General features: G+C 42.9%; 1 protein-coding gene across 1 annotated transcript; it reads left to right on the forward strand.

The window, feature by feature from the left end:
- Positions 1 to 924: 924 nt before the first annotated feature.
- On the forward strand, positions 925 to 133,450 carry KLKB1 (kallikrein B1). Its single transcript, XM_029586946.1, has 16 exons — positions 925 to 988; positions 3,867 to 3,925; positions 25,634 to 25,793; positions 34,244 to 34,350; positions 38,880 to 39,039; positions 42,213 to 42,322; positions 42,643 to 42,802; positions 51,070 to 51,179; positions 51,294 to 51,453; positions 51,544 to 51,656; positions 69,655 to 69,832; positions 95,477 to 95,652; positions 95,749 to 95,844; positions 121,310 to 121,449; positions 132,311 to 132,467; positions 133,271 to 133,450. The coding sequence occupies exons 2-15, from the start codon at positions 3,868 to 3,870 to the stop codon at positions 132,464 to 132,466; spliced, it is 1,884 nt and encodes a 627-aa protein (XP_029442806.1). The 5' UTR covers positions 925 to 988; position 3,867; the 3' UTR covers position 132,467; positions 133,271 to 133,450.
- The last annotated feature ends 154,908 nt before the right edge of the window (positions 133,451 to 288,358 follow it).

The following is a 288,358-nucleotide window of genomic DNA, read 5'->3' on the forward strand; positions in this document are numbered from 1 at the left end:
AGAATGGTTCGGGAGAACCGAAAAATGATTGATTTTTTCGGAATTTCGCCCCCCCCCCCCCCCCCCACAGGGGGACCCTGAAACGAAGCCCGACACAAAAGTTTTACCCGAAGCACATCTCTAATACTTACATGTAGTCCCATGATCGTCATGTATTCAGTGAGTCACACATGTGAGCGTCATCTCTCGGGTGTGTCCTGATAGAAAAAAGGTTGCGAACCACTGGTTTAGACAATTCTGGCAACCTCGTCACTGTAGAGGGGCACTTTGAATCGGGGTGGGTTTTCGGGAGGTAGGTTGACATTAGGGGGTGGTTTTACAGACACATGGAGAGGTATTCGTTGTAAAATTCACACCACTAAAGAATTTTAGTCCTTATAAGCAATAAAAAGGAGTTGATTTGTACATACAGCTAGCAGAGAACGCAGTGTACAAATCAACTCCTCTTGTTAGACTGTACAGACTGACGCTATACAGAGGCGCTCTCTCTCTTATATATGTTGAGGACTCCTGTGCCTCATGAGGACCAATAGCAAAGTTACGCAGATAACATACGTTCGTTGCCTTTGCAAAACTTATGGTTACGAGTGTCAGTCTTGGTCCTGCCCCTTTTCTGCCTCTCTAGTCTGGACGCGAGTCCATGCCCGTATGTGCGTCCTTCCCAGCTTCTTAAAATGTGCATTCCTCGCACGCAGCCCATTTTTGCACCAGCAGCACTTTTAAAAATCTATCTCTTAGGTTTTACATAGCTACATAATCTGGTTTAAATATTGATTTGGACGGCGAAGTCCAAAACAAAGTTGACACACTGTAAGCTCCAGTCAAAAGTAAATATGAAACAGCTCCTGCTGCAAACATTGCATGTCCATACAATTCAACAATGGGAAGACTTTCTCCCCCGTTATCACAGTTAAAAACAGCACAGTTCAAACAGTCCTCTCACACAGAACCTTTGAAGCATAGACAAACACTGCAATAGGACTGTCAGGTACTGAGCATTTATTATTTTGATTCTGAATACATTTCTTCTACTTTAAAATAAATGTTGAATATTTCTAATTGTCTTCAACAACTTTCCACTATTATGCATTTCCCCAAATAACTGGCATTGCTTGAACCTGTCTTTCCCTACTTCAGATTTCATTAATTCAGTTTTCAGTTTATTTTTAAGAGGTAAGAATATGAACATTTTCATTCCATAATTAACAGCATGTGAATAACATGATTTTAATGAAATGAGCTTTTCTTATAGTCAATCAATTAGAAATTCAGAATTTATTTGGTAGCATTTAAAAAAATAATTAGATATTATAATTTGACTATTTTCATTTAAAGTTTCTGAGCAGAAAAAAGTATTTGATCATTGTCACTATTTAAAAACATTCACAATCATATAGAAGGGCAATACTTATTCATTACAACAATTTGTTGCTCGCTTTTCTACAGCAGTACTCAGAGTGATGTACAGGATTACAGAATGTTACATGCATAATAAAAATAGTGTCAAAAAGCAGAATTAATAATACATAATAAATAACGCATTGCGAGATGCATATGCAAATTCTAAAAATTAAGTCAAAAGGGAGGAGTTTGGGTGGAGTTTATGAAAATGAGGGCTGTTTATTGTTGCGTGTGATAGTGTAACGCATTTTTTAATGCCAGAAATAATTACATAATTCCTGGCATTATGCTGTGCAATATGCCTGAACCAGGATTTGCACCAAATATTGCAAATCCTGTTTTGGGCAGGAGAGGATTAAAGGAGGGGGAGAAGGAGTGGACTAGAGAGAGAGGGGGGAGAGAGAACCTCTGGGGAGGTTTTGTTGGTGATCTACGTTTTGAGGGGCAGTTTTACATGCACAGTCAGAGGTACGAACAGCACAGTACATAGTGAAGATTTGATGTGATTTGGAGTGAGGAAAGGTACACAAAGATGAGATTTGTTCAATGTACTCTTGAACCAGCTTCATAGAGGCTAAGAAGAGAGTGCATCAAACTTGATCGAGAGTACAATGTACAAATCTCATCTTTCTACCTAGCTGCAATCAAGCTAGGTAGAAAGAACATGGTACAAATGTACTCTTCTTTAAACTTCCAACCCTCCAAATCTCATAAAATCTTCACTGATGGTAACTGTGCTGTATGAATGTATGACTGCCGTGCATGTTAAACTGCCCATAAACAGCAACTCACCCCACAAACCTCACGCTGAGGTAGATCTTAAAAAAGTACATGTGCAACCGTGCACAACGTGCGCAACCGTGCGCAACCGGCGCGAACAAAAGTACGCTGGATTTTATAAGATACACGCGGAGCCGTGTGTATCTTATACAATCCGGGGTCGGCGCGCGCAAGGCTGCGCAAAATTGGCAGCCTGCGCACGCCGAGCCGCGCAGCCTGCCTCCGTTCCCTCTGAGGCCGCTTCGAAATCAGAGCAGCCTCGGAGGGAACTTTCCTTCCGCGTCCCCCCACCTTCCCCTCCCTTCCCCTATCTACCCCACCCCCAGCCCTATCTAAATCCCCCCTACCTGTTGTTGCGCAAGTTACGCCTGCTTGAAGTGCGCCCCCTCCCGGCCTGCCCCCGAACCATCGCCACGCCCCCTGACCCCCGGACATGCCCCCGGACACGCCTCCTCCCGCCCCTTTTACGAAGCCCCTTGACTTACGCGCGTCCTGAGGCTTTGCGCGCGCCAGCGGCCTATGCAAAATAGGCGCGCCGGCGCTTAGGGCTTTTAAAATCTATCCCTCAGAGTTCATCATGCCCCTTCTTACAAAGGTATAAAAAGTTGAGAAATCAGAGGGCCTCCACAGAGACTCTCTGTCTCTGTCTCTCTCTGTCTCTCTCTTTCTCCCCTCTCCCTGCTGGAAACAGGATTTGTGCTATTTATCGCAAATCCCATTTTGGGCCTAATGCCAGGAAAAAAGTGTAGTTATTTTTGGTGTTAAATCCCACGATAGCGTGCATTACGCTATCGCACACAACATTAAGCATGCCTTATTTTCATAAACTCTGCCCTTTTGATTAAATTTTTAAAATTTGCATACTCATCTCGCAATGCGTTACCGCATGTGTTATGGCATTATCGCATGCATTAGGGCCCTAACGCCCCCATTAAGGGGCAGATTTTAAAACATACACGCAGGCGTATATTTGTGCACGCAACCCAGTACACACAAATGTACACCCGATTTTATAACAATTGTGCGCAGCCGCGAGCATGTTATAAAATCCGGGGTCGGCGCGCGCAAGGTGGTGCACACTAGTGCACCTTGCACGCCCCGAGCCCTTGGGGAGACCAGCTGGCTTTCCCCGTTACCTTGGAGGGAACTTTCCTTTCCTCCTCCACTTTCTCCTCCCTTCCCCTACCTGTCCCACTCCCAGCCCGAAACCCCCCCTACCTTTATCACACAAGTTACACCTGCCAGCCGATTGCTGGCACGCGATCCCCCAGCACAGGAGTCCTCGGCCACACCTCCTGCCCCTGGACCACCTTGTCCCACCCTGGATTGCCCCGCCATACCCCCGGACCATCTGCCCCGCCCCATCCCACCCCCTGCTCGCCCATTCAAAAAAGCCCCGGGACTTACACACGTCCTGGGGCTTTATGCGCGCTGCTGGGCCTTTTGAAAACAGACCCGGCACGCGTAACCCCCCTACGCGTATAAAGCTTTTAAAATCTGCCCCTAAGACCCTAATAAAGTTTGATGAATGACCCTGACAATTAGTACATGAAATTGGCAAAGTAATAAGTAAAGTGGTTATAAAGGAAAAAATAGATATAAAGTTGAAGATTACCACTGTCTGGAATGCGTAATGTTGTTTATTGATTATAAAAATATTTTTTTCCATTTATTTATCTTGCTAGGATGATTTGGATTTATCATGCTTTTTCCTTGATTTTCTTACCTATCTCTGTGTATAGTGGTAAGTATTTTAGTTTTCCTATTACTTAAAAATTCCAGAAGGAAAATGATATGCGGACTAGAACAAATTCTGGGCCAGATTTACTAAGACTTTTCTCCCATTCTGTGTCTGTGGGGAAAAAAAAGCATAGTAGATGAGGCCCTCTGTCGGGACAAAAATAAAAGGAAATTATAGGACTGTTTGTTGGCAAAATTAAATATTCAACATAGTAATATTAGGTAGACTAAAGGCAGGCATATAAAGCACATTTTGTATCTTTAGATGGAATAGTATCCTTGCACTTATCCATATAAAATAAGCTCTGTTAGGTCATATGATAGTGCTATATTTCTGAATGTCCATTTTTTATTGCATTTTTTTAATTGAAAGGAAAGAAAAATACGTGTTTAATGCCAGCAACATTTTAGGAAAACTAAGAGGAAAAAATATATATCAAGTCCAAGTCCACATAAAAAATTGGGCTTACCACAAGATAACAATATTAGGGGGAAAAAACCAAACAAACTCTATTATCTGGATCCCAAGGCACAATATACGGGGTATATATATATATATATATATATATATAATCTGTCTCCCTTTGTACTCAAGCCCTATTACTGGTTACCAGCTATAAAAGTCTTATGTGATGGATCTGTAAAGACATCCTGGTTGGCTAGATGGGTGACAATACATTTATTAAGGAAATTTTAAAAACAAAGATGCACCCAGGCAAGTAACACAAGTCTTTAACAGAAAAAAGGTTCTCCTTCTTAATTGAGTTTCCTGAAATATGTTGGGAAACATCTGGACCGTATGTCCACACAAGACAATCTTTCTATTCTTGAAATACTGTCTGAGAACTAGCTCGCTATCCTGATCTGCTGCAAATGAAACAATCAAAGTAGCCCTAGAGGAGATATTCTCTTCTGAATCCTGTAGAAAAGCAGTTAATACTATCAGAGGAGATTAAAGGATCTATACTCCCTTTCCATCTAACCTCTCATTTAAACTCTGGAACATAATAGCATTTAGACAGGGTTATTGCCCTGTGAGGCAGTATTTGTTAATTTTTTCTAGTATATTTTTTAAACAATTCTATAAGAGACAAAAGTCTAGATTTGGGAGAATTCGCAATTCATGGATTTTTAGCTCTGAAATTGTTCTCCGTCATTAGAACACATGAACATGCCATACTGGGTCAAACCAAGGGTCCAACAAGCCCAGCATCCTGTTTCCAACAGTGGCCAATCCAGGCTATAAGTACCTGGCAAGTACCCAAAAACTAAGTGTTAGATTTTAAAAATTTGCGCGAACAAAAGTACGCTGGATTTTATAAGATACGCGCGTAGCTTATAAAATCTGGGGTCGGCATGCGCAAGGGGGTGCCCAGCGCGCACTGCCTGTTCCCTCCGAGGCCGCTTCGATTTCGGAGCGGCCTCGGAGGGAACTTTCCTTCGCCCTCCCCCCACCTTCCCCTCCCTTCCCCTACCTAACCCACCCTCCTGGCCCTATCTAACCCCCCCCCCCACCTTTGTTGGCAAAGTTACGCCTGCTGAAAGCAGGCGTAACTTTGCGCGCACCGGCCGGCAGCCGCGCTCCGTGTTCTGGTCCCGGGGGCTGGTCCGGAGGCCCCGGCCATGCCCCCGGAACACCCCCGGTCCGAAACCACGCCCGCGTTGCCGCTCCCGAAATGCCGCGTCACATGCGACACGCCCCCAAAACGCCGCGTCACGCGCAACACGCCCCCAACACGCCCCTTTTACAAAGCCCCGGGACTTACGCGCGTCCCGGGGCTCTGTGTGCGCCGGTGGCCTATGCAAAATAGACACGTGAGGGCCCTGCGCACGTAAATCCGTCCGGATTTACGCGCGCAGGGCATTTAAAATCCGCCCCTAAGTCTATCCCATGCTACTGATGCTAGTAATAGCAGTGGCTATTTTCTAAGTCAACTTGATTAATAGCAGGTAATGGACTTCTCCACCAAGAACTTATCTAAACTTTTTTAAAACCCAGTTATACTAACTGCACTAACCACATCCTCTGGCAACAAATTCCAGAGTTTAATTGCACATTGAGTGAAAAAGAACTTTCTCCAATTAGTTTTAAATGTGCTATATGCTAACTTCATGGAGTGCCTCCTAGTCCTTCTATTATCCGAAAGAGTAAATAACTGATTCATATTTACCCGTTCTAGACCTCTCATGATTTTAAACACCTCTATCATATCCCCGCTCAGCCGTCTCTTCTCCAAGCTGAACAGTCCTAACCTCTTTAGTCTTTCCTCATGGGGGAGCTGTTCCATACCCTTTATCATTTTGGTCGCTCTTCTCTGTACCTTCTCCATTGCAACGATATCACTTTTGAGATGCGACGACCAGAATTATGCACAGTATTCAAGGTGTGGTCTCACCATGGAGTGATACAGATGCATTATGACATTTTCCGTTTAAATCACCATTCCTTTCCTAATAATTCTTAATATTCTGTTTGCTTTTTAGAATGCAGCAGCACACTGAGCTGACAATTTCAATGTATTATCCACTATGACGCCTAGATCTCTTTCCTGGGTGGTAGCTCGTAATATGGAACCTAACATCGTGTAAATATAGCATGGGTTATTTTTCCCTATGTACATCACCTTGCACTTATCCACATTAAATTTCATCTGCCATTTGGATGCCCAATTTTCCAGACTCACAAGGTCCTTCTGCAATTTATCACAATCTGCTTGTGATTTAATTACTCTGAATAATTGTGTATCATCTGCAAATTTTATTACCTCGCTCGTCATATTCTTTTCCAGATCATTTATAAATATATTGAAAAGCACAATTATAAATATATTGAAAAGTACCTATCCCTGAGGCACTCCACTGCCCACCCCCCTCCACTAAGAAAATTGTCCATTTAATCCTATTCTGATTCCTTTTAACCAGTTTGTAATCCACAAAAGGACATCGCCACCTATCCCATGACTTTTTACTTTTCCTAGAAGCTTCTCATGAGGAACTTTGTCAAATGCCTTCTGAAAATCCAAATACACTACATCTACCATTTAACCTTTATCTACATGTTTATTAACCCCTTCAAAAAAGTGAAGCAGATTTGTGAGGCAAGACTTGCCTTGGGTAAAGCCATGCTGACTGTTCCATTAAACCATGCCTTTCTATATGTTCTGTGATTTTGATTTTTAGAACACTTTCCACTATTTTTCCTGGCACTGAAGTCAGGCTTACTGGTCTGTAGTTTCTCAGATTGCCCCTGGAACCCTTTTTAAATATTAGGGTTACATTAGCCACCCTCCAGTCTTCAGGTATAATGGATGATTTTAATGATGGGTTACAAATTTTTACTAACAGATCTGAAATTTCATTTTTTAGTTCCTTCAGAACCCTGGGGTGTATACCATCCGGTCCAGGTGATTTACTGCTCTTCATTTTGTCAATCAGGCCTACCACATCTTCTAGGTTTATAGTGATTTGGTTCAGTCCATCTGAATCACTACCCATGAAAACCTTCACCGGAATGGGTATCCCCCCCCAACATACTCTTCAGTAAACACCGAAGCAAAGAAATTGTTTAATCTTTCCGCGATGGCCTTATCTTCTCTAATTGCCCCTTTAACACCTCGATCATCTAACATAAGAACATAAGAAAATGCCATACTGGGTCAGACCAAGGGTCCATCAAGCCCAGCATCCTGTTTCCAACAGTGGCCAATCCAGGCCATAAGAACCTGGCCATAAGAACCTGGCAAGTCTATTCCATGTTACCATTGCTAATGGCAGTGGCTATTCTCTAAGTGAACTTAATAGCAGGTAATGGACTTCTCCTCCAAGAACTTATCCAATCCTTTTTTAAACACAGCTATACTAACTGCACTAACCACATCCTCTGGCAACAAATTCCAGAGTTTAATTGTGCGTTGAGTAAAAAATAACTTTCTCCGATTAGTTTTAAATGTGCCCCATGCTAACTTCATGGAGTGCCCCCTAGTCTTTCTACTATCCGAAAGAGTAAATAACCGATTCACATCTACCCGTTCTAGACCTCTTATAATTTTAAACACCTCTATCATATCCCCCCTCAGTCGTCTCTTCTCCAAGCTGAAAAGTCCTAACCTCTTTAGTCTTTCCTCGTAGGGGAGCTGTTTCATTCCCCTTATCATTTTGGTCGCCCTTCTCTGTACCTTCTCCATCGCAATTATATCTTTTTTGAGATGCGGTGACCAGAATTGTACACAGTATTCAAGGTGCGGTCTCACCATGGAGCGATACAGAGGCATTATGACATTTTCCATTTTATTCACCATTCCCTTTCTAATAATTCCCAACATTCTGTTTGCTTTTTTGATTGCCGCAGCACACTGTAACGGTCCAACTAACTCCCTCACAGGCTTTCTGTTTCAGATATATTTTTAAAAGTTTTTACTATGAGTTTTTGTCTCTATGGCCAACTTCTTTTCAAATTCTCTTTTAGCCTGTCTTATCAATATCTTACATTTAACTTGCCAACACTTATGCTCTATCCTATTTTCTTCTGTTGAATCCTTCTTCCAATTTTTGGATGAAGATCTTTTGGCTAAAATAGCCTCTTTCACCTCACTTTTTAACCATGCCAGTAATTGTTTTGCCTTCCTTCCGCCTTTCTTAATATGTGGAATACATCTGGACTGTGTTTCTAGGATGATATTTTTTTTAACAATGTTTACATCTCTTGCACACTTTTTACTTTTGTAACTGCTCCTTTCAGTTTTTTTCTAACTATTTTCTCATTGTATCAGTTTCCCTTTTGAAAGTTTAGTACTAGGGTTGTGGATTTGCTTACTGTCCCTCTTCCAATCAATAATTCAAATTTGATCATATTATGATCACTATTGCCAAGCGGCCCCACCACCGTTACCTCTCTCACCAAGTCCTGTGCTCCACTGAGAATTAGATCTAAAATTGCTCTCTCTCATTGGTTTCTGAACCAATTGCTCCATGAAACTTTCATTTATTCCATCCAGGAACTTTATCTCTCTAGCATGCCCTGATGTTACATTTACCCAGTCAATATTGGGGTAATTGAAATCTCCCATTGGTTAGCTTCCCTAATTTCTCTTAGCATTTCGCTGTCCATCTCACCATCTTGGCCAGTTAGACTGTAGTATATTCCTATCACTATGGTCTTCCCCAACTCACAAGGGATTTCTACCCATAAAGATTAGATTGTGCATTTAGTCTCATGCAGGATCTTTATCCTGTTGGACTCTATGCCATCCCGGACATAAAGCGCCACCCCCGCCTCCCAAATGTTCCTCTCTGTCATTGCGATATAATATGTACCCCGGCATATCCTCCTTCCACTGTGTCTCTGAGATGCCAATTAAGTTTATGTCATCATTCACTGTTATACATTCTAATTCTCCCATCTTGCTTCTTAGACTTTAGGCATTAGCATACAAATATTTCAAAGTGTGTTTTTTGTTTGTATTTTCAGTCCGCTTTATAATTAATAGGGATACATTGGAATTTTATTTAGCTCAGGTGAGTTTTTAATTACTGGCACTTGGACTACTTTTCTTATTATTGGAACCTCACTGTTGGGATGCCCTAATTCTAATGTATCATTAGTATCCTTTGAAGACACCTCCCTCCAAACCATGCTCTGCTAGGCGACTGTCAGCTTCCCCTTAGAGCAGCTTTTAAACTAGAACAATCTCCTTTTTAAAGGTTAGCACCAGCAGTCTGGTTCCACCCCATTTCTAATTTATTATGCAACATTAGACAATCCTTCAAATTAGCTACAGTTGAGGTCTGCAATACTATAAACCTATTTTCAACAGATGTTAAATTCACTGCCATCATACAAATCTTATTATCAGTTTAGCACTAGTTCCAACTGTAGAGGCAATTGTTGATTGTTACAGTTGTGGATCCTTGGGCCGGATGGGACAGTGGATGGTACACTATGGAAGACCACAGCAAGAGTCCCAGCCGGGAGGCAGCATGGAAGAGACTTCACCACTGGAAGGCCGAGGTCCCCCCAGGAGGAGCCCGTGGGGACCCGGACCTCTTGGACTTAGGTGGGATCCTATGCGACCAAGGATCCGAGCAGCGGCTGAAGGGATGGACGAAGGCTGGGCCCAGGTAGCTGAAGAGTCTTCACCCTCGGAAGCCCGCAACTCCCCCGGGAGGAGCCTGTGAGAGCCCAAGCCGCTGGAACTTAGGAGAATCCTCTGGGCCAGCAAGTACCGGATACCTGAGGTGAGGAAGAAGCCAAAATCGGAGTCCAGGAGCGAAGCCGGGTCAGAAGCCAGAAGTCCGAGATCCAAACCAAAGCCAAGGACGAAAGCAGAAGACAGAGTCGTGGATGGAGCCGGGTTGGAAGCCAGAGGTCAGAAGTCAATACCACACCAGGAACAGAAGCTGGTGACGAAGTCAGGACGGAGCCGGGTCGGAAGCCAGAAGTCAGACATTGATACCAAAACCAAAAGGGCGGAAGCTGAAGACAAGTCAGGAAGCAAGCCGGGTCAGAATCCAGGGGTCAGAAGCAATCCAAGGACTGTAGCAGCAACTAAGAGTCAGATAAGCTGAAGAACGTTGCAAGGCGAAGGCTTGATGGAGCTGCAGGGTTTAAATACCCTGCAGCGTGTGACGTCACCCGGAGGCCGTCCTCGAATTTCCCGCACTAGCCCCTTTAAGGGTCGAGCCCCCACCTAGGAGTCGGGGCCCAGCACGTCGGGTTGGCGTCGTCTCCCTGCTCGAGGGAGAGCTGTGGCAGGCAGAAGATTGGGCCTATGCGGCCGGGGAACACTCTGTGTGGGCCGGGCCGGCTCCGAGGTAGGAGGAGAGACCGGGGCATGGCCCGGTTCTGTAACATTGATTCAGTGCAAGTAACCTCATTCCAGATATCTTTTAAGTTAACCCCATTAGGTTCTGGAGAAAAATCAAAGAATGAAGTGACTCCTAAAGCTGGTGATAGCACAACTGCTGCTGGAATGGAGACATCAGAACATAAGAACATAAGAAATTGCCATGCTGGGTCACACCAAGGGTCCATCAAGCCCAGCATCCTGTTTCCAACAGAGACCAAACCAGGCCACAAGAACCTGGCAATTACCCAAACACTAAGAAGATCCCATGCTACTGATGCAATTAATAGCAGTGGCTATTCCCTAAGTAAAATTGATTAATAGTCATTAATGGACTTCTCCTCCAAGAACTTATCCAAACCTTTTATGAACCCAGCTACACTAACTGCACTAACCACATCCTCTGGCAACAAATTCCAGAGCTTTATTGTGCGTTGAGTGAAAAAGAATTTTCTCCGATTAGTCTTAAATGTGCTACTTGCTAACTTCATGGAATGCCCCCTAGTCCTTCTATTATTCGAAAGTGAAAATAACCGAGTCACATCTACTTGTTCAAGACCTCTCATGATCTTAAAGACCTCTATCATATCCCCCCTCAGCCGTCTCTTCTCCAAGCTTAACAGCCCTAATCTCTTCAGCCTATCCTCATAGGGAAGCTGTTCCATCCCCTTTATCATTTTGGTTGCCCTTCTCTGTACCTTCTCCATCGCAACTATATCTTTTTTGAGATGCAGCGACCAGAATTGTACACAGTATTCAAGGTGTGGTCTCACCATGGAGCGATATAGAGACATAGAGCGATATAGAGATATAGAGACAGCAGCCCCTATTTCCAAGTTACCAGATGAGACAACCTCTGGGATAGACACACCATCCTCCCTTGCTGCTGGGATTGTGGGTGATTCCAAGTTAGGTGGAATACTCTCATTGTCTAAACCAGATCCTCCAGCGGGATTAACCTCTACTCCCCCCGATATAGATCTCATAGGTTGGGAAGAGGTAAGAACTTCCTTAATTTATTTTACTTTACCTCTATTAGATTGCAACAATAGAGGACCAGACTTAAGTGTTAATTTATCTTATAGCTGATATACTTAAAGTAGACATGACTTATCACAACCACTAAATAATATTTAATATGAAACTATGTTACAGTATTTGATGGCACCTGTTTAGTTAATATAACTCAACACATTTAAGTTTGAAATTTTGTGCCTTATTGTGAACCGTTGTGACGGCAACTAGCTTAACGTCGGTATAGAAAAGATTTTAAATAAGTAAATAAATAAAATAAATAATCCCATGAGGAAGGGTTGTAAAGGGAGAAGGGGGAAGTAGGAGCTCTGGAACTTAAAGTGGTGTGTCCAGACAGTTTTCCCAATTCAGAAGTAGAAGGTGTATTTAAACAAAAGAAATGACTATTTAGGGGGCCACTCGCTGGAGTAGAGACGGCAACAGGAGTCCCAGTCTTCCCCTTCCTCTTCTTTCCCATACCAAAAAATGGGGAAGAAAAATGATATAAGGGGTGGGCGACTTCGGCATGTTGCTAGTGCTGGCAGATGTAGGGCTTCGGCAGGACTCAATCCAGATCATCTGATGCAGTGCCTGAGTGGAAGCTGGTGAAGGTAGGCCCGCTGAATGCTGCTAGCCGCTGAGAGAAGCAGGGCTCTAGCTAGACTCAATACAGGTCATCTGATACAGTGCCTGAGTGGAAGCCGGGAGCCAGGTGAAGGCAGGCCCACTGAACCCTGCCAGCCACTGGCAGATATAGGGCTCTAGCAGGACCCAACCTGAATTGTCTAATGCAGCGCCTAAGTGGAAGCCAGGAACCAGGCAAAAGCAGACCCACTGAATGCTGCTAGCCACTGGCAGATGTATGTCTCCAGCAGGACCTAACCTGGATCGTCCGATGCAGCACCTGATTGGAAGCCGGGAACCAGGTGAAGGCAGGCCTGCTGAATGCCACTAGCCACTGGGAGATGTAGGGCTCCAGCAGGACTCAACCTGTGTAATCCAATGTAGCACCTGAGTGGAAGCTATAAACCAGGTGAAGGCAGGACCCAATATGGCTGAATGTTTTTAGCCATCATATAATGTGAAAATTCAGTACATAGTTTTCTATAACTTCTATATATTGCTGTATATATTCATACCATATAATTTAATATAACATATTTGATATAAATTGCCAAATGCTTCATATTTATACTAAGAAATACAATAACATAATATGAAAGGATAGGATGATTGAGAGGCGGTACAGTGGTTCTGACCAATAGGTTGAATAAAAGACTGTACATACAGTTATATAAGGTCTATGTAAATCTATTAGAAAAAGCAGGAAAATAATCATAGACCAGGGAGAAAAGTATACAAATGTTACCTATATTGGAACCAGGCCACGATGTGTAGGCAGTAATAGTGCTCAGAAGTTCATCAGTTATTACAAAAGAATTCCTTAGATTCTAACTATTTGAACAGTTTTTGTCCAGTATCTAATATCCTATTTCTGTTTTAAACTAATTGAAATGGCTGTTTTCAGGCAGTTTAAGAATTTTGTGAGGAAAAAGAAACTGCTTGATTATATGCATTTGGGCTTTAGTAAATATCATAACACTACTCACTAGAAAAGGGCATAGTCTTATGTATTGTATTGGACAATTATCTGATGTTTGATATGATTGACAACAGCATCTCACTGTAATGTTTATCATCTCAAGAACTGGGTGAAGTAGTGCTTTCTTGGTTCCTGTCTTTACTGGAAAATCAGACACAACAAATTGTTCTTAATCAGTACACTACTTCTTCCCAGAGATCCATACCATCACATTTTGTAACCAAATGTAACCATATAGCAATATAAAACTACAGAACAGAATCATTACCAAATTCAAGTAATTTTAAATAGTATAAGGTTGGGTGCACTTGTCAAACTAATTTTGACAGGTGAAATCAGCTAATCAGCATTTACTTCCAAGCTAAGTCCCATCCACTTCCTGTCCCACTAAGCCAATCAGTGTTCATTTTGGTTTAAACCTTGCCCTTTGTCCCATCATAGTCATGCCCCTCACCATTTTGATATCATCACAGGAAGTGGTCATAGTCATACTCTCAAAACATCATAGCCACTGTTCAAAGAATACTCCTTTTTGGCCTGTTTCAATGACATCGCTTTTTGAGGACATATACTTGAAATTGAAATAAATTTTATCAAGATGGTGCCGAGAGTATCAGCTGTAAATGAGTATGAGGAGTCAGCCATGTTTAATGACATCATTGAAAATGATATCATGTCTGCTCATGTACAGTTATAAAGAAACAAAATGCATTTTACCCGAGATGGAACCGATCATATGGAACAAGCATTTTTAATGATGACACAGGAAATGAGTTCACTGACTACCCACTTTCTGTCATTCACTTCCAATCTATGTCCCACTCCTTGTCCTGCCTTAGTCCTGCCCCTCCACAGTTTTGATGATATCATAGGACGATGTCATTTCCATGCCTCCAAAACATCATAGCCATGCCCAAAAACAGGCCTTCTTCTGGCCTATTTTGGTGACATCACAGAAGGGCATGCCCTTTCTGTCCCTTTTTGATGATGAATACTGAAACCAGAAATATGGCACCAACAGTATGGGGGCCATAAATAAGCATGGCGAGTCAGCCATTTTTTTATGAAATCACCGTAAATGACATCACGGCTGCACATGCATAGTAATGAGAAAACCAATTGCATTTTATTTGAGATGGCACTGATCATACAGGGCAGCTATTTTTTATGATGTCACAGGAAATGACATCACTGCTGAGTATGCACATTAAGCATCACCATGAAGCATGTGGAGAGAGCCATTTTTAAGATCTCAAAGGAAATATCACTGCTGAGCATGTGCAGTAAATCCTGTCATTTGCAACGGAGTCCAAAAAAAATAACAGGAAATGTTCAGAGGGCTAGTGCTGTTTTAAAATTGTATTTATGGTGAACAGTCTAAAGAGTGATATTTAAGGCTTTTTCTTTAAAAGAACCAGCCAGCTTTTTTGAACATAGAGGGGTTTTGTGAAGCAGCTAATCTTAGTGTAAAATATCCTTTGCAGACAGCTTAAGCGTAGGTGAAGAATTTCAGCCCCATGTCGCCCACCCTTCCCTTGTTGTTTTACAACACAGAGTGGACTTTTACGATCCTTCCTGTTATTCACCGCTGCAGGCAGAAGTGTAAAATTATATGATAGGACCCTCACAGAATAGAAAAATAGAAATACATTTCCACATTGTGCAAAAATACAAAGATATCATTATATTTATTTATTTATTTGTTTATTATTTTTTTTATTTAGCATTTTTTTTATATACCGAGGTATAGCAGAAATTGCCTTCATTCTGGTTTACATTTACAACAACTCACAAAAAGGGAGCTAATTAATTATAGAAAATTTTTTTGCTCTATTTATTGATATAATCAGTCTATTGTTGTTTTTATTTTTATTTTATATTACTTTTTATTTTGTTTTTTACTTAAAAAGTAATATAAAATAAAAATAAAAACAACAATAGACTATATCAATAAATAGAGCAAACATTTTTTCTATAATTAATTAGCTCCCCTTTTTGTGAGTTGATTGTTCTTTGGGTTCGCTTAGCTCTTTTGTTTCTTCTTTTCTTACATTTACAACAACCTGTTACATTTAAAGCATTTAACAGAAAAAACAGAAACTGGTTCTGAACAATAGATTAATATCAATCAATAAATACAATATAGTTAGGTATATATCTGTGCTCAAAGCATGTAAGGGGATAGCTGATACAAGGAAAAATCAAGAAGGTTTCTGTGAGTTAAAGTGGTAGTCGTTGGAGGGAGATTGCATGGCCAAGGTGGGACACGCCAAGGGAGTGGACTGCAGTCTTATCCTATACTGTCTTTGAGTGTTTGGCTGAGTAGCCAAGTTTTAAGATCTTTTTTAAAAGATTTAAAGTTTTCTTGAGAGCTCAGGTGATGAGGTAGGGAGTTCCATAATTTCGGGCCAATGATGGAGATAGCTCTGTTTCTTGTGGAGGACAATTTGGCTTGTGGTAGAGATGGAACATCTAGATGAAGTTTACTTGTTGACCTTGTCGTACGTAATGACCTATGTATATGTATGATATTGTCCAGGGCTGTGTAGTCTACTTTATGAATTGTCTTGTGTAGAATTGTAAGGACTTTGAACTCTATTCTTTTCTCTACCGGTAGCCAATGTAAATTGTTGAGTACGGGGGTTATGTGGTCAGATTTTCTTTTACCAGTCAGGACTCTGGCAGCGGCATTCTGAAGTAGCTGCAGTGGTTTTAAGGTCGTTTTAGGTAGACCTATCAGGAGAAAGTTGCAGTAGTCCAGACTGGAAAAGATGAGGGCTTTTAAGACAGTTCTGAAATCACGGAGATGAAGCATTGGTTTTAGGTGCTTGAGTATTTGGAGTTTATGGAAGCCTTCTTTTGTTCTTGTTGTAATGTGTTTTTTGTAGTTTAGTTCATTGCCTAACCATATGCCAAGGTCTTTAACGTTGTCTTTAAGTTGAATGTGAGTGTTGTTAATTTGGAAGGGTGGTGTGGTTATTGATCCAGAGTTTTTTCTTACAATTAAAATACATTCAGTTTTGTTCATGTTTAAACATAATTTTAGGTTGTTTAGCATATTACGAATTGCATCAAGGTGAGAGGCTGCTCTTGACATTGCATCTTCTATGGTGGAAGAGATTGGGATGAGGAGTTGTAAAACATCATATCTATAAGCTGAATATAGCTACTACCGTGTAGTCTATATTAGATAAAGTGTGGAAACTTCATCTGAAAGACAGCGCTTTGCTGATAAATATTATGAGTTTTCCCGAGGCATGACATATTTTTAAGCTTTATATTTATTAAATTTCCACAAATTATTGAACAAACATTTACAAAGAAAATAGGTTGCAATGATGAGTCAATCAGTAAGGCACAAATATGAAAAAGTAAACATATTATTGCATCTGTATATCTCAATTCAGCCCACAATAAAATATAAGAGGGGGAGAATAAAAATAGGAAACTAATATACAAACGGGCATATCTAAAGGTTTTACATATTAAAGAGCAGACAAAAAATCCCTAGCTGGTAACATTAGCATTACAAATGTCAGGTTTTTTTTTTTATCTAAAAATGATTTTAATTGTTTCAGGTCAACAAATATATAATACACATTTCCAAGTTTCAGCAAATCTTTACAGAGAAAACAAAGAAAGAATTCACCTCCAGTAGCAAACACCTCCTGACGTAAGTGCAGGAACTGCTTGCGACTAGTTTGAGTTTCAAAAGAAACATCAGAAAAGAAAAACAAATCTTTTGACCCATAAACATAGCATCCTTATTTCTAAAGAAAAGCTGCATAATAGAATTTTGGTCAGGTTCAAAGACTAAATAAATTTGCAGGGTGGCCCAAGTTTCTATTTCATCCTGAGAGTTCTCAAAAAGGCAGACAATCCCAAGGTATCCATATTGATCTGATTTTGCACAGCATCCGGATGGAACTCAGAATTCACAAAATGTTTCTTCTGAAGCAGATAGTAGATTTTATTTAAGGGAAGGAGAGACTCCAAAGGAATCTCTAACACATGAGTCATATATCACTTAAACAGTTCCTCCGGCTTAATCAGCGGTCTGGGGAAAATTCAGTACCCAAAGGTTCATAACCCTCAGACTGTTCTCCATATTCTCAAGTTTCCATTGTATTTTAATACTATCTTTTATTAATGCCATATAGGAAACCTGTACCGACATCATGTCCTTTCACAAAATTGTATTTTCTCAGTGTGGCTCTTGACAATTTGATCCACCCTGTCAATTTGATTCTTATCTCTAAGAAGAGATTAGATGCCTTCCAATCTTTTTGAAATGGAAGAATTCATGACACCAATAGCATTCCAGTAGACTCTAAGGATATCATACCCTGTTTTCCATGAGCAACCACACCAGGTCCAGGAAGCAGGGAAGGCAATCCAACCTTGATCGAAACACTCGGCATCGCCATTTTACTAACCGTCTTCCTCGATCCACTTCCTGCTTCTTCAGACAACGAAGAAGATCCCAAGAGCCTTGTCATGCTCAGGGGTGTCATCTGTGCTACTTCCTCCAGGGGCTCCACTTCTTCCAGGTTAGCCATGGTACTGATAGCTACCACTCCTGGGCTAACCAAAAGTGCAGGCAACGGAGGTACAGACCACATATTCGGGCTGAGGGAAAACTTGGCATCAGACCAAGAGGAGGCTTCCTTTTCACTCGCAGCAACAAGAGACTTTGATCCTGGAGTAGACACTGATAACTCTGAGGACATGAGCCATAAAATCGACTGCTGCATTAAGGAACCAGAAGAGGCTTGAGATGGAGGGAAACAAATTCCCCCTTTTCTCTTCCTTCACATGTCCAAGAAAACAAAATTGGAATATGAAAAAGTAAGCAAGTAAGCAAGAGCTCTAGGAACACGCATCCAACCTCTAGGATTCCATCTAGACTTTTGACTTGTCACCCAGTCAGGAGTGCATGGACCACTACTCACTTATTAAAACAGGTAATTTGAGAGTCGAGAGCTTTTCCCTGCACCATGGATATGATTGTATACAGCGTTTTTAACAACGTGATAAAAATAAATCACAGAAGGAACATCCTGTTTGACTACCTGTGAACATGAATAACGTGCAGATCTACCATGCGTTGAAGGAGCCCTGCATTTCATGGAATCTCTTTTTTTTTTAGATGTCCTGTCCTGTGACTGGTTACCTGATGTACAACTATTGCGGAGACCCATGGGGGTTAGTGATGAATACCCTCCCCCACAACCTTACCAGTGAACACTGGCTAAGTACCTGTGCGACAGAGGATGGAATTGCAGAGTTTTTTGATTCTTGCAGAGATAGTTTTTGGTTTCCTAACAATATTATGGACTTTTTAATCACTGCACTTCAGTTTCATATTACAACAGACTGCTCAATACCTTCTCTCCACAGCCTGCGGTTACACTGTGTATTTTTCTTACATCACTGCTGTAAAGGCATCTCTTCTGAATATGGCCCATTTGAAGCATGTTTCATAACCTTCAGATTCATTTATTTAACATATATCACAATACAGACACTTAACAAAATACCAAGATTCAAAGAAAGAAAAACAACCCCCTAAAACAAAATCTCCCATCAGCAAATAAAATTCACTAACTGCAGTAGAACCTCCTGAGAAAAATATTTATATACCTCCCACAAAGCCAAAACTAAATAAACTGGAATGCCAGCCCTTAAAGATCAAAGTCTGGTCCAAACCAAGGCCATAGATCAACATGCTTTTTCAGCCATTGGTTGATCAAACAAAAAGGTCTTACACATTCCTTTGACTGTTTTAGTGCAGAACATTAACCTTAAAGCCACAGGTAGTGAGTTCTACATAATCGGTGCTGCTACCGAAAAAGCACAAGTCTCTGCTAAGTGTGCTGATTTCACAGAAGGAATATCTAAAAGACCTTTCTGAGATGATCTTAGAGTCCATGTTGGATGTGTGTTTCCTATAACATACGTTAATAAAAATAACCTTGTAGAAGCTTTTTAAAAGACTCAAAGGCTAGTTGTTGTCTTTTTTTTTTATAAAACTATTTTTATTGAAAAGATCTCATTATACACTCAGTCATTGGTATGTGTCAAGCAAGCAATTTCTTTTTTTCACGGTGAAGGGGTTCTTTGGGTTTTGCTTTCTTTGTGAACTTGTCAGTAGCTGTTGCTGAAGGATTGTCCTTCAGACATTAAAGCAGGTCTCTGTTGCTCGCATTACCCACCACTGTGGTGGGCATGTTGAATTCAGCCAGGCTTTGCATGAACTCTTCACAAACTTTGGGTATCTTCCATTGTGAAAGCTCTTGGGTCTGCAAGATCAAGCAGATTAAGGCTGCTGATGGCATTTCCCTTGTACACAAAGGCCCCATTAATTTCAAATGTCTTTCTTTTTTGACAGTTTATTGAGCAGAACATCAGCATTTTTTCCTTAGTGCATACTGATGTTGCTTAACATCTCCTAAAGGATAAGGTCTGTGGATCTGATGTTTTCTATTGAAGTGTCATCATATCATTTTGTTCAGGTAGATACAGGTTTATTTTTTCTGTTTCCCCTTGTCTGCTAAATAAAAGGTAATGCTGTAGCACAGCAGAATAACATTTATCTTTTCATATTTGGTTATTCTGGAAGTTTGAATAATACCTTTAATTTCTTTGTCTAGTGAGTCTATGCATAGCTTGAGTTTTAATTTTCTCTGTGGGTTCCCTCAAATGACTGAGTTGTTGACTGGGGACCAGGTATACTTTTCATTTCTGAGAAAGATAGAAAAAAACATGACTGTACTGTTTTAAGAAAATGAGGTATACTCCCTTTCACAGATTATGTAATCAATAAACCTTATTTGATTTTAAATTTTGGGCCCACGTAGATGGATTAGGGCCTCCTGGGAGATCTCTGCTGTTGTAGATGATTGAAGAGACCAAAGATGTATTTTGAAATAACAATGGTATTATGCATACAAAGCCATAATCTGTTTTTGTAATTTTATGTGTGTTTTGAAAGTATCTGAAATAAAGAATGCATTTTAAGGTGAATTTGGTATGCCTGTATATATGAATAATACAAAATTTATTTATATCAAATAAAAGCTGATGTAAGTTGATAAAAGCTTTACAACTTACATATTTATCAAAACACACTCATACCACTCATTCATACAATACAATACAATATACATCTTTCTACTTGTCTCAACAATATATAATTTTCTACTTGCCTGTCTCAACAGTATATTTTAATTAACAAAAAATGTTAAAATATTCCCATCAATTCAAAACCATTAATAACAATTCCTCCACGTCCAAGTGGTACAATCCTTACGGTGGACGCTGTTGTTGTTATGAAAATGGTGGAAGAAATGTTTGGAAGCAATCGAGTAAGTTATAAGTCTGTTATGACTAATGAAATATCTGGGTAATAATTGTATGGGTACTGCTGAATTGAGATATTGCAAGGTATTCATGTATTTTGTTCTCTTCATTCAGTGATTGCGGTATGTCAGGATAAAAAATTTTCCCGGAATTGAAGACAGAATATACTGTTGTTTTTGACTATTAATCTGGCATAATGCTATAATGGATACTGAGGTAAGTGGCTGTATTGCTTTTGGTGGGTTATATTCTTTGGAATAAGTGAGTGGTTTTGAGTATGTGTTGCCATTACGGGTGTAGTGTGACCAGGCGATTTATGCTTTAAGTGATTTGGTGTAAAAATTGTTTAACTATGATTAATATGTTGAATATGATCTTAAATTTTTTTTATTTGATACTGAGGAAGTGGTTTAAATAATGAGAGGTGCACAATATAATAATAAAAATCTTTTTTGTATTGAAGATTTGTGGAATAGATCAGTAGATGTAAGTTTGGATGACTCCCTATTGAATAAGTGGTGATCTGCCTAGAAGATATAATTGAATGAATTCCCTGATGAAACCATGGGTGAAACAGGAGTCTCTTGTCGGGAGAAGAAAAGAAATAAGTGGAATTGTATGGGAGAAGAAAGAAAAAGAAGACGTGGACATGGAGGAATTGTTATTAACGGTTTTGAATTGATGGGAATGTTTTAACATTTTTTGTTAATTAAAATATACTGTTGAGACAGGCAAGTAGAAAATTATATATTGTTGAGACAAGTAGAAAGATGTATATTGTATTGCATTGTATGAATGAGTGGTATGAGTGTGTTTTGATAAATATGTAAGTTGTAAAGCTTTTAACAAAAGATATTTGATATAAATAAATTTTGTATTATTCATATATACAGGTATGTGATATATGTTGTTCATGAATTACAGTACCTGTGGTTGACCCTATGATATATATGTATACCTGAATTTGGTGGGGTAGATTTTCAAAGGGGTACTCGTGTAAGATACGCGCGTACCCCCCCCCCCCGAAAACCTACCCCAAACCCCCCCTGCGCATGCAAGCCCCGGGACACGCGTAAGTCCAGGGGCTTGCAAAAAGGGGCGGTCAGGGGCATGGCCAGGGGGTGCGGTTAGGGATCGGGGGCATGTCCGGGGGCGTGTGGGCGGTCCGGGGGCGTGGCCAAGTGCCCTGACACAGCGGCCTGTGTCGGGGCCTGCTGCGCCGGCGCGCGTAAGTTACTACTGCCCGGAGGCGGTAGTAACTTTGCCGATAAAGGTAGGGGGGGGGTCTAGATAGGGCCGGGGGGGGGGGGGGGGTTAGGTAGGTAAGGGAAGGGAAGGTGCGGGGGGCAAAAAAAGTTCCCTCCGAGGTGCTCTGATTTTGGAGCGGCCTTGGAGGGAACGGGCAGCGCGCAGGGCTCAGCGCGCGCAAGTTGCACAAATGTGCACCCCCTTGCGCGCGCCGACCCAGGATTTTATAATTTACGCGTATCTTATAAAATCCAACGTACTTTTGTTCGCGCCTGGTGCGCGAACAAAAGTACACGCGTGCGTATGTTTTTAAAATCTACCTCGGTATGCGCCAAAATCAAGAGATGCGCACACAAGTTGGGTTTGCTGCATCCACTGAATTTTAAAAGCTGCCCAAATGCTCACGTATCTCTCGCTGTGTGCACATTTCACTTGATTCTAAAAGGGCCGTGGGGTGCGAGGGGCTTGGGTGTTGCCAAGAGATATGCATGTATCTACTTACACACCTGGCACGAACTCAGGTCCACTGCTGCGTAAGTTGACTTCTGTAAGTTTGCTCTTGGGAAAGAGCCATTTCTGATGGATTTTAAAAGCCTGGGGTAACTGGGGGTAGTGCAGGCTATCAAATCAGGTGGGTTTGGAGGACATAGCTGTTAACTGGGTGAACTGGTGTAACTGGCAATGGTGTGGATGCACACTGCTTTTAAAATTCCCCGACGTGCGCGTTAGAATTTATATGCCTAGGTGTGTGCCCTCTTAGGCTCACATGTGCAAATTCCCATGCTATTTTCTAATATGCACGCATGTTATAAAATTGCCACGTCTTTGGGCGCCCATGCACCAGTTTGAAAGTTATTGTCCCTCTTTCAGCATATTACCCTTCTCTAATATCTTTGTATATTTGCACACTGTGGAAATATGCTTCTGTTTTTCTATTCGGTGAGGGTCCTGTCATGTAATTGTACACCTCTGCCTGCAGCTGTGAATAATGGGAAGGGAGATAAAAGCTTGCAAACTTCTCTGTGTTGCAAAACAACAAGGGAGGGATAGGGGACACAGGGCTGAAATTCTTCACCTATGCTTAAGCTGTCTGTGAAGGATATTTTACGCTAAGATTAGCTGTTTAAGAAAACCACTCTAATTTTAAAAAAGCTGGTTGATTATTGTTTTAAAAAAAGCCTTAAATATATCGCTCTTTTGATTGTTTGTTCCCTTTAAACAAAATACATCGCTAGCCCTCTGGACAATTCCTGGGAGGTTGTTTTTTTTTGGCTCCAGTGCATACTTGATGGTAATGCAATTTCCTGTGAGATCATTAACAATCATTTCCTCTGCATACTTCATGGTGATGTTTAATGCACATGGTTGGTGGTGATATCATTTTCTGTGACATCACTAAAAATGATTGCCCCATGTGGTTGGTACCATCTCAGGTAAGATGCGTTTTATTTTTATTGTGGATGCGCTGCCATGATGTCATTTTCTGTGAGGTCATTAAACAATGCTGGCTCCCCATGCTCATTTTCTGCCCCCATACTGTTGGTGCCATCTTGGTAAAACATTTTCTGGTTTTAGTATACATGAAAGCGAGACAGAATGAGGTGTGCCCTTCTGTAATGTAATCAAAACAAACCAGAAGAGGGAGTGTGTTCTTGAGAATGACTATGATGTTTTGAGGGTGTGGCTATAACAATTTCCTGTAATGGCGTCACGATGACAGAAAGGCAGGACTAGGCTGGGGCTGTGACCAGAAGTGAATGGTGCTTGGTTGAGAGACAGAAACGGAGCAGAGCATAGACTGGCGGTTACCACTGATTGGCTGATCCCACTTGTGAAAATTAGTTTGACAAGTGAAACTACCATTATACTGCTACTTTGTTATAAAATCCATTGCAATATAGATCCCTCAAACCATTATTTATTACTTAGTAAAATTTAATACCCTACCTGTAAAACATATTATCCTAGAAGTTTGTCTTCCCACACCTCTGCCCGAACCATGACACTGAACGAATTCCACCTGCCTCTGACTACAGCCTGCATCAATCACTGCTGCCTTCTGCCTGCCCCAACCACTGCTCATACTGACTTCACTTCTCTCCTCACTGGCCTGTAACACTCTACGCGATGGATCTACATCTCCACAGAGGCCCACGTCCAAGTTGGCCCATGCCTAAGTCCAGCTGGCCCTGGTACCTGAGGACTCAACCTAAGGGGAACGAGGGCTGATTTTAGTGAAGTTTCTGTTGGGCCTCCGCTTTAGCCAGCTCTGTCTGTTGACAGTGGGGACCTACAAGGTTCCTCCCTGTGGGTTGCGCCAACTCCACCTCGGTCCAAGGGTCCACTTCCACAACATGTACTGCCACTGAGCCACTGGACTGGCCTAATGTATTTGTTTTTGAACATGCATAAGAGCCAGACCCTCCAGGAATGGACACGACCACTGACCCAGTTTGATTCTTGATTCAGATCTTTGAATTTATTCAAAGGGAATCAGGGTAGAACACATTTGATTTGAATTTGATATACTTGTATTTTTTTAAACTCAGATTGAATTGGATTTATACAAATACTTTCAGGTTTGAACTTTTTGAAGTATATTAAGATAGAACTCTTTCAATACTTTGAATGTGAGTATGAATCTACAAATATTTTCTTACACACTAAGGGGCAGATTTTATAACCTGGGCGCATGGCCTACATTTGTGCGCGCTACCCGGTGCGCACAAATGTATGCCCAATTTTATAATATGTGCGAGCAGCTGCGCGCATGTTATAGAATCCGGGTTCAGCGTGGGCAAGGGGGTGCACACTTGTGCACCTTGCATGTGCCGAGCCCTAGGGGAGCCCCAATGGCTTTCCCCGTTCCCTCCGAGCCCGCCCCGAAATCGGCCTCGGAGGGAAATTTCCTTCTGCTCCCCCCACCTTCCCCTCCCTTCCCCTCCCTTCCCCTATCTAACCCACCCCCCAGCCCTACCTAAATCCCCCTACCTTTATTTCAGGATTTACGCCTGCCTCTGGCAGGCGTAACTTGCACGTGCCAGCCGGCTGCCAACACAACATCCCCCGGCACGGCCGCTGTGCCGGAGGACTTGGGACCGCCCCGGGATATATGCGCATCCTGGGACTTGCGTGAATCGCCGAGCCTATGCAAAATAGGCTCGGTGCATGCAGGAGCAGGTTTTTGGGGTTACGTGTGTAACCCTTTGAAAATCTGCCCCTAAGTCAAAATGATTGGAGATTCAAGTCAAGCCACAAATTTTCCAAATTTAAGTTAATCTAAACTGATATGTAATGTTTCCAGGTTAAACTTTGATCTTCCTGTCCCCCTCATTCGGGGTCACTAACTGATCCAGGTGAATTCTGACAGGCTGATTCAGTTTGGATTTTGAGACATAGAATCTATGAACTTCTAATTTTTCTAGGAAAGGCAAGACTAAAATCCATAGCTGCAGTGGCGTCAAACCCAGTACAGGATCAACTTGTCAGTGTTTGCCTGGGTTGGGTGGCAACTCTATAAGAGTTTAGATTTAATCTGAATCCCTTTGACCTCACTAAATAATAATAATAATAATAATAATAATAATTGTCAAAAATTGTAGGCTACATTAAATTCAATCTAGATTATTTCTTTATGTAACAGAATGCATGCCGGAGTTCTACAAAGACACATTTTTCAAAGGAGGAGATATTTCTTCAGTTTTTGCACCAGATGTTAAGTACTGTCAGACTGCCTGTACTTATGATCCACGCTGTTTGTTCTTCACCTATTTGCCAGCAGATTGGAAGAAAGAGACCGAGAGGTAAAATCTGTATATTTCTATATGGTAGTGACTCATGGAAACATTTTTGCCTGCTTAATAGTAGGTCTGTTACAAATGTAGGTCTGTTACCAATGAAGTTTTCTTTAGCCTGACTATCAAGTGCTTAGAAAAATTACTTAGGCAATGAAGTCAATTCACAAAGAGCCACTCAGCATACAAAATAACTGGTTAATTTTTAAACAGTTATCTTTAGGTGAATTTTTAGCCAAACCTGACCAACTAGATTTTCAGTTACAAATTTCCTAAACGTAGCCAGTCAAAATGTGACTTACTAAATTTAGGACAGGTATTTGTGGCTGAGGTTGCCTGCTTAATGTTCTCATAGCTAACTGATTAAGGAGGTCATTTTTCAAATTGCATTAGGGCCTTATGGCGGGTGTTAGGGCCCTAATGCCAGCAATAACAACATAACGCATGCGATAAATAATGCATCGCGAGATGCGAATGCAAATTTTAAGAATTTAGTGACGTGGGAGGAGTTTGGAAGGAGGGTGCAGTAGTGTAATACACGCTATCACGGGATTTAATGTCAGAAATAACTACAGCTTTTTTTCCTGGCATTATGCTGTGCGTTATGGCTGAAATGGGAGTTGCAATATTTATTGCAACTCCCATTTCAGGCAGGGAGAAGAGGGGAGGAGGGAGAAAGAGAGAGAGAAACCCTCTGGGGAGGGCACACATATTAGTCAACTTTTTAAACCACCGTAAAGATGGGCCATTCTGAACTCAGGATGAGGTTTTGATGGTGGGCTAGGTTTTGGGAGCAGTGTTACATGCATAGTCAGAGGTACGAACAGCACAGTAGACATCACTGAAGATTTTATGTGATTTGGAGTGATGAAAGGTAGCAAAAGATGAGATTTGTACAATGTACTCATGACCTAGCTTGACACACTGTCTACCTAGCTGCTGCTTTGTGGTAAAATAGCTATGTGATGCGATATCAGGAAAATAACTCTAACCATGCCCCTTTTTTATTGTGGGCTCTATTTTTTGCAATTTTATAGAAAAATGATAAATCTAGGGGTAAGTTAGAATACCACCCCAGGAGCCTCCACTTATTTTTGCCCAGCTAAATTTGGCCACCTCGTTAATTTAACTTTAGCTGTTCAGTGGAGAGGGGGTGGATTTTTTTTTTGTAAAGGTTTTAACTGGCTAAGTCCCAAAGTTGAGTACTTAAGCATTTGGAAAATTGTCCCCTGTAGACAACTGGAGGAGTGGCTAATTCTGATCCTTGAGAGCCACAAACAGGATATCCACAATTTATATTCATGAGATAGATATGCATGCACTGCCTTCATTGTATGCAAACCTATCTCATGCATATTCATTGTGGATTTCCTGAAAACCTGGCCTGTTTGTGGCTCTCGAGAACTGGAGCGGGCTATTCATTAACTACTGCCCAGGGACTGTAACTTTAAAACAGCCATGCGGGTGTACATGAAGGCGCACGCCCATGGACATGGCCATTTTATAACATGCACGCGTATATGTGTGCACCTTATAAAATTTAGCTGGATGCACAAAAATGTGTGTGCCATTTTATATGGATGAGCGTGTGTGTCGCTTCTACCACATAAGTGGGAGGGATTTTAATATTCATACACGCCAATGCAATTACCAGTTAAAACAGTTCATTTCCACTTTGCCCAGTTACAGGACAGGACTTCCTAACCCCCCTAGCTAGAGGTAATGGTGATGGGAATGCTTGGCAATAGTGAAAATAACATGATCAAATTTCAACCAATGACTGGAAGGGGGACAATATGTAAATCTACAGCTCTAGCACTAAACTTTCAAAAGGAAAACTTTGATAAAATGAGGAAAATAGAAAAAACTGAAAGGTATGGCTGCAAAGGTTAAGAGTTGTTTGTTATTTAATTGCTATATGTTAAGGTGTGATCCACTTAGCTTTATTATTTTCATTTTAAGCGGACAAAAATGTTTTTAAATAAAGAAATAGATAATGAAATAAAGAAATAAAACAGGCATGGACATTGTTTAAAAATACAATCTTAGAAGTCTACTCCAATGTATTCCATGCATTAAGAAAGGTGGAAGAAAGGCCAAATGATTGCCAGCATGGTTAAAAGGAGAGGTAAAAGAGGCTATTTTAGCCAAAAAAGCTTTCTTCAAAAATTGGATCTATCTGAAGAAAATAGGAAAAAGCAAGTGCATTGTCAAGTTAAATGTAAAGCATTGATAAGAGAGAATTTGAAAAGATGATGGCTAGAGATACAAAAGCTCATAATAAACGCTTTTTAAAATATATCCGAAGCAGGAAGCCTACGAAGGAGTCAGTTGGAAGTAAGATGATCGAGGGGTTAAAGGGGCACTTAAGGAAGATAAGGCCATCATGGAAAGACTAAATTAATTCTTTGCTTCTGTGTTTACTAATGAGGATGTTGGGGAGATACCAGTTCTGGAGATGGTTTTCAAGGGTAATGATTCAGATGAGCTGAACCCAATCACAATGATTGACAAACTGAAAAGTAGCAAATCACCTGGACCGGATGGGATACACCCCAAGGTTCTGAAAAAACTCAAAAATGAAATTTCAGAGCTATTAGTAGTAATTTGTAACTTATCATTAAAATCATGCATTGTACCTGAAGACTGGAGGGTAGCAAATGTAGCCCTCATATTTATATAAACAGGGCTCCAGGTGTAATCCTGAAAATTATAGTCCGTTGAGCCTGACTTCAGTATCGTGAAAAATTTTGGAAACTATTCTAAAGAACAAAATCATAGAACATATAGATAGTCATGGTTTAATGGGACACAGCCAGCAAGGATTTACTCAAGGGAAGTCTTGCCTCACAAATCTGCTACATTTTGTTGAAGGGGTTAATAAACATATGGATAAAGATGAACCACTAGATGTAGTGTATTTGGATTTTCAGAAGGCGTTTGACAAAGTCCCTCATGAGAGGCTTCTAAGAAAACTAAAAAGTCATGGAAATATCAGAGAATTGTTTAGCTGGGCATTGTTGCACTTCCATTAACCTAGGGTCTGGGTTGCAATCATATAACCAAGAAGTAGAATCTGTAGCTTGGGATCTGCCTGGGGCATAGCACAACTGCTACAGGCATTTACAGTTGCAGACTTTATAAACCAACATTTTGTCCAAATCCATGTTATGATTAAGCAGTGTTTGGGTGTATTCTTGGGTACTGAGGCAGATGGCCATGCCCACGGGGAGGGGCCCCGTGGGGAGCCACAGAACTGGGCTAGACTCAGGATGCACAAACACAGAATTAGATCTTTTATTGTACAGCTTGATGTATACCACCAGAGGTGGCAGTAGAGAGGTAGTCTGTAGGTAGCAGTCTCGGGACCCTCGGCAGAGGGGACCCTTCTCACCTCGTTGGTATAAGGAGATTCCAGTGTAGGTTTCCCAGCAAGGCACTGCTGTGGATGAGACAGACTGAGAGTTAGATTACTCACTAGATGGTAGCTGTAGGTATGCGATTCCACCAGGCTGAAGTAGATGGTACTGGCACCGAGGCAGGGGGAGCAGGCCCTCGAGGAGCGAGTACCTGATCCCTGTAAGGCACCTAAAATAAAGCAGAGGGCCCCCGAGAAGTGGTTACCCAAGTTAGTCAATACCCCAAAGGGCAGAGGGAGAGCTTCCAGCAGCAGCACGGAAGCAGCAGAGTAGCTTAGACCGGCCGAAACCAATCCTTTGCTAACTCAGTGAGCTAGCAACAAAGTACAGGCTATATACCCGGATGGCGTGACGTCACTAGAGGGGGACGCCCCCGAGGTTCGTGCCAATGCTGGAATAAAGATGAGGGTAGTGCGTGCACGCACACCCTAGTAGGGCCTTGGGAGGAGCATGGCAGGAGGCAGTACCATAGCCGTTCCGGGGACGCCGGAGAGGGTGGCTTGCAGACGCGGCGGTAGCCATTTTCACAAGGTAAGCGGGAGGAGCTGTGAACAAGGTGAGTCAAACAGGGCGAAGCTGTCTAGGACCAACGGACGCAACAATCCACAATTTGAAATTAGGGAAATGACATGTAAGACATTCTAGATAGTGTGAAGGGTTCCAAATTTTGAAAGCAAGATGTACATAATAATGCAAAGAATCTGGAATGACTTGAGGTGCTGGGGCAGAAATACTGTTGCTAATGTCTATAGCAGAAAAATCTGTTTTGGACTTACCAGGTTGTAGGGAGCACTGCATCTACTCCCCTGGGGTTGTCTGGTTACACTTAGTGGCCAGATTCAGGATCCATGACTGCAGGATTCTGAAGAGAGGCCTGGTGCATGGGCCCCTGGCCCGTGAATGTCACAGCAATGACCAGGCTAGATACATTGGGATGCGGGAGAGATGCTGGAGGACTAATAGCAGGAGGTCATCCCCTATTTTAGACATCAAGTGGTTAATGTGCCCTGTCTGTGTCACCTAACCCCGTATGGGAAAGAGTGGGATTGTAAGGTTTACCTAGAAAGGAAGTAACCTGCATTAGAGATTCCGTTCCTCTTCCTCCCTGCTATTGTGTCTGAGCACATCAGCATATCCCTTATGAAGAGTCATATATATATAATGATGGTAACTTTCAAAGCGGAGCTTGAGAATGCATTGGTCTGTTTTTGCTTTGGCACACGCCAATTTTAGAACTTGAGTACACACACATGCGCATGTTATAAAATAGCCTCATCACCCACACATGAGCGCCCAATTTTAATAAGGCGCATATCTAGCTGCATAAATCCCAATTCTACCATGTCTGTCCGGGGCATTTTAAAACCAGCGCACATCCACACCCTGACAAGTTTCACCAGTTCATTCACCATTTCCCCCAGTGTAGAGCTAGGTCCTCCAAACCACCCTGGTTTAATAGCCTGCACTCCCCCCTAGACCCTTCTTACTTACATTTTCTCCATAGCAGAAGAAAACTTACGTGGCAGAGGAACTGGGCCCACAGTGGGGCAAGTAAATATTTAAGCAGACACCTCTTGACCATGCCCCAAAATGCCCATGCCCTGCCCGTACCATGCCTGTTTTTGAAATCGAGTGAGATGTGCATGCAGCAGAAGATATGCACGCATCTGGGCAGCTTTTAAAATTCAGTGGGCACGCAACTCTCGAACCCAAAATGTATTATTTTTCTATTCCAGTTTCCCAAGTAAAGTATTCTTTCATTCTGCCACAGAAGAGTGCTGAATTATTTATATCTCACAGTAAGCAATCAGCCTGGAGAGTGTGGGGGTCCCTGTAGAACAAACCCAGTTCAGACCCGGAACAGAATATGAAGATATTGTGTTTGCCAGACCCTCCACAATGGAGTCTTGAGTATTTCCTAAATATACATATTGTTTTGTCATTGATAAAGTCAATTCCTTATATGTGGGAGAAAACTGGTGCTTATAGATTTCTTCAGGCTCTCTTACAATGTGTGTATTAGGAAGATTTGGGTTCTTTGATTAAACTTACCTCACAAATACATTTAAACACAGTTTAGTAATTAGCTGTTTTGCATTGTTCACACTAATCTGGTTTGGATGTGAATGCAAATGCAATTCTTTCTCGTAGAAATCTGTGTTCATCTACTTGTTTTATTTTTCACTATTTGTACACTATCTGGTGCCTCTTGTTATTGAGGGAGATGCATTTTATATACTGAGAAAGAAGTCCAACACACTTTTATTCAAAATGCCATATTTCAGAGATTTCCACAGATACAAACCCTTTTGCTATGTATCTTACTTTAGCTTCACCGTGAACTATGTCCCCACAAGGACTCTTTCTCTTTGATGGTATGTGTACACATCTCCTGTTGACTGATTTCAGCACATATGTAGCACAATGCAAACATAAGCTTACTCTGACGCTGACAGGTGGGAGGAAGGCTTCATGGAGGGTAAACTTTAACTTTGACAAGTCCATATTAATTTAAGACTGGGCTAAATTTGTCATAAAAGATTTGAGGAAATCTGATTGGTTATTCTTTGGCTTTATTTACAAATGTGTACAGGTGTAAAGCCCATGGTATAGGGGTATGTGCTGGAAGATCGAGGAATCTAAACTCTAGTCATTATTTGCAAACTTTTATTATTTACACAAAAATGAAAAATGAAAGAGCTGCTTATCTCAGAAGTCAAAGTATTCAGACATAGGCAGTTTTAGTGTATTCTTCTATGCTTCCTTCTCCTGCTCTCATATTCCCCTGCTAAGAGAAATTCCCTGGTATCAGGATTACTTTCTGGGTTGTGCCTTAAAGTGGATTGGGCCAGATACTTGGAGTTGGTCTCTTAAGTTGTTCTGAGTGTTTTCCTTACATATTCCTTCACAACAGGCTAGTAAAATAGGGAATGTTTTCCTCTTGTTAAGGCTTGTAGTATAAACAAAGAGCTTTTATTCTACTCGCCAAAAAAAGTATCTTGAGGTACTTGTAGCTATGGTAATATGGAAATACTCTGGAAGACTACTTGCACCCTGGCATTTTCTAACATCATCTTCCATATTACCACACGCTCCGGAATAGGCACCCCAGTATTTTCAAGTACTCAGTCTTGATTGTTTTTCTAGACTTCAAAACATAAACGTTTGCCCTGGTTATAGAGAAGAATGTCTAAATTTAAAGCCAGATGAGTGTATTAAAGACCCGTTTGGCTTTAAATGTAGACATTCTTCTCCATGGCGTAAATGGCTGGATGAATGGAGTTTTTTTTCTTTTTTACCCAGGATGATTATATGATGGAGTTTGTCACTTACAAACGGATCTCATTTTTGGACTGACTGAGTTTTTCACTCCGTAAATCTTTTTAGCATGTTTCACTGGCACAGTTTGTTTGGGTGGTTGAAAAAAAGAAAAATGCAATTAAACTGGTGTTATGATTGGGATAATATTTGTCTTTTAAGTTCAATAATAGACATCCTTTTGTTGCAGTTTTTGTATTTCACATTATCTGCTTATGCTTTTCAGGCAGCGATGTGGAGCAGATCATGTAAGTCAGGATGAGACGAGCAGCATCCTGTTATGCTTAGATGACCTGTAATGAGAGTAGCTAAGGAGGACAAGCTTTCAACAACTTTGAACACTAATTGTCCCTGGCATTAAATTCAAATTAAAACAAAATTAATGATAAAAGTATTAAGTTTGTTTTAACTGTTAATGGAATAAGTTTAAAACATTTTTCCTACTACTCTAGCATGGCAAGAATGGTTTCATCTTTTTTTTTTTTTACTTTACAAATACACTAATATTGTAGGTAAATTAAATAAGAAAAGTTTACAAACTTAGGGGCGGATTTTAAAAGGGTTACGCACGTATATTACACGCATAACTGCCAATACCTGCTCCTGCGTGCGCAGAGCCTATTTTGCATAGGCCTGGCGACGCGTACAAGCCCCGAGACGTGCGTATGTCCCGGGGCTTGAAAAAAGGGGCAGGGCATGGGCGGGGCGGCCCGGGGCCGGCGCTTCCAGGCACAGCGGCCATTTACCGCTGTGCCTGGGATTGCGGGCCGGCCGTCGGCTGGCGTGCGCAACCTATGCCTGCCTGGAGGCAGGCGCAATTTATAAGATAAAGGTAAAGGGGGGTTTAGGTAGGGCTGGGGGGTGGGTTAGGAAGGGGAAAGGAGGGGAAGGTGGGAGGGGCAGAAGGAAAGTTCCCTCTGAGGCCGCTTCGAAATCGGAGCGGCCTCTGAGGAAACGGAGGAAGGCTGCGCGGCTTGACGCGCGCAAGTTGCACAATTGTGCACCCCCTTGCACGCGCCGACCCTGGATTTTATAACATGCGCGCAGCTGCGCACGCATGTTATAAAATTGGGCGTACGTTTGTGCGTGCTGGGTTGCGCGCACAAATGTACGCCCACGCGTACCTCATAAAAATCCAGTCCTTAGGTTTTCAAAATAATTGTGAGATCAATGTATGGTCTCATCCACTGATTGCTTTATATCCTTTGAAACAAGGAATGTTCCCCCCCAAATTAATAGAGAGAGGAAACAGGTTGCTGTCTCTCTATCAAATGAGGAGATAGCTCCAGTCTTAGGCAGTGGGAAAGGATAAGAAATGCCTGACTGCATAGGAGTGGCAATATCAAACGTCTAATGATTCTAGGAGGCAAATGACATTATAAATAGTATAAGGTATAATAGCTGAACGCTCACGATTGCTCCTGGGTTAGAATAAAATTCTTAAAATCATTTTTCCAGAGTTCTGTGAATTACTTGCACAATAAATTGTCAAAGCATCTAAGAAAAAAAATGTCATCCCCGAATCATTTGTTTGTTTTTTTTAATGCATTTCTGCTCTCTCATGAGCTGAGCTCTGTTTCTCAATATGTCATAGCCATGGCTATGGGGCCAAAATGGAAAAAAAATAAAAAAATAAACCATTGATGTATGGAGCCCTTGATGTTTCGTTCAGGTCACTGCTTTATAACTGAATAATATTGACTTTGTTTTTGTTTTAAATAGATTTGCTTGTTTTCTCAAAGATAGTGACAAAGGAAAACTGCCAAATGTAACTCTGACAGGTGCAATTTCTGGATATTCTTTAAAACAATGCAACCCGAAAGAAAATGGTAAGATACTGTGTTGTTGCTAATAGCAGTCCTGGAAATACATTAACCTATCATTTCAATGAGTTATTACATATTGTTTTAAAGTACCAATTAAGGGTTAATTTATGGTGCTCCTTAGAAATACTTTATCCCTAATATTATTTTAGGGCCTGATTTTCAAAAGCATTTACATGTGTAAAACTAGGTTTTACACATGGAAATTTACTTTACTCATGTAAGTGTGCTTTTGAAAATTGCTACAATATATGCCATTTAATTGTCTATAAGATTTACCCATGTAAGTGCACTTTATGCATGTAAATGGATTTTGAAAATTGCTAGGAGTGGGGCAGATTTTAAAAGCCCTACGTGCGCCGAGCCTATTTTGCATAGGCCCGGCAATGCATGCAAGCTCCGGGACGTGCGTATGCCCCGGGCCTGAAAAAAGGGGCGGGGCATGGGCAGTCCAGGGCGGGGTGGGGGCATGGCCAGAGACCTCCGTAGGGTTTCTAGGCTGGGGGATCGCGTGCCGGCACTTGGCCGGTTCACGCAACCTACGCTTACCCAGAGGCAGGCGCAACTTGCCAAACAAAGGTTAGAGGGGGTTTTAGGTTGGGCTGGGGGGCGGGTTAGGTAGGGGAAGGAAGGGGGGCGGAAGGAAAGTTCCCTCTGAGGCCGCTCCGATTTCCGAGCAACTTCGGAGGGAACAGGGAAAGCCATCTGGGCTCACCTAGGGCTCGGTGCATGCAAGGTGCACAAGTGTGCACCCCCTTGCACACGCTGACCCTGGATTTTATAACATGCACGCGGCTGTTATAAAATCGGGCGTAGATTTGTGCGCGCCGGGTTGCGCGCACAAATCTACACCCGCACGTAGGTACTAAAATATGGCCCATAATATCTTTGAAAATTCACCTGTAAATTGGTTCATGAGTTTCAGAGATTATTTTTAGCATCCATTTTCTCTGGTATGCTGCCTAGGACGAGTTGAGAAAGTAGGCCATAAGGATGTGCAGCAGGAAACAATTCATTTAATTTTAAAATTTGTTTCGTGGGGACCCTAATTTGTTTCATAGTTTCAAAGCAAAAAATAAAATTCATTTTTTCATTTAATTTGTTTTTGTTTGCCATCAAAGTCAATGGGAGAAGCATTACAGGTAATTTTTAGCCTATATTGGGCTTCAGAATAGGGTTTTTTAAATCAATTGTCTTAACATTTTTTGGGGGGAAAGAAATCCAAGGTACCTAGAAAGATTGAGGGGACTGGAAAATGACACCAAAATTGCCATGAATAGCCTTTGACTCCATAAAGGGGCCAAGGGGTACCAGCATTTGGCAGGATTTCATCAAGGCATTGTAACAGGAGCAAAGAAGCAGAACAAGTGGGAAGAACATCCCAAAGCTTCAAACGAGGACCCCAGCAACAGTGAAATGAACTCTTGATGGCATCTCAAGTGGCAAAGTGGCCCCGAAATTGACATTAGCACCCTAAGTAAAGGAGGAACACAAGCAGAAAAGATGCAGTAAAACCTCCCCAACACTGCATAGGCTCTTCTTCCTGACTTACTCCTTCGTACCTGTGCCTGTAGCTTGCCTCCACTTCTCCACAACGCTTCCACCACTCTAGTGCATTCCCATTGACTGCAGGCTACACCGTCTGCTGCTTTGATGGTTTCCCAGGCTCTGCTCTGCCTACCGACTTCAGAGGAGGGGGAACCAGAAGTGACCCATATTGTTCCCTGGGCTTATAAATTAAGCTCTGGCTGAGACTGGGGAAAGCCACTAAGTCAAAGTAGCACAGCTCCAGATGTGGAATGCTGCTTTCTCTTGGAGTCAGTGCATCCAGGGCTGGTGTAAGAGTATTAGGCGTCATATAGCCTTGCACACACTCCTGGCCCCACCCTTCCCATAAATAATTAAATTATGCATTTATAGTAACACATTTTACATGAAAAAGAACATTCAGTGTTCTAAGGTAAAAATATATTACAACATGTATTATTTACATGCACTGTTGTGGACCAACCAGAAAACTCTGCAAAAACGACATCTGCAACCATATGGTATTAGGACTATTATAAAGCATGTCGGCCCTCAGAAAGCTTTAAGTAAACTGAATTACAGTATAGTAAACCTCCCAAATGAAATCAGCCCTAAATGTCAGCTCTCAAATAGTAACAACTCTACCTATGAAAAGACAACACTGCTATTATTACCAGGTCCTAAAACACCAATACACATCTCCTATTAGGAAAACAGAACAAGTCAGACCGCTATATATCCCTACAAAGAAACCTCATGCTATCAGAATACCTCACTTTGGTCATAAAAGCAAAACACAGACACACCTTCACCAAACAAGGTGATCATAAAATATAAACATAAACATGCAAACAAAAACTGAATTGGAAACCGCAACATGCCACACTCTGTATACTGTGCAACAATGGAAAAATTGAAACATCATCATGCCATATAAAGCATCAAAGTATAAAATCAAGAAATATAAAACATCATGATAGTAAAACCATACTTATAGAATATTTCAAAACAGATGAGAAAAAGAATATCCAATAATTAAAGCCATTAAAAATTATTACATTTTCCCAAACACCAATAAAATATTTCAAAACAGCAAAGACATCAAATAACAGGCAATACTCAAAATAAATAAGGATAAAAAAATATTGCCTGCTGTCCATACCTGGGAACATTTGAATTCTAGTCATCCTGAGATTGTTGCAGATTAATGGGAGGAGTAGGAGGGAAGCATGCAGACTTTCTCCTCACATGCATTAACACACTCGTCTATTCACACACATGTTCTTTCTCTCTCTCCCATTTGTTCTCTCATGCTCACTCTCACATGCTCTTTCTCACACACACAGACATGCACAAACAGATGTTCTCTCGTTCCCTTTAACATTGAAGTAGCAGCAGCTTCCTCTGTGGACCTGTGCAGCATCTCACAACACACTTGCTGTCTTTCTTACATACACACATGCTCTCTGTTTCTCACACACTCACATGCTCTCTCTCTGGAATCATGTAGGCAGCAGTCTCCTTAGGGCCAACAGTATCACTCACATACACATACAAGTTCTCATGAATGCTGTTTCTTACACACACACACACACACACACACTAGCTCTCATATATACTATTTCTCACATTCACACATGCTCTTGCACACAGGCACACACACAAGCTCTCATACATGATATTGCTCACACACACACATATACAAGTTCTTATACATTCTTTCTCTCTCACTCACTGGATCTCTTAATTGGCTGCCAGCAGCACAGCAGAGCCCTTCTTCTGCTGCCAACTTCAGGGGAAATGCCAGTGGCGCCTATGGGCCTCCTCTTCTGACTCCGGCTGCAGGGGGAAATGGCAGCAGCTCTGCTGGATCTTCCTATTGCTGATGAGGAGTCTGAACCCCACCAGCACGTCATTTCGCAGCACTGCAGATTTTCTTGCCAGCAGGGTGTGGGAACCCACTGGAATTAGAAATCAAAAGGCATATTGAGTAGGGATGTGAATTGTTTTTTGACGATTTAAAACAATCGTCAGATATATTTTAAATCGTCAAAAATCGTTAGAGTAGCGATACAATAGCAATTCCCCCGATTTATCGTCAAAAATCGTAAATCGGGGGAGGGGGAGGGCGGGAAAACCGGTACACCAAAACAACCCTAAAACCCACCCCGACCCTTTAAAACAAATCCCCCACCCTCCCAACCCCCCCCAAATGTTTTAAATTACCTGGGGTCCAGTGGGGGGGGGGGGGGGGGGTTCCCGGCGCGATCTCCCGCTCTCGGGCCACGGCTACGTTAATAGATTTACGATTTTTGACGATAAATCGGGGGAATTGCTATTGTATCGCGGCTCTAACGATTTTTGACGATTTAAAATATATCTGACGATTGTTTTAAATCGTCAAAAAACGATTCACATCCCTAGTGGTAAATCCTAACTTAGATGCACAAATTGCCATTTTTACCTATGCAATGAAATTGAGTGCAGTTTAGTACGTCAGCCTCTTTAAGAAGTCACAGGATACATACAGAGGTCCTTTAGTGGTGAGAATGGGACGACAAAGTTTGAGACGAAGTAAGCTATGATGTGCTGCAACAGGAATGGAAAATTGGCAGACTGAATGGGTCTTGCAGTCTTTATTTGCCTTTTATTGTTTATGTGGGCAGGACTGTTGGAAAGGTGTGCTAGCATACCATGCTGCTTTGGCTGCTGCTGCTAGAGCAGTGCTGGGAGGTGAAAATTTAGAAGGGGATCCCAGCTGGCTGCATCATGGAAAGATAAGACAGGGCCCACCTGTAACTGCCTGGAATGGCCAAGGTGCCGGCTGGTTATCCCTGCGATGAGCCTATTGGTAGATTTTTCTATGCATGTTGGATCCATTAAAGAAAAACTGTACAAACCAGTCATTCATTCATACATATTACTGTATTTAATGTAATGTGAAAAAGATGGATTTTACACATGCTGTACTCATAAGCTTATCCCATGTCTCCCCTTCTATTTTCCAGGTTGCACCTTTGAGCTTTACACAGGATTGGATATGATCGGGACAAATTACAATGTTACCACAGAGTACAGTGAGCAGAAATGCGAAGAAAAATGTACTAATAACATTTTCTGTCAGTTTTTTACATACACTACAAATAATTTTCACAGTGTAGAGCTCCGGTGAGTTATGTCTTCAACCAGATTACTTACATTTTGATTTGCTTTGCTAGTTGAGATGTGTATTCTTCTATAGAGTAGCTTCTGCTATGTGCTATAAATAAGTACTTTACTTACTCTCTGTAAATACATTTCAATCAGTGTGAACTCACAGTGCTGTGAAAGAAAATGGACATAAAGAGGCTTATTCAAAACTCAAGCAAAACATTTTTTAGCATGCTGCTCATGAAGTGTGTAATTTTATAACCATGTATATAAGCTTGTTTTGAATTTCTTCTAAGTGCCCCAATACACACACAAGTAACATTCACAAAGTTACACCTGCTACAAGCTAGGCGCCAGATTTTATAACATGCATGCGGGCGTAGATTTATTCACGCAACCTGGCGTGAACAAATCTATGCCCAATTTTATAACATGTGCGCGCTGCCGCACGCATGTTATAAAATCCAGGGTCGGCGCGCGCAGGGGGATGCACAATTGTGCAACCTGCTTGCGTCGAGCCGAGCAGCCTGCCTCCGTTACCTCCAAGGCCTCTCTGAAATTGGAGTGGTCTCGGAAGGAACTTTCCTTCCGCCCCCCCCCCCCCGCACCTTCCCCTCCCTTCCCCTATCTAACCCGCCCCCAGTCCTAGCTAAACCCCCCCTTGACCTTTATTGAGGAAGTTACACCTGCCTCCGGGCAGGCATAACTTGTGCGCGACGGCTCTCCATCCCCCAGCCCGGTGGCTGTTCCGGAGGCCTCAGTCCCGCCCCTGGAACGTCTCCAGGCCAGTGCCCCGCCCATGGCCACACCTCCGGAATGCCCATTTTTTCAAGCCCCGGGACTTACGTGTGTCCCAGGTCTTGTTCGCGCTGCCGAGCCTATGCAAGATAGGCTCAGCGAGCACAGGGGGAGGCAAGGGTAGGTTTTCGGGGGTTGCGTGTGTATCTTACGCAAGCAACCCTTTGAAAATCTACCCCTAGGTGCAGAAGTAAAAATTTCATTTTGTTATTTGGTTCGGTTTTGGGTCCTTTTTTCTCCATGAATTTCATTTTGTTTAATGTTTATGTCATTTATTTAGTTTAAAAATAAAGAAAAAAGAAAAAAAAAATGAAATGTGGCCTCCCGTACCCACTACCTATCTCTCCCACCCGAAAAGTGCCGGGGCCAGGATTCTTCCCAGCCACCACTTACCTGGTCCAGGGAGATCCACAGATGAGGCCTAGGCCAGGGCCCAGTCTGGAGACTGGGTCTTGATGCTTAGGCCTTGGCAGGGCCAAAGCAGGGCCAAGAGGCCAGGTCCTGATTCTGAAGCCTTTCCCAGGGTCAGGCGCAGGCCGGGGTCCAGGCCTCAAAGATCTTCTTTCGATGTCTTCTTTCTTCATTCTTCAAATGACACTGTCTGCACCATTTGAAAAAAGAAGAAAGAAGACATTAAAAGAAGACCTCTGAAGCTTGCCTCTAGGCCTCGGCCTGGGCCTGACTTTAGGCCAAGGCCCAGGCATCAGAACCCAGACTCCAGGCCAGGACTCAGTGTTGCCGAGGCCTAGGCTCTGAGGCCCGGTCTCCAGACTGGAGCCTGGCATTAGGTCTGGGCCTAGGCCTTGGCCTAGGTCAAAGCCCAGGTGTCGGAACCTCCAGGTTGGGCCCTGACATCAAACCTGAGTCTGGTTATTTTGTCAGATCCCCAACAGAGAAGGTAAGTGGGAGTCGAGAAATCTCCCAACCCCAGCAAAATCTTTTGGGCCTGGGCCTTTGCTTGGGTCTCAGCCAAGAGCCTGGCTCCTGTGTCAGGCCATGGCCAAACCTAGGCAAGGCCCTGGCCTCGGCCTAGGCTGAGGCACCAGCGTTGCACTCAGGAGTTGGCTGCATCCCCTGCTTTGGGTCTTGCATATTCCCTAGGCAAGACCCCTGCCTTGAGCCTAGGCCTAGACCCTACAGATGACTTTTTTAAATTTTTTTAGATTTTCAAAATGAAATGATATTCTGATGAAATTTTGTTGGAATTGAAATCGTTTCATTTTGAAAATGACCCAAAAGAAAAGAAAATTTCATTTCATTTCCTATTTTGTTTCTTCCAAATGCCCATCCCTAGTACCTTGTGCTTGTTATTTTATGCACAGACTTCTGAAAATACAAAAGTCTGATTGTGAATCATATCCCAGCCCCCGGAATAGATATTTCCTATCTTAGGTGCACATAAAGATCTTTGAAAATCAACCCCTAAAAGTGTAATATCTACAGCAAAATGGCAGTTAACATGCAATGCAATACATTTTAACAAGTTCATGCTACAAAATTGCAAACGTAATGTGTCCATACTAAGACTGTTTATATTCTCACCCACAAAAAGGTATATATTGTTCACTTTCTGCCTCTGGAAAACCCTTGTCTTGTCTGTCCCAAAGTGAAAGGGATTATTATTTATTTTATTTATTATTTTTTATATACCAACATTCGATATGAGATATCACATCAGTTTACATTCAGGTACTGTAGGTATTTCCCTATCCCCAGAGGGCTTACAATCTAAATTTTGTATCTGAAGCAATGGAGGGTAAAGTGACTTGCCCAAGGTCACAAGGAGCTACCCCACCCTAAGTGACAGCACCCGTCCCAGCCTCTCAAATAACAGAACCCAACTCCACAAAATGACAGTATCTGTTCACTTCAAGTCCCCTCTGAACACCCCCAAGGAGGAAGGGCTGACACCCTTCCACCTCACCCCGGTCCTCCCTCTGAAATGAAGGCTTGACATATTGGAAGGTTCTGTTTTTACGGGCAGGAGAGACATCAGGACCTTCCTTCCCACATTGCCTCTGGCCATTGATTAATGTCTCCAGGTTTGCTTCACCCACTGTCTCGCAGACAGCAGAACTGTGCATCTTTCCAGCACACGAGCATTAGAATGACAAGCCTTGCTGTGTTCTTGCTACGCTGATATGTTTTATTAAGGTACGGTTTCTTTTGGATATGTTTATAGTCTGTTGGGCTAGAACGGGAAAATCAGAATATACGTTTAACTATAGATGTTAAGTACTATGCTTTCTGTGCTCAAATATTAGTCAGAAGCTCAGCAAAGAATGCATTTCTGTAAGTATTGTCTACTGCATAATTAATTCTTATGAAGTAAAAATATTCAAGAATGTTAATTGGCATCATATGCAAATATTACTTTTTTTTGTTTCATTCAGTAACAAATGCTACTTAAAATACAGCTTGAAAGGAACTCCTACCAGAATAAGGATACTTGATAATGTTGTATCTGGATTCTCGTTAAAAGTCTGTGGTGTTTCAAAACTTGGTAAATAGTGTTCTTTCTTTCTTCATTTCATGCTATAAGTGATATGGTTATGCATTTTCTTTGCCATAATGCAATTTCTGTCACTAAGATTATCCTTATTTCTCCTATAGCTCTAATAGAAGGGGCAATATTCAAAGTGTTTTTGTTTAATATGGATAAATGCTTTTTCCTGAGTAAAAGCTTGATTTAAAAACATTCTGACCCCCCCCCCCCCCATGTATGCAGGTTATATACTCAGAAAAAAAGTGGGTGGGATTAGGTCAGAAAAGGAAACTACGTGCCTAATTCAAATTTTCTTCAATATTTTAATTTTATTGCAGGCTGCATGTCGGACACTTTTCAGGAAGTCGAATTTTCAGGAGATAATATTACAAGTGTGTTTGCACCAGATTTTCAGACCTGTCAAAAGATTTGTACATTTTATCCTAATTGCTTATTTTTCACATTTTTCTCCAAGCAGTGGAATGTGCCTGAACAAAGGTAATAATAATAATAATAATTTCTGGACTTTTAGTTTACCTTTCCAAATGGTGCTCAACGCAGATTATAGCATTAATCAAATTTAGATGTAAAATTTTCTACAGGTTGATACAATAAAGTGCACTTACCTTATGGTGGGTTTTAACCCATATTTTAGCGCAGGTTTTTCAGCACCAACTTAACCCGAGTATTTGAAAAGCTTTATTTTGTGCATAAAATATCCAACTAAAATGTAGGTTAAAACTGCGCTAAGATTAGAATGGGTTACATGTAAATCCCCATGTTAATGAAGGTATTGGGTATTACTCATCAATGCAGAGAGGCACATTAAAGGGCAGACTGCTTAAAGAATGTTTCTTAATGCTAGAAATTTAACTCCCTGGTCTGAGTGAAGTAAAAGTAAACCGGTGGCCAATGTTATTCTATGCTGTGTCCAGTGTGGTAGTGTCTAGCTACTTCTACATGCTAAAATGCCCTCAACATTAACAGTGTGACATGCTGTTAATTATACATACTATATATTGGGCACATGGTAACAGATCAAAAAGGGATTGAATTAGCATAAGTTTAAAACTTGTTAGCGCTAGTGTCAGTCATCAAGGCTTTTTGAATTGAAATTCATGTTCTCTCTGCCAACTGTGAGACACCAGCAGCTGAAGATTTCCAAAAGGTCTTTCCATCCAAGTCTTTGAAAATGGTGTATGATGGGCCACATATGCAGATATAAGAACCTTTGTATAAAAATGAAATTCTTCTAAAGGGACATCACTCCATTCAGGAATTATATCCCTATCTTTAATATTTATTTCACATTTATGGATTGCCAGTTGCTAAGGCTTTAGGTGATTTATAATAATAACATTCATAATAAAATCAGCATAAAACACAAAACATAAAGACAATATACAAAATAAAATAGTAAAAATAACAAGACAATAAAGTAAAAACCAAAAATCAACTTTGGTTTGATTAGGATTTACGAGATTTTTGAGGGATCAAGCACTTCAACTGTTTCCTTTGCCTCTCCGGCTTCACTGCCCATCCTCTTGTTCACTTCTTGGCAGAAGGAAGTGGATTTGGGGGGAAACAACAGAAGGAGAGGGTTCTTCCCAGACTCTTTGCAAGGGAAGGGGCTGGAGCAGGAGCAGAGACAGAAAGCAGGCAGACACCCTTCAGATTTCTTCAAAAGATTGAATTAAAAGATGTGAAAGCTTTCAGAAATGTTGATTCTGTGGTAGGTTGTCAAATATGCAGCAAATGTTAATTATGCGGTTTCTCTGGTAGCCATATAATCCTGGGAGGCTAGAGACACTGAAGTTGACCAACTGCACACATATACATGCCCATATGCCATGTAACCACTTCAAATGCAAAGAGTGCCTATTGACTCCTACCAAAGGACAGAGTGCAGACATTAATAGACCTAGTGATGTGGAGATGCATTTGTACAAATGGGCCTTTATACAATTCAGAGAGAATCATTGAATACAAAAGATTGTATTCGTTATAATCATAGCCCCATCTGAAGATGGACTGAATCAAATCATGGTGAACCTAGAAGATGTGGTAGAACTGATTGACAGAGTAGTAAATCACCTGGACCGGATGATATACACCCCAGAGTCCTGAAGGAACTAAAAAAAGAAATTTCAGACCTATTAGTAAAAATTTGTAACCTATCATTAAAATCATCCATTGTACCTGAAGACTGGAGGATAGCAAATGTAACCCCAATATTTAAAAAGGGCTCCAGGGGCGATCCGAGAAACTATAGACCGGTTAGCCTGACTTCAGTGCCAAGAAAAATAGTGGAAAGTGTTCTAAACATCAAAATCACAGAACATATAGAAAGACATGGTTTAATGGAACAAAGTCAGCATGGCTTTACCCAAGGCAAGTCTTGCCTCACAAATCTGCTTCACTTTTTTGAATGAGTTAATAAACGTGGATAAAGGTGAACTGGTAGATGTAGTATATTTGGATTTTCAGAAGGCGTTTGTCAAAGTTCCTCATGAGAGACTTCTAGGAAAAGTAAAAAGTAATGGGATAGGTGGCGATGTCCTTTCGTGGATTTCAAACTGGCTAAAAGACAGGAAACAGAGAGTAGGATTAAATGGACAATTTTCTCAGTGGAAGTGAGTGGACAGTGGAGTGCCTCAGGGATCTCTATTGGGACCCCTACTTTTCAATATATTTATAAATGATCTGGAAAGAAATACGACGAGTAAGATAATCAAATTTGCAGATGACACAAAATTGTTCAGAGTAGTTAAATCACAAGCAGATTGTGATAAATTGCAGGAATACCTTGTGAGACTGGAAAATTGGGCATCAAAATGGCAGATGAAATTTAATGTGGATAAGTGCAAGGTGATGCATATAGGTAAAAATAACCCATGCTATAATTACACAATGTTGGGTTCCATATTAGGTGCTACAACCCAAGAAAGAAATCTAGGCGTCATAGTGGATAACACATTGAAATCGTCAGTTCAGTGTGCTGCGGCAGTCAAAAAAGCAAACAGAATGTTGGGAATTATTAGAAAGGGAATAGTAAATAAAACGCAAAATGTCATAATGCCTCTGTATCACTCCATGGTGAGACCGCACCTTGAATACTGTGTACAATTCTGGTCGCCGCATCTCAAAAAATATATAATTGCGATGGAGAAGGTACAGAGAAGGGCTACCAAAATGATAAGGGGAATGGAACAGCTCCCCTATGAGGAAAGACTAAAGAGGTTAGGACTTTTCAGCTTGGAGAAGAGACGGCTGAGGGGGGATATGATAGAGATATTTAAAATCATGAGAGGTCTAGAACCGGGTAGATGTGAATCGGTTATTTACTTTTTCAGATAGTAGAAAGACTAGGGGGCACTCCATGAATTTAGCATGGGGCACATTTAAAACTAATCGGAGAAAGTTCGTTTTTACTCAACGCAATTAAACTCTGGAATTTGTTGCCAGAGGATGTGGTTAGTGCAGTTAGTATAGCTGTGTTTAAAAAAGAATTGGATAAGTTCTTGGAGGAGAAGTCCATTACCTGCTATTAAGTTCACTTAGAGGTAGATCTTCAAAACATACGCGCCACTGGCACGAACAAAAGTACACCAGATTTTATAAGATACGTGTAGCCGCGCATATCTTATAAAATCTGGGGTCGGCGCACGCAAGGCTGCGCAAAATCGGCAGCCTGCGCGCCTCCGTTCCCTAAATCGGAGCGGCCTCGGAGGGAACTTTCCTTCCGCGTCCCCCCACCTTCCCCTCCCTTCCCCTATCTACCCCACCCCCCAGCACTACCTAAATCCCCCCTACCTTTGTTGGGCAAGTGACGCCTGCATGAAGCATGCCCCTTGACACGCCCCCTCCCGCCCCTTTTACAAAGCCCTGGAACTTATGCGCGTCCCGGGGGCTTTGCGCACGCCGGCGGCCTATGCAAAATAGGTGCGCCGAGTGCAAGTGCCCTGCGCGCGTAAATCCGGGAGGAATTACGCGCGCAGGGGTTTTAAAATCTACCCCTTAGAGAATAGCCACTGCCATTAGCAATGGTAACATGGAATAGACTTAGTTTTTGGGTACTTGCCAGGTTCTTATGGCTTGGATTGGCCACTGTTGGAAACAGGATGCTGGGCTTGATGGACCCTTGGTCTGACCCAGTATGGCATTTTCTTATGTTCTTATGTTCTTAAGATGTCCCGCACACCAGGCTGCAAGAGGAACACTGTGAAATAAAAACAAATTGGCAACATCACTACAAAGTAAAGGCAACTGCATATGAACAATTCCAAAAGACAGAACACAAAGGGCCTCTACCATAGAGTTTTGTGTCAGAGAGGACTGGAATGGAAACAGAGCCCTTATAAGGCTTAACAGAAAATCCTTTGCAGAATGGGCCACAGGCCTTACAATGGAGCCACCATGAGCATCAGCTCTCGCACAGCAGTGGCATAAAGCCAGTAATGTTGCACTTATGACCAAGATATCCCTGCCTTTAGCAGACAAATGCTCGATGCGGATGCTAATGTGGTCACAAGGGCCCAGCTGTCTTCCCATAGGGGCTGTAGCTCATACAGCTGTCTTCCCTGTGTCAGCTGTATGAGCTGCAACCCCTAAGAAGTAAACTGGCAACTGAATTTTCCATTGGGCATAAGGAAAAATACTATTTGTGGGTTATTTCAGAAGAGGTATTTTATGTCTGTAAGGGATGGGAAGCGGGGTGGCAGTAGGTGGCCAGTGAAATTGAAATGCCACCCCCAAGAAATACGGGAAGTGGGAAGACCAAGTAATAAAATCAATCAGTTCTAAAAAAAGCGACTAGGAAGAGCAGCTGGAAGCTATGACCACAAATGCTTGTAGTTTGAGCAATAAAATCCCAGACCTGCAGGCCCTAATGGTAGAGGAGGAACTGGACCTTGTTCCTGTTATGGACTATAACTTGTTAAGGAAGGATAGAGAGGACAGAAAAGGGGGAGGAGTAGCTCTGTATATCAAAAACAATATCCAAGCAACTGAGTTACAAGGGATGTGGGGTAAAGAAAAAGCATTATGGGCTGTCCTAAAAAGAGAAGATGGTGCTTCTATTTTTACTGGTGTGATCTACAGGCCTCCAACCTAAATGTATAAATTGGACAGAGACCTGATGGAGGACATCCAAAATTTGGGAAAGCTGGGAGAAGTATTGCTTGTTGGAGATTTTAATCTGTAGGATATGGATTGGAGCATCCCTTCTACGGAATCTATAAAAAGTAGAGAGATAGTGGATGCCTTTCAAGGTGCTCTGCTTAAACAAATTGTAATGGAACCCACGAGGGAGGGTGCAATCCTCAATCTAGTGCTCACTAATGGGGATAATATCTCTGATGTTCAGGTAGGAGTTCACTTGATCATCAGACGGTATGGTTCAATATCACAAATAGGATACAGAGAAGTCACACAAAGACCGAATTTGAATTTCAAAAATATGGACTATGTTAAAATGGGGGATTACCTGGAGGAAGAACTGGAAGATTGGGAGAAAATGGGTGAGGTGTAACAACAGTGGACCAAATTAAAAGGAGCTAATGCAAAGGCAATAAATCTATATATGTTACGAAAGTAAAGAAGAATAAGAGGAAAAATAAACTGATCTGGTTCTCTAAGGAGGTGGCTGAAAAAATTAAGGCAAAAGGAACAGAGTTTGAGAAGTATAAAAGAGCTAAAAAAAAAAGAAACACAAGGAAGAATATTAGTTAAAAATGAGGGAGACAAAGAAAGAAATCAGGAAAGCAAAAAAATCAAGCGGAAGAAAGAATTGCCAAAGAGGTAAAGAGAGGAGACAGAACATTTTTTAGATATATCAGAGAAAGAAGGTAGGCTGAAGTGATATAGTAAAATTGAAAGGTGACAAGGAGCACTGTGGGGAGAGAGATGAAGAAATGGCAGAAATATTAAACAAATACTCCAGTTCTTCCAGTAAGAAGACCCTGGAGAAGCACCATTGCTGGTTGACAAGACTGTAGACATGGGGTAGATGAAACTCTGTTTACATAAGAGAATATATGGGAAGAGATAGGAAAACTGAAAGTGGACAAGGCCATGGGGCCGGATGAGGTTCATCCCAGGATACTGAGGGAGCTCAGAGATGTACTGGCGGGCCTGCTGCATGACCAGTTCAAAGGATCCCTGCAAACGAGAGTGGAGCCGAGTGATTGAAGCAGAGCGGTGGTGATCCTGCTCCACAAGAGTGGTAGCAGAAAGGATTCTGGAAACTACAGGCCAGTTAGACTCACCTTGGTGGTGGGAAATTTAATGGAGACTCTGCTGAAGGAAAGAATAGTGAACTATCTACAGTTAGGAGGATTGCTGGATCCGAGGGAGCATGGATTTACTAGGGGAAGGTCTGTCAGACAAATCTTACTGATTTTTTTGAATGGGTGAATAAAGAATTGGATCGAGGAAGAGTGCTCGATATGATCTTCTTAGATTTCAGCAAAGCTTTTGATACGGTCCCGTACAGGAGGCTTGTGAATAAAATGAGAAGCTTGGGAGTGAGCGCCAAGGTGGTGGCATGAATTACAAACTGGTTGATAAATAGAAGACAGCGTGTAATGGTAAATGAAACCTACTCTGAAGAAAGAACAGTGTTAAGCGGAGTGCTACAAGGATTGGTGTTGGGATCAGTTCTGTTCAATATCTTTGTGAGCAAACTTGCGGAAGGGATAGAAGGTAAAGTTTGTCTATTTGCAGATGATACTAAATTCTGCCACAGAGTGAAAACACCAGAAGGAGTAGGGAGAATGAAAATAAATTTAAGGAAGCTTGAACTGTGGTCAAAGATATGGCAGCTGGGTTTCAATGCCAAGAAGTGCAGAGTCATGCATTTGGGGTGCGGTAATCCAAAAGAGCTGTATGTGATTGGGGATAAAGGGCTATTGTGCATGGAGCAAGAGAGAGACCTTGGGGTGATAGTGTCTAGCGATCTGAAGATGGTGAAGCAATGTGACAAAGTGATAGCTAAAGCCAGAAGAATGCTGGGCTGCATAGATAGAGGAAACCAGTAAGAAAAAGGAGGTGATAATCTCCTTGTTCAGGTTTTTTGGTGAGGCCTCACCTGGAGTTTCACTGCATGTTGGATGCGTGTTGTGGAGGCGCTAATCCCTTTACTGCATAGGTTGCGCTTACACAACCCACGTCCGACTGTGGGTTAAACAGTGCACTCAGCTGAGCGCACTGTATTGTATCGCCCCAAAATTGGAGAAAACGTTTAGTAAATAGGCCCCTTGATCAGGTCTGAATGCACACCAGAGGTACTGGGTGAGGGGAGGGAGGGAGAAGAAGGAACGTTGAAATGTCATTTTCACCAAGTGGGGTGGGGAAGGATCCCGCAATTTGTAAGTGTTTAAGTTTACTAGATGGAGATTGGAGAGTGGAGGTCTCGGGCCAGCAGGGTCTCCTTCTTATATATTGGGTGGGGGTCGGAGAATTGGGTCATTAGGCTTATGCTGCTCTTTTTTATTGTTAACACTATAGCTACTTATTCAACTATATATTCCTTTGAACATACCAAATTAAGCCTCAAGCATTCCAGCCACACGCAACCAGATAACCTCAGACCTACTCTGAGGCAGTTCTAAAAGTTATCCGGCTAACAGCCAGATACAGCTTAAAAATAGCTAAGTTAGCTCCAGAGTGCCCCCAAAACACCTATTTTTTTTTTAAATTAGCTACATGAGTTATCTGGCTAAACTTTAGCTGGATATGTGCTCAAATATTCAAATGTCAGCACTTAGATAACTTACCGTTACAAGTTATCTGGCTCAATGCCTTTGAATAGGGCCCCCTCTGTTTCTTACATACACACACAGAAACATATACAGTGATTAATTCTGTAGTGTCATTTTCAAGTCTTGAGTCCATGCTGATGATAACCTGCCCATTGTGGGCGACTCTTCATCTCATCACCGCTACATATGAAGATAGGAAATTTCATGCTGGGTCAGACCAAGGTTCAATGAGCCCAGCATTCCATCTCTGACAATGGCCAGGACAGGTTGCATTGTACCCAGTAAGTCCCGCAAAGTAGATCCTTATACAATAGTGCTTCTGCTTCCAGTCTTTCATATGCTCCCAAGGAAAGGGAGAGCAGCAGCCATATCCAGAGGAGTGAGGCTCACACCCTTTCGCTCCTTGATGGCACATTCCTAATATGTATTTGTTGATGGATGGGCACACAGTCAGACAAACAGGAAGAAGGATAGACATGGTGAAAGCAATAGGTATGTTTACTTGATGAGCAAATGTGCCTAAAAAGTGGATTAAATCATTTGATGATCTAATACATTTCAGTTTATCATATCAGCATAAGCCAAAACTTCTAAGTTATTGCTTAGATTACTGTACTCTGTAATAGTACAAAACAAATTATTTACCATCAAGGAAGCTTCTTATACCAAATTATCCTATATCTTATAGGATTTTTTATGTTTTGTTTCTTGGTGCTTGGATGAAAGATGGCTTTTTTTATTTTTTTGTGTATTCTTGTTAAATAAAATTAAGAAGCATTCATTTGTATTTTTGGATCATGCTACTGGAAAATAAAACTTGAGTAATACAAGTTAGAAAACTATAAAAAAAAAAAAAATGCCTTTCCAGCCAGTAGAAATGACCATGTACATGTCTAGTTTAACAATAATTCATATAACTGATATCAAATGACTTTCACTGAAAAAGCATTTTCATTGGCTTTTGTTTTGTGTACCATATAATTAATGTCATAATTTTCCTTTTAGATATCTTTGCTTTCTTAAGACGTCTAAAACTAGGAAGCCAACTCATCCTCAAGAAAAACAAAATGCTATATCAGGTTTTAGTCTTCTAACCTGCAAAACCCTTAGATCTGGTAATGCTCACTATGTTTCAATACAATTTATTATTGATTTTAATCAATTAGAGCAACAATTTATAAGATCATCAATGCGTATCCATTGCCTTGTTGATTTGTTCTTGTTTGTAGTCTGCCATTCACCTATGTCCACTGATGTTGAATTTTTGGGAGATGAATTGGATGTGGCTTTCGTTAATGGGGAGACAGAATGCCAGCAATTTTGCACAAACACCATCCGTTGCCAATTTTTTACCTATATGCCAATGAAAGGAGAATGTAGGCAAAACCAGTAAGATGCATTTTCTTATATTGTACCTGAAATGCAGCTGAAGGGATTCTATAAGCCAAATGAAATTGAAATCTCCTTTATTTTATCTAGGTGCAAGTGCCATCTAAGGCTAACTTCAAATGGATTTCCCACTGGAATTCAGCATGCAAAAGGGGGGATTTCTGGCTTCTCGAAAAGGCTCTGCAAAATAAAAACAATATCTGGTAAATTAATCATGAGGGTGTGCATTCAGTCCGTCTGGCAACCTGATGGGTCATATACTCCAGCGTGACTGATAGAGAGGAAAGAACATGACAAGGGACACGATGGGGAAAGGGTGGACGTGGACAAAATGGAGAGGAGAAAAGTGAGAGGGAAGGGCAACAAATGAGTGGAGAAAGACAAAAGGGGGAAATCCGCTGGAGAAAGAGAAATGAAGGTGATAGGTAAGAGATAATTGAGAGTAGGGACGTGTGCATTTTCCCATATTGAAATTCAAGCAGGCAGGTTTAGTCTTTCAGCTCTGTGGAGTTTTCAAAGATTTCCCCAGGTTCTTCAAAAGGGTTTTACGCTGAGACTGCAGCTTGTAGCAATGCCTGCTGCTGGTGGTTCACTGCTGCAGTTTGCAAACTGATGCATTCAGCCGTGGTTTGCCAGTTCTCATGATTCATGGGGATATTCTTCTAGTGATCTCTGTGGTGAATCCATTCACAAATATGCAGGTTTTGCAAAAGAAACATCCAAACTTACTAACGAAGTAGTATTTTTATGTTGTGTATCCTTATTGGGGGTAATGGACCAATCCATTGAGTATGGTGGGGAAGTTTCATGTTTCAAACTATATCATAATTTGAAATAAAACAATGTATGAAAGTAAAATGTGATTAGTGCATGAAACGCTAATTTGTGCTATTTGATACCTCATTACATAAGGATTTGTCAACTTGTAATGTTTTAAGGATCATAGTGCTATGAGGCAGTTTTCGGTGAAGGCGTGAGTGGGCCATAAGTGGGTGTGTACTCTTAGTTGCTTAGCCTTAAATAGAATTTCAGTCACTCACTAATCCGTAAAATCCACATATACGTGGATATTGAGGATCTACCCACATGTCTGCTTAAATTACATGGGTAATTATTTGTAAAATCGCCTTCTCTCTCTGCACAGGGAGGAATGTGTGGTAAAACGGAAAGAAACAGGGAAGGTAGTCAGGATGGTGAATGTAAGAGCAGAAGAAAAGACAGATAATTCGGATTTGGATATTTTATCCCGACATTCCAAATAATGCTCAAGGCGATTTAAAATATTCTTAGTGTAACTGCCTCGAGTGCCCTGGGACCGATTCCCAAAGTCTCGCCTACTGCAGATGGCTCAGGGTTCTTTATCCAGTGAGGGTGGGGGTGGCGGAAGGAATACATCCTCCAAGACCCAACATGGCTGGGGTGACTCTCAACTTGTTGCCTTGGGGGGGGGAGGGGAAAAGGTCTCTTTCAAATGTAAAGGATGTGTGTGTGCAAGCAAAGACTCTGGAGGCTCAGATTTGAGTGTCCAAAAATAAACAGGGCTGAATTTGTGGGGGAATGGCCAGGGAAGAGTTCTGGTACCTTCTTTTCAGGCTTAAGGGGGGCAGTACAGCAGGGGGTGCTCTTCTCCGGCTCCTCCCAGGTAGCCTGCAGGGAAGGGAAGAAGTGGGAGTGAGCCTGGAGCACACAGAGAAGGGAACAGCTATTCTGATCTGTAATCCTTTCCCCCCTCCCCCCCACCTCCTCTTGCATTGCAGGGAACAGATGGGGAAAGGGCGATACTGAAGCAGCCACCGCAGAGCAAAGAACAGACACAAAAAAAAAAGTTTAAATTAGCACACATTTGAAACTTGTGAACAGTAGTGCAGATTCTTAAGGCTTCAACCCTGGCTTTCATGAGTACTGCTCACAACTTTCAAATTTTGCTAATTCAACCCCCTTTTGTGTCCATTACCAAGGTTTAATTGCTGCCAGAATAAACCAGAATGGTGTTCTGCCACCTTTTTTTTTTTTTTGACCCGAGAAAGTAGAGCAGAGCCAGCAATATATATATATATATATATAAATTATGGATCCCCTGAAGAAACGGACCAGATCCAGTAGTTGCATGGATTATTCATGTGTTCCCCCACTCCCCTATCCCATGGAAGAAGCACAGAAGAACAGAGAGTGTTGGAGCTGCTTACCCTTTGATTTTTGTGCAATTTTCCAGCACAATTTAGGAGGCTGTGAGGGTCAACAGACAAGATTACAAAAAAAAAAAAAGGATGTGGGGGGAATACCTGTCAGCCCCATTGCTTCTGGGTGTGTGGGCTTCCTGCTAATCATGCCATCATCCCAGGCCCTTCTGCTTCTGCGGCTGGTGACCACACTGGTGAGGGTGAAAGGGGCCAAGGCATTGAATGAGGGGATGCTGGAGGGCAAAAGAGTGAATGAAGGGATCTGAGAGGCTGTGATTGTGTGGAGGAGAGAGGGAAAGAGTGAGTCAGAGGATCAAAGGTGCTGGCAAGATATGAGGGGGGGGGGAGGTTTTAGAGGGACTATGAGATGTGAGTGAGATGATCATAGTCAGGGGCAGACTGTGAGTGAAGTAATTGGAGGGAGTGGAGAAAGAATTGGATGTGGTGGGAGGAGGGAGAGTGAAGAGAATGAGTGAGAAGAACTCTCTGCCTTCCAACCCAAACAGGCAAAGAGCAGGCCATGCTTTTGAATTCAGGGCCCCACAGCTCTGTCCAAGGAGACAGCAGACAGTGCACACCAGTCTGATTCCACCCCTCAAAGCAGCTTGAAGTAGTGGCATAGCCAGAACTGAATTTTTGGGGGCGCCCAAGGTTAACATGGGTGGGCAGTAGACATACAGGTCTGAGTCCTACTAGTTATACTCTTGTCCATAAATAAAGCCTAAGGGGCGGATTTTAAAAGTGTTACGCGCATATATTACGCGAATAACCCTTTTAAAAGCCTCCTGCGCGCGCCGAGTCTAATTTTCGTAGGCTCGGCAACACACGCAAGCTCCGGGATGCGCGTATGTCCCGGGTCTTGAAAAAGGGGGCGGGAAGAGGGCGGGGCGATCTGGGGGCAGGGCAGGGCCGGAGCCTCCAGGCACAGCAGCCATTTGCCGCTGTGCCCGGGATCGCGGGCCGGCCGTCGCCGTCTCGTGCAACCTACGCCTGCCAGGAGGCAGGCACAACTTAAAAATTAAAGGTAAGGGGTGGGGGGTTAGGTAGGGGAAGGGAGGGGAAGGGAGGGGAAGGTGGAGGGGGAGGGAACAGAGGAAGGCTGCGTGGCTCGGCACGGCTCGGCACGCGCAAGTTGCACAATTGTGCACCCCCTTGCGCATGCCGACCCTGGATTTTATAACATGCGCGCAGCTGCGTGCGCATGTTATAAAATCAGGCATAGATTTGTGCATGCATGCACAAATCTACACCCGCATGTAGTTTTTAAAATCTGGCCCTTAGAGTGCACCTGAAAAAGAATTTCTAAGAAGTCTGCAACAGCTGCTATGCATCAGGAGTGAAACTTTACAATATTTTAACTTAATTATTTCAAGTACATACCAACATTAAAAATTCCTTATTAATCTGTATTAATTGTATATTTATTGTAGTTTATAAATGCACAATAATATCATGTAAAAAGTAAAGAACACAAACATCAGATCCAATCAATCATGTAATAAAATAAATATCAATGTATTCTTTCGTGAATTCTCTTTCTCGAAAGTCAGAGATAATCATAACTACAATAAAACAGCAATAATCATAAGAATGAGTGCAGAGCAGAGCTAGGACAGTTCACATTACAACCCAAAATGCAAAAATAAAAATATTCAAATTATGGTATCACTTCAGCAAAACAAAATCCTTCCATTGCTAAACATTTTCAAATAAATTTTAAAATGTGCGCCCTTGCACCCATAATCCTGCATATTGGGCACGCAAGCAAAAATACGCTCAATTTTATATTGTGCGTGCAATTACACAAATAGCATTTAGAATATCCCTACCATGTGTATGTGTGGAGCCTGTACACGCATACTGACAAGTGACCGGGGAGGGAGAGAGAGACAATTGGACACTATATATCTCCCACTGTAAGAGGGACACTTTCAACTCAGGGTAGGTTTTGGGGGGCAGTGTTATAAAGGTCTACAGACCCTTGCGCCTTAGGCAGACCAATGTAATACTAACCCCCCCAACCCACCCTAAGTGGAAAGTGCCCCTCTTACAGTGGGAGATATATAGAGTGTCAGATTGTCTGTCTAAGAGTCTCTGTCTCTTTCCCTTCCTCCCTCCCCCAGTGTTTTGGATCTCTCTGGCCCAAAATCTCCAGACTTGCACCTCATCAGGACCAGTAGTAAAGTTATGCAGGTAACTGTGTAAGTCTTGGCTCCTCTCTGGAATGCCCATACCACATCTTTTTTCTGCCTCCTTATTCTTGACATCAGCACAGGTATGTACATGCATACTTCCTGGCTTCTTAAAATATGCATTGCTCGCACGCGGCCCACATATGCGTGTATGGGGCTGGTTTTGCGTGAGCAACACTTTTAAGATCTACCTGTGAGTGAGCTAAAAGAAGCCCCTGCAAAAAAAAAAAAAAAAAGTGCCTAGAAGACATATAACAGCACTGACTCTCAGGACTCAAATAACAGCAACCTTATGAAGAAGAAGCAAGGCAAATACTACACCAGGCCCTAAAACATTAATACACCACCTACTGGGATAACAGAACAAGCCAGACTGCTATAAATCCCTATAGAGAAACTACACGCTAGCAGCAATACTGCACCTAAGACACACAGAGGCAGAACATAGATTGACCCTTACCTAAATCAGAAATAAGGGATTACAATTTAGAAACAGAAGCATGCAAAAAAAAAAAACCCCGACTAGCCTGAGAAACCAGACTCTGAACAGTGGAAAGTTAGAGCAAAATACAAAATTATAAGAATTGCACATACCCAAAGATGGCTTATTCAAATTGCTGAAATTTCAAATTTTTTATTTTTTTTTTACCTTTACTGTCTGATCTTTTTATTTTACTAAATTGGTCCAGGTCTCCTTTTTCTACTTCCTAATTCTTTTTCTAAGGGCCACTCTTCACTTTGTGTTTCTTCCTCTCTCTCTCTTTCTCACACACACACACACACACACACACACACACAAGCTCACGCTTTCTCTCACAGATTCCCTTACACACACACAAGCTCTCACTCTCACATGTTCTACCACATACAGAAGCTCTCACTCACACACCTAGGCTCCCATTCTCGCACACAAACAAAAACATCCAGGCTCCAATTCTCATACACATACACAAAACACCCACGCCCCCATTCTGACACACACACACACACAAAAATTTAGGCTCCCATTTTTTCCCACACAAACACCTACACTCAGGCTCCTATTCTCACACACACATCCAGGCTCTCATTCTTACACACACACCCAGGCTCCCATTCTCATGTACAACCACCTCCACTCAAGCTCCCATTCATACACACAATCACCTCCACTCAAGCTCCCATTCTCACATGCACACATAGGGACTCACCATCAAATGCCTTCTTCTGCAGGCCTTTTTCACCGCCAGGGCCATGGGCTCCCGTGGTGGTTTTGTTTCGGTAGAACAAGGGCAAAGTGATGCACATAAGAAAAAATAACACATAGGGGTAGATTTTCAAAAAGCGCGCCTTCGCATACTTTTGTTGGCGCATCAGGCGCCAACAAAAGTACGCTGGATTTTAGTAGATATGCGCGTAGCCGCTAAAATCCTGGATCGGCGCGCGCAAGGCTACCGATTCCGTATAGCCGGTGCGCGCCGAGCCGCGCAGCCTACCTCCGTTCCCTCCAAGGCTGCTCCGAAATCGGAGCGGCCTCGGAGGGAACTTTCTTTTGCCCTCCCCTCACCTTCCCCTCCCTTCCCCTACCTAACCAACCCCCCCGGCCCTGTCTAAACCCCCCCTTACCTTTGTTGGGGATTTACGCCTCCCGGAGGGAGAGGTAAATCCCCGCGTGCCAGCGGGCCGCTAGCACGCCGGGACGCGACCTGGGGGCGGGTCCGGAGGGCGAGGCCACGCCCCTGGACCGCCCCGGGCCGTAACCACGCCCCCGGGCCCGCCCCTAAACGCTACATCCCGCCCCGAAAACGCCGCGTGGATCGGGCCCACCCCCGACACGCCCCCCTCGGAAAACCCCGGGACTTACGCGAGTCCCGGGGCTCTGCGCGCGCCGGGTAGGCCTATGTAAAATAGGCGCACCGGCGCGCAGGGCTCTTAAAATCCGCCCCTAAGTGAACTTAATAGCAGGTAATGGACTTCTCCTCCAAGAACTTATCTAATCCTTTTTTAAACACAGCTATACTAACTGCACTAACCACATCCTCTGGCAACAAATTCCAGAGTTTAATTGTGCATTGAGTAAAAAAGAACTTTCTCCGATTAGTTTTAAATGTGCCACATGCTAACTTCATGGAGTGCCCCCTAGTCTTTCTATTATCTGAAAGAGTAAATAACCGATTCACATCTACCCGTTCTAGACCTCTCATGATTTTAAACACCTCTATCATATCCCCCCTCAGCTGTCTCTTCTCCAAGCTGAAAAGTCCTAACCTCTTTAGTCTTTCCTCATAGGGGAGCTGTTCCATTCCCCTTATCATTTTCGATCAGATGAAATAGTGGCACTGTTCAAAAGTAACCGTTCTTTTCTCACAGCAGAATTTTCTTTTTATAGTTCTTTCCTTCATCTGTGCATGAGTCTCTAAAATCAGGGCCAAGGAAAACATCCACCTTCCAGGACATAGATAAGTGAAGTTCCCAGATGGACAGGAGATCTATGTATTTATTTATTTATATATTTAAATCTTTTCTATACCGACGTTCGGCAGGGACTGTCACAACGGTTTACAATAAGGCAAAGGCACATAAAAGTAATGGTACTAAAGTTTGTCAGTTTACATAGGTGCCAAAGGTTCGGTAACATATTGTTATAAATGTTTAATTGTTACATGTGATGAATCCTGTCCAGGTCATTCTCATTTTTAAATACAAAACTATCTTTAAACTTTAAACTTTAGTGATGTGTTATTTAATAAAAAAATAAAATTTAAAAAAAAATCCTTGTTTGGGCAGGAAAAACCCCTCCATGACTGGCAAAATTGTCCCTACACAAAGTGTTCAAATTCTTCTTTCTCCTCAGGGGGAGAAGAATCCGTTTGGGTGTCCTCTACAGTCTTAAAAGTTTTTACTCACTGTTCTCCACTGGCTTGATCTTGCTCTGTCTCACAATTGAATCCCTAATGGGAGAGACCCTCTCAGGAGCCTGCAGCTCTCAGAGGTTCTTCTGGTCAGGGTTGGAAGAGGGGCAGCACAACTTCCTCCCAGGATCTTCTAATAAAATCTTCTTCCTCAAAAACAGAGACAAATCACCAGAAAGTCCTGGCACCAAGTCACCGCCAATGCCCTGTCCTCTGAGGATGCAGAAGAGCAGATATTCCCTAACTTGGGACTGCCAAAGGGAGGGTTCCCCTTGCCTTCCCTCCAGGTAGTGTCCAGGGGTCTCACCAGGCTTCTTACAAATAAAGTCTCTTTAAGTCCAAAACTCAACCCTGGATGTAGTCTCTACTCACCAAGGAGTGGATGGGCAAAGCAGATCCCCAACCTGACTCTCAGTCTCCAAGTAGGGTGTGCCCAAGATCCAAGAGTAGGCCCCAATAAAATCTAATGCAGGACAAAAAAGTCATCTACCTCCTCCAACTCTGAAATGAACACAGGCCCCCCTGAGCTCTCATTAGAGAGGGGGAAGTCCATCTCAGCACCCTCAAAGAAAGGGGCTGTATCGAATGGCACCTCCACTCACTACTACAACCTGCACTTCCCTACCTAAAGGAGTTAACCAGGACAATACTGGTAACAGGCCCAGTGGGGCCATTACACAGAATTGAGATTGAAATGAAGTAGGAAGTAGCAATAGCAGGAAAAATTAAGAAATAGATTCAGGGATTGCCCTGCAGTGTAAGAGGAGTCCATTTTCAATGATGGCACCAGTGGAGCAGGAGTAAGTGGGATCACTTCTGCCTTTGGAACAACTAAGGAGTAAGCTTTGAGGGAGACAGGGACACCCAAAATGGGATATTAGGGGGATTTTGTGCAAGGGGGCAGGGGAAGTTGCTATTTTCCCCACAGGCCATTCATGGATTTGGTCCATGAGGGTGAGTGGCTTTCACTGGACCATGCGGCCCCTTGAATCCAAGCTGGTCCTGAGATTGGGTGCCACCATCATATGTCACTATGGGAGGGAATGTTCAAAAAATGTATCACCAAAGTTTGCTATAGATGTAAATGAGCTCCCAATCTCATTTGTATCCCAGGCAAACATTTGCAGAAATGGGCCACTAACCCATGGAATATACCATGGGTTAGTTCATTAACACTTATAAATAACAAAGAGGCCATTCTATATTACTTTAAATATTGTGTAGGTATCCTCCCTCTTAAAAATGCAGGAAGATGCCTGAAGAAAAAACTTGCATGGAATGATTTCAGCTCTGCATTCTTTTTGACACTATGTATTGTGTCAAATGAAAATTAAGTCGAAATCTCTCCCAAACTGTATATTTCATATTTTCTTAAAGTTGATATGACTAGTGAGAAAACCTAAGGCTTCTGCTTCTAAACCTAATGCTTAAATTTGTGTCTGAAGATGATGTAGGGTCTTGAGGTAACTTTCAGTCATGTAAAGTATTGACAAAGTGATATCTAATCTCTTCCTCATACTGTGTGGCTCTGTATGACTATGCCCCCACCATTACCAGCTGGTTTACCACTGATCACTTGTTATCCATCATTTCTCTAACAGCCTCCTTCTCTTTGATTTTCAAATTAAAGAATGGCATAGTGACTTCTTGCTATAACTCAATGATATACAGTATTTCAGGACTAAGACCTGAAATGTCACTATGTTGAGATCAATGGGACCAGTGGGTAGCCATTTAGATTTAACTCAGACCACTACCATATACAGAGGTGCATTCATCTCAGAATCTGCAATAACCTGAAGAATCTGAAAAAATCCACATGATATCAAAATGGATTGTGAGTCTGAGTAAGTAGAAATTAGAGATGTGCAAAGCCCGGACCTTTTGGTTTGGGCTTCGTTTTCGGCCTGCCACAGGAAATTTTGTATTTCCCGCGGTATTTCTCTTTGAACTTCAGGGGACCCGAATTTCAGGTTAGTGTGCATTAACGGGAGTTAGTGCGTGCTAACTCGCCGTTAGTGCGCGCTAACCCGAAAACCAAATTTGCCCGAAATGATTGCACATCCCTGGTAGAAATCAACATTTTTATTCAAAATTGATTTTTGAATGGGAGATAATTACTCACCAATATGTTTGGTGAGCAGTTATCTCCAATTGAACAATCAGGTATAAACAAACATGTGGGTAAAGGGGAGCCAGTTGACATAGTGTATCTGGATTTCCAAAAAGCATTTGACAAAGTCCCTCATGAGAAAATTCTTAGGAAATTAATAAGTCATGGGATAGGGAGCAGTGTCCTGTTGTAGATTTGGAACTGGTTAAAAGATAGAAAACAGAAAGTGAGAAAGGTGAATAGTGGATTGCCCCTGGGATTATTGCTATTTAATATATTTATATATCTATATAAATAAAAATGTAAATGTTCGTTTGTTCAAAATCTTAAATTTCCGAAAGTTCTTCACCGATTGCTTTGAAGTTTTGACACGTTGCATTCGAATACGTGCGTGTTTTTATATACCTATGTTATATAGATGTCACACCTGTGACAGGTAAAAACATGCTTTTTGGGAAAAACAGCACCATCTGTTGGACGTAAAAGCAACACACGCTATCTACAATATAAATGGGCTCTGACCGATGGACCACAAATGCGCAGTAGAGAGCAGCTCTACCGCACATGTGCGGACCATAGAGCTCTGCGCTACATGCTGGGTGTCAGAGGGGAGGAGGAAAGGGCAGATGAGTCGCCGCTCCGAGAAACGGCTCAGCCCATTCCTCCGCTGCTGGGGAAGGGGAGAGGGAGTAGGGACTGCCGGACAGTTACACACAGGAGGAGGAAAGGGTAGAAGAGTCGCCGAGCCAGTCCGTCCACCGCCGGGGAAGGGGGGGAGGGAGTTGGGACAGCCGGAGCAGAGCAAATGCGCATTGTGAAATTAAACCAGACTGAGCCACGTGGCCGGGTACAGCTAGTAATATATATATATAAATGACCTGGAAATGGGAACAAGTAAGGTGATCACACTTGCCGATGACACAAAATTATTCAAAGTTTGTTAAATCACAAGAGGATTGTAAGAAATTGCAGGAGGACCTTGTAAAACTGGGAGATTGGGCATATAAATGGCAAATGAAATTTAATATAGACAAGTGCAAAGTGATACACTTAAGGAAGCACAACCTAAATTATAGCTACACAATGTAACGTTCCACATTAGGAGTCTTCATTAAGGAAAAGGATCTAGGAGTCATCACTGATAATATGTTGAAATCTTCTGCTCAGTGTGCAGCATTAGCCAAGAAAGCAAATAGAATGCTAGGAGTTATTAGGAAAGGAATAGAGATTACAACAGAGTATATTATAATGCCTTCATATTAGAGATGTGATTCGGCTGAACCTTTTGGTTCGGCCTTCATAATCAGCCCCCTGCGGGAAATTTTGTTTTCCCGCGGTTCGGGCCAATTTTTTTCTGGCTGCCCCGAAATGAAAAAACCCCCCTCCCCAGCCCATTAAATTTAATTAATTACAATCCCCTACCCTCCCGACCCCCCCCCCTCAAAACTTTCCGAAAGTCCCTGGTGGTCCAGCGGGGTCCCGGGAGCAATCTCCCCCTCTCAGGGCATCAGCTGCCACTAATCAAAATGGCGCTGGTGGCCCTTTGCCCTTACATTTGATAGGGGCTATCGGTGACATTGGCCAGCCCCTGTCACATGGTAGGAACAATGGATGGTCCATGCCATTTTTTAAGATGGTGCCGGCCGTCCATTGCTCCTACCATGGGGCCAGCCAATGGCACCGATTGCCCTTATCATGTGACAGTGGCTAAGGGCCACAAGCACCATTTTAATTACTGGCAGCCAACAGCCCAAGAGCGGGAGATCACTCCCGGGACCTCCTCTGGACCACCAGGGACTTTCAGCAAGTCTTGGGAGGGGAGTCAGGCAAGTCTTGGGGGGGTTGCAATTAATTAAATTTGAAGGGTTGGGATGGTTTTGTTTTTTTTTAATGTACCTTTGTCTCCCCCCCCAAAAAAAACCGATATGAAAACCACACAAAATTTTGTGGGTTTTCCTATTGTTTCATCAGCCCACCGAATTGCAATGAAATAGGAAATATCATCTTTATTTCCTATTTCATTGCAAACGAATGCACATCCCAATTTAATATCGCTCCATGGTATGTCCTTATCTTGAGTATTGTGTGCATTTCTGGTCACCACATCTCAAAAAAGATTTAGCAGAATTAGAAAAGGTACAGAGAATGGAAACCAAAATGATAAAGGGAATGGAATGATTCCCCTATGAGGAAAGTCTAAAGAGGTTAGGTCTCTTCGGTTTGGAGAAAAGATGGCTGAGGGGTAGATATGATAGAGATCTACAAAATAAGTAGAATGGAAAAAGTAAACATTAATCAGTTTACTCTTTCAAAGTGTACTAAGAATGTTACCACTCATGATCAGCAGGGTCCCGGGCTCTCGGCGTTTCCAGCGCGGCGTCATTGACAGGCAGCGGCATCACACTTCGCGCCTCGGGCTGAGGCCCCACCCCCTTTAAGCCTGTCATCCCCGGATGTCCGGCAAATTGCGCGGGAGAACTTCAGTACTTAAAGCCCTGACTTCAGCATAACCTCGCCTCAGCTACAGGCTACCTTGTGCTGGTGCTCTTCACGGATTCTGTTGTTTCGCTGCCTGACTTGGTTTGCCTCTCCATTTATTCTCTTGCCTTGCTGCCTGCCTCGACCCGGACCAGACTTGGATTCTCTTGCCTTACTGCTTGCCTCGACCAGGACCGGACTTGGATTACTCTTGCCTTGCTGCCTGCCTCAACCCGGACCAGACTTGGATTCTCTTGCCTTGCTGCTTGCCTTGACCAGGACTGGACTTGGATTACTCTTGCCTTGCTGCTTGCCTCAACCCGGACCGATTACTCTTGCCTTGCTGCCTGCCTCGACCCAGACCAGACTTGGATTACTCTTGCCTTGCTACCCACCTTGACCCAGACCAGACTTGGATTACTCTGGCCTTGCTGTCTACCTCGACCCGGACTGGATTTGGACTATTCCTGGTGTACTTCACTGGTTGGGTGGATAGCACCATTCCTACCACCTGAGATCCTTCCTTTTGGCCTAAAGGTAAGACTGTTAACCATCAAGGATTCACTAAATCGTAACCGTTAGCTGAAGCCATGGATCTCGTGGGTTTAACAGCACTACAGGCCATTCCCGGGTTAGCTTCCTGCATCCAGCAGCAGCAGGGGGAGCTTAATCAAGTCACAGGAGTACTGGAAAGACTGGTGGCAAGAATGGATGCATCGTCAGTCTCGAATCCGGCCGCTCCAATCCCACCCCCCATAGTACGTCTAAGTCCACCACCATGATTCAACGGGAATCCGCAGCTATGCCGGGGGTTTATCAACCAGTGTCGTATGCACTTCTCTCTCCAGCCAGCAGTATTCACTAAGAACCAAGGTCATCTTTATTTTGTCGCTATTGGAGGGACCAGCCTTGGCCTGGGCCTCTCCTTTTTGGGAGTGAGAAGACCCATGTTTGTACAATTTAACTCAATTCTTGAGAGACTTTCGGCTAATCTTTGATGAACCCAGCCGTTCTGCTTCAGCATCAGCAGAATTACTTCAAATAAGACAGGGGTCTCGCTCAGTGGGGGAATACGCGGTTCAATTTCGTACATTAGCTGCTGAATTACGTTGGGGAGAGGACAGTCTCACGGCCATTTTTTGACAAGGACTTTATGAAATCATTAAAGATCAACTGACAGGCCGTGATATACCAGACAGTTTGGAGGAATTAATTCGTCTGGCCATTCGAGTGGATCTACGAGTTCAGGAACGCTCTCGAGAGAGAGGCATGCTGCGACGACCAGTTCGCCTGGCGCCAACCTTTCAGCAACCTCTTACGAACCTTTGGGTTTTGGAGACTCGAGCAGCATCCGAGGAACCTATGCAAATCGACCGATGTCACATAACTCCTCAGGAACGGCAGCAGCGTAGATTGAACAATCTCTATTTATACTGCGCAGGACCGGGACACTTCGCTAACAACTGTCCGAATAAGTCGGGAAACTCTCGGGCCTAGGCTTGGTGGGAGAGGCCTCCCTGGGTCCATTCAGTCCCTCTCCACAGATTCTGATTCCTGTAGCTTTAAAGTTTGGACAAGAGACCCTTCAATGTCAGGCCTTTTTAGGCTCCGGAGCTGCAAGCAACTTCATCGAGGAGCAATTGGTCAACAGATTCCATATTCCCACCAAGACTCTCAAAACTCCTTTGGTAGTCTCATCCGTTTCTGGACAACCCATTGGAGAAAGGATTACTGCCATAACTCAACCTGTCAACATGACTATGGGAATTCTTCATCATGAAACCATCCAATTATTTGTTCTGCCTGCTTCGGTCAACCAGATTATTTTAGGTCTCCCCTGGTTGAGACAACACCAATCCCACTTAGACTGGGGGAACTTGCAACTGGCTAAATGGAGCTCCCACTGTCAATGCAACTGTTTAACGATCATTCATCCACCCAACATTATCACTTCTGATTCCACGAAGATACCAGCTGCCTTACCCAAGTACTACGCAGAATTTATTGATGTTTTTAGCAAACAACAAGCCGAAACCCTTCCACCACATCGTTCCTACGATTGTGAAATCGAATTACTGCCAGGTAAAGAGTCCCCCAGGGGGAGAGGTTATACCTTATCAGAACCAGAATCGAGAGCCATGACACAATATATCCAAGAAAATCTGGCAAGAGGATTCATTAAACCTTCCTCCTCCCCAGCAGGAGCAGGATTTTTTTTTTGTCAAAAAGAAAGATGGCTCATTACGGCCATGTACCGACTATAGAGGACTAAATGCCATAGCTAAGAAAAACTGGTATCCAATTCCTTTAATTTCAGAACTTTTTGATCATCTAAAAGGAGCCCAAATTTTTACTAAGCTCGATCTGCGAGGAGCCTATAATTTAGTCCAAATTCGGGAACAGGATGAATGGAAAATGGCCTTTAACACGCATGATGGACACTACAAGTATCGGGTCATGCTGTTTGGCCTATGTAATGCTCCGGCAGTTTTTCAGAATATGATTAATGACATTTTTCATGATCTGCTATATTCCCATGTCATTGTTTATCTGGACGACATCCTAATTTTTTCTAAAGATCAATAACAACACCAACATCATGTCAAGCAAGTATTACAATGCCTCCGAGACAACAAATTATTTGTTAAATTGGACAAATGTCTTTTCCATCAGGAGGAGCCACCATTCCTGGGGTATATTGTTTCCAAAGAAGGCCTACGCATGGATCCGGAGAAACTTAAAGCCATTTAGGATTGGCCTCAACCCACAGGACTGAAGGCCTTACAAAGAGTTTTGGGGTTTTACAACTATTATCACCAGTTCATTTCCGACTACTCCATGCTGGTAGCCCCCCTTACTGCCTTAACAAAGAAAAAAGCCCCAATTCATAACTGGCCCGTGGAAGCCATCCAGGCGTTTCAACAGCTAAAATAGGAATTTACCAAAAATCCATGCCTTATACCACTTGATCCAGTAAAGCCTTTCATTGTGGAGGTTGACGCTTCAGCCGTAGGTGTTGGAACTATTCTATTACAACCCTCTGACTCTGGAACATTACTTACCTGTGCTTATTTTTCCAAAAACGTTTCTCCAGCACAGAAGAATTATGCCATAGGAGAAAGAGAATTATTGGCAATCAAGGCGGCATTGGAGGAATGGAGACATCTTTTAGAGGGGGCTAAATATACTGTCAAGATCTATATGGATCACAAGAATCTCACCTACCTATCACAGGCTCAACGTTTAAATCCCAGACAAGCTCGATGGGCAATGTTTTTCAGTTGGTTTGACTTCAAGATACATTTTCAGGCCGCTAAGAAGAATGTTATAGCAGATGTATTCTCTCGAAGTTTCATTCCAGAGGATACTCTGGAACCATGTCGCCATATAATTGACCCAGCCAGGATAATGGTGGCAGCCACTTTTATGGTTCTGGTGGGGAAAACAGTAGTACCTAAGCGACTTTGACAAAAAGTTCTTCAATAGGCTCACGACTCCCAGTATGCGGGACATCCTGGGATTAATAGAACTAGAGACCTTGTCTCACGTTCTCATTGGTGGCCACGATGGAGATCTGATGTAAAGAGTTACGTGGACTCCTATTCTATATGCGCTGCCCAAAAGATTCCGCGACAAAGGGCGGCTGGACTACTGCAACCTCTATCTATTCCAAAGATACCCTGATCACAGATTGCCACAGACTTTATAACCGACGTTCCTCCGTCTGAGGGGAATACTGTGATTTGGGTGGTTATTGACTGATTTTCTAGAATGGCCCATTTTATCCCACTCCCTGGACTACCCTCTGCCTCAGAATTGGCCCAAATCATCGTACAACACATTTTCCGTATCCAGGGGCTACCCTCTAGTATTGTGTCAGACAGAGGAGTGCAATTTACGGCAAAAGTTTGGAGAGGCTTGTGCAAGAAATTTCAGATTAAGTTAGAATTTTCATCATCTTACCATCCTCAGTCCAACGGATTAACTGAACGTACCAACCAGTCTCTTAAAACCTTCTTACAGTGCTATATGAATCAAAGACACGATGATTGGGCATCCCTGTTACCGTGGGCCGAACTATAACATAATAACCATGTAACCCAAGGAAGTGGAACCTCACCTTTCTTTTTAGTCTTTGGGAGACATCCGCGGATTCCCCTCCCCATTGCTACACCCTCATCCTGTCCGGCCGTGGACATAACGGTGCAATCAATGACCAAACTGTGGGGGGAAGACTCAAAAACTGCTGCTATGAGCTTCCAGTAAAATCAAGAAACAAGCTGACAAAAGGAGGAGAAAGGTACTTTCCCTTCAACCAGGAGATTTGGTGTGGTTAAGCACTAAGAACCTCAAGTTATGTACCACATCTCTAAAATTTGCTCCTATGTATATAGGACTGTTTCTGGTGATTAAACAGATTAATGAAGTCGCCTTTAAACTCCAGTTGCCTCCCACTCTTCGTATCCATAATGTGTTTCACATCTCTTTACTTAAAACAGCAATATTGTCCTGCCCTCCAAGAGAATCAAGAAAATGACTCCCTCTTTGATACTGGATGACACACAATATGAGATTAAAGAAATATTGGACTCTAGAAAGCTTAGAGAAAGAATACAATATTTAATTGCATGGAAAAATTTTGGTCCTGAGGAGAATTCTTGGGAGCCACGTGAGAATATCCAAGCATCTTGTTTACTTCGACAATTTCACTAAAGATTTCCCCATAAACCTGGTCCAGGGAACCGGAGGAGAGAGCCTTGCGGGGGAGGTACTGTTACCACTCACGATCAGCAGGGTCCTGGGCTCTCGGTGTTTCCAGCATGCGGCGTCACCAACAGGCAGCGGCATCACACTTCGTGCCTTGGGCTGTGGCTCCGCCCCCTTTAAGTGCGTCATCCCCGGAAGTCCGGCAAATTGCGTGGGAGACTTCAGTACTTAAAGCCCTGACTTCAGCATAACCTCACCTCAGCCACAGGCTATCTTTTGCTGGTGCTCTTCACGGATTCTGTTGTTTCGCTGCCTGACTTGGTTTGCCTCTCCGTTTATTCTCTTGCCTTGCTACCTGCCTCGACCCGGACCGGACTTGGATTACTCTTGCCTTGCTGCTTGCCTCGACCCAGACCGGACTTGGATTACTCTTGCCTTGCTGCTTGCCTCGACCCGGTCTGGTCTTGGATTACACACTCTTGCCCTGCTGCCTGCCTCGACCCAGACCGCACTTGGATTACTCTTGCCTTGCCCGCCACGACCCAGATCGGACTTGGATTACTCTGGCCTTTCTGTATACCTCAACCCAGTCTGGATTTGGACTATTCCTGATGTACTTCACTGGTTGGGTGGGCAGCACCATTGCTACCACCTGAGATCCTTCCTTTTGGCCTAAAGATAAGACTGTTAACCATCAAGGATTCACTAAATCGTAACAAAGGGTAGGGGACACACAATGAAGTTACTAAGTGATACATTTAAAACTAAGAGAAAATATTTTTTAATTAACTATAATTAAGCCAGAGGATGTGGTGAAAGCTATTAGCTTAACTGCGTTTAAAAAAAGGTTTAGACAAGTTTCTGGAAGAAAAGTCTATAAACCACTAATAAGGTAGAGTTGCAGAAATCCACGTCTTATCTCTGGGATAAACATATGATATCTAGTTATCCCTTAGGATCCTGATAGGTACTTGTGACTTGGATTGGCTACTGCTGAAAACAGGATACAGGGCTTGATGGACATTTGGTCTGACCCAGTATGGCAAGTCTTATGTTCTTATGATTATAGCTGATCTTGTTTAATTTGTGAGTGAATCAAAGATATGATCCATAGTTCCTTGTCTGGCGGTCTGGCATATTGCCAGTTCTTGTATAATCAATGTAATCTATGGAACTCCTTGCTTGTCCCCACAAAAAACCCCCAAATAAATAAATAAATAAATAAATAAAGGATGACTGCTGTGTACTCTCTGTATTTGAGCAATCTTCTGTACCACAGGAGGATTCATCAGATGAAGCTTCAAATAATGCTTTTCTCTTTGATCCATTTTGAGAGTATTATTGTAACCATGGATCAACCCTCCCTTATTTGTAATCACTTTCATCCTGCTGAAATTTATTACCTTCGTTTGCTTGATGGTAGATCTAAATTGCTCTACTATAGTCTTTCATATAGGCCTTAATCTTTCTCACTAGTCATATCAACTTGAATACAAGAGTTATATTTTGGGAGAGATTTGGACTTTCATATTGATTACATTTAACTTTTCTTGTCGGAATTCATTTTGGCACTAGAAATGAAACAATGTTTTTATGTCTAGCTATCAAACTGGTTTTTATTATATTTGTTTTTGTAATAGGATGTGGCCAACAAGCCAAAGGGTCAAGAATCACTGGAGGAAGTGATAGTTCTGCTGCGGAATGGCCATGGCAATTAAGCTTACACATCAAAATATCTACAATTTCAAGACACGTATGTGGAGGGTCAATTATCAATAATTGGTGGATAGTAACAGCTGCCCACTGTATCCAGGAGCAGTGAGTATTTCTTCTGTAAAATTATTTTGCTTAGCTAAAAGATTATTTTGCATAGCTGTAAAAAATGTTTTTATCACATTGTAAAGCTCTCAAAGGGGATGAGTCAGCCCTGTCCCAATGAAGCCCCATCTTTGGGTACACAATAATGCTAGGGAAACATTGATTGGAAGCAAGCAATATCTTTTATTGCCAGGCCAAGTAGTGTCAGAGCTTTGCAATGCCTCTTTGCTAATTACCCGAGTGGTGTTGGCACCATATTTCTAAACAAAAATGCCTATGCCACAATAGAATTTATGTAATCCGAGTCCAGCTGTAAAGTAAATTGGTGACCAATCAATTCTTAGCAGAGCAGGTCCTCTGGAAGCCGTCTGGTTCCTCCCTTTGAAGTCATCAGCTCTCAGCATCTCATATTGTCTGGTTGTAATCTTCTCATAGTTCTAGCATTGTCATCTTATATTGTCAGTCAGGATAGTCCCACTTTAGCACTGTGGGTGGAGTCAGGCACTTGTAATTGGCTAGTGCTACTCCATTACACCCTCAGGATAGTGTTCATACTGTCAAAAGGGGGCGCCCTTCTTATATCATCGAGACTATTATCACTTGCTCCTGGTCTGTTTTAACCATTTGTGTAGGTTCATTTTTGCAACCATTACATTGCTCTTCACAGTTGCTCAAAGTCTGTTTTGATCACACACACAAATCTTGCAGCTGGAGTTCCATTTTAGTCTAGCTACACTGAATTCAAGCTTCCCCCTTTTCTCTTTGTCCAGAAGTTACTTTGCAGAATGATATATGTGAAAGGCCAGGATTCAGGAAGTATGTCTGCATGGATAAGAATATAATGCAAAGAAAAGGAAAATATGCTCTCTTAATTTTCATATAAGTTTCCGGCCTTGCGTTTAAAAAAAAAAATATATTAAAATAAAAATATGTTCTGCATAACCCTGCAAAACTGTACAATCTGCTTACTTACAAAAATTAGTTCAAAACTGATTAATGCATAATCTAAAATGTGATCAATAGTTTATCTAAAATTTTGTGCCAGTTTTCCTATCCATTATGAGCCATGGACATTTTTTCAACTTTTATTTTAACACAATGAAGTTTACATTAGCAGGAATTTTCTGTAATGTCATTTATCAAATGGGTTAAGTATATGCAAGCGTGATGATTGCATCTGGAGAACGGCCTCCAGAGGAACTTGGAGCAACAATTCTCCTCCAAAGAAGCAAACCCTATTTGTGCATGAACATAAGGTTCGAAAGGAACTTAGGGAACAAAGAAAACCTTGGAAGGGGCTGCAACAGTCTGACTTAAAATATAGAGGGCTTAGCCCCATGAACACATTTATGCAGCCCTATAGTACAGGCCACACCAAGCAAAAGCAGTTTCAAATTTCATTTGGTAACAGATCAAGAAAGTTTACAATTGCATTTTGTGTGCCAGCTCTCTAACTGCCAAAACAAATAAAACAAGTTCAAAATTAGTGCTGCAAGCAGTTCAGCTTCAAAATCAATAAAACTAGTTTTAAAGTTCAAATTAGTGCAGGAGCAGCTCACTCCAAAAATCAAAGTTAGTTCTTTAAACTCTCAGAAGAACCCTCTTAACAGTGCAAGTTAAGCCAAAGTAGCATGGTTCCATTCCCCTCCACACTGACAGCAGTCATAGTCTTTCAGCTGTAAAAGTGCGGTGTAGCAGTAGTGTCTTAACTCTTTAAAAGAAAAAAAAACAAAACTCTCAACAGCTTACATTAAGCAAAGCAGCACTGCTCCCTTCTCCCACACTGACAGTATTAACACTATTTTTCAGCTGAAACAGCACAGCTACATAATAACAGACAGAGAGAGCCCACCTTCAGTCAATCCCTGTTCTAAGATCCTCTACTGTCTCCAATATGTTCATGATCCTTCCACTTCTCTGGCACACCAGATTCTTCTATCTTCATCAACTTAAGTAACAGCAGCAAACCTTCTCTCCACCTTTCTTTCTCCCTTGTAACTCCCCTATATATCCCATCTGTGTGCCTGGTGAGTTTGGAGCTCACTCCTTCCCTGCTCTCACAAACTCCACTCTCAGAACTCCACGATTCCAGGTTCTCACTAGAGCACTGGTTCCCAACCCTGTCCTGGGGACTCCCCAGCCTGTCGGGTTTTCAGGATATCCACAATAAATATGCATGAGAGAAAATTTGCATGCACTACCTCCATAACATGCAAATTTTCTCTCATGCATATTCATTGTGGATATCCTGAAAACCCGACTGGCTGGAGGGGGAGGGGGGGTCTCCAGGACAGGGTTGGAAACCACTGCACTAGAGAATCTGGGAAGTATAGCCCAAGGTATTTCTTTGCTCTGGGGAGACTGGGCCTCTTCCACATTCTTTGTGATCACTTTAGAGGTTGTATGTAAGGTGGAGTGGCTGGGGAAACCTCCTTTCCCTCAACACAGTAAGATATTGCTTCTGTATTTAAAATTGGGAATTCTAAATTTTAAAAGTATACAATAATCTGCTGTAAATATGTTAATCTCTGCAAATGGTTTCTTATAATCTGCTGTAAATAACCTCTGCTCAGTTATGGTTAGTCCTATCTACCTTCTTTGCTGCTCTCTCCTCTTCCTCTCTGTCTATCCCACCCTCCCCCCGCTCCCTTTTCTATTGCCTTCTCCATCCCCCCACCCCTGTTTTTTTGTAATTTCCTCCTGTCTCAAGTTCATTGTGAACCGGCGTGATGTGCCCCACGAACACCGGTATATTAAAAGCTGTTAAATAAAATAAAATAAATAAATAAATAATAAAAGATACATATAGTGTATCTTTTATAAAAGATACTTCAGACTTTTATAAAGATACTTCAGACTTTTATAAAAGATACTTCAGACACTAAAAAAACTCAAACCCCTTCTCCAAGAGCACGATTTCCGAACAGTCCTCCAATCAATTATCTTCTCAAAACTCGACTACTGCAACTCCCTCCTCCTCGGCCTACCAGAAATCCACATCAAACCCCTCCAAGTTCTACAGAACGCTGCCGCCAGAATCATCTCTAACAACAAAAAATCCTCTCACATCACACCCACTCTCAAAGAACTCCACTGGCTACCCATTACACAAAGAATCCAGTATAAAACCCTCACCCTCATGCACAAAAAAATAAACAACAACAAAATGGACTGGCTAAACAACGGAATACAACCTTACCCCACTCAAAGAACTCTCAGATCCACCAACACTGGCCTCCTAGCCGTCCCCAATCTCAAAGCTGCACACCTCAACGTCACCCGCAAACGAGCCATAACAATAGCGGGCCCCACCTTATGGAACACCCTCCCCACCTGTCTCAGAAACGAACCTTCACTGCAAGTCTTCAAAAAACACCTCAAAACATGGCTATTTTTAAAAGCTTTCCCACCTGACACATAACCCGCCCAAATGCACCAACCACACCATGCCCCCTACACAAGCATCTCGCCCCACCCTTTCCCTCCCTATCACTACCTTCCTCCCACCCATCCCTTTCTCTCCCCTCCCCCCCTCTCCCCTCCCTGCTATCCTTACCATAATTTATCCTCATCAACAAGCCATTTATGTACATATGTTATATACTATAGTCTAATGTTCCATATATTCCTGTTAGTTCTGTTACAACTTGTTATATTTATTACCATGTTATAATGTAAAATATTTTTATCTATTTATTATCATGTTATAATGTAAAATAGGGCTGTTACCACCCTATTCCTTTAGTTATCTGGAAACCGATGTGATATCTCGATCGAATGTCGGTATATAAAATAAATAAATAAATAAATAAATAAATATAGTGCTATTCCACCATTAACTACACCATAATAATTTATGGGTTCATAGCTATTTTCAGTGAAGACAATTGTTCAGTAGAGGGTAGGCAAATCATATGTATATGTCCTTCAACTTCAAGTTCTATAACACAACCAGCTCATTTAACTGTTCGTTGTAAATATTTAAAATGCTATTAACCTTTTCTTTTTCCTTCCTCTCTCAGTTTAAGCATCCCTGTTTTTTGTAACTGCTTTCTTCCGCACTACAGTTCCAGTTTGTTTTTTCTTTCTATGCACCACTGTTTTAATGTAAACCAGCATGATGTGATTTTATCATGAATGCCGGTATATAAAAACCTTAAATAAATAAATAAATAAAAAATATGTAGATCAATTATTTGTGTAAATGTATGTAGTGACCTCTTCAGGTAATACAAGTCACCTGCTGCAAAGGGAGGGATATGTGCACAGAAGAAAGAACCCCACCTGCACCTATGGGTAAAGGCAGACAGAGTAGGGGTTGAGGATTTCAATGCAGCTTCTGGGATAGATGTATCTTCCACCCTCCTATTCTCTCTCTCCCTTCTTTCAACAGGATCCCCTTCCCCTATCCTATTCATTGTAACAGGGTACCAAAAACAGTCAGTTCACAAGATGATAGCTTTATGCTTTTTTTTACTGATAACATACATCTGAATTCAGGTTTTAAGGGGGGGGGGGGCAGTTAAGAGAGCATAAGTCAGAAGGAAAAACAATAGGAAACATACACCAAAGAAAAATACACAAATATCATTACAGGTAATATTGTAGGCCAATTAGGTCAAGCAAATGAATAGGGCTGTAAACTTTTAACAAATCTGAGCTAGGATTTAGCTACTGGGTACCCAGAAAATGAATATAGTTTATTGCTCCAGTCTCTGTCTGTCTCTCCACTTCCCCCTTTCCCCTTTGTGTTTATTTTTCCTTTTCCCAAGCAACATTCCTTTTGGCAGTAAAAAACAACAACCCACTGGCTTGAATATACACTATTTCCTTGCCATCCCCTGGTTATAAGGACCTGGCCCACTCACACCCCCAAGCTTTCAGTTGTGCTGTTAGCCAGCTGTAGTAGGAACGGGGTCTAAATTGTTCTCTGAGGTAAAGTCCTATCTAATTTTTTGTCATTTATCTTTCAATGCACGGAGGAAAGTCCTGGGCTGCAACACCAAAGATTTCCGTCCCCAGCTTCTGTGGGATTTTTTTACTCTCTTCTGCCTGGGTTGCAGCTGATTTCTACCAGAATTGTTGCCTTTCATTCTGTGCTGCACAGCTTTGGCCACACCCCAGAAAACCCATGCAAACTAAGATAAAAATGCACTTTTTTTTCTTTTGTTTCACTCCTGATAGGTGCAACAGCTCTTTCCATTCTTTTCGGGTTACTGGCCAGTTCTCATAGGCTCCCAAATATCATGTGATCTCTTTACTCTGTAAGGTGCCTGGTTAACCATGTAACTGCTGGTTCTGCAGTGGAAAAAAACTCATGCAAAAGCAAGTAAATCTTGTGTCTAACATATAATCAGTTTCTTAGGTACGTCTCTTCTCGCAGCAGGGGATAACTAGTGGGGGTTGAGCAGTGTTAAAAGTGTCTTAGGAAGGTCTGGGACATAGTCTTAAAAGTTCAGTCAAACCCAATACAGGGCCTCAGTACAACATAAACTCAGGGGGTTAGGGCTCCTGACTGGAATGCTGCCTCATCTCCCCCCCAACACACACACTTAAATGGGGATATGTCCTCAAGCCTCTGTAAAAGGAAACATCAGGATAGCATAACCCTGCCTAATACACTTTAAATCCTAGCTAATAAGTGTGCGCCCCCTAGGTCAGTCACTAGATGGCCTACGTTCTTGCTAAGAACCCTTACATCTATGAGCCTTCCATTCCTCTCTGTCCCTCCCAACCTGGAGGGCTTGGATTGGATGCCTCATCCTATTTAGTGCAGCCATTTTAGTATCCTGGGTGGTCTGTTTAAGAAAGCCTCTTAACAGAGAGGATGTCTTTTTTCAACTCTCTGATGAGGCCTCCCAGCCTCATCATGCACTTAAAGTTTGAAGATCCAAAAAAACACACCGGAAACCGGTCCAATATTGCAGCAGCAATATTCTTAATTCTTTATTTAGCATCAGAATAGCCCGATTCAGGCCGAGTTTCGCTCAAAAGAGCTGCATCAGGGGCTATAGCACAGGATGCCCAGATACTGCATCCAGTAGATGGACTTCACTGTGTATGCATCACTCAAGCAACACACATGACGTTCAAATATGCCAGGGCGAACGGAACTGCACAGCCAGTTTTTCTCACGCAGCTAACTGTACATAATAGACTGTATCAATTGTCAGGAAACAGTACGTTTATCTCATACCTCATCCAGTATTGGGAAATCAAAAAATCCAGTTTATTTCAAGTGTTCAAAGGTACATCAAAAACAGAAAAAGTTACTCCAGATTGCTCCAGATAATTTAATGCTCCAAATTACATCATGTTGTGCTTTAAAAACTGGAGAGAGGAACTGTTGTCACGACGTATATAGACGCTAATACAAATAGTTGTAAAACACTTTCACACAAAAAAATGCAAAGAGTGTATCAAATAAACATATAAACTTAAAGGAGACCCACCTTTAAACTACCTTTGCACAATAAAATGATGTGAAAAATGGCACAAGAACCCTCTAACATGTCAACCAAACACTGCATTTAAATCTAAATACCTTGAACCCCCACAAACCAATCAAAAAGGGGAGACCTTAATAAAAGGGGCAGAGGGAACTTCAGAAAAAAATGGCAGACATGACAGAAAACTATTTAACATGAATGACGGATCAAGAACAACCATCTCCTCCTGTCCCCCTCCTGTTCACCCTCCCACCCCTCACCCCCTCCACTATCCCTCCACCTCTCACTCATCCCTTACATCCTGTCACCTTGTTAATAGTTAAAAACTCTTTCATCCACTCTCCTTAAGAGTTAATTATGTAACCTTCTCTACTCTACTCTCCTTAAGAATTAATTATGTAACCACCTATCTCAAGTTGACTTAGTTTTCTTACTGTTTGCATTACATTAAATTATTGTAAAGCTGGTTGCTATGTTACGTTACATTGTGAACCGAGGTGATGTTTTTAACGTGCCCCGGTATTTAAAAAATGTTTAAATAAATAAAATAAAATAAATAAGAATTGTAAAATAACAGAACCACACTACTTGACAGAGAGCACTGTCTATCAAACGGATGTGAAAGACAACTATAATGTAACTTGTTATAATGTAACTTTATGCTCCTCTAAATTGGCACTTGTTAATTGGTTGGTTATAGTTATGCTTAGTTCGATGTAAACCGAGTTGATTTGATTTGTATCAAGAAAGTCGGTATATAAAAGCCTTAAATAAATAAATAAATAAATAACTGTATAGGCTAACACTTCTCCCATTCAACTGCCTTATTCAACCCGCATGGATAAACCGTATCCAAATGGAATATCAACCGCTGTTCTTTTCAAGTCAAAATAGAATCCAAATCACCCCCTCGACGATCACCCTGAAAAACCTCCAAAACTGCAAATGCAGTCGGCAAAGTTGTGTCCCCTCTCCAAACAGTGAGCCATTAACGGAGCCTCTAAACACTAGAGTTTAATCGCGCTGCAGTGTTCAATCATGCGGGTAAGGACAGGTCGCATAGTTTTACTTACATAACCTAACCAGCATGTACACCACATGATATAAGCAACACCAGACGAGTCATAGGATGGAGCTGATTTAACATGAAGTTAAATGAACACTCTAAAGGTAAATGATCACCACTGAAGGATTGTAGACATACAAAGCATTTGCCACAAGGATAATGCCCCATCCTACTATCTAACTGATTGTTAGAACTCTCAGTTCTTACAAATTCTGAATTAACCAGCATATCCTTAATGTTTTTGCCCCTTCTCAAAGCAAAAATAGGTTTCTCATGAAACAAAGGATGTAAACTCAAAACTCCCCAATGGCGTGTAATTATGCATTGGACTTTATAAATGTGGAGGGAATGGGGCAAAACACATACACTACTAGAAATTGGTTCCCATGTATGAGGTAATAGCAATAAATCATGATTCATCCACCTGGCTCTCTTGTATGCATGCCATATAAAAGATGGAGGATATCCACATCTGAGAAAACACAAACTCATTTCTACGGCACGCACCTTAAAATTAGAGAGATCAGAAAATCTCCACAATCTAAGGACTTGGCCAGCTGGTAAGATGTCTCATAAATGCTGTGGATGACAACTGCAGTAATGCAACAATGTGTTGCTATCAGTAGATTTTTTAAAAATGACATTTTTAATCTATATCCCATTTCTCTATTTTTGGATTATTTGTGAGGAATATTCATTGTTTTCATTCATTTATTTATGCAGACCTCCTTGGCCAGTAGAACCTGGCTCTCACCAGCTCAGTGGTATGCTCCATCCCCAAGTCTTCAGTATTCTTATGTAAATTCCTCAAGAAACATCCCCGGAATTTTTGTGATAACACTAGTTGTTTGTTTCCATTGAAGTCTGGAGGCTGGGGCCGTGTATGGAACAATAAACAGCTATATGTCAAAGATGGCTTACATCTGTCTGTGGCAGGAAAAAGGATCTTAAAAGATAAATTCAAATCCTATGTCAAAAGGCATTTAAAATAGAAGTGGGGGGTGGCAGAAAAAAATTAGAATGTCACCCCCCAAATACAAATGCAATGGAAAAGGGTGAAGTGGATAACAAAACTCAACTAAATAAGTCACAAAAGGAGTCCAAGAAAAGCAGTAACCTGAATGAGAAAAGCTGGAAAGCTATGAGCACAAATGCTCGTAGTTTGGGCAATAAAATCCCAGATCTGCAAGCCCTAATGGTAGAGGCGGACTTGGACGATGTTGCTGTCACGGAGACGTGGTTCACGGAATCTCATGATTGGGATAGGCAATACCGGGCTATAATTTATTAAGGAAGGACAGAGAGGACAAGAAAGGGAGAGGAATGGCTCTTTATGTCAGAAACAATATCCAAGCATCTGAGCTGCAAGGAAGATGGGGCAAAGAAGAAGCACTATGGGCCGACCTAAAAAAAAGATAATGGGGCATCCATTTTTATTGGAGTGGTTTACAGGCCTCCAAATCAAATGGAAGAACTTGACAGAGATCTGGTTGAAGACATCCAAAAGATGGGAAAGAAGGGAGAAGTGGTGATTGCTGGAGATTTTAATGTGCAGGATGAAGACTGGAGAATCCCTTCTGCAGAATCTAACAAAAGTAGAGAGATAGTGGATGTCCTGCAAGGGGCTGTGTTCAAACAAATGGTAATGGAACCCACACCAATGGAGATAATGTCTTTAATGTCCAGTGGGTGCCCACCTCAGCACCAGTGATCATCAAATGGTATGGTTTCATATCACAAATAGGATACGGAGAAGAAGCACGACGACCCGAGTGTTGCTGTTCAAAAACATGGACTTTGATGAAATGGGGAAGTACCTGGAGGAAGAACTAAAAGACTGGGCGATGTGGAACAACAATGGACCAAACTAAAAGGCAACTAATCTATATGTTAGAAAAGTAAAGAAAAGCAAAAGCGTTCAAGAAATATAAAGGATCCCAAAGGGAGGAGCACAAGGAAGAATATCTGGTGGAACTGAGGGAGACAAAGAAAGTAGTCAAGACTGCAAAAAGTCAAGCGGAAGAAAGGATTGCCAAAGAGGTAAAGCGAGGTGACAAAACATTTTTCAGATACATCAGAGAAAGGAGAAAAGTCCAAAGTGGTATAGTGAAATTGAAAGGTGAAAAGGATCAATGTGTGACAGAAATATTAAGCAAATACTTCAGTTCGGTATTAACTAAAGAGGACCCTGGAGAAGGACTGTCGCTAGTTAACAAGAAACTGGAGGGGAGTGGAGTAGATGTAACTCTGTTTACAGAAGAGAATGTATGGGAAGAGCTAGGAAAACTAAAAGTTGACAAAGCCATGGGGCCTGATGAGGTTCATCCCAGGATACTGAGGGAGCTCAGAGATGTGCTGGTGGGTCCTCTGCGTGACCTGTTCAATAGATCCCTAGAAACGGGAGTGGTACCGAATGATTGGAGAAGAGCGGTGTTGGTCCTGCTTCACAAGAGTGGGAGCAGAGAGGATGCTGGAAACTACAGGCTGGTTAGCCTCACATCTGTGGTAGGAAAAGTAATGGAGTCACTGCTGAAAGAAAGAATAGTGAGCCATCTACAGTCGGAAGAATTGCTGGACCAGAGGCAGCATGGATTCACCAGGGGAAGGTCCTGTCAGACAAATCTGATTGACTTTTTTGATTGGGTGACTAGGGACTTAGATAGAAGAAGAACACTCAATGTCATCTACTTGGATTTCAGCAAAGCTTTTGATACAGGCCCACACAGGAGGCTTGTGAATAAAATGAGAAGCTTCTGAGTGAGTGCCAAGGTGGTGGCCTGGACTGCAAACTGGTTGATGGACAGAAGACAATGTGTGATGGTAAATGGAACTTACTCTGAAGAGAGAGCGGTGTTAAGCGGAGTGAAACATAAGAAACATAAGAAAATACCATACTGGGTCAGACCAAGGGTCCATCAAGCCCAGCATCCTGTTTCCAACAGTGGCCAATCCAGGCCATAAGAATGTGGCAAGTACCAAAAAACTAAGTCTATTCCATGTTACCATTGCTAATGGCAGTGGCTATTCTCTAAGGGCCGGATTTTATAAATTAGCGCGATCGCGTACTTTTCTTCGCGCACCAGGCGCAAACAAGAGTACGGGGGATTTTAATAGATACGCGCGTAGCCGCGCGTATCCATTAAAATCCAGGGTCAGCGCGCGCAAGGCTGCCCAAAATTGGCAGACTGCACGCGCCGAGCCGCGCAGCCTGCCTCCATTCCCTCTGAGGCTGCTCCGAAATCGAAGCGGCCTCGGAGGGAACTTTCCTTCCACCACCCGGCACCTTCCCTTCCCTTCCCCTACCTAACCCCCCCCCCCCCCCGGCCCTATCTACCCCCCCCTACCTTTGTCGGCAAAATTACACCTGCTGGAAGCAGGCGTAACTTTGTGCGCACCGGCCGGCTGCCCTGCTCCATGTTCCGGTCCCGGGGGCTGGTCCAGAGGCTGCGGGAATGGCCCTGGGCTGAAACCACGCCCGCGGCGCCGCCCCCTAAACGCCGCGTCACTCGCGGCCCGCCCCCGAAACGCGCGTCATTCCCGGCACGCCCCCCGACACACCCCTCCATGCAAGCCCCGGGACTTACGCGCATCCCGGGGCTTGCGCGCACCGCCGAGCCTATGCAAAATAGGACCTATGCAAATGCCTATGCAAAATAGGACCTACGCAAATGCCTATGCAAAATAGGACCTACGCGCGTACCCCTTTGAAAATCTACCCGTAAGTGAACTTAATAGCAGGTAATGGACTTCTCCTCCAAGAACTTATCCAATCCTTTTTTAAACACAGCTATACTAATTGCACTAACCACATCCTCTGGCAACAAATTCCAGAGTTTAATTGTGCGTTGAGTAAAAAAGAACTTTCTCCGATTAGTTTTAAATGTGCCCCATGCTAACTTCATGGAGTGCTCCCTAGTCTTTCTATTATCCGAAAGAGTAAACAACCGATTCACTTCTACCCGTTCTAGACCTCTCATGATTTTAAACATCTCTATCACATTCCCCCTCAGTCGTCTCTTCTCCAAGCTGAAAAGTCCTAACCTCTTTAGTCTTTCCTCATAGGGGAGTTGTTCCATTCCCCTTATCATTTTGGTAGCCCTTCTCTGTACCTTCTCCATAGCAATTATATCTTTTTTGAGATGCGGCGACCAGAATTGTACACAGAATTCAAGGTGCGGTCTCACCATGGAGCGATACAGAGGCATTATGACATTTTCCGTTTTATTCACCATTCCCTTTCTAATAATTCCCAACATTCTGTTTGCTTTTTTGACTGCTGCAGCACACTGAACCGACGATTTCAATGTGTTACCCACTATGACACCTACATCTCTTTCTTGGATTGTAGCACCTAATATGGAACCCAACATTGTGTAATTATAGCATGGGTTATTTTTCCCTATATGCATTACCTTGCACTTATCCACATTAAATTTCATCTGCCATTTGGATGCCCAATTTTCCAGTCTCACAAGGTCTTCCTGCAATTTATCACAATCTGCTTGTGATTTAACTACTCTGAACAATTTTGTGTCATCTGCAAATTTGATTATCTCACTCGTCGTATTTCTTTCTAGATCATTTATAAATATATTGAAAAGTAAGGGTCCCAATACAGATCCCTGAGGCACTCCACTGCCCACTCCCTTCCACTGAGAAAATTGTCCATTTAATCCTACTCCCTGTTTCCTGTCTTTTAGCCAGTTTGCAATCCACAAAAGGACATCACCACCTATCCCATGACTTTTTACTTTTCCTAGAAGCCTCTCATGAGGAACTTTGTCAAACGCCTTCTGAAAATCCGAGTATACTACATCTACCGGTTCACTTTTATCCACATGTTTATTAACTCCTTCAAAAAAGTGAAGCAGATTTGTGAAGCAAGACTTGCCCTGGATAAAGCCATGCTGACTTTATTCCATTAATCAATGTCTTTCTATATGTTCTATAATTTTGATGTTTAGAACACTTTCCACTATTTTTCCTGGCACTGAAGTCAGGCTAACCAGTCTGTAGTTTTCCAGATTGCCCCTGGAGCCCTTTTTAAATATTGGGGTAACATTTGCTATCCTCTAGTCTTCAGGTACAATGGATGATTTTAATGATAAGTTACAAATTTTTACTAGTAGATCTGAAATTTCATTTTTGAGTTCCTTCAGAACTCTGGGGTGCATACCATCCAGTCCAGGTGATTTACTACTCTTCAGTTTGTCAATCAGGCCTACCACATCTTCTAGGTTCACCGTGATTTGATTCAGTCCATCTGAATCATTACCCATGAAAACCTTCTCCATTACTGGTACCTCCCCAACATCCTCTTCAGTAAACACCGAAGCAAAGAAATCATTTAATCTTTCCGTGATGTCCTTATCTTCTCTAAGTGCCCCTTTAACTCCTCGATCATCTAACGGTCCAACTGACTCCCTCACAGGCTTTCTGCTTCGGATATATTTAAAAGAGTTTTTACTGTGAGTTTTTGCCTCTACAGCCAACTTCTTTTCAAATTCTCTCTTAGCCTGTCTTATCAATGTCTTACATTTAACTTGCCAACGTTTATGCTTTATCCTATTTTCTTCTGTTGGATCCTTCTTCCAATTTTTGAATGAAGATCTTTTGGCTAAAATAGCTTCTTTCACCTCCCCTTTTAACCATGTCGGTAATCGTTTTGCCTTCTTTCCACCTTTCTTAATGTGTGGAATACATCTGGACTGTGCTTCTAGAATGGTATTTTTTAACAATGACCACGCCTCTTGGACATTTTTTACTTTTGTAGCTGCTCCTTTCAGTTTTTTTCTAACAATTTTTCTCATTTTATCAAAGTTTCCCTTTTGAAAGTTTAGCACGAGAGCCTTGGATTTGCACACTGTTCCTCTTCCAGTCATTAAATCAAATTTGATCATATTATGATCACTATTGCCAAGTGGTCCCACCACCGTTACCTCTCTCACCAAGTCCTGTGCTCCACTGAGAATTAGATCTAAAATTGCTCCCTCTCTCGTCGGTTCCTGAAGCAATTGCTCCATAAAGCTATCATTTATTCCATCCAGGAACGTTATCTCTCTAGTGTGACCCGATGATACATTTACCCAGTCAATATTGGGGTAATTGAAGTCTACAATAGAATGAACAGTTAATTATCAAAGTGCAACGAGCCACACTATCTCAAAATCAATACGTTGCAAGCTACAAATTTTTTATTTTTTGCATGCATTTGTTCATGACTGTGGGACCTTGATAACACCCGCGGTTTGTCAGCAGTAAGCCTGAATCTAAACCACAATGGGTCACATTTAATCATTGGTCCTTTAGAGTCCTACTTTTATTATTATCCAACGAGTTTTTTTCTTCTTTTTTATATTTTTATAAGATAAATGTGAGACGGTACTTTCCTTACTTGCCGATAGCGCTGCCATGCTTTAAAGATCGAGTTGTTCAGGAGGATATATTTATCCGTGAAGATGTTTCGGGTCCAGATGACACTCATGTAGTCCAGTCCGATGTACGTTTCGTACCAAGCTGCTTCAGAGACTGTTGTAGTATCTACAATCTATTTTCCTGAACTTTGAAAGCGAAAAGTTTAAATGCCGTCGTTTTCACACGGTACTGAATACCTTTTAAGAGTATAATTAAAACAGAAAATATGGTCATTTTTACCACAATACATGAATACTTTATGTCTGATTTCGCACAATTACATTACTGTATATATATATGCACATCCCTAAATGGATTTGAAAGCTGGAGCTGCAAAGCTCCAACTTACCACATTCTGCCGCCTGATCCTCTTGTCGGCGTTCTGCTGAGTTGCCGCGAGATCTGAGCTGGTTATATGCAGTTCACCATACTGCACCTGTGTGTTTGATTTGGCAGACGAGTGGATTCACATGAACTGAATCCACTCTATTTCCTTATTGAGGCCACGAGGGGTCACTGTTTGTAATTGGAAAATCCTGCGCTGCTCACACTGTCGAAGCTGCTTAATCCTATCCCCTTTTCTCCAATGCATTTTAATCACCTCTAAGATAGTCCATTTTATTTCAGAGAGCACATGATTGTGATCTTTAAAATGTGCTACAAGTGGTTCCTCAATTCGGCCCGTGTTTAAGCAACATTTGTGTTCTGTCAATCTGGTTCGAAACGGGCGCTTGGTCATGCCCGTGTATTGATTACATTTTAATCTCCCAACCAATTTTTTTTAATGTAATTATCATGACTATTGAACCTCTAGCTATATCTGATCAGACCCCGATCTCTATTCAAACAAAATCTCACTCCCCCTCCCACAACGTCAAACTGTGGCGTTTTCCTTCTTTTCTTAAAGATGACGTCCATTTCCAAGTTTTTCTAAAGGACAGATGGAAAGATTATGAAAGAAACAACCACCAATACATAGCTACGCCTCATCTCTTTTGGGATGCTGCAAAAGCAGTACCCATGGAAGAAATCATTTCTTATGTTTACTCTCATAACAAACAGCTCAACAAGTCTATTGTTGTGAACCTGCCTGCGAGGAGCACGGGCAGGTCCCCTACCTTGCCGTGGCCACTCGGGCCGCGGGTGCTGCTGTCTTCGTGACGGGCGTGCCGCCATCGCCGGACTCCTTCCCGGCTGCCTCCAGTCCTGCGCGGTAGGGTCAGGCCGACAAGAGCTCTCCCTCGCGGCCGGGACCACCACTGCCGCTCCTGCTCTCCAGGATGAGCTACAGCCGCTTCCGGGGTCCTCAGCCGGCAGGGAGGCCGTCCCTGCTGGTGCCTGCTGCTGCTCGGGTCCTTGCCCAGCAGGGCCGTCCCTGCCGGTGCCGTCCCTGCCGGTGCCTGCAGCTCCCTGCTCTTCCTGCTTCGGTCTTCGCGGCATGGAGACGCTCCTGCAGCCTGCCTACCTTTAGCTCCACGGCAGGACTGCTCCGCTGCCTGCTTTGCTTCTCTTCGGGCCCTCCACTTGGCCAAGGACACCACCAGCGGATCCTGCTCATCCTCTCCAGCTCTCCTAAGGCGCTGGAGTGTGCCTCTCGCCTGTTCTTCAAGGGCCAGCCAGGTGTGTCTCTCTACTGACCCTTCCCTGGGCGTTGTCCTCTTCAGCTCTACAGAAGGGCTCAGAGTCCATTCCAACTGGGCCTTTGCAAGGAGTTAGACACTCCTGGGATCCTGCTGTCCTTTGCTCCAGGAGTCGTCCTTGTTCCAGCTCTTCTTCAAGTTTCCTGTTCTTCATTGGAGCTCCTCGTCTTGTCCTGATGTCCTCGTTCCAGTCCAGATGTCCGCCTGATGTTTGTGATCCACTTCTGAGGTCTGTTTCCTGATCCTGTATTCTGTGTTCCAGTCCAGATGCTTGTTCTTCATACCTGATGTCCGTGATACAGTCCAGATGTTTCTCCTGATCCTGATGTCCGTGATCCTGTCCAGTTGTCCTGAACCCCTGGTTCCTTGTGCCACTCTTCCTGGCATGCCATGTCATGGTCCGCGACCAGCCCCACGGGCGGGCTGTGTAGGGCGCTTCATGGTGCAGTGCCTTCCTCACTTCTGCAGCACTAGCCTCCAGGAGACTTACGCTTCTGTACTTGTCCCTGGTCTACAGAGTCCCTTGTGCTTGCTCTGTCCGTGCCAAAAACTCTGCCAGAACCTGTACCGTCAGCGTGGTCCGCAACCAGCCACTGGCGGCTGTGTAGGGTGCACCTTGGTGCAGGCCTCTACAGCTTCTGAGACATGTTCCGTTCTTTGCTCCACATCTCGTCTAGAGGCTCTTTGAGTCCAGCGTGGTCCATGACCAGTCCCGCGGGTGGACTGTGTAGGGCGCGCTGCATTGCAGTCTCAACCCAGTACTTGCCTGCATCTTCTGAATACCTTGAATCTTGCCTGAGACTTCTGATTACCTTGAACCTTGCCTGAGTCTACATCTTCAGTACCTCGTTCCTTCCTGTGCTGGTCACGCTCCCGCGAATGTAGGACAGAGTGGTCCATGACCAGACCAGTGGTACTGGCTGTGTAGGGCACCTGAGGGACCCTGCCAATGTCTGTATACCCAAGTCTCGTCTGTGCATCCAAGTACCTCGTTCCTGAGTCTCGTCAGTGCATCCAAGTACCTCGTTTCTGAGTCTCATCTGTGCATCTAAGTACCTCGTTCCTGAGTCTTCATCTGAATCTCCATGTTCCAGTCTTTGCTGCCCTGGCCTCCATCTGGCCTGCCACTTCTTGCCGTACCCTGCGGCAAGTCGGAAAGGGCTTGGAACGGTCGGAGAACTGTTCATAAGACCACCATTGCGTTGCTGGTCTTCCGAAGTGTGCAGGTCCGGAGGAGGGTCAGTATCTCCAGTCATCTGCCTTCAGTCCAGCCTTGCTCCTGTCCAGGCCATGCAATTAAATATTGTATTCTTTCTCTAAGCTTCCTGGAGTCCAATATTACTTTAATCTCATATTGTGTGTCGTCCAGTATCAAAGAGGGAGTCATTTTCTTGATTCTCTTGGAGGGCAAGACAATATTGCTGTTTTAAGTAAAGAGATGTGAAACACATTATGGATACGAAGAGTGGGAGGCAACTGGAGTTTAAAGGCGACTTCATTAATCTGTTTAATCACCAGAAACAGTCCTATATACTTAGGAGCAAATTTTAGAGATGTGGTACATAACTTGAGGTTCTTAGTGCTTAACCACACCAAATCTCCTGGTTGAAGGGAACGTACCTTTCTCCTCCTTTTGTCAGCTTGTTTCTTGATTTTACTGGACGTTCATAGCAGCAGTTTTCGAGTCTCCCCCCAGAGTTTGGTCATTGATTGCACCGTTTGTCCACGGTCGGACAGGATGAGGGTGTAGCAATGGGGAGGGGAATCCGTGGATGTCTCCCAAAGACTAAAAAGAAAGGTGAGGTTCCACTTCCTTGGGTAACATGGTGATTATGTTATAGTTCGGCCCACGGTAACAGGGATGCCCAATCATCGTGTCTTTGATTCATATAGCACTGTAAGAAGGTTTTAAGAGACTGGTTGGTACGTTCAGTTAATCCGTTGGACTGAGGATGGTAAGATGATGAAAATTCTAACTTAATCTGCAATTTCTTGCACAAGCCTCTCCAAACTTTTGCCGTAAATTGCACTCCTCTGTCTGACACAATACTAGAGGGTAGCCCCTGGATACGGAAAATGTGTTGTACGATGAGTTGGGCCAATTCTGAGGCAGAGGGTAGTCCAGGGAGTGGGATAAAATGGGCCATTCTAGAAAATCAGTCAATAACCACCCAAATCACAGTATTCCCCTCGGACGGAGGAAGGTCGGTTATAAAGTCTGTGGCAATCTGTGATCAGGGTATCTTTGGAATAGATAGAGGTTGCAGTAGTCCAGCCGCCCGTTGTCACGGAATCTTTTGGGCAGCGCATATAGAATAGGAGTCCACGTAACTCTTTACATCAGATCTCCATCGTGGCCACCAATGAGAACGTGAGACAAGGTCTCTAGTTCTATTAATCCCAGGATGTCCCGCATACTGGGAGTCGTGAGCCCATTGAAGAACTTTTTGTCAAAGTCGCTTAGGTACTACTGTTTTCCCCACCAGAACCATAAAAGTGGCTGCCACCATTATCCTGGCTGGATGAATTATATGGCGACATGGTTCCAGAGTATCCTCTGGAATGAAACTTCGAGAGAACACATCTGCTATAACATTCTTCTTGCGGCCTGAAAATGTATCTTGAAGTCAAACCAACTGAAAAACATTGCAATGCGAGCTTGTCTGGGATTTAAACGTTGAGCCTGTGATAGGTAGGTGAGATTCTTGTGATCCGTATAGATCTTGACAGTATATTTGGCCCCCTCTAAAAGATGTCTCCATTCCTCCAATGCCGCCTTGATTGCCAATAATTCTCTTTCTCCAATGGCATAATTCTTCTGTGCTGGAGAAAAGTTTTTGGAAAAATAAGCACAGGTAAGTAATGTTTCAGAGTCAGAGGGTTGTAATAGAATAGTTTCAACACCTACGGCTGAAGTGTCAACCTCCACAATGAAAGGCTTTACTGGATCAGGTCGTATAAGGCAATGATTTTTGGTAAATTCCTGTTTTAGCTGTTGAAACGCCTGCCGCTGCACCTCTTCGGAGTTCCTCTGGGGTTGAGCCGTGGTCCAAGCACACACATCCCCTGGTAATCTGAACCGCTCTCCTAGTGCTCCACAACATCTATACTACATTTAGAATCTTTGCTTCAGCAAGCGAAGGGGGCATTGCTTCAACAAAATTCAGATAGTAACAGAGCAGAGTTCTACAGTGTACTCGGCCACCTGAACACTCTCCTGGATGCCAGAGCCAAATCTTATTTCTGGAAAGGCCAACAGTCTTTCTTTAAATTTGGTAACAAACCAAACCGTTTGTTGGCCAACTTAACGAAAGTACAGCAGCCAAAATCCTTTGTAGCAAATTTGAAATCTCCCTTGGGTGGGGTCGCATCCACCGAAATAGAGATTAGTGAAGTCTTCAGGCAATTTTATAGCACTCTGTATACATCTGATACACTGGGGGTTGAAGGGGAAGAGGAGACTTTCTTCAGAGATGTTGCTATTCCCACGTTCTCGGCATCCCAACTCGCCTTTCTGAATCGGCCACTCCAGACTTATGAAATTTCGCAAGTTATCACAGCTGCCCATACGGGAAAATCCCCTGGCCCGGATGGGCTTTCTTATGACTTTTATAAAATTCTTTTACAATATATTGGCACGCCTTTGACAAATTACTTTAAGGAAGGGCTTACACATAAATGATTCCCTACTCCTTTTACTGATGCCCACATCGTAGTTCTCCCCAAACTCGGGAAGGACTTATCAAGCCCCTCCTTGTATCAGCTTATTTCACTGCTAAATTGTGACCTTAAAATATTGACAAAGGTCCTGGCTGAGTGGCTGAAGGTTCTTCTTCCACACTTGATCTCACCCCACCAAGTGGGATTTGTCAGAGGACGTAAGCCGAATGCAAACATTATAAAGTTGCTTACAGCCATGACTATTTGCCAACATCAAGATATTCAGGCCCTAGCTATTGGATTTGACTCGGAGAAGGCCTTCAACCGTGTAGCGTGGCGCTATCTCTTCTCAGTTTTGCAAAGGTTCGGCATCAGGGGTGATCTCCTACACTATATCTCCCTATTATATAACGACCTAATATCCCGCATATTAGGTAACAATTGTTTATCAGGAGAGGTAAAGATCCAGAGAGGAGTCCGACAGGGGTGCCCTTTGTCCCCCTTGTTATACATATTGTCCTTTGACCCCATATTACAAAAAATTGATGAGTGTAGAAAGGTGAAAGGCTTTGGAGGACCAAAACACATTTTCAAAATCGCTGCCTTTGCTGACGATTTACTGTTTTTTCTTTCTTAATCCCAATCATCACTTCAGGCAGTACTCGACCTCCAGCGCCAATTTGGTCACTTCGCAGGCCTTAAGATCAACTGTGTTAAATCTGAAGCCCTGGATGTCACCGGAACCTTGCTTACACAATGGCAGAGAGCTTTCCCCCTCAGGTGCGCGACAGATATCCTAAAATATTTAGGACTGTGTATTCCCATACGGGTGGGTAGCCTCTACACCGCGAACATCCAGCCCTTACTAGCTTCTATGCTGGCCACTCTGCGGTGGTGGACTCCCCTCCCCCTGTCATTGGTAGGCCGCATACAGCTCTTTAAGATGGTTCTGCTGCCAAAATGGATATATCTCCTACAACTTGCGCCTCTCTGGATCTCAAAACCTCCAACAGATCCAACAAGCCTTGCACTTGTTCTTGTGGCGGGGAAAACGAGCCCATTTACCATGCAAGTTCATATGATTCCAAAGGAAAGAGGGGGGCTTGGGTGTCCGAATATGAGGCTCTATAATTTAGCATGTAATATCAGACATGTAAGGGATTGGCTCTATGCCACGTCATCGTTTACCCCGTATAAATATCTTTTGGAATGGTATGGAGTGCTGTCCCTTAATCCCTTGATACAACTCTCTACCCAGATGATCCCCCAATATATAAAAACACAGGAACTACTGCGTACATGCAGAAAAGCCTGGCAAATGTTTTGCCAGATGGGACAAGTGCTGAACCCCCTAACCTCGTTTATCACAATCATTGGCCATGACTTATTTCTTCCAGGGAGAGGGGGTGGAACTTTTCATCGATGGAACAAATTGGGACTTACCTACATATATGATATGTATGACAGGGAGACTGGGGCTATCCTCCCCTTTCACACACTTCAACAACAATACACACTACCAGCCGAGCACGTATATGCATACCTCCAAGTTACTCACTTTATAAAGTCCATGCAACCTTTCCTAGCTGAAACTTCAGAAATCCAAAAACTAAGGAACATAGTCCAAGTTGGGAACCGAAGTACTTCTACTGTTTCTTACTATTACAAAAAGGTGATGCGGTTGTCGGACTCATCACTCTTAAACCCCTTATATGTTAGATGGACGACATGGGCTCTCTTTTCCTTAACGTTTACAGATTTTAAGAATTGTTTTGGTGACTTGTCTGTTGTATCAGAAAATGTACTCCTGCAAGAAACGCAATACAAATTTCTCTGGCAAAGCTATATTACCCCTATTCGAGCCCATCAAATGAAAATTACGCAATCTCCTCAATGCCCTAAATGTGCAGGCAATGACAGCAACTATTTTCATTGCTTTTGGGACTGTGTGCTTATTTCCCGTTTTTAGAAGCAAGGTGTCATGCCTGTTCCACCTTTTTGAAAAAGACCTTGACACCAAATCCCAATCTCTGGCTTTTTGGCAAGGATGATTTCATCCATATGTGGTTGTCTACCCCAGAACGATTGTTCGTTTTAAAGGCTGGTTTGGTGGGGAAGCAGATCATTCTGGCCACCTGGCTAAACCCCTGCAGCCTCAGTTATGAACACTGGTTTAAAAAGTTGGTTTGTCTTTGCTCCATGGAGCATGCTATTCTTACATCAGCTATGCCAAAGAAATCTGTACACACCTCATTAATCTGGGCTACTTTTACAGCTTATCTTACTCCCCGCATTGGACACCACAGAGACCCTTGGAGACAGGACACGACCTCCGACCTCAGAGAAGGGATAGCTACTGAACGCATCGGTAGCCTGGCAGACACCGCAATGGAAGCTACACCATAACATTCACTAGCACCTGTTCTGGGACTCATTTCTATTTTTACTGAACATAGGGAAGGGTGAACATGGGAGGGAGGGAGGGAGGATGAGGGGGGTATTGGATATTGTTTTGTTGTTTGTTCTTTGTTCACTGATTGTTATCCTCTGTATCCTCAGAAAAAATTAATAAATACAGTTTAAAAAAAAAAAGTTGGGTCCCCACGCGCGCATGCGCCTAGGGGCGGGGCCAGCCCAGACATTGATGGCGTCTCCCTTGCAAAGGGAACGCCGCGAAGAAACTTTACCGGCCTGACTAGGCTGCAGGAACACCGCGGCAGCCACCAGACGTCCGGGGGTAGGTGAAGGGCTGGCCCGAGGACCTCCGCAGGTCGGGCCCATAACACCAACTGGGCACAGGGTTTTCTTTTCTGGTCCCAAGTGGTCCCTTCACAGTTCCTTTCCCTTCCAGTATTTTTAACTCTTAAATACAATTTCCAGTTGATTCACCCAGGTTCCCTGAGACACTGTTGGAGTATCTTTGCCAAACTCTCTCCTCTTTTCCCCCTGAAACCCCTAGAGAGGGTTCCAGCTGCTGCTTTCCCTTCACATGGTAACTCTGGGAAGCCTCCACCCTTGATCTGAGCAGGGTTATATTTCCTTTTCAAAACCCAGCCCCTATAGGCTGAACTAGTCTGTCTGTCAAAGTGTTACCATACACTCCCTCTGATCAACAGATAACACTTTACTAGCTGGAACTTTCCCTGTTCTTTTGCACTCTCTAGGACTTTCCATAGGTGGAAATCAAATTACTACAATACACTTTCTGCACATTACATTCTGCAAATGTTTCTGTGGCAACCAGGGGCCACATATAGTTAGGATTATTTTCCTTATATGCATCACTTTGCATGTGTCAACATTTAATTGTGTCTGCTATTACAGTAGATGCCCAGTTCCCCAGTCTGACAAGTCCATTCTGTAATTCCTTATACTTCACATATGAATACTTTGAACATTTTTGTGTCTTCTACAAATCTGATCATTTAATTCTTTGTTCCCTTTGTCAAATCATTAAGGTATGATATGATATGATATGATTCGTGTCATGAAGGTTGGTATATTTTATTTATTTATTTAAAAGTATTTATATACCGCTTTTTAAAATAAAATTTTATCAAAACGGTTTACAGCAAGTTAAAATAAAGTGAAAATAAAATATAACTAAAATAAGCATAAGATACATAAATTTAGTTAAATAGCTAGATATTTATTTATTTTATTTATTTAAAGGCTTTTCTTTGCCGACATTCGTAAGGCACATCATGCCGGCTTACATTGAACTGATAAGAGGAAATACAAAGAACAAAAAATCAAATCGTAGTCAAAACAAAACAAAGAGGTAAATCAAAAAGGGAACTAAATACAAAGGAGGCATTAAAACAGATATTTGAGGGCTAGGTGAGCAAAAGGGGCAGAGATGTCGGGGGGGGGGGGGGGGGGGAAAGAACTTTATACAATACAATGTTATCTTAACTAAGAATTCGTGTGTCGAGGGGGTACCAAACAGGATTCAGGGAAGTAGAGGGTAGCGTACCAGAGAATCAGGGAAAAGGATGCGGTAGGGAGGCGCTAGAGGTGGAAGGTGCGGAGGAAGGTCAATGACGAGAACTGTTTAGGCTAAGGTCTACGTTATGTTTGTATTGGGGTAGGCTTGCTTGAAGAGCCAAGTTTTGACTCCTTTTTTGAATTTGGTGAGAGACGGCTCTATACGGAGGGGGGGGCGGGGAGGGAGTTCCAGAGGGAGGTACCAGCTATGGAGATAGCCCTTTCTCTGGTGAGGGACAGATGCGCCGACTTGAATTAAATAAATAACTATATAAATAAAGGAATAAGTTAAACACAACCTGTCTAGGTACGGATCCCTGAGGCATCCCATTATTTATGACTTTCCTTTGGGAAACCTGACCATTTAATCTTACACTTTTTTTCCTATCTCTTGATCAGTTACCAATTCACAATAATACATTGCCTTCTATCCCAGTGGTCACCAACCCTGTCTTGGGGGCCCACCAGCCAGTCGGGTTTTCAGGATACCTACAATGAATATGCATGAGAGAAAATTTGCATGTTATGGAGGCAGTACATGCAAATTTTCTCTCATGCATATTCATTGTGGATATCCTGAAAACCCGACTGGCTGGTGGGCCCCCAGGATAGGGTTGGGGACCACTGTTCTATCCCATGACATTTAATTTCATGATGAGCCTTTCAAGAGGGACTTTATCAAATGTCTTCTGAGAAATGAAAAATACTATATCGACTGGCTAAGTTTTATTCACATGATTATTTCCACCTTCAAATAATTCTAATAGATTAGTAAAACATGATCCTCTTTTCTTACAACTATGCTGGCTCTTATCCATTAAGCCATGTTTATTCATATGACTAGTAATTTTGTTCTTAACAATAGGTTTCATCAGTTTACCCAACACTGATGTCAGGCTTGTTGCTCTATAGTTAGTAGGGTCAAACATGGAGCCCTTTTTGACAATTGGTTACAAAATTGGATACCTTCCAGTCCTAAGGCAGAGGCAAATTGGGATTATAAATTACAGATTACTAGTAGCAGGTCTGCAATTTCATATTTGAGTTCCTTTGAATATTTGAGTTCATATTTGAGTTCCTGTGAATACCATCAGGTTCTACTACACTTAGTTTGCTCTAGTACCTCTTCCAGATATATATTGGTTTATTTCAGCTCCTCTTAGTTATCACCTAAAAGAATGGTGTGGGTATCTCCCCAAAATCCTCCCTAATAAAGAGGGTTCCCAAGTATACAGTAATGGACCACACATTAGCAAATATGAAATTACTCATCCATTTATACAGAAACATAGAAATGATGGCAGATAAGGTCCAAATGATCTGCCCAGTCTGCCCAGCAAGCTTATGTTTATGCCAGTATCTGCTACACTGTGCAGGTTACTGCCATGCTTATCAGTTTCCCAGACCGTAAAAGTCAGGGCCCTCGTTGGATACTGTTTGAATTCAATTTCCCTTAACCCTTGCTGTGGAAGCAGAGAGTTGGTGTTGCATTAAAAGTATCAGGCTTAATGATTAAGGGTAGTAAAAGTCGAATCAGCAGGTTACCCCCATGTTTATTTGTTCCCCAAACCATAAAAGCTGGGGCCCTTGATGGTTGCTGTCTGAATCCAGTTCCCCTTTTCCCACTGCTATTGAAGCAGAGAGCAATGATGGAGTTGCAATAACAGTATCAAGGCTTATTTGTTAAGGGTATCAACTGCCACACCAGCAAGTTACCCCTGGTTACCCCCATGCCCTCTTTTCTTTATTTCCATCCTCTACCCTTCAGGGATCCACAGTGTTTATCCCATGCCCCTTTGAATTCCTTCACTGTTTTCATCTTCACCACCTCCTCTGGAAGGGCATTCACCACACTCTCCGTGAAGAAATACATTCATTAGAAAACTTTGCATGACAATTGGTGATTACATTAACAGGGCAAAAGTTTGATATCTGATTTGGGTCTCTTTTTCTAATAAAACATTTTGCATATGTCTCATTACAGTAGCAAAGAAAGTCAGTGCATTCATGTAGTATCCATCAATCGCATTTTACTTTTATTTATTTATAACTTTTATATACCGAGGTTCAATTAACAAGATTAATTATCACTTCGGTTTACATTACAACCAGCAAAATAACATAGACAAAGTCTTGTTTTACAATGAACAGGGAAGAATAACCTGGATAAAACAATGAACAGGGTAGAAATAACCTGGAAAACATAAAATGGGTGAAGCAAGTATAGAGAATTGGGTTTGTATAACTTGGGCAAAAGGCAAGGAAATTAAATAGGGGAGGACTGTGAAGGCCTCAAGTTGGATAGTCTACTCATGATGCGGATAAGAACCAAGGCTGAGGTAGTAGTTATGGCAAGGCTTGTTTGAACAACAAAGTCTTAAGTCTCTTCTTAAAGGTGATTTTACCCGAACGGTATTTATTTTTTTAGGTTCAAAAGATCTGACATTTGGATTATTTATGCTGGCATCTCCAATCAGACTGATATAAATGAAACAACACCTTTTTATAAAGTCAAACAGATTATTATTCACCCACTCTATCGAGAAGCAGAAATTGGCCATGATATTGCTTTGTTCAGACTTGAAACTCCTATTCCTTATAATGGTAAGCAGGATGCTTTTTGAAAATAAAAATACTTCTTAAAAATCAATCCCTTTCTACTTTGTTTGAATTACAAATGTTATTGCTTTGTCATTTTAGATAATCAGATACCGATATGTCTACCATCAAAAGAATTCACAAATAGCATGTTTTCTACCTGCTGGATTAGTGGATGGGGCTACACAAATGAAAGAGGTACAGAAATATATTTCAAAGTGTGAATATTTAAGGCAATGTATTATTTGATGTACTGTCAAGTGAGAACAGATAATGAAGGACAACATTATACAGTCAATACATAGAATTTTTTTAAAAGAAGATTCTCCGTTAAGAAGCAGGCATGGGTGATGTCGTTTAACGGTGCCAACTCGGACCGAACTTTCAGAAACATTTTCTGAATATATTTGAGAATTCCTGCACACAGTTGCTGCCTTGTGAGCCTCTCAGTCTTTCTTTGTCCAACTTATTGCACGTATGTGTTCCCATTGTATTTATATTTTTGGCCTTGTAACTTTTGGGCCTTATCTTTTTTGCATAGAGTTCATATCTTTCCAATTCTTCTTTTGCCGCTGCCTCAGCAGCCCCTCAACAGAACTTACAAGTTTTACCCAAAAAAGATGAAGTGAAAAAGGCTATGAAGAAACCCAAGGCTAAGAAGCCCACAGTAAGTGGGTTTAAGGTCTGCAGGAGTGGGAAATGCATGTCCATCACAGACACCCACTCCATCTGTTATCTTCACTTAGGACTATGACACTTCCAGCTATCCCAGTTGTCGTATGTCTCCATGGTTGAAGCAATACCATGCATGGAAGTTGTAAGCTTTGTGGAAGGCACTGTTGGGGTGAGGGTGGGTAGCAGAGCTGCTTCACCTTCTGGCGTGAGGTCTCTTCGAACTCCTGGCACCATAAAAAAGCATCAGCCATGCTAGGATTCTTCCTCTTCCTATGCCCACAAGTCAAAAAAGGTCCCCTCTATGGCACCAGTTCCAAGATCCATCACAGGTTAGGGGTTGAGCACATTAACATAGTAAATAATGTCAGATAAAGACCAAAATGGCCCATTCAGACTGCTCAGTTGAGATTCATACTCTTTTGGTAGATGTACATATAAAATTCACAAATGCAACCCAACATGAACTTCCCCTTGGGTCTTCCACCTGATCTCTCAACTCTTCTATTATATCTGTCCCAAGCATGGCTAAGTCTATCACATCATCACACTGCTGACTTGCCCATATTTTCTTTGAGACCCAACGAAGTCATACCACTGCTGTTTTTGGATTGTAACCGCCTTTCCATGTAGGTTACCCATTCAAGTATATGTATCACTGCTGTTTTTGGGTTGTAACTGCCACTCATTGCAGTTTATCCCAATGTACTTCATTTCTATCCTTTTCTTATTATGTATCCTCTCCATTTATCCCATTCAATTTGGAATTCCACTAATTTTTTGTCTCTACCACCTCCTACAGAAGGGCATTCCAGGCATCTACCACCCTTTCTGCAAAAAAATATTTCCTGATGTTCCTGAGTCTTCACCTTCAGGGCTTCACATCATAATCCCTAGTTCTACAATTTCCCTTTAAATGAAAAAGATTTGCCCCTTGTTCACCATTAATACCATTCAGGTATTTAAATCTCTATATCATATCCCCTATGTCTCTCCTCTCTTCTAGGGAATAAATATTTAGGTTCTTCAATCTCATCTCATATGGCTTTTGGTGCACTCCACACACCACCTCTAGAGTCTCTCTGTCACTTTTGAAATATGCCTTCAGAACTGAACACAGTATTCTGGATAAGGCCTCACCAATTTATTTATTTATTTTTGAGTTTTATATACCGTCATTCGGTAATGCCATCACAACGGTTTACATATTTCAACAGGGGAAATTAGAAATACATATTTCAATAAGGGGATATTAGGATGGGTAATACAAAGATCATCAACAAAGAAAGGTTAAAACTACATGGATAATAAAGGTAATAAGTTAACAAACTATGGGAAAAATTGTTACATTTATAACAGGAGATGAATCAGAGTTATGAAGTCATTAGGAGTTAAGCAATAAGCATGTTGAAATTCTTTTGGGAGTTCTGTTGCTGTAGGGTAGTTGAGAGGATTAGGGTGTCATTGTAATCTTTGAAGAACAGCCAAGTTTTCAGATCCTTTTAGAATGTTTTTAAGTTGGGTTGCATTCTAAGGCCATCGGAAGTGAGTTCCATAATTTGGGACTGGCGAAGGAGAAAGCTCTTTCACGGGTTGATGCTAGCTGTGCTGATCGGACAGGGGGAATTTTTAGAAAGCCCTTGTTGTTTGAATGGAGATTTCTTTGAGTCAAGAGAGGAATGAGGTTAGTGGATGACCAATTTGATTGATCATTATGTATAAATTTGTGTGTGATGGTTAGAGTTTTGTATTCTATTCTATATTTAATTGGTAACCAGTGTAGGAAAATAAGGATGGGATTAATGTGTTCATGTTTTTTTGTGCCAGTTAAGATTCTCGCTGCTGTGTTTTGTAGGATTTGGAGTGGTCTGATATAGGAAGCTGGTAGACCAAGTAATAGAGAGTTGCAATAATCAATGTTAGAGAAAATGAGCAGTCGAAGTACAGATCTGAAGTCTTCTGTGGTTAGAAATGGTTTTAGGCATCTTAGTGTTAATAGTTTGTGATATCCTTCTTTAATTTTGGTTGTAATATGGTTTTTTAGTGAAAGTTTGTTGTCTATGATCACTCCTAGGTTGCGTGTATGAGTTACTGGGGAGATTGGTTCTTTATGATTCTCCAGTAAAAGTGGAGGTGGAAGTGAGGGGCTAGGTTTTCGTTCCATGATAATTATTTCAGTTTTTTTTATTTTTATTATAAGTTTTAAGTGGGTTAGTAGTTGTTTAATTGTGGATAAGTATGTGGCTGTTTTCATATAAGTTTCATCCAGTGAATTTTGGATTGGTATTAGAATTTGTATGTCATCAGCATAGAGGAAGTGGATCAAGCCGAGATCTTTTAGTAGATGGTATAATGGCAGAAGGTATATATTGAAGAGTGTTGTAGAAAGAGCGGAACCCTGAGGCACTCCAGTATGTAGGTACATTTTTTGGATAAGGTGTTGTTAATTGAGACTTGGTAGTTTCTGTTGGAGAGGTATGATGAAAACCATCTTAGGGTTATGTCGATGTCCAATTTCAGAAAGACGGTCCAAAAGAATAGTATGGTTAATCGTATCAAAAGCTGCAGAAAGGTCTAGCATGATAAGTAGGTATGTTTGTCCATTTTCAAAGCCTCTGAGCAAAGTGTCATTCATTGAGAGTAGTAAAGTTTCAGTGCTGAGGTTTTTTCTGAAACCAAATTGATTTGGAGAAAGGATATTGTTTAACTCTAAGTGATCTGAGAGCTGAGTGTGAACAACTTTTTCTATGATCTTGGCTAAAAGAGGTAGGCTTGATATAGGGTGGTAGTTAATTGGATTGTTTGGGTCAAGATTCATCTTCTTAAGGATAGGCTTAATAATTACTGCAGATTTGAGAGAGTCGGGATAAATTCCTTCTGTAAGAGAGGTTTACTATCTCTGTGAGTGTTTTAGATAATATAGTTTCAATTGTTTTTAGAGTAGAAATGGGGATACAGTCAAGTGGGTGATTGGCAGGGTTCATTTTTTTAAAGAGAGATTGAATTTCAAGGGAAGAAGCTGTGTCAAAGTTTGACCATTTTGGGATTTCATTAGTATTCATCATAATGTTTTGATTGTTATTGTCAAGATTATTGTTAATTAGATTTATTATTTTCATATTAAAGAAATCGGCAAATTCATTGCTTCCAGTTTTAGTGCATAGTGATAAAGGTTTGTTTGCAGTTTTTGTGAGATTTTGTACTATAGAAAATAGCATTCTTGGGTTGTGATGGAAATTATTAATTTTCATAGAAAAAAATTGTTTATGTTGATAATAAGAGATTTGTAGAGCGCTAGAGCATTTCGATAGATAGATAGTAGGACCGATGTTTTGTTCTTGCGCCAAGCCTTTTCCTTTTTTCTGAGCTGTTGTTTAGCAGTCCTAATGTTGTTATTGTACCATTGTTTATGATGATGAGAGGTTTTAATAGTCTTTGAGATGACAGGGTTTATGTTGTCAGCAACAGATTTGGTTATGTTGAACCACGAGTTTATGGAATTTTCTGAGTTGGATAGATCAATTTTAGTTAATTCAGATTGTAGTTTTTCTTGGAGAGTTTCTATGTTAAAGGGGGAATGGTAATTCACAATCACTGGGATGTTGTGAGGTTGAGTTTGGAAGTCAAATTGGTTTGAATCAGGTGGTGGTCTGACCAGGGGATATTAGTTATATTTGTATTATATGATAACCAATTATCTTTGTTGATGAAGATGAGGGCTAAAATGTGACCAGCTTTGTGCGTAGGGGCACTGATGATTTGATTTAACTGTAGCGTAGATAGAGCATCAATGAGAGTTTGGTAAGTTGAAGAAATAGGGATTGTATCCATGTGAATGTTGAAGTTACCTAAGACAATAGTGAGTTTATTTAGGGTAATGTTGGTTATTAAAAATTTGATTAGTGGAGAGCAGTTGTGGTCTAGTGAACGGGGGGGGGGGGGGGGGGGGGAGGTAGACAAATTTGTAGATTAGTGGAGTTGAAGAATGCAACTTCAAAGGGTGGGCTTATATTTATTGGGAGTAGTTTCATCTGGAGATTTGTTTTAATGATAAGCATTAGACCACCACCTTTTTTTTTCTGCCTGGGTATAGAAAAAGTTTCATAAGATGGATTGTCAATTTGATTAACTAAAACTGTATCGGTGTTCTTGATCCTTGTTTCAGTTATTGCAATGAAGGAAGGATTTGAATCATAGAGGAGATCATTAATTAAAGGGATTTTATTTAATATTGAATGCGCTTTGAAAAGTAAAAATGATAAGAGAATATAGTTCGTAGATTGATTAGGGGTATTGAGATTGATTTTTATTAGGTGGCAATATTTAGATTTTGTAGGTATGGGTTTGGAAGGTGTTTGTGTGTTTTTATTTTTTTTTTGTGAGGAGTTTATCATAGTATGTATGGAATGTGTCGATTAACATCTTCAGATGAAATCCCAGAAATCAGAGATTGCTTTAGAAGTTATGTATTAAGGATCACACAAAGGGGCGCACAAAGGGGAGAGCTCCTTTGTTGCGCTCCTTTGTACATGTGACGCACAGCACGTGGCGCCTATGTTTGCGTTTTAATTTTAAAATTTACTTCGTTTGGCACCAACTATGACGTGGGTTGTGGGCATGTCCGATTGCTGAGGGGGGATGCGCTTCCCTGGAGGCTGCTGCACCTGTAGGCCTTAGCACGTTGCAAATTAGTTGAAAAGAGCTGGTAAGTATAAAGCCGAGGGTCCCAGAGTCTCACAGGGCAGACAGGAATCAAATAACAGTCTGGTAGGGGTGTTTCCTCTTCTCTTCAATTTGCTTTCTTATTTTAAAATTTACTTCATTTGGTGCCGTCTATAACGTGGGTTGTGGGCGTGTCCGACTGACGAGGGGGGATGCGCTTCCCCGGAGGCTGCTGCACCTGTAGGCCTTAGCACGTTGCGAATTAATTGAAAAGAGCTGGTGAGTATAAAGCCAAGCATCCCAGAGTCTCACAGGGCAGATAGGAATTATAAAAAAAAAAAGATAAGGCCTCACCAATGATCTGTTGTAGGCCAAATGCCTCTCCAGGTTGTAGCAAAAGCCTAAATCCAATAGTCATAAGAACCTAAGAACATATGAAGTTGCCATACTAGATTAGACTGAAGGGTCATCAAGCCCAGCATCCTATTTCCAACCATGGCCATCCAGGATACAAGTACCTGGCAAATACCCAAACAATAAATAAATCCTATGCTATTAATGCCAGCAGTAGTATTACCTAAGTCAATTTGATTAATAGCAGCTTTACAGACATCTCCTCCAGGAACTTGTCCAAACCTTTTTTAAACCCAGCTATACTAACTGCATTAATCACATTCTCTGGCAATGAATTCCAGAGCTTAAATGTGCATTGAATGAAATAGAATTTTCTCCAATTTGTTTTAAATTTGCTACATGCTAACTTCATGGAGTGCCCCCTAGTCCTTGTATTATCTGAAACAAAAAGTAAATAACTTATTCAAATTTACCCGTTTAAGTCCTCACATGATTTTATAGACTTCTATCATATCCCCCCTCAGCTACCTTTTTTCCAAGCTGAACAGCCCTAACCTCTTTAGCCTTTCCTCATAGGGGGAAGCCATTCGATCCCTTTTATCATCTTAGTCCCCCTTCTCTGAACCTTTTCCAATGCAACTATATCTTTTTTGAAATGAGGCAACCAGAACTGCACACAGTACTCAAGTTGTGGTCTCACCATGGAGCAATACCAAGGTACTACGACAGTCTCCATTATATTCACCATTCCTTTTCTAATAATTGCTAACATTCTGTTTGCTTTTTTTGACTGCTATAGCACACTGAGCTGATGATTTCAATGTATTGTCCACTATGACACCCAGATATTTTTCCTGGATGGAACCTAACATCATGTAACTACAATGTGGGTTACTTTTCCCTATGTGCATCATTTTGCATTTGTCCACATTTGGTTGCCCAGTCTTCCAATCTTTCAAGGTCTCATGCAATTTATTACAATCCACTTGTGATTTAACTTCTCTAAATAATTTGATGTCAACTGCAAAGTTGATCATCTCACTCGGCATTCTCTTTTTCAGAACATTTATTAATATATTAAAAAGCTTTGATCCAAGTACAGATCCTTGAGGCACGCCACTGTTTAACTTTCTCCATTGAGAATTCTGACCATTTAATCCTACTCTCTGTTTCTGATCATTTAGCAAGTTTGCAAGCCACAAAAGGACACTGCCTTATCCAATTACTTTTAAATTTTCTTAGGAGTCTCTCATGGGTGGCTTTGTGAAACACCTTCTGAAAATCCAAATACAATAAATCTACTAACTCAACTTTATCCACATGTTTATTAAACCCTTCAAAAAATGTAGCAGATTTGTCAGGCAAGACTTTCCTTGGGTAAATCCATGCTCTCTGTGTCCCATTAAACCATATCTATATATATGTGCTGTGAATTTGTTCTTTAGAATAATGTCCACAATTTTTCCTGACACTGAAGTCAGAATCACTGATCTATAGTTTTCCGGATGACCCACTAGAGCCCTTTTTACACTGGCCACCCTCCAGTCTTCTGGTACAATGGACAATTTTAATGATAGGTTACAAATTACTAGTAATAGATCTGAAATTTCATTTTTGAGTTCTTTCAGAACCCTGGGGTGTACACTATCTAGTCCGGGTGATTTGCAACTCTTTAATTTGTCAATCTGGCCTACTTCATCTTCCAGGTTCACCATGAATTCATCTGAATCATCACCTTTGAAAATAATTTCTGGAATGGGTATTTCTCTAACATCCTCATTAGTAGACATCAAAGCAAAGAATTCATAAAATCAAGAAATACATAAATAACTCAAAGAATTTAGTACAATCAACTAAAAACATCATAACATTAGCAACATTTTGGTTAAAATAGAATAAAACAAATCATCTAAGATAAATAAAACAAAATCAAAAGATATAATCAAATAAACAAGTTAATTCAAGTTCCTGGTTCATCATAGTATAATAAATCTATAAACATGCTTAAACTCCAGTTTGATATGCTTGCTTAAACAATCATGTGTTTAAATTTTTTTTGAAAGTTAAAAAACCCTTCTGTAGCCTTATGTCAACAGGAAGAGTATTCTAAAATTTCGGCCCGGCAATTGAAATCACCTGTTTCTCTATCCCACTTAACTGTGCAGTACGAATAGATGAAATTGCTAAAGGCCTTTATTGGCTAATCTCAAATTTGTTTTGGGGGGTGTAAATATATAATAACATTCAGCCATTCACTCTTTTCATTATAAATAGATTTATGTATTTTACAAAGGACTTTATAATCTATCCTTAATTTAATGGATAGCCAATGTAAAGCAATCAAAGTTGGGATAATGTGATCAAATGTCTTTCCTCCTGTTAAGATTCTAGTGGTTGCATTTTGGAGTAATTGCAAAAGTCTCAATGTATTAAATGGTAGTCCTAATAGTAAAGCATTACAATTATCTAAATTAGCAAAAATCAGGGTTTAAAGGACTGATCAAAAGTTATTATGGTTAAGAAGCAGTTTCAATCATTTTAAAATATGAAGTTTATTATTTCCATCCCTGATTTTAAGATTATTGTGTTTCTTCATATTAAAATCAATATAAAAAAAATTACTCTAATATCACAAGCATGAGCAGTTAACTCAATTGTGGTAGTGCCAAGATAGACTACTGCAGTGCCCTTCTCCTTGGCCTCCCCAAATTTACCACCAAACCACTGCAGATGATACAAAATGCCGCAGCAAGATTACTGACCAACACTAGCCATGGCGATCACATTTCCTCCATCCTCAGAAATCTACATTGGTTACCAGTGTATTTTAGAATCCTTTACAAATCAATCACCCTAATACACAAATCCATCCATCATCAACGCCATCTCGACCTTGAAATTCCCTTTAAACTACACTCCTCCAACAGACCAATTAGAGATATCCACAAAGGTACTCTGAATTTCCCCCCAACCAAAGCCACACGCCTTTCCTCGACCAAAGACCGAGCTTTTTCAATAGCAGGTCCATCTATCTGGAATAACATCCCTTCAAGCCTCAGATTAGAACCCTGCCTCATTACTTTCAGGAAAAAACTCAAGACGTGGCTCTTTCACCAAGCCTTCTCTGATCCTCCAGACAATCACTAGTCGTCATTATTCACACATGGACAAATGGTCTTCTATCCTTTCGAACGATGGACTCAGGCACTCCCAGGTTAAAGCACCTTAAGCTTTAACCCATATTCTTTTGAATTATGCTACAATTACTTACCTTTACCTTTCTTCAAGCTATTTAAGCTTCCAAGTTTTTTACTCCTTGTTAAATGTAACTTTGCCTTATTCTCCTCTATTGGTATTTACTTTATTTATTGCTCTTGTTATTCCCTTGTTCTATGTAAACCGATCCGATATGGTTATTACTATGAAGGTCGGTATAAAAAAGTGTTAAATAAATAAATAAATAAATAAATAAAAACTATAGGTAAATTTAAAGATGCTCGCTTATTTAAAATTTATTTATTTATTTATTTTGGTAATTTAAGATTAGTTTCATGAGAGTCAGAAGTTTCTGAATGGCTGAAAGGTATATCTCTACTAATTTCAGAGTCTTCTCTATGGAATCATTAACAGGAACTAATAATTGTACATCATCTGTATAAATGTAATATGTAATTCCTAATCCTGATAACAATTTACATAACGGTAATATGTATATATTAAAGAGCATTGCCGAAAGAGAGGAACCCTGGGGAACACCTGAATCCAAATTAGTTTGCTCAAAAAAAAAGTTATTAATTCTGACTTGAAACGAATGGTCTGTAAGATATGAAGTAAACCATTGAAGTATAATTCCACTTAGCCCTGTTTCAGATAACCTCTGAATCAGTATAAAATGATTAACAGTATCAGATGCTGCTGATAAATCTAATAGGACAAGTCAAAACCTCTTAGGATTGCATCTGTTAATGCTAATAGCAAAGGTTTGGTATTATAATGTTTTCTAAAACCAAATTGTGTAGAATATGGTATATTATGTGGCTCAAGAAAGTCAGCTGTTTCTGAACTGTCTTTTCAATGATGTTGGCAATCATTGGAAAATTTGAAATGGGTCTAAAATTAGATAATACATTTAACATCGCTATTTTTGTTTTTTGGAGGGGCCTAAGTGAGGCGCATTTCAGAAGTGCAGGCATTTTTCCTTCTGACAATGATAGATTCACTATATTAGCAACAGGAACAGAAATTAAGAGGTCAATTTTAAAAACAGCGTGTGGCTGTTCATTTGCGTGTGGTTCCCAGCAAGCTCACATGGACGCGCTGATTTTATAACATGCGCAGGTTGGCACACACATGTTATAAAATCTGATGGTCATGCACATGCACGCCGGATTTTAAAAATTCACGCGCTTATGTGAGGATGGCGCACGCAGGGGGGAGCAAATTTTCCCTAACTACGTGCATGCAATCGAGCCTCCCCCAATTCCCTCCCAGTTCACTTCAATTAAGGAGCGGACTGGGAGGGAACTTCCCTACCCACCTACCTAACCTTCCTCCCTCTTCCCCTCTCCTCTCCTCTCCTCCCTGACCCCCTAACCCCTTCTTATCTACTTACTTTTTTTTGTTTCATTACTTATTGCTCCTCTGGAGCAGAAGTGATCTGCGTGTGCCGGCTAGCTGCTGGCGCGCGCTTCCCCAGAACAGCAGAGAATGGCGCTATCCCGGCCTGCCCCCTGCCTTGTCCCTTTCTGCCCAGACCTGCCCCCTGGCCCGCCCCTTTGAAGAGGCCAAGCACTTGTGTGCGTACTGGGCTTTACATGAGTGGCCGGGGCCATTTTAAAATTCGCGCAGCGTGCGCAAGGCCCAGCCACGTGCGTAAACCTGCAGGCCTTTGAAAATCCGAGCTTTAGTGTGCCATGCTTTTGATATCTTTTATGCAGATTGTCCAGTGGGTGATTTGCTGGATTCATGTTTTTTAAAATAGATTCAATTTCTAGAGACGATGCAGTCTCGAAGGAGATCCATGGGGTACTATCAATCGGTAGCAAAGTGATTTTTTGATAAGAAAAAGAGGGAAGGTTATTTATTAAATTGTGAATCTTTCTTTAAAGAAACATGCAAATTCAGTGCATTTACTTCTTAAATCAGTATCATCCTTCCAATAATTAACTGCATTAGACTTAGTCAAATTTTTGACTAATGAGAATAAAAGTTTTGGATTGAACTTTAGATCATGAATTTTACTAGCATAATATTCTTGCTTGGTTTTATTAATTAACTTTCTATATTTAGCTAGAAGGGCCCTATAGACCTCTAAAGATTGATCGCCACAGTCTTTTCTTCTAAGTAGTTTCTTCAATTCTTTAATGTTATTGTTATGCCACAGGGCATTATTTCTTCTGATGTGTAATTGCTTAGTAATAGGAGGACTAAGTTTATCCGAAATTGCTGTGGTCAGTTCTGACCAGGATGTAATTGCTGCATCTATATTACTAAGATTTAAGTCCTCACTAAGATTCAGTAGAAGTGAAATCAGATCATCTGATTTTATGGGCTTGTGGTAAGAGATGGTCTGTTTGCTTTTTTATGCATGTTAAGAGGTACAGTCGAAAACATCAATTTATGGTCTGACCAAGGAACTGATTTAGTCAAAACAGATATACCGTTAGCTAGACTACTATTCACAAAAATTAAATCAAGCATGTGTCCAATTGTCAACTTACTTTTTCTCATCTGGAAGTGCAGGCTGTGTTCCTCAGGATTATATAAGTTAACTCCCAGTGAGAGAATCTATAATAGTTAAAAGAACAACTTTCAAGAAATGGAAAAGGGATCTGAATGAAGAAAACAGGTACAGCAAAAGCACTGGCAAGATAGATGCAAAACATTGATAATGAAAGCAAAGAGAGAATTTGAAAAGAAGCTTGCCATGGAAGCAAAAGCTCATAATAAAAACATTTTTAAGTACATTCGAAGTAAAAAGACTGGGAGGGAGTCAGCTGGACCATTAGATGATCCAGGGATAAAAGGGACACTTAGGGATGATAAAGCCATAGCAGAGAGACCAAAGGCCAGATTTTAAAAGCCCTACGCGTGCCGGGCCTATTTTATAAAGGCCTGGTGACGCGCATAAAGCCCTAGGACGAGTCTAAGTCCTGCGGCTTTATTAAAGGGGCGGTACAGGTGCAGGATCAGGGGCTCCAGGCACAGCGGCCATTTGCTGCTGTGCTGGGGATCGCGCTCTGGCAGTCGGCTGGCACGCGCAACTTACCTCAGCCTCAGGGCTGCGCAGGCAGAAGGTTCACATAGCAATGTTTCAAGAAATGCACCTGGATGAACGGGAGCATAAGACGTTCCCATAGGGATGGGTTGGAGAGATTTATTCTTCTCAGACCCCTTCTCAAAAAGAAAGAGTAGCCATACTAATTGGGAAACATGTGACTTTCCAACTTCACTAGCTGATTACAGACCCAGCAGGCAGATATCTAATAGTTGTAGGTATGTTATTCAATCAGTGTGTCACTCTGTGTAATATGGGGCAGATTTTAAAAGGGTTACGCGCGTAACCCTTTTAAACCCCTCCTGCCTGCGCCAAGCCTATTTTGCATAGGCACGGTGATGCGTGCAAGTCCCGGGACGCGCATATGTCCCGGGGCTTGAAAAAAGGGGCGGGGCAGGGGCATGACCAGAGGCCTCCGAAGGCCTACTAGGCCGGGGATCACGCGCTGGCGTGAGCAACCTACACCTGCCCAGAGGCAGGCGCAACTTAAATAATAAAGATGTGGGGGGGATTTAGGTAGGGATGGGGGCGGGTTAGATAGAGGAAGGGAGGGGAAGGTGGGGGGGGGGCGAAAGGAGAGTTCCCTCTGAGGCCGCTTCGATTTCGGCCTTGGAGGGAACGGGGAAAGCCATCGGGGTTCCCCTAGGGCTTGCTGCGCACAAGGTGCACAAGTGTGCACCCCCTTACACACGCCGACCCCGGATTTTATAACATGTGCGTGGCTGCGAGCGCATGTTATAAAATTGGGAGTAGATTTGTGCATAGGTTCGAAAATCTGACCCTATGTTTTATTTATTTTTATTCATTTAAAAACTCTTCTATACCGTCGTTAAATTAGATAACCATCACAACGGTTTACAGCAAGGCACGATAATGAAAATATGAGTGGTATAGATTGCAAATTAATCATGTGCCATCATAGTATGGTAACAATTTAATACAATAAACAATGCGTGTAAGTTAAGCTTGTCTGTTGGGAACATATTAGGCGGTTTGAATTTAATATTAATATGCATTTGTAGGTTACAAGTAACAAGTTCTAGTTTGGTGTGTCCTTATAAATCAACTGGTTTTCTCCTTCTCTTTATCTTTATAAAAAGCTTGTTTAAAGAGCCAGGTTTTCAGATTGGTTTTGAATATTTTCAAATTTCTCTGCAGCCTTATTTCGAGTGGCATGGTGTTCCATAGCACAGGACCAGCCAGTGATAGTGCTCTTTCCCTTACTTGTGTGAGGCGGGCTGTTTTGACAGAGGGGACAGTTAGTAAAGCCTTATTAGCAGATCTCAGGTTTCTTTGCGGGACATGTAAGCGCAATGCAGTGTTAAGCCAGTCAGCTTTTTCATCGTGGATTAGTTTGTGAATTATGCATAAAGCCTTATATTGAATTCTTTGTTCAATTGGAAGCCAGTGTAATTCGGTGAGTGTTCCTGTAATGTGGTCATTCTTTTTTTTGACAGTCAAAATTCTAGCAGCTGAGTTTTGTAATATTTGCAGTGGCCGAATTATAGATTGTGGTAGTCCTAAAAGTAGGGAGTTACAGTAATCTGTGCTTGCAGATATCATTGCCTGCAGAACTGTGCGGAAATTGTTTAGTGTTAGTAGAGGTTTTAGTCTTCTCAGGATCATGAGTTTCGCATATCCTTCTTTTATTTTTAATGAGATGTGTTGCTTCATGTTTAGCTCAGGGTCAATTATTACTCCCAGATTCCGTACTTTTGTTGCTAGCTCAATGGCTTGGGTATTTTTAATTGTGAGTGTTGGTTGAATGTGGTGTATGTTTTTATGTTCAAGAAGTAAGAATTCCATTTTGTTGATGTTTATTACCAGTTCCATCTGATTTAAGAGCTGTTTGATTATTTCAAGATACATATTGGCAAGTTTCATTGTTTCTTCAATGGTATTCACAATGGGTAGCAGTAGCTGTATATCGTCTGCGTATAAGTAATGTATGATTCCAAGTCCCACTAGTAGGTGACATACCGGGAGGAGATAAATGTTAAACAGTGTTGCCAACAGGGCTGATCCCTGTGGGACACTGTTTAGCAGTGTGACTTTGTCTGAGAGTGTATTTTTGATTTGTACTTGAAAACATCTATTGTTTAGGTATGACTCAAACCATTTTATTGTTTTATTAGTGAGACCTATTTCTTTCAGTCTATTGAGTAGTATTTTGTGATTAACCGTGTCAAATGCTGCGGAGAGATCTAATAGAACTTGAATGTAGTGTGTTCCTGTATCAAAACCTCTTAAGATATTATCTGATAAAGCTAATAGCAGAGTTTCAGTACTGCAGTGTTTTCGAAACCCATGTTGCGTTGGGTATAATATGTTATTACTTTCAATGTGGTTTGACAATTGTTTTTGTAGTTTTTTCAATTAGTTTGGCTAATAGGGGTAAATTTGAGACTGGTCTATAGTTATTGAGATTTAGGGGGTCGAGGTTCTTTTTCTTAATTATTGGTTTGATAATAGCTCCTTTCAAAGTATCTGGCATTTCGCCTTCACCTAGTGAGAGGTTGATGATCTTAGTTAGAGTTGGGGTTATTGTGCTGGCTAGTTTTTTTAGTTCAGTAATGGGAATGGTGTCAATTACATGGGTAGCAGGGTTCATTTGATTTATCATTTTCTCGACTTCAACTTGTGATACTTCTTCAAATTCAGACCAGTTACTAACATCTCTAGTGGGCATTTTAATCTCTTGTTTTGTAGTGTTAGGGCCAAATCAATATCAACATGTTTATATAACATCATTAATTAGCCGATAAAGCCCGGGGACACATTCTTTTGGTTGGGGATTCAACAGTGTGCATGATCCTGCCCTTGATATGTCATCCGGACTGTGTACACCCAGAGATTGATTGAATAAGGGTGTCTCATATATCTGTAATGCCTTAGACTTGATTGCACCCTACACCCATGGGTCCTGGAATATACTCATGTTTCCAGGACTCACCGTTCTCATTCTCATTTGGACTATTTGTTTGTTGAGGGTACCAGGTTCTCTAGGGTTACATGCATGGAGATTGGGTCCCCAATGGTCTCCGACCACACTATGGTATGGCTGGATTTAGAAGGGTTTTCTTTAACTCTGCCTGCATTATGACGATTCATCGGATATTGGTATACTGATGCCCGCTTTAAGGAATTTATTCACAAGAAATGGGCGGAGTATGTAAATGATAACAAAGCCCATGGCCAAAGAAGTTCTATAGGGGGAAATTATATCCTATGTAGCTGCCCAAAGAAAGCACATATCTAAGAGAATCCTATCCTTGGAAAACCAGTTACACAGGGCAAAGCATAGGTATGAAGCCCAAGAGACCCCTGCCAATAAGGCAAACTTTGGAAACCCAAACTGCACATAATTCCCTTTTATACCAATGAGCTCAGAAATCGTTGATATATTATAAAGCTAGATTTTATCAATATGGTAACAAAGTGGGCAGAATGATGGCCAATCTAATAAGACATTGGGGGAGCCAGAAATATATTAGGCCCGTGAAAGATACCAATGGTGAGATAAATAATTCGATGAAAGATATTAGTGCCATATTTTGTCAGTTTTACAAAGAGCTCTGTTGTAGCTCTCCAGATACAGACGGCAACATTGATGCCTATTTACAATGAGTTGGTCTTCCAAAACTTCAAGAATCTTAGAAAGATGGGCTCAATGCTCTAATCCACTTGGAAGAGATACAGAGGGCAATCCATCAAGCATCACTTTTGAAGGCCCCTGGTCCAGACGGGTATTCTGGGGAATTCTTTAAATTAATGGGAGATAAGATCTTCTTACCCTTAGGGGAAATGTACAATGATCTTATAACACAAAGGCGTTTCCCTTTAAATCTGAATTTGGCTTATATTGTAGTACTACCCAAACTTGGCAGGGACCCACTATTACCGGGATCATATCACCCCCAACTCTTTATTAAATTTTGATGTCAAATTATTAGTGAAGATCATGGCTGATAGGTTGGCTAAGTACTTGCCTGACTTGATAGGTGATCCACAAGTAAGGTTTGTAAAAGGGCAGCACTCAGTTCTCAATGTTCACAAAGTACTGGCATCAATGGAATATAGCAAGCTGAAGGGATTCCCCTCCCTCCTTCTCAGCTTTAACGCAGAGAAGGCATTTGATTGAGTTAATTGGCAATTTATGTGGGCAGAGCTTAATGCGATGGACTTTCAGAGGTATTTTCACTTTTATTGGATTTGCTTTATAGTAATCCCTGTGCTTCTATCCTGGTAAATGGGATCCCGTCCAAAAGGTTTGGGCTCCACAGAGCCACCCGTCAGGGGTGCCCACTCTCCCCATTATTTCTCCTCACTTTAGAACCCTTATTGCTAGTGATTAGGAATAACCCGACTATCAAAGTTATACCTGTGGGGAAAGGGTCCAAGTGTATGTTCCAACTTTTGCCTTTTGCTGATGACATTCTTGTTCATATTACAGACATCCTTTCTTCCCTACCAGTCCATTTAGAAGAGTTCCAGGCATATGGGGTGCTGTCAGGGTTCAAGCTCATCCTGGATAAAACTGAGCCCTACCTATGATGGACTCTGTGATGGCACTTTGTGGATCCCAGTTTCTTTTCCATTGGGTGTCTGAGGCATTCAAATATTTGGGAATAATCCTCCATAGGGATCTGTCTAAAATTCAACATGAGAATTTTCAGTCAGTACTCCGCCATATCTCCACTCTTTTAGATTTGTGGATAGATCTACCTTTGCCCTAATGGGCTGAGTGAATTTATATCAAATGTTGATCCTTCCAAAGTGGTTATATCTATTTCAAACTCTGCCTTGTTGGATGACTCGTAAAGAAGCTAGTGGGATTGAGAAGCACATGCAAAGTTTTCTTTGGCGCAAATCTTGGCCTCGAATACACTTGTCCAGGCTAATGGGAGCTCAAGCGGATGGCTGGTTGGAATTAGCAAACACGGTATTTCAATGGAGCATGTAACTTATGACATGCAGGGGATTGGTTGATGGGGACGTCTTTCTTAACTACCTTATTAATTGAATCTTCCATAGTTGCCCCTCTTATGCTACATTATATTTTACACAGTCCATGCACAATATTGCCACCTCACCTTCAGAGAAGTGCCCTTATAGCCCCTATTATAAAAGCATGGCATTGTATTTTTGGATTACTAAAATTGACGATCAAATATCTAATTTCTTACCTATACTAGGTAACACTGAGTTTAGCCTGGGTTCTTTTTCTAAACCCTTTCGGGAATGGGCACAAAAGGGGATATGTATTGTGCAACAGGTACTCACTGATGAGGGCTCGATTATGCCGTTTGAAGAGCTCCATGTCAAATATGACATATCTTATAGGCAAAGGTTTGCCTATATTCAGCTTTGTCATTATCTTCGGTCTCTAGTTCTCACCTTGTGTGACGACCAGCGGGAGATAATGTTAGAGCTCTCTGATGTTGAAGATCCAGACCGCTATTCTAGCTCTTTTTAGTACAAAATGCTGAGGAACCCTTATCAAGGTCCAGGCTTAGAGGTAGTAGTGGGGGCCTGGAATGAAGAATTATAGATTTGACAGAGGAGTTCTTATATGATTGTTTATCAAGGTGCGTACTATAACTATTAATGCTACCCTACGAGAGACCCAATTTAAATTTCTTCTCTGGGCATTTTGCTCTCAATCCCAGGCATCTAAGTGTAACCTAACAGCCTCAGCATTTTGCTTGAAATGCAAAGAGGTAACTGGGATGCTGGGGCATGGTTTTTGCGTATGTACCTCTATTCAAACCTTTTGGAAAGAGTTGCAGGAATTACTATGCATAATAGCAACAGTGATATTACCTTTAGATGTTAAAGTGTTTTTATTTGATGACCTTCGATCTTATGGTCAAGGTGTTGCAGAATTCACACACCTTGGCTTATGTTTGTTACATTGTTCATACTTTATTAATAAACAGATTTAAACATAATTATTGAATGTTTTATTCATCAGATGTTTTGAAATATTTTATTGATGTTTCAGAAATACTAGAATAAATTTATGCACGTTCTTAAAAATTATTGGATGTTCGTTGGCTGTGTTGACATTTATTCCTTTTATTATAATGGTTTTAATATTATGAATGATGTTTTATATCTCTTGATTTTATTGCTTGATGTTTTGCATTTTTGGTGGCACATTTCTATTTTGTATTTGGTGAAGGTATTTTAAAGGTTCAGTTCTTGTGTAACTTGAATTTTTGCTGCAAAAATTATGGTACTTATCACTGGGTTTTATGGCATTATGGTCCTCTCTTTCTCATTTCTATTTTAAACAGAAGTTTTCTCTTTATTAATTTCATTTGCATGCAGAAAAATGGTTTTGAATGTTCTTGCAGAAAATATTTTTTTCATTCACATTTTATTGTAATTGATGTTAGTAGATTAGGTGATTATTTTAAGGCATGGCTTTAGCTAATTTTCCCTCTAAGGATTGGGTTGCTGTAAGCATAAAATTGATAGGCTTTTTGCATCAAAGAAAGTTGTGCTCATAAGGTAATGTAGGCGGGAGGACTGTTCTAGCAGTAAATTTTATGGTGCACGACCAACTTCATCAGTCACCCTATGCCCCTGGCCAGATAACCTCCATCTAATTGGCTAGTGGACTGTACAGTGCATCCTTACATACTGGCTGGCTTACAGATTATGGACACTGTAAGCCTCAACAAGTGAGAGCTAAGGCAAATTCTGTGGCTCACCTTAGGGCCACTTCTTTTGAAGACATATGGAAAGCTGCTACTTGGTTGTCTGTTCACACCTTCACATCCTACTACTGTCTGGACAATATGTCCTGAGGAGACAGTAACTTTCTCCAGCAATCTGTGCAGCCTGTTCACCTAGTAGTTCACTATCCACTTAAAGGGTTCTGGTTGGTTTTTTTCAGTAGTTGCTCCACAATGCAACCCTCAGTTTAGGATTTCCCTTGCATTATGGCTGATTCATATCTGCTTGTCAATGGAGAAAGCAAATTTGCTTACCAGTTAAAAGGGTTCTGCATAGACAGGATAAATCAGCCATAATTAATACCCTTCCACCTTGACATCTTGCCTCTGTGATCCCATATCAAACAGCCACTGAGCCTACCTATGAGCCCCCAATATTACCTAGCCATCATGTATACAATACAGCTTACAGAAGCTTTTGTATCTCTGGGAACCTATATATAGTCTTTCCACCCCTTGTAGTGTATATATTACCTGACTTTGTACAGCGGTGCTTCTCTGCAGATATTTGGACACAAGGATATTTACAAATAATTTAGTTGAGGCAAAGATTAATTTATTATTGCATATCCTTGGAAGACACAGATGCCAGACCGACATGGCAATTCCACCACTAGGAGCACTTATCACCATCCCGACCTCTGCCTGCCATCTCTTTTCACCAGGTGTTATCCATCTTTGGCCTGGGGCTCAAGGGAAAGTTTTGTCACAGCCCCTGGAGGGGGGGGGGATGTTTATTGAAGGGAGAGATCAGATGGCCAGTGAATTTGAGGGTTGCATAAGCTGGAGAGGGATTATTTGTGGAAGGTGAGATATTGGGAATGAAAGCATGACAGGAGATATGAGAGGATCAAGGGGTTTGAGTGGGGACCTATTTGAGGGATTTGAGAGAAGGTTTGGAGGGGAGGGATGAGGTGAGAGGGGATGGGAGATGTAAGTGGGGAGGAAATGGGGAAGGGGTGACATGGAGGTGTGACTGGAACCCCCCAGTCCATCACTGTATGCAGAGATGTAATAGTTATGGAGCTATCTATTCTCTCTTGCCCTCCTCCCACCAAGGAGAGCCGGGATTGGTTGCTAATGTCCTTCATAACCAGCCATTTTGTGACTAAAGGGGTGGCTAGAGTCAGTTCAGAGCAGATGCAGAACAGGAAAGATATATATTTTTGTCTCTCCCTGGTGAGGCATCCCTGCCTCATCAGTTTCTCTTTTTGGTGGGGATTCACTGTACACAACCTGGCAGTGGATCCTAAGTATTTAATTTCAGTACAGGTATTTTTGGTCTGAATCCATTTGAATCTTGCACTCCTCAATTGAAAACCAGTGAGCCCATTCACCTCTTGAATGTTGCAAGCACCTGTGACAGGCTTGGCTGTGTGAGGCGCTTGAAGACTGGAAGAACTCTTCCACAGAAGGGACTGCATTTCACTCTATTCCTTTGATGAAGGTCAACCTCTCTGGCTGGAATCAGAGTGCAGAGGCTGAAGACCAGTGAGCCTATTCTCCCCATGAATATAGCAAGCACCTGTGACAGCAGTAGTCCAGTCTAGGAAGATTTTGACTAAGAAGGTATATCTATTTTGTTGTGAGGAGGCGTTTAGCCATCCCTCCTCACTGGGAGCTTGGCTGGATCAGCAGGTTCCTATCCTCAGACTTCATCTCAAAGAGTCACCTATGCGCATAACTACAAGGAGTCAAGTAAGGTCAAGGAGACCCCATCTGGACCTCCACAAGTGTGGAACCAGGATACATGGCTGAGTGTTCAGGAAGTCACTGGAGCATCAGGCAGGATGGATTTTTGCTACGCTAGAAGGGGACCCCTGATATAGGAATCCTGGATAAGCTGCTGGGAGAGCTTTAGTGCACAATTTACACCACCATGGGAAGCTCAACCAGTTTGTTGAAGGAAAGGGCATCTACCCAGATGGAGACCCCCTAACTCTAATGGAAACAGCATGTATCTGCACACTCATTTCAAGATGGACTTTAATTTGCCTTAACAAAACAGTAAATTATTATTTAATACCCAGTGCCTGGTCCTGCCTGTTTATTCACAGCATCTCCCTCCAGGGGATGTCCAAGCTACCAATACGCATAAGATCACACACCACAGTCTTGGCCATAGATGAAAGTCTCTCCCCATAAAAAGAATCCCACCCAGGGAGCAAGAGCTGAGCTTGGGATGGAGGCATCTAGCCGGAGCAGCCCGAAGAGTATAAATTAGAGGTGTGCCCTGAGGGAATCACCACTCCCCAAAAAAAGGGTTACAGAGGTGATGACAGAGGATCATTTGGGGGTTATAAGGGTTTGAGGTTGAAAGGATCAGCAGTGGGATGAAAAAAGGACTGAAGGGAAGTAAGAGAGAGAGGTGAGCTGGGGGATGTAAGAGGATCAAAGCTGGAGGAACAGAGATTAAAAGAGCAGGGATGCTGAGGGGAGGATATCTTCTGGTGGGGGTAGATCAATTAGAGAGGATAGAAGAGAGTGGAGATCAGCTGGATACTGGTGAGGCTTTGAGTGGAGACATTTATGGGGAGGGATTGCAATCCTGCTCTGTAATGTTGATTGATAAAGAAAAAAGGGGTTGACTTTGGCTACATGTTATGGGAAGAGCTATCTTATCTCTTCAATAGGCTAAAGAAATAAGTGCAGCCTAGCCACAAACACAGGTGTAGTCTATAGAGGGAAACATCTTTTATGCTTCCCTATTACTGAAAGCATAGCACAGGGGAGACAAAGAGGTTGATTTTAAAAGCATTGCTCACACAAAAATGGCCCCATACGCTTATATGTGGGCCACACATGAGCAACACAGATTTTAAAAGCCACAATTTACATGTGTATATATGCATATGCTTGTGACTAAAATACGGGGGTGGAAAGGGGCGGGGCAGGGTCAACTGTTACATGTATAGCTCTGGAGTTTGAAAACCAGAGGCTGCAGTGTGCGGCTGCTTGTTATCCGCATAACTTTACTGCTGCTCCAGATGAGGAGCAAGTCTGCAAATCTTGCGTTTTAGGGCCTACAGGACAGTGTGAGGGGTTTGAGTCAACTAGAGGGCATGCAGGAAGAACCGGCGGGGTCTAGAAGGTCTCGATATTGACTGGGAAAACAGGTGGACTAATTGGAAAAAGGGGGACTGTCTCTCGTGCGAGCATATTTTAAAATCCACTTACATATGTGCATTAAAGCCAGCAAATTCCTATGAAAGATATGCGAGGTAGGTTTGAGCGAGTATGTGTGGTAGGCATATTTTCAATCATATGCGTGCAAATGCGTGTATGATTTAAAATTCCAGCGTATCTCTGCTCACACACTGATATGCCCATGTATGGGCACACTCACACTTGTTTTTAAATTAGCCTGAAAGAGCACATATGAAGTGACCATTTCTACTCAGCACAACTTACAACAGGGTCCAGTCTACATCCACAAGGCTCCCTGATTCTGTCTTCATATTTCTTCATTAACCTGCCCACACTTATAGCTTTGAAAGACCCATCTTTCATTGGAAATCTGTCTGCAGGTAGACTGCTTTCCAATGTGTTCTACAACACATATAAGAGATTGCTCTATTTGAGGGCTCTCGCACAAATGATCCCAGCTGAGTGCTATCAGGTAGCTGAAGAGGAGAGGCCCATCACAGATCTTAGCCCCTCTTCACAGCAGCTTCACAGCCCTCCAGGCTCCTGTAGCAGATATTCAGATCTGCCACTGCCCTAAGTCCCAGACCCTTTGAAAGCAGCATCAGCTGTGATAGAACCCCCACTGCAGAGGAGCACAAAACTTGATCAGGCCAAGGCCGCTAAGTTTAACCAAGAAAAAGAGAGTTGCCAAGGAAGCACTAAATGCGCCATGTAAATAAATGTACCTGCGCCTTCTAAAATGTCTTAGTATACCTTCTAAAATGACTTTGTATCAGAGTATTCCTTTCCTGTATAACATGCTGTTGAGTCTGGTGACTCAACAGCATGCTCCTCTTGACTCAACAGCATGTTCCTCTTGACTCAGGTCGTGTGCCTTCTCTTCTTCATCTAGATGATCTTCTAGTCCTTTTGGAGAAGGCATGCATTTGGTTTTGGCCAAATTATGAAACATGAAGCAGGCTAGAAAGATAACACAGTGGACTTGTTGATAAGGCATCACCCAGATCTGTCTAGGCAGCGGAAACACATTTTAAGTGGACCTTGTTTTAGAGAGCCTCTGCAGCTGTCTGTGGCCTATCGAGTGGGATCATGAGCCAGGTTTTGAGTGGATATCCTTTATCACCTGTGGGAGAAAACACAAAGAAGAGCAAAGTTAGATATCCTTTAGTGTTGGGCACTGAGTTAGTTTCTTGGTCCAGATTGGAGCGGTCCTCCTGGGCCAGTTCTGTCAATCCACCAAGATATGAGGGATTCCAAAAGAAGAGGTTAGTTTCTGTGTGGTAGTAGTGGTAAGTACATTCTGAACTAGAAGCAGTCATGAATTTCTGACTGTGAAAGGTTGTAGGCATTCTGAACTGGAAGCAGTCATGAATTTCTGACTGTGAAAGGATGTAGGCATCATAACTGGATCCCAGTTAAAGGGGGCACAATGTTCACTATTATGAACTTGAAATTGTAGGCCATCTGCATATTGAGGGAGTGGAAGCTCTTGTGATTGCAGTAGCTGGCTTCATCGTCCCCTGGTGCCCTTATAGAGACATGAGTGCAATTGATAGCTCCCAAGACAGAGGACAAGCAGGATGTGTTGTAGAAATCACTCATTTGTTGTTGCTGTCTGCTCTGAGAAAAAGATATATATTGGTGTAGTTTCTTGAGTATCAAAGTCAGGAACTGCTCTATATACTCTATGTGGATGTGGTAGATTGGCTTATTCCAGCCATAACCCCTAGCGGAGTCTGGAAGTTGCCATGGCCAAAATTGCTGGCTTTAACATGCTATGTATGCAGATTTTAAAACATGCTTGTGTGAGGACATTCACAGCTTTTCCAAGTAGTCCACCAGTTTGCCCAGTCAATATCGAGGTGTCTCAGACTCCTCTGGTTCTCCATCCTGCATGCCTCCCAGTTGACCTGGACCCCTCACCCCTTACCCTCACCCTGTCCTGTAAGCCCTAAAATGCAAGATCTACAGACTTGCTCGTGATGAGCTGCTGTGGCCTCCGGTTTTAAAATACAGTTTCCCCTTCCCTGAAATGCCCATGCCCCGCCCCTTTTTCATCCCCTTAACTTTGGTGCACGCATGGGTATAAATGTGTGGAAATTTCAGCTTTTAATAACCGTGTTGCTTACGCATGGCCCATATACACACTTATGTTGCCATTTTTGCAAGAGCAACGTTTTTAAAATTGACCTCAAAGAGTGTATACCGTACATATCTCTAGATAACTAGGAGACATGGTACATCAGTTTGATTCAGTTCTGATTACATAAAAGCTTGCTTAAAAATGTGTGTCTTCAATGCCTTTTTAAATACTTTAGACAGGAAATGGAAGGAAGAGGAAGAGAGTTCCATAATTGGATCAAATGTTGATTAGTTGATTGGCTGAATACAACAACAGAGGAACTTATGGTCAGCCAATAAAGGACTATTAACAGTACCAACAATTAGATCGGCAAAACTTTGTCAAGTTCGCGAAAGGGCAATATCGATTGCAGGCCCAAAACTATGGAACTCTCTGCCTGAAGAAATTAGACTGCAAGCAGATGTCAAGAAATTTAAGGCAGATCTTAAAACGTGGCTTTTTAAATGTGCTTACTTGGAATCACAGTGACAACAGAACACGGAATTATTTCAGCACCTTTCTTTTATCTTATTTTATCTTATCTTTTTGTTTTAATTGATTAACTTAAGTTTATTTTAGTATTTATGTTTTACTGATTATTAAGTTTTATATGATTTGATTATGTATTATATTTTCTTACTTTAATTATTGTTCACTGTTATGATGGTTCCACTGAAATGACGGTATAAATATAAATAAACCTTAAACCTTAATTGTTTACCTACAATGGAAAAGGCCATTTTCTGGTTGACTTGAGATGGGCTGCTCTAATCGATATCTCCAGCAATTTTTGTTTGCTGTCCTTAGGACCCTAGCTGGTTTATAAATGTGCAATAAAATGTTGAACCAAGGAATTGAATCATTATGAAGTTTATGGATCATTGTAAGAATTTTGCATTGCATTCCTTAATGAACAGGAAGCCAGTACAAGGATGCAAGAAGAGGAGTAATACGATTGTGCATCCTTGCACCAAACAAAAAGCATGCCATTGAGTTCGTTTTGTACTATCTGCAGGGAACAGATGGTACTGGCAAGGAGACCTAATGCCATTATTCCTAATGCCAGCTTCTTACTTGTAGCAAATTATCAAAGGATATTGGGGTTCTTTAGCTTTGTAATCTTCTGATAAGTACTCTAATGACTTAATTTATATGGGGAAATCATTCCCTGTGCTGTAAAATGAGACTTCCCTTTTCACAAACCCTTACAGTATAAAAGCTTATTCTATCTGGCTCTAATTCCTCACAAATTTGGACCAAAGAATCTATCAAGTAAGCAAAATTACTGAACTTGTTTTATGAACAATTTAGATTTTTCTTGTAATTTAAATGTCTAATAAAAATTTTCCAATAAGAAAAAGAATATATTGGTCACAACTCTTACACACTCATCCTTTAACAGCAAGGCATCAGCCAATATTATCTGCACATCCTAACCCAGTTCAACAACAGCATAAAACAAAGCAAAAACAACAACCCCCCAAACACAAATTATATACAAAATATCATTAAGGCCTAATTCAGTAAGGCTTTTCTCCCATTCTGTGGCTACAGGATAAAAGTTTAGTGAATCAGGCTCTAAAGTGTAAAATTAAACTTTAAGAATCTATCAAAAGTAAACATTTTTAATGTCTTGAAATAATTAAGTTATTGCTGTAATCTAAAGTGAATATTGTGTCTTTATAGGTAAAGTTGTAAATGTTCTGCAGAAGGCGGAAGTTCCTCTAATCTCAAATGAGGAATGCCAGGCCAGCTACGTAAATCACAGGATACTCAATTTAATGGCATGTGCTGGCTATGAGCAGGGTGGAATTGATGCCTGTAAGGTAATAACCAAATTGCTCCTAATATATTCTGCCTGCAAAATTCTCTAACTTGAAAAATCTGTGATAAAAAAGCAGCACATACATACGGGTACATTTTTAATTGGCCATGAGCGTAAAAAACGTGGGTTACGCACGTGGCCGGGTTTTGCGCACGTCAAGTACATTTTCAAAGAGGCTCGGCCACGCGCGTATCTCCCATTACGCTCAGAAGTGCCAGGGCAAAGGAAAGGGGTGGTCCGGGGGGGGAGGGGCGGGGCTGGAGGCGGCCGGTACAGCGGCCATTTGCTCCAGAGGAGCAGCAACTTAAAATATTAAAAAAAAAAAAAGTAAGGTAGGTTAGATTTAGGGGGTGGGGAGGAGAGGGGAAGGGGAAGGGAGGTTTAGGTAGGGGGTAGGGAAGGCCGGGATGAGTCACCACGCGAAAATTGCATAAGTACCCCTCCCTTGTGTGTGCCGCCTGCAAATGCGCACGCAGATTATAAAATCCGGCCTGCATGTGTGCCTGGCCCCCAGATTTTATGACATGCATGCACCGGGAAGCATGGACACATAGACATGCGCACGTAGATTTAAAAATCTACCCCATAATGTTTCTGTGGTTTTAAACTGCAGAGCTCTATTAACTTTCTTTGCTCAATGAGTTTACAAACTAATTTCAAACTACAAAATGAACTGTCTTCAACCGTCATGGAATATATAAAACAAACTGGTTGAAGATCATTTTAAAAACACCTTGCAAGAAACTTAGGGGGCAGCTTTGTAACATCCTGCAAAAGTTAATTGGCAAATATATGCATAAGTTGTACTGCTTCGAAAATTGCATGCAATTTTGGGGAGATAATTTCCATGCAAAGAGTTTATGCCTGAGTCTTGGCCCTGCCCAGACTCCACCCACTAGAATACTCTCCACGCTGCATGTAAAGTATGCATATACAATATGTGTGTACATATAATTTTACATTCATATCAGTTGCATGATTTTCTTTTTTTTTGTCAGAATAATTTTTATTGGTCAAGGGTTGTACAAGGCCATGCAAAGAGAGCAGCACGCTGAACAGTGTACAAAAATAAACAGTTTCAACGAATGAGTCAAGCCGCAATATGAAAGAACAAGCACCATAAAGAGTGTAAAACTAAAGATAAAACATAGCCTTTCACAAGCCCCAGTCCTTTGTTTTTCCTTTTTCCTTTTACACAACCAATGTCAACCCGCCCTACCACCCCAAAGACAGTCATACAACTCCCAAGCCTAATTGTATGTGATATTGTGCATTGACTTTCTGAAGTACCTCATCTCTGCTGTATTCAAGAATGCTAGTTTGAAATTAAAGGAAACAAAGGACTCTGACTACATGCTGGAATGCAGCCAGCCAACACCCCAGACCCATTAGCTGATTGGTCTAATATATTCCCAAATCAGAAGCCCTGCACTTATCTAGAAATAACACTCTCAGTATGTTCTGATTGGTCAGTATGGAAGGTATAAAAGGTTCTACACATTATTGGAACTTTGAGTGACTTGGTAATTATACATTTGTATGGACCTGTCGCTCCCTGGAACAAACTTATCTGTACTTTGTTCCAGTATCTGTCTCTATTCCCTTTGTCTCTGTCTTTTCCTAATAAAGTCTCAAAGTTAACTATTACAGCTGTGTTTTCCTTTAGAATAAACATAATCATTTTCCCATCCCCCACTAAACACTGTCTCTCTCACACACATAAATCATACATCCACCAGCCACTGCGCTACATCCCCCCAACCCCCACCCAGAGACCAAGGAAGAAATTAAGTCCAAACATTAGAGTATCCAGCAGTATGTAAATTTGCCTGCATCTCGCTAGGGAGGCCCCTGAAAAAAGCCTGCCAGCAGTTCTTGTACAGTTTATCTCTTGTACGATGTCCCGAAAGACAGTCCATGCGTTCCAGTTGGAGCTCAGATGCCATCCGGTAATACCAAGCTGTAACAGGGGGAGAAGTGTTCGGTTCCACCCAAAATGACAAAATGGTCCTACATGCCAATAACATCGCTAAACGACCAAATTTGGCCTTGGAAAGTGGACAAGGAAGAGGACTGCGAAGAGGATGTGTAACCACCATGATGCCAGCGTGCTGTGCAGTGATACTTGTACACTGAGAGATAACTTGCAAAACCTGAGTCCAGAAAAGACTGACAGTCGTACAGTGAAGAAGACGATGCAGCAAAGTGCCTTCCTCCTTGCCGCACTTGATGCAGAGCAGGGAATCCGTGAGGCCCATCTGGAAGCGCCACAAATCATCATAATACGATAAATGCAGAAGTCGATATTGTAACTCCCGAAGCCCAGGGCCGGTGCAAGGGTATTAGGCGCCCTAGGCGAAACGTCAGCTATGCCGCCCCCCCCCCCCCCCCCCGCCTCCACACACAATTAACTTACATTGTGCATTAATGAAAATAACGAAGTCTGTATTTATAATAGAACACTTATTTGACATTTTTATGCCATGTAAACCATTGAGATGATTTGTCTTATCGACGGTATAGAAACTCTTTTATAAATAAATAAATAAAAATAAATAAAATAAACATAAACCAAAGCTATACTTGTTGCTCAAACAAAAAAAGCAGACACATCACATAATATTAAATAATTAAAATGACAGTCAATCAAGAAAAATAAACTTAAAAAGCCATCTTTACTTACCCCCTCCAGCAGCTCTCTTACTCCTCTTCCATGCAGGCTGTAGTACACACCAGAAGCAGCAGTAGTGGCTAAGCTCTATACTCATGGTCCTCTTCCTTAAGGCCCATGTCTCTCACACACACACCATATCAGTCATGCCCCCATGACCAGTTTCTGTCTCTCACACACCAATCATCTCCCAAACAGTCTTTGACAAACACACCAGTCACCTTCCTGAACAGTTTCTCTCATGCCATACACACACAGGCTTCCCACTCCCGTGTTCTACTTACATATATGGGCTTCTCACTCTCATAATCACTGTCTCTTTCTCACACACATACCCAGAGTTCTCACTTCCATGCTTTTTCTCTCTCTCTCACACACACACACACACACATCAGTAACATCCCTGACTGTCTCACACTCTCACACATCAGTCATCTCCTTGAGCAGTCACTTTCATTGTCTCTCACATATACACACACATCAGCTCTCTGACCAGTTTCTCTCAATCACACACACATGCTCTCGATCAAATACATTCTCTCACTTACACACAGGCTCTCAATCACACACAGGCAGGCTGGCTGCTTCTCTCTCTTTCTCTCACTCACTTCCTCCTCCCCCCCCCCCCAGCACAAACGGTAGCTGCTCCTCCTCCTCCAGTCCCCGCAGGCCAAGAAGGAAGAATCCCATCGGCCGCGGGAGGCTCGTGCTGCTGACTCCTTTCCCGATTATCAGCTGCTTCAGTTGCTCGGGGGCCGATGCTGCTGTCGCCGCTATTTTTTTCATGCGGCACGGCTCTTTCTCCTTCCCGCGCACCACTTCCTGTTCTGGGTCAGGGGGGGGGCGGGAGGAAGAAAAGGGCAGCCGCGGATGCAACAGCTTTTTTTTTTTTTTTGCACCGCTGCCGTTCCCGCTGGGCTTGAACGTGGTGATAGCCCGGCGGCAACGGCAGCAGGGAAGGAAAAGCAGCGGGAGGGACCGGGAGCCACGCGAACCGCTGGGGGAGGTCAGATGGGTCTTTTGGGGTGGGCTGCCGGCAGCGGCTCTTTTATTTTTACCGGGGCAGGCTACGGCTCTCTTAATTTTACCGGGGCAGTGCCGCCCCCGGGAAGCTGGCGCCCTAGGCGACCGCCTAGTTCACCTAGTGCTTCCGCCGGCCCTGCCGAAGCCCCAAATCTGGGTCCTGTGTATGCAGGGATTTGAACCAACGCTGCATGTGAGCAGGTGTCACTTCACTGCCCAGGATAGTCGACCAGCGAGATGCCAGCAAGTTCAGATGATCCCTGCGCTTATATTCCATGCCAAGCCGTTTCCAACCAGTGATAGTGTTAGCAAGACAGGTCGTGTCCTGTCTTGCTAACACTTGCTAGTTCCTCCTTAGACCAATGGAGAACTTGAATGTAATGTCGGACTTGTAAATATCCAAAGAAATGATTGGATGGTACATGGAAAGTTCTAGTTAAGGCGTAAAAATCCATGAGTTCATGGGTTTCAGGATCAAACATGTGGAAAAGGTACACCACTCCCTTAGCAGCCCAGATTTGAAAAATACCCCTACAGTCTCGGCCTGGACGAAAGCCCAAATTTCCTAGCAATGGAATCAACAAAGATGCAAGTCCTTGCAGGCCACTCAGCCGTCATAACCACCTCCAGGCCTTTATGCAGGGGTAAATTAAACATCTTGGAAAGACCAGCATCCGCAACCCTACCGGATTTAGCTCCAAAGCTGCAGTCACGCTGCAGGTTATCTGCCAGATCACGTCCTCTGAGATGGTGGCCTGTACTTTGGGACTCTCTGGTGCGGCGGCCATCTTAGGTACACGAGGGCGATGAGAAACTTGGTTTCTGTTGCTCCTTTGTCGCATTACCTGCCAGTCCGTGTGTTTCCTCTGGTGGCCGATCAAGTGGGGGGCTGTCCGGAGCAAAGTTTGGGTGAAAATGCTGCGATGGGACCATGTGCAGGCGATTTGTGGTGAGGGAAACCGTGGGGCTCGGTCTCAGGGCTGCAGTGTTGCAACATCCGTTTCGCCGCTCCTCAGGTGCTGTGCCCGTTGGATTTTAAAGTTTCTGCAGTAGCCCAAGCAATTGGGGAGCCATCCGGAGCTATTTTGTAAAAAACCCGCTGCACAAGGACCGCGCTAGAAAGTGATTTGCGGGGGGGGGAGGAGGCCGCTGAGCTCGCTCTCAGCGCTGCCGCTCAGCTGACGTCATCGCCGGAAGTCCCCACATGATTTTCTAAAGAGAAATTTCTTGTGCTAAAGCACTATTTGCTGCAGAAGTGCCTATGAAAACTATTCCCCCTAAGCTTCACTGCTACCCTGATAAAAACTTAGATACTTAGGTATTTTTATTAGGGATGTGAATCGTTTTTTGACGATTTAAAATATCGTCTGATATATTTTAAATCATCAAAAATCGTTAGGGCCACAATACAAAACCAATTCCCCCGATTTATCGTTAAAAAATCGTAAATCGGGGGAAGGGGGAGGGCAGGAAAACCGGCACACTAAAACCCCCTAAAACCCACCCCGACCCTTTAAATTAAATCCCCCACCCTCCCGAACCCCCCCAAATGCTTTAAATTACCTGGGGATCCAGCTGTGGTCCAGAACGGCGGCGGTCCGGAACGGCCCCCTCAATTGAATCCTTTTGTCTTCAGCCGGCGCCATTTTGCAAAATGGCCGCCGCAAAATGGCGGCGGCCATAGACAAAAACGAATCGACGCAGGAGGTCGTTCCGGACCCCCGCTGGACTTTTGGCAAGTCTTGTGGGGGTCAGGAGGCCCCCCCAAGCTGGCCAAAAGTTTCTGGGAGTCCAGCGGGGTTCAGGAAGCGATTTCTTGCCGAGAATCGTTTTCTGTACGGAAAATGGCGCCGGCAGGAGATCGACTGCAGGAGGTCGTTCAGCGGGGGTTCCGGACCGCCGCTGAACGACCTCCTGCAGTCGATCTCCTGCCGGCGCCATTTTCCGTACGGAAAACGATTCGCGGCTAGAAATCGCTTCCTGAACCCCGCTGGACTCCCAGAAACTTTTGGCCAGCTTGGGGGGGCCTCCTGACCCCCACAAGACTTGCCAAAAGTCCAGCGGGGGTCCGGAACGACCTCCTGCGTCGAATCGTTTTTGTCTATGGCCGCCGCCATTTTGCGGTGGCCATTTTGCAAAATGGCGCCGGCTGAAGACAAAAGGATTCAATTGAGGGGGCCGTTCCGGACCGCTGGATCCCCAGGTAATTTAAAGCATTTGGGGGGGGTTCGGGAGGGTGGGGGATTTAATTTAAAGGGTCGGGGGTGGGTTTTAGGGGGTTGGCTCACGATTTTAACGATTTTTCACGATATTTTTAAAACCCAAACGGCAACAATACGATTCCCTCCCCCTCCCAGCTGAAATCGATCGTTAAGACGATCGAGGACACGATTCACATCTCTAATTTTTATCGTGCGTACTTGCAGCTAATTTCAAAGAAAAGCTTCTTGGGTTATTTTCTTTTCAAAAAAAGGAAAAGTACGGACATACTTTGTGCCTGCTATTTGAGTGAGCGGCCAAATAGGAGCAAAATAGCAAAGCCACATGCACATTTGAAAATCAAATTCACATGTACTGTTTTTCTCCGCCTAATCTAAACACCTCTCTAAAAAAAAATCTCTTTTTAACCCAGCTAAATGAATGCGGCTATGGAAGCCCACACATACCTTTAGTTGGATAGAAGAGGTAAATGGCTTTGAAAATTACCCTCTTTATTCCTTTGCACTTGAATGGCATACAGGTGGCTTTTTGCTACATTTACTATATATATTACTTGGAGACAGTGAATTATAACTAGAATTCTGTTTTTTTCCTTTTGAGTCATATAAATTGAATTTGGAGAGGTCAATATTCACTGCCACTTAGCTGGATACATTTTGACTTATCCAGCTAAGTGGTGGGGCTGAATATTTGCCCAGGATCAGCAGCTGCCACTTAGCCACATTCATCCTAGGCATTCTCCTATTCCGACTTTGGGGTCAATGCAATATGGGCCAGATTTTAAAAACTACACGCGGGCGTAGATTTGTGCGCGCAACCCGGCGTGCTCAAATCTACGCCCGATTTTATAACAGGCGCGTGCAGCCGTGCGTATGTCATAAAATCCAGGGTTGGTGCGCGCAAGTGGGCGCACAATTGTGCAATGTGCGCACGCTGAACCACGCAGCCTTCCTCCGTTCCTTACGCCCCCCCCACCTTCCCCCCTTCCCTTACCTAACCCGCCCCCCCAGCCCTACCAAAACCTCCCCTTACCTTTAATTTTTAAGTTGCGCCTGCCTCCAGGTAGGCGTAGGTTGCTTGTGCTGGTGACAGCTGGCCCGCGATCCCGGGCACAGCGGCAAATGGCCGCTGTGCCTGGAGGCTCCAGCCCCGCCCCCGGACCACCCTGCCCCGCCCACTTCCCACCCCCTTTTTCAAGCCCCGGGACATACGCGCATCCCGGGGATTGCGTGCGTCGCCGAGCCTATGAAAAATAGGCTCGGCGCATGCAGGAGGCTTTTAAAAGGGTTACGCGCATGAGGCTTTTAAAATCCGCCCCTATGGGTGAGGTCTATAGCACCCAACACATTCGGCATCCCTGCAATGGCCATGAACTCACTGCGGATCTCTTGCAGTTGTACTGGATCATCAGGAAACATGATGTACTTCCTCATCCACCTCATCATGGCCTTCAAGACCTGTGCAAGATGCCGTGAGAAGGAGGCCTGGGACATCCTTGCAACGATACCAACTGGTTTCTGAAAACTGCTGGGTTTTCTTCTCCTTGGGTGTTCTCAGCAATTGCTCGCCTAGCATTTCTTATTCTGGCTTTCATACATAAGAAAAAGATTGCCAAAGCAAAAATGTACACATAATCCATGATGCTATCCGATGCGTCGGCCTGCCACAAGTAGCACCACCGCACTAACGCCAGGGTCAGGGAAGGCGCAAATATTACACGTTAAATAAAGCTTGTTAAAGATGCATTATTTTGGACGCGCATTGCTGTATCAAGGGTAATAGCTAATTCGGTCATTAACATGCCATCTACATGTGGCAGGCACAATTTTCTGCACACCGGTTTCCGTGCATGCTATGGACATTCTAATACCTTTATTGAATAGTACGTCCAGATAACGCGTCTAAATCGCATAAACTGACGAGCTAGCTTTGCCACACTTTACTGTATCAGCTTGCCAGTGGTGGGCAGGGCATGGGCATAACTGGGAGAAGTTGACTTAGCTTTATATGTTATATGGCTAAATCCGATAAAATTAGCTGGATAGACTTATCTGGGTAACTTTTAGATAACTGGGTATATTCAGAGGCGCAAGTGCACAGCTGAATAGCCAGGCTAAGTTAAATAGTTAGGGTTTTCTGGCAAACTAGCTCAGCTGGGTAGCAGCTGAATATTGATCTCTTAATTGTTAGGATGAATTGTCAATTAAGATGCAATACATCAAAGTATAATGTAATGCAGTAATCCATTAAATCAGATAAGGGGTGAGGCACTAGTATGCACAAGAGAGAGATTTCAGGGTGATCATATCTGATGTCTTGGTTTCAAGACAGTGTGACAAGACAGTGGCAAGAGCCAAGGAATACTAGGATGAGTAGGGAGAAATACCATCATTATAAAAAAAGAGATGATAATGCTTTTGTACAAATTATTGGTGAGACCTCATCTGATGTGGGTGTTTCCCTTCTGAAGGCTGTAACACCAAAAGGATACAGGCAGAGGAGAGGCAGTGTGGAGAAGAGCTGCCATAGCCCTGTGAAATGATACTCAAGGACTTAAATATGCATACTCTAGAGGAGAGAATGCAGAGATTGGGATTGCTTAGAGGCCTTGGTTTTCAGTTTTTATTTTATTTTTATTAGGAATTTCAATGTTATAAGAAAAGAAAAATCAGTGGAAAACTGACTTTTCCATTCTATTTTTCTCCTGTGTCTTATAACAAAATAATTTTCCACTAATTTTTTTTTGTTATAGCATTGAAATTCACAGGAAATAAAATAAAAACTGAAAACAAAGGTCTCTAGATATGCTAGTGACATTCAAATACCTCAATTATCTAAAGAATACACAAGAGGGAAGTATTTTCAGTGGAAAGACATTTCTTGAACAAAGTTCATATGGTATGAGGTGCCAAAGTCATAGACTCAGGAGTAACATTAAGGCAATATTTCTTCACAAAGAGAGATGTGAGTGCAGGGAATTCCTCCTCAATAGAGCTGATGGAGGCAAAAACAGTAACAGAATTAAAGAAGGCCTAGAATAAGCATAGATGATGCTTAGTTGAGAGGAAACAAGCTGGATCTCAAGTACAGTCAGGACAATGTGCATACTAGAAGGGCTTGAGGTCTTTATCTGCTCTCATATTTATATTTCTATGCAAGTAAAGATACATAACTTTAGGGTATATGCTAATAACCCAATTCAAGTAAGTTTCATAGCCAATATGTGTCTGCATATCTGGGCTCTATCTATTGTAAAAAGCAATGTAGACAGAGTAATGAGTTTATCCTTTTCCAGAGTAGAAATTCCATATATACAGTCACATATCAGCTGTATAAATGGTTTGATTTGGCCCATAAGTCTGTTCATATTGAATTATATTGAAAGTAGGTACAAGTATGTTGCAAGTTATAATTTTAATATTCAGTTGCTATTCCACCTTTTGTGGATGGCCACCCACTTCAAAGCAGATTTCAATAAGATTAAAGGGCTGCTATAAAGTAGTTTACAATAGAGTTACACTTAAAGGGTTGAGGTATTGTATATATTGTCCTTGCAGGCAGGAAATAGATACAAGTCTATAGGACATACTGTGTTGGGATGTTGGCCAAAGTTTTATATTTACTTGATTGGCCTATGTTGGTAATTGAAGGTGAGTCATTTGTAGCATTGCTGGCCTAGGAGCTCCATTTCCAATTGGCTGTGAAAAGCCATGTAGTCATTCATGATATGTATGGTAGGGGGAAAGAGTTTAGCCATACAAATACACCTTCTCTGAAGAGTCTGCACCTTTTTTTTAATTATTTTTATTTTTTAGCTGGAGGGTCTTAAAAGAAGGAGCCATTAGAGGCTGCTTTTGGCTTGAATACAAGTATTGGGTGGGATGATAACCCTTCAGTCAAGTAGGGCTGATGATCTTCATTGCTTTGAATGTAAGGGATAAAATTTTAAATCACTAGCAGGTCGATACTGTAAGGCGGGAGAGCGGACGAACGCCCGCTCTCCCGGCGCCCGCACCAGCCCTTCGCCGGTGCGGGCGATTCAGTATTTAAATGAGGTGACACGGGAAAAACGGGGAAAAGGAGGCGCTAGGGACACTAGCGCGTCCCTAGCGCCTCCTTTTTGTCAGGAGCGGCGGCTGTCAGCGGGTTTGACAGCCGACGCTCAATTTTGCCGGCGTCGGTTCTCGAGCCCGCTGACAGCCACGGGCTCGGAAACCGGACGCCGGCAAAATTGAGCGTCCGGTTTTCGGCCCGACAGCCGCAGGCCGAATTCAAATTTTTTTTTTTTTTTTTTTACTTTTGGGGACCTCCGACTTAATATCGTCATGATATTAAGTCGGAGGGTGCACAGAAAAGCAGTTTTTACTGCTTTTCTGTGCACTTTCCTGGCGCCGGAAGAAATTAGCGCCGACCTTTGGGTCGGCGCTAATTTCTTAGAGTAAAATGTGCGGCTTGGCTGCACATTTTACTTACTGGATCCCGCGCGCATACCTAATAGGGCCATCAACATGCATTTGCATGTTGAGGGCGCTATTAGGTGCCGCGGGTGGGCCGCGTGTTTTCCTCCCCTTACTGAATAAGGGGTAAGGGAAAACACGCGTCTAGAGCAGGCTGACAGTGCGCTCCGACGGAGCACACTTTACTGTATCGACCTGAGAGTTACCTGGATCACAGTCTGCTGTTCTACTAGGCTACTCCTCCAGTGAAATTGGGAGGCAATTCAGTGAAATTGGGGGGAGGGGCTGTTCCCATTTTTTGATGCCAATGATACTTCTGTGGAAATTGATGTTTGAGTTAGACCCATGTAGATAGTTTTGTAAAGGTCTAGATGGATAAGTACTACTGATAATATAACCAGAGAATAATCAGGAACAACCTCATGATATCAGCCAATAACAGTTTGTTTATGTTTGCTCAATTGTAATTAATTCATGTGTGTTTTTCAAAGGGGGATTCAGGTGGTCCATTAGTCTGTGAGTATGACAAAATTTGGTACCTGATTGGCATCACCAGCTGGGGGGAAGGATGTGGTCGCCCAGGTCAGCCAGGCGTTTACACGAAAGTGACTGAATTTAGAGACTGGATTCTGGAAACAACAAAATAAAGTAGGACATTATTTATCTTGCTCTTTTAATGTCATATCAGTGATGTATTTATTTATTTATTTATTTATTAACTTTTATTTACCGACATTCGTGAAGCACATCATGCCGGTTTACAATGAACTCAGGTGGGAGATACAGTATAACAATATGACAATAAAACAGTAGGAAAAAACTAACGCAGGAGCAAAAAACAAACCAAAAACCAAATACAACAAAATAAACAATAAATGAAACCAAGGAATAGAGATTTGAGGGAGGGTAGGGGGGGAGAAGGGGGGGAGGATAGGCTGGGGGGCAGGGTGAGGGGAGGGAGGGAAGGGAAGGGGTAGGGGTGGGTGGGAAAGGGGGATAAGGGGGGGAAGGGGGGAGAGGTATAGTTAACAGAGGTAAAGGGAGAGAATAAAGCAGAAAAGAGGAATAATATGTACAGATGACTAATGTACAGGAATCACTTGACTAAATAGGAATATGGAACAATTGAAACAGGTGGTATTTACTGGGAAGGGTTTCTTCAAGGGTATGCTAGGGGTGTAGAGGGCAAGGGGAAAAAGGGGGGAAAAGGGGGGGGGGTAGGGTGGTGGCTGGGTGTCGAGGATAAAGGGAGGTGACCAGGGGAGGAGGGGAGGGGATCAGGCGGGCTGAGAGTGAGGGTGGATCCAATTCAAGAAACTGTGACCAGGTCATCTCTCTCACACAGAGGGATTTTGTGTGCTGACTACTATTGTCTGAATCAGGGTCATAAGGAAAGATATGAACTCTGTGAAATGTATGCCAAATAAAATATTATCTTTTTATGTTTATAGAATTGGACACACAGATCTGCAAAACAAGAAGGCCAAGAATTGAATCACTTCTGATGTATAAATGTCCATAATTCATTCTTTCCACTTAAAAAAGAAAGAAAAATGCATCTGCAACCTAAATCCTTCCATATACCAACAGTTTTGAATTAATAAATATTTCATACAATATTGTAAACTTTATTGGGAACCATTGTTTGATTTTATTTAGAATTTGTTTTACTATGCACTCATACATTTTTTAAAAATTAGGTTGGAGAGATAATACTTATATTAAAAATTTCCAACAGTGGTAAGACTGGCATTTGAAAATTGCTCTCTTTTGTCCAAAAACATTGAGGCAAGAAAATTAACCCATTCTGCTGAGTTAGAGTTATGCTGTTGATCCTTTCTTTATACCCTAGTTTCCTATAGCTAAAGATAGCTGGATAACTTGTTTCGTATCTTCAGCTGGATAAATGTCCAGCTTAAAGTTATCCGACTAACGGTAGCCAGATAACTAAAAACCTATCCTGCTATGTTTGAATATATCCGATTAGGTTTTTAAGATATCTGGCATTGAATGGCCGGATAACTTGCTGTTTATCCGAATATCTTTAAAAGATATCCGGATAAGTAATGCTGGGAAAGTTAAAAAAAAAAAAATACAGGGCACTGTGGCCCAATTTCCTTCCCCACACCCCATCATCAAATAGCAAAGAGGCCCTATGAGCCTTGCAATCCCCACTCCACATCCTCTCCCACATCATAAAAATGAACCCATGTCACTTCTGACACTCCCCCCCCCCCCCCCCCACATATATTTGAATAGCTCCCATCCCACCCTCTGGAGCCAGTGTTCGTAACTCTTGAGGCAGAAATTCTCAGCCATTGTGCAATGGTGATACTTAGTGGCCAGACTTAAGTTCCACATTAGTTTTGATGGTAGGGCAGGGCTGAGTTGATGGTAAGATATAAAAATGGGGAAAAACCCCAGGTAGTTACAAATGAAAGATCTTGGCACTGTAGTCCGTATGACATAGTGAGGGCAAAGGTAGCGCCGGTGCCATTTTGAAGATTGGCAATACGGCCCGCGTGCAGGAGGTCGCTCCCGGACCCCCGCTGGACTTTTGGCAAGTCTTGTGGGGGTCAGGAGGCCCCCCCCCAAGCTGGCCAAAAGTCCCTGGGGGTCCAGTGGGGGTCCGGGGGCGATCTCCTGCACGCGTGACGTCGGGAGCCAGGAAACAAAATGGCGCCGGCGCTACCTTTGCCCTGTCACATGATAAGGGCAAAGGGCCACCGGCGCCATTTCTCAACGCAGCGGTGGCCAGAGAGCGGGAGGAGATCGCATCAGGACCCCCCCCCACTGGATCCCAGGTAATTTAAAACATTTTGGGGGGGGTGCGGGAGGGTGGGGGATTTGTTTTAAAGGTTCGGGTGGATTTTAGGGTTTTTTGGGTGTGCCGGTTTTCCCGCGCCCTATTTAACGATACAATATAAATGCCCCTGACGATAAATCGGGGGCATTTGTATTGTATCGCGTATCTAATGATTTTGGACGATTTTAAAATTATCTGACGATAATTTTAATCGTTCAAAAACGATTCACATCCCTACAGCCAACTGTGAGTAATAAAATCATCTGAAATAGGGGAGGACACCCATCCGGCATCTTCAGTCAAACCTGGGAAGATAGCAACATTAGCTCTCTGTACCAAGAGTAGCTTTTTTGTCACCTGGGAGGGGTTCCCATCCACTAAAGGGGCCCTAACCTGAAGGGACCACTGCTTACCCTAACCCAGGACAGCAGCTGGATTCCTGGCCTCATACAAGACTCCTAAATGGATAGAGGTCACAGCCTTGTAAAAAGAGAGAGATAAAGAGCCATAACTGTGGAGCTGGAAACCTATTTATGTGGGTTATTCAACCTCACTGTTTGTAATAAAGTATTATTTTTGGACACCCCCTCAGTGGTCCCTGTGTTTTCTTTGGCACTTAGCACCCAGCACCCAGCAGCAAGTGTAAACATTCACCTAGCCCTGGGAATTCAGTGCATGCGACTAGCCACCCTGCACTAAGACCTGAGAGGACTCCTTTCTGCTAGTCAAAAGGGGCTATACCTTGGCAAGAGAAGAGTCAGAAGAGCTAGCCAAGCTCCCTGCCCCGTAGAGCAGATAAATAACTTTATGTCCCCACCTGTGCTGGACCTGCACACCAGGGTGGGGTTACACATAAAGGATACCCGGCCTATCTGGGGTTTTATGAGGCAAACAATCACATCTAAGATTTGACATTAGGAAACTACTATTCTAGAACTAGCAGCTCTATTGCTCAGTTAGAACATAGCCCTTTAACTGACTGAACAGGAGAAGATCCGTTGTCTTCCTCAGGTGGAGACTGTTACCTAACATAGGGAAGCAAGACCAGCAGCTCACTCCCCATTTACCCCCCTCCCCATACAAAAAACACAGCAACATCAATATGACTTTAAAACAAGGCCGCAGTTTATTTCAAAACACAACCCGAGCCCCCATAACTTATTATACATAACACCAAACACGTATTCCCCCTCCCCCTCTTCCATCGTACCCCTCTTCACTTACCACCTCATCCCAGTGGTAAGACTACTTCGACTCTCCCCCATCTCTTACCCCGCCACGGCTCTAGCGAGGGTAAGCGTGTGGCCTGAGCATCGGCGCCCCCCCCCCCATGCTCTTAGGCCTTCCCGCCTACACGAGCATTTCCCCCCCTCCCCTCCAATGTCCTTCACAATCCAATACAACACATTACAACTTAGGGCTTGGGTTTTCCGCCACAAACATAGGCAACCCGGTTGCCTTTGTTCCCCCATTGCGGCCCTCCAGCTAATGCATTTGTTGCTCAAATCCTTCCTCCAGGGCATTGTTGAATAAATCCATACCAACGTCTGAAAAGTGAATCCCATCGCCCAGGAATAAACCCCCCAGTACCTCCCATGACCAATTGTGCCTTACCCAAAACTGCCCTGTTGAATCAACCATTTGCCAATTTGGCGATCAATTTTTTGACACCTATGCACCATAAGGATTCCGTACGGTGTCTAATTCCGCACTAATAATGTCAGAACCAGCCCACCTTCGTACCTGGCATCCTATTTATAATACTTGGCAAATCCTTTCATATCATCGCTACCAATTCGCAGCACGACACTTTACCAATGTCGTTTTCCCCCAAATGAATAATCATTAGCATTGGAGCACCCAAAATTTTAACTCGCCCTTGGAAGAAAGAGAGCAACTCCCCCCAACGCATGCCACCTTTTCTGAACCAATGCAAAATCCACCGGCTGGTATTCAAATTCAAATGTTTGCCATAAGGCCTCTTTGCAGCCCTTCACTGTGCACAGTGAACGAAAGAATGGCCCACGACCCCAGGCCATTCCCAATTGGGATGCAACCCCTTCCGTGTCTGCAAAGCAAAGAACTGCATAAGCCAAAGCAGAAACATCCCCCCCCCTCCAACCCCAATTCGTCACTTCCGCACATATGATTGGAAGGCCGCTGAATTCCAGCGTCCTATTGTTTAAATCCTCCGAGCAGACCTCCCCAACTCCACCGCTGTGGTTGCTGCTCCTATTCGAAAGGAGTGTGGTGAGTACCTCCGCGCCTCCCACCCTAATCCCTCCACTACCAATTGTAGTACATGAGCAAATTGAAAAATGGTCAACGGTAAACCATGCTCGTGAACCAAAAAGGAACCCCGAATTTCCGGCCTTACCCTCACATGAGCTTGCCTGCCCCACACTGTGCAAGCAAGCTCGTCACTTGCCTGAATCAATGAAATCCAAAACCCTTTTCCTTTTTGATCCATCTTGGATTTCCGAATACGCAAAGTCACCCAGTGCTCGTAAACCCAAACATCTTGGGCCCTCAACCCCACCCCATACTTGCTCACCTTGGATCAGGTGACCAATTCTCTGACCCTCAAGACTCCGAAAAAAGCCAAGGAAAATGCAACTTGAAACAGCAAGACCGCATACCTAGACCGGCACAGTACCGCCAAGTGCTCCACTATTTTCAACAGGTCTAAGTACCGTATAGGTCTCCCACGTATCCCCTTGCTCCACGTACCCTCTCCCCCATCCCCCCAAAACCCGTTGTACCAAAAAACTGCTAATTGGGTTTCCGCAGCCCCCTCCCCCCCCCCAGTTTCTGAAAAAATGCAAAACACGCTAATTGGCATTGCACCAATGCCAACGAATAACCCAACCCCTTGCCACAAAAATAAATTGTACCACGTCACCCTCTCACACTGCCCCCCCTTTCCACCCCCAAGTTTGCAAAAAATGAGACACCCGCCCCTCTGCTGCCAGATGCGATCTCCAAGTAGCCGGTACAAAGGGATTGTCGGATCAATTTCCACATGTCGTCATACCAAGTTTGACCAAGGTGCTCTGGGAAAGTCTCTCCCCCTGCAAACTCACCTGAGGAGCCTTGGCTCTGAAGACATCCCACTTGAAATGAGAAAGAGCATCGGCAATCAAGTTCATGTTACCCGGCACATGCCTTGCCATGATAGTTACATTCCATCGCATACATAGGAAGACCATCTCCCGCAGCAGCACCGACACCCTTGGACACCTTGCTGACTGCCTGTTGACCACCTGAACCACCCCTAAATTATCGCACCACTACACTATTTTCTTGTTATGCAACCCATTCCCCCAAATCGTTAAAGCTACTATTATAGGGAAAAGCTCCAAGAATGTGATATTTCTTGTCAGCCCCTCGGATTCCCACTCCCCCAGCCACTGCTCCATGCAGATCTGTCCCTGGAAATACAATCCGAAACCAGTTGCTCCGGCCGCATCGGAATACAATTCCAAGTCCTTGTTCGACCTCTCTGCATCCTGCATCATGCATATTCCATTAAACAAATCTAAAAAACTCTCCTAAACCCCCAACTCGTCCTTCACCACTTGCGTAACTCGTATAAAATGATGACCGGCCTTTACCCCAACAGTTCTGGCTGACAGCCTACAGATGAACGCCCGACCCATCGGAATAATCCTGCACACAAAGTTCAGGGAACCAATCAAGGATTGCATTTACTTCAGAGTCACTTTAACTGATCCTTGGACCAATTTCACCAAATCCCTGAACTGAGTTACCTTCTCAGATGGCAACCGCAACACCATTGCTATCGAATCCAATTCAATTCCTAAGAAAGTAAGTTTAGTAGCCGGCCCTTCCATTTTTTCCTGCACAATAGACACTCCTAAGTACCTAGCCACCTCCAGGAAACCTAACTGGTGCTGACAGACGCTTGACCCGCTCAGTCCCACAAACAAGAAATCATCCAAGTAGTGTAGCATGGCTTTGCAGCTGTTGTACTGCATCGTGGCCCATTGTATAAAAGTGCTAAAGGCCTCAAAGAGCAAGCAAGAAATCACACAACCCATGGGCAACAACAATCCACACAATAACCTCCTTCGAAATAGAAACCCAATAGAGGGAAGCTCAATGGGTTAATCGGTAATAACCTGAAAGCAGATTCTATATCCACTTTGGTTAGCAATGCCCCAGGCCCCGCACTACACACCAAAGCTATCACCTCATCGAAGGAAGCATATTTCACCGTACACTCTCGTCGCGGAATAAAGTCATTTACAGACGATCCCTCCAGATATGATAAATTCAGGATCAACCTAAACTTGCCTGGCGCCTTCTTTGGGATGACTGCCAGTGGCGACAAATGCATCCTATCAAACAGCCGAGCATCAAAATGCCCCCACCACCCTCCCTAATTGTATTTCCGCATGTAACTTTTCCTGTGCTACATCTGCCATTCTATAAGCTGATCTAGAATTCCTCGCTCTCCCCCCACTCCCCCCCCCCCCCGGACCCTCATACGGGATATGAAACCCAATGCTAAACCCAACACTCAACAATGCAGCCACTGCTGAGTCTGGATAACACCGCAACCTCTCCTTTAACGCGGAGAGCTCTATCGGTGAATCCGCCTTATGATAAAGGACTTCATAGTTTACCGCCCTTGTTAAGGGCAGTATTCTGTCCTTGCGAGCACTTGGTGGCTGGATGTGCACCTCCGTATGAAGCGCATGTGTGTCTGAATTTATACTCGGGGAACAAACACATGAGCTTGTTAAACCTCCAACAGAGGTTGGACCCACCCCCCTTGGCTTTGCTTCCTGATTCGACCTTGTGAACAATTCCTGATCCACGAAAGGAACCACCCTTACTCCCTACAAAGCCGTAGCCTGCTGTGCTACAGCTTGCACCTCTCCCCGCCCCTACACTTTTGCCTGCGCTGACTCCCTTATTCATCATCTGGGTAAGCCACAGATGAATGTCCTGCGTGCCCTAGGACATAAATCTATTCCCTGCCATTTTGTCACGGAACTTTTTGTCGTAGTTGAGCCAAGCCCAACCTTCGTAATCCTTGAATGCCCCGAGTATACTGTCTGCATATGACAGCAAAGCCCCAAATTGGGTGGGATCAAAATGGCTCACCACGCTGGCCAAACATAAGAAACCCCGAACCCAATTAACTATATTCTTTGAAATTTTTGGGCCAGCCCCGATTCTTTTATTCTTCTTTTTGGCCTTCCTTCCGCCCCGTCTACCCTCTAATAACTTGAATATATTTACAAATTTATGCCTGCAAATGCACTTAACTAGGCATTTTGGCACCTCTTCCCACAAGTCAGTTAAAGAAGCCAATGCCGGATGCTCCATGTCTTACCTGGGACCCTCTGCTAACACTGTGCGCTGTCCAGGACCTAGATCATTCGAGCTCAAAGAAGATGAAGATGAGCTGGAAGAACTGCTGACCCGTGACCTCTTTTTCTTCCTGGCATACCCTCTACCTTCGCGCGCTTCACCCCCAGCGGTCATACCTGTTCCCACTCCTGATGCGCCGGTTTCCGGAACTCCCGCTATACCGCTGCTCAGTAACTCCACCACGCGTCCCTTCGAAGCCATCCATCTGGTCCTCGTGTCCTCCCGCCTCACCTGGAACTTCCGGTCTCTGCAGGCCTCTTGCCGCGACGTCCCTGGGACACAGCGGAGGATCCCATTGCCCCATCCGCCCCCTGCCTAAAGCATGATTCTGTACCCTGAAAAGCTGCATGAGGAGCACACCGCTCCTGTCCCTCTCCCCAGGGCTTGTCTCTGAACCAATCATTGGCTGGAAAAACCTCATCCCCAAATTGGCATCCAACTCCCTGCTGCCAACCCCCGATTCCCTCCGCTCCCTCCAAATGCAGCCTGGGAGCTAACCTCGAGCCGAGATCCCATGTAGTGTCCCAGAATGTCCACAATCAAGGCGTTGTGGGACCTCCCAGCATCCCCTGCCTGGCCGGGACAGTAACCTTAGGACCGGGGCAGGGGGGGAGGCAGACCATCCCCTGCACCTCGAGCTCTAATCTCCCCAACTCCTTCAGCCTGTCTCCAGACTGGCTGCTTTTCCTTCCTACCCTCCCTGCACGCTGGCTTCCGTGATCGCTGCCCCTCGGGGGGAGCAGGGTACACCAAGTCCTGTAGCTCGCCGAAAAAGGGCATCTCTCCTCCCCCTTGCGCTTGGCTCTGCCCACTGCTGCTGGAGGCCTGACCCATGTGCGTCTCCATCATGGCGGCCAGCGGGGGGTTGGGCCTGTGCCCACCATGCGGTCCACGGCGCCTGCCAAGCGCAGGAGCGAGGACAGGGAGTACCAGTTCCCCCTGGCTGACCAGGAGCTTCCCGAAATCGGCAGGTACGCTGCGTTCCTGACCGGGGCCCGGCGGGGTATCCAGCTGTTGCTCAAAATCGCGGCCAGATGCATTGAGCGATATCTCAACCTCCGCCCCTCACGGCGAAGAGGTAAGCGGGGGCGGTCAGATAAGAAAGACGCCAGGGAAACTGGGGCACCATCTGGCTCGGGGCTGCTCTCCCCCGAGTTAGCGGGGAGAGAGGGCAAGGCCGCGAAGGGAACCAGCCCAGGGGTGCAGGAGGCCGGCCGCCAGCGGTGGCCGCCACGCTCAGCAGGGCCCCAGGCCTTGGTAAACTTACCACTGCTGGCCCAGGGGAGTGAGCTGGACCCGTGACCCGTGCCTTGCTGCCAGCGGTTGCCCGCAGTCGATCGGAGGCCACCCCGAGGGGGGGGGGGCTGATGACTTGGCCCGAGCTCTCCTCATGTTTCCTATCACCGCCAAAAACCGCGCCACTGGAAAAAATTCTAAAATGACTGAAAAAACGCCAAGGCAGCCAGCAATCACCAGTGGAGCAAAAAGCACAAATCTGCCGCTTGCTTTGCTGCTGATTCCTGACTGCCTCTAATCGCGCCGAAACCCCGACTTACCAACAGAGCAGCCAATGGCAATGCAGCAATTTAAAATTGTTGCCATTGCCGTCAGTTACCTCACCCCCCCCCCCCCACCTCCCCCACCCTGCCTGTGCTCCCTGCCGCTTCTGCCCATGTTAATCTCGGTGGCGTGAGACAAGCTCGCGTCACCTTCTCTTGTTACCTCTTACCTCTTGTCTTTCTCAGCTGGAGACTGTTACCTCTCACCTTTAGAGCAAGCTCAGTATAAACTGCATTTTTCATAGAGAAGGGCAATTTCTACTCACTATTAAAGAGCCTAACTCTTGTAATTTACTTTCATTTCTTCACAAATCCTATAGCTGTAGTTTAGAGGATTGTGATACACATTTGAGGAAATTTGACTTTTTGACCAATATGGGGCAGACTAACATGTAAATGGAACAGAGCCAACATGGATTTATCAAAGAAAAATGTTGCCTTACAAATCTGTTAGATTTGTTTGAAGAGGTTAATAAATGTGGACAAGGGTGAGCTGGTTGATATAGTGCAATTGAATTTTCAGAAGGTGTTTGACAAAGTCTCTCATGAAAGATTCATCGGGTTATTAAAAAGTCATGGGATAACAGGCAATGTCCTATTGTGGATTTGTAATTGGCTAAAGGATAGAAAACAGAGAGGAGGCCTGAAATGTTAATTTCTTTCAATGGAGAAAGGTAAATAGTGGAGTCCCCCAGGGTTCTGTACTAGGACTGATGCTTTTTCATATATTTATAAATGATCTGGAAAAGGGTATAATGAGTGAGGTGATCAAATCTTTAGGTGACACACAAAATATCAGGCCGATACAAAAAGAATAACAGGAGAGCGGGTGCTTCGTGATGAGCGCCCACTCTGCCGACGCTCACCCAGCCACTTCTCCTGGGCACGTGACTCCTTATTTAAATGAGAGGTCGCGCTAATAAGGAAGTGCTAGGGGCAATAGTGCGTCCCTAGCGCCTCCTTATTAGCGAAGAGGTGGCTGGCGTTAAATTCAGAGCAACCCGGAGAGGTGTACAGAAAAGCAGAAAAACTGCTTTACTGTACACCCTCTGACTTAATCTCCTAGCGATATTAAGTAGGAGGAACCAAAAATGTAAAAATAATAATACTAATTTAAAAATCTGCAGAAAATGGGGCGGATTTTCAGAGCCCTGCTCGCGTAAATCCGCCCAAAACCGGGCGGATTTACGCGAGCAGGGCCCTGCGTGCCGGTAAGCCTATTTTACATAGGCCTACCGGTGCGCGCAGAGCCCCGGGACTCGCGTAAGTCCCGGGGTTTTCGGAGGGGGGCGTGTCGGGGGCGGGTCCGAACCGCGCGGCGTTTTCGGGGCGTGTCGGGAGTGTTCCGGGGGCGGGCCCGGGGGCGTGGCTACGGCCCGGGGCGGCCCGGGGGCGTGGCCGCGCCCTCCGGACCCGCCCCCAGATCGCGTCCCGGCACGCTAGCGGCCCGCTGGCGCGCGGAGATTTACGTCTCCCTCCGGGAGGCGTAAATCCCCCAACAAAGGTAAGGGGGGGGTTTAGACAGGGCCGGGCGGGTGGGTTAGGTAGGGGAAGGGAGGGGAAGGTGAGGGGAGGGCAAAAGAAAGTTCCCTCCGAGGCCGCTCCGATTTCGGAGCGGCCTTGGAGGGAACGGGGGTAGGCAGCGCGGCTCGGCGCGCGCCGGCTATACAAAATCGATAGCCTTGCGCGCGCCGATCCAGGATTTTAGTGGATACGCGCGGCTCCGCGCGTATCTACTAAAATCCAGCGTACTTTTGTTTGCGCCTGGAGCGCAAACAAAAGTAGGCTATTCGCGCTCCTTTTAAAATCCGCCCCAATGTGTGTAGACACATTTAGGGTAACTACTTGAGTGGCCACACCTACTAGGACAAATTTAGCTGGTTAGTGCTGAATATCACACTAACTGGTAAAATGAAAAAAAAAAAAAAAAAAAACTTGCACCAAGCATGTTCTGATCTGACCCCGTTTTCCCTGGATAATCTGTGCGCTCAGCAATTTTATAGGATACGCGCGTACCCCCCGAAAACCTACCCCAAACCCCCCCTGCGCGCGCCGAGCCTATTTTGCATAGGCTCGGCGGCGCGCGCAAGCCCCAGGATGTGCGTAAGTCCCGGGGCTTGCATGGAGAGGCGTGCCGGGGGGTGTGGCAGTCGTGACGAGGCGTTTCGGGGGCGGGGCGTGGGTGACGCGATGTTTCGGGGCGGTGCCACGGGCGTGGTTTCGGCCCGGGGGCGTGGCCTGCTTTCTGTGATTCCTCCTATTAATATTGTTGTGTTAAAGTAGGAGGAACCAAGGAAAGCAGCATCCCCGAGTTCTAGCCTGATTAAAGGAGTGAATAAATTAATATTAAGTGTCTGGTACTTAATATTAATTTATTTACTCCTTCACTTACTGCTGACTGGTCCATTCATTATCACATGTCAGTGAAAGGACCAATCCCTTTTCAGATTGGAACAGCCCTGCCGGAGGTGGTGGTGAGGGAGCTCTGGCCAGGCTGTTGTGGATGCATAGCCGCTTTCCTGGGCACCCGATACAGAGCCTTTGGGACGCACAAATTATCCATAGCGCATCCCTTTCAGGGCAGCAGCTCATTTGCCTATTACATCGAGAGCCCAGGAGAGGTGGATATGTGCACATTCAAAAAACGTGCACCCAGATTGGATGCATGTTTTTTACGCGATGATATTGCATCGGCCTTTTAGTGAATCAGCCAAATGTACAGGCTATAATTTTATTCCTTCATATATTCTTCAACATGCCACTAGGTGGCACTTTTGTCCTAATTTATCTTACAGTTCAAGAATGCAAAAAAAAAAAGCAATATGTTTTATCTTTTATATACGTTTTATTACTTACTATAGAAATGTTATTCTAGTGTTGTCTATGAAAAAATACCATGTTAAAAATGTTGATTTTGAATCCTCAGTATTTCATATAAAGATGGCATATTGGATGTGAGCCCTAAGGTGATAAGTTAGAAGCTGGTAGAGTGATAGTCAACAAAGACTGTTGATAAAAGGAGTTCATCTCCTGTAATAAAAAGTAACAAATAAGCTGTCAAAGTATCAACCATGGGCTTGTTCTACTCAATATTCTCATAAGCAAGATTGCAGAGGGGCTAATAGGGAGAGTTTGACTCTTTGCAGATGACACTTGTCGCAGGTTCGTGCCACTGGCCACTCTTCTAGTCACAATCCAGCTGGAATTCTCTGGTTACCTAAGAAATTGTTAAGCAATGGGGGAGGGGGGGGGGGGTTACTTTTCTATGGTCCCACTGCCTGGCTCCACCTTGCAGTTTCCCTGGTTCCAACATTGGAGGCTCCCCAGGTCAGGTACTCCGGTCTCTATTGCCTATAGTTTACCTGTTCCTTCCAGGGTGTCATGGCTATGGATTCAAATCCTCTCACCCCAGTTGGTGAGCTGGGCTTAAGCACACATATCCCAGTAGTTATCTCGGTAGTTTAAAGTTATTCCGTAGTGTAAAATCTTTATAGCTTTACTTTACCCCATTCCTTCCAGGGTGCCTCTGCTTCGAGTTGAAATCCTCTCACTCTGGTGGGTGAGGTGGACTTAAGGACACATAGTTCCGAGTTATCCTGATACCTTAACTTTATCAAACCACATCAGTCTCAAACTCATACAATAAGAGATTTATTTTAAAATTAGCACGTTTGTGCCCATACACGCATGTATTGGCGTGCGAGCAAGGATACACTAGAATTTTTAATTGTGCATGCACTTGATTGAGTATGTTTTAAAATGCACCAACCATGTGTAAGCATGCTCCTAATTTTAAGAAGTTACTCAAACACTGCTAGTGTGCATGTGTCTTCCATAGGACCTTGTGGGTCTTTACGTGCATATATGAGCACATTTTAGAACATGCTTACATGAGGTACATTCCCAGTTTTGCAATTAGTCCATCAATTTGTTCAGTTAATAGCAAGATCTTTCAGACCCGGGGGGGGGGGGGGGGGGCAGGGGGGGTGTCCACTCAGGGTGGGAACAGGGGGTGCCATTGCCGCTGGCAGGAAGGTCCTGCGGCGGTCTGGAACAGTGACGCGGTGGCACAGAACAGTGACGCGGCAGGGAAACCCTGACAGCAAAGGGAATGACCTGCAACAGTGGCAGAGGCCAGCAGTACCGCTGGCATTTCCTGGAGCCAGCAGCAAAGAACAGACCCAGTGTTGCCGCCGGCACTTCCGGTGATGGCGGCCGAAGAGGCCCTGTGGTGCCACCGGCAGCCAAAAAAAGAGAGAGACTGGCCCTGTGAGAGTAAGTGCTGGTTGTGTGCGTGGATGTGTGTGTGTGTATGAAGGTGTGTGTATGAATGAGAGTGTGTGTATGATAGGGTGCCTGGATCTGGGGGTGAGAGAGAGAAAGCATGTGTGTGTATGCATGAGTGAGACAGGAATCGTGTGTGAGAGATACAGATGAAGCATGTGTGTGTGTATGTGTGAGAGAGAGAGACGGAGGAATTGTGTGTCTGTCTCTTTCACACACACACACACACACAAACATACACACACACACTCCCCTCTGCCTCTCACCAAGTGTTTATGTGTGTGTAAGAGATAGAGGAGCATATTTTATTTGTGTGTGTGTGTGTGTGTGTGTGTGTACCCCCAGTTCACCACAATCTCAGGGTGACAGGCATGGAGAGTGGGGGATTTTTAAAAATCCTTATTAGTTTTAATTTCTGGATGTTATTTGATGTCTGCTGTTTTGAAATATTTTATCTATGTTTAGGAAATTTTTAAAATTTTGTACAGGAGCTTCTTATTATTGAATATTATTCTTTTCATCAGCTGTTTTGAAATGTATATTTTTTTAGTATGGTTTTACTATTCTGATTCATTTATATTTCTTGATTGTATTGTTTTGAGGAATAGTGATTTTCTGCTTTTCCACTGTTGCTCTGTATATAGAATGTGGCTTGTGGTCTAGCTCAGTTTTTGTCTGCATGTGTGAGAGAGAGATAGCGGAAGCGTGTGTGTGTGTGTGTGTGTCTCACACACACATGCTCCCTCTGTCTCTCGCCAAGCATGTATGTGTGTGTACGAGAGAGAGGGAGTATATTGTGTGTGTGTGTGTGTGTGTGTGTGTGTGTGCGCGCATGTGTGCCCCCAGTCACAACAATCTTAGAATGACAGATTTGGAAAGCAGGAGATTTCTAAAATCCTTATTAGTTTTAATTATTGAGTGTTATTTGATGTGTCTGCTGTTTTGAAATATTTTATCGATGTTTAGGAAATTTTAAAATTATATATTGGGGGGAGGGGGTGCCAAAGAAGTATCTGCTCCAATGCCTCTATTCAGACCTCTCTAGTTCTACATCCTACATGCCCCTACGTTGGCCCAGACCCCTCACCCTATTCCATAAGCCCTTAAACTCGAGATCTACAGACTTGCTCATCAGGAGCATCAGTAAATTTCCACGGCTATCTAGCGTATGTGTGCTGCTGTTTTTGGACTTAAAATTCAGGGTTACGAGCCCTTAAATCTTAGCCCTGCCACTGAACGCCCATGCCCTGCCCATGCTTCACTCCTATTCCACTCCCTTATTCCTTACATATGCACGGGTACATATGCATGTATTTTGTGGCTTTTTAAAATCCACTTTGCTCGTGCGTGGCCCACATATGCATGTATGTGGGCATTCTTGCGCTAGCAGCACTTTTAAAATCAACCTGTAAAAAAAAACCTCTCACCTTAATCCTCCTGCATGCTGGTCACAGTGGCTTCCTACAAAGCCTAAGCTTAGCTGCTCTCTATGGGCCTGATTCTTAGGGTGCAAGCCCTACTGCCACCTCCCACCATAGCCTGCAACTGGGGTTTCTGCTTCCCCTTTCACTATGGCTGTATTACGTCTACCCCTGGGCAGTGTTCATTTAAAATGAGTCCTCCTCTGGAGGGGTCTGCACTAGGAGTGGGAATTAATTTGCAATGAATTAGGAAATAAAGACAATATTTCCTATTTCGTTGCATTTTGGCAATTAAAAAAAAAAGGAAAATGCACAACATTTCATGTGGTTTATTTTTTTTATTTATTTTTTTTTTGGGGGGGTGAGGTAAAAATGTACCTTCAAAGAAAACTCAAACCAGCTCCAGCCCTTCCCATTTACTAAAATAAGGAGTCCCCCTGACCCCACAGGACTCACCAATAATCCCTGGAAGTCTAGCGGGGAGCCAGGGAACAAACTCCTGCTTCCTGGCAGGTGGATGCCTTTAGGAAAAATTGCACTGGCAGCCCTTTTCCCCTACCATGTGACAGAGGCTACCAGTGCCATTGGGTAATCCCTGTCACATGGTAGGGCAAAGGGCTGGCCAACACCATTTTGAAAACTGGGGTGGGTTATCCATTACCCCAAAGCTCTATGCATTTCAGAGAGGATTTGACAATATACTTCTTCTATGATCTACTTCAGGAGCAGATTGTTTTAGCTGTGATTCAAAATCTTTTGTGCTTTCTACACCATGTAGAGTGTCAATATTGGTTGCCCAGAGTAAAGGATGAACTAAATGCATGCAGCAAATAAGAGTTATTTCTAAAGTGAACACCCAGGCTGATTGCTGTGCAGGAACGGTGGTCAATCCAAAAACAAATGAGAAAGTAAAAGTATGGATCTGTGTTGGTCTCATTAAATTATATGAAAGTGGAGCACACTGTGGGGTAGCATAGAAATTCTAATTTTTTTTCTAAACTGGATACCTAGACACAGTTTTGGGCAGATTTTCATGGCTCCTGAATCCACACTCCTAATTACTTTCATCAAACCATTCAGATGATTCTGTTTTAATTGTGTGCTCTTTGGCTCCTGAACATTTGTCAGAAATGGATGTCCCAACTCATTGAAAGCTAGGGGTACTGTCCCAGATGAATGATATCCTTATCGTCAGAGTCAGGCAAACATAATATGACCAGCATCTCACTGCATACCGATGTGACTGAATAAATCAGGTATCATGCTCAATGAGAAGTTTGAGTTTTTCAGAAAGAGAGATAATGATTCTGGGCCAAGTACTGATGGTATAGGGTTCCAACCCAATCCAGAGAATGTCTGGAAGGCTGGACAAGGGCAGAAGATGAAGGCAAAGCAAGGTACACTGTAGCAGAGTCGACGTTGCTGACAACGGCATCTGGCAGGGAGAAGGGCTTTTATAAAGCAACTGACATCATCCAGGGGTGCCGTGGCTAAGTTCCCATCATGGGATTTTTAAAAGGAGGCCTTAGGCGTGGTATGCACCTAGGGAGCCAGATCCAGCATGCTTTGGTGGCATCCCTCACCAGGTTCTTTAATGCCACTGTCCTCCTCCTATCCATGAGAAGAAAGGTTAGAAATTGGGGGGTAGGGAAAGAGGATGCCATTGCTGTTGTTCCTAGCCCATTCCTCACCCTGTCTACCACCCCTCACTTTCCTTATGGGGCAATCAGTGGTGGTTATTAGGTGAATACTGCACTGAGACTGAGCCAATTCTTTCTTTTGTTTTCTGATTGGCTGGTGCTGCTCTGCTTCCAATGACGTGGTGTGACAGCAGTGAAGCAGCAGCGTTGGTGTGGAGTAAATCAGCAAGGTGAGAAATATTGCATTGCAATCTTAGATACCATTGTAACCAATGCTGCTTCCCAGGTAGGACATGGCACCCAGTCTACCATGGCGATTTGACCGGGACTGGCCAATTCTGCGGCATGGGCCTAATCTTGTGGCCCTTACCACAGATGTGGAATCATAGGAGACCAGGGATCCTGACAATAGGTAAATGGCCTGTGGAATAACCAAGAACTCATTACACATGCTGTTGGCAAACTGTGTTATTCCATTTCACTGTCAGTGAACCATTGTTATTTTTTGGTTCCACTGTAATGAGTGTCATTGCTGTCCATGGGGACTGTCTCTAGGAATCTTTGGTTCTGTTGTCCACATGAATAACTTTCTTGTATTGGGAAGGATGCAATTGGGTAACATGCATTCCTGGGGTGTAAATGTGAACAATATAGGAAATTAAACAGGCCTCAACCAGTGGCGTAGCCACGGGTGGGCCTGGGTGGGCAGGTGCCCACCCAACTTAGACCCAGGCCCACCCAACTGGCACCGGAACTGCAAGGCTGTCGCGGGATCCCATCCCCGCGACAGCGAACAAGAGAACCCATGCCTCGCGCGCCATCACGGCACACATGGGGAAGCGCTGCTGCGGCCGCATGGCCAACCGGTCTTCCTGTTCGGGGGGGGGGGGGCGCGGAAGCGCCGCGCGCAGCTTCCGCTTCCTCCCCCCCATGCAGGAAGATCAGCTGCCTCTCCTGCTGCCACCCGTTCTCCTGCTATCTTCGGGCGTCGGGCCGTATGGTCCGTCGATCTTCCTGTTTGGGGGTGGGGAAGCGGAAGCGCCGCGCACAGCTTCCGCTTTCTCCCCCAAAGCAGGAAGATCAGCTGCCTCTCCTGCTGTCACCGGCCTCCTGCTATCTTCGGGCGTCGGGCCGTACTGCCCGCCGATCTTCCTGCTTGGGGGGAGGGAGGAAATGGACGTTGTGCGCTGTGCTTCCGCTCCCCCCCCCCGACAGGAAGTTCGGCGGGCAGTACGGCCCGAAGCCCGAAGATAGCAGGAGGCCGGTGGCAGCAGGAGAGGCAGCTGATCTTCCTGCTCTGGGGGAGAAAGCGGAAGCTGTGCAGTGCTTGAATGTGTATGTGTGGATGAGAATGGGAGTGTGTGTGGGTGAAAACTGGAGCCTGGGTGTGTATGTGGGTGAGAATGGAAGCTTGAATATGTGGGTGAATGGGAGCTCGAATGTGTGTATGTGTGGTTGAGAATGGGAGCCTGGGTTTTGTGGGTGGGTGAGAATGGGAGCTTGAATGTGTGTATATATGGGTGAGAATGGGAGCCTGGGTTTGTGGGTGGGTGAGAATGGGAGCTTGAATGTGTGTATATATGGGTGAGAATGAAGAGCCTGGGGTTGTGTGGGTGGGTGAGAATGGAAGCTTGATATGTGGATAAGAATGGGTGCTTGTATGTGTGTATGTGTGGGTGAGAATAGGACCTTAAATGTGTATATGTATGGATGAGAATGGGAGCTTGAATATGTGTGGGTGAGACTGGGAGCATGGGTTTGTGGGTGAGAATGGGAGTCTGGGTTTATGTGTGTGGGTGAGAATGGGTGCCTGGATGTCCGTCTGTGTGTGCATAAGAATATAAGCCTGGGGAGGGGTGAGAAAGTGAGAACTTGTATGTGTGTCTGCAGAGAATGTGAGCTTGTGGGGGGGGGGGAGAGCATATGAGAGTGACAGCTTGAGTGTGTGAGAGGGAGTCTGTGAGAGAAAGCGTGTATGTGTGTGTGTGTGTGTGTGTGTGTGTGTGTGGAAGGGAAGAAGACAGTAATAGAAGAAAGACACTGAAAAGGAATTAGGAAATGAGCTATAAGGGAAAAAATGGGAAAAAGAGACCAGGACCAACTGATTAGAAAATACAAAGATCAGACAACAAAGGTAAAAATATATATCTATATTTTGAGATGTTAGCAATTTAAATATAAGCAACACAACCGCTCTCTCAAAATTTATGGACAGGTAGGAGCCGTGTATAAAATCGTAATAATAAGAAGGCTAAAGTACCACAAATCACCGTGAATTATGTTTGTATCATTAAGTAAACCTCATACTTAGGCGTAGATGTGAATGCTATGCTGCATAATTTGGCATTATTTATCAGTAAAAAAACAACTAGTAGACCTGCATGCCTACAGCCCACCCATGTTAACCTTGTGCCCACCCAAAAAATCAATTCTGGCTACGCCACTGGCCTCAACATATAAACATCATCTGCCAGTATCATTTATTTATTTACTAGGGTTTCTCACAAGGCCAATAATCATCATTATTCTTATAGGATCCATCTTTTCACAACCATCTACATGGATTCACTGAAACTTACTTCATATCTATGCTTTAAACAGCATTATCATTCCATTTCATTTTAAAGAGGTTCCCATCTGTAGCTGGTTTATGAAAAGCGCGTCGCGGGGAATATGCAAAATAGGCTCGGCACGCGCAGGAGGGGTTTTAAAGGGTTAGGCACGTATATTACGCGTGTAGCCCTTTTAAAATCCACCCCTTTGTGTTTTCTCATCAGCCTCTACATATTCCTCCCCTTCACCTTTGAATCTCAGAATGCCTCTTTTACACTTTTTATATGATAGTGTAGAAAGATGCTTCTCTGTGATTTGCCTTCAGTGTGGTTTCCTTACCAACTTGTCCCGCCTCGGCTTGGCTCTGACAAGGCTGTTAGGTCTCAAGGTTACACAGGTAAAAGTTGGTTGCTATATTTACTAGTTGTTTTTTTGCTCAGCAGTACACAGTCATAGACTTCAGTGGGTCATAGAACTGAATAGGAAAATGAATGAGACAAATGTTTTTTGTTTCATTCATGGGATCCCTCCATTCAATTTGGGGGTCCACAAATGAAATGTAAATTGACACATTCCTAACAACTGTGCTACCTTGTATATTTAAACTTATAGCAGATATAAACCTCTCATTTGTCTATGTTCTGACTGCAAACCTGTCATGCTGCCATTTGGAGATATTGTTTAAGACTCTTTTTACTTTCTGCTGAATTTTGCATGTGCTGAAGTATATGCAGTTTTGTTTTCCATGTCTCAGTAGATTAAGCATTACAGTTTACCATTAAAAATATCTTTCAGCAAATGAGATATAATCAATGAACTATACTTTACTTGCTGTCTCAGTCAGGTTTTCAGGAGTGAAAAGTCTTTTCCCTCACAGCATGTTAACAGTGAGTTCTGCTGTTCAGAGAGCTTAATAAATCCTCACCATAAGGCAGTCATAAACCGGAAGACAGATTTATGGCATATGGGGCCACTGTTCCTTTCTTGTTTATAATTACCCCATCTCCTCTCTGGAGCATCTAATTCCTTTTCAATGCTCATTGGCTATCCAAGGATACTTCCTGTTATTATTACATAGATACGGTAATTTAGTGCTTGTTGAAACACACTGTATTTTGTCTCTGGAAGACAATTGCTATGTCATGTATAGAAATTATAGCTCAAGGCCACTCCATTTACATTAATTATCGTTTGTCTGACCTCATGTCTCTCTTTGTTCATCATATCATTGTCATTGATTACAGGCTAACACTTCACCACTCATCCTCCTCAGCCTCATACTATGAACTCTGCAAGCTAATTTTGCTTGTATTTGCAGATCACAGCCAACCACATGTTTTTTATTTAACTGCTTAGTCTTTCCAAACCTAACTTCAGCATGGGTATGTCCTAGAGGGGAGAAGCAATTTCAAAGTGATTTACTTGGATAAATAGCTATTTCTGTGCATAAACTGGATGTCTGAAAATCACCCTCGATCAATGCAGATTAAAGGATGCATAGTGTTCAACATCACACATACTTTTAGCCACATTTGGGTGAAGCTTTCCCAGGGTAAGGGGAGGGGGATAAGAAGAAGTGGGTGTGGCTTTGGATGGGATCAGAAAATAATTGTATTTTCGAGTCAACGCGTGTCATTTCCTAGTAATACCTACCTGCACAAAAAAATAGGAACAAAAGTCCTCATGTACTTTGCACCCAAGCAAGTATCAAAGGAAAAGTGCACACACACTTTTTCTTTGAAACTTGGTACAATGTCTGAGGGTAAATAGTACCTGCAGAGCTTTGTTTCAAAATGGACAGTTTAAGAATTGTTTCCCTAAGACTTACTGTGACTTAACTACTGCTCTACCTGTCCCACAATAATAAATGAAGACTTCAAATATTAGACATGTCCTCAACACGGTCCATGTTTCAGAATTCTTTCCTGCATCAGGGGGACCTGGCGAATGGCATTTCCTCTTAGCAAAAAGGAACCACCATGCTGAAACACTTTCCAACCAATCAGAAGCATACAAGTGTCCAAAAATAATCTAATTTTATTGTCTAATGATCCATGAGCATAAATCAGATCCTATGGGTAACAATTAGAGGTTTATTTATTTAATTTATTTATTTGCTTTTATATACCGACATTCGATCGAGATATCACATCGGTTTACATATAACTCGGTGAATAGGGCAGGGACTGCCTTATTTTATATTGTAACATTTAACATGGAAACTTTCAAGCCTAACATTGTAATAAATAACATGGTAACTTGTCTGGTAACGAAGGAGATGGGAATACATATTAACAAATTAAAATATGGGATAGAAGCAAAAAAGAGTAACATCTATAGGTCATAATATAAGTGCGGGTTTACATAGGGATTAGGAAGTTTGGGAAAGTAAAAAGCAAAAACAGATAACAATGCAATGAGGGTTAATAACTATTTACATGGTGTTGGGGTGGTTGACTGGTATTCACTGAGGTTGACTGGTATTCACTGATTATATCCTAAGGGCCGGATTTTAAAAGCCCTGCGCGCATAAATCCGGCCGGATTTACGCGCACAGGGCACTCGTGCGCGGCGTGCCTATTTTGCATAGGCTGCCGGTGCGCGCATAGCCTGGGATGCGCGTAAGTCCCGGGGCTTCGTAAAATGGGCGGGAGGGGGCGTGTCCGGGGTCAGGGGCGGTTTGGGGGCGGGTACGGGGGGCGTGGCGCCGGCCCGGGGGCATGGCCGAGGCCTCCGGACCAGCCCCCAGGTCGGGTGATGGTGCACCAGCAGCCTGCTGGCGCGCGCAGATTTACGCCTGCCTCTGGCAGGCGTAAATCTGCCAACAAAGGTAGGGGGGGTTTAGATAGGGCCGGGGGGCTGGGTTAGGTAGGTGAAGGGAAGGGAAGGTGAGGGGAGGCGGAAGGAAAGTTCCCTCCGAGGCCGCTCCGATTTCGGAGCGGCCTCGGAAGGAACAGGCAGCACGTGCTGGGCTCTGTGTGCACAGGTTGCACAAATGTGCACCCCCTTGGCGCGCCGACCCCGGATTTTATAAGATACGTGCGGCTACGCGCATATCTTATAAAATTCAGCGTACTTTTGTTCGAGCGTGGTGCGCGAACAAAAGTACGCGCACACGCTGTTTTTGAAAATGTACTCCTAAGGGTCTTGATTTAGAGGTGGACTGGTATTCATTGATCTGATTTACACATATAGGGCCAGATTTTCAAAGGGTTACGCGTGTAACCTTTTTACAATCCAGCCCTGTAAGTGCACACATGTATTTTCAACTTTTATAAAATACAGAATGCACAAGAAGATGCTGCTTACTTGTGTATGTCTTAATGACATTTTGAAAATTCACCCCTATGAATGGAATACTCTGTTCAAATATAGTGTAAAAGAAATTGCTTCTATTAACCTGGGATAAGAAAAATACTTCGGAAAGAATTTGTATCCTGCAAGTGGGAGTTATAATGCAAGGATACTGCACGAGAGATAGTTACATGAAGACATCATGTCCTGAGAATGGAGATACAAAGTGATATGAGAAATTCAAAGGGGGGCATTCACTAAGCTGTGGTATTTTTTCCTGAGGGAAAAATACAACAGGATTAAAAAAAACGGCGCTAAATATCCCTGCCACTTTGTGACTTTCACGGCATTTTTCCCCGTTGTAAAACTCCATGGAGAAAAATACTGTGGTGGTAAATTTCCCCATACAATGCATGATGGTGGCCCTGAGACTATGGGACCACCATCACATAAAGTGAGCCAATGGCCTCCCAGAGGTCTGCATAGGTCCCCTGACCCACCTCCCCGTCCGCCAACCCTGGGAGCTGCCATAGATTTAAAAAAGACTTTGTGCAAGTTTAAAGGTCAGCACAAGATCCCCACCCCCAACCTTCAACTCCTTTCCTTCAGTTAACAAATCTGGCCCCTGGAGGCCAGTTCTCCCACCCCCCTGGACACCCCCAACTCACAATTCTAATCTCAATGGTTCAGTGGGGGCCCGGCAGCAGACATGTTTCAAAGTGGCACTGCCTGGCCTTTGACCTATCACAGTAGGAGTTCCAGCTTCCTAAATGGTGAAAATATCCTGAGTTTGATGCTGGCCCTCTACCCACCACTTCCCTATTTCTATAAACATTAAAAGCTTGAGCTGCTGTCAGACACTGCCACCCACCAAGGCCTAACATGCAGTACAGCACCCCCCTCCACTCCTATAGGCCTTCCACCCAAATTAATATATTAGGTAGGTACTAGAAATGTCATCACTTAACCTCTGCCTTTGATTATATGTGACTTTCCCCCTTTCATATGTAACCCCTGGGTGGGTCAGGTCTTTGAGCTGGCTCACAGGGGAACAATGGAGAAAAGAGAACGGACGCTTTCTGCACACAACTCCTCTTTACTCTCTGTATCTCCTCGGCTAGCATTAAGACCCTGAGCTCCAGGATTCTACGTTGGGGACAAACAATACCCAATTCTTGCAATCCAAGCCCCTCTCTGTCCTCTGTACCCAGCATTAACAATTAACGCAGTCTTTTCAGCCACAAAACATGATGAGAAGCAGTTTCCAACTTCTTTTACTGATAGTTGAATTGAAGGCTAAATAATATTTACAGCTTCAATTAAAGTCAATAAATAATAAGACAGCAGAAAGATTTATAAACATGTGACCTCACTTCCTTAGCAAAGTCTCTCAATTTCTTGAAAAGGGATTAAGCCATTTATGTCATATAAGATTCTGTTTCTGATCTGGAAGAAATGTTACTAGATGAAGAGAAAATGTAAAAGTATGTTTGGTTTTTCTGCTGCTCATCTCTGGTGTGTGACTTCTGTGATTCATCCTTATTAGGGCCACAGAGGCTTGTGCAGATGAGAATCACTGGAAGTTTGTGTCTGAAAGTTAACCCTGAAGTAACATTTACAGAATTGAAACATGTCCTTGTCTGCATTTTCTTGAAAATAAGTACTGTAATTGCTGTTTGGATTAGATTAAAACTTTTCTAGAAATTTTAAATGGTCATCCAGATAACGTTTGGATATTGTGGATGCTGATTATATTTGTTCATGTTTTGAAAACTGGAATGCACCTCAATGCATAAAATAATATGGAATAAATAAACGAAATGTGTGATTAGAGAAAGGGATTTTTCCGTGATGGAAGCCTTAAGAGACATTCTTGAAGCTGAGCACTACAGAAGTTAAAAATGTTTGTGATTGCTGTCTGAAGTTTTTCCTTTTCCACATTGCTTTTTCTCCCTTAAGAAATCAAGAACAAGTTTTTTTTTTTTTTTTTTTTTTTAATATTAGGTAGATGTGTGTGTTGTGGTGGAATTAAATTAGATATATTGTAATATGAGCAGTACTTTATTTTTGGGACTTTGAAATTATAATATACAAAAGTAAGAAAAACTAAAAAAAAGAAACAAACAGTAAAAGTAAAAGACTGATTAAAAAGATTTTTACCAGTGCTTTTTTTGTGCCATTGGCTGCTGGGAAACCCCCAGAAGAATAAAAGTTATTGTTTTTAAAGATACCATTTGAGTAAGGCCTATGGCCTGGGTTCATAAGTGTGAGTCTGCCAGGCAAAGGAAGAGAAGAGTGAAAAAACTATGGCTATTGTAGTATAGTCAAATGAGCACAGAGAAGAAAAAGAAGGAATTTACACTTTTCCCTGTCCAGCATGGGAAAATGCAGCCATTACCTCTAGGCCTGGTCCATTACACCATCTAATGGACCATTTTTGTGAAATTTTTTTTTTAACCCACTTAGGTTGGTTTTAGGCTCAGAAACCAGAATCAGACAACCTCTTATTTTTATCCCAACCTGGAATTACATAAGCAAGAAATAATTACAATACAGAATGTTGTACCCAAAGTTCCTATATTCAATAGCTTTTATTTATTTATTTATTTATTTATTTATTTATTTAAAGTCTCTTTTATACCGATGACCGTTCACACATCGCATCGGTTTACAATTAAACAGTAACAGATGGGCGGAAACCCTTACATATAACATTGTAAAACAGCGTAACTTTTGGGCGGGGCCCTTACATGTAACTGATAAAAAGGAGGCTAAAACTTGGAAGGGTATAGAGCTGACTATACTGGGCAGAGTCCATGTAGTCAATAAATAGATACAGCATAATCACTATATACATATAAGAACAAAACTATAAACAATAGATAATGACATAAATAGCCGATTCAAAACAATCATTATATGGAAAAATTATATTATATATTATATGGAATTATATTATATATATTATATAAATTATATTATATATTATATGGAAAAATCTTCGGCATCTGGCCACATACTGATATTTAGGAAATTGTCAGTTATCTGTGAATTGGCTTTGTGTAGACATGCACCTGAGTTTCAGCCAAAAAGTTGAAACTTCCATTATTCATAGCAACCCTTTTTGAAAAGTATATGCTCTACTGTATGAGAAATGAAGAATCTGGTTAAAATTGATAAAATAAAAAATGGACAGACCATATTTTAGATTTTATATAAGGGCTGTGTCATATAAAACAAACACAATATTACTGGAAGCAGTTAACCAAAATGACTTAACTTTGTCCTTCTGTTTTGTACTGCTCTACAAAGGATTACATTTTCAGAACTAGAAAAAGGGTCACAATCTGTTAAGTCAAATACCTTTGACTTGCAGTTCTAACTGGCACAACAGATTTGAAAATCAATGGCAATGATTTCCACTCGGGGTTTGGCTGTGCTTTTCATTTAGATTGAATAACCATTTCAGTAAGGTTTTTAGGACAAGAATGTTATCTCTATGTGGATTCTCTATGCCCTATCGAAAGAAAATGGTTTTCAGCTTCAACATTTTGCTTTGCTATAAAATGTGAAAGGTTTTATTTTCAGTGATTTGGAATCTTTGACAAGGAAATGCCTATGTATGTTAATTAAGCATGATTGTTTTGAATTATTAGTAAGTGCAGGGTATTGCTAAATAAAAGACAGATGAGTTACTTCTCATCTTTAAATATAGATTTGTTGAAAAAATGATAGCACATGTATCTTTTTTTCCTGATATTCAGTTCTTTGAAGTCTATAATACGCCATTTTAGTGAATACTAAATTTTACAGAAGTCACATTATAAAAAATGTAATTCAGTTTAACATTGAGTACTTGTAATGTCATATATTTAAGTAAGTGATTTTGGGGTAGACCACAGACCCAGTTTTATGGCCATTTACCTTTTTTTGCAGAATTACAGATAGGTACAACAAGACTTGGGCAACATTTGAACGGTGGTTTCAGTTATCCATGATTGAGCAATATACTGCACTAAGATTGATCTTGACCAAACAGATTGCATACTTCTCGGGAAATTATGATCTATAGATTGCATGAAATAATTGTACCACTATATTTTTTTCTATTAATTTTTATATCATTATTATAGTGACATAAAATAAAGAAAATATTATAGTATGCAAGAAATATCAAAGAAAACAGTAAAGTATTCATATATACATGCATAATGTCAAGTTCACAAGCAAGGGGCGAAAACAAAATAAATCTACAAGGAAAATAATAGGCAAATCCTCTGCTGCTCCTTTGTATTTTAGAACCCAGATCTTTACTACCAATAGTCAAACTGTCATTCAAACCCTTAAGAACATTTTGATCTATTTTAATTAAATAAAAATATATCTAAATAAATAGGATAAAAAAACTTGTTCTCTTGATGAGAAACTGTAATATATTTGCAAGGAAATTTTTTTTAAAGTTGTTCCTAGAGCCGAGGGAGCGGATTTTCAGACTCCGCGAATAGGCCTACTTTTGTTTGCGCTCCAGGCGCAAACAAAAGTACGCTGGATTTTAGTAGATACGCGCGGAGCTGCGCGTATCTGCTAAAAACCTGGATCGGCGCGCGCAAGGCTATCGATTTTGTATAGCCGGCGCACGCCGAGCCGCGCAGCCTACCCCTGTTCCCTCCAAGGCCGCTCCGAAATCGGAGCGGCCTTGGAGGGAATCCTCTAACGCCCTCCCCTCACCTTCCCCTCCCTTCCTCTACCTAACCCACCCGCCCGGCCCTGTCTACACCCCCCCCTTACCTTTCTCCGGGGATTTACGCCTCCCGGAGGGAGAAGTAAATCCCCGCGCGCGAGCAGGCCTCCTGCGCGCCGGGCCGCGACCTGGGGGCGGGTACTGAGGGCGCGGCCTCGCCCCCGGACCACCCCGGGCCATAGCCACGCCCCCGTACCCGCCCCCAAAATGCTGCCGACACGCCCCCGAAATGCCGCGACGACCGGGCCCACCCCCGACACGCCCCCCTCAGAGAACCCCGGGACTTACGCGAGTCCCGGGGCTCTGCGTGCACCAGTAGGCCTATGTAAAAATAGGCTCACCGGCGCGCAGGGCCCTGCTCGCCTAAATCCGCCCGGTTTGGGCGGATTTAGGCGAGCAGGGCTCTGAAAATCCGCCCCAATGCTTGTTGTTTCTTCAGATTAAAATCCTTCCTTCTCAGGTGAGTGGCTCTAGAGACACTAGGGAAAAGTTTTACTTTTTGGACCACAAAATATTGCTTAAGTACATAAATCTTTACCTGATTCAGTGCATAAGGTAATAAGTAGAGTAGCCCTAGTATTGATGATATCTTGAGAGGACTCTCGAAAACCAGACAAATCAAGTTTTTCCACAGATAACCAAAGTATCCAGATCCCCGTCCTCTCCACCTTCACTTCTCTTCATTCTAGGAAGATAGTACATCCTAGAATGAGCCATGTTATTTTCTTGGGATATCCTCTAAATACTTCTTCAATAATTCAGAAGCAGATATTAGCCCATAGAGTGGGAAGTTCAAAATACGCAAATTCTTTGCCTTCAACATATTGAGTCTATTCCTGTTTGCTATGAATAGACAAACTATCTTTAATGTTAGCCCTACTAGAAGTCTGTAAAATAGCAACATGGCTTCCCATAATGGTCACAGGATCTTCCAAACTATTCAGCCTCTTATCTTACTCAATCAATTTAGATTCAGTTCCTTTAGAAAAGTCATACAAATGTGGAATACTTTCAGATAACATTTTCTCAGTTTGATTCACCGCTTTCCAGACATCAAGTAAGGAAATATTATTAGGAGTGTGAACTGAAGCTTTTCCAACAGCACGATTCATACTTGGAGGGGGAGGGGGGTCCACTGCCGATGGAATGGGCAGCACTCCTGTCCTTTCCTGGCAGAGTACACTGTCTGAGATTGCTGCCTAGGGCCAGCTATTCCACCAACAATCACCTCTTTCACGATGGCAGCATCTCCACTCTCCAATAGAGACTCCCTGCCATGTATTTATTTATTTAATAAGATGAATCTCTTCCCAATTCAGAAAGAATCACCCAAAGCAATGCACACCACATAAAACTACCAATAGCATATAAATAAAACAATAAAATAGCAAAATATAAAAACAATACAACAAACAGCTATTAGGAGGAGGTCTCCTAATAGCTGCAAAAAAACTTTTTAACCTCAAGCAACAACCTATCTATACTATACCCAAACTTGAGGTAGGCCTATTCAAATCTAAGTCACTTCAAATCTTACTCACCTACGCGACTCCCGGACTTTTAGATCAAGATGCCTCTCCCATGATAGAGGTTATAGCCAAATACTTAAAACTAGACTCTCCTGCCATAATCATTGGAGATTTTAACCTCCACATTGATGCCAGTCCTCAATCGACCAACTGTGATGCTTTCCTATCAGCACTTTCGGACATGGGCTTCAAACAGCACATTAACCAACCAACACATAAAGCGGGTCACACTCTTGATCTTATCTTCACAAATTCTAATCTCACCCCACTCTCACCCCCCTTATGCCTACCAGTCCCATGGTCAGATCATTTTATGATCAACTCCACCTTCAGGTCATTAACAGGATTGACCACACCTCATCAGCCTACAACTCTATACTACAGGAAAACTTGTTCTTCAGAAGATCTTGGCAAATCCCTGATCAGAAATCTCCCAAACTTGGATCTTTCAAATCCCAATTCAGCTATCACCTCATGGCAAAACATCACTGAAATGATAGCTAACGAATTATGCCCACTGTCAAAAAAAATTATAAACCCCTCCCATAAAAATAAGCAACCGTGGTTCTCAAATGAACTCCGCACTCAGAAGCAAAATCTAAGACGGAAAGAAAAAGAATGGAGGAAGAATTATAATCCCCTCACTCTTTCCATATACAAAACTACTCTCCACCAGTACAGATCAGCAATACTTCGAACAAAAAGAGATTTCTATGCTCACCGCATCCACGATATGCTCTATGATGCGAGGGCCCTCTTCTCCTATGTTTCGGAACTTACCAAAACAGCTCTTCCTAATATCCCTGACGATACAGCTCAATCAAAGGCCAATGACTTGGCCTTATTCTTTCAAAATAAAATCACCAATACCCTAGCCAGATTACCTGTCAACACAAATCCTACTCTTCCGGACACAGTTCTCCTACCTAACTCAGACATAAGATTGGATTCCTTTGATTCGACCCACACCTTAGAGGTAGAATCGCTGATAAAAAGAATGAAACCTTCGACCCACCCTCTGGACCAAATACCCTCTAAGTTACTGATTCTCATCCCAGAATACATATCCAAATATCTAGCTGATATCATCAATTGTTCCCTTACACAAGGAACATTCCCGGACGCACTCAAATTGGCCACGCTCAAACCCATACTCAAAAAATCCAACCTGGACCCGGAAGAACTCAACAATTACCGTCCCATATCAAACCTCCCATTTGTATCTAAGATCATGGAGAAAATTGTAAATAAGCAACTTTCAAATTACCTAGAAGACCACAATATACTTCACACGTCACAATATGGTTTCCGAAAAGAACACAATACGGAAACCCTCCTCACCTCCCTCCTGGATCAACTATATATTGGTTTTGATAAAGGACAGTCATTTCTCTTAGCCCTCCTCGACATCTCTGCGGCTTTTGATACGGTAAATCACAACATCCTCCTAAACCGACTCTCAGACATAGGAATTACAGGCTCAGCCCTCAGATGGTTCGAATCTTTCCTCAGTAATAGAGGCTATAAGGTAAAAATTAAAAACATGGAATCACCTTATACTAATGCTCCTTTTGGCGTCCCCCAGGGCTCCTCCCTATCACCCACCCTGTTTAATATCTACATTCTCCCCCTCTGCCACCTACTTTCAAACCTCAAACTCAAATTTTATATTTACGCAGATGACCTTCAAATTTTAATCCCTATATCCAAATCATTGGACTCAACACTCAGGTTATGGAACGCTCATCTACAAACTATAAACCACTACTTATCCAACCTCAACCTTGTGCTCAACACTTCTAAAATCGAACTCTTACTAATTACTCCAGAAGGTAGTCCCATACTTCTCCAATCACAAAATATTCCACATATATCACACGCCAGAGATCTTGGAGTCCTAATCGACAGTCACCTGAACCTAAAGCATTTTATAAAACACACTACTAAGGAGTGCTTTTACAAGTTACAAGTACTCAAAAAGCTCAAACCGCTCCTATTCCACTACGATTTCAGATCCGTCCTCCAAGCCATTCTGTTCTCTAAGATCGACTATTGCAACTCCATTCTGCATGGTCTTCCAGCCTCTACCATTAAACCGCTCCAGCTGCTACAAAATGCAGCGGCAAGGATCCTGACAAACACCAATCGGAGAGAGCATATTTCTCCTATTCTAAAAGATCTCCACTGGCTCCCAGTAAACTTCCGGATCCTCCATAAATCTCTCACAATCATTCATAAAAATATCCACCATCAAACCCCGCTTGATCTGTCTCATCCTCTCAGACTGCACTCGACAGCCAGGCCTTTAAGGGATGCTTACAAGGGATCTTTACACGTTCCTACAATCAAATTAGTGCACCACGCAAACATCAGAGACCGGTCATTCTCTACTGCAGGCCCCTCCATGTGGAACGCCATGCCTCCGGACCTCAGACTGGAGACTTGTCTAACAACTTTTAAAAAGAAACTAAAGACATGGCTGTTCAGCCAAGCCTTCCCCACTACAAACTCCATTCCCTGATCTAGAATTGTACACCACACATCTCTGTAAACAAAATTTTCCAAATTCTCATGCATAATATCCATTAAAGAGAGGTTGGCTCCTTGCCCCCTCCTCTGTATATAGTATTTATTCTATTTTATTGCACTTTATATATTTATTGCTCCGTTCACCCCTTCTTTATTTTCCTACTCCAAGTTAAGGCTTCCTTGTTATAATGTAACTGTATGCTCTGTATCTCTTGTTGATTGGTTAATTGTATATTCTACTTAGTTCATTGTAAACCGAATTGATTTGATTTGTATCAAGAAAGTCGGTATATAAAAGCCTTAATAAATAAATAAATAAATAAACACGTATATACACTCTGTCTCTTACAATTTACAAAATGTGGTAATTTTTAACAGGTGTGCGGATGCACATGTACGTGCTTTCGTCAGCCCGCACCCAGAGATGCATGTATATGCACGTGTTATAAAATAGCCTGACCACATGAACATGTGCACATAACTTTAAATATATGTGCACAAATGCTGCTTCTTCTGCATAAGTGGGGGGATTTTAATAGATCCGCGCCTCAACACCATTACCAGTTTTCTCAGTTCATTCCCAGTTCGCCCAGGTGAGGGATAGGACTTCTAAAACTCCCTAGTTTAGTAGCCTCTCTTCTCCCCTATTATCTCCTGCCTTTAAAACCCTGCTGATCTGCCTATATCTTTTTGTTTTACTACCTCTATGCATTCATAGCAGAAGTAAAATTACACAGCAGGGGACTCTGTTGTGCATCTGTGTGCATAATTATTTACTTGCAGATTTCAAGGTGAAATCCAGGAATGTCCATGCTCCACCCAGACCACACCCCATCTCTGTCTAACACCAAGAAGTTACGTGAAAATGCACCACTGGTTGACCATTGGGTCCAGTTGTCACACATTTATTTGATTTATTCTTTTTTGTTTTAGAGGTTGTTGCCCCCCCCCCTCCCGAGACGTGGGGGCAATTTTTCAGAATATTTAATACGCAAAGAACAGAGGTGGATATACATCTTGAATACTGTGGCACCCTATGGTTTGAATAAAGAACTGGAATGGATTTACTTTACTTAACTCTGATTGGCTGTAACCAACTTGGCCCCTGATTGGCCATTCCCTGCAGAAAGTTGATTGGTTCATTTGTTTTCATGCCTTTTACTCTGTTAAAAACCCTTGTGTAATGTGTATAGACGCGCTCCCTGTCAAATTCTATGAGGACATGCTTTAATACTTTTTCACATTTGAAATTGTCAAATTTGATTTTTGGTTGGTTCATGGTTCATCTATTTACATAGTCCATCTTATATATTTAATTTCAGAATTATTGATTTATACCTACTGTCCCTCCCGACGCAGCCTCGGTGAAACACGGGACCGTGTCAGTGGACCCATTGAATTACGCTGATAGCAAAGCTTGATGTAAAACAGTGGAGTTGCCGGAGTATAAGAATAATAAAGAACAGTCTTTGAATGCCTATGGACTATGCAATGTTTCTTCAATCAATTGACAACATATAGCTAAATATCAAAAAGCATTCGATTAGAAGTGAATTTTAAGACCCATGTGCAATCGCACACGTGCATGCGTATGCCAGCACTCACACATGGACCGTGGCGATTTTATTTATCTATTTATTTATTTATTTATTTAAAGGCTTTTATATACCGAAGTTCATGTACTAGTACATACCGCTTCGGTTTACATAGAACCAAAATTGGAAATTACATCATAATATACTTGCACATCTGCACGTATATGATAAAAATGGCTGTACGTGCGTACATGAGCGCTGAATTCTATAAAGTCATGCGCATGTGCACGCAAATGCTGTGTCTACCATGTAAGTAGGGGTAAATTTATAAAGGGTGCATGCCGAGGCTACTTACCCTTTTCCCAGTTCACCCGGTGTAAGGTTAGGATTTCCTAACCTACCCCAGTTTTAAAGGTTCCTTTCTCCCATGTTAGACCCAACCCTTAAAACCTCGCTGACTGGCAGTGGAGACCCCGGCGCACATCTTTTGGGCTTTCCTCAACATGCCCAAGTCCCACCCAGACCATGCCCATACCACACCCCTTTTTAAAACTTTTGGATTTGTGTGCGTACTGGTAGATCTGCATGTACGTGGGCACTTCTTAAAATCCGTACGATGTGCCCTGGGCCAAGACACACGCGTATCTCCCGGCTTTTGTGTGCTAAGGGCTTTTCTAATCCAGTCCACTATTGTCATGCAGGAAACCAATATGAATATAAATGTATATTGAGGACCTTCATATCATCTGTGCATTGGTCTTAACCTTATAATGAACCTTAGCATGCTTCTGGTCATAACTAATCATTAATCCTATTTTTGCAGATAAAAACAAATAGAAGAAATACTTTCCTTTCACTTAGCAAATGCCACAAGTTTGTAAGAAGCTGACAGTAAAAAACAGATATATTTTTTGGCAAACTGTGGCGAAAATATGCAGAATAAGCCCCTGAAGCATCATGTCGGGCATTTGCTTCCTAATTTCAGCTCTTCTTGTACTGGCTTCAGCTTCATAAGCTCTTCTAGTGCCACTCTTGGTGAGAGATGCACATTCGGGACAAACAAAATAGGAAATGAGACAAAATTTCCTATTTTGTTTCAGGTTGTTTTCAAAACTAAATGATTAAAATTCTAATGAAATTTTGTCGGAATCTCATTTTGATTTGAAATTAGATTAAAAAAAAAAAAAAGTCACCCATTGGGCCTGGGCCTAAGGCCTAGGCCTGAGGCCAGGGCCTCACCTATGGAATAGGCCAAGGCTCAAAGCAGTAAACAGAGCTAAATGCAAAGCTAAAGTGCGGGAAATTACTACCTCTACCCCCGTACTTTCGAGGCAACCGAGGATCAAAGAAGCCTTCGGAATAACAACGCAATCTGAACCTGAAGCAGGAGCCATGGGAGAATCTAGTGGGGAGCAGCCGCTAGGAGCCAAGGCAGAGGAAACATCCCTGAGCCCCGGAGCTCCAACGCCGCCGACTCCACCACAAGGGCACCCAGAGAGCGAGGGGGGAACTGTGGTGAGACTGTCGAGGGAACATCTACCACCGAGGATGCCGACTGCCCTGAGAAATAAAGGCATGGAGCCGATAGCTTCGGTGAGCCAAATACATCTGGGCTCCAAGGGCCGGTATGAGGAGGTTCCGAGGTCGGATGGTGTGAGCGGCCCTTCGGAGGAGGGAGAAAAAGAGCCTGAAGTACAGATTCAGATGCCCCCTTCGTTGGAAATGCCGGTAAAAATTACACTAGAGGAAGTATGGAAGGTCTTGATAACTTTAAATAAAGCTGTTACTGATTTGACTATGCTTGTGAAAGAAAATTTAAGTAAAGCTCAATCTCAAGGAAAAAGTATTGCCGAGATAGGAGTTAAAATAAATGTGATTGAATCTGAAGTAAAGGAAGTTAAAGAAGTCCAGAGTAATCTGATAGTATCGGATATGAATATGGCAAAGAAAATAGACCTTTTTGAAAACGAATTGAGGAAAAATAATCTAAGAATTCTTAACTTTCCCAAGACAAGATGGATATCTCCAAAAGACCTTTGTAAGAGTTACCTGATAAATATACTTGGTTATACAGAAACATTATTGCCTTTGGTTTCAAAAATGATATATCTTCCCTTTAAACAAGACATAAGGGAACAGGATGAAAAATCCTTGGAAAATCTTTCTTATATAACTGAAAAATCTTTTGAAACAATGATTGAAAGGCGAGCCACACTCTTGGTAACATTTGTGCAGCAAGGAGACAGGGATTTAATTCTTCAATCATATTTTCGCAAACAGCAGTACTTATTGTACGGCAAGCAAATCAGGATATTTCCTGATATTACTAGAAAAATGCAGGAAAAAAGGAGAATTTTTCTACAGATGAAAAATGAAGTTATTACCAGAAGCGTTAAGTTTTACCTGAGATTCCCTTGTCGCTGTATTATTGTCTTTCAAAATAATCGATATATCTTTACAGAAGAGGGTCAGCTGAGACGGTACTTAGACTCACACTCCTGAGAATCCTCCAGAAGGTGTTGGACATTAAGTAAGACGTAATATGACTGCAATTATTTTCCTATTTTTTTTCTTGCCTATATACTGCTCAATTGTAATGTCCCCCGCAGTATGCCTATAATATTCAGATAATTATGTCTATTCTTTGTAATAACGTTTATAATCATTAAATATTTGAGAAAATAATCTTTTCTGATTTTTTCTGTATACATTCGTGTAATGTTATTTGTTTGAAATCAATAAAAATAAAACTAAAAACAAAAAAAAAAAAAAACAAAAAACCAGGGCTGATACAACACAATGTGCAAACCATACACTTGCACAGGGTGGTTGCTCACTGGCAACCAAAGGCAAAAGAGGCTGTGGGCCACTGAAAAGACCCCAATGGAAGGGTCCTGGGTGGCTGAAGTAAAGAGGAGGCCACAGGGCTGCCTGGCAGACCACAACCCATTGGCGACTGACGTGCAGTGGAGGCTGCAGGGCTGCCCAATAGATTCCAACTCGCTGGTAGCTGAAGTAAAGAAGAGGCTGCAAGCTACCCGGTAGATCCCAACCTGCTAGTGGCTGAAGTAAAGGAGAGGCTGTGGACCACCTGGTACACCCCAACCCGCTAGTGGCCAAGGTGAAAAGGAGGCCATGGGGACCACTGACGAATCCCAACCCTCTATTGGTCAAGGTAAAGCGGAGTCTGTGGGCTAACCAGCAGATCCTAATCCAATGGAGGCTGAAGTGAAGACCAAGGACCAGGGTGATCAGTGGAGCCAGCTGAAGAAGAGAGGAAGAATCCCTCATGTGTGTGTGTGTATGAGAGAGAGGGGGCATGTGATTGCATATGTGTGTGAGCATGTGTGAGTATGTGTTTGTGTGGGTGTATGTGAGAGCATGTGTGTGTGTGTGTGAAAGATAGGTAGCGTGTGTGTGTGTGTATAAGCATATGGGTGTGAGCATGTTTATGTGAGAGAGGGTATATGTGTGTATGTGTGTGTGTGTGTGTGTGTGTAAGATAGGAGCATGTGTGAGAAGCAGCATGCACGTGTGAGTGTGTGAGAGAGAGGGAGCATGTTTGTGAGCATAAATATGTAAGAGAAAATGAAAGTGTGTGTATATATGAGAAAGAGAGGATAAATTACATGTACCCCTCCCCCCAACTAATCTATAGCAATCTCAAGGTGATTAGAAATCCAAAGGACCCAGGTCTGCAGAGCAGGGGATTTTTATTATCCATCTCAGTTTTAATTATTGGGTGTTATCTGATGTGTCTGCTGTTTTGAAATATTTTACTAATGTTTGAGAAATGTAATAAATATATACGAGATTTTAATTATTGGCTATTTTATTCAACAGCTATTTTGAAATATTTATTTCTATTTGCATGGTTTTAATATTGTGATGGGATCAATAAATTGAGTTCTTATCCTCAAGTTGATATTTGAGGAACTTTAGGTGGGGAAGACCTGGGGTGTCTTTTATGTTGAGTTTGATAAAAAGAAGTTGATATTGGGCTTGCAGTACTACTGAGCAACCACTGGATGGCATCAATTATGATGATATGCCTAATTGTATTGCATTCTAGTGGGAATGGTCAGACGAGGATTCCCAAGGGAGGGTTTCCCCTTAAGAGGGCTGAAAGATAATCCTAGGGGAGGAAGGGTCAAGGAGAGTATATAACTTGATTCCATTTGGCAGGAATTCAGGGATAGAGCCTGTTACCTTTGATGCAATGCCAACATTGCTCTCTGCTTCAATGGCAAAAGATAACAGGGAATTGGACTCAGACAGCAACCAACAAAGACCCTGACTTTAAGGTCTAAGAAACTGATTAGTAGGGGGAGGGGTGACCTGTACAGTGCGATAGATACTACCATAAGTTTGCTGGGCAGACTGGATGGACTGTTTGGTCCTTTTCTTTGGCCGTCATTTCTATATTTCTATGTTTCTATGTAAAGGAGTCTGAAGAATCTCTACAGGATTAGGAGGCTGGAGAAGCCAGCATGCTGGGTTGGTGGACCCAGGGAGCCCTCCATATAGAGTTGACCCTGCAGGGATTCTTCTCTTCAAAGTGGGAGGCCTAAGGCCTGAAGGGTACGTGGTGTTTCTTCCCTCAGAAGGAATGGAGAAGAAGATGGTCTCCCTGATGAGGAATGCCTCAGAGGAATACCAGAGTGTGGAAGATGCTGGGGAAATCCTAAGCACTATCAGAGAGACTGGCTTAGGTTGGGATAAGAGAGGTCTGGTGGCCCATGAAGTGTATTTCCCTTAGAGGAACTCCAAGATTTGTGTATAGAAGACAAGGATGGAGTGTACGACTGGTAGGGATGACTGGTGCCATGAGTTAGTGACCCCCAAGAAGTGTGTTAGGGATATGAGCCTCATGCCTCACTTGAGCCTTGGATGAAGGAGTGAGAAGTGATTTACGGAATTAAATCCCACATTCTAGCTAGACGTAAGGTAGCTGTGTGTAAAAGATGGGAGAAGGAGACATGCTTGTTGTGGTAGGAGATGGTATCCTAAATCTTATGGTACAGTTTGGATGTGGTAACCAATATCTTGGCTGAGAAACCTGTGAACTCTGAGTAATTCAGATACATTGTAGTACCCTAGTTAAACATTTGGTACACAGTTGCTGGTTATTAAGCCCAGAAAATAAAAGTTAAGGGGATAATATTCAGTCACGAGCTGGATTGCAAAGTTAGCAAATAAACAAATCTGGTTAACTTTGGAAAGATATTTCAGTAGTGCAGCCACGCTATTGAATATAGCCAATTATCTTAAAGATAGCAGGATTAATTTATCCAGCTAACTTTAGGACAGCTCTTTGGTATGACCAGAGTTAGCCAGATACATTATCTGAATATTGGAGTTAACCAGATAACTTGGCCAGCTAACAACTCCTCTCAGAAATGCCCCAGAATACCCCTATGTTAGCCAGATAATGAAATATATGATTAAAGTTTAGACAAATAAATGCCCCAAAAAATCATGTCGGCATTTTGTCAGATAACTTGTGAGTTATCCGTCCACATGCCTCTGAATATGGACCCCTGAGTGTTTTAAATGATACCTTAATGTGGTTTGTTGTTTGGGGACATCTTAACTACTAACAACAGGAGGAAAAGAGTGGTAGAATTCAAAGAGAGAAGATCTGAAATGAGATCTTCCTGTCCAGCTCAAGGGCAACCTACCCCACTGCTTCTAGCCCAGGTCTACTTCATCATGTCTATGAGCCAGATTGCTGAACCCTAACAATACAAGAGACTGACAGTGTCTTAATATTACTGGCAAAAAAATCCATCCATCATAGTCCAAATAGTCTATATTTTTAGTACAGTTCCACATTGGACATTATGATGAATATGGGATTTAAATGTTAACTGAGGGCTTTGTCCTCAGAAAGTGACAGCATAAACACTTTTTAAAAAAAACATTTCACTATAAATATCATTTGGGCTACATTGGATGGGTTTTTTTTTGCCAGTGATTAGAGATCTCCAGCTGCCTTGTAGCACTGTTTAAGTTTTTGTAGCAGTATTTGGTAGCTTTGGTGGCAGCATTGCAGCCTTTTATGAATTGGCTTTTTATTATCCAATCTTTATGTTTCATATGTAAGGCACACAGCTAGTAAGAATGATATCTAATAATAAACATTTTTTAGGGTTCTCTGCAGATATAGATAAATAGATAGATATAGGTATAATTAACCTATAAATTGCATAACAACAAAATAAGCATCATCAACCAGATATAGACCAGGAACAAGAAATAGAAAAGTATGAATAAAGTTGTACAGGAAAATAAAAGAAAAAAAGAGACACACTGTGAGGAGTTGGGTGAGTATTTTCTAATCCTTCCCACACAATGGCCATGGCAATGCATCTCCTAAATATGGTTAAAGGTGTGTGCATTTCAGAACAATGCTGATACATTTAGCTACATTGAAGGAGAGCAACTTTTAGACAGGTAATTTCAGCATAGAAATCGATATTTACAAGAAGTGGACAGTGTTTTTATTGTGTGTTGTTTTTGTTTTGTGTTGCTTTTCGCTTGATTTTGTTTATAAAATGGCTTGTTGCTTTTTTTAAAATTATTTTTCCTTAACTTTGTGGTTAGTGCACACCAACAGAACTATGAACTATGAATATAGGGGAAATAGCACCCAAGATAAAAAAAAAAAAGGGGCATGTTTAGGCTAATTTCCGTGCTCTTGCATCGCATAGGTAATTTCCGCAATCTGCGATAAATTTTCACATCGTAGGCTGATTAATCCACCGCAGGTGCATTACTGACCAAAAAGGTTTTTATTGCACATGCTGGAGAGGGGGAGAGAGAGAGATACTAATATGTAACTTTACTATTTATACTACTGTAAGAGGTGCACTTTTAACTCAGGGTGGGATTTGGGGAGTGGGGTAGGTTTGGGGAGGGGCAGTTTTATATACACAGGCAGAGGTATGATCAGCAAAGTTGACATCACTGAAGATTTTCTGTCATTTGGAGCGATGAAAGGTAAACAAGGAGTTGATTTGTACAATGTACTCTCTTCCTAGCTCGATTGAAGCTAGATAGAGAGTGCATCAAGCTAGGTAGAGAGTACATTATACAAATCAGTGGTGGAAATTGAAAGAGGTGCCTGAGCAGAACAGTGGCAACAGCAACGAGTGCATGAAGCTGCTGCTGCTATTAGTGCTGTCATCACTACTGTGCTGGTAAAAAAAATAGAAAACAGCAGAATGATTGCAGAGCATCCAGGGGTGCTCCTGCTCTGTGCTAAAAGATTGTGCAGGGCCTGGTGTTGGTCCTAGCAGCTCCAAGGGCATGGGGCCTCAATGACCAACAAAAACCCCATAATCCTCCCGCCTGGCTTACTGCTAGGATGCTCTTTCTTTCTTGCTTCCCACAGGGACTGAGGGCCCTACGGGCTTGTCAGCAGAGCTGTGCATTGAAGAGCCTGAAGGCAGGGTGAGGTGGCCATGGATGGAGAGTTTTGAAGGGCAATTTTTCTGCTTCAGAGGTTTAGCCACCTGAAGCTGCTGCCTTACCCTGCTTCATTATAGAACCACCCCTGGGTATCCTGCCTTCACTTGTATTTTCCAGTCACCTCTGAAATGTCACAGTCTCAGTATAGTTTCTAATGACTAAGGGCACCCACATCTCTCCTAAGAAAAGGTTCACGTCATTGAACCCAACACTAAGGTGTGTTAGAAGCTCTTTGTGTTGACTGATCCTTCACAGGTAGCCTTAGTCAGATATGCTGCAAGGCCCTTGGCCATTGTAGCTCATGGATAGTCATGTGGTTCTGCTGTATATATGTATATATGCACCCAGAAAATATGCAGAGTAGTTTGCTGGTAGCGATAGTTAGAATCAGTTACAGTCCTAATGCTATCTATGGCTACTCTTAAAGCAGATAGGCTGGGCACTCCTGGGGCAAAGAGCTTGCAGATTGGTCCATTTCCAAGGTTACTCTCCACCTTTTCATGGTTTTATGGTTGCAGGTCTTGCTGATCCACATGGCTGGCAAGACTCGTGACCAGGCTGGAAGAGCCGCTATCCTCTAGGTTGTGCCTCATGTGATGTTTGTCATTTTTATAGTTCATGTTGAGCAGGGCAGGGAGGCTGTGGCTCCATGTGTGCTCCCTTGTGCTGGCCATGTGGTGTGCTGGAGGGAGGTTGTGCTAGGTCAATGGTATGCCTCTGCAGGCTGGGTTCCTTCTTGAAGCTGGAAAGATTTAGGATCTCTTTCAGAGGGTTGGCTGAGCCAAGGCTTTGCAGGATGTTGCTGTGCTGAGGAGGCTGCTGCTGCTCTTCCTCCTTCTCCTCACTGTACCATGTCTTAGTGTCCATAAGCAAGGTGCATGGAAAAAGGCTGCTGCAGGGCTCATCCCTGGCTCTTACCGGCTGTCCCCTGGGATTGGACGGCTGGGACAGGAAGAGACCTGGGCAAGAGCTGTTAAAGAAGACACATAAGTACCAAAGTCAAGAGGTACACACATGGACTGTTTGGCATGAGTGCACACTTTGCATGTCAATCAATGTGAACATCTTATGCCAAATGATGTGTACAACTGTAGCAGCCTTGCCATTTACAGGTGAGATGAACTTACTGGCTCTGGCTCATCTGGTGTCCAGCTGCTCAGCTATGCCCTCGAACACATTCGGTATCAGTTATTGGATGAGGTGCTGTTCCATGGACATCAGCACTATTGGACACAGGGCTTCTCTGCTGGTTTACTGGGTGTACCTGTTGCAGTTCACCACTTGGTCTTTAACTGTGCCTTTATGTTCCGGTATCTGTGGACCACCTGCTCCCCACTGTGTCTCACGCGGCTGTGCCTGGAGATTGCCCGGGCAATAGTGCGCCAGATCTGACCCTTGGCTACCTTCAAGGTCTTGGGCGCACGGTTCCAAAACAACATGGCATAATGTTCCAAGACCCCAGCAATTATCATGTCATTGTCCTCCAGGTTGAATTTCAAGGCCCTGAGATGAATGTGCCCTGCTACTCCCTGTCTCCAATGCTCCATCCTCTCCACTCAACATCACCATGCCTCACCACTCCTCCTCAACACTCCTCTGCCAGCTTACCACCATGCCTCGCCATTCCTCCTCTGCTTCACTACCACTCCTCCTCCTGACACAAACACAGGTAGACAAACAGGACAAACTGACAAAAACTTTTACTCCAACAAAGAAGACAAAAGACCAAGGTACAGGGAAACAGATGACAACAGAACAGAAGACACTGCATTCAGAAATCGCTATCTAAACTCCTACTCTAACCACTATCTAACAACTCATCTCCTCTCCTCTCTCTTCAATGCCTGACACACCCTCAAAGAGGCAGCTACAGGAAGCTGGTAAATATAAACAACAACAAAAAGAGCGATAATAAAATGAAAAACGATGTGCTGACGCAGTGTGCTGCATGCTGATGCAACGCACAACGCATTGACACAGTGCGCGATGCGATAATTTCCTCTGTAATGCAATACACAGGAAATTAGCCTAACCACACCCATTTTTAAATTGAGGGCACTAATTCCACTGTATTTATAGCATTTTGATGAATATAGGTCTATGTATGTTATTTGCTTCTGGCAACCAAAACACCCCCCAGAAATGCCTTCTCTCAATATGGCTAAAAGTTAGCATGTTGTGGAACAATGTACTTTTAGCTGTATTGAGGATGGGGCCATTTTCAGATGGCCAATATACAGTTTGTGGGTAAAATACTTATTACCTGCATAAATAGCTTTGAAAATTTCCCTCTTCAGGATAAATTAAAAGTAAGAATAGTCTGTGCTGGAAGAGAAAATTTGAAATAACTTATCTTTAAAGAAGAATCAGTTTATGATGAGTAATAAATAATAGAATAAAATAAAATATACTAGCTAGACTAATATATTATATGAAATCTAAGCAAGATATCTCATAATTATAGCCTTAGAGATTGGCTATACTAGCCACCCTCACTCTCTGTATAAAGTATCCTATTGTTTGTATACTTTTGTTTTCCCCCTTTTCTTTTCCCTATCCCCAGTTACTCGCCCTTGTTAAAATGTAACTTTTGACACTGCCAATATCTGCCTCATACTAATATGTTTATTGGCTATGTTATTGTTAAAACTTTTGTTCGATGTAAACCGAGTTTATTTGATCTGTATCAAGAAATTCGGTATAGAAAAGCCTTAAATAAATAAATAAAATAAATAATTATAGAGTATAGGTGGTCATTTATAACATATACGTAACCCCCCGGCTCATGTAATCAGAGATTCGCCAAGCACACTCAATACTAGGATTGAGGCTCTAATAGTACTGTGTCTTGCTCTTTTTTCCCCATTTGGAGGGCCCTCCATATGAGGAAAGGTAAACCTTCTAGGCTCTGGGTGTTAACTGTATAGTCCTTTTCAAAGTAGCATAAGCACTGCTGGGCAACACCATTCTGTGTAACTCAGCAGTGCCAGCAGGAGCCTGGACCCAGGCTTGGATGTCACAGCCCTGCCCGGAGGCCAGGTCCTGACACTGGAAAATCAGCTGGACCAGGCCCAGTCCAGGCCCAACCCAGGAAGTTCGGCGGCTGTGGCCCTTGCTTTGGGCCTCGGCTTATGCCCAAGTGCGAGGCCGGCGCCTCAGCCTAAGCTCAAAGCCGGGGCCTCACCCAAGGCATATGCCTCAGCCCCTGCTTTGGGCCTCGGCCTATGTCATAGGTGAGGCCCCCGCCTTTGAGCCTAGACCTAGGCCTTATGCATTTGTTTAAAACAAAATGAATGAATAATGTTTGTTTCATTCGGGGGGCCCCAATTAATTTGGGAGCTCCTGATTGAAATGAATTAGCCTTATTTGTCACATTTTCCATTTTCATTTTAAATGAATGCACATCCCTAACACATAACCAGAGAAAAACCCCCCCACTGCCTGGGCCTAGAAGGTTAACCTTCCCCCCAAAGAACCCAATCCTTGGGATTCTGAAAGTTGGGGAAGTAACAGAAGAGTTAGCCCCAGAAACAAATTTCAATTTATGGACCCTCAGGATATAGTGCAAATCCTTTAAAAAAAAAGGGTTACATTTTTTGGGGGGGACAAAAGCCCCCAGTATAAACAAGAGAGACTGGTTGAGAGAACAAGGCCAGAATCCTAGAAGTATACAACAAAATAATAAGGTGGAGAACCAGAAAAGATGTAGGGTGGGAGGAGAAACATTTATGCTTTTCTTTTATTTACATTTTATCCGTTTGAGATTGGGGGACTGCCAGTAAGTCAGGATAGGCTTGCCACCCATGGCCTGTGAGAGGGTGTACTGTTGTCCAGGATGGGTTGCAGATACTTGATGATATGTTTCAGTGGTTTCAACTGGGAGCTATAGGTAACAATCAGATGTGTTCTGTTATTCTCTTTTTTGGATTGATCCTATTGGAGAGTGTGCCTGAGTATTTGTCTGGATCTGTTGATTTGTTTCCTTACATCATTGGGTGGGTACTATAATTCCAAGAAAGTCTATTGTAATTTACCCAGATGGGAGTCCCTCTTTGATTGTAATGTATTTATTTATTTATTTGCAGATTTTTATATACCAGGGTACGTAAGTAACATCACCTCGGTTTACATTAAAACAATAATTCAGCATTGCGCTTTACAATATAACATAGAAACTGAACAAATACAAAACCATGTATAACTTTGTATTAAAAGAATATAATCGAAATATAAGAGACTGTGTGAAATGATGAAGAATGGTATAGGACTCAGATCATTAATAGTAGGCTTTTTTAAATAGCCAGGTTTTAATGTAGGGCTTGGCTGTAGGCAATAGATCTGATGGTAGGGAGAAAATGGAAGCTAGAAGCATGTAGATATCTATGGCAGTTAGTGGGTTTTCAGTATAATGTAGTTCTTATGTGTCCTTCATGGCAGACTTAGAACAATGATTACTCAACTCCTACACCCAGAAGCTGCTCCTCTACCTAAGATACATTGATGGCATCTTCATCATCTGGACACATGGACTGGAAGTCCTGAAAGAATTCCACCAAGAATTCAACAAACTGCACCCTACTATCAATCTGAGGTGAAAAAGAGGCTATTTTAGCCAAAAGATCTTTATTCAAAAATTGGAAAAAGGATCTATCAGAAGAAAATAGGATAAACCATAAGCATTGGCAAGTTAAATGTAAGACATTGATAAGGAAGTCTAAGAGAGAATTTGAAAAGAAGTTGGCTGTAGAGGCAAAAACTCATAATAATTAAAAAAAAAAAATATATATATCCAAAGCAGAAAATCTGCAAGTCGATTGGACTTAAAGGGTTAGCGGGGCACATAGGGAAGATAAGGCCATCATGGAAACACTAAACAAATTCGGTGTTTACTGAAGAGGATGTTGGAGAGATACCTGTTCTGGAGATGGTTTTCAATGGTGATGATTCAGATTTAACTGAACCAAATCACAATGAACCTGGAAGATTGACAAATTGAAAAGTAGTAAATCACCTGGACTAGATGGCAGAGATTCTCAACTGATGTGTCACAACACACCAGTGTGTTGCCAAGCACTGGCAGGTGTGTCATGGCTCCTGGTGTCCCACTGCACCCAGTTGTACTTTCCTTCTCCCTTTTTCTAGCCCCCATGGGCCAATGGGAAGCTTCCTTTCTTCCTGCCCCCACTGCCCAATGGGAAGCCTTCTTCATTCTTCCTGCCCCCATGCAGGCCAATCAGAAGCTTCCTCCCTTCTACCTGCCAGTGGGAGTAGGAAGCAGCGAGGAAGTCTCTGGCCAGTGAGGCAGGATGAAAGGGCATTGCATAGCCCGGGGAGGGAGTGGTTTGAGGGTGGCTGAGAGGAATGGAAGTGTAGAACCCCAATGAAGCAAGGCCACCATGGCAAGTCATTCCTGTGGTGGCGAAGAGAAAACCCGACCCCAACCAAGCAAGGCCGCCATGGGAGCCCAACCCCATGGCAGCGAAAAAGAAGGCCCGCTAGAGTAAAACCGCAGCAGAACTGGAGCCCATGCCTGCAGTGAAGGAAGAAGAGGTTTGGCGGTGAGAGCTTGTATGTGTGGGTGTGAATGGGTACCTGGGTGAGAGCTTGTGTGTGTGGGTGTGAATGGGTACCTGGGTTGAGAGCTTGTGGGTGTGGATGTGAATGGGTGCCTGGGTGAGAGCTTGTGTGTATGGGTATGAATGGGTGCCTGGGTGAGAGCTTGGGTGTGTGGGTGTGAATGGGTGCCTGGGTGAGAGCTGATGTGTATGGGTGCGAGAGCACTTGTGTGTGATTGAGAGCTTGTATATAAGAGAGCATATGTGTGTGAGAGAAACTGGTCAGAAGATGACTGGTGTGAAAGAAACTGAGACTGGTCATGGGGTCTAATTGGGGGGGGTGTGTGTGTGTGTGTGTGTGTGTGTGTGTGTGTGTGTGTGAGTGACTGGTTATGGGCGCTAAGGAAGAGGATTGTGAGGACAGAGCAGCCCTTGCTGCTTCTGGTGAGTGCTATTGGCCTGGAAGGGAAAAGAGTAGGAGAGTTGCTGGAGAGGGTAAGTAAAGGTAACTTTTTAAGTTTATTTTTCTTGATTGACTGCCATTTTAATTATTGGGCATTATGCGGTCTGCTGTTTTGAAATATTTTATTGATATTTGGACATGTTTTAATAATTTTTATGAGTTTTTAATTGTTGGATGTTATTCTGTTCAGCAGCTGTTTTGTAATGTTTTCAGTTTAGCTTTACAATTATTTCTGTGTGGCACTCTATAGGAGCTTGGCTTATTCTGTTTTCCTATTAGGAAGAGTATTAGTGTTAAGGGCCTGGTTTAATATTTATAGTGTTGCCTTTTCATAGATAGATAGATAGATTTTCACAGCTTAAACTTGGTCCTCAATGCCTCAAAGACGGAACTTCTCCTCATCTCTTCAAATGAAAACAATCTTCCTCCACCCTCACCACACAATGCTCACATCACCTGTACGCACGTTAGAGACCTTGGGGTAATAATAGACAATCGTTTAAACCTTAAAAAAATGGTCAACACAACTACCAAAGACAGTTTCTACAGACTACAGGTTTTGAAACGACTGAGACCACTCTTATTTTTCCAAGACTTCAGGACAGTCCTCCAGACTCTTCTGTTCGCCAAAATAGATTACTGCAGTGCCCTCTTTCTAGGCCTCCCTAAATCTTCCACCAAACCACTGCAGATGTTACAAAATGCGGCAGCGAGACTGCTGACCAACACCAGCCGCGGTGAACACATCTCCCCCGTCCTCAGAAGCCTACATTGGTTACCAGTAAATTTCAGAATCCTGTACAAATCTATTACCCTAATACACAAAACCATCCATCAGCAACTCCAACTCGACCTGGACATCCCTTTCAAACTCCACTCCTCTAACAGACCAACGAGAGAAATCCACAAAGGCACGCTGAAATTTCCCCCTACTAAAGCCACACGCCTCTCTACGACCAAAGACAGAGCTTTTTCAATTGCAGGCCCAGCTATCTGGAATAATATCCCAGCAAATCTCAGATTGGAACCCTGCCTCTTAACCTTCAGAAAAAGACTAAAGACGTGGCTCTTTCACCAAGCCTTCCCAGATCCACCGGATAATCACTAGTTTGAGCCTCACTTCTTACAAGGACTTTGACACACTTCCTCCTGAACAATGGACACTGGCATTTCCAGGTTAAAGCATATGCTCTAACCCGTTAAATTATTCGTATCATGTTATTTATTCTACCTGCCTCTATCTTCCTTCCAGCTTGTCTTTAAGCCTCCAAGTTTTTCATTCCTTGTTAATTGTAACTTTGACTTATTCCTTTTTCCTTTGTTAACTATTATTTACCAGAATTGTTACCTCAGTTTACCCTTTGTTAAAATGTAAACCGATCCGATATGGTTATCGACTATGAAGGTCGGTATAAAAAACTGTTAAATAAATAAATAAATAAATAGGGTTGTTACTGTTTGAGTGTGTTCCATAATACAGGTGTAAATTTGTCCGGGTTAGTTTGTGTGCATTATCGCAGATCCTCGGACTATGTTAGGTGCTATATTTCCCTTCCATTTCTCCAAATTTGCACTGCATGCAGAGTGGCTTTTTTTTTGTTTTCTATTCTAGTTTCTGTCTCCATATTTATAATTTATTTATTTATTTAGCATGTTTATATACCGAAATTCATGTAGCAGAGCTACAAATCAATTCGGTTTACATTTTAACATTAACATGCATGTAAGAATGCTATTACATAGAACAAGGAATATTTGACTTGGAACAACTAAAACTGGGAGAACTGGTATTATAATAAATAAACCAAACAATAAATAGAGTGATATTTTTTTGGGTAACAGGCTAAAAAATAGTAAGACATGTAAGACAATTTGTGGTTTTTCTGTCCTTGGTGAAGGTCAGTTCTGGGTAGAGATGTGAATCGTTTTCCATATCGTCTTAACGATAGAAATCGTGTGGCAGGAGAAGAAAATCGTGTTTGGCACGATTATTTCGTTGAAAAATCGTTAAAAATCGTTTTTTCCGATTAGTGCGCACTAACTCGAGTTAGTGCGCACTAACTCAAAATGATACAAATAGACACTTTCCAGGTCACTGAAGGTCAGTTAGGAATGAATATGTGTTCCTATTGGCTGGCAGCCCTTTTATCTATTGATGTTACCAAGGTTACCACTGAGGTGATGGTTGGGGGGATGGGAAATGGAACTGGAAACTCATGAACACCAACAGAAAATGAAACAAAGTGTTCACACTTCCCAGGTCAGTAAAGGTCACTTAGGAATGAATATGTATTCCTATTGGCTGGCTGTGCTCTTATCTATTGATGTTACCAAGGTTACCACTGAGGTAATGGTTGGGGGGATGTGAAATGGAAACAGTTGGAAGCTTGACATGTGATGATCAGCACTCACGTGACTAGAACTTCTTTGTTTATTATTTTTGTTAGCAGACACGTGCATGTTGAATTTGCCAATCACTGTGCATTTTAGAAAGGTGGTCCTGGCTGGAACTGTACACAGTTCAAATATATGTAATTGATTGTTGGTAAGTGTATTTTTTAAGTAGCCACACTGGCACAAGTATGTTTACTTTTCCTCCTACTTAACTCACTAGCTCAGCTTTGTAAGAAGGGCTTCTCTGCTTGAGTGAGGGTCAGGCAGCTCCCCCCTGTCTGTGAAGCCAGCCTCTCACTAGTAATGCAGGGAGGGAGCTGTCTCAGACTTCACCATCCTCCCCCCCCCCCTCACCCACACACCATTCACTAGCTGGGACATGGGGGAAGTCAGGAGTGAGGGTCAGGCAGCTCCCCCCTGTCTGTGAAGCCAGCCTCTCACTAGTAATGCAGGGAGGGAGCTGTCTCAGACTTCACCATCCTCCTCCCCCCCCCCTCACCCACACACCATTCACTAGCTGGGACATGGGGGAAGTCAGGAGTGAGGGTCAGGCAGCTCCCCCCTATCTGTGAAGCCAGCCTCTCACTAGTAATGCAGGGAGGGAGCTGTCTCAGACTTCACCAACCTCCTCCCCCCCCCCCCCTCACCCACACACCATTCACTAGCTGGGACATGGGGAAAGTCAGGAGTGAGGGTCAGGCAGCTCCCCCCTGTCTGTGAAGCCAGCCTCTCACTAGTAATGCAGGGAGGGAGCTGTCTCAGACTTCACCATCCTCCCCCCCCCCCTCACCCACACACCATTCACTAGCTGGGACATGGGGGAAGTCAGGAGTGAGGGTCAGGCAGCTCCCCCCTGTCTGTGAAGCCAGTCTCTCACTAGTAATGCAGGGAGGGAGCTGTCTCAGACTTCACCATCCTCCCCCCCCCCCCCCCCCCCCCCTCACCCACACACCATTCACTAGCTGGGACATGGGGGAAGTCAGGAGTGAGGGTCAGGCAGCTCCCCCCTGTCTGTGAAGCCAGCCTCTCACTAGTAATGCAGGGAGGGAGCTGTCTCAGACTTCACCATCCTCCACCCCCCCCCCCTCACCCACACACCATTCACTAGCTGGGACATGGGGGAAGTCAGGAGTGAGGGTCAGGCAGCTCCCCCCTGTCTGTGAAGCCAGCCTCTCACTAGTAATGCAGGGAGGGAGCTGTCTCAGACTGGTATCAGGGTTAGGGCACTGTGTGCAGGAAGATCACAACACTCCTGGTATTAATAGGGATAGGGCTCTGTAAGAGATGACTGTAGTAGATTGAATAAAGATCTGATGTTTCTGCTCTCCTCACACCAAACAAAAACAACACACAAGCAGAGAAGCCCTTCTTACAAAGCTGAGCTAGTGAGTTAAGTAGGAGGAAAAGTAAACATACTTGTGCCAGTGTGGCTACTTAAAAAATACACTTACCAACAATCAATTACATATATTTGAACTGTGTACAGTTCCAGCCAGGACCACCTTTCTAAAATGCACAGTGATTGGCAAATTCAACATGCACTAGCATTTCAGGTGCCTGCTAACTAAAATAATAAACAAACAAGTTCTAGTCACGTGAGTGCTGATCATTACATTACTTTTTTTGTCAAGCTTCCAACTGTTTCCATTTCACATCCCCCCAACCATTACCTCAGTGTTAGCCTTGGTAACATCAATAGATAAGAGCACAGCCAGCCAATAGGAATACATACATACATATTCATTCCTAAGTGACCTTTACTGACCTGGGAAGTGTGAACACTTTGTTTCATTTTCAGTTGGTGTTCGTTAGTTTCCAGTTCCATTTCCCATCCCCCCAACCATCACCTCAGTGGTAACCTTGGTAACATCAATAGATAAGAGGGCAGCCAGCCAATAGGAACACATATTCATTCCTAACTGACCTTCAGTGACCTGGAAAGTGTTTATTTGTATCATTTTCAGTTAGTGTGCACTAAATCGAGTTAGTGCGCACTGTTAGTGCGCACTAACTCGATTTAGTGCGCACTAACACGATTTAACGATTTTTAACGATAAATCGTTAGAATTTCTATTGTATCGTGTTCTATAACGATTTAAGACGATATTAACATTATCGGACGATAATTTTAATCGTTGAAAAACGATTCACATCCCTAGTTCTGGGTGTGTGACCGAAGTGAGGTATTTTACTAGCATGTAGGCATTTGTATCAATCTTATTTGTTGTGTTTTCTCAATAGGATATGCATTAGTGGTAAATTACTGTCTTTTCATAAGGAAGGCTATTGTGCCTGGTAGTAAAGGGAGTTTGTTTTGCTTTTACTGAGATGTCATCAGAACCAGAATATCTTTTTTGTATGGCGAGTTGTACAGGGTAATGCCCTAGTTCTGCTCTGCACTCATTGCTGGGGGTTGAGGGGGTTCCTGTGGATGCAGAGTGCATGTTTACATTTAACCCCACGACGGTCACATGTTCAGTGTGTTACGCATGTGAGAACCATCTGTCAGGTGTGACCCGGCCAAAAAAAGGATGAGAACCACTGCCGGATGGTATATACCCCAGGGTTCTAAAAGAACTAAAAAATGAAATTTCAGACCTATTTCAATTAATTTGTAACCTATCATTATTAAAATCATCCATTGTACCTGAAGACTGGAAGGTGGCCAATGTAACCCCAATATTTAAAAAGTGCTCCAGGAGTGATCCGGGAAACTATAGACTGGTGAGCCTGACTTCAGTGCTGGGAAAAATCATGGAAACTGTTATAAAGAATAAAATCACAAAACATTTAGATAGACATGGTTTAATGGGACATAGCCAGCATGGATTTACCCTAGGGAAGTCTTGCCTCACAAATCTCCTACATTTTTTTTGAAACATGTGGACAAAGGTGAACCAGTAGATGTGGTGTATTTGGATTTTCAGAAGGCGTTCGACAAGATACCGAATGAGAGGCTTCTAAGAAAATGAAAAGTCATGGGATAGGAGGTGATGATGTCCTTTTGTGGATTGCAAGCTGGTTAAAAGACAAGAAACAGAGAGTAGGATTAAATGGTCAGTTTTGACAGTGGAAAAAGGTAAACAGTGGAGTGCTTTTTAATATATTTATAAATGATTTGGAAAGGGATTCGATGATTGAGGTGATGACATTTGTGGATGACACAAAATTATAGTGGTGTGCATACATTTTTTTTCATTGCTGTTTCGTTTTCAGGTCTGGGGTGGGCCATTTTGGTCCACTCCCAGATCGGAAACTTTTCTTTTCTATTTCGTGTTAAAAGAAACAAATACCCCTGCCCCCAATCCTTCAAATGTAATTAAATACAACCCCCGCAAGACTTGCTGAAAGTCCCTGGTGGTCCAGGGAGATGGTCAATCTCCTGCTCTCTGGCCATCAGCTGCCAATAATCAAAATGGCACCGGTGGCCCTATGCCCTTATCATGTGACAGGGGCTACCAGTGCCATTGGTCGGCCTCTGTCACATGGTAGGAGCAATGGTTGGCCTACTCCATTTTTTAAGATGGTGCCAGCCTATTTCGTTGCAAACGAATGCACACCACTACAAAATTATGCAGAGTAGTTAAATCTCAAGCGGATTGTGATAAATTGCAGGAGGACTTGTAAGTCTGGAACATTGGGCTTCCAAATGGCAGATGAAATTTAACGTTGACAAGTGCAAGGTGATGCATATAGGGAAAAATAACCTTTGCTGTAGTTATACAATTTAGGTTTTATCTTCGGAGTTAGTACCCAGAAAAGAGATCTAGGCATCATAGTGGATAATACATTGAAACTGTTGGCTCAGTGTGCTGTGGAGGTCAAAAAAACAAACAGAATGTTAGGAATTATTAGGAAGGGAATGGCAAATATAACGGTGGATGTCATGATGCCTCTGTATCGCTCTATGGTGAAACCGCACCTTGAATACTGTTGGCAATTCTGGTCGCTGTATCTCAAAAAAGATATAGTTGCACTGGAAAAAGTACAAAGAAGGGTGACCAAAATGATAAAGGGGATGGAATGGCTCCCTTATGAAGAAAGGCTAAAGAAGTTAGGGCTGTTCAGCTTGGAGAAGAGACAGCTGAGGGGGGATATGATAGAGGTCTACAAAATCATGAAAGGACTTGAACAGATTAATGTAAATCGCTTCTTTACTCTCTCAAATAATAGAAAGACTAGGGGGCACTATGAAGTAAACAAGTAGCTCATTTAAAACAAATCAAAGAAAATTCTTTTTCACTCGGCGCATAGTTAAGCTCTGGAATTCATTGCTAGAGGATGTGGTTACGGCAGTTAGTGTAACTGGGTTTAAGAAAGGTTTGGCTAAGTTCCTAGAGGAAAAATCTATAAACTGCTATTAATTAATAAGCAATAGTAGCTTGAGATCTATTTAATGTTTGGGTATTTGCCGGTACTTGTGACTTGGATTGGCCACTGTTGGAAACAGAATGTTGGGCTTGATGAATCTTTGGTCTGACCCAATATGGCATATCTTATGTTCTTATATTCTTATGAGACTAGAATAATCCATTCAGCAAATCTGCTTTCTGGACATCACTGTCCAAATACATGAAGGATACATAAGAACCTTCCCAGTTCTCCAGCCTGAACTATCTCCAGTTCACCCAGATCTCCCACCCAGTCACTATTACATAATATACATATTTAATATCACTTATGCCAGATAATTAACCGATATAAAGATACATAAGTTGACAAATGAAAACTCATACATGTCTTTTAAAATTGCAGCATGCGTGTAAGTATCGGCGCACCTGGGAACACCCCTAGACTGCCTATTTTTTATGCATATATATGAAAATGCATGTGTATTTTTTACTTTTATAAACTATGGAATACGCAAGTAGATGCTATTTACACACGCATATGCTAATTTTTCCATGCATGACATTTTGAAAATTTACCCCAAGTATACATATACTGAATAACTGTATCTGTAGTTTGAAAGATCTCTCCAGAATAGTTGAGAACTTTTATCAACAAATCTCTCAGTGAAATCCAGTGCTCTTGTTGCTAAGTGCTAATGCAGTTTGCATGTAAGCATTTGTTCTTTTTTTGTCTTTCAGTTTATACATCAGACTCTAGAGATAAATCCTAATTATAGCTCACTATTGATTTTTCTTTTATGTTAGGCTTCATGCTGCTCATAATTTATAATTCTGCCTACTTTTCAGTTGGTTAAGCCTAATACAATTTGTTGCAAAACAATAATAAACAAAGGGAGAATTCTCGAATTGAAAGCACCAGCTCAAATGGACCTTCCCAAATCTGAAAAAAAACTGACCAGCTACTGGAGAAACACAAAGTACATCTCTGTTACAAGGATTGTGCATGTCTTCAAGTGTGTTAACTCCATTGCTTTTACATTCATATAATTTCAATAGTTCATTGTCCTTACAGTGTGCAATGAACTTTTTACTGAGCATAAAACTCATTTTCTTTCTTTTTAATAAGAGTAGAGGCCGATCCTGATTTTGGGCAAGAAGTTAAATCATATATACGTCACACATGTTCAAATTTTAAATTAAAGAATACATATGCACAACACATGATAGTGGGCTGCATCTGACCACTGCCATACTAAGAGATAGGAAAATGCCTCTCAAGATAGAAATTAACATTAATAACTTCAACTATCAAACACTGCCCCCTCTCCCCATCCAACCCTCTTAGTGCATATGGGATCTCAACACAGGGAAATGATTTGTAGCATAAGACACACTGCTGACAGTAATGTGTCATGCTTTTATCACAGTACTATAGCCAAATGAACCTCTAAGAGTGATAAGCAGCTAATTAATAATAAGAAAGCACTATAGTGATTTACCAAGTCCACAATTTTGAAAGGCAAGACCATCATAACATTTGTATGACACTGATTGCATGCATATGGTTAGTGTGAATTGAGCTCTACTTTTGAGCATTGTGAACTGTTATAATCATGTCTACCCAATATGCCCAATATAGGTCCATTAACGTCTCCATGATGAATTTGAGTATTGCATCCTGCCATAGTGTTTCAAAATGTAACTTAGAAGTTTTAATCAATTGTTTAGAGAATGTTATCAGCGTCTACAGGTATCACAGATCTAATGTGAAGTGATGTGATTGTGGCATCACTATAGGATGATGCTTTCATCATATACAGGGCATATCATTTGCTAATATGTTTCTTACTCTGTGCGACAATAATTGTAGGTATATATCCCAAACATCTAAAAATATACTCTGTTGTATAAGCCATACCATCACACAGTAGTTATAGACCTTATCCTATTGCTAATTGTCCTTTAGGATAAAGAGAATGATGAATGCAATTCCTTTTAGTCATTTCCTATTTATGAAGTGCATAGGAAGAAATGTTCAGCCATGTGATTGGTTCAATAGAGAAAATTATCTTACTAGAGCTACAACTGCAATAGAATGTTTGATATTCTTTTTCAGTTTAACCCAATTAAGTAATCTACCTTCAAATAAACTATAATTTAGCTGGGGTGGTTCTATAATGAAGCAGGGTGAGGGCAAAATATTTGAAGCGGCAAAAATTGCTCTTCAAAACTCTCCATCCATAGCTGCCTCACCTTGCCTTCAGGCTCATCAACGCGCAGCTCTGCTGACAAGCCTTGAATTGTTCCACGTGTTAGAAGATATCTCCCTTAGACGTTGTTCTTGCCAGGAGCTTATGGAGAAGCTCTTTGGGAAAAGTAAGTCTAGTCTATAGGCATCTGAGACATTGACATTAGCATCAATGGACCCAGGAGTTGCACTGGTCAATGGCAGTGGATCAACATCAAGAAAACATTGATCTCCCTTCTTTCTGTGTACCTATAGAGGCCAGGGAGAGAGATCATCATTTAGTTCTCCCCAGTGAAGGATTCTAACTAATTAGAATCAATATCAAGAAATACCAATGATGGGCATCAGGCAAAGGCCAAGAAGCATCAGCATCAATCCCCTTCGGTGTGCAATACTGAAAGCAGGGAGATTCTAGTTTCAGCCTAAATCCCCTGAAACATTCCTATAGAGAAGGCAGTTCATCCTTGCATCATTTTCAGGATTTGCAGCCGCCTCCAAGGGCACAGTGGCCAGTCACTGCTCTTCAAATAGCCCAGAAAATATGGCCACTCCTCCTGCCTCCCATGCAGTATTGACATTGTCAATATTTGAGGCAGAATTGGAAAAAAGCATCCAAGCAGCATGGAATTGAAGGACTATGATCACCGATGCATAGGCACCAACATCATGGGTGGCCTTGCAAACTGAGGACCAGCTCCTGCTGGAAACTCTTATGGCATCTGATGGAAGGATTCCAATGCCAGTTCCTAGAAAGGCATTGGCATTAAAGATCACTGCATGGGTGCAAAGTTCCAGTGCAATAGTATGTGTGGAAGAGAAACTTCTACAAGGCACAGAAATTCATTAGAGACAAGATGCCAACAGGCAAGAAATATCCTCAGAGAGGCCTTGTCTTCTAACCAGATGCAAACTCATACTAAGCTGTGAACCTTTGATTCTGGCTCTGAGTTTTCCCGGGGGTACACTTATGTATCTAAAGACTACTATGATCAGGAGGAGTCATCAGATCTCAGATCTCCCAGTTTACTCCTCTCATTAGGAAAGGAGAAAATCTCCTCCAGAGCATCTCTCCTCTGACAATTTTTTTAACAAGAATAGCAGAGACCATTCCATTTGATTTACAAAAGGAAGAAGAGTTACTGGCAATAATGTATAACATCTTCCAATTTGTAGATCCCACAAAGGAAAATGTGGCAGTGCCTATCCGCAAAATTCTGCAGAAGACACAGATGACAATGGTGGAGATCCTTCTCCCCACCCCAAGTCACCAGTAAATAAAAAATCAGATGAAATGTACCTTGTCCAGAAGGCTTAGAGATTTGAGAAACAATTTTATTTAATCGTTTTTATATACCGGGGTTTAGCTAGATGCCTTCACTCCAGTTTACAATTGTAACAACATAGTACATTTGAAGAAACGCATAGAATCACAATACATTAAACTGGCAATGTCGGGGGTTATAAATGACCATCTAGTATATGACGGGATTTAACAAGGTAAAATATGGTTAAAAATAACACTAAACACAAAAATCTGGCAAATCATCGATTAGGATATATTTGAAGGGATTACGTTATGGTGTAGATCATGGTAATGGAAGTGAAAGAGTTCGAGTTAGCATCTATTCTAGGGGTATCTTGGGTGTATCGCTGTAAGGATTTCGATAACCATAAAGGTATGTTTAGTAGATATGTCTGAGATTCTTAAACAACCGTGAGGATATGGGAGATGAAAGGGTGATGATGAAAGGGTGATGACTGAGACGGATTGATTAGCTGATCCTGTCTTTGAAGGCTTGTCTGAATAGCCATGTCTTAAGGTCTTTTTTGAAAGTTTTGATGCAACTTTGTAATCTTAGTTGTTCTGGTTGTGAGTTCCAGAGGTGGGGACCTGCGATGGAGATGGCTCTGTTTCTTACTGTAGCATGTTTGGCGTTTGAAATTGTTGGGATGTCAAGTTTTAATTTGTTCGTAGATCTAGTGTTGCGTGCAATACGTGTAACTGAAATAAGTTATTTAGGCCAGTGTTTTCACTGTTGTGAATTGCACTGTGTATTATTGTCAGGGTTTTATATTCGATTCTTCTGTTCATGGGTGACCAATGTAAGTCTTTTAGAATTTGGGTGATGTGATCGGATCTTTTGTGGCCTGTAAGAATTCTGGCTGCTGCGTTCTGAAGTAGTTGGAGTGGTCGGATTAAAGATTTGGGTAATCCTATCATTAGCGAGTTGCAGTAGTCAAAGCTGGTGAATATGAGTGATTGAAGAATTGTTCTGAATTCGGGTTGGAACAGCAGGGGTTTTAGGTGTTTGAGTATTGCCAGCTTGTGGAAGCCTTCTCTGATTTTCATTGAGATGTGTTTTTTGAGGTTAAGCTCAGGGTCTAACCATACTCCAAGGTCTTTCACATTGTCACTTAATTTGATGTTTGAGTTGTCGATTTGTATTGTGTGTTTTGTGTTGATTCCTGTTTGTTTTTTCTCAAGAAGGAGACATTCAGTTTTTTCCATGTTAAGACATAGCTTCAAATGGTTTAGCATATTTCTTATTTTGTCTAGGTATGTAGCTGAAGTTTTCATTGCGTTTTCGATGGTATCAGTTACGGGTATGATTAGGGATGTGCATTCATTTTGGATGAATTAGGCAACTTAGATCCATTCCATTAGGCATTCCATGAAGTTAGCAAGTAGCACATTTAAGACTAATCGGAGAAAATTATTTTTCACTCAACGCACAATAAAACTCTGGAATTTGTTGCCAGAGGACGTGGTTAGTGCAGTTAGTGTAGCTGGGTTCAAAAAAGGGCTGAATAAGTTCTTGGAGGAGATGTCCATTAACGGCTATTAATCAAGTTTACTTAGGGACTAACCACTGCTAGCCTCCGAGCTATTTACCTGGATGGGCTATCTTCCCAACTCAAAGATGAACTAGCGTCCCGCGAGCTCCCGTCCTCCCTTGAGGACCTTATCAACTTGGTAGGCTGCATTGACCATCACCTCCAAGAGCACCACCGTGAGGCTCGGACATCTCGAAGACCCACAATGGAGTGCTCCCGCTCACCACCCACAACGGGTTCCGCCTCTGGTGGAACTCCACCTATCTCTAAAGTGGAAGAACCTATGCAGTTGGGCCATGGGGTTTGTCTCCGGAGGAGCGCCTCCAGTGGAGGCAGTCGGGCCTATGCCTTTATTGTGGGGATCCAGGTCACCGTCTCCAGACTTGTTAAGTCCGTCCGGGAAACTTCCAGGCCTAAGTTCAGTAGGGGTCCTGAACTTGGGCGCTACTTCACTGGCCCCTCGGTTGTCTCTACCAGTTACCTTAACATGGGACTCTCGTTCCTTCCCTGACCTTGCTCTGATAGACTCCAGAGCAGGGGGGAACTTTATTCTCAAGGATCTAGTGCAACTTCTAGGTATCTACCCGTTCCTTGGAAACTTCCTTATGTATTACCTCCATTTATGGTGAGCTTTGCCCGGCCGAATCTCCTTGGTGACAGAGCCAGTTCATCTTCTCGCCAGTGCTGTCCCTGAAGAAGAGGTGGAACTCCTCATCTTAGAAAAATATATTCACCCGGTGGCTCTAGGATTTCTTTGGCTCCAGTGTCACTCCCCCCAGTTTGACTGGGAACTCTTCAGCTCAATGAGTGGCGCCCAGCTTGCCATCAGACCTGTTTGAAAAAGGTGGTACCACTTCCTATAGTCTCTCTTGCGACCACTACCTCTGGTATCCCAGCTCCATATGCAGACTTGAGGATGTCTTCTCGAAGCAGAAGGCCGACATCCTTCCACCTCTTCATAAGTTTGATTGCCCTATTGAACTCTTACCAAGTACTACACCCCCTCAAGGCCAGATCTACCCATTGTCACAGCCTGAGACTCTTGCCATGACATAATATATCCGAGAGAACCTGGCAAAAGGGTTCATTTGACCTTCGACTTCTCCCGCTGGAGCAGGATTTTTCTTTGTCACAAAGAAGGACGGATCCTTGAGGCCATGTATTGATTATCACGGCCTGAACACCATAACTCGTAAAGACAAGTATCCTCTACCTCTGATCTCCGAGTTGTTCGATTGACTTCAAGGGGCTTCCATCTTTACTAAGCTAGACTTACGATGAGCCTATAACCTGGTGCATATACGCCCTGAGGACATCTGGAAAATGGTTTTTAATACCAGGGATGGGCATTACGAATACCTTGTAATGCCTTTCGGCCTTTGTAATGCCTCTGCTGTATTTCAGCGAATGATCAACAAAATATTCCGAGACCTCCAGTACATCAAATTCGTCGCATACTTTGACGACATCCTTGTCTTTTCCAAGGACTTATCTATCCACTGTGCTGATGTTCTCACAGTCCTCCAACATCTTCGTGAGAACCATCTCTTTGCCAAGTTGGACAAATGTCTCTTTGAAAAATCCAGTCTACCCTTCTTAGGATATATCATTTCCCGGCAAGGGTTTTCCATAGACCCAGATAAACTTAAAGGAAAACAAGAATGGCCCCAGCCAGTGGGCCTCCAGGCACTACAGCGATTCCTATGATTCACAAATTATTATCGCCATTTCGTTGCTAACTACTCAACATTGGCAGCTCTTCTCAAGGCTATGACCCCAAAGGCAGCAGCACCCAGAACTGGTCCCCTGAGGTCCTAGCTGCTTTCCAACATCTTAAAGATGCCTTCTCGCTGGACCTTGTTTGCGACACCCAGACCCAAATCACCCCTTCATAGTCGAGGTGGATGCCTCTGCAATAGGAACTGGAGCATTGTTGAGCCAGCACTCGATGCAGGGAACCCTAACGCCATGTTCCTTTTTCTCATGCAAGTTCTCCCCCACAGAACAGAATTATAGTATCGGCGATCAGGAGTTGCTTGCAGTCAAGCTTGCTCTGGAGGAGTGGCGCCCTTGGCTAGAGGGTGCCCAATATAAGTTCACGATTTTTACAGACCACAAAAACCTTGAACACCTGAGTCATGCCCAGCGCCTTAATGCCCTCCAGGCCTGCTGGGCGTTATTCTTTTCCAGGTTCAACTTTGAACTCTGGTATCGCCCTGAGGAGAAGAACCTCCGGGCGGATGCCCTGTCTCACTCCTTTGAACCCGAAGATGTTCCCAAAGCACCCAGTCATATCATTGATCCCACATGTATCTGCCTATCAGCTACCTATCCAGTACTGACTGGGAAAACTGTTGTTCCTCGCCAGCTTCGTGTGAGAGTTCTCCATTAGGCACATGATTCGAAGTTCGCCGGTCACCCAGGATGGGCGCGAACTCTCCCACTTCTCCAGCGATTCTTCTGGTGGCCTACCATGATCGCCAATACCAAATCCTATGTTGAATCTTGCAACACGTATGCCCAGCAGAAGCCCCCAGTGTGTTGACCTTGGGGCCTTCTCCAACCACTTCCTGCTCCGGAGGAACCATGGACTACCCATGGATTTTCTTGTGGATTTACCTCCTTCAAAAGGGAACACAGTCATTTGGGTCATTATCGATAGATTCTCCAAAATGGCCCATTTTATACCACTGCCTGGCCTACCTTCAGCTCCAGAACTAGCACGTCTCTTTTTTCTTCACTTGTTCCACCTAATGGCCTACCCAAGGATATAGCTTCAGACAGAGGACTCCAGTTCGTCGCTCGCTATTGGCGCTCCTTGTGCAGCAAGTTCGGCATCAATATCAGCCTCACTAGTGCTTAGCATCCACAGGCCAACGGTGAAGCTGAACGAATGAACCACTCCTTAAAAGCCTTCTTACATGCTTACATCAATGATCGACAGGACAACTGGGAAGAACTTCTCCCATGGGTGAAGTTTTCCCACAACTCTCACATTGCCGCTGCTACAGGGGTATTGCCTTTCACCATTGTCTATGGCAGGCAGCCATGGCCTCCGTTACCTATCCCACTGACTGTGCCCTCACCAGCTGCTCAGACTACTGCCGACGCCCTTAAAGCTCTCTGGAATCAGACAAACCTTCATTTGTATCAGGCAGCATTTCGGGCTAAGAAGTCCACGGACGCTCATCAATGTCCTGCTCCTGAATTTCTACCTGGACAGAAGGTCTGCGATACATTCGTCTCAAAATACCTTCCCAAAGATTTGCACCCAGATACATTGGACCTTTTCCGGTCACCCATCGTATTGGACCAGTCACTTATCAACTCCGTTTACCACTGACTCTTGGCATCCATAACACGTTCCATGTGTCCTTGTTGAAGCCGGTGATCCTCTCCTGGCCTTCCCGCAAGGTACCTGAACCATCTCATCTGGTTGCTGAGTCAGATACTACCTACAAGGTTGAAGAAGTTCTTGATGTCTGCCATAGGGGACATCGGTGGGAGTACCTCCTCTTGTGGGAGAGCTAAGGCCCAGAAGAAAATTCTTGGGAACCAGCACACAACATCCTGTACAAAAGCCTCCTCCAAAAGTTTCATCGTGCTCATCCGGGCAAACCCAGACCTCCAAGAGGGGGGCAAAAGGGAGGTACTGTTGCATGTGCCAGCTGCAGCAGGCCCACAGTTGGGCCAACTTACCCCCATTTGCCTGCATCGGCTCTGTTTTTAAAGGGGCAGTGGAGGGAAACCACCCCGTGGCCCCGGATGATGACATCACTGGGTCCTGGTATTTATGGCCGGGCCCAGTCAGTGCTTCCTTGCCTTGGCAACAGGTCTCCATGCTTGTCGTTTGCTTAGTTGCTCGTTCCTGCGTTTCCTCCATGTTCCTGGTTCCTGGTTTGTTCCTGCTTCATCCGTGTTCATGTTCCTGATCCTGGTATCTGTTCCTGCCCCTGTATACCGTGTCTACCCTGCTTGTCTACTTCTGATTGATACCTGGCTTGATCTCTGCTGCGTCTGACTACGCTCCTGCCCGTCTCCTGGTTTCACCTTTGTCTTGTCTGACTATTCTCCATCTGTCTCCTGGTTTGATCCATGTTTGTCTTGCCACTCTTCCTAGCCTGCCGCCTGCCCTGACTTCAGCCTGCTCTACAACGCTACCATTGAACATACTCTGGACTTGGCATCTCAGGCTTCAGACTGTTCTTACTCGGGCGCCCGCTGTCTGTTTCCTGTTCTCATTGGCACTCGGGTCTCTGGGACTCTGCCTCGTCTGGACCAGACCACCGACTTCTACCACCACTGCTGGCCCCTGGCTGACTCCCTTGTCATCCCTAAAAAGACCTCAGACGGAGGCCCACCTAAGTCCAGCCGGCTCTGGTCCCTAAGGGCTCAACCTGCGGGGAATGAGGGCTGGTATTAGTGAAGTTTCAACCGGCCTCCATAAATCAGCCAGCTCCGCCTGCCGATGGTGGGGACCCGTAGGGCTTGCCCTGTGGGAAGCGTCAACCCCACCTTGGTGCAAGGGTCCATCTCCTGCGCAACAGTGATGAACCTTGGCCATGGCCTGCCTTTGCCACATGCACCAAGCCTGTGTGTTCGTTCAGTTATCAAATCTCTAGCAAGGTCAGCTAAATGCAAAGATTTTACCAGCCATTCTGCCAGTGTTTTTGATAACTGAATCTGCCACCGACTCTGGAAAATCCACAAAATGTAGATTTCCTCATCTGGATCTATTTTCTAGATCCTCTAGTTTGTTTTCATTCTCACAATCGTTTTCTCCAGCTTTTGAACTTTCGATTTGAGGTTGCTCACCTCATTCTCCCCCACACTTAATCATGTTTCTGCTGCATCCATGTGGGTCTCTATATGGTCAATTGATGTATTGAACTGGGAAATCTGCTCTGAAATTGCAGCAAATTTGTACACCAGAGCCATGACCACTACTTTTGTCAGCTCCATCACTGCTGCTTTGCTCAACTTGTCTGAATCTGTCAGGTCTACCATTTTGGCCTTGAGGGATTTAGCTTTATCATTATCTTTTCTCACCACTGTCAGCATCATTCCTTCTGATTTTTTATAGATGAAGCTGTCAATACAGTTAATTTAGTGATTGTGCAGGTAATTGACCAAATCATCCAGAAAAAGGGAAATTAGGAGGGATGGCATTCAGAGCTCAGCTGACCAGCGTCTTCACTGGCTCACCACATCACATGACCCCCCAAATGTTCTTTGTTTCCTTTCTGATCTCATTTTCAGGAAAAAAAAAAAGGGGGGGGGAGGGGGTGCTAGGTATAGTAATTCTGAATATCGGAATTAGCCAGATAAGCTCCTCCCTGAAAAGCCTCTGGACTGCCCATAGAATGCCCTTCACTTATCCTGCCAAATTCTACCTGGACTAACAGTTATCTAGCTAGAATTAAGCCAGATAAGTGGCCACATTTTCATTTAGCTGGATAACTTCTTCATTATCCGGCTAAATGCATTTGAATATGGACCTCATTCAAAATAATAAAACCAAACAGAAATAATATATACTCTGACTATACTCAAAATATGTTAAAAAAAATCTAATTTTTAAAAGCCTGTATAAATAGCCATGTTTAAATCTGTTTCTTAAATTTAAAATAATCTCTCTCAAGACCGATCGCCAAAGGCAGTAAGCTCCACAGGAGATGGGCAGAGAAAGATAAACTCTTCTCCTTGCTCCCTCTAGTCTGATCTCCTTAGGAGAGAGCAATTCTATAAGTACTGTAGCACTTTATGTTGGATGATTCCGTGGCTCTTTTAAAAACATTAAATATGACCATCGAGGAAATGCTGCCTTAGCTATTTATAGAATTTACATCGGCATTCTAGAATGTAATCCACTTTGAAATGGCTGAAAAGTGGAATATAAATCAAATAATAAAATTGTATGCTGGTCTTGCTATAAACATTTACTCTAAATGTGTGGCATATGCTCGTTTCCAGTAGTGAGTATAATTTATACTCTAAGGTAGATTTGTCTCAGGGCACTGTAAAATGACTACATATCTGGAAAAGATAAGCAGCTTGAGAGAATAAAACCAGTGTAGCACTATTCAGTATTCAAATCAAACATGTTTAAGTAAAGGATTAGATTTATTTTATATAGATAACACTCATTGTTATATTTTGTTGATATGTATTTAGATAGATATGTCGTTTTTCAAACATTCATTAAAGTTCACATTGTCAATGTGCACTGAGCACATAAAAGAGAATAATTCTCATGATAACAGATTTTCCAGCTGCAGTATGAAAGTTTTATAAGCTGAATGATTTATGCCGAGCTATAGCTGTCTACTGAAAGGGTAGCCAAGCGTTATTTTAACTACATGGTAAAACTGACATTCATTGTTTTTGACATACAGTCAGTTCTTGTCCTTTTCAAAGAAACCGGAAAGACATTATTCATAATGATAATTTCAATGACCCTCATATGAATAAAATAATGACAGGCAAAAGAAAGCATTCTGCCTTGCTAATAGAAACAGTGGGCCAGATATTCGTACCTACTCGCGGGCGTAGATTTGTGCGCGCAACCCTGCGCGCACAAATCTACACCCAATTTTATAACATGCGTGCGCAGCCGCTCGCATGTTATAAATCCGGAGTCGGCGCGCGCAAGGGGGTGCACACTTGTGCACCTTGCGCGCGCCGAGCCCCAATGGCTTTCCCCGTTCCCTCTGAGGCCGCTCTGAAATCGGAGCGGCCTTGGAGGGAACTTTCCTTCCGCCCACACCACCTTCCCCTCCAGGAAAGGATAGCTGAGTTAGGATCAGAGAGGTCGATGTGTGGAAGCTCTGAAGTGAGCTGGTTGCTGAGGTCGTCGGAGGAGCAAGGTCTTCTGTAGAGAAATGAGGATTTCGAAGGGAGAGTTTTCCTGATTTCTGTCAGAGTGAAGGTGGCGGTGATTAGAGAGTGATCTGACCATGGGACCAGAGAACAAGTAGGGGGGGGGGGGGGGGAAGTGTAATTGATCCCAGTGTTTACAAAGATGAGGTCCAGGGTGTGGCCAGCTTTGTGGGTGGGCTTGTTGACTATCTGCTTGAAGCCCATGGCTGAGAGAGCAGTGAGAAAAGCCTCGCAGTTGGTAGTGAGCGTAGGGTTGTCGACATGTAAATTAAAATCTCCTAAAATTATAGCCGAGGATTCCAGATTCAAGTGTGTTGCAATTATTTCTACTATGGGCAGGTATCTGATTCAAGAAGGCCCGGTGGGGCGTAGACGAGTAGGACTTGGAGTTGGGCTGTTTTGAAAAGACCTATTTCTAGTTTAGAATCCGATTTTGCTGGGAGTTGGGAAAATCTCAGATCTTTTTTGGCTGCCTGAAGAATGCCCCCTCCCCGTTTTTTGAGACGACGGAGGGAGAAGAAATCATAGAGGTGGGTGGGGAGTTGATTTATTATTGCGATATCCGTTGGTTTGAGCCAGGTTTCTGTTATGGCACAAATGTCTGGATTGGAGTCTATGAGATAGTCATTGAGAATCAGAGATTTTTTTGTGAGGGATTGTGCATTAAATAGCGTAAGGGAAAATAGTGTTAGGCCTAGTAATTGCGTAATAGGTGAAATCATAATTGGGATGAGGGATGTGTAGTTGCGAGAATGGTGTAGCATAGAGGCTTTTCCTGTGGTGAGGGGGGTTGTGTTGAAGAATAGGGATCAGAAGTCTCTGTGTCATTCTGAACTGCTGTGTTGGATAAGAAGTGGTTGAGAGCTTGAGTAAGTTGGATGAGTACGTGGGGAGGTTTGGTGAATGCTGGAAAGGCTGACTGCTGGATCACGCTGGATGAGTGCTGGAACAGGCAGAGAAAATGCTAGCGGGATGAGAGCTGAGAAGGATGATTGCTGGATCACACTGGATGAGTGCTGGAACAGGCAGAGAGAATGCTGGCGGGTTGAGTGCTCAGTGCTGGGGAGGATGAATGCTGGATCACATTGGATGAATGCTGGAACGGGCAGAGAGAATGCTGGCGGGATGAGAGCTGAGAAGGATGATTGCTGGATCACATTGGATGAATGCTGGAACAGGCAGAGAGAATGCTGGCGGGTTGAGTGCTCAGTGCTGAGAGGGATAAGTGCTAGATCACGCTGGATGAGTCCTGGAGCAGGCTCAGGAGTGCTGAGATGTGACGACTGGCGGGACTATCTGGATGATTGTAAAGAGGAATATGGTGATTGTTGAAATGCAATTAGGCTGTTTGTCTGAAGAGATCTGGAGTGAAGTGATAGGGAGAAGACGAGGGGCAGGGGGAAACTGCGTGTAACGTAGTGGGCCTTGGGTCCTGGGGTCACAAAGGGGCGCACTAAGGGGCCTGCCCCTTAGGTCGCGCCCCTTCGGGCACTCGACGCCACCAGGAGCGCTGTTGAATTTAAAAGGCTCCATCCGGCTTCCAATAGGCCGTCTGAGGTGGGGGCACGGTTAGACTCACCACGCGGTTCCTTTCTCCGAAAAGTTTGTGGTTCTCCTCTTCGTATTGGAGTCAGAGGGTCGGTCTGTTTCGCCTGATTCCCCCTCTCCCTTTCCGCACGGCTCAACCCACGAAGGTGTGAGCGGGCTCTTGCCCCAATGGGCTGCGCCGGCCGCGAGCCCCAGCGGGAGGGAGGACAAGAGCTATCGAGGGAGGGAGGCCGTCGAGCCAAAAAGAACGCTGCCGGGCGCGCTGTTGAATTTAAAAGGCTCCAGCCGGCTTCCAATAGGCCGTCTGAGGTGGGGGCGCGGTTAGACTCCCCACGCGGTTCCTTTCTCCGAAAAGTTTGTGGTTCTCTTCTTCCTCTTGGAGTCAGGGGGTCGTTCTGTTTCACCTGATTCCCCCTCTCCCTTTCCGCACGGCTCAACCCACGAAGGTGTGAGCGGGCTCTTGCCCCAATGGGCTGCGCCGGCCGCGAGCCCCAGCGGGAGGGAGGACAAGAGCTATCGAGGGAGGGAGGCCGTCGAGCCGAAAAGAACGCCGCCGGGAGCGCTGTTGAATATAAAAGGCTCCAGCCGGCTTCCAATAGGCCGTCTGAGGTGGGGGCGCGGTTAGACTCCCCACGCGGTTCCTTTCTCCGAAAAGTTTGTGGTTCTCCTCTTCCTCTTGGAGTCAGGGGGTCGGTCTGTTTCACCTGATTCGCCCTCTCCCTTTCCGCACGGCTCAACCCACGATGGTGTGAGCGGGCTCTTGCCCCGATGGGCAGCGCCGGCCGCGCGAGCCCCAGCGGGAGGGAGGACAAGAGCTAACGAGGGAGGGAGGCCGTCGAGCCGAAAAAAGCATGCATATGCATGGTAAAGCCTAAAAGTTCTTTCTCTGTGTAGCAATGCCCCATAATCACCAGGCCAAAGTGAACGAGATTAACCTGCCATGCTATCAGGTGGGTGATAAAGTTCTTAAGGTGCAGTGAACATTCAGAGGCTTTGAGGTCCATATTCAGCTGTATTTAGCCAGGATAACTTATGCATTATCCAGCTAAATGTCAATGTTTAGCCAGCTAAAATTTAGCCAGAAAACTAATTATCTGTCTAAACTTTAGCTGAATAAAGTAGGGTCATTCTGGGGAGTGTCAGATTTCTGGACTCGGGGTATATCACCCCAGGAGCTGTACAGGACTGAAAGGCTGGATGCTGGGCAGGACTAGGCTAGTCTTCTGTCTAGCCAGCCCCCTCCCCACAGGTTGAGCCCTTAGGTTCTGGGGGCTAGTAGGTCTTTACTGCTGCAGTGCAACATGGTGAGTCTATGAAAGGGGGAGCAAGGCTGGGCAGGCTGGATAACCTGGAGTAAGGCTTGGACAGGCTGGGTACTATGGAATAAGGCTGAGCCTGAGAAATGGGTACAGGGAGAGGACACAGAGCTGGGACTGGGACTGAACACAGATACAGACAAACTGGAACTGTGCAAGGACTATAACTAGGTACAGGCTGGGGCAAGACAATATATAGGCAAGACAGAGAAAGGATACTAAGGCTAGGACTGGGCAGGGCAGGACTAGGCAGGACAGACAAGAAAGAGGACAAGAAAGAGGACAGGACTGGACAAGAAAGAGACAAGACAACACAGTACAAAGAACATAAAGGCCTTAAGGCAGTGATATAGAAGGCCCGTATACCTCTAGGCATAAGGCCCAATGGCCTGTTTATCAAGGAAGTTCCTGGAGAGACCACAGAACAAGAAGCAAGGTAAAGTCAGGTCCGAAGGTCAAAAAGCAAGGCAAGGCCTAGCGTAGGCCACAGAGCAAGGTAAAAAATGGGAGCAGGCCCAGAGGCCACAGGGCATGGAACAAGATAGCAGAAGGTCTGAGGACCACAAGGCAAGGAGCAAGAAGACCCAGAGGCCACAAGACAAGACCCAGATAGACCTTAAGGCAAAGAGCTAGAAGGCCTGGAGGCCACAATGCAAGGCAGGTCAAAGAGCCAAGGGTGACTCCATGAAGAGACAAGGGTGAAGTGGCAAAACTGGGTTACAAAGGGCTAGAGCTTGGGTGTGGTACAGGCAATGAGGAGGAACTTGGCAAGGCTGGAGGCCAAGCTCCCTGAGAATTCCTGGTGGAGTGGAGGCTGCAAGACAAGCTGAGTCGGAGGCATTTGAGGAGATGGCTTGGATAGCTCTGAACAGAGGATACTGGAGTACTCTGCAGGTGGGGAGGTGTCATTGTAGTCAGAATCAAGGTAATTTGAGGCTGCACAGTAAATTAAAGTGTAACAGGGACGTACTGGGGTGGAGTTTAGTTAACCAGATAAGTTAGCTGGTTAGTTCTGGTCTTGCCACAGACAGCCCTAAAGTTAGCCAAATTTACTTATTCAGCTAACTTTAAGATTGTCGGATGTATTCAATGTTAAGGCTGTGCCGCTGAATATCCTACAAAGTTAGCTAGATAAGTATATCCAGCTATCATTGCAAGCAGAATGGTGGCTGAATATTAAAGAGATGAGCATTCATTTTTGCCGAATTGGAAAATTTCAAAAAAATTGTCCAATTTGGCATGGGTCAGAGGACTCGAAAAACGATTGGGTTTTCCCTGAAATTTCAGGGAAAATTAGTTTTTTGGTTTAGCGAGGGGGGGGGGAGGGCACATTTATTAAAAAAAAAACCAAACCCACCCCAACCCTTCAAATTTACTTAATTACAAACCCCCTACCCTCCCGACCCCCCCAAAACTTGCCTAAAGTCCTTGGTGGTCCAGCGGGGGTCCCGGGAGTGATCTCCTGCTCTCAGGCCATCAGCTGCCAGTAAACATCTTAGAAAATGGCGTGGGCCATCCATTGCTCCTTCCATGTGACAGGGGCCAACCAATGGCACCAGTAGCCCCTGTCACATGGTAAGGGCAAAGAGCCACCGGCGCCATTTTGATTAGTGGCAGCCAACAGCCCGAGAGAAGGAGATTGTTCCCGGGACCCTGCTGGATCACCAGGGCTTTTAGTAAGTCTTGGGGGGATCGGGATGGTTGGGGGGGGGGGGGGGGTGTTTGTATTTAAGTAAATTTGAAGGGTTGGGGTAGGGGGGTTTTTCTGGGGTTTTTTGGCGAAAACTGCCGGGAAAAAAAAATGACCCATTGGAAAAGGAAGTTTCCCACGTGTCGCCCGACCTGAAGCCTGACCCAGCAGATAAAAACTAAGCACATCTTCCCCTTTTTTACATTATTGAGCTGCTTTGTGACTCAGTTTATTCATATTTTCCTCATCCATTATTTTGTGATATTGAAATATTTGCATCTTTTGTTGAATTTGGTAGTTAATGCATGTTGCTGAGTTACTACAGCTTACTAAATAGGCCCTTAAATATGCAGTCTGAATGATAAAATCTGAAATAAGCATTTTTTAAATTTTATTAGTAAATGTTTCCAATATTACCTGACAAATTTCTTGCAATATGAATCAAAACAATAAAAAAGGAAAAACTAATTTTTTTAACAAACATCAAATAAACTATTAAACAAGGGATGATCCAATTAAAGAAAAAACAGATCATAGTATTTCTTGTAATAAAATAAAACAGAAAAATCTGCTTTGAAGTGTCAAAAAGCAAAAGATATATCCTACTATAATTGCCAAGCCAAGCCAAATACAGATGATCTTAACTGGGGCCAGCTTTTACCATCAATGTGTCAGCCTATAGGGCCTATAGGGCCGATTTTATAACATGCGTGGCAGCGCGCGCATGTTATAAAATTGGGCGTAGATTTGTTCGCGCTGGGTTGCGTGTACAAATCTATGCCCGCGTGTAGGTTTAAAGATCTGCCCCATATGCTTTTCCATGACTAATAGATACTAATGCCTACTTTTATCACACCTGAGCAAAAAACAGAATAAAGAGAACAGGAAAGATTTTAGTCCCTTCAGTGTTTAGGCCCAATTTCAGGATGTAGGTTTTACCCTCAGGAGTTTCCAGGCAACCAAAGTATGACTCACAAGAAAAGCAACTGCCTTGACATGATTTTTGTTATCCCCTCTGGTTTCCAAATAAATGAAGTAAATATAGCCATAACTGAAATCCCTTGGAGTGATCACTTCCTCGTCATCTTCACCCTCAGATCAAAATCCTTTGAGCAAACCTCCTATAGAAATAATACCTCTGTCATGAAACGTGGACCCTTAGATTCTGAGACCCTATCATCCAACCTCACACCGATCCTGTATAAAAACTCCTGTAACTCACCCAACGAATTGTTTGAACACTGAAACTCATTCCTCACTTCTACCCTTGACAAGCTTGTCCCCTTGAAACCCTTCTCAACCAAAAGATCTAATTCTGTACTGTGGAACAGTACCACTCTCCAAACCCAAAAATGTGAACTGAGGAAATAAGAGAGAAAATGATGAAAAAACCCTACCCACCAATAAAAAGCTATATAATGATAAACTTGCATCATACTAAGAGGCTATCAACTCTGCTAAGAAATTGTATACCTACTCGAAACTGTCAGCCACACGAAACAACCCCAGAGAATTATATGCCTTTGTAAAGAAAGTAATTAACATCAACTCAGCCCCCTCTACATTCCCACCTACGCTCCTGGGGATGAACATTGTGGAGACATTCGTCTCTCACTTTACCACTAAGACAGCATCTGTAAGCAGCACTTTCAATAATTCATAAATCAAAGAACCTGATGAATTAACCACTGAAGGCCCAACCTGGGAATGTTTTGACCACATTACAACATCTGACACCACTAAGATTATCAATAAACTGAAACCATCATCCAATCCCCTTAAACCATGCCATACTGCACTATTTAAACTGATTAAACTGGATATTGCTCCGTTTATTACAAAGTTCATCAACTCACCACTACAGCATGGTGTCATCCCTGACCTTCTAAACCAAGCATCAGTTGGCCCACAATTAAAAAAACATTTAGTTGACCCTACCATCATCTATAACTACTGCCCAATCTCCTCCTTATCTTTCATGGCCAAAGGATTAGAAATAGCAGTTCTTCAACAACTCTGCAACTTCATTGACTCTAATAATGTCCTCAACCAATACCAGTTTGCATTCAGGAAACACCACAGCACTGAATTACTGTTGTTCTCTAGCTTTGACATTCTGAGACAGGGTTTTGATCAAGGCTCAGTGTTCCTCCTATGTCTACTTGACATCTCCACTGCATTTGATACTGTTAACCACGCCATCCTAATTTCAAGTCTGTGCTCTATTGGTATAACAGGCCTTGTGCTGGCCTGGTTTTCTTCATACCTCAACAACAGGACCCAACAACTCTTTTACTTCCTCCATCACACCTCTGAGCTCTGGGGTACCCCAAGGCTCTGCTCTTTCTGCTGCCCTATTTAACCTTTACCTAACTCCTTTATGCCGCACCCTTGATGACCTTGCAGTTCACTATAAAATTTATGCCATTGACATTCAATTCTTCTAGCCTCTGAAAGAAACTTGGCCCTTACAGAATCTTTCCTGTCTTACAACCATCCAAAAATGGCTCCATGGCAATAAATTAGCCCTCAACATCTCCAAAACAGAAATCATTATTTTATCACACTATCCTGTCGATAACATACCCAACAATTTCTCTTTTGACTCCCATTCCATCACCATCTCCCAAGTGTACACAACCTGGGAGTCACAATTGACCCCTCTCTCTTTCCATGCACAACCATATAAGAACTATCATCCTTCTACAAACTATATCTTCTCCGTCACCTTAATCCCCTTCTTGAACGCTCTGACTTCAGGTCTGTCTTTCAATCACTACTATTCTCTGGTACAGACTACTGTAACTCCCTCCTAACAGGTCTTCCCTCCTCTGCAGATCATACAAAACTTGGCAGCAAGGCTCCTTACTAGCACACCCATGAGCAAACATATCACCCCTGTACTCAAATCAATACACTGGCCCCCAATATCTTACCGTTTACATTATAAATTTGCCATGATCATACACTCCTCAATTCACAACTCCCCATGGATTTCCTCAACAATAAAAATCCACACTCCTTCCCAACCCCTCAGATCATCTAATTTAATGCTATTAGATATCCCATCTCCAAAGCTTACTCACCTTGAAGAAAGCAGAGAATGTGCCTTCTTCTCTGCTGGACTACTTCTATGGAACAGCCTACCTAAGGAAGTCAGATGTCTCTGAGAACATATTTTTAAAAATCTCTAAAAACTTTCCTTTTCAAAAAAGTGCTCCTTAACCTAAATGGCAATGGACCAACCCCAACATGCCCCTCTGTGGACGATGCCAACTAACCGACTACTGTCCTCCTTCCGGCCTCTATCTTGATAGAATGAACTTCCCAGGTGCCTATATGTTGCTCCCTTCTTTCTGAAGAATTATGTCACACCCCCACCCCCCCCGATGTATTAAGTAATGTCCTGTTCTCTTCTGTTCACTTGACTATGTATGTTCATATTATACCCCGCTCTGAACATAGGGAGGGAGGGTAATAAATGTTTTTAAATAAATAAATACATGTAATCCATTTGGTATATAGTAGTCCCAGCCAAAAGAAGAACACACTGGTAAATCTTCCTATTATATGATAGCTAGGCTGGACAGGCTAGAAGAGCTCTCCTGGTGGCTGTTGAACCCTGGACAGAACAAACTCCTGCCTGTCAATCAAAGGAAAGCTGCTATCTTTTCCCTTCCTCTGCTCTCCTCTATACCACTTGATCCTCCTTAGTCTTATGTATTCTCTTAAAGAAACAGGCTCCTGCAAATGTTTATACAACATTTCATATTTCCTAAGTGCCACCAAAAGAATTGTTTTCACATCAGGTTTTGTGCTTTAATTGGCCACATGAATTCTGTAAGGCTGCAGTTCCCTCTACAGAGCTCTCACTCCCCGTAATCATTCACTATTAACTGCACAGCCACCTCCTTTCTCATCCAGTAAACACAGGATCAGCAGACAGAAGCAGATAGAATCACCCTACCTAAGCAAGTCCTCCAGAGGAGTGCATTTTTAATTCCCACCCACCAAATGCTTTGTTGTGTCTCATGCTACAATTAAATTCTATTTCTAGAGTTAAATATTTAGTGTAATTTTTATCTGAGAAGCTATTTTGCTTTTATTTTTTCATATTTGCAGAAAACTATACAATGTGAAATTATAATGTCTTTCTATACTGTTTTTTGCTGAAAGATTATTTTTTTTCATTGTCACTTCAATACTCTCCAGTGCCATGAAAAAGATCATGCTATTTTGAGCAATGAGTTTGTTGCCAATGTTGATAATAACGTGACTTGACAGTTGTTTCCATGGTCAGTTTAAGATTTTGTTGTTATTATATAAGGCAATAAATGTCCTTGCTCTGAGATGTTTTAATACAGTCTTGAAGATGTATCGCCCTGTATACTCCTTAAGATCAACATCTAAGATTTTTGTTAGATGTTCCCTCTATTAAGCAGATATGATTAGCAGAATCCCATGAACATTTTTTCTATAGCTAGACCTCTGATTTAGAATGCATTGTCTGCAGATAAACTGGCTTTAAAAAATTTAAATAAATTAAGGGTCATGAACTCATATTCTGAAAATATTTAAAATATTACAAATATTAAAATTAAATATGGGTAAGCCGATTGTTACGTTCTGTGTGTCTTGAACTAATAGTGGGCCCTTGGGATGTGGCGAGTGAAGACTCCGCCCACAGGGAGGAGCCCTGTGGGCACTCACCACAACAGGCGAGGTCTTAGCAGTGATGGACAACAGAGGAAACGACTTTATTATACAGCCAATGGTGATCTGAGGAGAGGATCAATAGAGTCAGACCAGAGAGTATGATCTGCAAGCTGATCAGTCCGATAGTAATCCGCAGTGCGGAATAGTCCAGTGAATAGCTTCTCTAGGCATAGCTTGTGCTGGCAACTCCAGTAGTGGTCCGCAGCGTGGGTAGGCCGGAAGCCAGTAGAATAGTTGCACAAGACAGGAGGGATACGGTAGTGGCCCACAAGCGGGGTAATCCAAGAATCAGTGCCATGAAGGTAGAAGAGCAGGTTCTGTACTCACACCGGTACCGAGGAAGTAGATGGAAGATCAGACACAGAGGAGGTCCGGAACAGGAACAGCAAGGGTCGTCCGAGAACGATGCAGGAACTCACTGGTAACGAAGTGAGGCAGGTAGTAATGGCTCTTCAAGGAACGGATAGCCCTGAGTGCGGCAAGGCCCCCAAGGAGGGGGTACCTAGGTCACCCAGAAAGGACAGCGAGATAAAGTCCCAGAGTGGCAGAAATAGCAGGACAGGAATCCTTGCTATCTCGTATAGCAAGAAGTCAGCTGAGCTTAAGTATGGTAAACGGATGACGTCATGCGGTGGGGACGCCCCCAAGGTTCCCACCATGATGTGTTTAAGAAGGGGGCAGGCACGTGCCTTAGGTAATCCCAGATGTAAGATGGCTGCCGGGAGCGCCCACACTGTCCCGGGCACGCCATGAGGGTCGGCGTGTGGAAGCAGAGACCACCATTCTCCCCAGACTCGGAGCTGCACAGAGAAAGGAGGTGAGCAGCAAAGGTCCCAGCCGCCTGCAACTGACGGGCGCAACACCAATTTGGATTTACTTGTAGTTTAATATTGAGTAATTATCCATATTGACTAATATAATTCACAGAATGTTGTAGAAGTTAACAATTTTCTATCTACAGCTATCTTATGCTGGCATACACCTGCCAGACCCTGTGGATAAAACACCCCTTAGTATCAGAGCATACTTAACCCCCTCAAACTGAATTCAAATAGGGAAAAATTACCTCCTCTAGTGGAATGAAAACAGATGTGTCAGTGGAAGTCCTAGGATGTACTAACTTTTTATTCAAAATGTATTTATAAAGAGGCCCTAGAAAGTAAAAACATAAGAACATGCCATACTGGGTCAGACCAAGGGTACATCAAGCCCAGCATCCTGGCCAATCCAGGCCATAAGAACCTGGCAAGTACCCAAAAACTAAGTCTATTCCATGTTATCGTTGCTAGTAATAGCAGTGGCTATTTTCTAAGTCAACTCAATTAATACCAGGTAATGGACTTCTCCTCCAAGAACTTATCCAATCCTTTTTTAAACACAGCTATACTAACTGCACTAACCACATCCTCTGGCAACAAATTCCAGAGTTTAATTGTGCATTGAGTGAAAAAGAACTTTCTCCGATTAGTTTTAAATGTGCCACATGCTAATGTCATGGAGTCTTTCTATTATCTGAAAGAGTAAATAACCGATTCACATCTACCCGTTCTAGACCTCTCATGATTTTGAACACCTCTATCATATCCCCCCTCAGCCGTCTCTTCTCCAAGCTGAAAAGTCCTAACCTCTTTAGTCTTTCCTCATAGGGGAGCTGTTCCATTCCCCTTATCATTTTGGTAGCCCTTCTCTGTACCTTCTCCAGTGCAATTATATCTTTTTTTGAGATTCGGCGACAGAATTGTACACAGTATTCAAGGTGCGGTCTCACCATGGAGCGATACAGAGGTATTATGACATTTTCCGTTTTATTCACCATTCCCTTTCTAATAATTCCCAACATTCTGTTTGCTTTTTTGACTGCTACAGCACACTGAACTGAAGATTTCAATGTGTTATCCACTATGACGCCTAGATCTCTTTCTAGGGGTTGTAGCACCAAATATGGAATCTAACATTGTGTAACTATAGCGTGGGTTATTTTTCCCTATATGCATTACCTTGCACTTATCCACATTAAATTTCATCTGCCATTTTGATGCCCAATTTTCCAGTCTCACAAGGTCTTCCTGCAGTTTATCACAATCTGCTTGTGATTTAACTACTCTGAACAATTTTGTATCATCTGCAAATTTGATTATCTCACTCGTCGTATTTCTTTCCAGATCCTTTATAAATATAGGGGCGGATTTTCAGAGCCCTGCTCGCGTAAATCCGCCCAAAACCGGGCGGATTTACGCGAGCAGGGCCCTGCGCGCCGGGAAGCCTATTTTACATAGGCCTCCCGGCGCGCGCAGAGCCCCGGGACTCGCGTAAGTCCCGGGGTTCTCCGAGGGGGCGTGTCGGGGGCGTGTCGGGGGCGGGCCCGGTCGTCGCGGCGTTTCGGGGGCGTGTCGGCAGCGTTTTGGGGGCGGGTACGGGGGCGTGGCTACGGCCCGGGGCGGTCCGGGGGCGTGGCCGCGCCTTCCGTACCTGCCCCCAGGTCGCGGCCCGGCGCGCAGGAGTCCCGCTCGCGCGCGGGGATTTACGCCTCCCTCCGGGAGGCGTAAATCCCCCGACAAAGGTAGGATGGGGTTTAGACAGGGCCGGGCGGGTGGGTTAGGTAGGGGAAGGGAGGGGAAGGTGAGGGGAGGGCAAAGGAAAGTTCCCTTCTAGGCCGCTCCGAATTCGGAGCGGCCTAGGAGGGAACGGGGGTAGGCTGCGCGGCTCAGCGCGCGCAGGCTATACGAAATCGATAGCCTTGCGCGCGCCGATCCAGGATTTTAGCCGATACGCGCGACTACGCGCGTATCTACTAAAATCCAGCGTACTTTTGTTTGCGCCTGGAGCGCAAACAAAAGTAGGCTATTCGCGCTCGTCTGAAAATCTACCCCATATTGAAAAGTAAGGGTCCCAATATAGATCCCTAAGGCACTCCACTGCCCACTCCCTTCCACTGAGAAAATTGTCCATTTAATCCTACTCTCTGTTTTCTGTCTTTTAGCCAGTTTGTAATCCATGAAAGGACATCGCCACCTATCCCATGACTTTTTACTTTTCCTAGAAGCCTCTCATGAGGAACTTTGTCAAACGCCTTCTGAAAATCCAAGTACACTACATCTAGCGGTTCACCTTTATCCACATGTTTATTAACTCCTTCAAAAAAGTGAAGCAGATTTGTGAGGCAAGACTTACTATAAGGTTCTTATATTTCTAATGAGGAAAACAGAGCTGCCAGTATGGCGCCGATCGCCTTTGCCCTCACTATGTCACAGGGAATGACCGTCGCTCCCTATGACATAATGAGGGCAAAGGCGATCGGCGCCATTTTGAAACCAGTCCAGCAGCACGGGCACCGAGGGTATGATTGAAGGGATGGCTCCCGGACCCCCCGCTAGACCACCAGGTACATGTAAAAGGTTTTTGGGGGGTTCGGGAGGGTGGGAGAAGCAAAGGGGTAATTTGTAAAGGGTCGGGGTGGGTTTTTTTTTATTGGGCCATCGGCGCCATTTTTATCAGTGGTAGCCAAAATGGCGCCGATGGCCCGAGAGCGGGAGATCGCGCCGGGACCCCACACACACACACACTGGACCACCAGGTAATTTAACATTTTGAGGGGGTTCGGGAGGGTGGGAGAGCAAAGGGGTCATTTGTAAAGAGTCGGGTGGGTTTTTTTTATCTGCTCAGTCCTCACTAAAAAATTAACGATGTGAATTGGAATCGGAACCGATTCCAATTCACATCTTTAACGATCCGATTTTTTTCTCCCTCCATCCGAACCTGATCGTTAAAACGATCGGGCACACGATTCACATCTCTAGTAAATAATGTTTTTATGTGACATTTGAGCTTAAGTTCAATCTCTAAATTTTTGTTCTTTTGCCCTTTCCTTTCAAGTTGTCGAATTTGGAGTTTGAAGATTTTAAGACATTGATGGTATCCTAATAATTCAAAGTTAGATTTGGTCATGCTACCTTAGCTAGGGGCCACTGTGTCAAGAGTAGAAGAGAGCTCACGGTTCCAGAAACTTGGGTGTCTATAGTTAAATCTGGAAAATCAATCTTCTGGGGGTCAAATCTTTTGTACTCCTGATCAAGAGTACTTTAGCAGTGGATTGTACAGAGAAATTTAGATGAAGGAAGAAAGTTATTAAAGTATGATCAGTCCATGGAAAAGAAGTATGAGTAATGGTATTGGCTAATATCTGAACCTTTTCAGTAGTAAAGATCAAATCTATAGTATGGCCATCATTATGAATGGGTTGCTGAACTGAATGTTTGAGTAAAAGACCAAATGTTGAAGAAAGAAACTGTGTGACAATTGCTTTGATGGGGTCATCAAAAAGGAGATTGAAATCACCTAATAATAATAGATCTGTACTTCTGATGGCACATTCATTAATTAATTTAATTAATTAATTAATGAGCTAGAATGCTTGTGACAGGTTGCTTATGAAACTGTAAAAATAGAAATTCTGTGGCTGAAAAAAAAATGAACATTAAGAACTTTGAGGTTAAGAGATTCATGAGCAATGATTGCAATATCTCCACCTTTTTTCTTAGGTCAATCTTTATGAAAAAAGACAAAATTAGGTTGTCAGGAATGCTTAAGGCTGGAAACATCATCTGGCTTTAACCAGGTTTCTGTAATATAAAGAAGGTGAAGGTCTTGATTTATAATGAGGTTCCAAGATAAGAGAAGACTTGTTTACAGGATGGTAACTTTTAAAAAGGCGCGCAGGCCATCTCATGCCCATGGACGCAGTTATTTTATGACATGCGCACATATATGCTTGCATGGTATAAAATAGGCTTAGCGTGCATCCATGTGCATGCAATTTTGAGTGGGTGTGCTTCTATGTGCACAAATGACTCTTCTACTGCATAAGTGGGGGGGATTTTAAAGGCCACGCTCGCTGACATTATTGCCCATTTTCCCAGTTTGTTCTCACTTTGCCCAAGTAAGGGATAGGACTTCCTAACCCCCCTAGTTAAATAGCCTCTCTTCTCCCCTGTTAGCCCCGACCTTAAACCCCATTGATCTTTGTATTTCTTTTTGTTTTATGACTTTCAGGCCATCCGGAGCAGAAGTTACACGGCAGGGGAACCCTGCGCGCACTTGTGCACATAAATATTTATGCACTGGTTTAAATGTGAAATCCAGGAATACTCATGCTCCACCCGGACCATGGCCATGATCCACCCTTTTTTGGAAAAATATTTTTGTGCACGCAGCGGGAGATACATGCGTATCTGGGTGGCTTTTAAAATCCATTTGGCATGCACCAGCCCAACATATTCGCATATCTCCCGGTTTTGGCACGCACCAGGTTTTTAACATTCACCTTTTAGGATCTGTCATTGATATGTGCATATTTGATATGGTTTGGACAGGAATATTTAGAGAAAAGTAGTGTATGTGCTTTAAAATAAAAAGAAGGCTTGATAGCAACAAGACAACTAGTTCTTCTGATATATGTGCGAGGAGGTGTATAAGAATCTAATGAGTAAATGCTATTACCAGTCACAACCAGTATAGAATGGTAAGGCGCCATGAAAGTGAGAATAAGGAAAAAGAAAAAAGAAAATTTGAATAGATAGAAGTCATAGACCTTGAAATCTATATAGGGAGCCAAAAACAGTGAGCTTGAAAGGAAGATCTTCTGAAGTAGACACGAAGGAGAGCACAAAGGAGCAGACTTCTTCTGCATGTGCCACCTTCAGAGTTGACACGGTGAATATAGGCAGGCAGGAAGGAAGTGCACGTCAGCAATGGGTGGAGCCTAGCAGCATTTGCAAGTTGTGAGAGAGAAGATCAATGATAGGGAGAAAAACAGACCCGCAGAGGGAGAAAAACAGCACTCACTCCAAAATAACTCGGGATTCAAGTCTGCAGGATAAACAGAATTGTTTTTTTCTGTTTTGAATAAATAAAAATTTATGAAACCCAAGCCAGCGTCTACTCTGTCTATTCTCTTACAATCTACAGGCCGTACACAGTGCACATATGGTGTGAGTTTGGGGATCTCTGAGCTAAGCCTTGTATTTACAAAGTAACACTTTTGCACTTACTACAAATCAAGATCTGATAAATATCAACTTGCTGTAGCCATTAGACAATATGTCAACACAAAATGACTTTTCTAAGAAAATTTATGATAACAAGAAATATACATTTATGATACCCACAATGCTTATGCACTAATAAATGTCTCTAAAGGACACTCTAGAAAAATAATTTAATGAGTTTTGAAAACTCATCATAATTAAAATTTGATATTCTGACTAGAATTGTATGTTTGATATTTAGATTTCAAGGTCACATGGCCAACAGAAAACACTAAATGAATCCCACATGGTATTTTGATGAGTAGGCACGGATGATATTGGATGCTTGTATAGTGTAGTCTTTTCCTTGGCATGCCATGGAAGCTTGCTTGATTCTCAGAGCAATACAACCTTTACTAACTCTAAAAAAATGTCTTTCTTTTCCCTACTCAGTGCATGGATTTGTATTTAATCTCTCTGATGCAGTTGCCCTGACCTAAAGATATGCACTACCCTAACAGTTTAAATAAAACTTTACCAAAATTTAAATAGGCTACTTTACTAAAATGCTCTAGAAAGGTATATTAAGAATCTTGAATTACCTAACACACCAGAAAAATAAGTGCCTCTTCAGAAAACAGATCTGTTAACAAAGATCACTCTCCATTTTAAATCTGCTTGCACAATTCACATGCACTTAGTAGATTCTCTCTGTCTCCCTGAGGGCAGACTTTTTCATTAAGGAATCATATTTCTAAGGGGTTCTTGGCTCTACCAGATTTAATAAAGAGGAAACTACCATTGATTAATTCAAATTCAGCAATGAAAACTGTGACTCTATAGGTTACAAGAGATGAAAAATTAATATGAGGTCATCTAATCAGGTGATGTAGGCAGTATGTCATTAACTTCTACATAGGAATTGCAAGCTTAAGCTGCACAGACCAGAGCATAATTCCATATACAGAAGTTCACCATAGGAATTGATCTTTCCCTATTAAATAAATATTAAACCTATTTTAGATGTTGATTTTAAAAGAACTGCGTGGGCGTCCATGTAGGCGCAGTTAACAGCATGCGCACATGGATGCGACTATTTTATAACATGGGTGTGTCGGTACATGCATGTTATAAAATATGGTTCCTGTGCATGTGCAGGCAGGTCAGGACTCGTGCGTGCAGGTGGGGAGTTTTATAAACTATGCTCAGTGATGCGATCGATTGGTTCCCAGTTCCCTCCCAGTCTGCTCCAATTAAGGAATGGACTGAGAGGGAACTTCCCTATCCCCCTTCCTACTCTGCCTCCCTTTTCCCCTCTCCTCCCTGACCCATAAAACCCCTTTCTCCACCTTTTTTCTTTATTTCAGAACTTACTTCATCTGAATAGATGAAGTAAGATCTGTGCGCCGGCCAGCTGCTGGCGTGTGCTTCCCCGGGACAGGGCCTAATGGCCGCTGTCCCAGCCAGCCCCCTCCCTACCCAGATCCTGCCACCGAGCCTGCCCCTTTCTGATCTACTGGCATTTCTGTGCATACCGGTAGCTACACGCGTGGCCAGACCATTTCAAAACTACTCTCGGCACGCACATGGTCCGGCCACGTGCATATTTGCTGGATTTTACGCGTGTGCGCATTTTAAAATTTGGACATTAATGTCTTAAAAATGCATTAGATTAATTGTAACAGAATATACTGCTTATGATTATATTTTCAAGCTTCTGACATGGATTTCCATAGAAATCAAAAGAATTATAAAACTTCACATAAGTACTTTTTGATTTTATCTTCTCAGTTATTCTGGGAATTTTAAGATTATGTTCTCCCCTGTAGCAAGCATCTATTTTGAAAACTCCCAATCTGTGACATTTATTCATAACAGGCTGTTTTAAGAGCAGTCCCTACTGTATGCAAATATAGCATACATGAAATACAAATGCCTCTATATACAGGATAAGCCATCTCTCACTTCTTGAAATTACGAGAGTTAGATACAAATTCCAAAGCTTTTTATCTATTCTGTTTTATACTCATAAAGGTTGAGATCATAAGAAATCACTTGGAGGGGGGAGGGTAACTTATAGTTCCTATAAACAAATGCCCTCGTGTTTATGGCACATCCTGGATATCCAATTTCTAAGGAAAAGATAGACTTAATGATCATTTATTATCAATTTCTATGGTGCGCTACAAAAAAAAAAGTTATTACCTTGAGGTTTATGTGAATGGTTTACTATTTGGCTCTTTTAATCTACTAACCAAACTTAAACAATTAAATAAATGTTTAATTGCTTTCTCTCTTATTTAGGCCTACCTTATAAGAACATAAGAACATAAGAAATTGCCATGCTGGGACAGACCAAGGGTCCATCAAGCCCAGCATCCTGTTTCCAACAGAGGCCAAAAACCAGGCCACAAGAACCTGGCAATTACCCAAACACTAAGAAGAACCATGCTACTGATGCAATTAATAGCAGTGGCTATTCCCTAAGTATAATTGATTAATAGCCATTAATGGACTTCTCCTCCAAGAACTTATCCAAACTTTTTTTAAACCCAGCTACACTAACTGTACTAACTACCTTCTCTGGCAACAAATTCCAGAGCTTTATTGTGCGTTGAGTGAAAAAGAATTTTCTCCGATTAGTCTTAAATGTGTTACTTACTAACTTCATGGAATGCCCCCTAGTCCTTCTATTATTCGAAAGTGAAAATAGCCGAGTCACATCTACTCGTTCGAGACCTCTCATGATCTTAAAGACCTCTATCATATCCCCCCTCAGCCATCTCTTCTCCAAGCTGAACAGCCCTAACCTCTTCAGCCTTTCCTCATAGGGGAGCTGTTCCATCCCCTTATCATTTTGGTTGCCCTTCTCTGTACCTTCTCCATCGCAACTATATCTTTTTTAAGATGCGGTGACCAGAATTGTACACAGTATTCAAGGTGCGGTCTCACCATGGAGCGATACAGAGACATTATGACATTTTCCGTTCTGCTTCTTTATATACTTTAACAACACTCTTTCAAGTTCTTCTCCTCAGGGTCAATTTTTTTTTTTCGGGGGGGGGGGGGGCGGAGTGGAATTAGTCCAGCACCATTTGGGGCCATATGGTTGAAGCTGAGTGATGTCATTGAGGCAGAACTTCTGGGTACTTGGTACTAGCTGGATCCACATCTTAGTTTTTTGTCCTGAACCCTACTGTGCCTAATACCAGCCCTGTCTCTGCATCTGCGTCTTTCAGATCACCTCACTAGAAAAAATCATTTAATATTCCCACATAGGTTTCTATCAGCAGTCTTTTATATTGAATTACACACCTGCGAGAGGGTGTGGTAAAGGCAGTTAATGTAGCATGATTTAAAAAAAGATTTGGATAAGTTTCTGGAGAAAAAGTCCATGAACTGTTTTTATCCAGGTAGACTTGGGAAAAGCAATTGCTTATCCCCAGGTGTACACAGCATGGACTCTTATCTCCAATTTGGGATACTGCCAAGTACATACGAGCTGAATTGACCACTGTTGGAAACAGGATACTGGGCATGATGGACCCTTGCTCTGACTCAATATGGCATTTCTTATGTTCATATGTTCTCTCTCTTTGCCACAATTGCTAATGTTAGTCTATGTCTGCTATTCAGTCTCTTTGTGGTATCAGAGATTTAATCTTGCTTGTTCTGCATCCCTGTTGTAAGTAAATGCCTCACTTAAGAGTTCTCCCAGGCTTCTCTCTGTTATTCTGATGCAGCCACTAACCATCTCTGCCATTCTTAGATTTCTTAAAGGACCAGTGGCCTAAACTAAATACATTTTAAAAATACACTCTATCCCCTGGCAATATAATATTACTATTCTAGAGTTATATAAGTATAAACATCAGTTTGGAAGTGTTGAGGCCTATAGTGGGTGAATGAAACCCATGTATGATCTATCAGGAAAGGAGGTAAAAATCTACCAGATTCATGCTACAAATAGAAGCAGTACTTATTTCATGGAATTCGCCCACCTTCAATCAGGACTAATAATTTTAAAATAATATTTGCAGTTTCCTACACACGAGATACAGCCAGAGAAGCATCAGAAGGAGTTTCTGGGGACATGTTAAATGATTCTTCCTAATGAAGGCCTGAAGAAAGGCAGAGACCTGCTTATTCTGTGAAAGAGAGAGAGAGATTCACAAAGAGTTTCTAGAACATAAGAACATAAGAAATTGCCATGCTGGGTCAGACCAAGGGTCCATCAAGCCCAGCATCCTGTTTCCAACAGAGGCCAAACCAGGCCACAAGAACTTGGCAATTACTCAAATACTAGGAAGATCCCATACTACTGATGCAATTAATAGCAGTGGCTATTCCCTAAGTAAAATTGATTAATAGCCATTAAAGACTTCTCCTCCAAGAACTTATCCAAACCTTTTTTGAACCCAGCTACACTAACTGCACTAACCACATCCTCTGGCAACAAATTCCAGAGCTTTATTGTGCGTTGAGTGAAAAAGAATTTTCTCCGATTAGTCTTAAATTTGCTACTTGCTAACTTCATGGAATGCCCCCTAGTCCTTCTATTATTCGAAAGTGAAAATAACAGAGTCACATCTACTCGTTCAAGACCTCTCATGATCTTAAAGACCTCTATCATATCCCCCCTCAGCCGTCTCTTCTCCAAGCTGAACAGCCCTAACCTCTTCAGCCTTTCCTCATAGGGAAGCTGTTCCATCCCTTTATCATTTTGGTAGCCCTTCTCTGTACCTTCTCCATCGCAACTATATCTTTTTGAGATGCGGCGACCAGAATTGTACACAGTATTCAAGGTGTGGTCTCACCATGGAGCGATATAGAGGCATTATGACATTTTCCGTTCTATTAACCATTCCCTTCCTAATAATTCCTAACATTCTATTTGCTTTTTTGACTGCTGCAGCACACTGTGTTGACGATTTTAAAGTATTATCCACTATGATGCCTAGATATTTTTCCTGGGTGGTAGCTCCTAATATGGAACCTAACATCATGTAACTACAGCAACGGTTATTTTCCCTATATGCAACACCTTGCACTTGTCCACATTAAATTTCATCTGCCATTTGGATGCCCAATTTTCAAGTCTTGCAAGGTCCTCCTGCAATGTATCACAGTCTGCTTGTGATTTAACTACTCTGAATAATTTTGAATCATCTGCAAATTTGATAACCTCACTCATTGTATTCCTTTCCAGATCATTTATATATATATATTGAAAAGCACTGGTCCAAGTACAGATCCCTGAGGAACTCCACTGTTTACCCTTTTCCACTGAGAAAATTGACCATTTAATCCTACTCTCTGTTTCCTATCTTTTAACCAGTTTGTAATCCACGAAAGGACATCGCCTCCTATCCCATGACTTTTTAGTTTTCGTAGAAGCCTCTTATGAGGGACTTTGTCAAATGCCTTCTGAAAATCCAAATACACTACATCTACCGGTTCACCTTTATCCACCTTTATCCACATGTTTATTAACCCCTTCAAAAAAAGGGGTTAATAAACAAGAGAAAGAACTATGTCTGATTTTAGAGACAGGCTGCAGTTGGCTTTACTAAAAAGACCCCATTTTCAGATGGGGTCTTTACTAAAAAGACCCCATCTGAAAAAAAACTCATAATTACTCATGATCACACTATTCCATTGCTCCTGTTATTTTCTATTTTGCATTTTTTTGGTTCAAAGTTAACCTGTCACTTCTGTTTTGTATGTTTAGTATGTTTAGTATGTTTAGTATGTTTTGACTCATTTGTCAAAATTTATATTTCAAAGAATTGATCTATTTTTTTTATTTTAAGTTTGTCTTTCCCTTTCTTGAATTCGGACCTCACGGGAAGAGGATCCTTTAGTTATGCATTGGTTGACATTCTATCTCTGATCTTCAATTTTTTGCCAGTGATGCTCTAACCCTCTCCACCTCCTGGGGTGGGGATTTCTCTAAGATATTACTTCGGAGGGAGTAGAAATGGATTTTTACACTTCAGACTCTATCTCCACATGGCCTTAATTCAGAAATAGAATGGGTACATTTTTTATGAATTTGCCCCCTCCTTAGTGAATGACATCATTTCCATTGCCTTCTTGACAAGTGATGTAGGCATTACTTTCTGGTTCTTTGTTTACACATTGCTATGCAGAGATGTTGTTACTCTAAGACAAGATGATAATCCTTGTTCATAAATGCTTTGAGGAGCTATCTATAAACTGCTTATAGTATTCCCCTATTTATGTTTACTTTTGTTTTTAATATTTATATTCTTGAAACTGTAACTCTAAACTGTGATGGGGTTAATTGTTTTATCATTTTTTAAATATTATTTAGGTATCTTTACACATTGAATATTATTGTGAGATATGACATCAGACACTTGCTTTGATTGGCATTCTTGATGCGCAAGGGATTGGTCACTTCCCGTATCCATGAATTGCAAGGGATTGGTTAATTTTTTGGCACCATTTTGCGGCGCCTTTAAATAACTTAGGATGAATTGAGCACTTGTAAAAGCCTTCTATGTAAAATAAAATGGACTCTTGAGAGTTATGTTTATTGTCATGTTTTTTGCTGCATGTACTGTACCACTTTTTCATTTTATCCTTACATTGTATATATTTGTTTTCTTTTTTAGCATATGAACTTTACTATCTTGTCCCTCCTGTCGGGCAAAACATGGTATCTGTGTCGGGGGACTTCCAAGTGAATTGTATTACCTTACCCATTTTAAATCGAGGAGTCTTTTCAAATAAAGATATATGAAATTAAAGAAACTGTAAGGACTGACTCAATTGTTTTACACTTCACATATTTTGCAATTGTCTTTGGATAAAAAAATGTCAAGCTTTGTAAATTCCAATCCGCTCCAGGTTTCTTCTTGAACTGTCATTTTCATGTATTTAAAGCGCTGGCAAAAATTCTTCTGCTTGAACTCATTGATGACTTTCAGAGAGAAATTATAGGTCTGTTCTCTGTTCTAGAATGTCAGGATCAAGGCTGGTTACTGAAACAAATAGCTGGGGGAAAGAGAAATTATGCTCCGTTCCATTTAGAGTATGTGTACATTAACCTTTAGTTACCACAGGTAAACATTTCTCAAAATGCATTATAGGTTACAGTGTCAACAATAAATTGTTCTGACTTAGAAGAATGAAAAGTAAGAGAAAATGTTGATAGCAAAAATATACCAAATATATCATTTGTTTGATGTTAGTTGTAGCTATCCTGGATGTTTATTTAACTGCACTGGTGACATGGCCTGCTTCTCTGGAAACAATGTGGGAGTAAGGTGTCTAGGCAATGGCATACTTCAGAGAGGCCGAGTGGCCCAGAGCTGCTGTCTTCTCCCTGAGGAGGCCACCATTCCCCATGGGTTAAACCCTTGGATGCAGGCAGCCATCAGAACTTTAAAGACAGAAGCAGAGACAAAGAAGGACCCAAAGACCAGGACTGGTGCAAGGACCAGAAGTGTAGCCAAAAACCAGGTCCAGAGCAGGAACCAGAAGTGTGGCTAGCAATCAGGAACTGAGCAGGAACAAGGAAGCACAGGAAAATAGCCAGGCAACAGGAGCAAACTCTGTGTGACTGTTGAACCAGTAAACATTTTTCAGGCTAGAGCTCCTTATATACAGCTCTCTATTTGGGACACACGTAATACTGATGCAATAGGAAGCCAGCAGAGGTGGGTCTCCCTAACTTTGCTTCACTTAGTATTTTCTGCAGAGTGCTTGGTGAGGCAGAGTTCCTGTGGCTCCACTGCATGATCACCTGGTCTTAAATACCCAGAGCCTCAGGTTTGATCCATGCTGCCCCTGACAGAATGCCCTCCACCCAATAACCCTTCCTGTGACCCTCAATGTTGACTTTTCTGAATTTACCTTGTAGAGTTTGGGCATCAGTTCTTTCGGATGAACATTTTGGCCAGTTCTCAACTGTGGTCTTCAGGATCATACCCTTTCCAGTCCATCAAATAATGCAAGTCTGATAATTCTGATATCCAGACAATGAACTCTTGATGCCCTTTTACATAACTGGCAATGTAGGAAGGGTCTGTCTTTGGGGGATGGCATTAGGTTTATAAGGATTCAGAAGGGTCACATGGAATACTGGATGAATGCACAAATAGGCTGGAAGCTGAAGATTGAATGCCACTTGATTTCTTTGCTCTTAAATCAAGAATAGTTCAAAAAACATTTGCTCAAATTTAATTGAGAGTCCTTTGCTCCTTATATGCTTTGTGGAGATCCAAACTTTGTCCCTTACTAGCATTTCCTATCCATAAATTTCTTCTGTAACTTTTTAGCCCATTCCAATTCACGTTGGAATTGCATGTGTACCTCTGTTAAGGCATTTACCCACTGTGCCACTGAAGGACTCTGAACTGCTGACCCTCCCCCGAATGGAAGTGAGGGTGAATAACATAGTTTGCAAAAACTGGGGAGGCCTAAGTTGCTGAGTGCTTGGAGTTATATGTAAATTCTTCCACAGGGAGTAACCATGCCCAGTTCCCCTGGGGTAAATTACAGAAGCGGTGGAGATTCTACTCTAGAGTCTGATTTATTTATTTTTTTATTATTTTATTTAGATTCCACTTTTCACACGTTTTCAGTGCTTCAGAGTAGATTATATTCAGGTACTGTAGGTATTTCCCTATCCCCAGAGGGCTTACAATCTAAGGGGGTCATTTTCTAACAGGATCGCACGCAAAAAGTCCCTTTTCACGTGCAATACCTAGATCGGGGCGGGTTCTGGGCAGCGGCGGCACCAGAAGGGGAGTAGTCGGGGCGGCACAGGGCGGGCGCCGCGAAGACATTGCTGATGGCGGAAAAGTAAGGACCCTTATCACCGTCAGTAACACGCCCAATAGCACCACCTTTCATGGTGGCACTATTGGTTTGAGAAAGCCGGCAGCGATAGCACCGTGGCCCGCACCCCGCTTCACCCCCCCGGTACCGCGCGATTCACAGAGGCCTGCGCCGTTAGAAAATCTAGCCCTAAGTTTGTACCTGAGGCAATGGAGGGTAAAGTGACTTGCCCAAGGTCACAAGGAGCGACAGCGGGACTCGCTGTCGCTCCTTGTGACCTTGTGACCTTGTGACCTTGGGACAGCAGATTTAGCCATTCTGCTGCCTGTCAGATTGCGGATAATATGCTGATGACAAATGGAGCTAGGTATCCAGAAGTTTAATTATCTCTCACCAGAAGCATGCAACAAACTGGGAGCCTTGGTCAGAGATAATATGAGATAGAGTTTATGAAGACACACTGCTCAAACTAGGAGATCTGCTGTTTTGCAGCAAGAGGGATATATAGTGGATATTAAATGAACCATGTTGGTAAATTAATCTATCACCACCAGAATCGTGATCTTTTCTTGTGAAGATAGTAAATAAAAAATGAAATCCATTGATACCCATTCCAAAGGTCTCTAGAATACTGGTAATCACAAGAGTAATCCATGAGGACAATGATGTGATACCTTTTTCTGGGCACATACTTCATAAAAGGTGACATCCTGGCACCATCCCGGTGACCAAAATTCATGGGCAACTAGTTCCTTAATTTTATGGCAACTAGGATGACCTGCCAATGGGGAATCATGGCAGCTTTGTAGAACCTCCAAACGTGAAGTGCCCTCAGGTACACAGAATCAATCCATTCTATATAGCAGCGCTTCTCAACAAATGTGTTGCGACACACCAGTGTGTCGCCAAACACTGGCAGGTGTGTCGCGTCTCCTGGTGTCCCATTGCCCCGTTGTACTTTCCTTCTCCCTTTTTCCAGCCCCCACGGGCCAATTGGAAGCCTCCTTTCTTCCTATCCCCACTGCCCAATGGGAAGCCTCCTTCATTCTGCCTGCCCCCGCACAGGCCAATCGGAAGCCTCCTCCCTTCTTCCTACTCCCAGTGGGAGTAGGAAGAAGGGAGGAAGCCTTTGATTGACTGGTGAGGCAGGAATCACATAGCCCAGGGGTGGGGTGGGAGGAATGGCAGTGTCGAACCCCGACGAAGCAAGGCCCCCAAAGGAGCTCATTCCTATGGCAGTGAAGAGGAAAACCTGACCACAACAAATCAAGGTCGCTATGGGAGCCCATCCCCGTGGCGGCGAAGAGGAAACCCGACCCTGACCAAGCAAGGCTGCCACGGGAGCCCATCCCTGTGGCAGTGAAGAGGAAACCCGACCCCGACCGAGGCCACCATGGGAGCCCATCCCTGTGGCGGTGAAAAAAAGAAGGCCCGCAGGAGTAAAGCCGCGGCAGAACTAGATCCCATCCCTGCAGTGAAGGAAGAAGTTTTTGGTGAGAGTTTGTGTGTCTGCCTGGGTGAAAGCTTTTGTCTGTGAGTGTGAATGGGTGCCTGGGTGAGAGCTTGTGTTTGTGGGTGTGAATGAGTGCCTGGGTGAGAGCTTGTGTCTGTGGGTGTGAATGGGTGAGAGCATGTGGTGTGGTGGGTGTGAATCGGTGCCAAGGTGAGAGCTGGTGTGAATGGGTGCTTGGGTGAGAGCTTGTGTGTGTGGGTGTGAATGGAAGCCTGGGTGAGAGCTGGTATGAATGGGTGCCTTGGTGTGAATGGGTGCAAGACCATTTGTGTGTGATTGAGAGCTTGTATATAAGAGACCATGAGAGTGATTGAGAGAGAGAGACTGGTCAGGGAGGTGATGTGTTTCTGTGTGTGTGAGAGAGAGAGAGACTGGTCAGGAAGATGTTTAGTGTGCATATGTGAGAGAGAGACTGGTCAAGAAGATGACTAGTGTGAGAGAGACCGAGACTGATCGTGGGGTCTAATTGTGTATGGGTGTACGTGTGTGTGTGAGTGACTGGTTGTGGATGCTAAGGAAGAGGACTGTGAGGACAGAGCTTCAGCAGCCCTTGCTGCTTCTGGTGAGTGCTATTGGCCTGGAAGGGAAAGGAGTAGGAGAGTTGCTGGAGAGGGTAAGTAAAGGTGGCTTTTTAAATTTATTTTTCTTGATTGACTGCCATTTTAATTATTGGGTATTATGCTATGCTGCTGTTTTGAAATATTTTATTGATATTTGGACATGTTTTAATCATTTTTATGAGTTTTTAATTGTTGGATATTATTCTGTTCAGCAGCTGATTTGTAACATTTTTAGTATAGCTTTACAATTATTTCTGTTTGGGGCTCTATAGCAGCTTGGCTTATTCTGTTTTCCCAATAGGAAATTATTAGTGTTTTGGGCCTGGTTTAATTGTTGTATTTCTTAGATAGGATTGTTAATGTTTGAGTGTGATCCATAATACAGGTGTAACTTTGTGCGGGTTAGTTTGTGTGCATTATTGCAAATCCTGAGAGTCTGTTAGGTGCTATATTTTTCTTTCCATTTCTCCAGGTTGGCACTGCATGCAGAGTGGCTTTTTTGGTTTTCCATTCCAGTTTCTGTCTTCATATTTATAATTTGTGGTTTTTCTGTACTTGGTGAAGGTCAGTTCTGGGTGTGTGACCGAGGTGAGGTATTTTACTAGCATGTAGGCATTTGTATCAATCTTATTTGTTGTGTTTTCTCAATAGGATATGCATTAGTGGTAAATTACTGTCTTTTCATAAGGAAGGCTATTGTGCCTGGTAGTAAAGGGATTTTGTTTTGCTTTTACTGAGATGTCATCAGAACCAGAATATCTTTTTTGTATGGCGAGTTGTACAGGGTAATGCCTTAGATCTGCTCTGCACTCATTGCTGGGGGTTGAGGGGATTCCTGTGGATGCAGAGTGTATGTTTATATTTAGCCCCGTGATGGTCACATGTTCAGTGTGTCACACATGTGAGAACCATCTTTCAGGTGTGCCCCAGCCAAAAAAAGGTTGAGAACCACTGCTATAAAGAATGTTTTTCACCAGCTCCATATAGTATTCTATTCTCCCTTTTCCAATTTCTTCAATCAGACCTGTGCAAATGATACGCGTGCCGCCTGTGGCAGCCCTGTGGTGCAGTCCTCTCACTTTTTCAGACGGACTCTAGCTCCTGGCTCCTCTTCACTGGTGGTGTGGGCTGCCAGCTCCGACCTCGGGTTCCCTCCAGTGCCTTCGGCCCTGCCACACTACCCAGTGTTGCCAGCCAAGATATCCCTGTTCTTCGGGTCTCTCCACGTGGCCCGCGGAGAGACACTGCCATCAGCGCCGTGCCCCTTTCTAGGTGCGCGTGCGCGCATCATTAGTTCTTTTAAAGGGCCCATGGCAGGAACCTGGCCACGGACCCGGATGCTGACGTCAGACTCTTCAGCGTATAAAAACTCAAGCCTTACTCAATAGCGTTCCCTTTGCAACAGGTTTCCTCGTACTCCTCGTACTCGTTGCTGATCCTAGAATCGTCTCTTCTGTTCCTGATTCCTGTGGTTCCTGGTTCCTGTCTTCCTTGTTCTTGTTTCATCTATGTGTTGGACTGACTCTTTGGATTCGACCACCTCTTCGCCTGACTACACTTCAGCTTCTCTCCAACCCCGGACCTCTGCTACGCCGGACTACTCTTCAGCTTCTCTCCAGCCCCGGACCTCCGCTAAGCCTGACTAATTTTCAGCTTCTCTCCAACCCCGGACTTCCGCTACACCCAACTACTCTTCAGCTTCTCTTCAGCCCCGGAACTCCGCTATGCCTGACTAATCTTCAGCTTCTCTCCAGCCCCGGACCTCCGCTATGCCTGACCACTCTTCTACTTCTCCGCGTCCTGACCTCCACTACGTCTGACTATACCTGCCTTCTCTGTGCCCTGACCATTGCCTTGATTGATTACGCCTGCCTTCTTCATATCCTGACCATTGCCTTGAACGACTATGCTACAGACCTCTCTGTGTCCAGAGTTCTACATTGCTTGCCAAAACTTCCACTTGCAACCGGCTCTGATCCTAGCCAGTCAGTGACACCTTCTCTCGCCTATCCTCTGGACGTGGCCTTTCTTTGCTTGAGCGCCTCCAGTTACTCATTGTTCCTTTGGCGCCTGAGTTCCAGTACCGAATCCAGTCCAGGGTAGGACTACACCATCTACCGGCTGCTGTCTTTGGGCTGAATCTCTTCTCATCTCTAACTAACCTCGAGGCCCACCTAAGTCCTGCCGGCTCTGGCACCCAAAGGCTCAACCCGAGGAGAATGAGGGCTGGTATAGGTGAAGCTCCAGCGGCCTCTAGCTTCAGCCCACTCCTCCTGCTGACGGTGGGGACCCGTAGGTCCTTACCTATGGGTTGCATTAACCCCACCTCAACCCAAGGGTCCACCTCCGACACAATAGCAAACTCATCTTGCTGTAGGTAATCACATATTACCTCCATTAGGTCAGAATTTCTGGTTCTGAAGATGGAGTTATTTATTTAAATTGTCTTATATTCCACAATTCTAACAAAATTCATTGCAGATTACAAATAAATATACATAATAAATTCAATCATACAACATATATAATACACAAGAAAACAAGAACAAATAAAATCAGAGTTAAAAACAATGTCTAATTCATTCTGCAAAAGACTGTGGGAATAGAAAAGCCTCTACATAGTAAAACATTTTGCCCCGCACTTATTAGACCAACACACAATACTAGCTGGTACATCAAGCAACATCTGATTTGAGGAGTGTAACTTCTGGGCTTGTGCATACCAATTGATTTTACCTGCTAAACAATCATCATCATGGATAGCTTTAAAAATCAAAATTAACCATTTAAAAATTGCAAGCAATGGAGCTGCTTCCTATACACCTGGCACATACAGACCATTTCAACTGATACAACAGTCTCACAGCAGCATTCTGCACTAATTGAAGCACCTGAATTAAATATTTAGGAAATCCTACATAAAGTGCATTACCGTAATCCAAGTACATCAGCACCAAAGACTGTATGACAATGTGGGGCAATGCCCCTAGTGTTCCTCTATTTCCTGTTCAAGACAACGCTAGATGCCTAGTCCACCTTAAATTCCTTAAGGAGAATATGTTCTGTGGTTGGGACCCTGTGGGGCCCATGGGGTTCAGAGGGCATAACCAGAGACCAGGGAATAAGAGCTAGGATCCAGGTGGGGATAAGCAGACCAGACCTAGGTCTCTAGGAGGAAGGCAGCTCCTGTACAATATTGCTGTCCAAACACTGAGCTGAGACAAAGCTGAACTGTGAGTAATTAAGTAAATTGTTTGGAAGGGAAGACAGTCTACTGTTGTGTAGAGTGAAGTGATAATAAAGATATATACTGTTTTAAGAAAGGCTGGAATCAGACTAGTTTGTCTCTAGGTCTGGGGAATCACTGCTCATTCCCAGAGACAACTCTAAATCCAATGCATGATAAAATACATTTTAATTGCCTCAATAGCCAAAAGAAAGCACTCTGAGCTACTTTTTAATAAGAGCTTACAGAGACAGCTTAGAATCAATGATTATGGTGGGAGCTTCCAGTTCTGCAGATTCTTCCCTTCCCTCCAGAACAAAGCATCTGCCTTACTGTTCATGGAGCCTAGTTGGTATATTAATAAGAAATCAAACTGGGAAAACAAAAGAGACAACTGAGCTTGCCTAGAATTCATATTGATTGTAATTTTTAGGAATTCTAAATTTTTGTGATCCATGAGAACAAGGACTTGGTGATGAGCTCCTTTCAGAAGATTATGCCATTCCTCAAAGGCAGTTTTTATAGCCAGGAGTTCCTTGTGTAAGCCCATCCCTGGATTGCTACCCTATAGGGCCATAAAAGTATTTGTTTTTACTCTTCGGGGTTGGAACCTTCCGAGGCTAGCTTGAATACTGACGCTTCCTTTCGGGACCTGGATCCTTTGTCGAGTTGGGGGAAGAGATTAATCCCAAGGCCCCGAGTGCTAAGGGTGGCTCCCATGTGTCCTTGTCCCTGGGCAAGGGGATACTTGTATGTCCCAGTGTGTGCTGGAGATGCCAAATAAAGTCATTGAAGTCACTGTGTTAGGGTCCAAAATAAATCTTTACTGTTGAAAATAAAATATATGAAAGATGGCACAACACACTGTCCATAGCAGAACAGAATCTTTCCTTTTATAGTCTCCTTCTCAATCTGTGCAGGAAGGACTGATGCCAGAGCCATTTTCCTACCCTCCAGGGCTTGGAAAAATAGAATCTCCAGGTTGATAGGATGTGCTTTGCATGGACAGGACACCCCTTCCATCTGGCCAAGATTACAAAATTACTGTCTCTGCACAGAGAGATAAACATGCTCTACTCCCCAGGGGTTAGAAGCACTGGATGGGTGTCTTCAGAGATGTTAGGCTTTGCCTTTACTCACAGTTAGTGGATTTCTCAAGTTTCTTTATTTAAGATGCAGTAGGGATGTGCAGAAGGAAAAAATTTGTTTCGATTCTTATTCGTTTCGCCAGAACCCAAATTTGTTGCATTCATTTCAAGGGGGAAAAACCAATTTGTTTTGTTCATTTTATTCATTTTCTGTTTTCCCATTAAAGTCAATGGGGGAAGTATTTGCAGCCTATTTTTGGCTGCAAAATTGGGGTTTTCTTATCAATTCTGATGAAACTTCTGGGGAGCAATCATCAGAACGAGAAAAGAGCTCCAAGGTACTTAGACTGTGGTAAAGTGGCACCAAAGTGGCATGAATAGCCTAAGGCACTGTAAAGGGGCAAAGGGGTCCCAGGATTGGATAGAGTGCTTTAACAGAGGTGCAAACTATTTATTTATTTATTTATTTATTTATTTATTTAAACGCTTTTATATACCGAAGTTCGTATGGACATCACATCGGTTTACATAAAACAGAGGGAGCAGAAATGGAAGAAAAGTTACAATAAAACAATTAATTGATTAAATATGAGGATCTAAGAATGAAGAGGAGGAAAGAGACAGGTGGATAGGAGAGAGGGTGAAAGGTAGAGAAAAAGTTAACTGGAGAAATTTAACATAGCGTACAATCATAACTTTTGTTGGGGGGGAGTATATACAGGGTAGGGGGAGGGGGATGTACAGAGGAGGGGAAAATAGTCGGCGATTAGGAGTGGCGATGTGTTATGTATGAGAAGGCCTGTTCGAAGAGCCATGTTTTTAATTTCTTTTTGAAGGTTTGGGTGCAGGGTTCTAGACGAATGTCAGAGGGCATCGAGTTCCAGTGATAGGGGCCGGCGATGGATAGGGCGCAGTCTCAGGTGGAGCTAAGGTGTGTATGTTTGGCAGGGGGAATGAATAGGGTGCCGGTGTTTGAGGATCTGGTGAGTCTGGAAGGAGTATGAAAGCGTAGGGAATTGTTTAGCCATTGCATGTCAGGGTTGTGTAGGGTTTTGTGTATTAAGGTGAGGGTCTTATAGCAGCGAGAGTGTCAAAAACATAGCACAGCTTCAAAAGAAAGCACCGATAACAGTTGCATGAATCCTCGAAGGCAGCATGACAGGCAAAGTGGCAAGCAAGTGGCATCAACATCCTACAGCACAATGAAGGGGGAACACAGCAAGCAGAATGGGTGTAAGAAAAAACCACAAGGTGCCAATAAAGGGACAAAGCAGAAGAAAGACTAGCATCAACATACTGAGGAACCATGATAGTGGCAAGAACACCACAAAGAGTAGAATCATCTGGTGTATGGCAGCAAGACAGAGTGGCAGAAAGTTGATCGGTGCAAGACAGGCTGGCAGAGCTGAGGTAGTCAGGTCGCTGTGGTTTTGATAGGGGCAACACAGGCTGGCAGAGTGGAGGTAGTCAGGTCGCTGTGGTGTTGATAGGGGAAAGACAAGGAGGCAAGTCAAGTCGAGGCTCAGCATGCAGCGCGACTGTCAACCAGGGTGTACTGTCCATCCAACCCGTCTTGAAACACGGACCAAGGAGTCTAACACGTGTGCTAGGACCTGAAACATGATGAACTATGCCTGGGTAGGGTGGAGCGTTGCTGCTGTGCAAAGGGCCGGTGCAAGGGTATTAGGCACCCTAGGCAAACCTTACAGCCTGGCGCCCTACCCCCACCTCCCCATACACAATTTTAAATTATGCATTGAACACATATTTTACATGAAAAGTGACATTCTGAGAAAAAATTAATATATACGTTATTGTGATAATTTCATGCACTGTTGTGATGCCAACAAGAAAACTTTGCATCCTGAAATTAATATGGCATCATACCTATTGTGATATATTTCGGCATGGTTCTCCCGTATCAACACAGTACTATCTGCCAACACTCAAAGAATAACAACCCTACCTATGAAAAAGAATACCACAAATATTACACCAGAATCTAAAATATCAATATACTTCCTATCAGGAAAACAGAACAGGCCAAGCTAAAGCTACTACAGATCCCTACAGAGAAACCATATATTAAAAGAATTTTATTTATTTATTTATTTATTTATTTATTTAAAGTCTCTTCTATACCGATAACCGTTCGCACATCGTATCGGTTCACAAAAAACAAAAACTGTTGGGCGAAGCCCTTACAAGTAACAGAAAAATACAATTAACAATGCAAAAAGCAAAAACAATAACTAGGTAACTAGGTAGACCCAACAATAACTAGGTAGACCCAACAATAACATAAATAGCAATGTACAATAATCAATGGTCATAAAGCATTCTTAGTCAGGAAATAGTGCTTCATCTCAGTCTTTGCATGCAGAACATAAACCTTCACCAAATACAGAATAAAGCCACATAAAGTATAAATAGAAATGTGCAGACAACTGAACTGTAAAACGCATCATGCCAGACTCTATACAGTGCAACAATGGAAAAACAAAAATTTCACCATTCCTCATGAAACAACCAATAAAATCAAGATATATAAATCATTAGTCATAATAGTAAAATCATACTAATAACATAATTTCAAAACAGCTGATGAATAGAATATCCAATAATTAAAGATTTGTGCAAATTTTGAAAGTTTTACCAAACATCAATAAAATATTTCAAACAGCAGACACATCACATACTACCCAATAATTAAAATGGTAGTCAATCAAGAAAAATGAACTTAAAAAGCCACTTTAAAATCGTCAGCTCAGTGTGCTGCAGCAGTCAAAAAAGCAAACAGAATGTTAGGAATTATTAGGAAGGGAATGGTTATTAAAATGGAAAATGTCATAATGCCTCTATATTGCTCCATGGTGAGACCACACCTTGAATACTGTGTACAATTATGGTCACCACATCTCAAAAAAGATATAGTTGCGATGGAGAAGAAACAGAGAAGGGCAACCAAAATGATAAAGGGGATGGAACAGCTCCCCTATGAGGAAAGGCTGAAGAGGTTAGGGCTGTTCAGCTTGGAGAAGAGACGACTGAGGGGGGATATGATAGAGGTCTTTAAGATCATGAGAGGTCTTGAACGAGTAGATGTGACTCGGTTATTTACACTTTCGAATAATAGAAGGACTAGGGGGCATTCCATGAAGTTAGCAAGTAGCAAATTTAAGACTAATCGGAGAAAATTCTTCTTCACTCAACGCACAATAAAGCTCTGGAATTTGTTGCCAGAGGATGTGGTTAGTGCAGTTAGTGTAGCTGGGTTCAAAAAAGGTTTGGATAAGTTCTTGGAGGAGAAGTCCATTAATGGCTATTAATGAAACTTACTTAGGGGCGGATTTTAAAAGGCCCGCGCGCGCCAGCACGCCTATTTTGCATAGGCCGTCGGCACGCGCATAAGTCCCGGGGCTTTCGAAAAGGGGAGGGAGGGGGCGTGTCCGGGGGCGTTCCCGAAACGACGCGGCGTTTCGGGGGCGTGCCGTAGCGTTTCGGCAGTGGACCCGGGGGTGTGGTCGAGGCCTTCGGACCAGCCCCCGGGACCGGAGGACGGAGCGGGGCTGCCGGCCGACAAAGGTAGGGGGGGTTTAGATAGGGCCGGGGGGGTGGGTTAGGTACGGGAAGGGAGGGGAAGGTGGGGGAGGTGGGGGGAGGGCAAAGAAAAGTTCCCTCCGAGGCCGCTACGAAATCGGAGCAGCCTCGGAGGGAACAGGCAGGCCGCGCTGGGCTCGGCGCGTGCAGGTTGCACAAATGTGCACCCCCTTGTGCGCGCCGACCCCGGATTTTATAAGATACACGCGGCTACGCGCGTATCTTATAAAATCCAGTGTACTTTTGTTCGCGCCTGGTGCGCGAACAAAAGTATGCGATCGCGCAAGTATTTAAAATCTGCCCCTTAGGGACTAGCCACTGCTATTAATTGCATCAATAGCATGGGATCTTCTTAGTGTTTGGGTAATTGCCAGGTTCTTGTGGCCTGGTTTGGCCTCTGTTGGAAACAGGATGCTGGGTTTGATGGACCTTTGGTGTGACCCAGCATGGCAATTTCTTATGGGGCGGATTTTAAACCCCCTACTCGCGCCGGCGCACCTATTTTGCATAGGCCGCCGGCGTGCGCAGAGCCCCGGGACTCGTGTAAGTCCCGGGGTTTTTGAAAAGGGGCGTGTCGGGGGCGTGTCGGGGTGGGGCCTAATGACGCACCGTTTCGGGGGCGGGACGCGGAGTTTCGGGGGCGGGGGCGTGGCGCCGGCCCGGGGGCGTGATCGAGGTCTCCGGACCAGCCTCTGGGTCGGATGATAGCTCGCCAGCACTCCGCTGGCGCGCGCTGATTTACATCTGCTTTGGGCAGGCGTAAATCACAAAATAAAGGTAAGGGGGGGTTTAGATAGGGCCGGGGGGGGTGGGTTAGGCAGGGGAAGGGAAGAGAAGGGGAGGGCAGGTGAAAAAAAAGTTCCCTCCGAGGCCGCTCCGATTTCGGAGCGGCTTCGGAGGGAATGGAGGCAAGCTGCGCGGCTCGGCGCACGCAGGCTGCCCAAAATCGGCAGCCTTGTTTGCGCCTGGTGCGCCAACAAAAGTACGTGATCGCGTATTGTTTAAAGATCTACCTCTATGTTCTTATGTTCTTATGTACTATATAATATGTTGCTTGTTCTGTTTTTTCTATTGCTGTAAAATTCATCTTTAATAATAAGATCGAACTTTGGAAAAAAAAAAAAAAAGAGTGCACTGAAATGGGCCAAGACAGCAAATTCTTTGAAAAGGCCCGGACAGACCATGTTGAAAGATTGCACAGAAATGGGCCATGGCAGCAAAGGTAACATTGGAGGCAGGATGACAAGGAGAAGTCATGAGGACCTAGACTAGAGATTGCAGCATGGAGGCAAGAAGACCTTGACTGGAGACCACAGCATGGAGTCATGAGGTCCTTGAATGGAGACCGCTGCATGGAGACAGGACATCCACAAGACCACAGAAGGAAGGCAGGAGGACAATAAGACAACAGCATGGAGGCACAAGATTGATGAAGTACCAGCACAGAGGCAGAAATAAAAGGACTGAAGACTATATCATGGAGGAAGAAGGACGTTGAGAGACCAGCATGGATACAGGAGAACAATGAGAAACCAGCATGGAGGCACAAGGACAATGAGGCACCAGCACGGAGGCAAAAGGATGAGAACTGAAGACAGCAGTATGTAATGCAAAAGGACAATGAGGTACTAGCATGGAGGCACAAGGACATTGAGGTACCAGCATGGAGGCAGGAGGACAATGAGATGCCAGCATAGGGGCACTAGGATAATGAGGCATCAGCATGGAGGCAGGAGGATGATGACTAAAGACACCAGTATGGAGGCAAAAAGACAATGAGACACCAGCATGAAGGCAGAAGGACAATGACTAAAGATCACACCATAGAAGCAGAAGGACAATGAGGAATCAGAATTGAGGCACAAGAATCATGACTGAAGGCTGCAGCATGAAGGAGACAGACCTTGGGGTGATAGTGTCTAATGATCTGAAGTCAGGCAAAACAATGTGATAAGGCGATAGCTATAGCCAGAAGAATGCTGGGCTGCATAGAGAGAGGAATATCTAGTAAGAGAAAGGAAGTGATGATCCCCTTGTACAGGGCCTTGGTGAGGCCTCACCTGGAGTACTGTGTTCAGTTCTGGAGACCATATCTCCAAAGGGACAGAGACTGGATAGAGGCGGTCCAGAGAAGGGTGACCAAAAAGGTGGATGATCTTCATAAAATGACTTATGAGGAGAGACTGAAAAACCTAAATATATACACCCTGGAGGAGAGGAGGAGCAGGGGTGATATGATACAGACTTTCAGATACTTGAAAGGTTTTAATGATCCATGGTCAACAACAAACCTTTTCTGTTGGAAACAAAATCAGTAGAGCTAGGGGTCACGATTTGAAACTCCAGGGAGGAAGACTCAGAACCAAAGTCAGGAAGTATTTCTTCACGGAGAGGGTGGTGGATGCCTGGAATGATCTTCCGGAGGAAGTAGTGAAGACTAAAACTGTGAATGATTTCAAAGGGACAAAGGGATAAACACTGTGGATCCATAAAGGCTAGATGATGGGATTGAAGAGAAGAGGCATGGGGTGGCTTGCTGGAATGGTGGCTACTACCTGGTGATTACTACCCTTACTCAATAAGCCTTCACACAGTTAATGCATCTTCAACATTGCTCTCTGCTTCAATGGCAAGGGGCAATATGGAAAAGAGGACAACAACCAACAAGGACTGAACTGCACAGACTGGGTAAACAAATAAGTGTGGGGATAACTTTCTTGTTGCGGCAATTACTACCCTAAACTAATTAAGCCTGATACTTCACTTTGAATGCATATCCAGCATTGCTCTCTGCTTCAACAGCAGGGAGAAATGTGGAAAAGAGGATTTACATTCAGATAACATCCAACAAGGCATTGATCTGTGAAGGCTGGGTAAACAAGTATCGAGGTAACTTGCTTGATGCGGTAGTTACTGCCTTTAATCATTAACCCTTATGCTTCACTTTTGATGCAACTGCAACATTACTCTCTGTATCAATGGCAGGGGGTGGCAGGAAATTCAAATCAAACAGTTACCAACAAGGCCTTGAACTTGGTGGTCAGTGAAACAGATAAGTATGGGAAAATAAGTGTGGGAGCTTGCTGGTCAGACTGGATAAGCCGTTTGGTCTTTTTCTGCCATCAGTTCTATGTTTCTATGTTTCTAATATGGGGATAGGATAGTAGAGGGTGCATAAAGGAGGCTGCAAGATATTATAGAGAATTGAATCGTGTCCTCGATCGTCTTAACGATCGATTTCGGCTGGGAGGGGGAGGGAATCGTATTGTTGCCGTTTGGGTGTGTAAAATATCGTGAAAATCGTTAAAATCGTGAGCCGGCACACTAAAACCCCCTAAAACCCACCCCCGACCCTTTAAATTAAATCCCCCACCCCCCCCTCAAATGCCTTAAATTACCTGGGGGTCCAGCGGCACACTAAAACACGGCACACTAAAACCCCCTAAAACCCACCCCGACCCTTTAAATTAAATCCCCCCACCCTCCCGAACCCCCCCCCCCCAAATGCCTTAAATTACCTGGGGGTCCGTAGCTTAAATTACCTCCATAGCCTTAAATTACCTCCGTAGTGGCGGTCCGTAGCTAAATCGGGGGAAGGGGGAGAGCAGGAAACCCGGCACACTAAATCGTTTTGGTCTATGGCCGCTGCCATTTTGCGGTGGCCATTTTGCAAAATGGCGGCGGCCATAGACCAAAACGATTTGACGCAGGAGGTCGTTCCAGACCCCCGCTGGACTTTTGGCAAGTCTTGTGGGGGTCAGGAGGCCCCCCCAAGCTGGCCAAAAGTTCCTGGGGGTCCAGCGGGGGTCCAGGAGCGATTTCCTGCCGCGAATCGTTTTCCGTACGGAAAATGGCGCCGGCAGGAGATCGACTGCAGGAGGTCGTTCAGTGGAGGTCCGGAACCCTCGCTGAACAACCTCCTGCAGTCGATCTCCTGCCGGCCTCCTGCAGTCGATCTCCTGCCGGCGCCATTTTCCATACGGAAAACGATTCGCCAGCTTGGGGCCATTTTGGGGCCATTTTGGCGCCATTTTGCGGCGGCCATTTTGCAAAATGGCGCCGGCTGAATACTACACGATTTAGTGTGCCAGTTTTCCTGCTCTCCCCCTTCCCCCGATTTAGCTACGGACCGCCGCTACGGAGGTAATTTAAGGCTACGGAGGTAATTTAAGCTACGGACCGCCGCTACGGACCCCCAGGTAATTTAAGGCATTGGGGGGGGGGGGGTTCGGGAGGGGGGGGGATTTAATTTAAAGGGCAGGGTGGGTTTTAGGGGGTTTTAGTGTGCCGTGTTTTAGTGTGCCGCTGGACCCCCAGGTAATTTAAGGCATTTGGGGTGGGGGTTCGGGAGGGTGGGAGATTTAATTTAAAGGGTCGGGGGTGGGTTTTAGGGTGTTTTAGTGTGCCGGTTTTCCTGCCCTCCCCCTTCCCCCGATTTACGATTTTTTGACGATAAATCGGGGGAATTGGTATTGTATCGTGGCCCTAACGATTTTTGACGATTTAAAATATATCGGACGATATTTTAAATCGTCAAAAAACGATTCACATCCCTACAAGATAATGCTTGCAGATATAAGGTCATCCAGATCAGCAGACTAGCCCAGGAGCTCTTCAGCCAAGGTAGGCTCAGCACTCTCCCCTCTAGTCAGCAAAGAAACTCTTCAGCCAGGACAGACCCAGCACTGTCCCATCTCGCATGGGTTCTGGTGGCTGGCAGAACTTAGCTGGGTCCCTAGGGTGGTGGAGAGAGCAAGAGTCCAAGGGCACGCAGGGGTCAGGACAGGCAGGAATCTGGAGGGACCAGAACAGGCCAAGGGTCAGGGCAGGCAGCAAGTGAATGAGTTCAGATCCAAGCAAGAGGTCAGGTCCAGGCAGCAGGCACTTGTGGTCAGGTCCAAGCAAGAAGTTAGGATCCAGAAGTCAGGCCGAGGATAACAAAGGCACACAGGAGATGCTGGATGAGGCATTTGGGGTAGGACAAGGGTGGGCAAGAAGGACTAGGAAAGAAAAGGCTGGATGAGGCAGGCTGGGCAAAAAAGGAGCAAAGCAGGAATGCAGGACAATCAGAAACATAGGACAATCAGGAATGCAGAAGCAACACACACTGCTTCTAAGCAGGTGATCCTTTGCTGAGGCAAGGCTTTGGTGCATGTATTATCATCAGGGTGCGCCGGCAGCTCGGGTTCCTGCCGCGGGCCCTTCTAAGGATGGTGTGGTGCATGCGTGCCTAAGGACCGCTCGTGGGGAAGAAGAGATGTCCTGCTGGCGGCATCTTGTCAAGTCGGAGGTGCACGGCTGCCTGCCAGCCATATTGAGAGCCAAGCCTTAATGGGAGTGAGTGATGCCAGTCGCAGGTGGCTCCTGAGACTGGCAAACATATCAGTACCCTCCCTCCAAAGCCCCCTCCCAGATTTCTAGGCTTGGGCTTTCTGGAGACGCATCTGTGGAAATCCTGTACCAATTGGGGGGCTTGGAGGTTTGAGGCAGGTTCCCGGGAGTTTTCTTCTGGTCCAAAATTCTTCCATGTGATGAGGTACTGAATTTGGTTCCTGATCTTTCGGAGTCCAGAAGCTCCTCAACTTCATACTGGGTATCCTCCTCTGCTGAAACTTAGGTGGGCTTGAGAGGTGGTCTGGATGGCCAAAATAAGATGGTGGGTTTCAGCATGGATATGTTGGACACATCATGAATCCAGAGAGAAGGAGGTAGCTTGAGTTTGTAGGCAACTGGCCCTACCTGCTGCACAATGGGAAATGATCCCATAAATCTTGGGGCAAACCTCAGCAAAGGCATCTTAAAGCATAAGTCCCATATCAGGATTCCAGTTTGAGTGGAGGTGCTGGGTGGTGTCTGTTTTCTTCCTGCTTCTTAGAATGTTCTGCTGCTTGTTCCACGAAATGGTGCATTTTCTGCCAGAGATTTTGGAGTTTGCACCTCAATAAGTTGGCTGCAGGGCAGGTGGTGGAGACTAGGTCAGACTTGGACATACAAGGATGATAACTAAATACTATATAAAAAGGTGAGGACCTGGTCAATAATCTTTTGTCACAAGTTTAGTATGCAAAACCCCACACATGGAAGGAGAGATGCCAAGTTGTCCTGGCGTTGGTTTATGGAAGCCCTTAGGAAAGCTTTGAGAGTCTGATTCATGTACTCAGTTTGCTCATTGTTCTAGGGGTGATAGGCAGAAGTAAAATCCCATACTTCTTGTACAGACTTTTCCAGAAGCAGGCTGTAAACTGTACTCCCTGGTCTGAGAGAATATGGAGAGAAAGGCTATGCAAATGGGAGATATGCTGAATGAAGAGGTCCGCCCATTCAGGCGCTGAAGGAAGACCAGGGAGAGGTATGAAATGCGCCATTTTTGAAAAGTGATCCACCACCACCTAAATAATGGTATTTCAACTTGAGAGAGGGAGGTCAGTGACAAAGTAGGTGGCCAAGTGGGTCCAGGGTTCCTTGGGGGTTGGCAGTGGCTGTAACATCCTCCAAGGCTAAGCTCAAGAACCCTTATTCATGGCACATATGGGGGAGGCCTCTACATATCACTTCACATCTTTCTTCATCAGAGGCCACCAGTAGTGACAGAAAATTAACTCCAAGGTTCGGGTTATGCAAAGTGACCTGCCAAATGGGAGTCATGGGCCCAATGAAGAACTTTGTGATGAAACCATTGTGGAATGACAGTGAATGAAGCTGCCACTGCACCAGTATCAAGGAAGGCTTGTGTATCAACAAGGATATCCCCAAATAAGAGACGTACTGGAACTAGAATTTGTGGAGAAGTGCATGGTCAACTTGGGGTGGCCTCTACCACCAGACCTAGGTCCTGGAGTTTCCTGGCTTGGCAGGGAAGTGACTTGCAAAGTGCCCTGGTGCAGCACAATATAGGCACAGATTGAGGTGCTGCCATTTTTATTTCTTCTCAATGGACAATTTGAGGAGATCAGTTTGCATGGATTCCTCTTTCATAGGTGTAGATTTATGAGGTGACCTGGAAACCACCGGATGCTGGAAACTAGGGGCAAGGTGACTAGGATGCCAAATTAGGCCCCTCTCTCGAGCCCTTTCTTGAAATCTAAGATCCAGGCATATGCCCAAATTAATTAGCCTCTCCAACATATCTGGTAGATCCCGGCTAGCAGGCTCATCTTTGATGCACTCTGACAGTCCATGCCTGAAGATGGCAAGTAAGCTATCAGAGCCCTATTGCAGTTCAGATAGCAGCATACAAAAATGAACTGCATATTCTCCAACTGAGGGGGAACCTTGCCTGATCTGAAGAAGCTCTGTGGACGAGGTGTGACTGGGCTCGTCAAAAATCATGCAAACTTTTCATAAGAAGTTGTTCAGATCCTTTATGAGTGGGTCATCTCTCTACCAGAGGGGTGAATCCCAGGCTAGAGCAGGTCTACACAACAAGAACAAAATGTATGTAATATTGATACAATCAGATGGAAAGAGGGGTGCTTGCAATTCAAATTGTATCCAGCATTGATTCAAGAAGCCTCTATATTTGGTGGGACCTCCATCATACCTCAGCGACGGAGGCAGGTAAAGCGTGGAAGTAGCAGTTATCACCGGAGGCTTTGGGACAGGAACAGGAGGCGCAGGATGGGCATGCCCTGAAGACAACCTGCCATTATATTCAATTGGTCTTGCTGCTGTTTGAGCTGGTTAGCTAGCCCAGCAATGGCTGAGGCCTAGGAGGAGTCTGTCGAGCTCATGGCCTCAGCAAACTATAATGAGTGGCATGGGAATGAACTCTTTAGGTTGTGGTGTAGTTGATGCTTGATGAAGCATCGCTCCGTCAAGTTTACTTGCTGATGTGCTGTTCCTGCTGTCTGCCTCTCCTACCACCAGAGGCCTAATATCTTCACTCTGACTGAGCTTCCATTCTTGCTCCGCTGAAGCCCTGAGGCTTGCCGCACTTGTTCCCGCCCCCCCCCCCCCCCCCCCCCCCCCCCGTGGTCACTAGCTCCGTCCTCAACCGACGTCACCTGGAAATGCCAGGTGGGCCATAAAGCATAGGTACTCGGCCGTGGCATCATGCACCTGGTGTCGCGCGTCGAAGGAGCGCTACAAAGGATCGCTGGATCGCTTCAGCTGGGGATGGCCTGCGCGATCGGCGCCAAGCCCCGTTGGGGGAAGGTCAGTAAATCTACCCCTCACCCGGACGGTCTCAGCCCTGATCGCGCAACCACACCGGCAGAACAGGGAAAAAAAGGAAAGCAGCAAAAAAAAAAAAAAAAAGGAACCGCGCCGAGTCCCGCCCACCATCCAGCGGCCACCAATCAGAGCCAGCCCTGCTGGGATTTAAACGGGGCTCTGCGGGCGCCATTCCCTTCTCTTCTCTCTTCGCTGGATCGCTTCAGCTGGGGAAGGCCTGCGCGATCGGCGCCAAGCCCCGTCGGGGGAAGGTCAGTAAATCTACCCCCCACCCGGACAGTCTCAGCCCCGATCGCGCGACCGCACCGGCAGAACAGGGAAAAAAAGGAAAGCAGCAAAAAAAAAAATAAAAAAGGAAACGCGCCGAGTCCTGCCCACCATCCAGCGGCCACCAATCAGAGCCAGCCCTGCTGGGATTTAAACGGGGCTCTGCTAGGCGCCGCGCGCCGAGCATCGCGCGCCGAAGGTATGTGACAAAGGGGCCAGCCCCTTTGTGCGCCCCTTCGTGCAGCCCTGAGTAGCAGCCTGTTGCAGATAGTCAAGGGCAACTTCTCGCCTCTCCCACGGCGGCCATATTTCCATTACCCAACAGAAGGGTAATTTCTGTAAGATTTGAGTAGGTTACAAATCCGACCAGTTCACCATTAAATATAGTTCACTCCAGCACCAGCCCTACTCCCTAGACCTACGAACCTCGATTCATACTCTCCATCAAAGAACACATTCGCAGTTTTCTATTCAGAGTCCACCCTCTAGGTTCTATACATCCCTCAGCTCACCCTACAATTTTTACCTTCAACACACCCTCCACAAAAAGCAAACATGGCTGCCTCACCCATCACCATCATTCATAATATCAAGAGAACTCCTGCAAAAAAACAAGCTATACCACACACTATACAAAAAAGATTCATCCTTATCATTATCTCGCCCCTGAACCAACTGCTGGGCCTCTCACTATTTACTTTGTCATTGCTGAACGCACAGTCTCTTACAAAAAAAACTCACCTCCTTCATGACTATCTTCTAGAAACACATACCGACCTTTGTGCGATCACTGAAACTTGGCTAAAACCAGAAGACATTGCTACAATCAACCAACTCCCTGTGCACGCGTATGACATTTTCTCCATCCCCAGGCTGAAAAAAAGAGGAGGTGGTCTCCTCCTCGCAGCTAACAAAAAACTAGGAATCTCTCTACAGACTGCAATATCCTCACAATCTCTAGAATTTGCTGTATTTAAATCCTCACACCTGCAAATAGGTCTCATATACGCCCCCCCAGGATGCCTTGAAGCAGACCCATCACCTTTGATTGAAAGCATAGCGAAACACATCAATGCCGACACACCAGCTATACTTCTGGGGGATTTTAACCTCCACGTGGACTCATCTCCTCGTTCACCCAGTTCTGAAACCTTCCTCGATACACTCAACTTCATGGGTTTCACACAAATAGTTAATGAACCCACCCATAAAGCAGGTCACACGCTCGACCTCATTTTCATTAACCACGGCCTTACTCCCTCCTCCCGTTCAACATGTCTACCAGTTCCTTGGTCAGACCATAAGCTCATCACCACCGCACTTAAGATACATCAACCTACCCACCCAAAAAAAGCAGAACAACACGGTCCAATTCAGAAAGCTCTGCAGCCAGGAAACGCTCAGCAATAGCCTATCCGCAGAACTTAACCACCTGGACCTCACAGACGCAGACTCAGCCGTAGCTTCCTGGACCAACATCACCAAAAAAGTGGCCGATACTACCTGCCCAACTATCACCAAAGCCTCTCAAGCAAACAAAGACAACAAAAAACCGTGGTACACTCCAAAACTGAAATCCATGAAACAGGAGCTCAGAAAAAAAGAACAGCTTTGGCGTAAAAACCCATCATCTACCAACCTCACAGCATTTAAGTCCATGATGCATCAATACAGAATTTCCATCCTCCAAGCAAAGAGAGACTTTTACTCACAAAAAATCCACCACTTCCTCTTTGACCCCAAGGCGCTTTTTTCCCTGGTTTCGTCCCTCACCAAACCCCCGTGACGTCTATACCAGATGATACAGCTGCAAGCAAAGCAGAGGAACTTGCGACTTACTTCAAAAACAAGATCCCAAACCTATTATCTCAAGCCAAGGAAAACAAAGATACTATGATTTCAACACTTCTAGCTGCCATACCACCACAAAAGGCTAGCCTTGGGGAATTCAAGCTGACCTCATCACTAGAAATCGAAAACATTCTAAAAAAACTTAAACCTTCTTCTCATCCTCAGGACACCATCCCAACTAACCTCCTCATCACTTGCTCTAAAACCATCTCAAAACCTATCGCCCAAATCATAAACTGCTCCTTATCTCAAGGGCTAGTTCCCGACCCTCTCAAAATGGCAATCATTAAACCACTCCTAAGAAAACCAAATCTCTCTCCAGATAACCCGGCCAATTTTCGTCCAATAGCAAATCTGCCCCTCATCGCAAAAATCATGGAACGAATTACAAATAAACAACTGACAGAATACTTGAGCAACAACAACATTCTTTCCCCCTCGCAATTCGGCTTCTGCCAAGCTCGAAGTACAGAAACTCTCCTAATCTCATTAACGGACTCCATCCTACTGAACCTTGAAAAAAAACAACCCTGTCTACTCATCCTCCTGGACCTAACAGCAGCATTTGACACGGTCAATCATAATACACTGGTCGATCGTCTGGCAGACATTGGCATCAGAGACGTCGCCCTCGCCTGGTTCAAATCTTTCCTTCAGAACAGGCATTATAAGGTTAAGATCAACAGGGAGGAATCTCAACCAGTCAACTGCAACCTGGGAGTCCCACAAGGCTCTTCACTTTCTCCAACCTTATTCAACATATACCTGCTCCCACTCTGCCAGCTCCTCCGCAAGCTAAATCTTATCCACTACCTATATGCCGACGATGTTCAGATTCTGATTCCTATTACTGATTCACTTCATAAAACTCTGGTCTTCTGGAACTCATGCCAACAGGCCATCAACAACCTGCTGACAAGTCTCAATCTGATTCTTAATCAAAACAAAACAGAGTAACTTCTCATCTCCCAAGATGGAAACCAACCACAACCTATCACTAACCTGGCCTCTCAATTAACCTTATCCCCACAAGTCAGAAACCTGGGAGTTATACTAGATAACCAAATGAATTACAGATCCTTCATCAACAACATCATAAAGGATGGATTTTTCAAACTACAAGTCTTAAAAAGATTGAGACCCCTTCTCCATTTTCAAGATTTTCGATCAGTTTTACAAGCAATCATTCTCAGTAAACTCGACTACTGCAATTCACTACTACTTGGCCTCCCTGCTAACTCCACAAAACTCTACAGATGTTGCAGAATGCAACAGCAAGGATTCTAACCAAGACAAACAAAAGAGTCCATATTACTTGAAAAATCTACATTGGCTCCCCATCAAATTCAGAATACTTTACAAAGCACTGAAAAAGTAATACAAAATCAATTAGCTGAATTTTTAGAGGCTAATAACATTCTATTTCCAAATCAATTTGGTTTTAGAAAATTTTTTAACATAGTAATGCTTTTAATCGCAATGACAGATATGATTTTAAGAGGCTTTGATTTTGGACAGAGTTATTTTTTAATACTTTTACATTTATCAGCAGCTTTTGATACCGTTGATCACTGTATTCTAATTAAACGTTTAAAAGAAATCGGAATTAATGATATTGTTTTAAAATGGTTTTCATTATTCCTTAATCATCAGTCATTTCAGGTTAAAATAAAAAATTCTCTTTCCAACAAATTTTCCCTTGAAACCGGAGTTCCACAGGGCTCGGCTCTCTCAGCCACCCTTTTTAATATATATGTTTTACCTGTATGTCACTTCTTAAATGGCTTGGGATTGAATTTTTATGTGTATGCCGATGACATACAATTTCTTGTACCAATTAATGATAAGATTGAACAAACATATAAAATCATAGTAGTTAATTAATTTATTTATTTATTTAAAAACTTTTCTATACCGTCGCTAAGTTATGCACCATCGCAACGGTTCACAAATAGGCACAAATAATGTGGGTATCGTACATTCTAACAAGTGCCAGCTAAAAACGGTTACAATAACAAAAATAAAGATACATTTTTGGGTAGTGATGAATTAGTTCTGGGAAGGTTTATTGTGGTACTTTCTTTTGGTCTATTTCTCTACTGTACTATGTATTTATAATATTGTGGTGCTATGCAACCCTTGTGCTTGTAAAAAAAAAAATCTTTTATATTTTTCTTTTATTTAAACTTTATTCCAATTCTTTACCTTTTCTTTTCGCTTGTTAATAATTTTAATTAGAAATGTTCTTTGTATTAGACTATGGAAATTTATTTCCTGCTATTCTGTTTAATGTAAACCGGTATGATTTACATCGGATGTAAGAATGTCGGTATATAAAAAAATTAAAAATAAATAAATAAATAAATAAATAAATTTATTCTGGCTGCGTTTTCCTGTATTTTTCGTTCTCCTTATAACTGCCTTATAACTGCCTTATAACAACTTTTATGTCATATGAAGTTGATAATTAACATGAATAAAACAGAAATAATCATGTTAAAAATAAAATGTAGGCAAGAAGAGCTTCCTTATCTGATTCCTGGTAACGATATAAAAATCAAACCTTCCTCATTCACAAAAGACTTGGGTGTTACAATTGACTCAGAACTGAACTGGAATAAACATATCGCGACCAAATTAAAAGATGGTTATTCTAAATTATTAACTCTCCGGAAACTAAAACCGCTGTTAGAACCTAATAACTTCAGATCAGTTCTCCAGGTGCTGATATTTGCAAATATTGACTATTGCAACACTCTCCTATTAGGCTTACCACTTAATTCCATTCGACCACTTCAAATCTTGCAGAATGCTGCTGCCCATGTCTTAACAGGCATTAAAAAGGTTGACCACATAACTCCCATGCTCATCTCATTACACTGGTTGCCAATTAATTACCACATACAATACAAAACCGCTTGTAGTATTCATAATATAGTCTACGGTACAAACACAGAATGGCTAAACACAACAATACGTTTACACGTCCCCCAGAGAAATTTGCAGTCAGCACACAAGGGATTTTTAACTGTCCCGACAATTAGATCAGCCAGGCTAAGTCAAGTCTGTGAACGAGCAATCTCCATAGCAGGCCCAAAACTATGGAATACCATACCTGAAGAAATAAGATTACAAGCAGACATCAAAAAATTGAAAGCTGTTTAAATGCGCCTAGGCAGAAACACAATGACAGGGAAAAAACAAACAGACTCAATGCAGATCATTAAGCACTTTTACCTATTTTTATTCATTTCATTCTTAACTTTCTTTATTAATCTATTGATTCTTACAAAAATAATCATGTATTAATAATTTTAAGATGCTTCTATTTATTCTCTATTTGTGTCTTTTGTTGATTGTTTTGTGATTTAATTAATTATTGTATTCTCCTGCTCTTAACATATTGTACACCATTATGATGGTTTACCGATATGACGGTATAAAAACCTTAAATACCCACTCGCATGATGCCATCAGGGTGCACCAGCAGCTCAGGTTCCTGCCGCGGGCCCATCAAAGGATGGCACGGTATGTGCGCACACATCTAAGGGCTGCCCATGGGGAAAAAGAGATGGCATCCTGCTAGCAGCATCTTGCCACATCAGAGTGTATGACGGCCTGTCGGCCACATTGAGAGCCGGGATTTCAAAGGGGTGAGCCACCCGTAACCAGTGAATGTAACAGGTTTCTGGCTGAATGGTGACAAGACTGGTGTGTAGAAGAGCCTCAGTGAAGAGAGTAAACCCTAAAGGCCTTGAAAAAGATATTATTTCACCCCTGTGCACAGGAAGGACCCAGGAAGCATGAATGCTGCCATGACCCATGATCTATTCCCAGTGAGCTCCTGTGCCTGTATCCAGATTGGGACCGGGGATAAACTGAATTGTACCCCTGTATTACTCTGTTACAAGGAGAAGGTGCATTCCTTGTTCCTCCAATGGAAAAAGAATTTCTTTCGTTCAAGGATAAGAATTTCTACTCTTACTTCTCTAAAGACTGTCATTGCAGAGATCTCCCTATCTCTTTCATTAGGGGTCTCTTTTGCTTGAAGATTCCTCCTTACCAAACTCACACAAAGAAATGTCTTTAGGCTTGGAAGATACAGTTACAATCCCTTAACAAGGACATTAACTTTAGGGGGGAAGATATCTACACAGGAACATACTAAAGGGGGGTCCAAGGAAGGGACCAGTCAACTGCCTCAAACTGTTACATTCAGATTATTATAGATAATAATTTCTGAATCTATATTTACATTTCTAGATTTGCCCCCATTCTTGTTAACAAATACAGTGCAGCTTTTGGAGAAGAAAATATATTTCTGTCAAGTATTTCCCCTTTTCTTGAACAAATAGGACCATATGGAATAAAAAATGGTAGGGTTCCAGATGTTACCCATTCATTTTTTCTTAAGAACATTGCGTCCTCAAACTCCGTTTTTGTAGTTATGGACAATATACAAGTAAATATCTGTATGGATTCCTAGATGAAGGAATCAATGCATTGAGTAAACAATCTTGCACTTTTGAACTGGAAAGGCTTTTTTGTTACAATACAATTTAAAGTGGCTGAAGCATACACTTTTGTTTTATTGTTGTTTTCCTTTTGTTGTAGGAAGACTTGGGTTTTTCTTTTCATGCTAGGTAGAATAATACTTTTTTTCTTTTGGCTTTCTGATGTCGGCATCCAGGAAGAAGCAATTAACACAACAGAACTGAAAAGTTCTGACTGAAACGAGGTCACAAAGGAAAGAATAAGAGAATTGTTAATTTTCCATTTGCTAAAAACCTCAAGGGTAAAATAAATCATTACGTAAACAGTCACCTTAATCCGTGACTGCTATGTCTGGGTAAACACTTTGACATTTTCTGAGTGATTGTTACTTCCGTTTTGTTTCCATGTTCACAAGCAATTTGTAGCATAAATATCTTGCATTGCAAGATCAATTGCATCTTGATGTTGACTTTCATTTTGCTCTGTTTCTTTTTTTCTAGGCAAATGTTCTGTAATTTACAAATCTATTTCTCTGCAAACATGTTTTTCAATTAAAATGTTGCACAATTTTAGTCATGAAAAAATTCTGTGCACATACATAGTAACATAGTAACATAGTAATGAAGGCAGAAAAGGACCAAATGGTCCATCTAGTCTGCCCAGCAAGCTTCTACTGTGTTGTGTAGTCATTCCAGGTTTCTCTTAAGAGTAGTTCATGTAGTTACCCCCAATCCTTATAAGGATAGAAATATTTACAATCAAAAACCATGGAACTGTCAAACCCATACAAAATTACCACTAGTAATATTTTTACTGGGTGAGGAGCCTTCCAAAAATTTCCGGCAATGCTGACATGCTTTGCTTTTGGACTTTGCCATAGAAGCAGTCCTATGTATTTCCCATATGTCTGCATATCAGCATTCCCAGATTGTAAAAGCCAGGGTCTGTGTTGGTTGCTGTTTGAATCTAATTCCCCCTTTTATTCTTCCATTGTGAAAGGGGAGAGTGATGTTGCACTTGTATCAAAAGTATCAAGGCTTATTGGTTGAGGGTAGTTATTCCTGTGCTTCTGATAAGGGTAGTAATTGTCTCACCAAGTGGGTTACCCCCATACACTCTCTTCTTCATTTCTGCCCTCCAGCCTTTAGGGATCCACAGTGTTTATCCCATGCCCCTTTGAGTTCTTTGACTGTTTTTGTCTTCACCACCTCCTCTGGAAGAAAATTCTTGGCATCCATCACCCTCTCCATGAAGAAATATTTCCTGATATTGGTTCTGAGTCATCCCCCCTGAAGTTTCATTTCATGAACCCTAGTTTTACTGTTTACTTTCCGACAGAAAAGATTTGAAGTTTGTGCATCATTATTTAATTTAAAATTTTTATATACCGACGTTCATCAGGGATATCACATCGGTTTACAGTGTAACTGAAATTGGCGCCTGGGAAGGCGTTTTACATCGAACCGATAAAACGAAGTAACATATAAACAAATGAGGATGCGATTTACATCAAACAGATATAACGAATTAACATATGAACAAATGAGGGGGGGAGAAAAGGGCGGGAGATAATCAAACAAAACGTTATGAGCAAAATTTACAAAAATTTACAAATATATATATAGTATCAATATATACAAAGTATTCATAAAATAGCAATGTCCTAGAAGGACAATTGCTATTTTAAAATTAAAACCTTTCAGGTATCTGAATGTCTGTATCATATCTCCCCTGCACCTCCCTTCCAGGGTATACATATTTACGTCCTTCAGCTTCTAATTATGTCATTTGATGGAGACCCTACACCATTTTGATCGCCCTTCTCTGGACCACCTCCATTCTGTCTCTATCCCAGTATGTGCCAATTCTGAAAAGTAATTTATGGGATCAATCTGGTGGCTTAATGATAGTACTGTGCATACCATGCAGGAGGTCCCTGATTGATCCTCCAGTCAGCCCTTTGGCTCTTCAGCTATTCTGGGGCTGAGGATACTACAGAAGTAGCATTTCTAGCTTTCTTGGGGAGGAAGTCATGGTTATTGCTTAAAAGTGACAGCTAGAGGGAGGAGCAAAATGGTCATGGGTTGGTAGATGCTGAACCTGCTCTCTCAGATTTCTTTTTTCAATTATTTCTGCATGGCTCCCAAGCGTAAGGGGAAGGTAAGGGTCTTTCCATCCGAGCATACTTTCCTTCCCAGTCAGCAGGTCATTACTAACTTTGCATCCCCAATTCCTGATTTACCTGGGGGCTCATGTCCCTATTGCAGGGCAAGGTGAGGGAGTACCGGCCCAGCCTGGGGAAGAGGTTTGTCTCAGCACTGGAGAACAAGATTACCTGCCATCAGCCAGAAGTGATCCCTCCCCAGGAACCAGCACCAATGCAGAACGATGCTGTTCCCTCCGCGCATGTGCAGGAAGGGGCCGAGGAGGGACTGCTTTCTGTTTCATCTTTACGGGAACTTGAGATAGCTCCCAGCATCGAGGATTTACATCGCTGAGCCCCGGATGTTTCGGAGAGTGAGTACGCTGAAGTGTCTGCTATTTCTGGTTTGGCTACTGAAAAAAAGGTTCCTCTGCTATCGAGTTCTCACAGTTTCTCCAAAAACCAGCAGAGGTGACTTGAGACTCTTTGTGAAAGATGATGGCCAAGTTTGGCCAAATACAGTGTTCCTCCGCTATCAAAATAGATTCCTTTGCCTTAAACTTGGAGCCTCGGGTTTCCAGGCTTGGGACACAAATGCTAGCACTTGGGAAATAGCTTTTGGACGTTAAAGAAGACATGGGGAAATTGCAGGGAGTCCAAGCTGATGTGGGACAAGAACAGGGATGCTGTCCCAAAGGATTGAGATGCTGGAAAATCTTTCTCAGAGGTTCAATCTTCATAATTTGAACTTCCCGAAAATTGAAGGAAAACCTTCCTGGGAAGTATTGAGCATGCCTTCTGAGACGCTTCCTGCTGTGAATAAATTGACATTTTTGCTATCTTCTCCTCAGTCTATTATGTTTGTCAAAATGATCCTGCCATTTCTTCTCTCAATTTAACTGAATTTCTGAAACATCTGGGCCAGAAATTAGTGAAAAAGTTACCTTTCTTGTTACCTTTTTTCCTGAAGTTGATTTAAGCAAAGTGATGCGTGCATATTTCAGGAATCTATATATGGATTTCCTAGGTCAAAAGATTAGGATTTTTCTGGATTTATCAAGGATGACACAAGAAAGAAGGATGGCTTTTTTGGTTCTTAAGCAGGACACTTTGTCATTGGGGCTTCTTTTGTTGTGCGTTATCCCTCTAAACATTTTATTAAATACCTTCAGAATGTTTTCTCTTCTTTTCTCCTGACCAACTTAAATCCTTTTTAGAGACCAGAAGGATGTTAACATCTCCTGTTTCTGAAGAAACCTAGTAAAATCTTGTAATTTATATTCAGGAATCTTTGTAACTTGCCAGAGTCTTTCCTTTATGGCTTCCTATTTTTCCCTTATTTATTCTCTTCCCCTCACGTTTCTTTTGTGTAGGAGATCAGATTTAGAAAGGCTTGAATATATTATTGTCTTGTATTCGTTTGTTTGTTTCTTGTTAATCTCCTTGTTTCTGTACAAACTTATTTTCTGCTTTATTAAATTGAAATTCCATTAAAAATAAAATTTAAAAAAAAATGGCAGCTGTTTGTCAAGGCATATTTGGGTACCAATGACATAAGAAGGTGTAGGAGGAAAGTTCTAGAGGCTAAATTTAGGCTTTTATGTAGGAAACTGAAATCCAAAACATCAGGGTACCATTCTCAGAAATGCTCCCCATTCTACATGCGGAGACCCACGGGCAGGCTGAACTCCAGAGTCTCAATGCGTGGATAAGATGATGCCATAGGGAAGAGGGCTTTAGAAGTGTGAGGAACTGGGAAATATTCTGGAGAAAGGGATGGGCTCGACCTTAACCAAGGTGGACCCAGGCTGCTGCATTAACATTTAAAAAGGAGATAGTGTAGATCTGCTATTGCCTTATCCTCTATGAGTGTCCCTGTTACTCCCAGGTCATGTAATTGCCCATCTGACTCCCTCTAAGGTTTTTTTTGTCAAGTTTGTCCTGAAATTATTTCTTGGCCTGCTTTATTAACGTTTTACATCTAATTTGGTAGTGCTTATGCACCTTTCTATTTTCATTCGGTCCTGCTTTATATTTTTTTTTAAAGATGCCTTTCTGGTTTTGGTGGGCTCTTTCACGAAACTATTTAGCCATGCTGGCAGATGCTTGTTCTTCTTTTGTCCTTTTTAAATTTGTGGAATATATTTTATTTGTACGTCCAAGATGATGTTTTTAAACAATCTCTGTGCCTATGGCAAACTTTTAACACTTGTACTTTCTCCTCTTAGAAGTTCATATTCAAGGGGGTTTGTCTGGAAAACTTTTCGGGTAACTGGACCTGTAGGCCTGGATTTGCCAATAGACACACTAGATCTGTGCCTACTGCCTAGGGGCAGCAGGCTGGCTAAAGATTAGCTGCTTTCTAGCTGTGCAAAATCTCATCCAGCAGAGAAGAGACCCTCTGCTTTCTGATCTAGTCCCTCTCTCCCGGGCAGCATGCACAGAACGGGGGAGGGGGGGGGGGGTGAGCCTGGATCAGACATAGTATTTTGAACAGGATAGTAGGGGTGAGGAGAGAGGCTGGAATAGGAAAGCAGATCAGCTGGGTGGGGGACAGATTTTTTTTTTTGTGTATGAGAGAGAGATGAGAACAGTGTTTGTATGTGTGTGAGAGAGAAAGAATTGGTGCCAGGTATGATGTGTGAGTGAGTATGCCAGATTGGGTGAGAGGTTAGAGAGAAGAGGCAAGGAAAGCAGGGCTTCAAAATGACAGGTACATTGGTCGCTTTCCTGTCTCCCTCAATTGTTTAAGCTGCAACCCCTTGCAGTGAAGACCCTCACGGTGTCATGTCCTCTTCCCAGCTGGTTCTCCCGCAAGGACTGCGGTCCGCAACTCTCCAAGCAATGACTCTCAGGGTTTAGAGGAGAAGCAAGGATAAAAGTGAAAGATTTAACAAATGTGCAACTTTTATTTTAAACAGCAATTTTTCTTTGCTAGCAAATCAACTTTTCTTTAGTCAAATAAACTTCTTATCATGAAAAGCATTTACAATAAATTCTTTCTGTACTTTTAACTTGGGATGCTTGACTAGTGAAACTGAAATTCCTGAATTCTTAAGACTTTGCAGATAACTGTATCAGGTTTTTTTGTTTTTTTTTAAAGAACTACTTGTGTTTCAACTCTGCTTGCCTTCTTGAAATGTGACGTAAGAATTGATTTCTTTTTGTGTCTTTTTTTAGTTTTCTAGATGAGTGGATACTGTCCTCAGGTAAGTATAATATGCTGTGTCTCTCGTCTGCTTATGTGAGATTTTTCTTTTTAATACTTTCTTTGTTTCTCTTCTCTCATTTCCTTCTTTTTTTCATTACTTGTGCTTTGCTGTTTCTGTGGTATGAACACACTTATCTTTTCTCTTGGCTTGGCTGCTTATGGGTGTGGCTTGCATTTGCTGCTAGTTGAGCTCTTGACACATGGATCTCCCAACTACCCTATGCTTTAAACAAATCAGTAAAAGAGATCATTTACCTTTTCACAAGGTTTCTTCTGGTCACTATAAAAATATTTCCTAGTGGATGTCTGTGCCAGCTTATTGAACTGCTATATCTAGCTGCTGAAACCAAAAGAAAAGAAAATTCTCCCCTAAGAACAGTGAGAAGGGGCATTCAAACTTAGAGTCTCCCCATCCCAATTATCTTTTCCTCAGTCCCTCCTGAATTATATCTGTTCACAGTTATTTCTGACACAACTCTCGGGTATGGACAGTAAGTTTCAGTAAGTTTCAGTAGCATCACAAAGCAATTGTTATAACTTTAATCACATCAATGTTTCCCTTGAGTCCTTACAGGCTCTCCTCACATTCCTTGTCATTTTTGAGGCAAAGTTTTGAAAACCTTTTATGCTTCCGTGACATTAGTCTTCTATTCATCCCTCCAACTACTAGGCATAACAAGGAAGACCATTGGGCTGTAGGGATGTGAATCGTTTTCCATATCGTCTTAACGATAGAAATCGTGTGGCAGGGCAAGAAAATCGTCTTAGGCACGATTTTTTAGTTAAAAAATCGTTAAAAATCGTTTTTTCCGATTAGTGCGCACTAACTCGAGTTAGTGCGCACTAACTGGGAGTTAGTGCGCACTAACTGAAAATGATACCATTTGACACTTTTCAGGTCAGTTAAGGTCAGTTTAGGAATGAATATGTATTCCTATTGGCTGCCCTCTTATTTATTCATGTTACCAAGTTTCCTACTGACAGTATATGGGGGATGGGAAATGGAAACAGTTGGTAGCTTGACAAAACAAGTAATGTGATCAGTCAATGTGACTAGAACTTGTGCCCTAACCCTGATACCAGGGGTATTGTGATCTTCCTGCACACAGTGCCCTATCCCTATTAATACCAGGAGTGTTGTGATCTTCCTGCACACAGTGCCCTATTCCTGATACCGGGGGTGTTGTGATCTTCTTGCACACATCCCGGTATCAGGGATAGGGCACTGCATGCAGGAAGATCACAACACTCCTGGTATTAATAGGGATAGGGCACTGCATGCAGGAAGATCACAACACTCCTGGTATTAATAGGGATAGGGCACTGCATGCAGGAAGATCACAACACCCCTGGTATCAGGGATAGGGCACTGTGTGCAGGAAGATCACAATACCCCGGAGGAGTGAGGGTCAGGCAGCTCCCCCCTGTCTGTGAAGCCAGCCTCTCACTAGTAATGCAGGGAGGGAGCTGTCTCAGACTTCACCATCCTCCCCCCCCCCCCCCTTACCCACACACCATTCACTAGCTGGGACATGGGGGAAGTCAGGAGTGAGGGTCAGGCAGCTCCCCCCTGTCTGTGAAGCCAGCCTCTCACTAGTAATGCAGGGAGGGAGCTGTCTCAGACTTCACCATCCACCCCCCCCCCTCACCCACACACCATTCACTAGCTGGGACATGGGGGAAGTCAGGAGTGAGGGACAGGCAGCTCCCCCCTGTCTGTGAGGCCAGCCTCTCACTAGTAATGCAGGGAGGGAGCTGTCTCAGACTTCACCATCCTCCCCCCCCCCTCACCCACACACCATTCACTAGCTGGGACATGGGGGAAGTCAGGAGTGAGGGTCAGGCAGCTCCCCCCTGTCTGTGAAGCCAGCCTCTCACTAGTAATGCAGGGAGGGAGCTGTCTCAGACTTCACCATCCTCCCCCTCCCCCCTCACCCACACACCATTCACTAGCTGGGACATGGGGGAAGTCAGGAGTGAGGGTCAGGCAGCTCCCCCCCTGTCTGCGAAGCCAGCCTCTCACTAGTAATGCAGGGAGGGAGCTGTCTCAGACTTCACCATCCTCCCCCCCCCCCCTCACCCACACACCATTCACTAGCTGGGACATGGGGGAAGTCAGGAGTGAGGGTCAGGCAGCTCCCCCCTGTCTGTGAAGCCAGCCTCTCACTAGTAATGCAGGGAGGGAGCTGTCTCAGACTTCACCATCCTCCCCCCCCCCCCTCACCCACACACCATTCACTAGCTGGGACATGGGGGAAGTCAGGAGTGAGGGTCAGGCAGCTCCCCCCTGTCTGTGAAGCCAGCCTCTCACTAGTAATGCAGGGAGGGAGCTGTCTCAGACTGGTATCAGGGTTAGGGCACTGTGTGCAGGAAGATCACAACACTCCTGGTATTAATAGGGATAGGGCACTGTAAGAGATGACTGTAGTAGATTGAATAAAGATCTGATGTTTCTGCTCTCCTCACACCAAACAAAAACAACACACAAGCAGAGAAGCCCTTCTTACAAAGCTGAGCTAGTGAGTTAAGTAGGAGGAAAAGTAAACATACTGGTGCCAGTGTGGCTACTTAAAAAATACACTTACCAACAATCAATTACATATATTTGAACTGTGTACAGTTCCAGCCAGGACCACCTTTCTAAAATGCACAGTGATTGGCAAATTCAACATGCACTAGCATTTCAGGTGCCTGCTAACAAAAATAATAAACAAACAAGTTCTAGTCACGTGAGTGCTGATCATTACATTACTTTTTTTGTCAAGCTTCCAACTGTTTCCATTTCACATCCCCCCAACCATATTGGTAACATCAATAGATAAGAGCACAGCCAGCCAATAGGAATACATACATACATATTCATTCCTAAGTGACCTTTACTGACCTGGGAAGTGTGAACACTTTGTTTCATTTTCTGTTGGTGTTCGTTAGTTTCCAGTTCCATTTCCCATCCCCCCAACCATCACCTCAGTGGTAACCTTAGTAACATCAATAGATAAGAGGGCAGCCAGCCAATAGGAACACATATTCATTCCTAACTGACCTTCAGTGACCTGGAAAGTGTTTATTTGTATCATTTTCAGTTAGTGCGCACTAAATCGAGTTAGTGCGTACTAACGGGGAGTTAGTGCGCACTAACTCGAGTTAGTGCGCACTAACACGATTTAACGATTTTTAACGATAAATCGTTAGAATTTCTATTGTATCGTGTTCTATAACGATTTAAGACGATATAAACATTATCGGACTATAATTTTAATCGTTGAAAAACGATTCACATCCCTATTGGGCTGTGCACCTCACGGAACACCCAAAGATCTAACAAGATTTCATGACTACATTACTATATCCTCCGCAAAACTGTGTGGGAGACTTCACCACAAGGGGGGGGGGTGCAGTTTTATACAATATCTATCTGCCAATAGCTGCAAGAATCCATCATGCATATTAATATCTTCCTTCTAAACCCCGGGATCATGGACTGCTAAATCATGAAGCACAACTTTCAATGCACTCATATGCCAACTATGGAAGTAAGTAGGGTGTTAGAAACTACTCCTAATACCCTTACCAGTTATGTCTATGCTTCCCTTCCAACACAAATCTTTTACCTTGTGGCTACATCACGGCCGTTGATGGTTTGGAATCCAAGACAGACTCCAACATATACTTCCCAATCACTGGGCCTACCTCAGAGCCCATATCATTAGGTAGGCACCATACTGTAAAGGACTGCTATAGAGAAGCCAGCGTATCTCTGGGAACATATATATATATGTTTGTATATATATATATATATATATATATATATTATATATTGTATATTATATAATATTATATATATTGTATATTATATATATGTTTGATGTAACTTTTTACCTTCTATATAGTTGTTAATTGGTTTCCCCCTGTTCTATTGTAAACTGGTACGATAAGACCGCGTCTTGAGTATCAGTATAGTAAAAGAATTTAAATAAAATAATAAATAAATATATATGGCCTTGCAATTCCCTATAGCAGATGGGTATCCCACAGATAGTATAGCTTCCCATTGCCATCTCCTCTCCCATAAAATGAATACACTCTACCAGTTTGTATGATGTTGCATATCACACTCCTGTGCACACCATCTGATGGCTTGCCACACACATTTGTCTCTGTTCACCACCAGTTCAGAGGATAAGGAGGAGCAGCATCTCTCCTCTTGCTGGACCAGTAGCTGTGCCAGCAACAGATTACCAGCAGCCACCACCACCAGTCCCTGCAGCAGCACAGCAGCCAGCTGGCAGCCCCAGGCCTCAGCCTAAACAGATGCAGCTTACTCTCTCCTCCCTTGTAGGACTTCCTTCCCATTTTGACCTGGGACCCTGGACACAGGTCCTTAGGATGCCCAGATATTGCTGGGTGAGGGAGGTGAGCAGCTTCAGGGCAACTTCCCTCAGAATTTGGCCTTCATCCCATGGCTCAGAGATGAGTTTTGTGGATGGATCACCAGCTCCAAGCCCAGAGGCCATGTTCTAGTGGTATCAGAGGCACAGCTCAGAGGGTATCTGTGAGCTGTGTGCTCACTTCAGGTTACTGATGGATGTGAAAAAGCATCTCACTCAGGCTCAAGAGGGTTTCACAGTTGCTCGTCAACTGGTGGGCATGAGGTGACCACAATAGTCCTCAGTCCCCTAGATCTTTTAGGACCTGTCCTCTACAGGTTTACAGGCCTTTTAATTTATGCAGTTTTCTTCTTAGCTTTTCCTACCTGACTCCCTTTTTGTTTTAAAGATGTTTATAAATAGTTTTACAATTATACTAACTATTATAAAAGTTTATTTTAAATTTAACTTCTGTGTGTGTATTCTTATGCATGCTCCTTTCAAGGCAGCCTACTACACTCGCTCTCACACCAACCTATTGACCTGCAGCTTGTTCCTCTAACCTCTGTCCTCCACCCATCTACCCTTACAGCTGCTTTAATTTTGCGTCAGGTTTTTGGCTAAGCATTCTATACCTAGTTCCCCTAAATGTCCTTACTGTAATGGGCACAACACATCAGAGTTTTAAGTCATCACTTAGGTCTTACTTCCTCAAAATGGCTCTGCCACAAACAATGTTATAGTCCAGTGGTTCTCAAACTTTTTCCCATCATGATACACCTGACGGACAACACTCACATGTGTGACACACTACTCATTAGAATCTACGGCGGAAATAAAAAAAAAAAGCGCCCCATATTACTTTTATTGTTAAGAATGACTCAAGGGAAAAATAAGAATACTCTCTCTGAACATACATTTTATAAACAGTAAACCTCCCATACCAGAACAGCACCAACTTCCAGCACTCAAACAGTAACCACCTTCCCTAAGAAAAGGTAATACTGAAAATATTACACCAGGCTTTAAAACTCCAATACTTCTGTTAGGAAAATGGAATAAGCCAGGCTGCTATAGAGCCCTACCTAGAAACTACATGCAGCAGAATACTTCACCTCAATCACATGTGCAGACTCTCACTTAACAAAGAGATCATAAAGCATAAATAGAAACATGCAGACGACAACTGAACTGGAAACCACAACAAGCCAGAGTCTCTGTATGCAGTGCAACAAGGAAACAGAGGAATCACCAGTCCTCATAAAATAAAGCAAGAAATATAAAACAATAGCAGTAAAACCATACTAACAAAAATAACACATTACTTCAAAACATCTGATGAATGGAATATCCAATAATTAAAAAATCATGTAAAACATTTTTAGACACCAATAAAATATTTCAAAAAGCAGACACAAAGACACAATAATTAAAAATAAGGGTAAAAATGCTCTGCACTCCATACCTAAAAACGATCGATTGATGTGAATTAGGAGGAGTGGGGTTGCTTGCAACTTTCTCCTCTCTCTCTGACACACACAAGCTCTCTCACCCAGGCTCTTGATCACACACATATACACATGCTCTCTCTCTCACATACATAGGGTCTCAATCACACAATTACACACATGCTCTCTTTCTTTCTCTTATATACACAGGCTCTTAATCATACATACACATGCTCTCTCTCACACATACAGGTTCTCTCAGTCACACACTTACATTCATGCTGTCTCTTAAACAAAGGATTTCATTCACACACAGGCTCTCAATCACACACACAGGCTCTTAATCACTCACTTACATACATGCTATCTCTCTCTCTCACACACACACACACACACACATACATGATCTGAAACACATATGCTCGATCACGCAGTCACTCTTTCTCTCTCCCCACCAAACTAGCGGTAGCAACAGCCTCCTTGTCTTCCAGCCTTGAGAAAGGAGTCCCATCAGCTGTGGGGGCTGACGATGCTCCTCTTTTTGCTCTGGGCTGCACTGCTCTTCGTCGAGCTAATACTGCACACACTTTACCGAGCATGGTCTCTTCTCGAATATGGCCGCTGCTCACCACTTCCTCTTCTGGGCCACAGGAGGCAGGAAGAAGAGACCATGCTGGGGCCACTGACTCCATCTCCCCTGTCACATTCGGCCTGGGCTATCAGTATTTTAAGTCCATGCAAAGGAAGGGCTCCCATTTTGCTGGGGCAGGCAGAGAAACTAGGCCAGCGGGGACTGTAAAGTGTGCAACACACCTGCTTATGCTTGGCAACACACTGGTGAGTTGCGATACACGGTTGAGAACCACTGTTATAGCCTATAGAAGGAAAATGAGTGTCTCCTGCACCATTACATAATCAGTCACACAAAACACACACAAACACAAAATGTGTATTCCAGTAACCTCGTTAGTAACCAACGGATCCAAATAAATGGTTAAACTGGTATCTATTTCATAAACATATTATTCAGCCATCAAACTTCAAATTTTGTGGGACCCTTGCTCCTAGAGTCAGTGAAGGATGACAGACTCTTATTGTGGTATCAGGTCACTTTACTTTATTTTCATCAACTTTTCAATTTTTGTCTTTTTCATCATATTTGAATAAAAATCCCAAAGTATACTGACGAACTTCAAGATGTAACATGTCCTTAACGGCTCTTATTTTGAAGCTATACTAGCCAGTCACAGTCCCAAATAATTTAAATAGTGATACTCATCACAATTAGCGTCTCCATCTCAGTCCCGACACAATCGCGTTTCGGACCGCCAAAGGTCCTGCCTCAGGGGAATCACTCCATTGAAACTGCTTTTCTGTGACGTCCTACTATAACACGCTACATAACAAGGAAACTTCTTGTTATGTGGATATTTGTGCGGTTGCCGGCCTCGAGGCAGCCTTGAAATTTTGATTGCCCCCCCTGGGCTGGCTCCCGTGTTTTATTCTTTTATTTTTCACAACTATTTTTTATTTGAATTTTTGCGTCGTTTTTGTTTTTTCACAGTCCATTGCTTAGATCCCCCGTAGTGCGGATCGACCCGTGAACTATTGCATTTAATTTCACTTATCTTATCTTAATAGCAATTGCCGCTATTGCCGCTGGTTTTCGGGTCTGCGTGCCGCCTGCCCAACATGGGCCATGTTTCGGCATTCACTGCCTGCTTCAGGGGCCGCGGGACCGAGCTTGCAATGGAATTTACGTATGGACCTGTAAAACAACTATTTTTTAATTTTTCTAAGAAGCTGAAATTAAAATTATCTGACGATTTTAAAATTATCTGACGATAATTTTAATCGTTCAAAAACGATTCACATCCCTTTTGTTTCTTAGAGGTATAGACACTGTCACAAGGGGAACATCCCATTTCAGTATATACTACTAGCCTGCAAGAAAAAGGAGTAGGAGAGTTGCTGAAGATGATAAGTAGAGGTGGCTTTTTTAAAGTTTATTTTTCTTGATTGACTGCCCTTTTATTAGGTATTATGTGATATGTCTGCTGATTTGAAATATTTTATTGGTGTTTGGAGAATTTTTAATAATTTTTAGTAGTTTTTAATTGTTAAATGTTATTCTATTCTTCAGCTGTTTTGAAATATTTATTCTGTTGATTAGTATAGTTTTACAATTGTTTTATATTCGTTGATTTTGTTTCAGGAATGTATAAATAGAAATCTGCAGACAAAAACTGAATTGAAAACAACAAGAAGCCATACTTTGTACATACTGTAACAATGGAAAAACAAAAACATTAACATAGAAACATAGAAATGATAGTAGAAAATGACTAATAGTCCATCAAGTCCATCAAGTCTGCCATACCGTCCAAGTCACCCCCATTCTTATCAGTTTCCCAGACCATCAAAGTCAGTTCCCTTGTTGGTTGCTGTTTGAGTTCAATTCCTATTACCTCCTGCCGTTGAAGCAGAGAGCAATGTTGGAGTTGCATCAAGAATTTCAGGCTAGTTTTCAGGGTAGTAACAGCTGCATCGGTAAGTTACTCCTATGCTTATTTGTTTTCCCTAACCACAAAATTCAATGTCCTTGTTGTTTGCTGCCTGAATCGAATTCCCCTTTTCCTCTTATCCCTCTTCTGTTGAAGCAGAGAGAACTGATGGAGTAGCATCAACAGTATGAAGGCTTATTGGTTAAGGGTAGTAACTGCCATACCAGCAAGTTACCCCCATGCAGTCTTTTCTTCATTTCCTTCTCCAGCCTTTTTGGATCCACAGTATTTATCCCTTTGAAATCTTTCACCATTTTTGTCTTCATCACCTCCTCAGGAAGAGCATTCCAGGCATCCACCACCCTCTCTGTGAAGAAATATTTCCTGATGTTGGTTTTGAGTTGTCCTCCCTGGAATTTCATTTTGTGACTCAATGGAGAAGGTTTATTGATTGTGCATCATTAAAACCTTTCAGGTATCTGAAGGTCTGTATCATATCTTCCCTGCACTGCCTTTCCTCCAGGGTATACATATTTAAGACTTTCAACCTCTCCTCATAAGTCATTTGATGGAGACCCCCCACCATTTTGGTCGCCCTTCTCTGGACTGCCTCCATCCTGTCTCTGTCCCTTATGAGATACAGCTGTTGCAGATCTTAGTATGATCTGCAAATAGACAGACTTTACCTTCTATCCCTTCCGCAATGTCACTCACAAAGATATTAAACAGGACTGGTCTCAACATCGATCCTTGCGACACTCCGCTTAACACCATTCTCTCTTCAGAGTAGGTTCTATTTACCACCACACACTGTCTTCTTTCTGTCAACCAGTTTGCAATCCATGCCACCACCTTGGCACTCACTCCCAAACTTCTCATTTTATTTACAAGCCTCCTATGTGGGACCGTATCAAAAGCTTTGCTGAAATCCAAATAGATCACATTGAGCACTCTTCTTCAATCCAATTCTTTAGTTACCCAATCAAAAAAATCAATCAGATTTGTCTGACAGGATCTTCCCCTGGTGAATCCATGCTGCCTTGGGTCCAGCAATCCTCCTGACTGTAGATAGTTCATGATCCTTTCCTTCAGCAGAGTCTCCATTAATTTTCCCACCATCAAGATGTGGCTAACTGGCCTGTGGTTTCCAGCCTTCTCTCTGCTCCCACTCTTGTGAAGCAGGACCACCTCAGCTCTTCTCCAATCACTCGTACCACTCCCGTTTCCAGAGATCTATTGAACAGATCATGCAGTGGACCTGCCAACACATCTCTGAGCTCCCTCAGTATCCTGGGATGAACCTTTATGGTCATTTTAGTCTGTATTTGGTGAGGCTCTGTCTGGTTCTGCATATATAACCAAGGAAAGAGTATTCTGCAAGCTTGTAGTTTCTGTGTAAGGATCTATAGCAGCTTGGCTTGTTCTGTTTTCCTAATAGAATGTGTATTGGCATTTTAGGACCTGGTTTAATATTTGTAGTGTTGTTACTACATAGGTAGGGTTGTTACTGTTTGAGCACATTCCATAATACGGGTATAACTTTGTACGGATTAGTTTGTGTGCATAATTGCAGATCCTGGGAATATGTTAGATGCTGTATTTTTGTTTCCATTTCTCCAGTTTTGATCTGCATGCAGAATGGCTTTTTGGGTTTCTATTCTGGTTTTTATCTCCTTATTTGTAATTTGTGGTATTTCTGTATTTGGTTCTGTGCGTGTGTGACCGAGATGAGGTATTTTACTAGCATGTAAGCATATGTATTAGTTTTATTTGTTGTTTTTGCAATAGGACACGGATTTGTAGTGAATTGCTTTTTCATAACCAGGGTTAATGTTCTGGTAGTAGAGGGAATTTGTGTTTCTGTAACTGAGATGATAGCAGAATCAGAATACCTTTTTTGTATGGAGAGTTGTACAGTGCATGTCCTAGTTCTGCTCTGCAGCCATTGTTGGGGGTCAGGGAATTCCCCATGATAGCCAAGTGTTCAGTGTATCACATCTGTGAGCATCATCTGTCAGGTGTTTCCTGACAGAAAAATGGTTAAGAACCACTGCTATAGAAAACTAAGTTTTGCCTGCAGAGAATGTGTGTTAAAGTGCATGTAGCATGTAGCAAGGTGTATGTAGCATGTAGCAAGGTGTGTTCAGTCCCAAAAAATGTCTGATAAATGAGAAGATGCTGCAGTGGCTCCTCACCATTCCTCTGTTTCCTAGGAAGGTTACAATGGGGCAAGTCTTCACTATCCTGGTCCCCCCAGGGAGAGGATCACTGTGCTCTTTCCCCAGGCAATACAGGCAAGTACCTGAAGACACCTACAAAATGGGGCTGGCCCACTGCTCTTTCATCTTAGGGAGTACTGACCATACACTGAAAATCCAGTTTTTGCAAGAGGCTCCTTCTCTTTCCCACAGCTTCCTGGTTATAGGGAATGACAGAGCCGAGAGCTGAGCTGCATTCCTGCCTGCTTTCCTCCTTTCCTGTGCTGTGATTGGATGGGATGGGGAGAGGAGGCAGGGCACAGCACAGCCCTCAGTCCCCAGTGACTCCACAGATTTATGGAGCGATGCTCTCTGGGTCTCGCCCCTTCCTCACTGAATGCTGGGCCAAGACAGGAGAGAGAGGGCTGCAGTGAACCAGCCGAGGGATACAGGAATAGAGATGGGGAAGAGACAGTCAGAGTCACAGGGTGAGGAAAGGGGAGAGAAGGAGGTGGACACAGAAAAAAGGAGCGGGAAAGGAAGATAGACACATGGGGAGCAAGGGAGGAAAGAGACACACAGAGGGGATATAGAAGGAAGGTCACAGGGAAGGGGAGAAGCACAACGGGAGCATAAGGGAAGGAGAGAGACAGAGGGGGAAGAGAAGGAAGAGACAGAAGAGGCACAAAGGAGACAAGGGGACACAAGAGGAAAGGAGATAGAGAAAGAGGAACACAAAAGCCTCTTGGTCTCTGCTCCCTTTCTGGCCAAATAGGCCTTATGGAGCAGAAGGACAAAATCAGTGGAAAAAGCTTCCAGGTCCGAAGAAGAAGGGTCCAGGTCTGGGTCCGCATCCCCCTGTGTTTCTTCCCTTCCCCTGCTATCAGCAGGGTCCTGATCCACGGGAAACAGCATGGGAGGGGAGTTCCTAGGCTCTGCCACAGCTGCCTGACTCCCAGCACATGCTGACTAAATGGCCGCTGACTTCTCTGACCCCCCCTCCCCCCCCAGGCCTCCAGAACCGGCCCAGCTGATCTTGTATTCCTGTTGCCCCCCAGGGACATATTCCCTGCAAAATGCTGCCGAATCAAATAGACCCCGTTTCGAACCGCAGCCAAGGATACAGGAATAGAGATGGGGAAAAGACAGTCAGAGTCACAGGGTGAGGAAAGGGGAGAGAAGGAGGAGGACACAGAAAAAAGGAGCGGGAAAGGAAGATAGACACATGGGGAGCAAGGGAGGAAAGAGACACACAGAGGGGAATCAAATAGACCCCGTTTCGAAACGCAGCCAAGGAACAAATTTGCCCCCCCCCCCCCCCCCACACACACACACCCTTACCTGCCTTCTGGCAGAGAAATCCAGCCACTCAACTGCCTCAGCCCTGCTCCTCTTCTGCCTGGAAACAGCTCTTTTTGATTTTTTTTCAAACAACTTAAAACATAATGCCACTCACAAACAGGGCCAAGCAAGGGAAGAAAATTAAAATACTTCCCTACTTCTGAAGTGCCGAGGGTGCCAGGGACACAGAGGGGGTGAGGGGACCAGGAACCCTGGCTTTCACCCCCCTGAAGACAAGGGCTGAGTCAGAACAGGGATTGCCAACCCCACGCTCGCCCTGCTCAACCCAAGGGATGGCCCACGAAGGAACCTAGCACCTCAGGGAACCAAAATCTCCTAAAAATATTTTTGGAAACTCCAAACTACAGGCTTTGCACCTCCACCATCTGCCAGAGACAGAGAAATACTGAGGGACTGCAGGTGGCACTCTTGGTTATGTAGCAGTGCCCAAAGTTTTGTTCTCTGCCTCCATCTGCTGGTAGGGATGCATAAACCCACTTGTCTGGACTAATCCGGGGTACAAACAGAATGGTCAGCCGCAATAAAAGAACAACACCTATTTGAAATGTGTTAGATGTGAGGCAGGAGGCTCAGGATCCTAACATGGGTCCCAAGGTTTCTGCCGCATATTTTAAGAGGCAGGAAAAAATAAATACAATTGTGGTAGATGGAGAGGTTGAGCATGGGTCAGTGCTATCCTCTATCGCAACCCCAAGGTACCCTGACTTCCCCAAAATGTAAATAAAAAAAAGACCTGCATGGCGATGGCCCCAGCCCCTCCTTCCCCCATCTCCATAGGTAAAGCAGAAAATGTGGCCCCAGGCCCACTGTCATACCCCCCCTCCACCCCAAAAGAAAAATAATAGTAGTGTCCTTGCCTCCACCCCATACCCCAACCCCCTCCCACACCCTCATATCTAAAAACGGATCCCGTACTGGGGCCGGGTGCCATTTTCCAAAAAGGCGCTGACCTGACCTTGCCCTTGCCATGTGACTGGGGTAAGATCCGGGGACTGGACCTTTAGTTCTCTATACAGATTGAAGACCTGAAGAAGAAGTCCCAGGAGTTGCTCTGGTGGAAGAGTAGGTAGTTGGATCGGCTGTGAGCTAGATGGGATGGGGCCAGAGGTACAATCTTGATCTGACCTTCAGGGAGAATTTCACAAGGACTGTTTATGTCCTGTTTCCATCACTGGCCACACTATCAGCCTACTACTCAGCATGACCCTGTCTCTGCCTTCAGCTTAAACACCCCTCATTCTCATATACAGTACTTAGATCTAGGTATTTCTCTAAGTCATGGGCAGCTCTGTCATGAAGCGTTACATGGAAGGCACATTCAGCCTAGCTGGAAACCTTTAAGGATATTCTCACCCACAATTAAATGTATGTCAACTGCATGTATATGTCCACTATCATATACAAGTATGTACTGCTTCATGGCCCTAGATGCCTTGCTATGCAGACTTAAACCCTGTACTTAAAACTCTGACACAGAGTCCAACTCTGCCTATATCAAAAGTTACATATCACTCAAATCAAGCTTCTGTGTATCAAGTATTTATAGTATGGCCTTGCCACCACCTATGCAAAATAGATGTCCTGTAGCTAGGAGCAATTCCTTTTGCCCACCTACAGCTTTCCCAGGAAAAAAATGGCCTCTAATTGCCTGTATGATTGTGCACACCTAATGATATATATTTGCTTTTGTCTTCACAGATAACAACTCCTCGTCATTATAAGAGAAGAAGGAACAGGAGAAAAAGCAGGAGGTGGAAGATGGCGATGAAGTGCTAACCTCTCCTGCATAGGTAGCCGATGCCACTGCTGGGAATGAGCAAGCCACTCCTGCTACTCATTCTCCACCAGGGAATCCATCGGTGGCTCTCCAGCTCTTCTACATCCAACTGGCAGATCCCAGCCCCAAGAAGACACCATCCCCCTCCCCACCCAGTAGGGCCTCCTTCCTGTGTTTTTACAGGGACATAGAGCTGCTGGAACCCAAACTGGAGACCAGGATCCCCCTCTATTCCACTATCATTTGCTGCCCTGCCTAGGGCTCCTGAGTCAGGCTCATCATCTGAAGCACCCACTGTAGGTGATGAGCCTGTGTCTCAGCGAATGTTTGGGGAGGATATACAAATTATAGTGGAGGAGATGAAAGGGTTTCAAGCTGACTTCCGCCCCCACCCATCATAATATACAGCGAGAAAGGAAGCACTTATGTAACAAGAAATGACCACACACAGCCCCATAAAGATTATTTATTATTTATTGCTAAAGTTCCTCCCTGTTTTATGTAAACCAATTTGATATGGTTATTACCATGAAGGTCAGTATAGAAAATTGTTAAATAAATAAACAAATAAACAAGGTAAAGATCATATGATGAAAATATAACAAGGTAGGCCTCCACGGAGTCTTCAAAGAGTCTCAGAAACTCCATGAGCCAACATTAAATAAAGAAAGAAAGAAATTTTCCCAGAATAATCCATTTCTAAATAAAGAAGAAAATTAGCTTAACTCCAGTGACAACTCAGTTTCCTCTCCAGGGGGCCTGCACCAAGCAACATAAGAGTGAAAACAAACATTATTATGTGCATTTGCAAAAAAGAATAAAGAAACAAAGCATTGCAGAACACAACAAATGCTCCCAGCACAAAGCAGTCATCTGCACAGAAGTCTTATATAATAAATGTAGTTACTGGTGAAAATGATTAAATGACCACAAACACATGGCAACTCCAATTATGATAAGGAGATGTAACTACTCGTTAAAACACCAAAGAGTACAACATGTGAGCTATTGCAGAAATAATGATCTAATCAAAAGCATCCATGCAGAAAAACCCCTGAAAGGCAATGGGAAAAGATTTAAAAAAAGGACTGAGAAGATTAAAAACCAGTCATTTAATATCCATCATCTTTCCCCACGGCTTATCAATGTATGACTAAGTCTGCAGGTTCATCAAAATTTTCTGTGCTGTTATTAACAATAACCCGCATATGCGCTATATAAAATATGCGGCTAAGGCCGCATTACCAGAAATCGCTTATGCTGAGCGATCATCAATTTATTCAAATCTGGGAATATTAAATTTTACTTCCCACTGTATCGTAGCATGTTGAAAACTTTCAAGCATATAAGCTTAGCCCTCAGAAAACCTTGAGTAAACTAAAATTGAAAATTACAATATAGTAAGCCTCCCATACCAAAACAGCACTAACTGTCAGCACTCAGACACAACCCTACCTATGATAAGGCAACACTGCAAAACCCCAAAACCCAAATATACCTCCTATTAGGAAAATAGAACAAGCTTCTATAGATCCCTACAAAAGAAACTACATGCTAACAGAATCCCTCACCTCAGTCACATATGCAGAACACATGTAGACTCTCCTCAAATGCAGAATAAAGAGACCATAATAAATAGAAATGCGCAGACAAAATAAAACTGGAAAATGCAACAAACCAGACTCTTATGCAGTGCAACAATGGAAAACCAGAAACATTACCATTGCTCATAAAAGATCAAGCAATAAAAATTAAGAAATATAAAACATAATAGTAAAACCAAATCATTAAATAAATACTAATAAAAAGAACAATTGTTTCAAAACTTAATTTTTTAAAAATTTCCCAAACATCAATAAAATATTTCAAAAGAGTAGATACATCAAATAACAACCAATAATTAAAACTAATAAGGATTAAAAAATACCCTGCTTTTCATACTTGGGAATTTTTGATTTCCATTCATCCTGAGATTGTCATGGCTTAGCGAGGGAAGAAAGCTCTAAACATTCACACAGAAGCTGCCTCTCTCTCACACACACACATACACAGAAGCAAGTTGCCTCTCTCATACGCACAAGCATGCTGCTTCTCTCCCTCCTACACACAAGCAAGCTGCTTCTCTCTTGCATACAGAAGCAAGCTACTCTCCCTCACATACACACAAGCAAGCTGCTTTTCTCTCACACACACACGAGCAAGCTGCTTCTCTCTCTCACACACACACAACCAAGCTATCTCACATTCACAAGCTGCCTCTCTCACACACGCACACACATACACCAGCTGCCTCTCTCTCTCACACACACACAAGGAAGCTGCCTGTCTCACACACATATACAAGCTACCTGCCTTTCTCACACGCATAAACCAGTTTCAAATATACTTTTAGTCACACAAAAGATAGCGTTCTTGGGGCTAGAGTTGGGATTTACATGAATACTTTTAACTTTAAAAGGCATGAACATCAAGTAACATGCAAAAGGTATGCTCTGCAGAGAACAGGTATAACTTTGTGCGAGTTCGTTTTTGCACATTGTTTAGGATAATTTTCAGAGTGAACTTTTGTTTTCATTTTGAAAATTATCATAATGTATGTGTTTCTGAAATGCAGAAGTTATGTAGGTTGTTATAAAATTACCTTCCTGTATAAGAGTGTTAGGGTTAGTGCAGTATGAGCTTAGCATTTGAAGTGAGTCATAGGATTCTCAGACTGAGTGGAGTCTTACGGAAGTTTCAATAATTACTCCAGCCTCATTATGTAGTTCCCTATAGAGCAAATAAACTTTTGAATCTAGTCTAAGGGAAAGATTACTGGTAAAAAACATGGAACCTGTGTGTTCTTTACAGAGTGATTGGAATTCAGATCCTATAAATTGCTGATAGGGAGCACGGCAAAAACCCTTATGGGCTTTTATGAGAAGTCATTTGGGAACTGCCTCTGCCACATTCAGGCACAATGCCACTGTTTAATAGGATATCTGAAAAGTTTATTATCAGCAATGCATATATGGTAAAGGGGCTTTTATAAAAGTATGACTCTAGTTCACAACAGCAGAAAGGAAGAAGCCTGAAGCATGGGTCTAGAAATCTATTAGTTTTGAAGACATTGGAACTGAACAAAGTGTTTGTCCTGGACACCCTGATGCATGTGCTGACTATTTGACTGCAGAAGATTTAGAAACCAAATTTGGTCAATATGTCATTTTGAACAACACAATAGGTAAAGATGAAAGAATCAATGCTGAAAGCTGGCTTTTGCTCCTTGCTGCTAAGTCTTATTAAGACTCTTGGAGTCTAACTTTCAAAGGAGTTTATGCAGCCCCTCATATATACACATATGGGGTCCATGGAGATTCAATCAGGTATTTTTGTGAACCTGGGCAGAGCCAGGTTGAATTTCTCAGCTAGGGCTGTGGCAAGGCTGGCCGCAATAATTGTGAGAAATTAATGCCTGTACTTCCCCCATCCAAGGGGTCAGGTCGAAAGCCAGGTGCATAAGTCAGGTCTGGCAGGGCCTGCCTTTAGAATTCAGTCATAAAGCCTCCTAGATGTAGAGGGAAGCAGGGGAGTCAAAAATCAAATACAGAGAGGGCAAACAGGATGAATGTGCAAAACTACATGAACTAGATAGGTGCTCTTCTTCTGCACAGTATGCTGTTTTGCAGAGAAGCCAGGGAAAAGGCTTCAAGTGTTAAGGAGCTTCCTCAACATGGACACACACATGGACACGCCACATATCCAGAGCTGTTACAGCAGCACAGTGCTGCAAGGAGCTGAAGAGAACAGCACCAGTGCCTTTTTAGCACTAAGAACACTCCAGGGGTGGTGGCATGGGCAAAAGGCAGCCAAGGCTACAGCTCTTTGCATTGAAGTGTCATTTGCAATGAGAAGGTTTTGAGGGGTGGGAGAAGAAACCTAACAGAAAATATTGATGCCAGAAGGGAGAGTGAAAAACCATTATCAAGGTGGGTCAAGAATTAGCTGATATGAATGGAAACTGCCTTTGTGGATGTCATGGAACCTGCATCATTCACATTATTCTAACTTCTCATCTGTACAGATTGAACACCTAAAGAAGAAGGCCTGTGAGCTGCATCATTTAAAGGGGGAATGACAGGATCCGCTGCATATCAGGCAAGAGCAGCCTGGAGGTAAGTTCACATTGCATCTATTTCGAAGGTGTCAACATAGGCTTTCTATTTTAAGCTTCCATCAAACAACCTATTATTGCCCAGCAGGCCAATTTAAGTCTGTCCCAGCCAACAGCATTAAGTATCTTTTCTGCACATAAAGTGCCATCCATCCAAAACCCATAAACATCCATCCAGTGGAATGGTGACCAAAGCAAAACCCTTTGTTCATGGTGAGGTCCATATTCAGTAGGACGTTTAGTGGACAAGTTATCGGGCTAAGGTTAGTGGGATAAATATCTGCAGAATATACTTGCTTAAAGTTATCCAGCTACATGTATAGAACTAACTTTAAAACCTAGCTGGCTATGTTTGAATTTAGAAGGAACACAAGAGCAAGACTGCACTCAGAAATTATAATACAACCACAATAAGTGCAGATAATGTTGCATAGACCATATAGGTATTCAAAAAGCTTTCTTTTATTTTTGTTTCAACACAAACGGCAGCTCCACTGTTATCATCAATATTTCTCAATGGGTCCCCCGACACGGACCCGTGTTTTCCCGAGGCTGTGTCGAGAGGGACAAATGACTTTAATCAACAGTTCTGAAAGCGAAACATACAAATGGACTATGTAAATAGATAAACTACGGACGACATAAAGACTTGACTTCCAAAACAGAGTTTTTTACATACCGTAATTCTTCTCCATAGTGTTTGGCAGGGAGCATGTTCACAACTAGTATAGTGGGGTTTTAAACATTGTCAAAAAGGCGCGAAAACAGTGGTCCAATCAGCATTTTCAGGGGAACAACCAATCAGAAAACAGGTAGATCATGACCAGTCAGAATTAAGTAAAATAAGTCCATTCCAATTCCTTATTCAAGCCATGGGTCATAACAGTATTCAAAGTGTATATCCATCTTTGTTCTATCTGGATCAAATGTTCTGAGAAGTTACCCCCACGGCTCGGTCAGGTGACAACTTCTAAAACAAAGAAGAATAAGTCAGACAATGTATGTGACAGCTGGACCCAGTGCTCAACCAATGGTGCATTCTCACGCAGATTTCTAATGTTAGATTTATGCTCAATGATTCTTGTTTTAAACATTCTCATAGTCTTCCCTATGTACAGTTTTTTACACGGACATCGAATAAGGTAAATAACCCCCTCTGAGTTATAGTCCGTATGATTTCTTAGATTATAAATTTTTCCGGATACTGGATGTTCAAAAAAAGACATAGTCTCAGTGCATGGGCATACCGAACAGTGTCCGCAGGGTTTATGTTCTCCATTGGCTTGAGAGCGTGTATGTGCTGCACTAAAATCAGATTGTGTTAACATGTCCTGCAAATTAGTCCCTCTCCGATATGTGAAGCGTAATGAGCTCTGGAAAACCTCTTGGAGAGCTAATGATTTCCAATGCTTACGAATAATCTGGGTTACAGGTTTGCTAAGAGTAGAAAATGGTAATATACAGTTCATTGTGCTATCTGTAGAACAAACTTGAGGCCAAAACAATAGGTCCCTATTAACATAAAGAGCTCTTTTAAAGGCTTTTTTCAAAATCTTACTTGGGTATCCTCTCTCTTGAAACCAGGCCATCATCTCCTTAGCTTTAGCAATAAACTTGGGCTTAGAAGCGCACAGCCACCATAAACTTAGGAATTGGCCCATAGGTATATTGCTTTTGAGAGCCCTAGGGTGATAACTATCAAAGCTCAACAACGTGTTACGGTCGGTATCTTTAATAAAAATGGTATTGGAGAATTTGGTATTATCGAATAATATGAGAATATCAAGAAAGGTTATTTGAGACGAATGAATATTGAAACCAAACTGTAAATTATCATTGCAATGATTCAACCAGTCAAAAAACATATAGAATTGCACATCAGTTCCAAGCCAAATTAAAAAAATATCATCGATAAATCTCAACTATAAGTGCAAAAAACCTGACCATTCAGAAGGGTATATATAAGTCTCCTCAAAATTTGCCACATAAAGGCATGCTAAGCTTGGGGCCATAGTGGCGCCCATAGCGGTGCCTTTGACCTGTTTATAGTAAGTTGTATCAAACCGAAAATAATTTTGTGTGAGGGCCAATCTAGTTAGTTCCATAAAAAATGAAGTAGGTATTCGCCCAGGGTCCGGAGTGTGTTAAGTGTATCTTCAATGATGTTTAAAGCTTCCTCCTGCAGTATATTAGAATATAGGGAAACTATATCTAGTGTAACAAGGTAACAGGGAGCTGGTGGTATACTTAAGACATTCAATATGGTGATGAGATGTGTGGAATCACGTACATAGGACTTGCTTAGAGGGACAAAAGGTTTCAGAAATAATTTAATTTAATTTAAAAATCTTTTCTATACCGTCGTTAAGAAAGATACCGTCACACTGGTTTACAATAAGGCACATAAAATAATGTTGCTAAATATATTAAGTTCTATCAACTACACAGGTGCCATCAAGTTACGGTAACATAGTTATATAATCAATATTATTTGGTGGGTGTGATAAATCATGTCCATTTCTATCTGTATCAGTTTTAAATACCAAAAATAGATTAATAATTGTATCATCCTTTGGTGGTGAATGAAAAATAAAATAAAATACACACATAATGATTAGGGTGATGTGTGTGGGTGTTCTACTGTCCGCATCCTACACTAGCCTGGGTTCTATTCTCCATTCTCTTTGTGATACGCTTGTTTAAAGAGCCATGTTTTTAAACTTTTTCTGAAGGTTTTGATGTCTCTTTGTAATCTACAAACTTAGATATAGGTTCCAGAATCAAATCAATTCCTGAAACTATCGGTCGGCCAGGTAGATTTTTCAAAGTCTTGTGAATTTTGGGAAGGGTGTAAAAAACAAGAATAACCGGATATTCTACTGACAAAAATTTGGCCTCTCGTGTTGTAATAAATTTATGTGCCACAGCATCTTGAACTAGTGACGATATTATAAACTTTAAATCATCTGTGGGGTCAGAATCCAAAGGTAGGTAAAAAGTTGCATCATTTAATTGATGTAGCACCTCAGCCACATAATCACACTTATTCATTATAACTATCCCACCGCCCTTATCAGCAGATTTTATTGTTATACTAGAATCATTTGCCAAAGATTTAATGGAAGCACTTTCATTTCTAGTCAGATTGTAATGGATGTAATTTCTTTCGGACAGTAATGTCCTAATATCGGTTCGTACCAATTTTTCTCAAAAACTAATAATGGGGGGACCCACCTAGATTTAACATATACAAGTGACCCATCTTGTATCGTAGGAAAATCAGAAAAAAAGAGCTTCATTTTCAAAGACCTAAAAAACCAATATAGATGAATTTGTAGATCAAAATCATCACAGCTAACTGTAGGTACAAATGATAAACCTTTTTCAAGAATCTTCAACTCGTCTGATGTCAGGGGCCAAGAGGACAAGTTAAATGTAGCATTAGGCTTTATTGCCATGGGTCTGACTGTTGACATGCAGATCGTGTTGTTCATTGGATCTGGGACGGAAAGGGACGGCCTCGGGACCGGGTACCGCGATTGTTGCGTTGTGTCTGACCCGAGTCTAAAAAAGAAGTAGCAATAGATGAATAGGTAGATAAAGCTATATTTGAAGTTATTGTATGATTTTCTCGAGACGTATGTGATGTTCTTGGCCTAGCATCCTCCCTAGAAACAAAAATAAAAGAAAACTTTTTGAATACCTATATGGTCTATGCAACATTATCTGCACTTATTGTGGTTGTATGTTTGAATTTAGCCATTTAGGTTTTTAAATTATCTGGCCTTGTGTGCCTGGATAACTTGCTACTTACCCAGATATCTTTTGAAGATATCTGGGTAAGAAGCACTTTTGCCCATAACAAAAAATAGAATTAAAGGGGCCTATGGCCCAATTTCTTCTTTCTCCCACTTAATATTAAACTTGCCCTATTGGGCCTTGCATCTCCCACCCCATATCTCAAAATGTTTATCAAGCTGTCATGCTCCCCCCTTGGACAAACTCCTACCTGAGAGATAAACCTGAGGCCAGGCTCTCCCCACCTCCTCAGCAATATACATTAACACCCCAGTGCATCCCGCTGTATCCCCCCAGACCTTCATCCCACTTCTTGAGGCCAAAACTTCCCACCGAGAGCAGGGTCAGCACTGATCTGTTCCCGACAAGGTCCAGTGCAGTTTCATTCAAGGCTGCACTGAAAGCATAAACTACACCAAGTTTATGTTTCCAGTGCTAGAAGTAAGTACCCTAGTTTTAAACTTGTGTGCACTCAACTGTATAAGTCAGCTTATAGATGCATAAGTGACTGTATTATATAACAGACGAGCGCTTAGCCAAAGACCAGTTTCATCAGTTCGTCCACTAGTTTGCCCAGTTTGCCTCCAAACCCCTCTGCTCTTTAGCCTGTACTCCCCCCAGTTACCCCAGACCCTTCAAACCCCTCACAGATGCCTGTATCTTTTGGGTTTTTTTTAGCATACACCTCCTCCATATCAGAAGTAAAGTTAAATGGCATTGGACCTGGGCGCGTGCCCAGGCGTGCAGATAATTACACACAATCTCTTGACGCATCTTGGAATACCCACACCCCACCCACAACTCTCCCACACCATATCCCTTTAGGCTCTGATGCAAGATATTTGTACTTTGGCACTTATATTTATTTTATTTATTTATTTATTTTATTTAAGTTTTTTATATACCAACATTCAAGACGATAGTCCCATCATGCTGGTTCACAAGAAACAGGGGTGTGATTATAATAAACTTTACAATTTGAACAATAGTGCAGAAAAGCAGTTACATGTAACAAGGAAATCAATAACTTGGAGTAAGAAGGGAAATGTAGATCAGACAATTATATAAATATAACAACATTGTAAGAGGAGGCTATTAATGCTAATACTAGCGAAGTGTGTTGATTGATGGAAGTTAAATAATGTTGGAGTTAGGAAAGGCCTGTGTGAACAGCCACGTCTTGAGTCTTTTCTTGAAGATTGAGATGCTGGGTTCCATTCTAAGATCTGGGGGAATGGAGTTCCATATAGTTGGACCGGCTGTGGAGAAGGCCCGATCTCTAAGCGTGATGTGTCTGGTAGTTTTAGCTGGAGGTACTTGAAGTGTTCCTTTGTAAGCTTCTCTTGTCAGTCTTGTTGAGTTGTGTAATCGTAGTGGGATATGGAGATCAATTGGGGCTAATTGATGGATGTTTTTGAAAATGGTGAGAATGGCCTTGTAGATTATTCTGAAGTGGATGGGCAGCCAGTGGAGGCCCATCAGGATAGGGGTTATGTGTTCTCTTCTCCTGGTGTTAGTGAGTATACGGGCGGAGGCATTTTGGACCATTTGCAGTGGTTTGGTGTGTGATGAAGGGAGACCAAGCAAGATGGTGTTACAATAGTCCAGCTTTGCGAAAATGATTGATTGTAGAATCGTTCTAAAGTCATGTGTGTGGAAGAGAGGTCTTATTCTTTTCAGCACTTGGAGCTTATAAAAGCAGTCTCTGGTGGTTTTGTTGATGTTAGCTTTCAGGTTTAGGTGATTGTCAATTAGGACTCCTAGGTCTCTCACTTGTGTAGTATTTGGTGAGGCTGGATGAGTGGGTGTGAGAGAGCTGTTTTCTGGCGTGATGAGTAGAAGTTCTGTTTTTGATGAATTTAGTATCAGGTTGAGGCTTATGAGAAGCTGTTTGATATTTTGGAGGCAGGTTTCCCAGTGAGACAATGTTTTCGCGAGCGACTCCTTGATGGGGATCAGGACCTGGATATTGTCAGCGTAGAGGAAGTGTTTGAGATTGAGGTCCGTGAGAAGTTTACATAAGGGTAACAGATAAATGTTAAACAAGGTAGGAGACAAGGATGAGCCCTGAGGGACTCCTACTGATGCGGGGTGAAGTGAGGATTCTTTATTATGAATCTTAACCTTATATCCTCTGTTGCTGAGGAAGGTTCTGAACCATGATAGGGCAGTTCCTGAAATACCTATGGCTGTTAGTTGGTTGATGAGAAGGGAGTGATTGACCGTATCAAATGCAGATGAAAGGTCGAGTAGGATCAAAAGGAAGACTTGTCCTTTGTCTAAGCCTAGGATGATGTGATCAGTCAAGGAGATGAGGAGGGCTTCCGTGCTTAAGGTTTTACGGAATCCGTATTGTGATGGGAATAGTAGGTTATTGTCTTCAATGTAGTTTGAGAGTCGTGAGTTTACCAATTTTTCCATAATCTTGGCTATGAAGGGAAGGTTAGCTATCGGTCTAAAGTTATTAGGATCGTTGTACGTTCATCTGGACACTTTATAAAATTGGATGGCCCTGCACATGTGCTAGATATGGCCAAGAATAGATTTTCTATAGTATCTTGTAAAATGTGCACATATCATATACACGTTTTCTAAAATTCACTTCCCTGCACTTGTCTGCAACAAACATGCGCATGTAGGCTTATGCATGAATGCATGCGATGCATTGAAACCATGTATATCAATGCATTGACCACGTGTGAAAGCAAGCCTTAAGTCCCAATTTACACGCGTAAGTTGGTATATTTTATAACTTGTGTATCAAACTACAGTTGTTAACAATTAGTCCACCAGTTCAGCCAGTCCTGCAGCTCATTAAGACCCCCCTGATTCTTCAGCCTGAATGCCCCTCAGTTCACTCAGACCTCCCACCTAGTCAGTACTACACAATAAACATCATATAATTAGCAGATGGAAAAATATGCGAGTAAGATGGAAAATATACATGTGTAAGTGCCTTTTAAAGTAGCAACTTACACACATAACTACTGGCTCTGCCCCCTAGATGCCCCCTCCTCGTAAAACTGAACATAGGCAGGTATTTTGGACTTTTATAAAATATGGACTATGTTATTAGAGGCTACTTCTGTATGTATATGCTAATATTTATGTGTGTAATGTTTTGAAAATTCATCTTTTTTTTATATGGAGTCTGTTTATCTGTGCTCTTCCTAACCCAAACAAATGTGCCCTTTGGGGGTTTTTTTGGATTGTAGGGGCTCTCCCGGGCCACCTTTATGCTTACTTTGCCCCACATTTATTTAAAATAACTATAATTCCCATGGCAATGCTAGTGCTTATCAGGGTCTGCCCATTTATCAAAATTTGCAACATAGGCTTTTCCAAAACTCCCACCATTTTCTCAGGCCCCCAGATCCACTTCTGAGTAGTGGCAGTGGCTCAACCTGCCTGATACTTGGCTACAATGGCCTCTTCATTTTCAGCCATCCTTCCCTGTGCCAGCCATGTCAAGGGACACCTCACCCCCCAGGTACAGGGGTACGTTCACCAACAAATAATCAATGTTTAAAAACTTTGTTTATTTTTATTCTTTTCCACACTAACAACATAATTATTGACCACCAGTTCACCCAGACCTACTATCAACTCATCCAGTCCCATTATCCATACACGACACACACAGAAAGTCACGCAGCAGGTACAGAAAGACTCACAAACAGAAAATGCAGACAAACTGACACAGAAAAGGCACAGAGCTGATTCGCTTGCTTAACGGTCTCTTTGCCCTTAGTAATTTCATTAACTACAGATATTGCAGTGTAGGTTAGAGAAAGGGGAGGAGCCATTTGGTACAGCCCGGGGGGGTGCTTTTGCATAGCAACAATATGGCTGCCTGATCCATTTGTTCTCCAAGATCGTTTTCTAGATTCAAGTATCATCACCCGTTCTATTTGTTTTTCTAGTCATCGTAATCATTCTCCAGCGTCTCAGCGATTTTGGGGTCGAAATCTGGCAAGATAGAAACTGCTTTTGTCTCAGCAATTGTTGACATTTCAAGTGAGGCTTGAGGAGGTGGAAATAAAAACTGCGTCACTGGTCTCCACAACGACCTCACTCCCTCACAGAAGCTGGAACGGCTGCAGTGTGAGCTCAAGGATTTCGCAAATAGAGTCAGACGGAGCAATATATGCATCCTTGGTATACCAGAGGGAACAGAGGGTTCTGACATGATTAGCTTCCTGGTGAAAATGATCCTGGATTGCCTGCAGCTACAATTTGCTTAGCTTTTGAAATAGAGAGGGCACATAGGATCCCATCAAGGCCTCTTAAGAACTCTCGCTAGCCGAGGCCTATAAACTTTAAATTACTTTGGTATCCTCAGGTTTTAGAAATTCTCTCCATGGCCCGTACTAAAGCACCCATCACTTTTAAAGGCCACTCAGTGCTTTTCATGCCAGATTTGGCAAAGATGACAGCTGCAAAGCAGAAAGCATTTCTGGAATATCAGCCACACCTACAAGCTCTGGGTGTGTGTTATGGCCTGTTCTATCCAGTCCAGGTGTGGGTAATGTGCCATAACCAAACAAAATCCTTTGATGGCCCTGAGAAGTTGAATACCTTTATTTTCTTATAGGAGTCCATATAGGAAATGATTACATGAACTTTGTCACAAGGATTGGGTGATTTTCTGCTATTTTGGTTTAGTAACGGATCTGCTCTGCATTCTTGTCCGTTGAATAGTTAGCGATGTTTTCCAGTTTTCTATAACTCACTAATAGTTCATCAGTTATTACAGCGAATATAACTACTGACACTTTCTTTCCTAGGGGGACGATGTGTTCAACATTATATTCTGAGATGGATCTTGGTTGGCTATACTTCCTGGCTGGAGGCCCATGATTTTCAAGTGCAATTGGTATTCATGGATATGTTCTCTGTTTATTGGCTTTTTTCTATGGTTGCCTAAGATTTTGTTCTATCTCTTTTTTTTTTCTTTTTTAGAGAGTTCCTGATATGTTATCAACCAATGTACATCTAGATTTGTTGACTGGTTGTTGCAAAAACCTGATTACATTGAATGCTCTTCTGTTGCATTATGGCCTCCATTTCTGATCTTCACATTGTTCCTCTAAATATTAATGGTCTTTCACACCCTATCAAGCACAAGAAAATATTGTCCTATTTCAAATCTTTAAACACTGACATTGCCATTATTCAGGAAACCCATGTTTCTTCTTCAAATCTCTTACACTGAAACAGAACTGGGTGGAGGAGGTGTTTTTTAGTCCTGCGGTAAAGAAGAAATGGGATGTTGCGATCTTGTTTCATAAACACCTCAGGGCTCAAATTATGAGTCATGTTGCTGACTCTGAAGGCCGATGAGTTTCTGTAGAGGCCACAATTGGGAGGGAATAGTTTATTATTTTTAACCTGTATGCTCTAAACTCTGATGATCCAACTTTTTTTTCAGATGGTCTCATCATAGTTGATGGGGAGGTGACCTCTAAACTAATTATTGGAGGAGATTTCAACCAATCCTTGGATCCTCTGTTAGACAAACAGTCTCGGGTCAAGATTTCTTACACCAAAGCCCACAAGGTCATTACCAGCCTTATTGAGTCTCTTGGCCTCACAGATCCTTGGAGATTATTGAATCCCACAGCTAAGGAGGAGGAATAGCCTAGTGGTTAGTGCAGTGGGCTACAAACCAGGAGACCAGGATTCAAGTCCTGCTGTCACTCCTTGTGACCTTGGGCACAGTCACTTTACCTTCCATTGCCTCAGGTACAAAACTCAGATTGTAAGCCCTCTGGGGATAGAGAAATACCTGCCATACCTGAATGTAAACAGATGTGGTATCTCAGATCAAATGTTGGTATATAAAAATAATAATATAAAATAAATGAATATAACAAGTTATTAAGTCTGCAAGTGGGGAAATCCTTATTTGTATAAAAAGCTTGATACTATGCTGAGAAAAATGTGGTCATCTTTTGGCAAATTAACTTAAAAAGAAATAAGACAGGACACATATACATGTGATAACTTCCAAAGAAGGCTGAACACTGACATTTGATTCAGATATATTTAAGGAATTTTACCACAATCACTATAAATCTGAATCAACTTCTTCCGAATCTTCTATTAATCAATTTCTTTCCCAGGTACAACATCTTCTTAGCTCAGAACAGTATTCTAGATTGGACAGACCCATTACATCAGACGAGATTTATATTGCTATATCTGCGTTGACCAGAGGGAAAGCACCTGGTTCGGATAGATTTTCAGTGGACTTTTACAAAGCTTATTCCTAAGTTACATATGTATTTTATTTTTTAGACATACTGTTATCTCCTGTACCAGACTCATTATTTTCTGAGGCAAGTATAGTAGTGTTACCAAAGCCAGGGAGAGATTCTAAACTTGTTTCAAATTATAGATTACAAAATATTTGCCAAAATTTTCACTTCCTGATTGGCTGATATCATGGGAGACAATACATCCTGATCAATCAGGTTTCATTAAAAACCTACTAATTTCAAACAACTCCCGTTTATTTCTCCACATTATTGAGCTTGCTAAATTGGACCCATCGCTTATTATTCATCTTTCCCTGGACGCTGAGAAAGCATTGAATAGGGTTGAGTGGGATTATCTTTTGCTACATTACGATGATTTGGGTTCAGACCATCCTTTTTGGCCAGTGTCAGACTTCTTTATCACCATCCCTTTACTAGTTTAAATGTTAATAATAGGCTCTTCTCTAGATTTGAGCTCCATAGAGGTACCAGACAGGGTTGCCCCCTGTCTCAATTTCTCTTTAACTTGGCTTAGGAACCTCTATTACTGGCCATTCAACAAAATCCAGATATTCAGGGCATGGACATGGGCACAGAAATATATAAATTATCTGCATATGCTGATGACGTTTTGTTATACATTAAGAATCCTGAGTTGTCACTTCCTCCTTTGTTTCCTCTTATCTCCACATACTCTGTTCTCTCAGGTCATCGGGTTAACTGGCATATGATGGAGTTGCTACCATTAAATATGATGGGTAGACATGTGCATATCACTGATTATCCGTTTCAAAAAATGAAAGTTGGTCTCAAATATTTGGGTTGGGTTTTTTTTTTTTTATTCTATACTTCATCCCATCGCTCATTGTGAGGTATCCAGTTTACAAATGATTTGAGAGTCCTTACGCTGATGATCTCCCCCTGCAATTTACATGGTGGGGATGGCTTGATACGATTAAAATGGTACTCTCTCCCAGATTAAACTATGTATTCTCTATGATTCCCATTTTTTTCTGTTGATTTTTATAAACAAATAGATTGTTTGTTACTTCGCTTTCTATGGCAGCATAAACCTCCGAGAATAGCGACCACTAAACTGAAAGTGGTTAAATATAATGGTGGGATGAATGTTCTGATTTTTATATTTTACAGCAAGGTTATTTTTGGATGTCTGATGTATTTAGCCCTTGTTGGCTGCCTATAGAACGGGGGTTGATTTCTCCTGTTCTTTTTGCAGCTCTCCCTGGAATGTTGCTACCCTAATCTCTTATGGGGAACACATCAAGCATTTTCTGAATATGATCAGTTAATGACGTCCTCTTTTCCCAAATGGAAACGCTCTCAATTGGCATCTCCCTGGTTTCATTCCCAATAAATCTTGAGGGTAAAAGCCTAAACTGGAAAATATGGCAAGCTGGTGTGAAAGACCATAAACTACTTTTGTTTAATGAACTGATGAACACCTATTCCCTTCCTAAGTCTCAGTTTCTTGCTTGGTTGCAACTCTGTAGTTGTCTGGGTCATGAACTGATCTCCAATTTTTGTTTATCTGCTTTCCCCAATTTATATGTATTGTATCGTGATTTTAGATCACAGGATCTATAAATCTGTTAAAGGAACAAACTTTCCATTTCCGACGAGCTTACAAAAGCTTTGGCTTACAGAATCTGGTGTACTGATGATGAAGTTGATTGGTCGTACTTTTGGTGCTCATCACTGTGATTCTCGCTATCTTCCATTTTGACGCAATCTTCTTTTTCCTCGCTCTCAGAGCAGTGTGGACTCCCTGGAAACTATACCATGCTGGCTTATCTTCTTCTCATTTTGTTGATCCTGTAAATCTCATAAAGCCATGTTATTTCATATGCTGTTCTTTTGTTCCATTATACAGCCATTTTGGCAACAAGTGTGGAGAATTATATCTCAAATTCTGCATTTGCACTACCCGCTCACATACTGCATAGTGATATTACATGCGGCAGCCTTTCCCTCTCATCTTTCAACCCCGCATAGGTAGTTATTGGATATTTTTTCTATCGGTTACTGGTAAACTAATTTTGTCATTCTGAAACAATAGTGACTTACTAAGGGGTAGACTGGGAAGGAACTTCTCTACCCTCCTGCCCATACTCCCTCCCTCTTCCCCTGTCCTCCCCGACCCCTTAAAAGGCCCTACCTTTTTTTTTCTTTGTTTTAGAACTTACACCAGCTCCTGGCTCTACCAGCTGCCTCCAGCTCAGCCCCTCCCCGACCCCTGGACTGCCCTCCCCACCCCTTTTCTTCAGCCCGGCTCTTGTGCACGTAACGATGGTTAAGTGTGCAGCCCGGCCCCTTTTAAATATGCATGGCTTGCGCAAGGTCCGGCCATGTGTGTAACCCCCATTTTTTACGCATGCTGGCCATTTAAAATCGAGCTGTAGTTATTCCACCAATCTGTATGTATTGCAAATATGATAAGACAGTTGTTGTTAAGTTTCAACATCTTACTTCTTGGTCTGCGGTATGAAAACCTTTGGATGACTATTTTGCATCTTTTACGTCACTGTAATTTTGCAACAACCATTGCTTTTCCCTATCCAAGTGTTATATCGGTTTATGTCAGCCTCGCTTCTGGAGTTACTGTTTTTTCTTTTTTGTTATGCTCTCTTCTTTTTTGTTATATTGATTTTTCAATATGCCCTGATTTTTGTGTTATTACTTTGTTATATTAAACAATTAAGATATTTGAACACATATTTGGTGCAGCTCATCCCCGTGAGGGTGCTGGGATGGCCGGCCTCCTGTGAGTTAACAAAAGCAGCTCTCTCCTGAGAGCTGTGGGGGCAGTGCAATTCAGTTGATAGGTTAAGGAGGAAGCTATGGGGATTTTTCCATCATTGGTTATTGGGCATCTCCTTGGACTCAAGTACTATCTGCCTGTAGTTCTTGGGCAAGATTGAGGGAGTATCCCTTTCAGTCCACTAACTGGCTGGCTGGGTTGTTCTTGGGTATTTTTTTAAATTATTTTTTAACAGTTTTTTATTTGTAAGAAGCCTGTGAGATTCCTGGGTGGGGTGAGAGCAAGGGGGAACGCTCTCCCTTGGGGGCCCAGGATTGAGAAGACTTGCCCCACTGTGACCTTCCAAGAAAGTAGAGGAATGGTGGTGACCTGCTGCAGTGTCTTCTGGTGTTTTGAACTATGTTTTTGGGAAAGAGACGTTTTGGTTAGAAGATCCGGGAGGAAGAGTTTTGCTGACCCTTCTTCCTACCCTGAGCAAGGAACATTGAGAGCTGAGACTTCCTGGGGATCACATTTCAACTTGGGATTTGAATACAGTGAGTGAGATTGAGGAGAATTGTGAGTAAAAACCAAATTTGAGTTACATCTGAGGAACCCCACAATTGGAGTCTCCACTCTTGGAACAGAGATATTTGGGAGACTGTGCAGAGATTGTGAAATAAATTATTTGGTCAGCTTCAGGGGGGTTTTCCATCCCAACAAGGATATCCTTGCCCACTTGAGAACCTCATTAATTCAAGCCCTGGATGGTGAGTGCCCTGGACCAAGATAAAGAGATCCTTGCACAGATATAGAGAAAAAGAACTGTAGTAGTCACTGTGAAAACCAAAGGAATTGATGTGAATTGTAGCATTATTTCACCTGATTACTCATCAGTAAAGACTTTAATTTTGGACACAGAAATTAAAGTCCCCAGTTTATTTTTTCTCGTACCTACAGCTTCTAGAGAGGAGGGGGAAAAATGTACCTCTTCCAGGGAAAAGAAAAAACACTCAGGATACCCCTGTCACATACGGGCCCTGAAAGGGTCATTCTTTCCTCCTATCTACAAAAAATCCAAACCCTGGAGAAAGGGGACAGTAACAGAGTTAGCCCTGAAGAGACTTTAAAATCTTTTCTGGCCTCATCCGTGTCTAGCATATACCCGAGGATGGGGTTACACAAGAAATAAAAGAAAGATCTGACTACCAGTTCACAAATGACCAACAACTCACAACTATATCCAACATTAACCACAGATCTAACCGCCAGGTCCTAAAAAACAAGTGAGGTTTAAATTCTGTCGCTTAAATTGTAGGTGTAAAAGTATGCACGCATGTTTTATGATTTATGCACTTAAGGGCAGATTTTCAAAGCCCTATTTTCAAAAGGCCCGGTGGTATGCGTAAAGCCCCCGGACGCGCGCATGTCCCAGGGCGGGGCAGGGGCGGGACCGAGATCTCCGGCACAGCGGCCTGCATGTTAGCTGGATAACATTAGACCTGATTTAGAACAGGTCTAAAGTTAATCAGGCTTGTGTGGCCGGTTAACTTTCTACTTACCAGCAGCTCTACTCTTTCCCTCCTGATCCCCAAATTTTACATATGGGCCTCTCAGGCCATGTACCTCCTAATCCCAAACCTCTCCTTATACAGGTCGTTGCGAACCCCCCTCCCACACCCACACATTCCTGGTAACATTCATCAGATGGCAGTGCCCTTCCCTTCCCTTCCCCAATCCCTCCCACCCACCCACCCAAAGTATGAGTACTCCTGCCTGCACCCTCCAGACCCCTCCATACAAAAACATAGAAACATAGAAATGATGGCAGAAGAAGACCAAACAGCCCATCCAGTCTGCCCAGCAAGCTTTTCACTTTTTATTTATTTATTTTTCTCATACTTCTGTTAGTCTTGGCTCTTAGTAACCTTTTGGTTCTATTTCCCTTCCACCCCCACCATTAATGTAGAGAGCAGTGTTGGAACTGCATCTAAGTGAATATCTAGCTTAATTAGTTAGGGGTAGTAACTGCCACAAAAAGCAAGCTACACCCATGCTTATTTGTTCACCCAGACTATGTAATTCAGTCCTTGTTGGTTGTTGTCAGTATATAGATTCACTTTTCTTCATTCCCCCTGCCGTTGAAGCAGAGAGCTATGCTGGATATGCGTGAAGTATCGGTTTTCGCCCCTGCCGTTGAAGCAGAGAGCTATGCTGGATATGCATGAAGTATTGGTCTTTCTCCCCTGCCGTTGAAGCAGAAACCTATGCTGGATATGCGTGAAGTATCGGTTTTCGCCCCTGCCGTTGAAGCAGAGAGCTATGCTGGATATGCGTGAAGTATTGGTCTTTCTCCCCTGCCATTGAAGCAGAGAGCTATGCTGGATATGCGTGAAGTATCGGTCTTTCTCCCCTGCCGTTGAAGCAGAGAGCTATGCTGGATATGTATTGAAAGTGAAGTATCAGGCTTATTTGGTTTGGGGTAGTAACTGCCGTAACAAGCAAGCTACTCCCTGCTTTTTGTGAATTCAACTTTTTGTGAATTCAACTTTTCCACATTTCCTCTTGCTGTTGAAGCTTAGACCATTGTTGGAGTCGCATTAACCCTGTGTATGTTTATTGAATAAGGGCATTATCTCCAGGCAGTAGCCATCTTTCCCGCGAGCCACCCACTCTTCATTCACGTCCTCTAGACTTTATGGATCCACAGTGTTTATCCCATGCCCCTTTGAAGTCCTTCACAGTTCTGGTCTTCACCACTTCCTCCGGAAGGGCTTTCCAGGCATCCACTACCCTCTCCATGAAGAAATACTTCCTGACATTGGTTCTGAGTCTTCCTCCCTGGAGTTTCAAATCGTGACCCCTGGTTCTGCTGATTTTCTTCTGACAGAAAAGGTTTATCGTTGTCTTTGGATCATTAAAACCTTTCAAGTATCTGAAAGTCTGTATCATATCACCTCTGCTTCTCCTTTCCTCCAGGGTATACATATTTAGATTCTTCAATCTCTCCTCATAAGTCATTCGATGAAGACCCTCCACCTTTCTGGTCGCCCTTCTCTGGACCGCCTCCATCTTGTCTCTGTCTCTTTGGACATACGGTCTCCAGAACTGAACACAGTACTCCAGGTGAGGCCTCACCAAGGACCTGTACAAGGGGATAATCAATTCCCTTTTCTTACTCGATATTCCTCTCTCTATGCAGCCTAGCATTCTTCTGGCTTTAGCTATCACCTTGTCACATTGTTTCGCTGACTTCAGATCATTAGACACTATCACCCCAAGGTCTCTCTCCTGTTCTGTGCACATCAGCCTCCCCCCCATTGAATACAGTTCATTTGGATTTCCACTCCCCATATGCATGACTCTGCACTTCTTGGCATTTAATCTCAGCTGCCATATCTTCGACCACCCTTCCAGCTTCCTTAAATACCGTCTCATTCTGTCCACTCCTTCTGGAGTGTCCACTCTGTTGCAGATCTTAGTGTCGTCCACAAAAAGACAAATCTTACCTTCTATCCTGTCCGCAATGTCGCTCACAAATATATTGAACAGGACTGGTCCCAACACCGATCCTTGCAGTACACCGCTTAAAACCGCTCTCTCTTCAGAGAGAGTTCCATTTACCATCACACATTGTCTTCTGTCCTTCAACCAGTTTGCAATCCAGGCCACCACCTCGGCACTCACTCCTAAGCTTCTTATTTTATTCACCAGTCTCCTGTGCGGGACCGTATCAAAAGCTTTGCTGAAATCCAAGTGGATGACATCGAGTGCTCTTCCTTGATCCAATTCCTTGGTTACCCAGTCAAAAGAGTCAATCAGATTTGTCTGACAGGACCTTCCCCTGGTGAATCCATGCTGCCTGTGGTCCAGCAATTGTCCCGACTGTAGATATTTCACTATTCTCTCTTTCAACAGCGACTCCATTACTTTTCCCACCACTGAAGTGAGGCTAACCGGTCGGTAGTTACCAGCCTCTTCTCTGTTCCCACTCTTGTGAAGTGGGACCACCACCGCTCTTCTCCAATCACTCGGCACCACTCCCGTTTCTAGGGATCTATTGAACAGGTCACACAGTGGACCTGCCAGCTCATCTCTGAGCTCCCCCAGTATCCTGGGATGAACCTCATCAGGCCCCATGGCTTTGTCCATTTTCAGTTTCTCCAGCTCTTCCCATACATTTTCTACTGTAAATGGAGTTACATCTACTCCACTCCCCTCCAGTTCCTTGCTAAGCAGCGACAGTCCTTCACCAGGGTCCTCTTTAGTGAACACAGAACTGAAGTATTCGTTTAATATTTCTGCCATTTCTTCGTCTCTCTCCACACATTGATCCTTTCCTCCTTTCAATTTCACTATACCACTTTGAACTTTTCTCTTTTCACTGATGTATCTGAAATATATTTTGTCACCTCTCTTTATCTCCGTGGCAATCCTCTCTTCCGCTTGACTTTTTGCCATCTTGATTAATTTCTTCGTCTCCCTCAGTTGTACCAGATATTCTTCTTTGTGCTCCTCCCTTTGGGATCTTTTATATTTCTTGAACGCTGTTCTTTTAGCCTTTATTTTGTCAGCCACCTCCTTTGAGAACCAGATAGGTTTCACTTTTCTTTTGCTTTTCTTTACTTTTCTAACATATAGATTAGTTGTCTTGGTAATTGCTCCTTTTAGATTGGTCCACTGTTGATCCACATCTCTCTCGTTCTCCCACCCTTTTAGTTCTTCCTCCAGGTACTTCCCCATTTCATCAAAGTCCGTGTTTTTGAACTGCAAACTTGGGTCTTTGTGCTTCTTTTCTGTATCCTTTTTGTGATATTAAACCATACCGTTTGATGATCACTGGTGCTGAGATGGGTGCCTACCTGGACATCAGAGATGTTATCTCCATTAGTGAGCACTAAGTCGAGTATAGCTCCTTCTCTCGTGGGTTCCATTACCATTTGTTTGAACAAGGTCTCAATTTACCCACTCCTGGTTATCAAGTGCTCCTGGCAGGGTTTTTATTTTGTATGGAGTGATGGGGGGAGTCTGGAGGAACAGAGGGGTGTGGGCAGGGTGGGAGAGATTGGGGAAGGGAATGGCACTGCTCTCTGCTGTATGCTACCAGGAATATGGGGGGAGGGGACACCCAGAGACCTGTATAAGGAGAGGTTTGGGATTAAGGGGTACATAGCTCCAGTGACCCATATCTAAAATTTGGGGATCGGGAGGGGAAGAGTAGAGCTGCTGGCCCCGGCTGTTTCTTTGCAGTTTCTTTGCTGACAGTGCTATTTACCAAGGAAAGTAGAGAGTTATCCAGCCACACAAGGCCGGATAACTTTAAAACCTAACCAGCTATATTCAAACATAGCCAATTAGGTTTTAAAGTTAGCTAGATACACGTAGCAAGTTAACTTTAAACAAGTCCCTCTGAATATGCGGGACAAGTGTTCCGGCCAACCTTAGCCAGGTAACTTTTCCACTAACCGACCTACTGAATATTGGCCTCTTTATTTCTAGAACTTTGCATACCGAGATTCTTTCCCAAATTGTTTGGGGCTTAACACCATGGATTATGAATCCTGATATATCTTTTTTTTTTTTTTTTGGACCTGGCAATTTCTGACTGATCCTTTGTACTTCCAGCTCATTCGAAACCAGGGCTAAGATCTGGCACCACAAACCTCTGGGCCAGATTCATTAAGGCTTTTCTCCCATCTTGTTTCTCTTCGAAAAACCCTTAGTGGATTAGGTACTTTATTTGCAGCTCCCTGTGATTTTGTCCCCAGTTTTTTTTTATCCCATCACAACTTACATGTAGTTCAGTCTATTTTCAGTGATGATCCTGGGCTGGGGGCCATGCACTGGAGATTTTTCCGGAATCCTGCAATCATGGGCTCTGAATTTAGCCACTAGGTATCACCATTCTTGCCCCCTATCCCCCTGGAGTTGTGAATGCTGCTTCCTCAGCATTCTCAGCCTCAACCGAACCAGGGAGTGGAAGACCCGACCTGGCAATTGAACAGGGAACCTTATAAAATGGTGCTAACTTCTAATTACAAGCCTTTTCAATAAAACAGAGACATTTGACATAATATTTTATTGCACATAGCATAAATGGACAGTTCTTCAGTAATATAAAAAATACATTTTAATACTGTGAGCTAAAAGTTATTTTCAGCTCCTGAGATAACTCAAACTGACATATAGCAG

Source organism: Rhinatrema bivittatum, chromosome 1 (assembly GCF_901001135.1).
Source record: "Rhinatrema bivittatum chromosome 1, aRhiBiv1.1, whole genome shotgun sequence".
Taxonomy (NCBI): domain Eukaryota; kingdom Metazoa; phylum Chordata; class Amphibia; order Gymnophiona; family Rhinatrematidae; genus Rhinatrema; species Rhinatrema bivittatum.

Excerpts from the sequence above, each read along its gene's own strand:
- KLKB1 (XM_029586946.1), top strand. The coding sequence starts at position 3,868 with ATGATTTGGATTTATCATGCTTTTTCCTTGATTTTCTTACCTATCTCT. Across the intron at positions 39,040-42,212 it reads TTTCACAGTGTAGAGCTCCG|TAACAAATGCTACTTAAAAT; the intron begins GTGAGTTATGTC and ends TGTTTCATTCAG. Across the intron at positions 42,323-42,642 it reads CTGTGGTGTTTCAAAACTTG|GCTGCATGTCGGACACTTTT; the intron begins GTAAATAGTGTT and ends ATTTTATTGCAG.